Here is a 286,745-nt window from a genome sequence, read left to right as displayed (position 1 = left end):
TGAAACCTTCCATTTTGGACACGTAGAGATGAAACTGCTCTAATGCGGTAATGAGAAAACAAACACCTTTCATGCTAGACAACATCCAACATGATGAGATGACTCTCTCAGTGACGCTATTTGAAAACCCCGAGAATTATAAAAAACTTTCCAAAACATTAAGGTAATCCCAGATCTCGAGATCGTCACTACCGCTATCGCTTGATGAATGATGTTGTAGGATTTTTAATTCAAACCTCCAAGGATTTTAACGTTCCACATCTGCAGCACATGAATGCTGATGACTCAACTATTTTACTATGAACCCATCATCTCCGTTGTATGTTTTGCAGGCATGGCTATCGCATTTCCAACATTTACCTGTGTGGTTTCCGTAGAAATAAACCAAATGGCAAATGGCTTAAGTTTTTCGTGGGCGTTTTTTGTTGACGTTCGGGTATTTTTATTTTTAGGAAGAAATCCTCCTCCGTTCTCTTTTGTTGTGAAACTGTGGAAACATGAGTCAGAAAAAAGGATACAACATACTGACTCCGTCCACACAAGTACGGAAAACAACCTTTTCGTAATAACTTGTGCTAAGTAATCCTCTTTAGGCTGCGGTTGAAAAGTTTATTACGACAAACATGACTGATATTCGTACGGTGTTATTTTCACTTTTGGCAGCATGTGGTACGGGTGACTGGAGCATCATGTAAAATATGTTGAATATTTTGAGGTTAATGATGTATATAAAATATCGAAAAAAATAAATTTGTTTCCATATAGCTCTGTTTCACCGCAGGCTGTTGCTAACTGAGCATCGGCTCACAAAAGTTTCCTTAAATGATTGTTTTTTGGCTTGGAAAGTATTTCAAACAAATAATCAAAACATCCTATGGCGAATGAGATTTAGTGTTTGATCCGTTAAAGATAAAGTACTCACTGGAAGCATGAATCAAACATATTATCAATAGAAAACATCGTTGACGAAGCATAGCATTGCGATTTTGAAGCATTTGCCTAATTTTTCAAAGCAAAATATAACGACAAATGAGTTTTTTTTTTCTCGCTTATTTTCCGTCGGTCTAGCTCCGCCACTGTTGTTGTGCCAATCACCGACACCCGGGGAGGCGACTCCACCCAGGACCCTAACTCACGACCCGTTTATTAACGGACCGGCGCCAACGGCTTTACTTCCTCATGCGATGGAAGGCGTGATCCCAGAGATTTTTCGCCTCAGAAAATCTCCCGGTGTCGGCTAAGATTGAATCTAGACCAGTTGGGTTGGTTGTGAGTGGATCACGCCACCTCACAACCATCGACACCTATGTCGGCGGTGGGACAAATGAGTTAAATTTTATCGAATTACCTATGATTAAATTATCTTTTGGTTTAAATCGCTTTTTGGTCGCTCTAGTCTTGCGTGCAGCCTCAAGACTGGTGGCTGATCCAACCGGAAAATAACCAGTATTCAAAGTAAGTGGCTGAGTTTGCCTCCTTTGGTGTTGTTCTTTGTCAAATCTCCAAGTGACAATTAGTACAATGGAACTTTTTTCCAAGTCTATACAGGCGAATACGTCCAAAGCTATTGTTCGGTAAACATTTGTGTGTTATCAACGTTTCGAATGAAGCAAATTATGCCACGTGATCGGGGCTACTTATAGTATATGATATTAAGAATAGATTCGAAGGTGAATACATCAAACTGTTAGGATGGACACAGCATTTAACCGATTTAAGCTTATGCTGGAATTGCTTCTTTGAAGTAAAGAATAAAAGTGTGAACAAATCCGAGACAATTGAACCAAAGAAAAAAAAGCCTCGAAAACGTCTTTATCGTATAAACTCTTTGAGTATTATGAAAAACAAGTTTGTGATTAAAATTGATGGATTTAGAACAAAATCGCATTACGAATTTAGGTAAAGTACTACAAGGTATACAGCCCTAGGGGTTGTATGAAATGGTGACGTAGGACTAAATATATATATTATATGCTGCGATAAACTGTTCATAGGCAACACTACCGTTTATATTTGATGGTCGTTATTGTAAACAAAACGATGCATGAATGCATGAAAATTTTACACTAGTAGTAGTTGTGAAAATTCCCATAACTCTTATCTTCAAGCTTTTATAGTTCTGAAAAGAACTGATTCTATAATCTTCAGCTCGAAATGTGTACTACAGAACGCTAATGATCGCACCACCGGTAGCATTGAATATTTTGCTTGGCCGCGCAAAATAAAATTTGCTCTGCGCTGCACAGTGGTTTCCCCATAGGTCATAAAGCCAAAAATCAAATTTCATTATTTTGGTATTTCTTCACCTCTCAGCATCCTTTGTAGTCTGGAGCTAACAATGGCATCAATTATTGTGTTATATTACGAAGGAATTGTTTACTGTGGGAATTGGAAGTGCGCATAGTTTACACTTTTAAACAGCTGTAAGAAATATGCTATTAGGTTAAGTGCAATTTCACCACTTTTCAGTGAATTTAAGAATTCCAAAGTGGTTTTTTGATATGGAGGTCCAAAAACAAGGAATTTTGAGCCTTTTTTAGTGGTTTTAAGAAGGTTGTATTGTGTTGTTAACGACTGAGCCAACGGTAAAATAGGTACATTTTGATTTAAATAGATATCACCAATGTATTTTCGTTTGTCAATTCAACAATGTTCTTAAGCGAATTTACGTAAGAGAAATACATCAAAATGTTCGTTAGGTATCGTATATATGTCCAAAACACAATTTGGCCGCCGAGACCTGCCCATTGGTTTGTGAGAAGTGAATACAAAATGGTCACTTTTGGGATGTATTCTTCGTTTTTGTTTTGTTTTTGAGGGTTTTTTTCGGCGGTAATATTTGGCAACCCCTTTTCGACGAATACCTTTTAACGTAAATATACTTCTAGGTTCATTGCTTAGATGTACATTTCCCAAAATGCATATCTTTAAAATTTGAGCTGAAAAATCTGGAAGAATTCATTAGAAGATACAAAATGTTTCAGAATCTATACACTCATCACTATGGGATTGTTATAACTTGAAGCTAGATGAATAGTAAGCTCGAATACATTACAGTTGCACACGATTATCAGTTCCTTTGATATAATGTAATAGAACAAAGAGCAACTGCATAAAAAGATATGCCACATAGTTGAATAGAATAGAGCAGATCTATCTTTTATTATCGAAGTAGAACAGTTTTTTTTTCGGGGTCAGCCGAGAACGCAGAAAGGTTTTTAATTTTATCACTTTTTATGACATTATGTGAATTATATTTTTCGTTCATTGTAATTTCCTTAATATGTATTAGCATTAGCATATCAAATAAATGTTGAGAGCCAAAAATATCCCTAATTTTCAAATACATATCGAAAAACACACTTCTTTTATATGTATACACTCATTAAATTTCTGGCATCGAACCATAAAAGTTTGAAAAATTGCATAGTAAAAAATTGTAGTCAAGCCAAAGTTGGTAAAAAATACCAGTAATTCTAGATGACCCTTGACCACGAATCTATAGAAAATACTACAAAATAGATGTGATTTTCGAATTCAGCATCGAAAAATACACTAAGATTGAAGTTTTGAACTCAAAACATAGGAAAACAATTTTTATGACCGCCCTTCATAGAAAACGGAACCACTGTGCGCTGTGCCCTCCAGTAGCTGTACCAGCAAAATATCCTGCAGCGAACGATGGTAACTGTTACTGCCGTATGCAAAATAAAGGTAACATGCTCCGCAGTGCCTGGAAGTTGACTCGTATGCAGCTCTCGTTTCTCAATGTCGCGTACCCTTAACAGCTACACTGCACTCGCTTTTGTGTAACAAACTAAACTGAGCTCCTACACGCAGTCTTTTGTATCGAGTTCAGCGTAGATTTTTGCCATGAGGGCGTGGCCACGCAGTTTCGAGAAAGAGAATTGGAACAAAAGACTTTGTTGAGTCAAAATATGTAGGCAGTAGAATTTACTCCGTCCATGTTATAGTTATCCGTGCTCGGGAAGCAAGCCAATGGCGAGGGAGCTTTTCACCTTTTTTTCACCATTAAGCAGTAAAGTAACAATGTTGAACATTATATTAAACAATTGCTACACATTTTATCTATCCACCGACACTTAAATGACTAAGATGCATTAAGTCGTTCGCTTGCTATAATCGTTTGAAATCTGACGCAACATTTGCCAGTTTCATTTTCAATTTCACAAAATGTAATGTAGTATAGAAAACAAAGACGTAGTCTTACGTCAAAAAAAAAAAAAAATGGTGAAGCAAGATGTGTATTATTGGCCTAGAGATTGTTTGTTTCGTCTAGTTTCGCTAACAAAAATAATCAAAATCCGATCTAGCCTATCACATTTTAACAGCAGTCAGCACATTATTCCTTCAGTTCACAGTTTTCCTCATCTTCTGCGGGAATTGAGATTTCATTCACTCTTTCACATCAGAAGAACTTGGAGTTTGAGAACAACATCGGCTCATAGAAACCAAACAACTAGCATAGTTATCATACGGGACCATCGAGCGAAGGAGGCATCGAGTAATAGAAATATCGACTACTGGGAGTGAGTTTGTATGGGAAAACGAGTATAGAAAAATATCGACTCCTAGAACATCGACTCATGGAGGTTCGACTGTACTTGGATAGCCTCGTACATCGAGTTACAGTGCAACAAAGCGGACATTAACTGCAGCATGGATTGTTGTAGGGAGTCAATCTTCTCGGGAGTTGGACTACCTAAATCAATATTGGCTGACTTTTCAGCACCAAACACGAAAGGATTTTTGCTGTTTGAAATCGAAATATTACCTGAAAGGACAGTAGCATATGAACTGCCTGGTTTTGCCTGAACAGGATTACTTACTTACTTACTTACTTACTTAAATGGCCGTACGTCCTAAGACATGGCCTGCACAACATAATTCCGCCAACTTGATCGGTTCATGGCTGCCCGCCTTCAATCCCGCGGGCACTCCGTACTTGCCAGATTTTGCTTCATCTGGTCTAACCATCTTGCTCTTTGTGCTCCTCTTCGTCTCGTACCAACCGGATTCGAGGTGAGAACCAATTTTGCAGGGTAATTGTCCGTTGTTCTCGCCACGTGCCCTGCCCAACGTATCCGTCCAGATTTGGCCACTTTCTGGATGCCGGGTTTACCGTAGAGTTGCGCGAGCTCATGGTTCATTCTCCGTCTCCACACTCCGTTCTCCTGTACACCGCCAAAGATGGTTCTAATCACCTGTCGTTCAAAAACTCCGAGCGCTCGCAGGTCCTCTACATGCATTGTCCACGTCTCATGCCCGTAGAGAACAAGCACAAGGTGCACTTTGCGCGGGAACTTAGACGTTTCGACCGTAATTTTTTGTGGAGCCCATAGCAGGCACGACTCCCGCTGATGATTCGCCTCCTAATCTCACGGCTGGTATCGTTGTTCTCGGTTACCATTGAGCCAAGGTACACGAACTCGTCAACTACCTCAAACCCATTACCGTCAATTATCACAACACTACCTAGGCGTGCCCTGTCGCGCTCAGCACCACCCGCTACCATGTACTTCATTTTAGACGAATTTATCTTCAGTCCAATCTTCTCTGCTTCACATTTTAGTCTGGTGTACTGTTCCGCCACCGCCTCAAATGTTCTGCCGACAGTGTCCACGTCATCCGCAAAGCAATTAATTGACCGGAGTTAACGAAAATCGTGCCCCGCGTGTCTATTCCCGCTCGTCTCACAACACCTTCTAGCGCAATATTGAACAGCAGGCAGGAAAGACCCTGCGTGGTTCCGAATGGGCGGATAGACCACCCTCACACAACACTGCACATTCTCCATCGTAGCCTTTATCAGTCCGGTAAGCTTCCCGGGGAAGCCGTGTTCGTCAATAATTTCATAACTCTTCATAATTAATCGTGCCATAGGCGGCTTTGAAGCCGATGAAGAGATGATGCGTAGGGACTCTGTATTCGCAGAGTAAAGATCTGGTCCGTTGTGGACCGACCCTCCATGAATCCGGCCTGGTAACTTCCCACGAATCTGTTGGTTAGTGGTGACAGCCGCTGGAAAATTATTCGGGATATCACTTTGTAGGCGGCATTCAGGTTAGTGATCGCTCGGTAGTTTTCACAATCTAGCTTGTCGCCTTTCTTGTAGATGGGGCAAATAACCCCATCCTTCCACTCCTCCGGTAGGCATTTTGTTTCCCAAATCTTAGCAATCAGCCGATGCAGACAACTGGCTAACTTACCCGGGCCCATCTTGAGAAGCTCCGCTCCGATACCGTCCTTTCCAGCTGCCTTGTTGTTCTTAAGCCCTTGCTGTACCGACAGAGTCTCCTGTACGCCATTCAGATGTTTATCTAAGTGCTGTCTCCACCTTCCGATCACCTCACGATCATCCGTCAAGATATTCCCCTCTATAATATTCCTGCACATTTCGGCTCGCGGAACAAAGCCTTTGCGTGTTGCGTTGAATCTCTGATAGAACTTTCGTGTTTCATGAAAGCGGTACAGCTGTTGTAGTTCTTTGCACTCCTATTCCTCCTGGCGGCGCTTTTTTCCTGAAAGAGTTGGGTTTGCTGTCTCTGTTTCTGTTCGTACCGCTCCACGTTCTGACTGGTGGCTCTCCGCAGCATTACTGCCCGCGCTGCGTTCTTCTTATCCAATATCTGCCGACATTCTTCGTCAAACCATTCGTTACGTCGACTCGGTATTTCGCGACCTAGGACGTTCTCCGCTACACTGCTGATGGCTGACTTGACGGTATTCTAGCAGGCCGGCTTATTCCAGCTCGCCCTCTTCTGGCAGTGCAGCTTCGAGAGAAAGCCGCGCGGGTGACGGTGAGTATGTTGTTCACAACGGATAGCTTTTGGCGTATCTCTACCGATGTGTTTTGACGTCAATAATGTCTGAAAAGGGCCAACCATCTATCGAAAAGTGGTCGATTTGAGTTTCTGTTTGGTTACGTGATCTCCAGGTGTACCGTTATTGGAGGCTATACTGAAAAAAAAGGTGCTACGTATGACCATGTTCTTGAGGGCGGCGAAGTCAATTAGTCTTAGGCCATTTTCATTTGTTAGCCGGTATGCGCTGAATCGTCCAATTACCGGTCTAAATTCCACCTCCTGATCGACCCGAGCGTTGTTATCCCCGATGACAATCTTAACATCATGTTTTGGGCAGCGATCGTATTCACGTTCAAACTGCGCGTAGAATTCATCTTTGTCGTCACCAGTACTTCCGAGGTGAGGGTTGTGCACGTTTATAATGCTAATGTTAAAGAATCGGCCCTTGATTCTTAACCTACACATTCTGGGGTTAACCGGCCACCACCCAATTACCCGCTTTTGCATCTCACCCATCACTATAAAAACTGTGCCCAGCTCATGTATGTCACCAGAACTCAGGGTGTGGGGATGAGACTAGGGGAAAGATGCTGGGGTAGTTACTCCCCCCAGACACCTACTGATCCCTGTCCCGACCCACTAAAACCCCTCCGATCTCCAGCCCTGGTCTTCCCGGAACGACGGGTAAGTATTACGTCGAGGAGTGGCTTTTGTGCGTGATGCACCCTCTTTACTCTTATAACCTCCTAGCTAACTACCTGGAGACTGGTAATTAGCTACCACTGGCGTGTTGGTGGTTGACCCGCCACACAGACCGCGTTCCAGATGTCGGGGTCGTCGCACATCCTCCGGACAAGATTGTCCGAAGTAGTGCCAGGCCCGCTCACAGCCATCATGTCGCTCCTCACTCTTACGAAACGGGGGCATACGAAGAAGACATGCTCAGCAGTCTCCTCCTCCTCCACGCACTAGGGACACATGGGGGACCCCGCGTGTCCGAACTTGTGCAGACATCGCCTGAAACAACCATGGCCTGACAGGATTTGTGTCAGGTGGAAGTTCACTTTACCATGTCGTCTCCCGACCCAGCCGGATATCTCCGGTATGAGTCGGTGCGTCCATCTGCCCTTTGTGGAGTTAGACCATTCCCGCTGCCAGCGGAGCATCGAGAATGACCTTCTGGTACCTCGTATGCCCCTTGTGCCACGTTGGTCGAAACACTCTCTGTCCTCCTTGATGGCGATGCTGATAGGCATCATGCCGGACAAGACACAGATTGCATCGTATGACACCGTACGATACGCACTCGCAACTCTCAGGCACATGAGCCTGTAGGTACTTTCCAGTTTACCGCGGTATCTGTTAGTACCTAGCACTCTGGACCACACTGGCCCACCATACCTAAGTATGACGAAACCACGCTGGCAAGAAGTCTTCGCTTGCTGCCATAAATCGCTGAGCTATTGGACATCATACGAGATAGTGCTGCAATAGCCGATGAGGCCCTCTTACAAGCATAGTCGACGTGACTCCCGAACGTGAGCTTGTCGTCCACCATAACCCCCAAGAGCTTCAGGGATCGCTTCGAGGTGATGGTGCAGTCTCTGACTCTGACCACCGCCTGTTGCTCCGATTTACGGTTGTTCACAACCGTGACCTCCGTCTTAAGATGCGCGAGCTCCAGTTTCCTGGAGCGCATCCAGTTCTCGACCTTGCGTATACAGTGCGCGGCCGTCAACTCGACCTCCTCGATAGACTCGCCGTAAACCTTTCAGTGTTATGTCGTCTGTAAAGCCGACGATCACAACCCCTACAGGGAACTTGAGTTTCAACACTCCGTCATACATGACATTCCACAACACCGGACCCAGAATAGAACCTTGCGGAACTCCTGCGGTGATTGGGACGCACTGGTAAATGTTGTGTCCTTCCCTATACGTACGCACCGTCGTCCCTTTCCAGCATACCTCCTGCAGCGCTACGATGTTGAACTTGAGGTTTTAAAATTCTTCGGAAAGTATACGGGTACTTCCTAGCAAATTGAGAGAACTGCAGTTCCATGTTCCGAGTATCCAATCGTTAGTCCGTTTCCGTCGCCTGGGCCTTTGCCGATTATTCTGGTTCGAATTTTCTGTTATAGCGTTCGTTGCTTCTGTTTTTCGCGACGACCCGACTTTCTCGCAGGAGGACCGACGGAGTGCTACTGTTTTGTGTCCCGAACACAACCAGGACTTGAACATAACACTTGTGGGTGCGTCACTTAGGGCGCTTGTGGTGGCGTTACCTGTCCAAGAAACATCCTTCCTAGGAAGGAAGCCCGCTTCCCCTGTCAGCATACGACCGGTAGTCCCACCGGGGTTGATTACCCGATCTTCTTACTAGTTACTCGTATCCCGGTTGGTACCAACAAGGATGTAGGGGTTCGGTAGCTGGAAGGCTAATAGTTCGCATGTGGGAACTATATGGCGCCTTTGGTCCAGTTATTCGCCAACCAACACAGGAACAGGATTAATTGTTTTCAATTTGTTGTTTTTTAAATTTGAAATACTACATACAGACACACCAGCTAGGTACATGAAATTCTGGTGATGCATTTACACATAAAACACTCGATAAAAATAAAAACAATTTTGATACTTTGCGATTCAACAGGTACTCTTTAAAAAAGATTATCGGAAAATTTCCAATATCTCTCGGTAGTCTGAAACTAAGCCTCGAGCTGTTAGTAAAATGCGACGTCGTACTGAAGTACTAACCGCTGTTACTGAAAGATATTCGTCAGTCACTTCCAAAATTCCATCCAAATCCGTATCCAAAGACAGTCCTATCCAATAGTAAAATGACTTGTTTGAGCAAAGGCAGTAGGATCGTAGCGCTAGCCCCGCAATTGTCTTGTACCCTTAACGGTTGGCTGCGAAGTCTGTGTATAGTAAATAGAAGGTCGAATTCCGATACGGAATGTTGCACCAAGGCTTTGCTTTTTTTTTAATAGGAACTATTTTTCCCCTTTTCTGTTTTTAGATTTTAATTTTCCACCCTCCGTAGCCGAAAACATATTTCTACCACAAAATCATGCCTATTTCAGCTACATATTTATAGGAGTATATATTCTGTCAGGTCAATTATGCCATTTTCATGCCATTTTATGAGGCATTTTCATTAATTTCGGTTTTCTCTTGAGTTAATTATTATACATGACCAGTAAACTCAGGCTCACTTTGATAATTACAATAAATACGGAGTGAGCTTGGATCAATCTCAATAATAACCTTCGTAGGTTCGAGTCTCGGCTCGGGAGAGACTGTTAGTGTTCTATTAGAATCGTAGCGCTTACCCCGCAATTGTCCTGTGCAAAAACAAGTTGACTGCGAAGTCTGTGTATAATCAAAGAAGATCAAGTCCTGAATCCGAATGTAGTAGTAGCACCAAGGCTTTGCTTTTTTTTTAACTCATTAATCCATTTACGTGCAGCGAAAAAGATGTACATATTTTTCCATCGCTGTTCTTAGTTCATGTCGTATAGCTGTAATCAAATCCATCCTTATTAGGATTATTGTCTATCTAAGTGTTCAGATTCCATTCGTAAGAATGAACAACTAATTTAATAACCGTCTAAGCGACCCTAGACCATAGACACTTATCCGAACCATCTTGCACCCGACGTGCGAAGAAGCTATGTGTCTGCAGTGAAAAGATTTTCCCTACCACAGTTCATAGATTCATCTAGACAACTTGTCCCGTTACCATTAGAATAAGTGGCTGGAAAAGGAAATCACATGCCATGCATAACTTTCCACTAAGAATTTACTGCTCCTCGGAGTGAGCATGTATTGAACCCACTTTCGGTTTCAGAACTAGAAGAGGAAAACGTTGTTTCGTGAGTGCGGCATTTCGGTTTGCACTTGGACCGTAAACTTTGACTGTAATTGAATTGAAAAGTTGCAGATTCTCAACAACCCCCACCCTCCTGGGTGGGAAAACATATTCCGTATCAACGTTGCATCGATGAATGGTGCTGCTGTTTGTTGCATACGACGGGTGCGGTGACAGAAAAAAAATGAAAAATGGCAACAGACAGAGGATGGGAGCTTGAAGTAATTGAATACGACGACCGGTGCTGTTGTGAGGATGCAAATCTGTAGCCTGGTTGTTGGTAGTGCGAACGCTTTCAAGCTCTGGACCGGCACCAGTTTCATATGAAATAAAGTTAAAGCATAACTTTGTTCAATCCTACCAGAAGACAGATTTTCAGCAACACACTAAAATAGCGTGTACTTTTATCAAGCTATGTTTGTACAAGTGTGATACACATTCCAAATGGCTGGGAAAAATATTGCAAGAAGACACTCCGGTCGATCATGCTGAAAGGTACAATCGAGGGAAAACACGTTCAATCATTCGTCGGGTAGTCGTACAAAACAAGATTCAATTGAAAATGTGTACTGCTTTCCTCCCATCCGTTCGTGCCGGTCCACCTCTTTAGATCCCCGGGGAGAAACTGAAAATCGAAACAAAGTTAAAAATGGAACACTTCAATCTGTCATGTGTACCATCTGCTGTGAGCTTTTCGCATGCTCAATCTGTAATCTAGAATGGCGTACAGTTGCTAATTTTCGACAGCTACTATTTTTCGAAACCGTCAGTGAATTGACGTTATTGCAAGTGAACACAATAACGTAAGTGTCCTGGAAAACAAAAAAATAAGTGGAAAACGATTCCACATATTGCGTTTCTCCTGGCACGGGATTGCTGTTCACGACGTACACCCGATAAGCCACACGGAATCTAGTACGAGTTGGCAATGGATGCGTGCTTTTCCAACGTGAGACCATAAATCAATTCGTCGTCTCCGGCGTTTTCCATCAGTGCGGCTCCTGTGGCTTCTGTAATCGATCATTGATAGATTCTATCATTGTCGGTTGGGCTATCGAACACGAGCCTCTGCCGAGAAGTGCGTCAATCGCAAGAAAGCAAAAGTCTTTAATCTTTTGGAACTGGCACTCCAGTTGTGTTTTCCGATCTTATCTTCCTCACAATCAGTTTAATTTATGCGATTGTTCCAGTGCATCAGTAAATGCAAGTTACTGATGTGTTTTCTGTTTTCGTGTTGAATGCATCAAGCGCTTGTAGAGAATGCATTTGTTTTGTTTGTAATCGAAGCTCGATTAATTTTCAATCGATTAACAAAATCGTCGTTTGCTGTTCTTATTGGTTTACTTTTGTAGCGCTCCTATTGAAAAACCCTTTATAATTGTACGGAGTTACTATCAGTGGCAGTACACACTTATTTCCGTCTTAATTGTTCGGTAATTCTTATTACGGTCGCGTTCAGTAGACTTGAAATTTTTCTGATCATTATGTAATTTCTTGAAAAATAACTGATGTCGGTTAATTTTCTTGTCGAAATACTTCAGTAAACTAAAATATTTTTATAGTTTCGTAAATTTTCAACAATCTATCAGCACTTATCCAGATGTTGCTGAGAAACCTCCAATTGCTTTACTGAACTTTTGTTTTCTTTTTACTATAATGTTCGGTAATTTTTCTGCATCTGTCAAAACAGAATCGCACATCAGAAGTCCGCCATTTAAAGATTTTTAGAAAAGTTTTGTGGGATTTTTAGAAAAGTTTCGTGGGATTCTTAGAAAAGTGTTCCACGAGCCATTTGGACAAAAAATCAAAAAAACGGTATCGTGCTTTCAAATTTACCACCACAGTACATTAATTTATTCGAAGCCTTCAATGAAAAGTCTATATTCATCATGATGTAAAACGTATCTATTTTTAGTCGAATGTGCATGAAACATCAGTATAATGGTCTAAATAATCCGAAAAACCTGTATAAAATTACTCATCGGTTGCAATAGTAAATTTGTAAATTTGTGACGAATCATCAGCTTTGTAAAAGCCGACTCATGCAGCAACTTTTGATGAACGCTTTGTAAATTTTTGCTAAGTTATTTTCTTTATTTGACGTTTCAGCAACAATGGCAATAACGAACGCTCGTCAAGCAAATCAATTACCGTACAGATTACTGATGGCTCAGCTGTTGAAAACTCAGTAGAAAGTTTGCTGAATTCGACACTAGAAACTAAGTTTGTATACTTGCAATAAGACATGGACCAATTGTAATGAACATTCATCAGATTCAGATTTTTTTTTCGACTGGGCCCATAGTATACCAAATGACAGAACCAAGTGGTGTGCACGTCAACCGAACTGAAGGGGAAGCCCCCATATGTATGTAATCCACACAACGTCTAAACGATTTCGCCAATGTACACAGGAAATCGCCTAGATGTAGGCAGCATGTGTAAACAAACGCTGTTCGATGATGACTTCTTCTTCGAAGAGGTGATATACTATCCCTATGTCTGTGGGCGGATGGGAATCCTCGAAATAGAATTACACTCCAACATATATTAATTGAGTTACTATGGATGTTCTCTCGCAATGAAATAATGACATTTGTTTGTTGGAATCCTTCAGTTCCTAGAAGTGTCTTTATTTGAAACCACAGTAGTCGTGAATCTTATATATTAGAAAGCCTTAAAATAATTTTAATATCTTTCTATCGAGTAGAGAAAAAATGTTTAATATCAGACATAATGCGTTAAAAAGTAACCAAGTTTATGGTTGACTGACTAAATTATTCAACTTTGGTATTGATACTGAAAACTTTCGAGACCATCGCTTCTTGATAGTCTGACTAGACATACCCCGTGCTCTTGCGAATCAAAAGTGATTATTGTCTAGTAATAAACTAATTTCTTTTCACTCTTTGCAAAGCAATCTCAAATTATAACAGTGGGAGTCTTCACTTAATCGAAGGAATAGATAAAACTGCAATGAATCGGAAATATTGTTTGGTGATTTGTCAATTATTGATAGAGAAAATAAATACCTTCTGATGAAGCGTCATCCATCCCATCCCGAAGGACCCTCACAAATTCCGTGCGGTCGATCTAACGTCATGGTCGTTGGTCTCTCGACGGCAGATCAGATTGCTCCCGAGATAAGCACTGATTAAAATTTCCTCCCCAGACAGATTCAATTTGTGCTCCTCGGACATCCGCTTCAGTCGGTCGTAAATGTGATGAGCCAACAGGAGCGGTCGCACTGGAACTTTGGCAGAGCCTTCCGCTTCTCTATCAGGAGCAACGTCAGCGTCATTCGGTGGTGAAAATGGGCAGCAGTCGTACTCGGAATGGGGAACCGGTGGTATCATTGCTTCGACAATTTTCTGCTTTCCCGACACAATTACGGAACAAAACCAATCGCCTTTTGTGTCACCAATGGAAACGCTTTAAATGGCCACCTCGCCTACGCTTTTCACACTCGGATCAGCTGTTGTACACGGCCACGATCGAGAGTGCAACGAACGACTTTGTTATTCAATTTCCAAAATTGGACTGTGTTTGTTGTCGGTGAGGGCCATTCCCAACCCCAGCGATTGCTGGCGAACAATATGGGCTTCTCCCGCACTATCCAATCCAGCCGTGCCGTGTGCGCTATTGTCACCCTCTCCCTTTCGTCTGGTTGCTTTTTTTTTGTGTTCTCTCTTTCGCTTTGGTGTTTTTGATTCCATTAAGCTATGCTGCATGTGGCAGTCAGACCAGACCCGTCAACACATGGTCCTCTAGGACTTTTAACGAACGAAAGCCGCACGCACAGGGAACAATGCAAAACGCAGTGTTGAAAAGTTGAAAAGGGAGCTAAAAGGTGGCGGGTGATGACTAACGCGTTACAGTCGAGCATGAGGCAGTAAGGATGACGGCAGGAAAGAATTTTGGTAGTTTTATTTGCAAGAACTACAACTTATATTTAAGTCCTACGTTAGGAAGAAATTGAATATTTTTTTTAATTGTTTCCTGTAAGCTAAAAATGTAATTTTGTGCTTTTAGTAGTTTTTTAATTCCGATCAATTTTTCAAAAGGTTTTATATAAAAATGGTATTGATGATTACAGATATTTTCAGATCCTGCGTGGTTTGCTTGAGAGCAATCTCACAAAAAACTTGCAACCAATTTAATCGACCATTTTTCATTTGGTTGAAACTTTGTATAGATGTTTCTATGGGCAAAAGATTTTAAAATTTTCTAAGTGAATCGTGGAATGGATTCTTTTTGGTCTAGTATGGTATTTTCCTCAAGTAGGAACCTTAAAATCGGAAAAAATGAAAGATTATAGCTATTCAACCATTCCTGTGAATTTTGGTGTTCCTAGCCATTTCCGTTTTTTCAGAAACTTGAATGAATTTCCTCGTCAACATAACGTTCAAGCGACGAGCCCGGCGAGCAATTTCTATACGACACTCTCACGTAAGTTGAAGGTAAGAATGGTTGAATAGCTATAATCTTTTATTTTTCCGGTTTGAACTTTTGAAATGCACTTTTTTTTTTCATTTTGTCGACCAGTGTAATTTTTTTAATCTGTATGTTCGCCGCAAATGGAACGAAAATAAAAACAAACACCCAATAAATGCTTTCTTTGTATGAAAAATAACTTTCATTTTGATTTAAACGAAAAATTACAGACCTTTTAGTATTATTATGAGAGTTTATCAATTGAATGGCTTCGACTACATGTATACAGGAATTTCATGCAAAAAGTCCTATTACAGGCTTTTGAAAATGACTGTCTTTCCGTGACAGCAAATTTCAAACTAATTCGGCTCACATTATATTGCACAGCACTCCCTGCTTTCCATCCGTTCGGTACACAGTCCGACATAGCAATGGGCGATATTGTATCGGTATCGGAAATATCGATACTTTTGAGACGACATTTCGATTTTTTGGATCGATACACAAGCGTCCGATCTTCGACCGTATCGATACTGAAAACCGCGATATTTGTATCGATATTCTTTTATGCATATGGACCAGCTAGCTGACATGTTACAAGGGCTAACATCTCAATGTGTACACGAGATCACCGCCACTTTTGATACGCTATGTTATGCTGTTTGTCAGCGTCAGTGGAGCCCACACATCGTAGAACCGCTGCGATGTTGGCTGCGATAAAGCAAAGCAAATCGGATGGAGATGTCAGCTAGTTGATACGAGCTGGAACCACTGAAAAGCTGCCACTGTCAGTATAAGTATCGCACAAGTCTATTTGCACTAGCAAAACTTAAGCCTGTATTACACTCTTTGACCAAGCGTCAAATATTTGGCACTTTTTGACAGATAAAAATTTGGTCGAAGATAATTATTTGTCACTCTCCAAATTTAACATGAGGCAAACACGGGCAAACAACAACCATGATGTCAAATAAATTTGACCATTATGTCAGAACGTCAAAAATTTGACCATTAGACAAAGAGTGTACTACAGGCTTTAGATGGAGAAATAGATAGAGAGAATTTTGTGAGCCAAACGAACTGTCAAAATCTGAGCCAAACGCAGCATAGGGCCAAATTCGAAATTTGTTTTACTTAAGCCACACATTTAAAGCCAAAAAGGAGTGCTCAATAATAACGTGTTCTCAAATACTTTCAAAAATAGGCATAGCTCTACGTTGCATTATTAAGGCACAAAACTTATATTGTTTCTCTGACAATTGATTAAAATATTGTTTGTTTACATTTATACTCAGCTTCATCTGTTTTTATTTCAATTAATTCTACTTTCTGCGTTAAAATGCATCCACAAACCCCTCAAACGAAATTCAACGTTATCAGAAATGATGTTTGGCTTCGATTTAGTTGGGCTATAACCCAACGAGCGGGAGCCCAACTAAAACGTAGCCCAACTAAACATAGTCCAACGAGCGAAATTTGAATGTATTTTAAAAACAAATATAAGTTTTCTGGTTATACTGTTCAGATCGAATATTTGCAAAGCGGAAACCAACTCATGCTTTCCGTCGACACAAGTTAGAGTACAAGTGAAAAAAAAAATTGCAATATTTCTTAGTTAGAAAAAATCAGCGGTAGACTTCACTATCTTATTTTCGCTGACATATCTAACTTTTTTATGTCATCAACTTCCTCATCAATTAATATGGAAGTGTGTCAATAATTTATACAAATAAGACGGGAGCTTCACAGCCCATTGGGCCAGTGAATACAAATCTTGAAGATATAAGATGTTTAATTCATTTGTTTGCCAAAGCTCAGAATTTCTGCATGACCTGTATGTATTTGTTTGTGAAGCCATTTGATTCATGCTGCTCTAGAGAATGCGGATAAATACCAGAAAAACAACAAAAAGTCGCTTTACGAACTAATTTCATTTTTTGTGATATTGACTTACATTTTAAGTTTAGTAAAGCGGGCAATGTATGTAGTTTCGCGGGAATGCGAAGATGAACGGGAATAGAAGGTGTGACTAGAATTAGAAAAAAAATTCTCTCGTCCAGACGGGACACGAACCCGCAATCTCCGTTGTCTCCGGCAAGGTGTTTTGGCCAATTAAACTACTGGGTAAGGGTAACTCTTCCTAAGACCAATGCAATGTCGAATCACCCTCTACTATTGTGTTCCCGCATCTCAGCACGCTGCGATGAAACTGCACACACTGCCCTGTGGAAGTTTATTTCTGTCAACTGAGAGAGTGGTCTCTTTACGCACACTATGTATAATGACTCATGGCCCGTCTGGACGAGGGAAAATTTTTTCTAATTCTAGTCACACCTTCTATTCCCGTTCATCTTCGCATTCCCGCGAAACTACATACATTGCCCGCTTTACTAAACTTAAAAAAAAAGTCGGCACATCAAATTTTCATTGCTGGAAACCACCAAAATTTTGCTGATTTTTTGTGTGCTGTGCTTCCAGCAATCTGTTCAGCAAAATGAAATTTGCTAATTATTCAGTAATGCTCAATTGCATAAAAGTGACAGGTCGTTTGCTGCATGTTCGGTAAAACAAAATACAACTTGCTGGTTGTCAGCTATGACAATTTGCTGTTCATTCAGCAAAGCATAAATCAATTTGCTTGTTAACCAGTTAATTCAAGGGAACCATGTTTCCGTCAGGCACCAGATTCCATCCGCCCATCGGATCATAGGCAAATTACTGTTGAACTAGAGATGTATGATTATCAGTTCAACTTTTAAGTTCATCTAGCCCAACAAGGACTTAGCTATGGTCCCATATTCGCTATCAGGAGCTTAGCGATGATTTTAGACATAGAAACAGCATTCGACAGTGTTTGGCATAAAGGTTTGATTGCGAAATTGCAAACTTTTAATTTTCCAATTTTCCTAATCAAAATTTTAAAAAATTATCTTACTGATCGAACTCTGCAGGTTGTCTATCAGAATTCAAAATCTGATAGATTTCCTGTCAGAGCAGGTGTACCTCAAGCTTCAGTCTTGGGTCCAGTCCTGTACAACATATTCACTTCAGATCTTCCTGATTTGCCTCCAGGTTGCACAAAGTCATTGTCACATTGTCACATTGTTCTGCGATGACACAAGCATTTCCGTAAAAGGAAAAAGTCTTCGTGTCATATGCAGTCGATTGCAGAAAAGTTTAGATATTTTTTCTTCCTACTTGCAAAAGTGGAAAATCTCTCCCAATGCTTCTAAAACTCAAATGATAATTTTTCCGCATAAGCCTAGGGCTTCTTTCCTCAAGCCAAACAATAATCACGTTGTCAAGATGAATGGGGTTATTTTAAGTTGGTCGACAAGGTTAAGTACTTGGGACTAATTTATGATAAAAAACTTATTTTCAAAGAGCACATTGAGAGTATAAAAGCCAAGTGCATCAAATATACGAGATGTTTATATCCTCTAATTAACAGAAATTCTAAACTTTGTTTAAAGAACAAACTTTTGATTTACAAACAAACTTTTAGACCAGCAATGCTTTATGCTGTACCGATCTGGTCAAGTTGCTGTTCAACAAGGAAGAAAACGCTCCAAAGGATTCAGAATAAAATTCTGAAAATGATTTTGAAGCGTCCTCCTTGGTTTCATACACTCGAATTACATAGACTTACTGGTGTTGAACCATTAAAAGCTATGTCAAATAAAATTATTAACAATTTTCGACAAAAATCGTTGCAATCCTCAATTGCTACGATAAGCTCTCTTTATAGCCAATAAGTTAGCAATTAAGTTAGTTGTAAGTTTACTTCCCCTTTTCTGACAAGTAGGTTTAAATCCCTACGAATGATCAGTCCTAATTGCGAAAGCAAACAAATCCTAACAATTAAAATTACAAATTTCTAACAGTGTTGAGAAGTCACCATTTGGGATTGGACACACATACTCATTATTTACTAATATTTATCATAAATACTTAAGCTACTAACAAATCCCCCCTTAAAAAAAAAAGCTTAGCGATGATCCAGTACCAGCTGCACACCGATTTGGCGCGTTTTACTAATGACAGGTTGACGTAAATTTTTTGACATATCAATTCTTTTGCTGAATTCCAGCAACCATTCATTTACTGTTTTCTGTTCAGCAAATAGTTTTGCTGTATTTTCGCGAATCACTGAATCCACGAACCACTCAATATCAATTTTCAATTTCCTGGTTTTCCCGATGATATTTAGTGAAATTTCCCGGATTTTTATTTTTAAAACATATGAGAAAAAAATCATTTTTCACATGCTTATTTGTGCCTTGCAAAAATAGTGTTACAAAACTATGAAAAACATTCCTCCTTCATCGTGTTTAGCTGTTTGTCGACTTTAGCAAGTACCTTCATGGTGATCTGCTGCACAATTTTCGCCCTCTTTATCTCCAAATCGTTGACAATCTTTGCCTTCTCGCGCTTTTTACTTCCTTCTGCATCTTTCTCTGTCAACCTTCTCTCGAGCTTGCAGTGCTTCTGTATCAGGATGCCAATGAAATGCGTGGGATAAATTCAAGAGTTGGGGCATAGAGTTTTTGTCTTCTAGAAAAATGTCCTCAGGCAAAACTTCAAGCGGACTTTGGGAAGAAGAGCCTCAGAGTGACCAATGAAAAAAATGCACATAAAACTGTCTAGATACATTTTTCAAAATGCATGAAACGTTGAGATCTGTTATTTCAAAACAATTTTTTTTTTCGAAAAACTTCGATCCTGGGACTTTAAAATTTTCGAGCTGGGGTCAATGTAATGTATAAGAAATTTTGTCATGGTCCGTAAAATAAATTCAACTGACACTCTGAATAAACAATTTGAAAAAAAATAATTTAGCTATTGTTTGTTTTTGATATAGAAAAAATCTGAGAAATCTTTAACAAATAGCACTTCAAGGTGGCGTCTTTCCCCAACAAAATCAAGTAGTCAAAAGGTCCAACACAGAATGAAAAAATTTTTTTTGCTGCTTTTTGCTGCTTGTGGTTAAAATCATACCAAAAATCGGGAAGTACAAACCGGGTAGCTCCGTTCCGGTCCGGTTCGAAATAAAATCGAGACTCGAAGTTTCCGGTCCTATTTGACTTCTGACCGGATTCTCCCCGATGCGATGTCGAACACTATTCACAAGAAGTTTCAATACGCCTCCCGCGACGCTGATAACTTTTTGACTTCTTTAAAATCTGACAATATATGTTACGGAACAGTAAATTTATCCACCTGATCAAGCCTGATTTTATTTGACGCAGATCTTGCTGCGAAGCCGCTGTCGACTTTTACTGAAACCAACAACCAGCTTTCCCCTATCCGGCAGAATCATGCCAGTTAGGTAAACATAAAAAAACAGGGTCTCATGTTGACATTTCCTCAGAAACTGCTGTACAAATAAAGCGGCAGACATGAAGGAGGATGATTTTCCCGGCGTGAAGCCTAATTCCCCGGTTTTCCCGTATTTTTTTCCCGGTGATTTAAATTTCCCGGCTTTTTCCCGCTTTTCCCGTTTTTCCGGTAAAGTGGCCACCCTGAGTAAATGTATTTATCAAAAATTCAAAAAACGATCTCAGCTATAGTATCGATACTTTTGGTATCGATACTTTTTGACCGATATTTTGAGTATCTCGATACTTTTGGTTCTTCGGGTATCGATACTGAAGTATCGATACTCTCCGTCGCATCGCCCAATGCTAGTCCGACAGCAACTGACGACAACATACATGCAATGCCAAACGGGATGTTATTTTCATCTTCCTTGGTTCTTCCAAGCTGTCGCCTTTACAGCCTCATTACCTTCGGCACGAATCCGAGCGAGATGTCGTGTGCAACACAAGACGTTGCTTTGTGTAAGCCTTAGCTGTATGTGAGCATACATGAATAGCTTTTTTTCTTCATCTATAATTTATTTGACACGGCACAAATACAATTTAATGTTTAACGGCGCCAATTATATCTGGTAGCTTACTTTCTAAAGTATCTTAATAACTAAAAGCAAATTTTTTATCCTCGCTGCCGACTACGAGCTGAAACTAAATCTAACTTAAAGCTAGAATGTTTTGCATTAAAAGCACTGATTTGTTGTTTGATGGTTTTCCATCGCCATAGGTAAGCAGCATATTGAATATGTTCCGCTGCTGGGCCAAGATATTACGGACTGGCGTATTGGGTTGTCTCCCTCGGGACCTGAGAGTATCGTGCGGGTTTAGTTGCTGCTTCCGGATCCGGGGTCTTAACGTGTTCTTGTCGTTTGGTTGGATGTAGGTGGAAGGGAATAGGATTAAACTGGGGCGTGGATGGATTTCAGGAAAACGTATATAAGGGACATGTAGGATAGGTCACGGCTCGCCAAGACATAACGAACAGGAACAGCCGGCTGCCTACAGGGAAGCTATAATTTAGACCTGGCGTCACGGTGTACAGGGCATGACCAAACCACATGCTCTATGTCGTGATAACCCTCACCACAGGCACAGATACCACTTTCCCCGAGCCCAACACGACGGAGATGCGCGTCAAATCTATAGTGATTGGACATAAGCCGGGACATCACGCAAATGAAATCCCGACCTACATCCAACCCCTTGAACCACGGGTTCGTCGATACTTTGGGGATTATGGAATGTTACCACCTTCCCAATTCTCCTCTGGTCCAAGCATTCTGCCAACTGATGATCGTATTCTGACGTACAAGTGCGAAAAATTCATTAAAAGCAATTGGTCTTTCATAAATATCACCGTTTGTTGCGCCCACCTTAGCCAAAGAGTCCGCTTTCTCATTGCCCGGTATCGAGCAGTGAGAAGGGACCCACGCTAAGGTAATCTGAAACGATTTTTCGAATAAAGCATTCAGATGTTCCCGTATTTTCCCCAGGAAATACGGAGAGTGCTTAACATCTTTCATCGATCGGAGAGCCTCAATGGAACTGAGACTGTCCGTAAAGATGAAATAATGGTCCGTGGGCATTTTTTCGATAATCCCTAGGGTGTACTTAATTGCAGCCAATTCTGCGACGTAAACAGAAGCAGGGTTATCGAGCTTATGGGAGACGGTTAAATTGTTATTAAAAATACCGAAGCCAGTGGACCCATCGAGAAGTGATTCGTCAGTGTAGAACATATTGTCGCAGTTGATGTTTAGATATTTATTGGAAAAATTTTTGGGGATCGGCTGCACGCGTAAATGATCCGGGATTCCACGAATTTCTTCTATCATGGATGTATCGAAAAACACAGTAGAATCAGAAGTATTTGATAAGTCGACACGATTTGGAATATTCGAAGAAGGGTTAATATTTTGGGACATGTGATGGAAATACAATGTCATAAAACGGGTTTGAGAATTAAGTTCGATTAACCTTTCAAAATTTTCAATCACGGGACGGTTCAAGACCTCACATTTGATAAGAATACGAGAAGACAGGCTCCAAAAGCGGTTTTTCAATGGTAGTACTCCAGCTAAGACCTCCAAACTCATCGTATGGGTCGATTGCATGCAACCTAAGGCGATACGCAAACAACGATATTGTATTCGCTCCAGTTTGATCAGATGTGTGTTTGCTGCGGAGCGGAAGCAGAAACACCCGTATTCAATAACAGACAATATCGTTGTTTGGTAAAGCCTTATAAGGTCTCCTGGATGGGCTCGCCACCATTGTCCGGTTATTGTACGAAGAAAATTCACTCTTTGTTGACATTTTTTCATCAGATACCTCACGTGACAACCCCAGGTGCCTTTAGAGTCGAACCAGATACCAAGTTATTTGTGTACCAAAACCTGAGAAATCGTTTTACCCATTAATTGTGTTTGAAGCTGAGCAGGTTCATGCTTCCTAGAAAAAACTACTACCTCAGTCTTCTCCGGAGGGAATTCGATACCTAGCTGTAAAGCCCAAGCAGACAAATTGTCCAAGGTATCTTGCAATGGTCCTTGCAAATCGGCAGCTTTGGCTCCTGTAACAGAGATTACACTGTCTTCTGCAAGTTGTCTTATCGTGCATGAATTTACCAGACATTCGTCGATGTCATTTACATAAAAGTTGTAAAGAAGGGGGCTTAAACATGAGCCCTGGGGAAGATGCTAATGCGAAAAGTTGCCAAATCGCCGTGCGTAAAATGCATGTGCTTTTCGGACAACAAATTGTGCAAAAAATTGTTTAAAATTGGAGAAAATCCTTGTCGGTGAAGTTTGCCCGAAAGAATGTAAATAGAAACGGAATCAAAAGCCCCCTTAATGTCCAAGAACGCAGACGCCATTTGTTCTTTGCGAGCATACGCCAGCTGAATTACTGTTGAAAGCAGCGCAAGACAATCATTCGTCCCTTTGGCACGGCGGAAGCCAAATTGAGTATCCGATAGTAGGCCATTTGATTCGACCCAATGGTCTAAACGACGGAGTATCATTTTTTCCATCAATTTCCGGATACAGGATAGCATTGCAATCGGCCTATAAGAGATGTGATCAGAAGCTGGTTTCCCTGGTTTTTGGATGGCGATCACCTTCACTTGCCTCCAATCCTGCGGTACAATGTTTTGCTCCAGGAACTTATTGAACAAGTTCAACAAGCGCCTCTTGGCATTGCCGGGTAGATTCTTCAACAAGTTGAATTTGATTCTATCTAACCCAGGCGCGTTATTGTTACAGGACAGGAGGGCAAGGTGATTCTATCGCGTCGTGGCCCGGAGACGCATCACGAACAATATTCTGCTCAGGAACAGAGTCCGGACATACTTTCCTGGCAAAATCAAATATCCACCTACTTGAAGACTCCTCGCTTTGGTTGACCGTTACGCGATTCCGCATTCTTCGGGCTGTGTTCCAAAGAGTGCTCATCGATGTCTCTCTCGACGTCTCGTTCACGAACTGACGCCAATATCCGCGTTTCTTTGCTTTAGCCAAGCTTTTAAGCTTTGTATTAAGCTCCGAATACCGTAAATAGTCGCCAGGTATACCTCCCTTCTGGTAGGCCTTAAACGCGTCGGATCTTTGCGTGTAGACATCGGAGCACTCTTGGTCCCACCACGGAGTGGGAGGCCGTTCTTTGATCGTTACGCCGGGATATTTCTTCGTTTGGGCTTGCAACGCGGCGTCGAGAATCAAGCCCGCGAGGAGGTTGTATTCTTCAAGTGGTGGGTGATGTTGAATCGACTCGACCGCTTTTGAAATCATTTCCTCGTATAACTTCCAATCGACATTCCGTGTGAGGTCATACGGAATGTCAATTGGTCGCATGCGAGTTGAACCGTTATTAATTGAAATAAGAATAGGCAAATGGTCGCTACCGTGAGGATCGAGGATTACCTTCCATGTGCAATCCAACCGTAGCGACGTCGAACATAAGGATAGATCCAAAGCGCTTGGGCGCGCTGGAGGTTTCGGGATACGTGTCATTTCGCCGTTGTTTAAAATAGTCATGTCGAAATCATCGCAAAGGTTATAGATTAAAGAGGAGCGGTCATCATTGTAAGGCGAACCCCAAGCCACGCCATGAGAGTTGAAGTCTCCCAAAATCAAACGTGGCGAGGGAAGAAGTTCTATTAAATCAAAGAGCAGCCGTTGCCCAACCTGTGCTCTGGGAGGAATATATATTGAGGCAATACAAAGCTCTTTACCTTGTATTGTCATTTGACATGCGACAACTTCGATGCCTGGAATCGAGGGGAGGTTAATACGATAGAAAGAATAGCACTTTTTAATCCCTAGAAGTACTCCTCCATATGGGGTGTTTCGATCAAGGCGAATAATATTAAAATCATGGATGTTGAGATCAATATTTGAAGTAAGCCAAGTTTCACAGAGGGAAAATGCATCGCATTTATGCTTATTAATCAAAACTTTAAATGAATCAATTTTGGGGATGATACTTCTACAATTCCACTGTAAAATAGAAATAGAATCCTTCATCTCAGCCGATGAATTAGGCATCAAAGGATACAATCGCTGCAAGGAGGGGCCATTGGGCAGTCAACTGCTTCAAAAATGATCTAGCTGTTGGGAGAAATGCTGTAAGAAAAATTTTAATTGGATCGGGTACATTGAAAGTTTCAAAAATCCAGTCCACAATGTTAGAAAATTTCACTAATCCAGAGTTTGTTTCATCAACTGAATGTGCAAAAGAAACAACTGGGGTTTTAGATGTTCCTGGCAGTGCTGGGAACTCCTTCTGGGACTTTAAATTTGCAAGCCCAGGAGGAGTTTGCTTCGGTTTTTCCGCAGCACTGTTTGGTTTGCTTGTAACTTTCATTTCACTTTGAGAAATCTTAGGACCTTTTCTGGGAAGTTTAGGAGAGGAAATATTTTTCCTCTTTCTAGACTCCCCAGGATTGGCGTAAGATGTTCCCGCTGGTGAATCGTCAGAATCGGTTTCATCAGAGGACAACAGATCATAAGGGTTTGATGTAATGGGAGAAGTGGTAACGGTCTTCTTCAGCATCTCAGCGTAAGAACGCTTCGAACGCTCTTTGAGAGACCTCTTTATTTTATCCCTGCGCTGCATGTACACCGCACATGTCGAGAGCTCATGCTGACTCTCCCCACAGTGAATGCATTTTTCAGCATTTTTACTGCAGGAATCATCCGCATGATTCTCCCCACACTTGCTACAACGTGCCTTATTGCAGCAGTAGGCGGCGGTGTGGCCTAACTGCTTACAATTCAGGCAGTTCATGACGCAAGGCACATATAATCGCACAGGCAGACGAACCCGGTGGATCGAGACGTGGCTTGGTAGCGCTGACCCGGCGAACGTAACTCGAAACGAGTCTGACGGGGTGTATACTGTTTTGCCACCGATGATCGATGCTGACCGCAATTGCTTGCAGTCGAGCACCTTTACATCGGGACAGGTTTTGTTTTTAAAGCACCCTTTGGCACTTGCCAGTATACACTCGACGGACAGACTCGAATCGGTTATGACACCGTCGATCTCCACGTCTCGTACGGGTATGTAAACGCGATATTCGCGTGTGAAGAGCTCAGAGCAAGCTATATCGTTGGCCTCTTTCAGGTTACTGACCACGACACGGAGCTTGTTAGGCCGGACCTTGGAAGTTTCGGTCACGCCCTTGTACTCCTTCGTCAGGTCTTTAGAAATCTGCAAGAGGTTCAACTGTTTCGATTTCGGTCCCGCCTTTGGCCGAAAATAGACAGTATAGCTGCCCTGGGCTCCGTCTGGGTAAAGCCTGGGGCGAGGGGGGACTGAAGAATGAACAGGGGAGGGGGTAACAGAAGGGTCAGGGTCAGAGGGGTTCGGGGATGGTGGCGCGGGAGGCGAGGGATCTACATCCATCCCGCTAAGTCTAGCGCACTAGCGCCGACAAGAGCACGTACCTTTTTACTTCTCCCTTCCAGTAAGGTTGGTTGTCCGATCGTTCGAAGTTGCAGCCGTTACAGCCAGCAGCACCAATACAGCCACCAGCAGCGAGCCAGGTGTGAGATCACTCCACACAGCGATACAACTCACTGTCAACTGATGGCTTCTTCTTTTTCCTCTTTTGTGTCTCGTCCACTGCTGTAGCACAATTCAGCCAGCAGCCAAATCGGCTTACGCACCAGCTGGTAGTCACGATGCGAAACAGTTGCACAAAGGCGCGACCTTGAACCCGGATTTATTTCACTCGACCAGGCAAACAATGCAAACACTTGTTCACACGTCTTTTGTTTTATATTCTATCGGAGCGATCACCGATCACACGTCCGATATTGATGCTTGTTCGGCACAGAATGATGAATAGCTTGTTCATGAGGTTGTTAGAGTAAAAAAAAGAGAACTTTTTCTAAATTAACCCTGGAAAGAAAATCTGCGGCAATTTGACACCTCGCTTTCAGCAATATTGCGCTCTTTTCTACTAACAGTGTGTCAGTTTTTCATTGTATTTTTTTCTTTCTTTTTTCTTGTCGTTTTTTTTATTGACTTAAACATGCTACAACTATCATAGAATCAAAATCTACATCGCCCAAGTACTGATCTAAATTCAAAATTTAAAATCTAAATCTATTTTAACTGGATAACTTTCATGCTCCAAAAAAACATTTTTCGTTTATTTTGGCGATGCTCGTTTTTGTTTTTAATATCGAGGCTTTGTAAACTAGTAGAAGTTGATCGTTATCGTGTTTCAAATTTGAAGTATAGAGGTCTCTGCATCAAGTTTCGACCGTTACAGCGTCTCTACAGCACGTGTTTACTCACAATTTCCCTTTGTTTAGTCAATCAGCCGTTCTCATTATGTACGTTCTCTGTTTGAGTTTTTCCATACTTTTTAACTGTGAGTTATATTCAAAAGTACTTGAATATGAGTGATAAGTTTGAGTCTTGCGTGGGATCGGACACCAACCGCGTCAAAGTCGCTGAACATCGCATGTCTGATATCGCGAAAGAGACTAGGCGCAGCCTTATGTCAGATAAAAAAGGAAGAAAACGAAAATAAAGCCTAGGAATGACAACTTTACGGCGCTTTACGGCTTTACGAGGTAGCTGACTGAAGATAAAAATTATTAGGGGCTTTATTATTGCGATTCTTAAGATTTATAGCATTTTGGAATTTTAAACACGTTTTTCTCAAAACCAAGTTTTCAGAATAGGCAGTGGAACTGAAAAAGTTTACATCCGATTGACTTGAAATTTTAACTATAGCTTCTTCATTAGATTACCTAGTGAAGTACACACGATTTTAGCGATTGATTAACAAAAATAAAAGTTATTAACAATTGAAGCCGAAGAAAAGTTCCAAAACTATAAATATGTGTACTTCACTAGAGACACTTATGTAGATAATGAAAAAAATTTGATCCAGTTATAGGTGGAGTTGGGCACGACTAATTCCAGGATTTGCTTAATCTAATGATATATTATTTATATACCTTGAGCAATTCTGGCTAAAACTAGGCCACTAGGTCTTTCAAATTTGATATAAATGCACATAGTTATTGGAAATATAGAAAAAATGACAATGCCATCTTTGTTTGATCAAATTTGTTGACCCCTTGATCACCAAGGGGCGAAACAGTTTCCAGAAAAGTTGAAATTATAGCAATTCTTAGTGTATTATTTAGGCTATAACTCTAAAATTCGTTAGTAGCACTTTTCTGTAAAGAGGAATGATAGGGCTTTCATTTGAAGTGATCAGAAATGAGGTCGCCATCTTGGATTTGGCCGCCATCTTGGATTATATCAAAAAATCACAGGAGGGTTGTGTGCAAAGCCACGCCCAGTCAACATTTTCATACGTATAATAGTGTTTCGATTCCAATATCCGCACTCATATATATCATACAAACTCGCATTTGATGCACAGAAACAGCATATGCGTACTATTTTGGAGGCGATATACGTACTGAGGAATAATGGTATGCGATTTATTGATATACGTATTTATATACGATAATTTCCGATTGAATGTGATTTGTTCCACACTTTAGTACAATTCTAAGCCTACAATCGTAAGACTCCAGCATGATATACAATCAAAACTGAATTTCTGCGCATGATAATAAGCATGGTATACGATTTCGACTTCGTCAAGATATATTTGCGATAATTTTCATACATTGATATACGATTTGTAGTTGACTGGGCGACCGCAAGGATGAAGTAGAATACTTTTACAAGAAAATCCGGCTGCTTGCGTGTCAGTCATTTTTTAATTTGTTGTTCAATTCAATATCGAATAAGATACCGATCACATCTTGGCGTTATCACTGACAGTGCGAATAAAGTATTCCTTGTGATAAAATAAACAGTGAAAAGCTGATTCAACACTCAAAACTAGACGGCTCATGTGTTGTCAAAAAGAGTCAACTTTTCATTGAATGCATTTACTAGTGCCCGCTATCGCACAGAGACTGCATTTCACTAAAGTGCCTCACTGCATCAGCTGCTATCGATGCTAAAGCCGCTGCAACTGCTACGCTATCCATAGCCATGCCAATGTTTCGGCCGCTATACGCTGCTGCTGGTATCCGCTGTCCCTGCATCAGCTGGCCCAGCTGCTATCGATGCTGGGATTCGCTGCAACTAGTGCACTATCCATTACTATGCCACAGCTGTGGCCGCTATCCGCCTGGTATCCACTGCACTGCTACTGCTGATGCTACGGGAAGACTGCTGTTGTCGCTGTCTAGAACTATTGTGAGCGACTTCGACTTGACTTGAATTATCTTTTATTTCGAATTTGTTCACAAAGGTATAATTTTTAGACAGGATAATTGCTAAGCCCTAATGGCTCATCATCTTTGTTCATAGAAGTGCTTATAGATTAATTATTGAATCATCTTTGCCTTAAGTGCATGGTAAGTTTATGAAATATAATTAGATAACCTACCTAACTAATACTAACTTAAAACTAAATTGGCAAAACTCGAATTACTTCGTGAATCGATCTCTGGTGAGCGGCTTCGACTGAAACAGGCTGTTATAAAGGGATGAAAAACCTATCGATAGTAGTAGGAAATCATCGATAACTATCGATAGCCATTTCAGTCGATAATTCCCATCCTTACTCTTATACAAACAAATAGCAATTGATTGATTGATTTCTTTTGAAGGGACTTTAACCCCAAACGGTTATTCGTCCCTATGACAAATAGCAAATTTTAAATGGCAAGGTCTATGATTCTGTCGACCGTGCTTGGGAAGCAATTCAACAAGGATTGACCATTCTCAATAATATAGTTGCTTGTCATGATTTGGACTTGATAATTTTTGAATTTTGATTATGCGAAAAATTAATTTTTATGCTGATAATGAAAGCTTTTCGGATGTTGTGCTCATGATTGAAGGAAAAGATAATTCAGTACGCGTTCTGAGACACGGAGATGAAGCCAAATATATATCTGTTCCAAATTTCTTGAAAGAGTAAATTGAAACAAGAGAAAATATTAACTCTTCAATTAGGTTTTCATTTCATCCTGAAAAGGACAATTTGTTGTTTAATTCAATGTCTGATAAGATGCCGATCACATCTTTGCGTTATTACTGGCAGTGCAAATAAAGGATTCCTCGGGGGAAAATAAACACTGAAAAGCTTTCCAGAACGTTCTTTTCGTTGGATGCATTTGCTAGTGTGCCTGCTATCGCTCAGAGACAGCATTTCATTATGCCACACTGCATCAGCTGGCCCTGCTTATATAGACGCTGAGACCAACGTCAACCGCTGCGCTATCCCCGGTGCCACAGTAGTGGACGCTTCCGTTGCCATTGGTATCCGCTGCCCTGCATCACCTGGTCCTGCTATCGATGCTGAGAAGCGCTCCGCTATCCGTTGCCATACCACAGCTGTGGCCGTTATCCGCTGCACTGATACTGCTGCTGCTAAGGGAGGACTGCTCCTGTTGCAGTCTAGAACTATAATGAGCGGCTTCGAATGAAACAGGCTCTCATATAGGCCAAATCGCACATTTCAAATGGCAAGGTCTATGATTCTGTCGACCGTGCTTGGGAAGCAATCATATAACGACCAACCAGAGGCCGACCACTTTGGCCATTTTCGATAGTACAATAGTTTGAATAATGAAATTACAATTATCTGCATTTGGGAAGAATCTTAGAAGATTTTCCAATCTATTGCTGCAAGAACGAAGGAAATCCATCGAATACTAACCGATTTATTAGCATTTGAAATTAGACATATTTTTCACTTTTTTCGGTTTTAGATTTTCATTTCACATCCCTATGTAGCCGAACTTCCTGAGAGAAGTATTCTACTTCAAAAGATACTTTTCATGAAAGACTCATTTTTTTTATAAAAAAATTATTACAAATGCTTACTAAGAGGAGAGGGGGATTCGAGAAAATCTTATGTAAGATTAAAAAATTGAAAATATAAACAAAACCTTACAAAACTGAATAAAAAAATTAATTTTATTTTTTCTCGCTGAGATCTTAACAGATTAACCTTGGGAAAGCGTGAATTCACCTTAGCTGTATGATTATGTATTTTACTTTGTTTACTTAATTTTTAGTTTTATTAACTATAACATGATATTGACTGAACTGGTTAAATTGTTTTGTTTTTATTTCTCACGAATACGCCATATGTCAAAAAAACGTTTCTTCTTCTAAACAAATCTTTCTTGAAAAAGGAAATCGCACATAAGATTTATGGGGGGAGGGGGGTAATGCAAAATCTTAAAAGCAAAGCAAAGCCTTGGTGCTACATTCCGTTCGGAATTCGACCTTCTGTTTTACTATACACAGACTTCACAGCCGACTGTTAAATGTACAGGACAATTGCGGGGCTAGCGCTACGATCCTACTGACACTAACAGTCTCTCCCGAGCCGGGACTCGAACATACGACGACTTGTTAGGCCAGCATCGTACCTCGAGACCAGCTGGGAGATTGCGAAATCTTACTAAGCCTTATTATGGGGAAAGGGGGGTCTAAAATTTCGAAAAAAGTCGTTACGTAATTTGTGGATGACGCTCTACTTACTTGTTTAGATACTCCCTTCGTTCGATATCCCTTTCCGACCGAGCCCACGCAATTGTGTAGGTAAAAAATGACGGATAACAAGACCTAGTTCAAAGCAATTCCTATATAAAAAACGCTTGTTTGTTTCGGTTTTTTTATTTTTCGTAGCAGCTGCGATGTTGAAACTAGCGTTGTGAGCAATAAAATAATTGATAGGACGTTAAAAGAGAAAGAGAGAAGGTTTTGTTTAAGTCATCTACTACATACGCAATTATATGGGCCGGATCGAAAAGGGATATATATTCAAGAGAAAAAAATACTCTAAAAATCGTCTGTACACAGTTTTGATGTGAAGATTAAAAAAATGTTAAAACAAATGAAGGTTATTTTCAAAAATATATTTTTTATTTTACAGAGTTGCTTCAAATTAACGGGTCTACGACACTGTAAGACAATCATTTTCTCTACCTATAAAGATAAAAAATAGACTTCTGATTTCATCGAAAATTTTGTCTACTCTCATTTTTGATAACATGAAAATAAGCGTCCAGTCCGCAGGGAAAAAAGAGCGGCTTCGACATCCCCACAGCAGCACTTTCTTGAGGAACCTGGTGTGTAAAATGAACTACACCTCGAAGCTCACTTCCTTCGTGGGGGAAGTAAAAGTTACGAAGTGCCCTGCCGGTCGTTGCCATCCAGGGTGAGACAAGTCTCATCGTCCATTTTGTTTTGTTTTTATTTCTTTCTTTTTTTAAGAATATTTTTTCATGTTTTGTTTCTATTTTTTACCTCATTGGACTTATTGTTATTTGATTTTTTTTCTCAATATGTACTTTTACTAATGATTTCTCTGTTTCGTTTGATATGATATGTTTTCAATTTATTCATCCTGAGCATTATCCGATTTTCCATAATCTCCAATAAGATTATTACTGAACATGTTATGACATTATTTTGGATTTAATGTTCAGATTTTGTTTCAAATTTAGACAATGTTTATGAATTTCATGAAACATTCACCGACGCCGGTATTTTTTAGACCTTGAAAGCTAGCTGTTTTGTTATACAATAGAAGATAAGACATTAATAAATGTGTCTCCAAAATGCTTATAAAGATTCCGCTCAATAGGAATTCTTCAATTTTATCTCCACTATTTTCTCATCGCTGCTTCGCAAGGACGGCTGCTTATTTTGCTTTGCTGTTGTTTATGTCGGTGGCAGGCATTCAATAAATAGATCAATCTGTGAATCGACGTTGGATCGGTTACTGGTAGCTGAAGCGGGAGCTGGGATTATCCTTTCAATAGGTTCGAGTTTTCGTGTCATTGACACGGTTCGATAAATTTTTCTTTACTTTTTGCAATCGAAATATTTCAAAAATTTGTACATTCTGCTAAATTAATTCATCTTCGTTATTGGTTGTAAAGTCTATTTTAACTTGTAATCAGAGTAAAGTCAACAACGCAGGGCAAAAACCAAATCCATTAGCCCTGCATTACATAACCGGGAGGTGTCATTTTACTGCACACTCGTGTTTTTAGTGTTATGTCCATTTTATCGTTATGTAATTCCTTGAACAAGCTTCGAAGCTGTTATTATTTTACTTGACCTTTGTACTATACGTCCAGTCTAATGCAATGTTGTTGTTCTAACTTTATGTTTGAGGATTTGCTCAACTACCAATTACAATTTCCAAAAGTCCTACGAGAATTCCCTCGAACTTTAACAAAGTATTCTTTACTTTAACAAATTCCACGCAAATTGAAGTAAACTTTTACTTCGTAGATTCCATTCTATCTCTCACAATTAGGAACCTTTCAATTGGATGTTGGGCCGCGAGTTGTGCACGTATACATTTTTTCTTCTTAATAGCTACAATCTTAAAGAAAATGACATCCCACTCACAGACGGTAGCCCACAATGCAATGCCCTCGCGAACTTCTAGAATGATACGGACCGGCTTAAAACCTTAGAGAAAAAAAAAAAATACTTCCTCAATTAGTCGCAAGCAGAACGATTTTCCACCCGGCTTCGAATGAACCAACAACATCACACAGCAAGTCAATTTAATTCACAATATGCTCGGGAAACTTTGCGTGCTTGGCATGTCCATTCACTGGGTGGCACTTTTCTCTCGTGCCGTTCCGGTAATTTTGTACGGTTTAAAAGTTAATCAACGCTGCTGCTTTTGAACATGGTTTTCGGGCTCCTTCACGCCCGCAGCGACTGGAACAAAGAATTACAATTTATTTTGCCCACATTTTTCTTAGTATAGAAGCATTTGAAATTATGAAACAAGTAGAGTTTTCGTTAATTCGATTGTTAATTTAACACCCAGAGTTTGAAATTGGAAATGAAAGTTTGGTATTTCCTGGGAATTCTATTCGAATCTCGATTGCGCACAAAAACACCAAATTGAACTTCCGCCGCCACGAACACTCTCAAGTAATAATCGTAACGTTTAAGTGCCTTTTTGCGAAACAAACCGCACGCCATTCCGCGGGCTTTGTTTCGGCTTCAGTTGCACTGACTGCACGTCCCAATGCTTTCTGGATGCAGCTGATCCCGAAGGATGCAGCGCCATTTATGACAACCTTGTTTAATCTCCAACAGCTGTTACTGGTTTCAGTGCAGTCGTTCGTTCGTTCGTTGAGAGCGTTCGAAACCAAGCGCATGGAACCCAAAGAAGATTGGAAATGCGACCTCGAAATTGTGTGCTCTGAAGCTGATGGCGCACGTCACATCGGTAGCCGCTGAAGAAATCGTTCCGCATAATGATGACGTTGCGATGCTGGAGGAATGCACAGAGTGGAATTTTTACTGCTGCCAATATGTGGTGCATCTTAATATTGAGGAAGGACCACCGTATAGTCTTTGGACCGGCAGTTTTCAACACGTTGATGCACTTTTGTATTTTATTTGTAAATTTTGGTTTTTACGTTAGATGAAGTAAATTTGTTTTTATTTTGCTATCCGTTTCTTCGTGTATAAAAAATAAATAAATATTTATCAATAGACTCTGAGAATTAAGGATTTTCCGTTATTATTATGACGAAAATCAACGAACTGACGAAAATGACAAAATATGATAAAAATTATCAAAATGACAGAAAAAGATCAATAACAATAGTGGTTATTCAACCAAGCAGATTGGATTCTTTATGATAACCACATATCAGCAGTGTTCAAGTGTCAAAAGGCGTAAGAGATCGAAAATCCAGCACGAGGAAATCGGGGTCCCTCTAGCGGTGACACTTTGCCTCACTACAATGAAAACCATGTTCCAAAGGTTGCCGAAAAATATATCTATTCTGGCACATGTGGATGACATCCTTCTGATCTGCACTGGGACAATCTTCCGGGCATTCCCTCGGTCTTCACAGCGGACGAATCGCAATTTTTGCAGTAGCTACAACCAAGGATGGAAAAACTCGTATCGCATAACAATCATTCGGGTATCATTTCTGAACGTGCTATTTATAAGCTTTCAATCCTAGCAAACCATCGCTATTAAAAGTTACACATTCTCAAGCTTGCAAGAGACAACTTAGAGCAAAGAAATATATGATGGCTTTCTTTGATGATTTTGTTTCAGTATTGCCTGCTTTAGGCGGAGCGAACAACATATAGCGAGTGTTTCACGAAAGAATCGTAAACGATCGCACTCAAGCGATCGCAATGATTCTTTCAAATGTTGGTTGCTTGTAGGTGTAGTTCGGCTACTCCACGTCGTGCTTTCACCGTGATATACCACGATGATTCTTGGTGATTTCAAGTATCAGATGCTAATGAACCATGCTACAATTTCTATAAGCATTGATGATACCTATTTGCTCCGGCAAGCAAACAATTAAACGCAATCTAACGTTCATTTGGATTCATAATTTTGTATCACTGGCGATAATATCTCAAAGCTTCTCGCGATAATGTTGAATGCAAGCACAGAACAGATATGCAACTTCGAACAAAACTCTGCAGCAAACCGGTGCCCAAGCTTTCGCATTCATTTTTTGCTGTTCCATCCTACATTGATTTTACAGTGCATCGTTCGAACAGTTCGCTCCAATAGTTTGAACATGCACCAACAAAAAAATTTTTTTTTGCTCCAATGACCAGGCAAAAAGGTGATCTTGAATAGTTGAATCAATCAAAATCAAGTTAAGACAGGACCGCATTCAAGAGATCTTTAAAGCGTAAATTTAGTAACAATTCACAATCAACGTCAACGTGTTTCTCGTACCGTTTTTATACCTAACATAGCAAGTAATGCATATCAGACGCGCTATACACAGCACTGCTTACGACATTAGGTAGAATGTAAAAAAATGATCGTCGTTAGTCACGATATTCAGTTATCAACTTGGGCAACAATGAACTTCTTAACAAATATATCTACATAAAAACCGTTGCACGTATGCGGGTGGTACTGTACGATTATCATGAAAAGGCACCCTCGCTATACCAGTACCGGGGAGAACAAAGGATTCTCTCGGTGAAAAAGCAGCGAGAGCTTATACAGTCCTTTTATTGAATGAATGGAATATAAGCGAAATAAAATTTCGAGTGTAAAATGCATTCTCTCCACCGCTAGATGTCGATACTTAAATAAAGAGATTTTGTCTCAGTTTTGGTTCTTCAGTTGAACAGATGTGATGCAAGTGAACTTGGATACAATAAATACTATCGTGTTTGAATCATTCAGTCTCCTTCTAAGGTATTCGGAACTCTTAGAAGCGAAAAAAAATCAGCAGCGTTTCTATGGAAAACTTGTACGCGAGTGGAAATAGTTGAACGATAACTGATAAATCAAAGAACACATTTGCATGAAATATTGCTAATGAGTGAACTTTTCCATGCTTGGCTACCACTTCTTCTCAAAAGTAGCCATTATCAGTGATTCACTCAGTGCGAACTAGACACAGTTTAGCTCAGCCAAGCAAATCCGGAATGCGTATTTATCTGGATACTAGGGAACTGCGAAGTTCCCGGTAACAAAGTTGCGGACAGATTGGCTGCCAACGCGGACGTAAAAAAGCTGGATAACGAAATACTAAAACTGGGAAAATAAATGAAACGGCTTCAGAGATCCGTTCCTTCGGAAATAAAAAAAACAAATTGTGGAACTTTAAAATAACTGAAATTTTAGTGTAACAAACACAATACTTCCACAATACTTAACCTTTCTTTAACTTATTTTTTGTGTGACATTTCGACAGCTGGAAAAGAGACCCCCACAATCCTGAATTCGCCCTTATCCATAAGCAATGTAGCAACAACGGCATAAAACATCCTTTGCGTCTACCCAGAAAACGAGGAACCGCGGCATAGACGCTACATATCCAGAAGCATCAGAGAAACACCCAGCAACGGAACGGAAAATCGAAATGTCAAAAATATTACAGTGTACAACTATAACAGAAATAACAAGAGTGAGAAAAATGACAAAAATGACAACAGTGTCACAATAAAAAATAAAAATAACATAGGATATCCGATCTATTCTCCTAAGGAGCCAATGAAGTTATAGAGAACTTATCTTTCGCAGGAAAATGCTCTGCAGTTTGAAGAACCATTATGCAAGAAAAATAAAAACTGATACCCAAAAAGTACAGAATTGTAGAGGATTTTAGAGCATTAGATTTGAATCCCAAACATCAAAGAAATTTTGATCCAAAAGATGCATCAAAAGAGCTTTTTTTGCCTTTTTTCTTTTTGCTTAAATTTCTATGAAAAGTTTTTTCCAAAAATTACTGAAGTACGAAAACCTTTGAATGAATTATTGAAAAAAAGATAAATTTTTTTGAGCGAAGGAGTGTCAACAAAGCTTCGAAAAATTGAAAAACTTTGCAGCAGATGAAACATTACTTATTTCTATATAAACTATTGAAATCAGCATTCTTAGCATAACATTTGCGGTAGAAAAATGGACAAAAATTGCCAATTTTCCATGGGTTACTACCCAGTCAGCATCAATCATAGTAACCCATTAGTGAGCAGAAAAAAACTGACAGCTCTATCAGTCGAACTTTAATCGTTATGACGAAAACGATGAAGCTACTTGGTTCTAAAGTGTGCGCATTCAAAGAACGGTACCCCACCGCGTCGAAAACGAACATTGCGCGGTCCTTTGTGGACGGTAGGTTTCCGGCATCTACAACATCTTGGCACTATTGGACATCAAAGCATTGAAAGAAAGCCAAGATAGCGCCAAAGGAGACTGAGGGAAAAGTGGCTACATCGCTGCGATCGCTTGGCCGGGAGGTCGGTGCAACCGGCCAAACAGTAGAAAAGTACCTGAAGAATATGGGTATTCATATCAGGAAGCGACAGTGCCGTCCACTGGTCTCGGAGCTGCAGGCAATGACGCTACGGCAGTGCCTGAATAAGATGGTTGAATCGATTTTCCTGGCAAATCGCGACGTGGCGGTGGTGATGGATGACGAGACCGGTCTCACTCTGAATGGCAACGACTGGCAGGGCACTTCGTATTTTACTTCCCCCTCGAAGGAAGTGAGCACCGAGGTGAAGCTCATTTCACACACCAAGTTTCCCAAGAAGCTACTGCTGTAGCTGACAATCAGCGAGAAGGGGATGTAGAAGCCATTCTTCTTTCACTCCGGACTGGCCATGAACGGGAAAATTTATAGTGCGAAGTGCCTGCCAGAACTTGCGTCGTTCATCAAGAAATACCATAAGGCCGAAGACGTGTTTGTTTGGCCGGAGCTGGCATTGGCTCACCACACGAAGCGATCTTTGGAGGAGATGGAACGGCTAAATATCGACGTGGTACCCAAATCGGCAACCCGCCCACCCAAGCAACAATTGAAACATAAGAAAAAAAAAATTGTGATCATTTGTTGCACTGATGAAATTCCGAGGTTTTAAGAAACATTTTTTGTTACTACGATGAAATTGTAAAGATACAAGCAACAACTAATGTTGCATCGCTTTTATTCGATCGTTCGCCTTATGTTTGTTTTTGAGATGAGGTTATTTACTGCGTTGTAACTTATTGATACTTGGATTAGAAGTCGTCCAAAAATGTGGGTCTCCAAAACGAAATGAAATATATTGCTTTGAATTTCATCATCACGCTGAGGTGGTGATGAATTAAAGAAGCAAATTAAAAACTGAGAATGAGCATGAGCATGATAAGGGAAGCAAATTAAAAACAAACACTTGCAAGTGTTTATACAGCAAATGACGTAAATAGTTAAAACGAGAAAATTGAACAGAAGTTAATAACTGCAGTTGTATCCTCATCAAATTTGTGGAAATAATCAAAGATAAATCGCCATGCAGACAATCTTTTGCCATTCTGACCATTTGTCAATTAACAATCTTACCATAACGCCACACGCCGTGTCAGAAACGAGATATTATGCAACTTTAATGCACCTCGGGTTTTTCTTCACAAAAGTTAGAGTCGGGTTTAAGCTCTCAAATGAAAGTGGTTTTAAAATATTCTATCGGAGAAAACTTGAATAAACCATTTTGACCATTTTTGCCCATATTTGAAGACGCTAGGAACATTGAAATATATGGCATGGTAACGATATAAACAAAGTTTGTGTGTATGTGAGTGTGTGTATGTGTGTTTGAGAGAGAGAGGAAAGGGGGATCTGTACAGTGTAGTAGTATGTATAATACGGCATTTATCGATAGAAAAAAAAATACACAATGTTTATGATGTTTTTTTTATTGTGTTTCATATGTAGCTGCTGTTACAAGCGTCGACTGCCTTGGGAACATTCTGCTGATATCTTTCATGAATTTCCAAAACGTAATGATTCATCCATTTTCAACAAAGCCGTGGTGAATAGTTTCAATAGTCTGTTCCGAACACCGTCCAAGTCCTTTCATTGCTGCAAAGAACATTAAATTTTATTGGATATATATTTTTCCTGAAGCTAATCAGCTTTCGCAGAAATAATCTATGGATTTGCGAAATTTATAAGCTCAATTCTGAAGCATTACAATAAAACAGATTTTAAGTTTAGTAAAACATTTTGCTTTTAACTTCGACTCTACTGGTTTTATTCTTGGGGATATCGGTTTCACGTTACTGGTACTGTGGTAACTAAATTAGTGATAATGATGAATGTTTCGGTAAAAGACAATGTCGTCAGGGATGGGCGAACATCTCAAGAGCCGTTCATATGATATCGGCTCACGAAAATGAACCACGATTTTTTGGGTGTCGCAAAACTGATCGTTCGCTTGAAACCGAAGTTTACCAAAATATGACAATTTTTTGTATATGATATATATTCTGGTTTCGAACTATGTCAATGGTCATTCTACAAATTTTGCAATTCACACAGTTGTAGTGCGAAATTCGAGCAAAAGTTTTGAAGGATTTCGCGTCAACTTCACCAGATATTGGCAGCACCCTATCAAAACGCAATGAAATTTTGTATGGGTGTAGGCTTTCCTACCCTAAGCATCTTTCCATATTTTCGGAGATAGAGAAAAGTTAGTGTGAAAAGATGACCTTTAGAAAGTATCTGAACTTTTATAGACAAATATTGGCAAAATTGATTTCTTACACTGAGAGATCTTACACTGAAAAAAAAATCATTAAAAAATGTTGTTCTAAATAATAGGGTTTTTATCCGAAATAAGTTTTATATATTGACAATTAGGGTAAACTAATCTGGACCCTTTTCTTATAATGGACCACCCGCAAAATTAACTCAATTTTTTGCAGGGTTCATTTACCATTTACCAAACTCTGCTGTACAAACCAAAGTGGACACTCTTTTTTGCCTCCAATTATTAAAACTTACCATCGATTGATCATTTGTTGACTTGTTTAGAATGGCAAACAAGGGCCTTTTTTATCTCTTTCAATCTCTCTCTCTCTCTCTCTCTCTCTCTCTCTTTACACACGTACACACACATATACACGCACATTGCTTATATTGTTACCATGCCATAAGTTTCAATGTTACTAGCGTCTTCATAAATGGACAAAAATGTACAAAACATTGAAAAAAAACCTTAAACTCATTTTATTTAAGTTTTCCCTGATAGAATATTTCAAAACCACTTTTATTCGAAAGCTCAAACTCTAAACTAAATTTTGGTGAAGAAAAACCCGAGGTGCATTAAAATTGCATAATATCCCGTTTCTGACACGGCGTGCGCCATGTAGTTGCCATTTCGCCCTAGTTGCTGCTACGATTTATCTCCGTTGCTGAAATTCGACCATGCAGCATTTACCATGTTGTTATCAAATTCCAAGCATAAGTTCATACACATTGCTGTTTCATTCTTGAAACTTGTGTTGAAACAACGAAAATTTTGCAATTGGCTCCTGCGCTTTTTTTGTCATTGTATAAAAACTTAGATGTAGCTGCAACTTAGTTTCGCATAAGAATTTGTTGCTGTGATGCACAGAGTTCATAATCGAAACAAATTTTGCTGCATGGGCAACGTCCCCCAGCTGCGTCCCATCTAGAATTTCTGGGCTAACCCAAAGCGTAAGATCCAACAACTTTGACGCGAAGGAGGAATTAGGAGGAATTGATAAATAAAACGAAGACAGAACTCAAAAACATGCCTACACGCCATTGCGAATGTTCTGGTTTACTGCCGGAAGGTCGCTCGGAAGGGAGCAGAATTTTTCCGCAAGTAAGCTAACATAATTACCTTCCATGAACAAATTTATCAAACTGAATTATTAGTCTTAGTTTTTTTATCTTAATCCGAAAAAAAATCTTCTATTTTAATATTTTATATTTTCACTATATACGATTATATCCGATAGAAAGTGATTTGTTTCTCACTGTCTTACAACTCTAAGCCTACAATCGTAAATCGGAAAGACTCCACCATGATATACAATTAAAGATGAATTTCTGCGCATTATAAAAAGCGTGTTATACGATTTCGACTTCGTTGAGATATATTTGCGATAATTTTCATTCATTGATATACGATTTGTGGTTGATTGGGTGACTCCCCCCTTGAAGTTTTCCAAAGTCGTTTTGACCACCACGACTTGTACTCGTCCATCCGAACCAGGGATAGTTTCGATGATGCGTCTGACAGGCCAAAGTAGCGGATGGTAATTATATTGTTCTAACTCTAGTTCACCTTTGGAAACGTCCACTTCCGGGCGCCTCCACTTGCTACGCTGGAGCAGCTGGTGGAATGAGATGCGATTAGGGGACTGTGGAAGTAAGCCAGGCTCAGGAATGGAGACAAGAGACTCCCTAATGAGAAATTACTCTGGGCCAGAACGGAGAGGCCGTCGGAAAAGACAGAAATGGGAACGAGTGAACGGGACTTTAGAACTGCTTTTACTTGAGCAACAACTGTTAGGAGCAGGTTAATTGCTGATGACAGGTCAACGACAATCTCGAGATGCACGGCCCCTACCACCATGCAGACGAGCAACGCGACGTACATCTTAAGGGAAAAACCTTTCCCAAGTAACGGACGACCCATAGTAATCAAACAGGCCAGTCTGAGGCGAAACGATGGATAAGGTGAAGGATACAGGATTGCACCGGAAGCAGGTGACGTGTCTGCGACACACCTTACGAGCCAAGTCACGACCCCAGAGTGGCCAGAATCGTTGACGAATGGTAGCGAGCATCAGTGACGGTCCACCGTTAAGTGTTTGTAGATGAACTGACCTGACGATGAGGACACTCAGACTAGATGTTTGCGGGAAATAAAATCGGAAAACGAATGTTGAGCGGTGTGTTTAAGTTTTGCAACCATCCGTTCATCCGAAGTAGTCGGAAATCGTCCACGACTATGTTCAGATTTTGTAGAGCGATTTCTATGCAATCCTGACCGTGTTCTCGAACTGCTTTTGACTGTGCAGTTGAACTTTGATTGAGAACCCCTGGCGCTGGGTAAGGCGAGCCAATGATTTCAGAGACGACAACGGGGACAACACGCGTTGATTTTACTTTGGCCACAGCTCGACGGTGGAGGCGAGATACTTTGGACCATACCACCACAGCTTGTCGTTAAGAATTTGGCTTGCAAGCAGTTCAAGCAGCAGGATTCTGATCGGTTGGTACGTGCGATCACTGCGCACCCTTCGTTAAACGTTGGATCTCTGCGACCCGATTCGACACGAAGACTTTGCAGGAATTCGATCTGCATTTGGTCTACAATGTGACAGGTCCAGTTATGTTAGTGTCAGTCAGTAAGCAGTGGAGCAGTGGTCATCATGTCAGGAAAGAACGTCAACTACGTAGATATCTTTCCGTATCACTGGCACGGCTAGCGGAAAGAGATGTTCTTCGTTGGGATCTAATTGACTTGGAATTCGGGCAGGGAATAGCGAGCTTACAGGGCCGTAAGTGACGGTTTTCAGCTGATACTTGTGGGTTGCTTCTGATAGATTGTTACTCCAGAGAATTTGCTGGAACTAATGGTTGTCTGGGTAGACCCACATCTGGCGAAACATCTTCTCCGCATCGGCTGATGTGGCGAATCATGGCAGACGAAAATTGATGATGGTAGCAAACCAATCCAATCAATATAGAGGGCATAATTCAGTGACAGAGAAGTAGCTCTACGATAGACGCCTTAAAATACCATTCATATTTTAGTGGTCTTCCTCTCTGGACACTGGATGGCATGGTGGGAAAGAAAAAACTGCGGGCTACGCGAGGCGACGAGACTCAACTCCATATGACCCAGTCGCTCATACTCCTCCTAAACTAAACTCAGAATAGCTTTTACGGAGATGTTCATCGGTGAAGTACAGTTTTTTTTTATTTGCTGGAACCTTCCAAGAGTGACACGATACGAATATCCAAGCATTACAAGCTTGTTTTTTTCAAGCGACAAACGAACTATGTAGCGGTCCGTATTGTCACGGGAGACAGTGAATTGGAAGTGTTCTTCGCAGAATTGTTCGTCTGGAGTGAGAGCTTTACCGTCATTGAAATTTTCGATTTCCCAGAATTGTTGTACCAAGTGTATGAACGCCGAAGTTACAGGACTGTGTGCCAGTGACTTTTGGTGTTGTCTGTTCTAACTTTCCACAGACGATACAGCCCAGAACTGTTCACTGGGATAGCCTGCGGTGGGAGAGCTTTACTAGTTTTCGAGAAGCTCGAAGAATAAAGTGGCTCCGACTATCATGTCTGTTTTATGTTGCGAAAAAACAGGAGGGTTGTGTGCAAAGCCACGACCGCAAGGATGAAGTAGAATACTTTTACAAGAAAGATAACCCGGCTGCCTAAGTATCAGTTATTTTTTTATTTGTTGTTCAACATCGAATAAGATACCGATCACATCTTGGCGTTATCACTAACAGTGAGAATAAAGTATTCCGTGTGATAAAACAAACAGTGAAAAGCTGATTTAACACTCAAAATTAACCGGCTCATGTGTTGTCAAAATGAGTCAACTTTTAATTGAATGCATTTACGCCCGCTATCGCGTAGAGACTGCATTTCACTAAAGTGCCTCACTGCATCAGCTGCTATCGATGCTGATACCCGCTGCAACTGCTACGCTATCCGTAGCCATGCCACAGTTGTGGCCGCTATACGCTGCCATTGATATTCGCTGTCCCTGCATCAACTGGCCCAGCTGCTATCCAAAGTGAGATCCGCTGCAACTAGTGCGCTATCCATTGTTATGCTACAGCTGTTGCCGCTATTCGCCTGGTATCTACTGCACTGCTACTGCTGCTGCTAAGGAAGGACTGCTGTTGTCGCTGTCTAGAACTACAGGTCGGACTCGATTATATAGAGACTCCATTATATATTGACTCGATTATATATGATTCGATTATATATCATTTGAAACGCGGTTATATATAGAAGCAAAAACATTTTTTGACGTAGGACTACGTCTTTGTTTTCTATACTAGATTACACTTTGTGAAAATGAAAATGAAACTAGCAAATGTTGCGTCAGATTTCAAACGGTTATAGCAAGCGAACGACTTAATGCATCTTAGTCATTTATATGTCGGTGGATAGATAAAATGTGTAACAATTTTTTGATATTATGTTCAACATTGTTGCTTTACTGCTTAATGGTGGAAAAAGGTGAAAAGTTCCAAGGTCAAGCTTTCCCATACATTTCCCTTGTTCTTGGCTTGCTTCCCAAGCACAGATAACAATAACATGGACGAAATAAATTCCACTGCCTACTTATTTTGACTCAACAAAGTGTTTTGGTTTGTTTGTCTTTGTCTAAGCTGCGTGGCCACGCCTTAATGGTAAAAATCTACGCTGAACTCGATACAAAAGACTGCGTGTGGAAAATTCAGCTTCAGTTTAGTTTGTTCCACAATAGCGAGTGCGGTGCAGCTGTTAAGCTTTGCGACATTGAGAAACGAGAGCTGTATACGATTCAACTTCCAGGCACCGCGGAGCATGTTACCTGTATTCTGCACACGGCAGCAACAGTTACCATCGTACGCTGCAGGATATTTTGCTGGCACAGCTGCTGGAGGGCACAGCGGAGAGCAAATTTTATTCGCGGCCAACAAAATAATCGATGCTACCGGTGGTGGTGTGATTATCAGCATTCTGTAGCATACATTTCGAGCTGAAGATTATCGAATCGGTTCTTTTTAGAACTATAAATGCTTGAAGATATAGTTACGAGAGTTTTCACAACTACTCCTAGTGTGAAATGTCCATCTATTTCTCAATAATCATTTTTACAATAACGACCAGGACGCACCAAAGATAAACGGTAGTGTTACCTATGAAAAGTTTGTCACAAGATATAACCTTCATTTCAAGAATTTTCGCTGCTAAATTGAGTGATTTTCCGGTTTAATTGTTTGTTTGTGTTCACTCGAACACCGTTATCAGTCAAATATCAGCAACGAAAATTAGTTAATCTAAGAACCAGAGTGATTTTCGCATCGGGAAAGCAAAATCTTTCTTTTGATGCTTATGAAAATCACTCAGTAGTATTGAAGATATGTTGGTTTGTTTCTCTTTCTTTCTATAAGCTACGTGGCCACGCCTTAATGGTAAAAATCTACGCTGAACTCGATACAAAAGACTGCGTGTAGAAAATTCAGCTTCAGTTTAGTTTGTTACACAAAGGCGAGAGCAGTGCAGCTGTTAAATGTACGCGACATTGAGAAACGAGAGCTGCATACGAGTCAACTTCCAGGCACTGCGGAACTATGTTACACCTTTATTTTGCATACGGCAGCAACACTTACCATCGTTCGATGCAGGATATTTTGCTAGCACAGCTACTGGAGGGCACAGCGGAGAGCAAATTTTATGCGCGGCCAACAAAATATTCATGGTGCGATTATCAGCGTTCTGTAGCACGAATTTCTAACTGAATATTATGGAATCGTATCTTTTCAAGACTATAGATGCTTGAAGATAAGAGTTATGAGAATTTTCGCAACTACTACTAGTGTAAAATTTTCATGTATTCATGCATTGTTAGTTTTAAAATAACGACTATCAAAAATAAACGGTAGTGTTACCTATGAACAGTTTAGCGCAGCATATAATAATATTTAGTTCAGCATATATTATATATTTAGTCCTACGTCACCATTTCATACAACCCCTAGGGCTGTATACCTTGTAGTTTTTTAATTTCAAATAGGACTTATCTAGAGCAAATATATCGTGATAGAATATCTACAAAATACGTAATGCTCGATAAAAAAGGAAAAAATAGAAAAAAATTTAGAAAAATTAATTTTGAAAATTGTTTAAAAAATTAAAAAATAAAAAACTAGAAAACATACATAAAAATACCTGAATAAAACTAAGTTCAAAAATAAAAAAAAAGCAAAAAAAATTTAAAAAAAAATAATTTTTAAAAATTTGAGACAGAGCGGGGGCCTAGTGTGGTCGGTAACGTCTCCGCCAACCACGCTCGACGCCTGGGTTCGAATCCCACCGCCGACATAGGTGTCGATGGTTGTGAGGTGGCGTGATCCACTCACAACCAACCCAACTGGTCTAGATTTCAATCCTAGCCGACACCGGGAGATTTTCTGAGGCGAAAAATCTCAGGGATCACGCCTCCCATCGCATGAGGAAGTAAAGCCGTTGGCGCCGGTCCGTTAATAAACGGGTCGTGAGTTAGGGTCCTGGGTGTGGAGTCGCCTCCCTGGGCGTCGGTGATTGGCCACAACATTGGCGGAACTAGACCGACGGAAAATAAGCGAGAATAAAATAAAAAAAATTGAGAAATTAAATACAAACAAGTTGACAAATCTACATATACTTTTATATACTTTTTTAATAATTTTTCTTCACATTTGACTGCAATTACATCCGGAATAACTACAGGATATGTATTTTTTTGTAAGAGATGTGTTTTCTGACTTTTAGGAGGATGAATCAACAATTAAATTCTTCATATTTATTCGAAAACAACAAATCATTTATCAAAAATAAATATAATTTTTTTTTCTCTGATTCGATTATATATATAAAGGTGCTTATTACGGGAGTCACTTCAAGGTGAAATCAGAGTGAAGTGAACAAAATCCTATTACGGGACTCACGTAAGTGAGAAAAACCGTCGCGAAGTGACATCTGCAGTGGAATCTGGGTTATTATGAGTGTCATATCAGTAAAGTGAGAACGGAAAAAGCGACGTTTCGCGTGGAATTATTTCACGACCATTTTGAACGGTGAAATGATTCCACGAAGCTGCCATAAGTCTTAAAGTTGATTGATTTGTGATCTAATGGTAAATATTGGATTTATTCTTCAGTAACGAAGCGAATCAGAGTTTGATCCGTGCCTTAAAGCGGTCAATTTTTAATTTTTTTTGCCCGATGAAAAAAATGCAAACTAGTTCAGGAAATTTTCGTCACCGAAAAAAACATTTTTTTGGATGCCGAATGTCTTAGAAATGCAGAACACGTCAAGATCTGGTGTTATCTTAAAAAAAAACGGGAAAAAACGACTTTCTGGGACTTGAACATTTTTGAGCTGGGAAACAATCTCATTTCACTTGTCCTATTCTCAATTTCACTTCACTGTCAATCTTACTCCATGGAGGTGATTTTTGTCACCTCACTTGAGGTGGAATCGGGAATAGGTCTAAAAAAGTGAAGTGAGCGTGAGAGTGAAATATATTTCACCGTGAAGTGACTCCCGTAATAAGCACCAAAATTTGATTATACAAAGTGATAAAAAAATCGGAGACTATATATAATCGAGCCCGACCTGTATTATGAGCGGCTTTGACTGAAACCGATAACTATCGATATCCATTTCAGTCGATATTACCCATCCTTACTCTTATACAGACAAACAGCACATTCAAATTGCAAGGTCTATGTTTCTATCGACCGTGCTTGGGAAGCAATCACATTAACAACCAATCAGACCAACCGAATTTTGCGCTTCAACAACGATTGACCATTTTTAATAATATAGTAACTTGCTTGTCATGATTTGGACTTGGCAATTTTTGAATTTTGAGGTTCTGCTCCAAATTTCGCCAGGTTTCCAGAACGTTCTTTTCATTGGATGCATTTACTAGTATGCCCGCTATCTCTCAGAGACAGCATTTCATTAAAATGCCCCACTGCATCAGCTAGCCCTGCTAATCTTGATGTTGAAACGCGCTACGCTATTCGTTGCCATACCACAGCTGTGACCGCTATCCGCTGCTATCGATGCTGATATACTGCTGCTGTACCCACTGCACTGCTACTGCTGCTGCTAAGGGAGGACTGCTGTTGTCGCAGTCTAGAATTATAATGAGCGGCTTCGGGTGGAACAGGCTCTTATATAGGCCAAATTGCACATTTCAAATGGCAAGGTCTATGATTCTGTCGACCGTGCTTGGCAAGCAATCATATAACGACCAATCAGAGGCCGAACTTTCGTTTTGACAAGGCTTGACTCTTTTCAAGTGTGCAATAGTTGGAATAATAAAATTACAATTATCTACATTTGAGAAGAATCTTAGAAGATTTTTCAATCTATTGCTGCAAGAACGAAGGAAATCCATCGAATACTTACCGATTTATTAGCATTTGAAATTGGACATATTTTTCACTTTTTTCGGTTTTAGATTTTCATTTCACATCCCTATGTTGCCGAACTTCCTGAGAGAAGTATTCTACTTCAAAAGTGATTTGGCTGCATGACAATGCTCGGCCGCATTCTGTTAAAGTCGTGAAAACTTACACAGGAACGCACAAATAGGCCTTACTGAACTAAGCAAACTTTGCATACCTCATTTTTCAAAAATTTATCTGGACCAACATCTCTAATTTATTTTTTTCCAATATTCTCAAATGGAAACTTAGATAAATTGCTAAAAGTTATCCTAAACAACTTTTCTCTATCTCATGTCCCTATTCAGATATACATATCGATTTATAGAACAAATTTTAGTCCTTTTCAAATGTTAGTCAAGATAAATAAAAAAAAGTATGCAAAGTGACTTAGTTCGGTAAGACTTAAATTTTGGAAGGGGGCCGCCAGCCCAAGTTAGAGTGAAATTCTTTGCCTTATAAATGACAAAATGACAAAAATGTTATAAATGACAACTATTACCAAAACTACAAAATGCATAAAAAAGACCAAAAAAAAATACACAAACAATAAAAAACATAAAAAAAACAGGAATGATATATATAATGAACATGACAAAATTAATAAAAAAATAATGAAAATGAAATAAATTACCAAAACTATAAAGATGACAATTATAACCAATATCAAGAATGCGAGAAATAAAAACGAACGTAGATGATTAACGCTAAAAAAATCAAACAGTATGAACACATACGAAGCAGTTTTAGAAATTAGTAAAATACTTTGAAAAATAAAATATTTAAACTAAACTATAACTAGGCAAAACACATTTTAAATAATTGAAAATCTATTCGGAATTGATATAACAAAGAGCTGAAAACACAATATAATATAAATGTAGAATGCACTATATAGTGTTTATATAAAAGATAAAAAACAATCAATTTCGAACTGTATGATTATATTGATTGTTCTTGTACTCAAGTAGAGATGAGAGTCGGTCGGAGATAAACTGATTTCTCTCCGAGGAGAATCGGTTTGATTAGATTTGAGCAAATCCGCAATTAGTTTTTATAGATTTTCCGTTGATTGGCACCAAACATAACAACGATTTGGTTTCTAGAAAATCGATAGTTCTGAGCAACAAAATATCCTTGATGACTACTCCTGAATGTGGTATCCAACCAGTAACGTATACCTACCCTTCAAGAGCTAGCAGTGCTTACAATATCATTTCGTTCCAGCTTTAACAGCGACCACAAATTGCTGATATTGACTACTGCCAATTTGACACCGAGAACAATACCGACGTTCCCGAGGCAAATGCTGCTTGTAATGATGAAAATTGCCATTATCGTTGTACGCGCTAATAGCAATTTTCATTTTCAGTTTGCGCGAAAACTACCATCAAAGCCAAATTAGCATTCTTGACTGTAGCGAGAAATTATTTTTTGCGCGCTGGAGGAAATTAATGGGGAGTTGGAAATATTTTCATCAATTCGTTGGTGGACACAATTTTATTTAAAGCTTTCGAACGGGCAATTCTTCAAGAGTAACAAAGCTTTTAACGATTTTTTTATGCGATAGTGTCTTAAACTTTATTTTTGGTAATCAATACATAAACTTTGGTCACTTACGAGGCTAACGGTTCTGACTAGACTTCTTCCTTGCCGAAAGGCAAGTACCTCACACTTTTTTTCAACTCAACATCCACACTCTCAACCACACACTCAAAGTTTGACTAGAAACACTGGCTTCAGCAGGACACATTCGATTCGCATCTGCCGATGAGCCGATTCCGGAGATTAATCATAATTGGGCTATCCAGAGCGACACCTTCCCGTTCGAGAAACGCCATCGTTTCGCGAGCGCATACGGCAAACCCGAGCGCTTCTGCTTGATGTCCCGCAACGACGGCAGCAGGGCTGGGATCCTGATCGAAGAAGCTGGATTCGTCATCTCCTTCCGAGGAGTCTGCATCCTCTGCGTACGGGTCATTTTCCAGGAAATCGATTTCGTCTTGAAGCTCCTGGATACGACGCAGCGCCTGCAGCAGGAAGCGCGACTCGGATCGGATCGCAATGCCGGGGGAGGCTGATGGTGACGGATCTGCTGACGCACCATTATTTGGGTTATTCGCTGGAGGTTCCACTATTCTTTGGTCCGGTTCGGATCGATTTGGTCGCTTTCGGGATGATTCTTCACAATCGTCCCCACTATTTGGTTCCAGCGCTCGACGCCTGTGCTTTGCGTTCGAAGCTCCGCTGGGGGAGCTCTTTGGGACAGTTTTTGGCATGGTGGACACTGTTTTGTGTTGCTCTTTGGAACTGCAGCTAAAGCTTTCTAAGTTTCACATGACTTGTTCAACACTCGTTTATCTTATTTGTTAAAAATGTTTTTCTGTTCAAAACTCGAGAAAAGCACGTGCTATCTTGCGAACGGCACTACCTGAAATGATTCGATCGAATCGTGCGTTCGGACCTGCTGCCGCGTGCCGGCTTTGTCGAGACTGGTCTTTTTTCCCCCCTACTCGCAGCGCAACCGAAATGGGATAAACGGTGCGAGCATAAAATAGACCGCACGACAAGGTGCAACGATGCACGTTGCCCTGATAAAGCATTACCTACCAGCGCAAACTGCGCTAGGGAGGAAAGCGAACATATGCTTCTCCCTTCATTGTGTCGCAGGAGAATAAGGGATGATGATAATGATGGCAGGGATGCCGGTTGTTCTAAAATGTTTTTTTTTTTTATTTTGAAGTACACTAGATAGGTGAATATAGATAATATCTAACTAATCTTTCAGTATAAGCAGAGGAAAGGGAGTCATCTGTCAACACTGCATCGGAACAGAAATACACCCGCTAGCACATATCTTCCAGCTGCGTACGAACCAACGCACAAAGAGTAGGGGAACAAAAACAACTGCTGCTCAGTCGTCGCGCATTGAATAGCATAATATGTGTATGTTATGCACAGCATAGAGGCCTACCAGGATTGAGCAGAAAAGGAAGTGGTAGAACAACACGAAGAAAGCAAATAAACGCTGAACCATAAAAGCAAACCCCATGACGATGCTGATGATGACGATGATTCTGATGGCTGGAAGTACGCTCCGTATAACCGCAGTAAGCGCATACATTTCCGAAACGGAATAAAAAAACGTACAGCAGGCTGGCGCATAAACTTGCGCACCCGGCATCACATCGATGTTCAAGCCGGTGAATGAATTTCTGCCTAGCGAAAATTGCTAATGATAGAATAATAAATCTCTCTTGTGTATCTTCATAACACAAGTTGGTGAGAACAACACCAGCAAATTAAAATTTTTATCACTACCTCATGGTATACTGGTAGGGTGGTTTACCGGTAAAACAAAAACCGGTAAAACCGGTAGAACCGATATTATTTTCAGTACCGAAATACCGGTATTGGATAGGCGGAAAACCCGGTATTTTCGGTATTTTTCTTTAAATTGAGAAAAAAAACTTGTCGCAATATTCATAAATCATTGTTAGGCTAATGAATGCTTCTTACTTAGGTAGGCGTTACAAATCACATGACGATGTATACAGGGTGTTAGGTAGCTCACTTTTTATCAAATCCTTTAAGGGGTGATAGAGTACCCTATTTGATGGAAAATATCCTTCTGTGCTTATGGTCAAAATTTAACTACTGAAGAGTTATTCTCTTCTTCTAGTTTTCGGTTATGTTCACATTCAACGAGGTCTATCACAAGAAGTATGATAGCTAGCTCAGTTCTGTTGGTCCCATAGGAGAGCTGCGAAAATTTCGTAGTCAATAGTGTCTCAAAAATTCACAATTTTTGCTCGTTGAAAGCAAACATAACCGAAAACTGAAAATAGTGAATAACTTTGCAGTAGTTGACGTTTGGCCATATGCGTAGAGGTTTTTTTTTTTTCATCAAATATGGTCTTCTATCGCCCCTTGAAGAATTTTATGTGAGCTCCCTAACACTCTGTATAATAAATACATTTAGACAGAAGCAACATCAAATATTAATTTACCCTTATGTATCAATTTTTGTTGTTTTCTAACAATCTGCTCGGATTCAGACGATGTGTTTGTGTGTATCGATAATCGGTTATAAAACTTCATATCAATAAAGCAAAACATTTATTGTTTAAGTAGAACAGCTAATCTCTTTACACACTCATATTCACAGAGGCAACGCGTGGGTGTTGAACCTACCAGTTTAACTACAAATTATGAAAATCATAGTTTGAGGCAGTAATCACAATCATGTCAGCGAAAATACGCAAGTCATTATTCATTATTGTGCTATTTAAAAGTAAAACTAGAAAAATAATAAATAAATATAAATTTGAATTAGGAATTTTTGGTTTGTAGATACAAAGTGTTCACAGGATGGAATAATCAACCAATGATGAATTTCATCCTAAAAATTACTGCTCCTTGAAAAAGTGAAATTTAAATACCTATAGCATGGTCAAAGCTTCGTCGCCCGTACCGCAGTGGGCTTTTATTAGCATCTAGCTGAATGTACTCGGCCTCACTCGTGCAAAAGTTTCTGCTTTTTCTATCATTTTCTATATTTTTACATATTTTTTAACAACCTCTCATTTCAAATATTTATTTCTATTTAAGTTACAAACTTGTTTTTATGCCACATTTTTCGTTTCTCCATCAGGAGCTAAAGTTAATAAAATAATTATAATAATAAATAATTTGGACGAACTGTTTAAGGAGCATCGAACAGAATAAAGAAGTATTTACTTTCGATTCATTCGGATTTATTAAAAGTAAATTCTGGTCTGATCGTGACTTCTTTTTTTTTTACTTCATTCATATACTCTTCTCAACAGTTTCAAATATTGTTTTTCTACGAATTATAAAGTTATTCACTAATTTGAAACTAAGCTTTGCGATGTGAAAGAAAATTTGAATAAAAATCTACATGGTTTTTTGTTATTACATGAGTTTTGAAATTATGTTCTTCGTAATCATATCACTAGATTCATTCATTGGAGTTTTTCAAACACTGTTATCCTTCTGAATCGTATACCACAAGAGATCAAAACAATGGTCGCAGAGGTCCTAATCTTACAAAAAAAAAAAATCTGGATCGTAATGAAGCATAGATACTCATGAATGCAAAAACATAATCATGCAGCGACACGTCCATACATAGATGCAACCTGAGACGCTAAGCAAAAAATAAATTTCAAATCCAAATTTATGTAGGTAACGTCTTCGGCGGTGGCTTACTTCGGTAGGTTTTTGCATAAGACTGCGGCAGAAAACCGGCCGAAGGAAACCACTGCTGGAGGCGTTCAACACCCTTTAATTATTTTTTAGTCTTATTTTTAAATAGTACAGAGAGAGTGACTTGCGTTTTTTTTCGCGGACAATCATCATTACTTCCCCAAACTATGATTTTAAGAATTGTGTAGTTGAAAAAGTAGGTTTAAAGACCACGAGTCACCCTTGGTTTGTATTAATCCGAAAAAAAAAATACCGGTTTTTTACCGGTTTTACCGGTTTTTATTTTTATGAATACCGAAATACCGGTTTTTCGAAAAGTCGGTAATACCGACCACCTTATATACTGGCCTAAATGTGATTCGGTATTTTCTGAAATGGAATCCAATATTTTCAGAAGCCATTGAACCAACAATAAACCCACCCACCATCATCAAATTTCTCACACATACTCTCTAGGCAGTGATGGTCTTTTATTAGTTTTATCCAGCGTTTTATAATCTTGTTTGTCGTTCATTCGAATACAGAGTAAAGCCTTCTATGGGTGATAACTTCAAAGCTATCCTTCAGCAGATGCAAAAACTTTATAGTTCTTTTTGGCGGATGAACGGTGCTGGTTATAAAATTATTGTTGATTTTGTTACTCTCGACATTTTTATATATTTCTCAATTTTGTTATTTTTCCATCCATGTTTTTCCTTATTTTTGATTCCAATAACGCCACATAGCGGCAGAACTGTGCACTAAACTATTCATCAACAAAAGCCCTCGACTTTCTGAACAGCTTTTATGAAAATTACAATTTTCTTAAAGGTCGGAACCGCAAGATAAATTAAGGTCAAAATACGAAGCATTTTGTCCACACTTTTTCGTTTCTCTCGTTTCCGTAAATTCTGGGACTTTCGCCTTTCTTGTCATTTTAAAGTCAAATGGTATAGAAACCACAAATGGCCGACTTCGAGCCACCACTTCGAATTTTCAGAAGCAAATTACTCGGTAACAGTTAATGTGTGATCTGTGAAAACGCTACTTTATGTTTACTGCGGTGAAGCAAACATAAAATTGTGTTTTCACAGGAAATGCGTTATCTGTTTTCGAGTCTTGTGTTTCCGAAAATTCGAGGTGGTGGCTCGAAGTCGGTCGTTCTTGGTTTCAATTCCGTTTTACCTTAAACATTTTTGGCAATTCATGTGTTCGAGATTATGCATCGACCATCTCCGAATTCAACCAAAATTGGTGATTCGATGTATTTCGGGGCAGAACTTATATGTCTAATGTTTTGTACCAATTGCAGGTCCCTTCAGTCAATGGGACTGCCCTCAATCTTTGCAAATTTGAACAAACCATATTTTTTAATTTGCAAATATCTCTGGACCCTGAGGAGCTACGTGTGATCTTGACATATCATTTTGATGTAGAATCGATCTACGTAATTTATTTTCTGCAGCAGGTAATTTTGGGATTACCTTCTTTTGATTAAAAACTTAATTTCCATTTTTTTCAAAATGGTCCCTATACTGCAATCGCCATGGTATACTAGCAGGCGTTTTTGTAATCGTTACATCTTTAATAGAAGCTCCTTCAAGGGATAATATCCACCAACTTTTTTTTCCTTGACATTTTTTCATTGGCCTAAATCATACTAAAACTATTCTAGAATCAAAATCTACATCGCCCAAGTACTGATGTAAACTCAAAATTCGTTTAAATCAATTTTTACCGAACAACCTTTATGCTTAAAAATCACATTTTTCGTTTGTTTTGGCGATACTCGTTTTTCTTTTTATTTCGACTGCTTTGTAAACTAGCAGAAGTTACCTCTAGAAAAACATTTCAACAGGTCTTAACTGCTTTGATCGATTTTTTGATCGATGACTTTCATTCAATCACCACTACTCATTAAACACATTTTATGACACGTTATTTGTCCAAGTAATTTTTTAAAACTGATAGCGGAGGGATCACTCTTGCCTCCTGAACGAAAACCACGCTTGGGAGAGTCACTAAAGCTGAACCATTACCAAAATGAAAAGACCCTCCGGAAAAACGATAAAAGCAGATAGGACCTTTCGAAATGTTTATCTAGACCTATGATCGTTATCGTGTTTCAAATTTGAAGCATAGAGGTCACTGCATCAAGTTTCGACCGTTACAGCGTCTCTACAGCACGTGTTTACTCACAATTTCCCTTTATTGAGTCGATCAGCCGTTCTCGTTGTGTACGTTCTTTGTTTGAGTTTTCCTATACTTTTTCTGTACTATCCTTTTTTTTATATTCAAAAGTACTTAAATATGAGTGACAAGTTTGAGTTTTGCCAACCGTACCAAAGTCGCTGAGCATCGCATGTTTGATATCGTGAAAGAGGGTAGGCGTAGCCTTACATCAGATAAAAAAGGAAGGAGAAGAAAAAAAAAGCCCAGGAAGGACAACTTTACGGCGCAGGGATAGCTGGCTGGAGGTAGAACAATATTAGGGGCTTCATTATTGCGATTAATAAAAAAAAATATTTTGGTTATAGGTGGAGTTGGGCACGACTTCTACTGCTCGCCGCGGAAGAACTTAAAAAAGCGGTTTACGGCAATCGCTGCACAGCCACCATTTTGTAAAAAAAGTAGCAATATTTTTTTTTTTCTATTCTCTAAGAGTTGCTTAATCCAACGATATATTATTTATATACCTTACTTCTCAAATGTCCTTCAGAATAAATCATGAAAAAAGCCTTGTTTAATGAGCATTTGGTGGATATTACCCCTTAAAGAACTTCTCTTGATTGCACAAATGCTTATATAAAATCGTCTACTGAACACAATTGCAAATTAAGTTTTTATTAAAAAAAACCGCAACATTGACAACACTGTAAAAAAATTGACCGCATAACTCGATTCTACTTTTAAGCCCCTTCAAGATTATATGTCAAGACCACTCATGTGTCTCCAGGGTCCCGAGATATTTATAAATATAAAAAAGTAATTTTTCTAAATTCCGAGGGTTCCACCAATAGGTAAAAACTTTGACTTCAAAATGATCAGGTCCAAAAAACATCGAATTACAAATTTTGGTTGAAATTCGGAGATGGTTGGTGCATTTTCACGGACACTTGAGATGAAATGATGTACATATGTCATTTTAGTAATTTCGTCTCTCTTGTTATATGTGGCCTTTGTGACATTTTTGTAAGTTTTGCTGTTCTTGGTATGTTTGCAGTGTTTTACATTTTTATCATATTTCAAATTTTCGTGTGTTTTGTCATTTCTGCCATGTTTGTCATATATTTCAATTCTGTTATTTCTATTTCTTTTGTATTTTATCATTTTTGTTATATTTGTATGCATTTCTTTTTGTCCTTTTTGTGATTCATATCCCTTACCAAAAATTATTGTCATTTTAATCATTTTTTATATCTGTAATTTTTATTACTATTTAATTTTTAATTTTTATATTCCTCTCGTGTTTGAGAATTGAGTAATTTTTCGAAAAACACGACAACAATTTTAGGATCATCAAATCGGTCTGACTGAAGATGTCATTATGTGCTATTAGTTTTTTTTAATCATGGCCTATGTTTTATAAAAGGTCTCAGTGAAAACGGTATAGATGATTACAAATATTTTAGAGCCAGAACAGTATGTTTGATTGATGTGACGTCTTCGGCAAAATTGCAGGCGTCATATACAAAATTACGTAATGTAAACACTACACCCCTTCCAGCTTTGATATTTGAGAAAATATCACAGTTATGTAACTGTCTCAACAACTCTTACTCCTCCATATATAACAACAAGTAATGTACATTGTCAGTTTTCTAATCATGGAGAAATGAAATAAAGTGAAAATTTACTAGCAAAAAGAAAAAAAAAATTAAACTAGAATGGTTGATGTGAAAGGTAAGATGTCCTCGGCAAAGTTTTAGACGCTAATTTTGTCCTTCCAGAAAAAATATATACCGTGAGACAAGCACAAAATTATTAGATTAGATCCCTGCTGGGAGTATTCCGAAGTCTAAAAGAAGGCCATATTTGATGAAGAAAATTATTCTATGCATATGCCCTAACGTTAATCTACTCAGAGTTTTCCAATTTTTAGGTTTCTTGAATACTTTTCTCTAAAGTACCTCTAATTCTAAATGTATACCACTTTGAGCAATTCTATTGATTTAATTTGAAATTTAAGAAAATGTCCTACTATTTTTTTATTGCTTCATTAAGGTGGCTTTCAGCCTCAGACTGGGTCGCCACCGCTTTTTCTTACTATATACAATCCTTAAAGGTTCAAAAAAAATGTAAAAAATAAAATTTTGGAAGCAAAAACGTTAAAAAATGGCACAGTTTGAATGAATTTTATTGTTTTCTCGCACATAAACGCTTGAAGCTTGAATTAAAACAAGTTTCCCAGCATTAAAATAATAATTTCTCGAAAACTAAAGCAGAAAAAGGTTGGTGTCAAAGTATGAACTGTGAAGGTTGGAAACGTTCAATTTGAGTTAAAAAAAAAAAAAACAATAATGTCAACCACGTATTTTGTGTTCTTTGTGCAGAACGTGAGAAGTGATGGAATTAGGAGTGTTTATTCGTTTAGGAAGCTGAAAGAAATCTGGTTTTGGGAAGGACTTGGGAAATTGAATTTGGGAAAAACACCTGGAGATGGATCCTGCGGTAAGGCTGGGGAGTAGAGCTGGCCAGGGCAAACCGATCTGGAATTCTCGACAGACGACTTGTTGTCTGACGCATAAGTCGGGTATTTAGAGGTCTTACCAGGATCCTTCGGGGCCATCCACATACCACGTAGATAGCTTTTGGGAGGGGGGGAGGTGTTGTGTGATGTCCACGGTCCATACAATATTTTTAGTATTTATATGGGCAGTTGTCCACGAGGGGGCTGGGGGTTTAAAATCGTTAAAAATCTGTCCACGTGGCATGTGGATGGCCCCTTCTTACATTGTACAAAAGTGATTGTAAACGATGACAGTCTTCGATGTTGCGAATCATCAAGTATATTTTCAAATCATTGGTGTGAACTAATCTGCAACCACTCCGAAGTGCATCAGCGACATCGTTGAAGAAAATAATGAAGAGAAGTGGTCCTAGGTTACTACCCTGTGGTACACCAGACTTATTCGTAAGCACAGACGATACACCGGATCTCAACTTAACTTGCGAATTCCATTGCGCAGGCATGATTCAAGCAACTTAACGAACCGAGATGAAGCACCTAGACGAGAAATTGTGTTCAACAGTATTTGATGCTCGATTCGGTCAGAAGCAGCTAAGAAGTGCATACCTGTTGTACTTTACATTCGAGTTCTAAGATGCAATTCGACGTGAATTTCATCAGATTCGTTGTCACAGATCGTCAAAGAGCAAAACCATGCTGGTCCGAAGAAATGTAGTGGCGTGCGCAATTTAATACAACAGAGCTTACAAAAATCTCGAAAAGTTTAGACGCTGCAGACAAATTGGTTATTCCACGGTAATTTTTGACATTACGACGATCACCACTTTTAAAGATCGGGAACATAGTTTACGAGAACACAAAAGACAGGCGTCTTAAGTTCGTTGATGAATATTATAAATAAATGAATAAATAAATAAAACATATAGAAGTGCTTCCAGACCACGGGAAACCTCTCTTGTATTAAAGATTCGTGAACTTAACTTAATAACACGTTATCGGTGCAAATAGTACATTTCTCCACACTCAGAAGCAAACAATTTTTCATACACCAACTACCAAACAAATTTAGAAGTAGCTGTAACTCGCTGCAGTCTTCAATACGCTAATCATTAATCACCAAGAAAAATTTCAAGTCATCCGCTAGAACCAGTCTGTTACCTCGGTTGAGTAGTAATGCTGCGTAATTTATGTACAAACGAAGCAGAACTGGTCCGAGATTGCCACTCTGAGGTACCAGAGCTGCTTACGAATGACAGTAACCAAGCTGTTCGAAAAGCCTTTCCATAATGTATGACTCTAGCCATTTACAGAATCGCGTGGTATAACCTAACTTGTTTAACTTATTCAATAGGATAGTATGACCAGCAGAATCAATCTCAGATTTGTATATATTGTGCCGACTTGAGCTTTTTCACTCATATTATCTACCAAGTTAGTTTTTACGGAACGCTCTGGGATGATATAATGTTGGTAGGTCGCAAATAATGTATCCTTGATATAATGGTCTCGAAAACTTTACACTCGGCAAATAAGGAAATTTTCTATGATTTGCTACATTGCATTTATCATCTTTCTTGAAACCAAAAAAAAATGCACGCATTTTTACATGACACCGGAAAGCATACCTGCTGAAGTGATAAGTTAAACAAACAATGGAACTACTATGTAATCAGAGAATTGCTTTAGAATAGCTGTCGAAATTATGCCAGGTCCGGGTGAAAACGACGACTTTACTCTGTTAATTGCTGATGAGACGGATTGCTCATTTATTCTAAAAATGTCCATGCATAGCATGTCAATTGGTTACATCACTTCATGCTTGTTGTAACTGCACTCGCACTGAACACAATATTATTACAAACGCCTGCAAAATGTTTCACAAATATGTTGTACTTTTCAAAAGTCTCGTTTGCCGAAATGTCATTGAGGAAGACTAATGACGGAAGCCCGGTCTTTTCCCGCTTTTTGTTAACAAACGACCAAAGCACATAATTTTTTTTTGTTCACACGACATTTATTTGACACGGTACAATACAAATTAATGTTTTACGGAGCCATTTAAAGCTCATAATTTTTGTCTTGTTATATTTTTGTATGTCATTATTGTCATGTTTATATTTCCATCATTTTTGACATTTTCTTTATCGTTATTTTCGTCATTTTGGTTCCTCTTTTCATTTTTATGACATGTTTAGCAAGTTCAATTAAAATTACTTTTACGACAGTTTCTCACTTGTTTGTAATATTCTTGATGTTATGTGATTGGTTAACGTGGAGATTCCAATGAGTTCTACACCAATTTCGATATTTACAATACTCCCCTCAGCAAACAGAGAACATGCTTTCGAATAACAACTGCCTTAATTTCGGCAGCAGCAGCGAAACTCCAGTTAGCAGCTGCCACCTTTTTTCGCATTTCCTTACCTTTACGAGCCCGGTCGGTCGTATCTTCCGAACCATCAATTAAAAGCAGCGTAAGCGTGGCTGGCAGCAGGCCTGTTGTTTTGTTGTCCGTCTCTCTTTCTCCCGCCTGTTTTTTTTTTCACTCATCCCTGCCGGAATACATATATCCTTAACGCGCGCACGCGGCCCTCAATAAGCTGTTCGTCGAGAGGGGGAGAGACAGTTTTACCGTGCGTGTGCGCGCGCACATTTGAACTGAGTTGTAAGTTGGAACTGGCCGGCTGGTTTGTCTTACTCCGACAGAAAGGGTAAGAGTTGTTCGGATTCAACAAATTGGAACTGGATTGTTTTTTTCCGACCTGAGTGAGGATGATCGTTCAGGTCAACGGAAGTGTTGAGGAAGAACAATATTTATAGTACATCGCTTGTGGGGGAACTAAAGTAACGAATCCAAATATTCAATTTTTCTTTTGTACCAACAAATGTCAATGGCGGGTAGATAAATAAATGATTCATTCAACAACGTATTTCTTATCATGTCATATGGATGTTGTGATGCAAATGATGACTTTCCACAAAGTCAAAATCTTTTTTTGTAGGGGAACTGCTCATTCATTATCATTATTCATCTTATTAAGCCGATATTCACGAAGAATGCACGGATTAAACACCAAATTTTAACGAAATCATTGAACAAATTAATTAAATATGCCTACGTGCTATTATGGAATCGTTCAGTATTGTATATCAAGTAAAACTAGCTAGATTTATCCTGAATTTTGTTGAACAAACTATTTTAAACAACGCTTCCATATCCATCTCAAAAGTTGAATCACTGCTCATTATTCATCTCACGACGCCCCCATATTCAGTACACTGTTAATCATGAATGAATCACATTATCGTAAATGAACGTAGCCGCAGCCCGCTGTAGTAGGTTACATAGATCTCCGCTGTAGTTGTTTACGTGCAAAATTGGCAACCTAGGTAACCACTGCAAAAACAATATCGCACGCTAGCCTGGGGGCTAATGCGGTCTCGATCAGCTAGAGTAGTTGAGAGAATTCGTTATCGATATTGTTTTCGGCAAAATTTCCAGCTCGAAAAGTTCCTTGACCTGATCGGGAATCGAACCCGATATCACAACCGTGCGGGAGAGCTAACCGACCGACATCGCTAACCACAGAACCACGGGGACCACCACTGCAGTGCTTTCGATTTATGTCATTTACGTCGGAATAACTTAACATTTTTAGTATGATTTTTTCGTATTAACAGAAACTGATTTGGCAACTTTTGATTTTCTTCAACGCAGTGAAAACAGATGAAAATACATATGTACAGTTGAAATTTAGGAATTGTAGAAATTCATCTCATATATTTCTGCTAATTCAAGCTGGTTTTAGGAAATTTGAGGTTAACAATTTAAAGATTAAAGTATTCTTAGTGTAGTAAGTAATTGGTCCGCTAGTGACGAAAAAACGTTGGTTGGCAGGTGAACGAGTCCCCTTGTAGCGGTATAGAACAATGCGTGGATTTCGTTTTCTGAGGCAGGTGATTGAATTAAATGAGTTTTCAAGTGCAGATGCCCGACTTTAAAATCAAATTTAGAGCTTTTAAGTGAGTGTTTGAGGATTATACTTTGTGAGGAATCTAAAGTGAGCTGAGAAGAATCCATTCCATGGATTAGTAGATTGATTTAAGATGAAAATATGCTTTTTTTTCTGTTTTCAATTGTGTTTTCATGTTTTATGAGATGAATATATGGGCTGAGATGAATAATGGAGCAGTTCCCCTAATTGATCTTAATCTGAGTTCTGTAACCTGGAAGCACAAAGGATGTTTTTTCTATTCTTCATCTAAGATTAACTGTAAGGTATTTGGCAAAAATTTCTAACAATTAATAAGCATAAAAAAAGTTATAGAACATAGAAGTAAAAATGAACATTTGAACAGTTTTAAAAATGTAATTTTCTTGCTTTATTATTCTCATGCTAGAGAAACGCCAACACACTAAAGTCAGTGAACATCATCAGAATACGCTTATTCTTGCAGAAGTTCAAATTTAGATATGTTTGAACGTTTCCCTACAACTTATTCTTGGATTGCTTTTACATACAACCAACACCCTGAAATTTGCTGTGCAGGGTGAGGAAAATTATCCGTGTTCAATGTTTCAATCATAACTTTATTTTTTCAATATTAAACATATACAAAATGTAGATAAATTAGCATGGTTTGTAGTATTTACATCACTGACTCAAAATGTCCACCCTTTGCTTCAACGCACGCCTTCAATCGTTTAGGGAAATTATCGACGATGGACGATAGTTCTTCCACAGATATGGCATCCCAGGCATTGGTTATAGTAGCTTTCAAATTATCCAATGATTTGTGTGGTTTAGTACAGGCTCTGGATTCAAGAATTGACCAAATGGAATAGTCCATTGGATTTAAATTAGGAAAGTTTGAAGCCCATTCATCATTAGTTAAATATCTCGGAAAAATGTCTACTACAGAGTTCCAGTGTTTTTTTTTTCGCTCCATGCGATAGAGCCCAATCTTGTTGTAATGTCCATTTAGTTTTACCGAAATGTACAGTGTACACGTACCCAAAGTGCCACAGTGTCGGTTAAAAGCTTCTGGTAAACAAATTGATTGATTTTTACACGCTTTTCAATGAATATGATGATGTGATCGAGCTACGTTCATACGCTTAGAAGAGCCTTTAGGCAACAGCTGACGGTCATTTTGGTGGTTATGACATTGCTCAGCAGTGAAAATTTTCTCATCGGTGAATAAAATTGTGCGATGGCGTTCATCGATAAATTCTTTCAACAGAATCTTCGATTTTTGGTACCGATATTCTTTCATCCTGTCATTAAGGTAATGATTTTTTGAAAATTTTTAACAACGTAATGCTAAATCCTTGTAAAAAATAGTTTAATTTTAAATAATTCTGCCTTTTTTCGAATTGACCTTCTCACGGTTAATCCGGTGACGAATAATTATCCGGTTCCCAGGGGTCCAAGCGGTTCTTTTTCTGCCTCTTCCTGAACGGTCCTCTGAATTTCCCAGCTCATTGTATCGTTTTATAGCGTCTCTAATGGTTTGTATAGGCATTTTTAACATACTAGCGATACTTACTGGACGCTTTCCTTGTTTATGAAACTCGATCACCGCAATGCGTAATAGAGCTTTCTAACAGCTCAGTCTCGCACACGAAATTCGGGTTTTTTTTATAGAAGGGGAGTTTGTAATGATTTATGTACTAGAATATCTATTCAGAATTAGTATTGTGTGTTCTGCCACAAATGGTGACATTTCAACACTATTATATATATTTGTACGCTTTTTAGTATTATTGAATGTTATTAGCTTTCGCAGTTAAGATAATGTAATTGTAGGAAAATTATTAAACCTACTTGTCAAGAAAAAAAAGGAATAAAAGGAATAAAAAGAAACTTAAAATAAACTTTAAACTATCTTACTGACTATAAAGTGAGCTAATCGTTGCAATTGAGGATTGCAACGATTTTTGTCGGAATTTGTTGATAATTTGGCCTGACATATTTTCTAATGTTTCTACATTAGTGAGCCTATGTAGCTCGTTCGTGTTAAACCAGGGAGGACGCTTCAAAATCATTTTCAAAAGTTCATTCTGAATCCTTTGAAGTGTCTTCTTCCTGGTTGCACAACAACTTGTCCAGATGGGAACTGCATATAAAATTTGACATTTTAGCTATTAAACCTTTATGCCAAACACTGTCGAATGCCTTTTCTATATCTAGTAGAGCAGCTCCAGTCGAATATCCTTCAGATTTATTAGTTCGAATCATATTTGTTACTCTAAGTAACTGATGAGTAGTGGAATGCCCAGGGCGAAAACCAAACTGCTCATTTGCAAAAATTGAGTTCTCATTAATATGTGTTATCATTCTATTAAGAATTATTCTTTCAAAAAGTTTGCTAATAGAGGAAAGTAAACTAATTGGTCGATAACTTGATGCCTCAGCTGGATTCTTTTCGGGTTTTAAAATTGGAGTGACTTTGGCATTTTTCCATTTCGTAGGAAAATGTGCTAGTGCAAAGCATCTGTTAAAAAATTTTACCAAGAAATTTAAAGAGTTTTCGGGAAGTCTTTTGATGAGGATATAGAAAATCCCATCATCTCCTGGTGCTTTCATGTTTTTGGATTTTTCGAGAATGGAAAGAAATTCTTGGGTGGTGATCTGAACATACTTTTGGTTTACTTCATTTTCAATAGGACTTACTACGTTCAAATTGGAGTTATGAACACTCTCAAACTGCTGAGCAAGTTTTTGAGATTTTTGTTCATTCGTTAGAAAAATGCAATCACCATCTTTAAGGACTGGAATGGGCTTCGAGGGTTTCTTAAGAACCTTCGAAAGCTTCCAGAAAGGTTTTGAATAAGGTTTTAGTTGTTCAACTTCTCTCATGAAATTCTCATTTCGCAAGAGAGTGAATCTATGTTTAATTTCCTTTTGTAATTCTTGATAAATAATTTTCAAAGCAGGATCACGAGATCTTTGGTATTGACGTCTCCGTATGTTCTTCAAACGTATAAGAAGTTGAAGTTCACTGTCAATAATTGGTGCATTAAATTTCACTCTTGCCTTAGGAACTGATAAATTCCGGGCATTGAGTATTAAGCTGCTAAAATTTTCTAATGCTCTGTCAATGTCAGCACTATTTTGTAAAATAATATCATCATTCAAATTTTCTTCTATCGTAGAACGATATCTATCCCAATTAGTCTTATGATAATTTAACACAGATCTAGTGGGATTTAAAATAGTTTCATGGGATAGAAAATGTTATGAGAAGATGATCAGAATCAAAGTCAGCATGAGTTAATAAATCACTGCATGAATGGCTTTGATTTGTTAGTACCAAATCAATTGTAGATGGATTCCTAATAGAAGAATAACATGTAGGACCATTTGGAAATAAAACTGAATAAAATCCAGCCGAGCAATCATTAGACAATATTTTTCCATTGGAATTGCTTTGAGCATTATTCCAAGATCGATGTTTCGCATTAAAATCACCAATTAATTAAAATTAATCAATTAAAAATTTAGATTTATTTCTTGTGAGTTTTTGCAAATCTCCCTTGAAATAATTTTTACGCTCACCAGTGCATTGAAAAGGCAAATACACTGCGGCTATGAATAAAATGCCAATACTTGTTTCAATTTCAATTCCCAAACTCTCGATAACTTTGGTTTCAAGATGGGGTAAAACACGATGTTTTATTCGACGGTGGATAATTATTGCAACTCCACCACCGGCAACATCAATTCTATCGAACCTATGAACTATAAAATTTGGGTTCTTTTTTAGTTTAATATTTGGCTTTAACAGCGTTTCAGTCACAACTGCAATATGCACATCGTGGACTGTTAAAAAATTGAAAAATTCATCCTCTTTCGCTTTTAAAGAGCGAGCATTCCAATTTAGAAAATTTACAGCATTATTTAAAATCATTGCTGAGTTTCAATTTCATAACAATATTAGTTGTAAATTTTATACCTTCTTGAACAGCCTCGTACATCGAGTTACAGTTCAACAAAACGGACATTAACTGCAGCATGGATTGTTGTAGGTATTCAATCTTTTCGGGAGTTGGATTACCTAAATCAATACTGGCTGACTTTTCAGCACCAAACACGAATGGTTTGTTACTGTTTGAATTTGAAATATTACCTGAAAGGACACTGGCATATGAACAGCCTGGTGTTGCCTGAACAGGATTATTTTTCTGAAATTTGTTATCTGAATTTAAATTATTACCTACAGACACACCTGCTAATGATAGTGCTGGTGATGCCTGAACAGTACTGAAAGTCTTTTGATTACCCACATTGACAACAGGTTGTTTAGAATTCCTACGTTGTCTAGAAGCAATAATTTTTGACTTTACAGGACAATTAAAGAAATTAGATTTGTGATTTCCCCCACAATTTACACATTTGAAACAATTAGTGATCTCTTTCACGGGGCAGATATCTTTCGTGTGACTAGTGTCACCACAAATCATACATTTTGCAGCCATATGGCAGTTTCGAGTTCCATGACCATAGGCTTGACAATTCCGACATTGCGTAAGATTATGGATTCCTCCATGTCTCTTGAAATTTTCCCACTTTATTCGCACGTTGAATAAAACACGTGCTTTTTCTAAACATTTTAAATTATGTACTTTGGTACGATCAAAATGTACTAAGTAATTTTCCTGGTGTATTCCAGTTTGGAAAATTTTTGCATTTGCCTTTCGTTTCATCAAAATTACTTGGTTGGGGGCAAAATCAAGTGATTCTGACAAACAATCTTTGATTTCATCAATACTTTGATCATTTGAGAGACCTTTCAACACAGCCTTAAACGGTCTCTCGTTTTTGGCATCAAAAGAGTAAAATTTATACATCTTTTCAGTCAAATACTGTAAAAGATGTTTATGGCCATCAAAATATTCGGCCAAAATACGAATTTCGCCTTGGCGACCAATTTGAAAATTAACTTTCACATTCGATAGAAATGAAGAAAGTTCTGATCGAAATGCTTTAAAGTTTGCTACAAATACCACAATAGGTGGAACTTTAACCTTCTTCATAACGGCTTTATGCTCAGTATGAGAAGTTTGGAATTCTAGATCCCCAACAGAAGAAAGAATATCATACCTGTTAGTCGAAATTTCAGTGTCACTTGGAGGAGATGCCTCAAGTTTCCTTGATGCCGCATCAAAGCGAGCTTTTTTATTTTTTTCCAGGCATAACTGGACAACTTCACTACACTTTCACTTCACTATAGAATTTAAGTAGAAATATCTCAAACCAAATTAATTCACTAATCACTCGTTAACTTTAAAAACAAATTTATTACTTTGCCTTTCAACAATTAGTCTTTCAAGAAGATTGCCTGTTGAAGGCGAAAAACAAAATTTTAATATCTCTCGGTAGTCTAAGACTTAGCCTCGAGCTGTTGGTAAAATGCGACCGTACTGTAGGACAGTTCAAGTCGATCTGAAATTCGGGTTAATTGCCTCATAAATGACTCTTCCTTAACATTACCGGGGTTAAGCAAATCGAAACATGTAGTCTTTTTTGAGTTGCTCGGAACTGGAAATCAAATATTCATTTTGTAAGGTACTATTCGTAAACGAATCACACAACGCGCAGAAATAAATTAACTTTCAAGTCAGCGGAAGAAAATAAAAATATCTCAGTCAATGCAGGTATTTTGACAGCACTATGTTGACCTCATTTTCCATCTGACTTGCTCGATGTAAAGTTCACCAATACATGCACGGTTGGAAAGGTTTATGGATTTGACTTCATTATGACACTTAATGCACACTGTTTCAAAGGAGATTTCGTGGTTTTGTTTACACATAGCCAAGGTTAAAAATTGCATAGGTAAGCTCATTTCAACATCTGTCAAATCTTAGTTATACACTGAAACAAAAACACACGGATAATTATTCCTCACCCTGTAAATGCTAATATGAATATGCTTTTTAAAAAATTACTTTTGAGTCCAGAAAAAAACCTAGTAGATTCTCTGCTGATATATTTTTTTTTAGACTTGGAAGTGCGCTACTTCAGATGAGTATAGAGTAAAGCGGGCAAAAGTTCGTAGCTTACAGCAGTATTTAATTTGCCTTCCGGGTCAGAGGGTGGGAATTTGTGACAGTTTATGTAACAAGATAAGAATTGAAAAGCACAATTAACTAAATATTCTAGAGACAAAAAATACATGTAAAAAAATCTAATCGAACTTTATTCAATATATAATTGAAAAATATTTTGACTAACATCTCGATAAGTGACAATAAAAAAAAAGAAAATAAATAGATGACCCGGTACGATTCCGTCAGCTTGTTTTCCGGTCCAAGATCCCTTACGAAAACATCGACTGGTTAAATCACATTCCCCAAGTAACACACGTTGTTATAGAACAGTTGAGATAACTCCTCTAACACAACCTTCAGGTATAGATTTCAGTTGACATTACCTTTTCCATGACATCTCTATCACCAGAAAAGCGCAAAAATTGAAGGCTACTATACTGCCGTAATCTCGCAGACTGACGTAAGCGCCATTTTTTCAAAAATGGGATTCTTATGCCAATTTGTTCATTATTCGAAGACCCATCTTTTGCTATCTTTCTTTTAGTTGTTACTTATTCGTACGTTGCATAAAATCAAGAAAACAAAATGACGTATGCACCATTTCAATACAAAAGTGACAAGTAACCCGTTTGTTTATGGGCCGTATTGAAAAACTGTTCAAATGGATGTACGTCATGATGTTGTATCACGGCAGTATAACAAGTACTGGTGCTATATGAAGTATTATTTAACTTCATGAAAGCAAGCCAATTTGTTAGACTGAAGCTGCAAAATACATCTCGAGTACCAATACGGTAAGAAAACGTTCAAAACAGGTTATTTTCAAGTTGTAACTACTAACTAATCAAAACATCGTTGCCTTAGGCATAAAACTTCAAAATAAAAATATTGTAGAACGGCGCTGATTTATATTAGAAACAATAAAAAATAGTGATTATGGCGTTTCGAATAATCACCGGAAAATAAGAAACAATATTAGATCGACGTTTCGATGCTTTTAATACAAAGTTCTACGTGCGCGTCAAATTTCATGGTGAAACATTGTGTTTTACTGCTGGAAAAATCATGCGCCATTTATTGGAGACCGTTTTCTACTTGTCAATCAGTGGAAAAAAGATTATGCATTACAGAATGTTCGCTGATTTATTTAATTGCGAAAAGTCAATTCAGCTCACCACCGCAAGGGCTTAGTTCGTAAATAACTATCTGGCATCTCTTTCTTACATGCGTAGTTAATCGCAATGTCGTTTCTGTTTTCTTAGGTAGATCTGCACTGACCCAGTGGAATAAAGAAATTCGCGCATCCGTAGGTCAGAATCCGCCTCAACAAAACGCATGCGCAAATGCGTTGCTATGACAACATTTACCCAGCGCATGCGCCAATGTGTTGTTATGCGAAGTGCAACAAGATCGACAATCGTTTCGTCAATGGCACTTCCAATTAATTTTAAATTGATTATAATAAGCAATGTACAACCTTTTAAAATGGATTGTTTCTGTTGCTTGAATAATAAAATTGTTTTCGCATAGTTTCAACGTTATCTAGACTTAAAATATAACAAAACTAGAAAACATTGTTAGATATACGGTAACAAAAAATGAAGTGATATTGGTTGCACTGCAAGCGTTTTGTTTATCTTTTCATGGCACATTTTGACCCACCTCGAGTCGTTTTATTGAAATCGTTCAAATATTTTAATAACAGTTTGATCAAGTAATTTTGCGTTGGTTGCTGAATACTAAGATCAATCATAAGAAAAGCACTTTGTGGGTACGTAGTATTATTATTAGGCGTATAATATTGAACAGGCACGGCTGCCGCGGTATTTAATACACAGTTTTTCTAATAGTGCAAGCATCAGGAAGACAACATGAAAACAAGTGCCATTCATGTAATAGTTATTGTTCGCTTAACCCGTGCTATTGAAAAACACCTCCAAAACCAGGAAAAAACGAGCTTGTTTTCGAAATGTGGTGGAATCGCTGGTGAAAAACAACTTCTCGCAAATGATTTATTTTAAGTTGTTTTCTGTGCAGTTTTGATAACATCATAAAAACAAGTTACGGACCAGCAGCGGCAGTTTATATTCAATAATCTATGAGACGCAGTTATGCTATAAAAGAACATCTCGAGAACAAGAATATAACAACACTAGTTTGCAATTGCGGTAATAGTACTCTTATGTGACTACTGTCATTGTGAATTCCTTTCTAACATGTTTTGTGTGTTACTTGGGTCTTCTTCCGCTAGCAGAATTTGAGAGAAAACCTTTTGTATTTTTCGAATAGGTAAATGTTGGTCCTCAAAATTATGAAAACTAAAATAAAACTCACATTTAACCTCACTAGGGGGATTAGGGGCATAATGAGCACACGGGGCTAAATGGGCACCCCTCTTTTATGCGAAACTACGCATTTTTTAACACAATGTGGTATGTGGAACTCTTTCGTAGTTACTACAGTATCTCTCTATGTACAAAAAAAGTGGTTTGTCTGTTTGAAATATGAAAATATATTGAAAAAATCAACTTGTTTTCCGGATGTTGGAAAAATTATTATTATTGCGCACTACAGAATTAGCTTCTACGTTCGTTTAAATGGCTCAATCAAGTATGTAGACACATCTATATGACGTATGGGTCGTACCCCAAATTTCACCATCATTGAAGTTTTGATTTTAAGCTATAATTAGTATTAAAATCTTATGTTAACTTTACCAAATTCGTTAGGGGCGAAATGGTCACCTTTAGGTGGGGTGAAATGAGCACACCTTGTCATATAAACTTACCTGAAATTGATCTCAGTAGACTTGTGAGTTTGTCTGTTTCCATAGTCAGTGTTTGTTTACAGTTATGGTGCGAACATATATCAGAAAATCTTTGAGACCGAATCGGTCAGAAAAAAGGGACTGCAGGCAGAATTGGCCACCATAAGGCGCGACGGAACATTCACGAAACAAGCCGCCAAGTATCACGGCATCCCGCGAAAAACGTTGGCCCATTAGTTGTACTTCTACACAGTTTCCAGATATGTTCTATTAGAGTGCTCATTATACCCCGTAGGTGCTCATTATGCCCCAGTGGGGTGCTCATTGTGCTCCACACAACGACTGATTGCTAGTTTTTGATGCATGAATCTAATTTGTGTTTTTCACCATTATACGATAAACTTTTCAATTTGTGAATAGTGTACCTTTAATTATAGATAGTTTATTCAAGTTTTGCACTGAAGACAGCTTAAAGTTTTTGTCGTTTTCCATGCTTAAATCAGCAACCAAGTAAGGGTGCTCATTATGCCCCTATTACCCCTACTCGAATGACATTGTGTTCACAAATATAGTCAGCTGTGTTAAAGTCATACAGTGTTGTTAGATTTTTATTTGTCTGTTCAAAAAACCAATACCTACGAGCTTTATATAAATATTGTGCTAATGTTCTAAAGGTCAAACGGTTATGCAAGGCAGAGTCTATGTGTACATAGAGTCGCGCAAAGATGAAACCAAAGGAACCAAATCAGTGTCAAACGAGGGTACCAATCGAGCAATGTAAATAAACAAGGTGATAATGTTAAGAGTGGATGAAAAGTGTTGTAATTGAGCGTGATAAAAAATATGTGTTTTTTCGAAGTTTCAACTACACATTTTAAATCCTACATTATAATTCAGTTGAATTTACCAAAGCATCACCGGTGTAACTTTCAAAACTGTGTACCTTGTGAAGAATTTAAAAAATGATATTCGCTTATGCATGGTGAAAAACAGAACTGTATAGTTTTTGGCAACAAACGGCCCAGTAACTGTGTTGCCGAAACGATAGATTTTCTCTTTGCGCGACTCTATATGCACATAGACTCTGATGCAAGGCTGTCGCAAACAAAACAAATTTAATATCAACGCAAGCTTTAAATAAAAACAGGAAACAAATATTCATCAAAAGTAACAGCCGCCGCAGCTTTAACTCATCAATTCGGTGCACTTGCTTCGACAAGCAAACAAGTTGCACATAATCAGCAGCTGCCGCACTACCGACATGTGCTACATGCAAAAAAAGAAAAAAGCAGATGCTGATCACCTAGCACAAGGTGCTGGCTGCAAACTTTCTTTTCGAGTATCCACTTCCACTTTTTTTTGCGAATCGGGTTTGCGTTTTGAATAAAATTTCTTCCAATTCTATCAGAAATAAAACTAATTGATACACATTTTATATGACATCTCGTTCACAGAACATCCTAGTTTTTTGATTTATTTTCAAGCAAATAAATTCATAAATATCATTTCGGTCAACCAATTTCGAGCTACACATTTAATTAGTAACACAGTGTTTTTTTTTTTGTTCATCTATACAATCGTCAGCGTTTTTCGCAATGTCTTTTTTTCAAATAGTATCAGAAAGGCGCAAATGACGGGACGAATAATTTTGATTGTTGTTTGTTGCGATTCGATACCTTATACAATGATTCGTTTGTTTTTATTTTTCCTGTTACGACAAGAACAGATATTATAAATACGATCTTTCTCTCAAGCAACGCGATTACTTAGGCATTCAGAAACCGGTGAAAATTCGTCTAAACTTGCTCTCGTACTCTTCGCTCGTGCATGGCCAAAAATTTGCGTGCTTCGTTCTAGCCATAAAATACCTATATAATTGTCCTCTTCAAAACCCTTTAAGTTCTGTTTCATCACTTGAGCCTGCCTTTCACTGGAGCGTATCAGTCAGCACAATTCACAATTGCTGCTCTGCGTTAAAGCTCTTCTCTTCGACCGTACCGAGTGTCCGCCCGATCCTGGCATTCCGATCGGCCCGCTTCCACAGCAACTATTTCCGGCCCTGCTTCCCCCCGCTACCATTCTTGTGGCCTCCGCCGCCCTGGCCCTGGCCCTGACAGTAAACCGTCAGCCGGACGCTGTCTCACCTTTTCGTGCTCTGCACCGAGTGCACCGAGAGCGACTTGCGGATGCTATGATTGTGCTGGGAACGGCGAATCGTCGACACGAAACTTGTCTCGCAAGCGTTCCCTGCCGAGGACATCCCGATGCGTCGCTGCACGGTCATCTGTCGGCAGCAGAGGTACCGATGAAAGTGCTGCCGAAAGACACCGGAAACGCAGTACAGGGCCACCGGGTTGATGCAGGAGTTGAGAAAACTGCAACGAGAAAAACATGGAAGAAGAGTTTAAAAGCCTTTAATGCTGAGGAAAATATACTGCAGCACATTTATGTGCTATTATCATTACTATCAATATATTCAAGCATTGTTTGGAAAACAGAACACAATATTAATAAAAAAAATTTACACACCGCTGAATGAATCAATAGCTTCATAAACTCAAAAATTTAATATAGAAAAAATTCAGTTAATAACAGTAAAGTATACAATAATCAAAACGAAAAGCAATAAAAATTAGATATCGCGAAACCCAAACGAGTACGAAAGTTTGAAAGTACAAAAGTAAAATCTACAAAAATATAGAAATTACAAAAGAACACAAGTACAATAGTAAAAAGGAACGGAGGAAAATATTTACAATAATAGTTAAGTACAAAACACAAAACCACATTTAGTACGAAAAAACATAACTATCAAAATACATACGTGAAAATTTGTACTAAACATTTAATCATACCTCAAGCAAAACCCCGTTATCCGCAGGATGTTCCAGAAGTCGTCGTACTCGTACTCGGAGTTAGGGTTCAGGTGGAACCACAGCTGGAACACGTGGTGCGGCAGGAAGCAGATGATGAACACCACCACAAAAGTAATCACCATCCGGGCCACATGCCGTCGGGCACGGGCCTGCGAGCGACTCTGCAGGCCTGCATTTTCGCCCGGCATATCCCGGGCGCTTGCATGCAACCGATACGCCATCAGGATGTACAGGATGCCAATTATCGACAGCGGCAGGAAGTAGTAGACGGCCGAGTTAATGACGGTTTTGTACCTGTTGATAGGCAAAACGGGACCGAACAAAATGTTAGCAACCGTGTTGTTGTTGATTGTGTTGTGAGGTGTGTAAGAGTTCCAAGCAAAAACCAACTCACTTCGAGTAGGCCACAGAATCGTTGTTCCGCTGTCCGAACGGTGAGCAGTATTCGATGGTTTTGTTCGGAATTTCCACGGCCACCACATCGGAGATGACGGCCGACGGGATTGCGAAGGCGATCGCCAACAGCCAGATGAGTATCGCCACTATGACCGTTATTGGACGTGTCTGGTGAATAACAGTGCAAGCAGGAGAAACTTTAGACTGCAGTTTTGATATATGTTTAAAACTATTCTGAATCAAAGATATGTGGTATAGTTTTACCTGCAACTTTCGCAGTGGATTCACGATAGCGCAGTACCGGTCCGCTGCCAGTGCCGTCAATGTGAACACCGAAACTCCGATGCTGATTTCCCGGAAGCATTCGGTAATGCGACATACGCTGACGCCCCAAGGCCATGATTCCAGGATGTATATGAGCGAGGCTGAGGGAACACACACCAAAATCACCAGTAGATCTGCCAGGGCCAGCGAGAAAATGTACCTGCGAATGGGACGAGCAAATGATGTAGGACAGCACACTTGTAAACACAGTCACATATTTCCCGTGTCCAACGGGAAGGTAAATCAGTGAAAGGGCCTTAATTAACAGTCTATTGAACAGTGGCTACTCAGGAAGGCTTGTAATCGAAATTAGGTCACTTCATGAGTGGAGGAAACAGAAAATTAAATGAAACTTAGTTGTTTTGCAGTCGTAGAATTTTATTATTGGTTCATGAATTTTTTTTTGTCATTCTAGCTATGAACATTATACGTAGGCAAATAAATTTAGTTTTTTTTTTTTCAAGCTAATTTAAACAATCGTATTGTAAAGTTTATATATTCAGGGATGTTGAAAAAATATCGTGCAAGAACAAACGCAGGCTCGGGTATTGCGCGCCAGCTTTGGAGTTCAACAAACCTCGCAGTCGCCTGTTGCTATGGAAGGCAATAGCGATTAAAAGAAAGCTGTTGGGGGAAATTCTAGTGACACGGCGTTCAAGTTTGGTCCCCACCCGAATGGAATTATTAAATGTCCCCACCGAAAGTGAGCAGAAACAGATGCAACAAAAAATGCAGATATTATAAGCCATTTTCCATAAGCAGTTGTAGCAGAACGAAACAAATAACAATACGTTGTTAATTACCGCCAGCTATACTGAGACTCCCCGAACGATACCTAAGGGTCGGAACGCTTATGCTATCCTAATAATTTTATTTGATAAAGCTTTTAATGCTTCGGCACCAGTAAGCTTGTGCGATTCGAGTGTACCCAACCAAGGAGAGCGCTTCAAAATCGTTTTCTGAATTTTATTTTAAAACTTTTTAAGCGCTTTCTACCTTATGAAACATCTTTAATGAGTCTTTTATCGCAAACTACACTGGTCAACACAGGTGTGGCTCTAAAGCACAAACTGGAAATAAATGAGAAACTATAGGTTCTTAGCCATTCCTGCTAATTTTGGTGCCTGAGGCAGGTGGTGAATACTCGTTTGTTCAAGAATATATTTAGACAGCGAGCCTTGCCACCGTCAGAGGAAAAAGAAAACGATTATTGCAGTGAAATGTAATGTGCAATTATTGATGCCAGGAATTATTCTGTTCCTAAGGTTCAAGGGAAATTTGATTCACCAATAATTGACGAAAATCTTCAACTTCTAATTCGTTTGAAAAATATCCGCAGCATCAATATCAACGTTCTCGTGACGTGAAGATTTACAGAAAGAGATTCAACATAGATTTACTCTTCTGAGAAATCAAAATTTTGATATTAAAGTTGAAAAATTGAAACCACATTCAAAACCCTTTTGGAAGCTGTCAAAGATTTTTAAAAAACCTTCAAAGCCTATTACAGTTTTAAAAGATGGTGAACGTTTTCTTGTATCCAATGAACAAAAGGCTCAAAGACTTGCTCAGCAGTTTGAGAGTGTTCATAATCCAAATTTGAATTTTGTGAGTCCAATTGAAAATGAAGTCACACGTCAATTTGATTTATTTTTTTTTCACAGAATTTGTTACCTGCAGCAATAATTGAAACTAACTTGAATGAAATTAAATACTTATGTGGCCGAATTCTACGTGTGAAAATTGGTTCTTGCGTTTCATCGCAGTTCACGAATATATCGGGAGTTCCACAAGGCAGCAACATGGGGCTTTTACTGTTTGCGCTTTTCTTTAATGATGCTATGCTACTGTTGGAGACTGGTTGTAAATTAGTTTACGCGGATGATTTAAAGTTGTATTTGGTAGTCCGTACAATTGACGATTGCCGCCGTCTACAAGCTCTGCTAAATGTTTTCGTCGACTGGTGCCACAGGAACTGGCTAGAAATCAGAATTAAAAAATGCGAGGTTATTACATTTCACCGAATTTCGAACCCGATCATGTTCGAGTACCGCATTGAAGGACTTGAGCTGAAAAGAGTTGACCGTGTGTGCGACCTTGGTGTTTTACTCGATGCCAAGCTTAATTTCCATTTGCATCATGCCAGCTTAATATCGAAAGCGAATCGACAATTAGGATTTATTGCTTAAATTAGTCGTGACTCCAGAGATCCTCACTGTATAAAAGCGCTCTACTGTTCACTGGTACGACCAGCACTAATCTGCAGCATAATCTGGTTCCCCCACCAGCTATCCTGGTGTTTACGGATAGAACGTGCTCAAAAAAGATTCGTACGATTCACACTACGGGATCTACCCGATCTACTTGATACACTTGAACGTCGCCGAAAAATACAGCAAACTGCTTTCGTTGCGAAAATTATGAATGAAGAAATCGATTCACCGTCGCTCCTGTACCAGCTAAACTTCCGTGCTTCTCAACGTGCCTTACGATCTACTGGTCTGCTTCAAACCTCCTTTCACCGCACATCATTTGGATTCTACGAACCAGTCACCGCTGCAGTCAGAACCTTTCTGAGTGTTGAAGATTTTTTTGAGTTTGGCAAATCATCCCGTAAGTTTGTGTATAAGTTGAAGCAAGCAAACATTTTGTAGACTTGACCCGGATTCATGTTATTTATTAAGACTTTTGTCAGATAAATTGAAGTAAAATTAACAAAATAAACAAATAAATCAATTATTAAAAATTTAAAAAATATGAAAGAACCTGGTGACGATGGAATCTTATATCATATTAATCGCACATCTCCCTGAGAGCACAATGGAATTTCAAGTAAAATTTTCAAATAGCCGGTTCAAAATTGCATGTTTTCCCAAATTATGGAAAAATGCAAAAATAACTCCAATTTCAAAGCCGGATAAGAATCCAGCTGAAGTTTCAACTTATCGACCAATCAGTTTGCTTTCTTCTATAAGTAAACTGTTTGAGAGAATTATTCTTAACAGAATGATGTCACACATTAACGAAAATACAATTTTTGCAGATGAACAGTTTGGATTTCGCCATGGGCATTCCACTACTCATGAATTGCTCAGAGTTACTAATATGATACGAGCTAACAAATCTGAAGGTTATTCCACTGGAGCTGCTCTTTTAGATATAGAAAAAGCATTCGACAGTGTTTGGCATAAAGGTTTGATTGCGAAATTGCAAACTTTGAATTTTCCAATTTTCTAATCAAAATTTTAAAAAAATTATCTTACTGATCGAACTCTGCAGGTTGTCTATCAGAATTCAAAATCTGATACATTTCCTGTCAGAGCAAGTGTGCCTCAAGGTTCTGTCTTGGGCCCAGTCCTGTACAACATATTCACTTCAGATCTTCCTGATTTGCCTCCAGGATGCACAAAGTCATTGTTCTGCGATGACACAAGCATTTCCATAAAAGGAAAAAGTCTTCGTGTCATATGCAATGCAGTCGATTGCAGAAAAGTTTAGATATTTTTTCTTCTTACTTGCAAAAGTGGAAAATCTCTCCCAATGCTTCTAAAACTCAAATGATAATTTTTGCTCATAAGACTAGGGCTTCTTTCCTCAAGCCAAACAATAATCACGTTGTCATGATGAAAGGGGTTATTTTAAGTTGATCTGACAAGGTTAAGTACTTGGGACTAATTTACGATGAAAAACTCATTTTCAAAGAGCACATTGAGAGTACACAAGCCAAGTGCATCAAATATACGAGATGTTTATATCCTCTCATTTACAGGAATTCTAAACTTTGTTCAAAGAACAAACTTTTGATTTACAAACAAATTTTTAGACCAGCAATGCTTTATGCTGTACCGATCTGGTCAAGTTGCTGTTCGACAAGGAAGAAAACGCTTCAAAGGATTCAGAATAAAATTCTGAAAATGATTTTGAAGCGTCCTCCTTGGTTTGGTACACTCGAATTACATAGACTTACTGGTGTTGAGCCATTAGAAGCTATGTTAAATAAAATTATTAACAATATTCGACAAAAATCGTTGCAATCCTCAATTGCTACGATAAGTTCTTTTTATAGCCAATAAGTTAGCAATTAAGTTAGTTGTAAGTTTACTTCCCCTTTTATGGGTGTTCCACAAAAAACTCTATTTTGTCGTGTCCAACGTACAGATAGGACATCGCAGTATGCAACAATTGTTTTTCTTTTAAAATTTTCCACAACTTTGCTGAAGGAAGCAATCTGGCATATTGAAAATTAGAAAAAAAAATTTATCTAACTTTTAGGTGGATTGATCGAAAAACTAAAAACGCCAAAAGTAAGGCCTTGTTCTATGAAACAATTTTGCTGAAGACATAGAGTACATAAAATCAATTTTTCACAGTCAAATCTAGGACGATCACGATTTTTCGAGTTTAGACCACTGTGCACTGTGGGATTTTCAAATAAATCTTTCCACCAATTGTTATTGTCTTGAAATATAACCCTTGGAATGTGTAGAAACTATTTTGGAAGTTATTTCATAAAATGGTGGTTGAAAAACGTGCTTTACAATAAGTATTTCGTCGTTTTTATATCACTTTTTTGTACTTTACGACCTTCAAAAGGGCATTACTCAAAAATATACCGTACGATGATTTTGAAATTTTGACCAGAGATTCTGGACGTCGTAACAAATCGAATGGTGTACTCAGATTCTTTGGTGCATATTTTTTATAATAACGGTCTGTGGGAGCACGGTGCGCCATTTTGTTTCAAGACCAAATATCAAAATTCTAAGATCTTGTCCACGTATTAGTATCTTTTTACTCATCTTTAAAAAAAAAAAAACAGATCATAAATCGGACAAAAACTGAGCTCAAAACGTTGATTCTACGAAACCGGTTTTGGCATAGTTTTAGTATATTTCGCAAAGCAAAATAATATCGATTATTTCTGAGCATTAATGGTAATTCGCTAATATCTTAAAGTGGTAGTCAAATTATATCTTATTTTGAGTGCAAAAAGTCTCAGAAATCGAATGGTAGGTGTCTGATCTACGTAAACTGTTCATGGGCAACACTACCGTTTATATTTGATGGTCGTTATTGAAAAATAACGATGCATAAATACATGAAAATTTCACTCTAGTAGTAGTTGTGAAAATTCTCATAACTCTTATTTTCAAGCATTCATAGTTCTGAAAAGAACTGATTCTATAATCATCAGCTCGAAATGTGTGCTACAGAACGTTGATGATCGCACCACCACCGGTAGCATTGAATATTTTGCTTGGCCGTGCATAATAAAATATGGTCTCCGCTGTTCCCTCAAAATATCCTACAGCGTACAATGGTGCCTGTTGCTGCCGTATCTACTATATAAAAATGGAATTCCGTAACGCTTGATCTTAATGATATTATTCGCTCCGTCTCTGAGGTGTACAGGAATCATCATTATTTTGAATCGTTCTAAATCCAAAAATTAAGCGGTGACATGCAGGTTTTTTTACATTAAAATGTTCACTGATGTTCAGGAAAGACATTTGAGAAAAATAATAGCACGGTGCTCCCACAGACCTTTATTATAAAAAAAATGCACTAAAGAATCTGAGTATACCATTCGATTCGTTACGACGTCCAGAATCTCTGGTCAAAATTTCAAAATCATCGTACGGTACATTTTTGAGAAATGCCCTTTTGAATGTTGTAAAGTACAAAAAAGTGATATAAAAACGACGAGATACTTGTTGTAAAGCAGGTTTTTCAACCACCATTTTATGAAACAACTTTCAAAATAGTTTCTACACATTCCAAGGGTTACATTTCAAGACAATAACAATTGGTGGAAAGATTTATTTGAATATCCCACAGTGCAGTGAATATCCCACAGTGCAGTGCAGTGCAGTGGTCTAAATTCGAAAAACCGTGATCGTCCTAGTTTTGACTGTGAAAAATTGATTTTATGTACTCTATGTCTTCAGCAAAATTGTTTCATAGAATATGGCCTAACTTTTGGGGTTTTTAGTTTTTCGAACAACCCACCTAACAGTGAGATAAAAAAAAATATTTTTTCCAATTTTCAATATATCAGATTGCTTCCTTCAGCAAAGTTGTGGAAAATTTTGAGCATGAGCATGAGCATGATTGACCGCCCGCGGTTGCTACTCCGTTATTGCCAGACCAGCTGTAATTACACAGAGAACCAATAGATGATGCTCGGGACCAACATACATCCTCAATGTGTAAAAACTGGAGATCTTAATCTTTATGTAAGGCAATACCAGCGCCGGCCGCATCCGAATGCAGGTCAAAGAAGGAGTTTGTATGGGAATATGTTGACGTGATACTCGCTTTATTGGAAGCCGAGAACACCTCTGCACTTCCACGAGAAATCACTGGGATATTGGAGAAAGGGCAGGGTATACAACAGGGTTCGTTTTGGTGAACGATTCACTGATTTCGAGTGTCGGGTTCTTTAGACCAAATGTCGCGCCGAGTCGAGTTCATTACATCTGCCACGAAATTCATAATGTGTTCCGAACTTTTTCAGTTTGATGAAATAACACCGCAATAATAAGCATACGCAAAGATACTGGACTTAATCGAACATCTCCTTGTAACGTGATCCTCTTTATACCGAAAACTGTTGCTCGTTGTTGATTTATCTATAGAATCTAAAGTGTAGATAATTCGACCTCATGGTATGTATCGACGCGGAGTCTTTTGGGGTTTGGTCAACCGGACATTTAGTTTTCTACCTTACAGATCGAGTAGCGACGTCTCTCGTATAGACTTCGTGGGTTCTAAAAGAAAAAACGCTACGATACCGCGAAAAAAACACACATGAAAAACCTGATGTCACGAATATTTGGTGAAAAAAAAGGTGGCCAGAGTTAATTAAATGAAGAAAGTATAAATGAGCGGGACAAAGTTTGCCGGATAGCTAGCCTCTAGCTAGCTATATACGATTTCAACACGACGTATCGATATGGAAGCTATCAATCTCGTGAATTCTATGCGCGCCGTACACACGGGTTACAACGAAACGTTATTTTCGCGTAGATTGATGAATGGATAATCCGACAGTTTTTCGTGTAGACAATAGGTTAGTTTGTCAATAGTTTGTTTCACTGTTAATCATAATCAATATTATCATTCACACTACGCCAACCGGCGTAAGGACAAATAAGAAGCAAAGACGCGATTATCGTTTTCGTAGACGCACGAGAGAATATTCCTATTTGATTTGAAACTTGGCAACACTCATGCATCCAAAGCTCGAAAAATATAAAAAAGCATGTGAGCATAAGAAACAATACTACATTCCTAATAAATTTGCAAAATGCCAATGTTGTCATTATTGGTTTTATGGTTTCGAACCCGTGTCATCTTTCGAAGCTAAAAAAAAATATTCAAAAGCTAAAGAAATCCAAAATAGAAATAAGAGAACGGAGTAACAAATCAAAACAATAGAGAAAATGCAATACAGTCATTAACAATTCTATAGTGAATATTTTCAACTAGTGTGCATACCGTATCAACAAAAGCTAAAGAAATCATAAAAAGGGTATAAAAAAGCCATCAAACCAGTCTTCAAAGAAAGTTCCGAATCTTACCCAAACCCAACAACAATTATGAAATAATGGATATTCGAAAAAAATATTCGAAGTTGAAAATATGGGTCAGCTTAGGCATAAGTCTCTCAATGCACTGCGTCTATCAAAACGCAGAATAGTTGATTCCAAAACGGCCCACTACACTACACTGGGTTTATAAATATAGAATATACTTCAGTTTATTTGTTAAATCCATATTTTCATACCGGTGGTAGCCCTCGAATAAAAATAAAATCAAAAGCTGTACAAAATGATACCGTAATGAACAAAATGTGCTTATTTATATAGTGAAAAATTATCATGTCAGGAAAAGTTAGGTTACGTCAATATCGTCGAAGTACACCAATCTATGAAACACTTATACAAAACAACTTCCAAATCGCGTATCTGGTATCCCTGCAGTTGAGTGACTGTGGTTTTGAGAGAAATACATATTCATGTACCGGCCACACAATTACTCATTGGCGCATTATCGTGTACAATCAATCAGATGAACACAAAGTCTTTGTCTACAAAGCAACTTGATGTAGTGCAGTTCGAAAACCAACACATATGCAAAATCTGTCAAATGGAATTAAAAAAAACAGTATGTGGTGTAGTCCCGCTGTAGCCCGCTACATAAACGAATTTTACATAATAAAATCCCTCACTAAATGCAGCTTCTCCATAACAGAAACAAAATGGTTTGATTATGGAACTTGCTATACTCATCTTAACGATTGCAGACCACTATTTTTTTCCACTATCACCATTCACGAATCATTGCATCGCACCATGCCTAGTAAATATACACACGCACACAAATCGAATACGGCTACAGCAAATAATCGAGGCGTAGCGCCTCGCCAATTTTCCACAAAAAGCACGTTGCCGAATACTGTGTGGCATCACTAGAATCACTTTATTACACGATCATCGACATATCTTCCTGTAAACCTTTGCCCTTGAAGAAACTCATTGCAATTCAAGTTAATTTACAAAGGAGCTCACAACATTCAATTTTTCACACTACACTGACTTCATTGTACTACGTCGGCAAACAAGATTCCGTTGATTTTATTATATATCACGCCTTTTAAGAAATATTTAATGGAGCACACGCGATTAGTAAACTTTACTCCTAACGCCAGCCGCAAACTTTCCTGTTAACTTTTTCAATATTTCAATATTTATAAAAACTGAACGCGGAAAAACGTGGACGCGAAAAAAAAGACGTCTGTTCGCGAAGCATGGTTTGCTTTGATCTCTTCAGCAAAGTTGTGGAAAATTTTAAAAGAAAAACAATTGCTGAATACTGCGATTTCCTATCTGTACGTTAGACACGATAAAATAGAGTTTTTTGTGGAACACCCCTCCTTAAATCAGTTTTTTTTCTAGGATCACGATTTTTCGAATTTAGACCACTGTGCACTGTGGGATTTTCAAATAAATCTTTCCACCAATTGTTATTGTCTTGAAATATAACCCTTGGAATGTGTAGAAACTATTTTAGAAGTTATTTCATAAAATGGTGGTTGAAAAACGTGCTTTACGATAAGTATTTCGTCGTTTTTATATCACATTTTTTGTACTTTACGACCTTCAAAAGGGCATTACTCAAAAATGTACCGTACGATGATTTTGAAATTTTGACCAGACATTCTGGACGTCATAACGAATCGAATGATGTACCCAGATTCTTTGGTACATTTTTTTTATAATAACGGTCTGTGGGAGCACCGTGAATAGGTATCTGATTACTAAAATTTGAGATATTATTCACAAAACCACGTAAAACATGCAAGATTATGTATTTTTATGCTAAATTCGCGTCTAAATCAAACTTCAAAGCGATGAGATATTATTCTTTTTTCATCAAAATTTTCGTTGATGTTCAGGAAAGACATTTGAGGAAAAAAAAACAGGTATCTGATTACTAAACGTCAAGTTATTATTCACAAAACTACGTGAAACATGCAAACTCATTATTTTTAATATTGAACTTGCCTCTAAATCAAAATTTAAAGTTAAAATCTGTGATTTTTTACAATGAAATGATCGTTAATGTTTAGGAAAGATATCTGAGGAAAAATATTAGTAATTTATTACGGAAACTTGATATATTATTCACAAAACTACGTAAAACATGCAAAATTATTTCTTCTCATGCTCAATTAGTCTCTGAATCAAAATTCAAAGCGGTGACATGTAAGTTTTTTCACATGAAAATATTCGTTGATCTTCAGTAAATACATTTGAAGAAAAATAATTGGTATCTGATTACTAAAACATGAGATATTATTCACAAAACTACGTGAAACATGCAAGATTATGACTTTTTATTCTGAATTCGCGTCTAAATCAAACTTCAAAGCGATGAGTTATGATTCTTTTTTCATCAAAATTTTCGTTGATGTTCAGGCAAGACATTTGAGGAAAAAAACAGATATCTGATTACTAAACCTCAAGTTATTATTCACAAAACTACGTGAAACATGCAATCTTAAGGAAAGTTATTTGAAGAAAAATGATAGGTATCTGATTATTTAAAATTTCATTATTTTCCACAAAACCACGTGAAAAATGCAAAACCATGATTTTTTTTGGGTTTAATTTATCTAAATCAGAATTCAAAGCGATATCATGTGATTTTTTTAAATAAAAATTTCGTTGTTCCTTAAACATTTGCAAATATTTTCTTGCAAAAAAAAAACCATGTTTTGATTCAGTGCGAGTCGAGCCTAACCATTTTACATTTCTGATGTTTTCGTAGTTTTGTGAATAGTAACACATTACGGGATTCGACTTACTTTTTTAATTTTTTATACTTTTATTCAAACTAGATCTTGGGAGATTGATTGGAGGAAAGACCACAAGTCATTAGTTTGAACATCGATTAGGAGGCGACTTCAGCATCAAAATTCATGCTTTTTTCAATTTTTACGTAGTTTTGTGAATTAAGGCACAATTGTTAGTTATCAGAAAACCTTCACTTTTTCTCAGACGTGTTCCTTGGACACCAATAAGCATTTTCATTTTAGAAAATCTCATGCCATCTCTTTCATTGTAGCGGAAAACTTAGCATGGCTGGTCATGCTCAATTCTTCTTACATTAATTTCTTTCTTCCAAAAGTTACATAAAAAGAGGTTTTACTGTAAACGATTGTGGAATGGCCCGAACTTCACCCAATATAGGTATAATCGGAAATGGGATAACCCCACTCATTTTCCAAAATGGCGATTTCCAGTTTCAGGAAAATAGCCTAGAGTGGTATTTGACCAACAATTTCAATACTTCCGAAAGTAGAACTTCATACGTCATTTCGAAATTCTAAATAGCGACTTCCAGTTTCTGTTAAACAGCTTAAAATCACAACGTGCAACCCGAAATGGATCATTCCGCGTCGAACACTCGACAGAAACGGACGTGCAAAGTGGTCGTTCTATTACAATCCGGTCCGTGTGTACGAATAGCCAAACAAAAGAGTGTATTATTCGCGCTAAAGGCCAACTAGATTGTGAGTTGTGTCGCTACGTTCTGTACCCGGCTCGCAACTTTGGCTGTATTGGTGCAAAATACCAGCTGCAGTTTTGATCTGTGCACCGTGAATAGATCTTTCTAATCCAAGCCCATCAGTTGACAGTCGAGTCCGTGTCGCTGTGCTGAGTGATCTCACACCCGGCTCACTGCTGGTGGCTGTATTGGTGCTGCTGTACTGGTGCTGCTGGCTGCTTTGGGTGCAGCTTCGAACGATCGGACAACCACTGCTGGAAGGAAGAAGTAAAGAGGTACGTGTTCTTGTCGGCGCTAGTGCGCTAGTGCGCTACATTTAGCGCAATGGATATAGATCCCTCGCCTCCCGTGCCACCATCCCCGAACCCCCCTGACCCTGACCCTTCTGTTACCCCCTCCCCTGTTCATTCTCCAGTCCCCCCTCGCCACAGGCTTTACCCGGACGGATCTCAACAGGGCAGCCATACTGTTTATTTTCGTCCAAAGGCAGGAGTGAATTCAAAGCGTTTAAACATACTGCAAATTGCCAAAGACCTGACGAAGGGGTACAAGGCCGTGACCGAAATTTCAAAGGTCCGACCTAACAAGCTCCGTGTCGTGGTCAGTGATCTGGCACAGGCCAATGCTATCGCTTGCTCTGAGCTCTTCACACGCGAGTATCGCGTCTACATACCCGCACGAGACGTGGAGATCGACGGTGTCATAACCGATTCGAGTCTGTCTGTCGAGTGTATCCTAAAAAGCGCAACCGGTTGCTTCAAAAATACCGAAACACAGGCGAAGATTTTGGATTGTAAGCAATTGCGGTCCATGTCTCTCGTCGGCGGTAAAAAAGTTTACACTCCGTCAGACTCGTTTCGCGTTACGTTTGCCGGATCTGCACTCCCTAGCCACGTCTCGATCTACCGGGTTCGTCTGCCTGTGCGATTGCATGTACCCCGTGTTATGAATTGCACCAATTGCAAGCAGTTAGGCCACACAGCCGCCTACTGCTGCAATAAGGCACGATGTAGCAAGTGTGGGGAGACTCATGCAGAAGATTCTTGCAGTGTTAATGCTGAAAAATGTATTCACTGTGGGGAAAACCAGCATGAGCTCTCCACATGCCCGGTTTACATGCAGCGCAGAGATAAAATCAAGCGGTCACTTAAGGAGCGTTCAAAGCGTTCTTACGCTGAGATGCTGAAGAAGACCGTGACCACTTCTACCATAACATCGAACCCCTTTGATCTGTTGCCCTCTGATGAAACCGATTCTGACGATTCATCAGCGGGAACATCTTATGCCAATCCTGGGGAGTCTAGGAAGAGGAAAAATGTTTCTTCTCCTAAACTTCCCCGTAAAGGTCCTAAGATTTCCCAAAGTGTAATGAAAAGTACGAACAAACCAAACAGTGCTGCCATAAAACCGAAGCAAACCCCTCCTGGGCTTGCAAATTTAAAGTCCCAGAAGGAGTTCCCAGCACTGCCAGGAACATCTAAAACCCCAGTTGTTCCTTTTGCACATCCAGTTGATGAAACAAACTCTGGATTAGTGAAATTTTCTGACATTGTGGACTGGATTTTTGAAAATTTCAATGTACCCGATCCAATTAAAATTTTTCTTACAGCATTCCTCCCAACAGTTAGATCATTTTTGAAGCAGTTGACTGCCCAATGGCCCCTCCTTGCAGCGATTGTATCCTTCGATGCCTAATTCAACTGCGTATATGAAGGATTCTATCTCTGTCTTACAGTGGAATTGTAGAAGTATTTTACCAAAAATTGATTCGTTTAAAGTTTTGATAAATAAAAACAAATGCGATGCATTTTTCCTTTGTGAAACTTGGCTTACTTCAAATATTGATCTCAACTTCCATGATTTTAATATTATTCGCCTTGATCGAGAAACCCCATATGAAGGAGTACTTTTAGGGATTAAAAAGTGCTATTCTTTCTATCGTATTAACCTCCCCTCGATTCCAGGCATCGAAGTTGTCGCATGTCAAATGACAATACAAGGTAAAGAGCTTTGTATTGCCTCAATATATATTCCTCTCAGAGCACAGGTTGGGCAACGGCTGCTCTTTGATTTAATAGAACTTCTTCCCTCGCCACGATTGATTTTGGGAGACTTCAACTCTCATGGCGTGGCTTGGGGTTCCCCATACAATGATAACCGCTCCTCTTTAATCTATAACCTTTGCGATGACTTCGACATGACTATTTTAAACAACGGTGAAATGACACGTATCCCGAAACCTCCAGCGCGCCCAAGCGCTTTGGATCTATCCTTATGTTCGACGTCGCTACGGTTGGATTGCACATGGAAGGTAATCCTTGATCCTCACGGTAGCGACCATTTGCCTATTCTTATTTCAATTAATAACGGGTCAACTCGCATGCGACCAATTGACATTCCGTATGACCTCACACGGAATGTCGATTGGAAGTTATACGAGGAAATGATTTTAAAAGCGGTCGAGTCGATTCAACATCATCCACCACTTGAAGAATACAACCTCCTCGCGGGCTTGATTCTCGACGCCGCGTTGCAAGCCCAAACGAAGAAATATCCCGGCGTAACGATCAAAGAACGGCCTCCCACTCTGTGGTGGGACCAAGAGTGCTCCGATGTCTACACGCAAAGATCCGACGCGTATCTGACCTTCCGGGATACAGACGATGCCGACGACTTTAAACGTTATTCGGAGCTTGATACCAAGTTTAAAAGCTTGACTAAGGCAAAGAAACGCGGATATTGGCGTCGGTTCGTAAACGAGACGTCGAGGGAGACATCAATGAGCACTCGTTGGAACACAGCCCGAAGAATGCGGAATCGCGTAACGGTCAACGAAAGCGAGGAGTCTTCAAGTAGGTGGATATTTGATTTTGCCAGGAAAGTATGTCCGGACTCTGTTCCTGAGCAGAATATTGTTCGTGATGCGTCTCCGGGCCACGACGCGATTGAATCACCTTTTACGATGGCAGAATTTTCAGTTGCCCTCCTGTCCTGTAACAATAACGCGCCTGGGTTAGATAGAATCAAATTCAACTTGTTGAAGAATCTACCCGGCAATGCCAAGAGGCGCTTGTTGAACTTGTTCAATAAGTTCCTGGAGCAAAACATTGTACCGCAGGATTGGAGGCAAGTGAAGGTGATCGCCATCCAAAAACCAGGGAAACCAGCTTCTGATCACAACTCTTATAGGCCGATTGCAATGCTATCCTGTATCCGGAAATCGATGGAGAAAATGATACTCCGTCGTTTAGACCACTGGGTCGAATCAAATGGTCTACTATCAGATACTCAATTTGGCTTCCGCCGTGACAAAGGGACGAATGATTGTCTTGCGTTGCTTTCAACAGATATTCAGCTGGCGTATGCTCGCAAAGAACAAATGGCGTCTGCGTTCTTGGACATTAAGGGGGCTTTTGATTCCGTTTCTATTGACATTCTTTCGGGTAAACTTCACCGACAAGGATTTTCTCCAATTTTGAACAATTTTTTGCACAATTTGTTGTCCGAAAAGCACATGCATTTTACGCACGGCGATTTGGCAACTTTTCGCATTAGCTACATGGGTCTTCCCCAGGGCTCATGTTTAAGCCCCCTTCTTTACAACTTTTATGTAAATGACATCGACGAATGTCTGGTAAACTCATGCACGATAAGACAACTTGCAGACGACAGTGTAATCTCTGTTACAGGAGCCAAAGCTGCCGATTTGCAAGGACCATTGCAAGATACCTTGGACAATTTGTCTGCTTGGGCTTTACAGCTAGGTATCGAATTCTCTCCGGAGAAGACTGAGATAGTAGTTTTTTCTAGGAAGCATGAACCTGCTCAGCTTCAAACACAATTAATGGGTAAAACGATTTCTCAGGTTTTGGTACACAAATATCTTGGTGTCTGGTTCGACTCTAAAGGCACCTGGGGTTGTCACGTTAGGTATCTGATGAAAAAATGTCAACAAAGAGTGAATTTTCTTCGTACAATAACCGGACAATGGTGGGGAGCCCACCCAGGAGACCTTATAAGGCTTTACCAAACAACGATATTGTCTGTTATTGAATACGGGTGTTTCTGCTTCCGCTCCGCAGCAAACACACATTTGATCAAACTGGAGCGAATACAATATCGTTGTTTGCGTATCGCCTTAGGTTGCATGCAGTCGACCCATACGATGAGTTTGGAGGTCTTAGCTGGAGTACTACCATTGAAAAACCGCTTCTAGAGCCTGTCTTCTCGTATTCTTATCAAATGTGAGGTCTTGAACCGTCCCGTGATTGAAAATTTTGAAAGGTTAATCGAACTTAATTCTCAAACCCGTTTTATGACATTGTATTTCAATCACATGTCCCAAAATATTAACCCTTCTTCGAATATTCCAAATCGTGTCGACTTATCAAATACTTCTGATTCTACTGTGTTTTTCGATACATCCATGATAGAAGAAACTCGTGGAATCCCGGATCTTTTACGCGTGCAGCAGATCCCCAAAATTTTTTCCAATAAATATCGAAACATCAACTGCGACAATATGTACTACACTGACGGATCACTTCTTGATGGGTTCACTGGCTTCGGTATCTTCAATAACAATTTAACCGTCTCCCATAAGCTCGATAATCCTGCTTCTGTTTACGTCGCAGAATTAGCTGCAATTCAGTACACCCTAGGGATTATCGAAAAAATGCCCACGGACCATTATTTCATCTTTACGGACAGTCTCAGTTCCATTGAGGCTCTCCGATCGATGAAAGATGTTAAGCACTCTCCGTATTTCCTGGGGAAAATACGGGAACATCTGAGTGCTTTATCCGAAAAATCTACTCAGATTACCTTAGCGTGGGTCCCTTCTCACTGCTCGATACCGGGTAATGAGGAAGCGGACTCTTTGGCTAAGGTGGGCGCAACAAACGGTGATATTTATGTAAGACCAATTGCCTTTAATGAATTTTTCGCATTTGTACGTCAGAATACGATCATCAGTTGGCAAAATGCTTGGACCAGAGGGGAACTGGGAAGGTGGTTACATTCCATAATCCCCAAGGTGTCGACGAACCCGTGGTTCAAGGGGTTGGATGTAGGTCGGGATTTCATTTGCGTGATGTCCCGGCTTATGTCCAATCACTATAGATTTGACGCGCATCTCCGTCGTGTTGGGCTCGGGGAGAGTGGTATCTGTGCCTGTGGTGAAGGTTATCACGACATAGAGCACGTTGTTTGGTCATGCCCTGTATACCGTGACGCCAGGTCTAGATTAATAGCTTCCCTGCAGGCCGAAGGTAGGCAGTCGGCTGTTCCTGTTCGTGATGTCTTGGCAAGCCGTGACCTATCCTACATGTCTCTTATATAGGTTTTCCTGAAATCCATCCACGCCCCAGTTTAGTCCTATCCCCTTCCGCCTACATCCAACCAAACGACAAGAACACGTTAAGACCCCGGATCCGGAAACAGCAACTAGACCCGCACGATACTCTCAGGCCCCGAGGGAGACAACTCAATATGCCAGTCCGTAATATCTTGGCCCAGCAGCGGAACATATTCAATATGCTGCTTACCTATGGCGATGGAAAACCATCAAACAACAAATCAGTGCTTTTTATGCAAAACATTCTAGCTTAAGTTAGATTTAGTTTCAGCTCGTAGTCGGCAGCGAGGATAAAAAATTTGCTCTTAGTTATTAAGATACTTTAGAAAGTAAGCTACCAGATATAATTGGCGCCGTTAAACATTGAATTGTATTTGTGCCGTGTCAAATAAACTATAGATGAGGAAAAAAAAAACCCGAAATGGATATTTACGTCCTGTGCGTTCTAAGAATATTGATGTATACGATGCGAAATATTTCTGAGGTGAGTTGTGCTAATGCATCAATGAAATATAAAAAATGATTCTCAATTTTGAAACCTTTGAACCCGAGCATCGCCGGGAACGTTCAACTAGTGCAAAATAAAACCGAACCGATTCCATAATCTTCAGCTCGAAATGTGTGCTACATAACGCTGATGATCGCACCATCGGTAGCATTGAATATGTTGCTTGGCCGCGCAAAATAAAATTTGCTCTCCGCTGTGCCCTCCAGTAGCTGTGCCAGCAAATATCCTGCAGCGTACTGTTGCTGCCGTATTGAAAATAAAGGTAACATGTTCTGCAGTGCCTGGAAGTTGGCTCGTATGCAGCTTTCGTTCCCTAATTTCGCGTACCTCTAACAGCTATACTCCACTCGCTATTGTGTGACAAACTAGACTGAAGCTGAATTTTCTACACGCAGTCTTTTGTATCGAATTCAGCGTAGATTTTTGCCATAAGGGCGTGGCCGTGGACAACCGTAACAAAACACTTTGTTGAGTCCGAATATGTAGGCAATGGAATTTATTCCGTACATGTTATTGTTATCCGTGCTCGGGAAGCAAGCCAATAGCGAGGGAAATGTATGGGAAAGCTTGACCTTGGAACTTTTCACCTTTTTTCACTATTAAGCATTAAGCAATGTTAAATATTATATCAAACAATTGTTACACATTTTATCTATCCACCGACATGCTTGTCTTTTCTCCTCGGTAAACCTCTAGAGTGCAGGAGAGTATCTTGCACTGCGGAGACAACTGCCGTCACACTGAAGAGCAAATCAATACGCTCATGCTAGAAGAGAGCGACAAACGATTTTTTCTGTTGAGCTACCTGAACGCACTGCGTTGAAATATGAAATCTCTCTCTTGCGAGACAATGAACTATGGTGTACTTTCTCACACGAGTGGACTTCACGCACAATAATTACACTGCAGAGCTATCTGCGGTGCGTTTCACAGTTGGTTTCTTGAGCATAGCAGAAGAGGAAAAGAGATTGGGAGAAAAAAAATAGACTGCGTTGCTCGTGCCGCTCGTGCCGGTCGAATTTACTCTGGAGGAATTCGTTCGTAGCTTCACGAGGACTACATTTTTCCCGATATATAAATGACTAAGATGCATTAAGTCGTTCGCTTGCTATAATCGTTTGAAATCTGACGCAACATTTGCCAGTTTCATTTTCAATTTCACAAAATGTAACCTAGTATAGAAAACAAAGACGTAGTCCTACGTCAAAAGTGATTTTTTGACGAAAATAATTTCATTTATCTATTCGCAATTTTAGTGCTAACGGACAAATTATTTAAGATGTATATAAAAGCTGTAGGCCTTTCTTTTAAACCTTAAATTTGAATAGATTTTTTTTATGTTTTACCTAACAAATAATATGCGTATGACTTCGACTCAACTTCGTTGTAATTGTTGAATGCTATGAGTTTTTTCTGGGACTTCTTGATAATTTTGTTTGACATATTTTTTAATCCTTGTATCTCTTAATATCGGTGAACTATAGTGTTATATAATTGCATTACCAACAAAAATTTTATTCAACAGCACTGAAAAAATATATTAAAAATCCCCGAAACAGTCTACTGATGAAACTACCCAACCCCAACATTAATTTGAAAATTATGATTTATTCACCATGTTCTCCAGGCAGTATCCATTAATTATACGCTCGTTATCGCTACAAATCGAAAACTGGAGGGGGAGTCCGCGTTACGTAAAATAATTATTAAATAAAAAAATATCGGTTTTTTCACACAATTTGAATGGGAGCGTAGATCATAAATCCTGGTGGCTAAATTATTGTTCCTAACTTCTTGCATTTTTAGTTCCCCTAAATCTTCAAATTGAATTAAATTGAATTTGTAAACTTGTTTGTGTAAATCTCTGTGTAAATTTTCCTTGACTGACCCACAAAGCAGAGCCAACAACTAAACACTGTTGCTGACAGAAAAGTTTGGATTTATTTCCGCTACTTATAAGTCGGAAAAGGTGCCAATCAACTGACATCACCCTTGCAATGAGGAAGATGCTGTAATGCAGGTGTGATAAAAGGCAATTTAAACAAAACTTTTAATTTGTTTTTGATTACATTCTAAGTCGCATTTATAGCCGAAGTAAAAATAAAAATAGAACAGTTACCTATACAAAAATGTGACATTATTGATCAGGTTTGAAATATATTGAGAAAGTTTTGCTGCAAAAAAGGAGACGGAGTTCGAAAAAAAAGTTTAATCGTTAATGAAGGTGCTTTTTCCTTCCTCGCTGAGTCAAAGCTTTAATTTCACTACAAATGAGTTCTATTTTCTCAATAACAGCTGCTCCATTTAAGGAGTTCTTCTTTCATTTCAGCTTGAAGGTCCAATCTTTTGAAGTACCATTGAATGTTATGTCGATGTTCTTTGGATGCGTTTGAAATATTTTACTTAGCGAGTGAGCTTTGTCCTATTGCGAAGATCATTTTCCTGTTAGGATGGTCTCAGTTGCAAAACGGTTTAAATTGGCACACATGTAAAGTTTTATTATTATCGAACAGGACTGGAATGCAAGCAGCAGTTCAATCGCGAGAAATGCCGAACGCTAAACTAACTAACTATTCACTCATCTAGAACAGACTCTACCGACATTCTTTCCTCTATGTCGTATTCAATTAAAACTTTCCTGTATCATTGCGAAACATTGCTGTGAACCCGCGATACCGTGTCACCGTGGTTATGAAATATTTACATCCCATGGTATCAAACTTTCGGTGTCGGCTAATTGAAATGAAGACACATCGCCGCCGGAAACTCGTTTCCCAAGCGGGAAACTCAAGCTAGATATGAGGCCTCTAGGCGATCACGCCGCAGCGAATGGCTCATTAGAAGTTGCTCTCGCAGAAGTACAGCCTCCAGTAATATACCTAATTTACATATAAACAGACGCTTTCACCGTGACTATTAATAACTCTTGAATTACGTTTTGCTGACTTTTAGAAATAATTGCAAGCAGTTCGACTAGGATAACATAACAATTTAAATTAACAAACCAAGAACTTCTAACAATGCTAATGAGAAACTCCTAAGCCTCATGTTTGTCTTCTCAATTTACTCAGCCCACGGCTTAACCCGCCGTGAGCCAGAGAAGACTATGATGACAGGAAATACGCCTCCGTTACGGTACTGGAGGAATCAATCATAGTCAAGTTTATAGCCTACGGTGCCTCTGGTAGCTTGTTTATCTTTACAGCAGCGTAAACAGAGCGACAGAGGCAACGAAGAAACTAGTGCTTCGCGAGGAGTGTGGGACATTGTTTGCTGTATTTTAGCTTCTATTTATGTTTCAAAATACTCGAATCCAATGTTTGTCCGTGGCAAAGCGCCACCCAACCGAAGCGGGGAATAGCATTTTCTTCGGCGGTAGGCAGAAAACCCCGGAGCGGAAATTCAATTATGATGTGCGTGCTGTGGCCTAGCTGACGTCTTTCCCTTGGAGCCAATTTTCAATCCGTTTTATTGAATTCGCTTGAGTTTGGAATATGGTTTTCGGATGAACCCGTTATGATTCCAATTGATTAAAATAATATCTCTGATCGATTCGAATAATTGGAGGTTGAAGTCGTTAAATCCTAATATTGATTGAGTTTATTCATCCGTGCAAAAATTTAATCCAAATCGAGGTTTAGACTTGAACAATTGAGCTATGAATCTATTAAACAACGGATGTTTAGCATTCAGCAGTGAGTTTTGTGGATTCCAAATCATGAACCGAACAAAGATTCCATCTTAGCATGGTTATCATATGAGACAAAACCTGAATTTTGTTATCTAACCTAAGCTCGGTTACCTGTTTGTCCCTTTGATGTTTGATGCCTTGCAAACGGTGTGGGTTGTGATTATTATGTTGGTTTGAATCATTGAACACGAAACCGAAGAGCAAACTCACTTCTCATACTGATGATGGTAACTGACAGCACTACAATCTAACACCCTGTATCATCATCAACTTGCATGATATTGCATGTTTTACGACATCCTCTCCATCGTCCTGGATGGCGCGGAGCTTCTATCTTTATGGTTCACCCGCCATTATCCTTCATCCGTTTTATAAACGATTCGAACTGAGTGATTGAGAATGTCTGCACGTACGTACTACTGTGCACACAGCATCCGTGCTCAATCAACTTTGAACTGTTTGCAGTCTAGCTAGTGGTTTTCTTACTGATCATAATATTTACATTTTCAGTGGAATAACCTGAAGTTCACGTACTAAACCAGGACGAGTAGAATGACCAGGACGATACGTGGAATGTGGGATTTAGAATCGATACGAAAATAGGTATCATCTCTATTTACTAAACGAATAGCTTTACAAACACAATTTCTCAGCAATTGTTTTCTAATCCTTCGACCGACTCTGTAGAAAAAATAAACCCACCGTAAAATGGATGGTAAACATTCATATCGAACGTAATTGACGTTCTGTGGGTGTACTTGGCACTGGAGTTCACGCGAGCGAGGAACGAAAGGATTTCCAGTAATATCATCAGATTGAACTATCCTGACCTCTTCCATTTTTCGCATGATGACTGGAATAGTGAGTGGGACAGAAAGACAAGAAAAAAAGACTGACCGTAACACATTTTCATCATATCTATCGAACATCGGAATATGAAACAGCTCAGCTTGGGAACTTTTATCATTCATATATTTTCGAATCCTTGTTTGGCCCAGGGGTAAACAAGATATGTTCGGTGATATACTGCTACTTTAAAATGTGAAATACAGGCCATTTTACAAGATTATCTCAACATAGCTGTGCTCACAGCGATGGGTTGTTCGTCTCTAGAATATAAAGGGAATTTAAAAAGCGTTTCATGACATAGCGCTCAGAGTTAGAAGTATGAAAGATACAAAAATGCATAATAATAAGATTGAATGGATACTTCTGAATTTTATCTAGACACTAGCAGTCAGTTACTGATAAAATTTGTTGAGACGGTAAAAAATATAAAAAATATACGGCACTGAGAAAAAATAAGAAAAGATCTTCATTGCGGCTTGAACCTTCCCATTTTTAGTGGCTTGTTGATCAGTCTTTTACTATCTATAGCTTCAAAATTTGTATTATCCGATGTTAAGACTAGTTGCCATTGATGAGTTCTAAATTAAGTCAAAATCAAAACATGGCACAATCCAGGCAATTTACATGAAACAAAAGACCAGTGAAAGAAAATATAGTGTTTCGTCGTGCCAACTATAATAGCAATAACATGCGATTTTTTTTACCGATGACCCGTTCGTTCGCTATTCTAGAGACAAAGACAATAGATAGCCAGAAATTATACTGTTCCAAAAACTTAAGTAAATTAAATAGTAGTAGGCTGATATCCAAGACACGATCTCATGGTTGACGTAGGACTACTGTAGTTTCAGCACTATCAGCAACGTTTTGACGAGTGGTAGAAGAATATCAACTATTACAATTATATGATTCTGGGGAGCTTAAAAGTGCCATTGGTGTTTGTGTGATCTATCGGATTGCCATTCGCCAATAGTTCTCTTGTTATTTCTGGCTGAATTCCCTACCATTTTCTGCTACCAAGTACTTCATAACAGCCACCAGATAGACAACTGCTTCAGCACCAACACGTCCAGTGCGACCTACCAGAAATTGAAACCCGGCACGAGATGAACGGGATTTTGTATTTTGTCTCTTCACCACGATCAGACGCTAGCGTCCGAATGCACAGTGTTTTATTTTGCCGATTTCATGCTCTATATTAATAGCATCCTCACCTTAATTTTAGTGATATACTCTATTGGGAAAAGTTTTTATGTATTTAATTGTGCTTTTTTAAAATGGATAATTCAGTGATATATCCACCTATAAGATATATGGAGAATTTAAATTTAGGACAGTAAGATAGACAACCAGTATCTTCGAGAAAGTTGTTGAAATTTTGTCGAAAATGTCGAATTAATATCTCATATACACCCAACGCAAACGGGGAACATTTTATTACTTTGGGGCAATTTTTTATTACTTATTGTGTCTTATGACTGCGCATTATACACAATTAGTAACAACTAAAGAGTAACAAAAATTATGACGGCCACACGCTTGTATGTGTTTCTGCAGGAGAACATACAGCCAAGCACCGCAATGCATGTGTTAGCAAAACTTCACTCGCTGCATTTGTATTGATGCAACGATCAGATTAATTTTTGTCCTCTTCATCCACACATAATGAGAATCTCACCCGTCAACCTCAAATGTCTAATTAGAAACACTTTCGTTTCGTCCCCCAGTGTTTACTTGAAATGAAAATATGTAATACTGTCTGAACAGAGTTGCCGAAGTTGCGAATATTGTTCTGGATGGGCACGAATTTTGTATTTTCAAACAGGTGCAAATGAGTTTCCATGAACCAATGAGTATGTTTTTTGGATAGCTTGCAAGAAAGCGAATGTTTTTGTTTTTCTCTAACGCAGTTTACAGATCGTGATGTCATTTGAAGACGCATTTCAAGTCTTTGAAATCATCAACGTTTGCATACTCTATGACGGGGAAAATGCTGCTTGGCAGCTCTTGTGATATTCTTTCTCTACTCCGTATGCATACAACGAGCGAACTAATACACGCTCACCGGATGAATTGGAGTTTGAAGAAACTTGTAATATGTGCAACATATGCGACGGTGTATGATTTTTTTTTTTGCTTGAGATGGAAAGGGAGCAGTTTTTGACAGAAAAAATCTTGCATGTGGTTGAAACGACCATTATTAGATAGTCGTACTCCCGTAACACGTGCTAAATATATGACAGTATGTGTTGTTACTTGACTGGGGAAGAATTTTATTGCCTTTTTAGTAATAGGTTTGTTACCTTTAAGGCAATTTTGCGCTATTGCTTCTAAAGTAACAAGGAAAAGTTTTGCGTGTATTTAAAATTGATACTTAGGGTAGGGAACATATTTTAAGCAGCTTTAGGAACCGCTTGTGTATTCAGACGAAATGCTCGAAATGTGTTGGGTGAAACTCAAACAGTAGTATATCAATCTGTTCTTTATCGTTTTCTCTGTCAGAACTTGTTTTCAGATTGTAAAACTAAGTTAGCAAACTTTAACAGTCATCAATCAAAGTTACCAATCGAGGGACACTATTCCAATCACCCCGAACCTATTTTAAGCAGTCTCCATCTGTTTCACAGGCGTTTTCTTTTCAGCACCCGAAGTGGCTCCTGAATGGCTGCAATATAGGTCGATTTGTTTCATTTGCAATTGCTCACAGATTTCTTTGTGATTGACGGTATTTCTTATATTCGTAAGACAGCTAGACAATCAAAGTTTTCATTTCCATCATTGAAATTGTCGATATTGATCAAAATGCATGAGTTTGAGGCCTGTTTTCTTCGACTGATTAAAATAGGCACTACTGCTTAAGCCGTTCCCTACCCTACTCTACTCTACTTTTACGGCGACAGACCGATTATCGATCCAGAATACGTCGCCATGTCACTCGGTTTTGGGCTGCTATCCTCCAATCTCCCCTAACACTTATTTCGCGGGCATCCTCGTCGACAGCAAGCATCCAACGAGTGCGAGGCCTACCTCGAAGTCGACGGCCTCTATCGGGATTTCTGCTAAATCTAGTCTTTGCCGGTCATTCTTCCGGCATTCTAGCTATATGCCCAGCCCACTGCAACCTGCCGTGTTTTAACCACATAACTATATCCGCCGATTTGTACACCTGGTACACTTCATGGTACATGCGTCTGCACCAAACATCATTCTCTAGTTTGCCGCCAAGGATCGAACGCAAAACCCTACTCAAAAACACCAAGAGCTCGCCGATTGGCCGTGCTTCATGGCCGTAGAATTAGTGTTTGTAGAGTGCAAGTTTAGTACGTGATTACGCAGTCCGTAGATGGCCCTAATTGCAGCTGTTATCCGCCTTTTTATCTCACGGCTAACCTCGTTGTCACATGTCACTAGTGTACCCAGGTAAATAAATTCGTCGACTACTTCAAAAGTTTCCCCAACTAACACCACCTCAGCACCAATATCCGTCGGACTACCACGCTCTCTACCAGCCACCATATATTTCGTTTTGGCAGAGTTAATGATGAGCCCTACTCTCACAGCTTTCCTCCTGAGAGGTTTGAAGGTCTCTTCCACAGCTCTACGGTTGATACCAATGATGTCGATATCGTCCGCAAAACCTAGAAGCATGTGAGACTTCGTAGTGACGGTGTCGCTTCTTTGCACGCCGGCCCTCCGTATAGCACCCTCCAATGCGATGTTGAACAATAAATTTGACAGCCCGTCACCCTGCTTCAAACCATCTAACGTCACGAAGGAGTCCGATATCTCACCGACTATCCTGACGCATGATGTAGAGCCTTCAAGGGTGGCACGTATCAGCCTAATTAGTTTTGTTGGGAAACCATGTTCGACCTTAATTCGCCATAACTCATTTCTCTTTACTGTATCGTACGCTGCCTTGCAGTCAACGAACATATGGTGCGTCTGCAGGTTAAATTCTCGAAATTTATCGAGGATCTGACGCAGGGAAAATATTCGGTCCGTGGTGGAGCGTCCCCCTCGAAAACCACATTGGTAATCGCCAACAAAGGTCTCCGACAACGGCCTCAGTCTATGAAACAGAATACGGGAGAGAATTTTGTGAACGGGGCTGAGAAAGGTTATGCTCCGATAATTACTACAGTCCAGGTAGTGGCCTTTCTTGTAGATTGGACATATGAAACCCTACAACCAGTCCGAAGGCAATTCTTCATCGGACCACACTCTCAGCATGATCTGATGTGAATAATGATACAGCTGTTCGCTCCCGACTTTAAAAAGTTCGGCTGAAATGCCGTCCTTACCAGCTGCATTGCAGTTTTTCAGCTCTTTCTCTGCTTTCATAACCTCGTCCATGGATGGTGGGTCCACAGCATTGCCATCATCCTCAATCACCATCCTGCTCCTTTCGATTACGCTGTTTTCTTCACCATTCAACAGCACACTAAAGTGTTCCTTCCAACGCCTGGCCACTTCCGTTCTATCGGTAATTAGGCTCCCCTCCCTATCGTTCCTTACACGTTCCGGTTCCTGATTCCATTTATCTTCTTGTAGAAGCTTCTCGCATCGTGCCTAAAGAAGCAACCTTCCGCCTCCGCGAGAATCCGCTCCCAATGCTGTCGTTTCTTTCGGCGCTGAAGTCTTTTTTCAGCAGCTCTAGCTTCCCGGTATTTTCTACGCTCTGACGAGCCACAACCGTGGCTAGCATGTGAACTCTGGCGCGGTTCATTTCATCCGTCGCTCGCTGGCACTCAGCGTCAAACCACTCATTGGACGTGGCTGTCGCAGATGTACCTAACACTTCTCCCGCTGTGGTGCTGATTGCACTGTGGATATACCTCCATTGTTCATTCAGGCTACCTCCAACTTGATCCTCGATCCGCTCATCAACCTTCCGCAGGTACTCTGTAGCCACTTCTCCAGTTGATAGCCGCTGGATATTCAACTGTATCCTCCTTGTCGTCCTGGATTTTAACACGTTAGACAACCGGGCGCGAATCTTGGATACCACGAGTTAATGATCCGAGTCAACGTTTGGTCCTCTAAATGACCCCACGTCTGTAACGTCTGAAAAGTGCCGACCGTCTATCAGAACATGGTCGATCTTGGAACAGGCCTCTCCATTTGGGTGCCTCCAGGTGTGCTAACGTATATTCCGGCGTGCAAAATAAGTGCTAAAGATAGCCATACCTCTGGCTGCAGCGAAATTGACAAGCCTCAGGCCGTTGTCGTTCGTAGTAGAATGGAAGCTTTCTCTACCCATCACGGGGCGTAAGAAGCTCTCCTGCCCGTCCTGCGCATTTGCATTCCCGATGACGATTTTGATGTCATGTCCTGGGCACTCGAAGCAAAGCCTTGGTGCTACATTCCGTATCGGAACTTGACCTTCTGTTTATTATACACAGACTTCGCAGCCCACTGTCAAGTGTACAGGACAATTGCGGGAATAGCGCTACGATCCTACTGACACTAACAGTCTCTCCCGAGCCGAGACTCGAACCTACGACGACTGGCTTGTTAGGCCAGCATCGTACCTCGAGACCAGCTGGGAGAGTACGGTTCTGGGCACTCATTATACGAAAAAACGTATATAATCCTGGGCACTCATTATGCTTTTTCCCAGGAGCTCATAGAACTTCTCCTTCTCTTCATCGGGTTTATCGTTGGTCGGTGCGTACACATTCGTCAGGCTGTAGTTGAAAAATTTGCCTTTAAATTTTAACACGCATATACGGTCACTGATCGGCCTCCATCTAATGACACACTTCATCTGTTTCCCTATGAGCACGAAATCGACCCTCCTTTCTGCTTTCACGCCGCCACTGTAGTAGATGTGGTACTTGAATGAAGTTCCCACAATAGGATCTACTGTCTGGAATTCGCGTTCTCCCGTTTTCGGCCTCCTCACCTCCTGTATGGCAGCAACCTCCACATTCACCTTTTGCAGCTCTCTAGCCAGGATACCTGCACGTGCCGGTTCGAGTAGAGTCCTTACATTCCAAGTACCGAGTTTCCAATAATCGTTGTCCTTTTTCGTACGCCTAGGTCCATGCCGATTACTCCGTTCCGTATTTATATCTGGATTGTTTGTAGTATTTTACCTTCGGTATGCTGCCTTACTAGGGCTGCGATACCTAGTCTCGCGACGGGGCTGCCGTCTTAGATATAGCTGGCGAGGCACCGCGTTACGTAATTCAGCCATCCGATCCGGATTAGACGCTGTTGTACGCCGCCCCTAACAACTTCATTATTCCCCCTTTATAAACCCCCCCCCCCCCCCCTTTTTATTTGCAAAAAACTCAGACAGCCAGTTTTCGCAAGCCTCTTTTGAGGCAAACTTAGTATCACCAAGTGGGTTTTGCATGTACCGGTAGATATTATAATCGCTCGGTGCCAGGTCCAGACTATACGGTGGGTGCGATAGGACATTCCATCCGAGCTGCCGTAGCTTTTGGCGGGCTATAAAAGATGTATGAGGCCAAGTGTTGTCCTGGTGGAAAACAACACCATTCCTGTTGACCAATTCCTGCCGCTTATGGTCGATCGCCTAATTCAAACGTTGTAGCTGCTACCAATAGAGAACCGACTTGCGGGTCTGACCATAGTTGAGCAGCTCATAGTGGATGATTACCATCCAATCCCACCAAACACACAGCAAAACCTTTCTGGCCGTCAATCCGGGCTTGGCGATGGTTTGGGCCGGTTCACCGCACTTCGACCACGATTGTTTTCGCTTGAGGTTGTCGTTTTTTGCGTCATCTCGTGTGGCACCCAGCTTTTTTGGAATCCAATCTTCTGCCAATTGTTCCAAACAGTTTTATGGTCTATACCCAGTTCCTGGCCAATCGAGCAAATATGCTCAGATGCCGGTCTACTTGGATGATTTCCACGATTTCATCGGTTTCTATGACGATTGGCCTACCAGTACGGGATGTATCTTCGACAGCCACTATACCAGAACGAAATCGATCAAACCAACGCAACACACAGTGGTTTGAAACGCGAAAAACGTGACGTGATAGTGTATTCGATAAAGTTTGTGTAGATCTTAAGGGGCATTTTTTGATGTAAATAAATTTTTGATTAATTCACCTAAAAGTGAGAAATTTTTTTTATTAACTTATCAAATGAAAACGAAGTCTTCAGCAAAATTGTAGATAATCTTATGTAGAAAAACTTTGCTTGAGACACTTTGATTCTATCCCTTGAAAATCGACCACATACAGGTAGTTTTATACACAGACATTTTTAAAGTTTCTAAAAATCGAAAAATACCAAATAACTTTTTCTGATGAGATTTTAAAGGCCTACTATCTTCTAGACATTTTTTTTATATTTATAAAATACATAATTTTGCCGGACATACCTTGGGCAAATTTTCAACTTTTTCATAGGGTTTAGGAGATTTTTGATAAAAAAATGCACTTTTTCTAACTGAAATTAGTCGAAAAGCTACAAAAATAACAGTCTTCACTCGAAAGATGGGGATTAGTACTAGCTTCCTCAGGTGGTTTCACTATTTTCTTGCAGTTTCTTAAAGCTTTGGGCGTGGGTGAAAAAAATAGTTTTATTGGTTTCTCGGCGTTTTTCTCTTGTTTTTTTCTTCGAAGATGTACAGAATCGGAACGATTTTTGATTTTCCATTAAAAAGTACGACAAGCATTTATATTTACGGCACCGTGCATTATTTGAAAACATAAAGATAGAAAAAAATATATTTTTTTTCCGAAAATAATTGTTTTTTTTTTTTTTCAACAAAATTAGCAACATTCTTCGACGTTTTTCCAATACTTGAAGTCTGTAAAAAAATGAGAGCTCAGAGATAAATACCTTTTTTTCTTTTTAAATGTTGTCCACATTGGTATTTGCATACACTAGTGACATAACAATTATTTTCGGAAAAAAATATTTTTTTTTCTATCTTCATATTTTCCAAATAAAGCACGGTGTCGTAAATACAAATGCTTTTCGTACTTTTTAATAAAAATCAAAAATCGTTTCGATTCGATTCTGTACATCTTTGAAGAAAACAAAACATTAAAAAAATGCCGAAAAACCAAAAAACTATTTTATTTTCACCCACGCACAAGTCTTTAAGAGACTGCAAGAAACAAGTGAAACCACCTGGGGAAGCTAGTACTAATCTCCATCTTTCGAGTGAAGATTGTTATTTCTGCAGCTTTTTGCAGCTTAACGAGAAATTCTAGTTTGAAAAAGTGCATTTTTTTATCTAAAATGTCCTAAACTTTATGAAAAAGTTGAAAATTCGCCCAAGGTATGTTTGGCAGAATGATGTATTTTATAAATATGAAAAAAGTGTCTAGAACATAGTAGGCCTCTGAAATAACATCAGAAAAAGTTATTTGGTATTTTTCAATTTTTAGAAACTTTTTGAATGTCTGTGTATAAAACTACCTGAATGTGGTCGATTTTCAAGAGATAGAACCAAAGTGTCTTCAGCAAAGTTTTTCCAAATAAGATTATCTACAACTTTGTTGAAGACTTCATTTTGATTTGATAAGTAGATAAACAATTTTTTTTATCTCACTTTTAGGTGAATTAGTCAAAAATTTATATACATCAAAGATGCCCCTAAAGATGTACAAAAACCTTGTCGAATACACTATAGCATTTAAATGACATCTTCATACTCAAAAGGCTGACGATCACGTTTTTCGCGTTTCAAACCACTGTGCAACGCTGGGCTGAGCGAATCATTACAGTATCGGGCCCATAAACTTCACAAATTTTCTTGGCCGCCTTCGTTGCATTTTTACTTCTCAGGTAGTAAAAACGTAAAACATGCCGAATTTCTTGCTTGGTAGACTCCATCTTTGGCGCGCTACAACTTGAGACTGAAACGTACGATCACAACACTGTCAAAACGTCACTTGTAGCATAGATTGTCGCCTCTAAATAACCGTATAGTATGACCCGATGCGATAGGTATAACATAAGATATAAATATAAATACACATTATTGCTGAACATTTTACCTCATTATAGTTCGAAACAAAAAAATTAGTTAACCGTTATCGGGTTTTCAACGGTTAATTAAACTATAAACAACTCATTCGTAAGCAAAAATACGCACGCAAAAGTTGGATGGTGCGAAACCAGTACAAATTTGTGCGTTTTAGCGCAATTGTTGATGTAATTCGGAACCAGTACAATGATTGCGTGTTGGACATAACGCAATTAATGCTCTAGCGTTTCTCCAATGTATTTGGCAGCTCCAAACTACTACACCTAAACAGTTTCAACTGGTATCAAGCAGCATAGCAAAGCGAGCGAGAAGCAAAACCATTCTCCTCCTTTCTGCTTGAGGACGAGACATATGCTACGCTTTTCAAGTCTTTTGCACACACGCTTTCGAGATACTTTTTCTTCTTCATGCATTCCTCTGAATAGCAGCAAGCACGCACCGACAGTATGAGTGAGAGACTAACAACACTGGTATCAAGTATGTACAGCACGCGTGTCTCGCTCATTTCGTGAAGCAACGAGATATCGCCTTGCGCGTCGCAATCCTACCCGAAAGAGAAGCGAAAGAGCAACCTGCAAATTGTATGTGACGTGTCTAGTCTAGTCGCACATACATGGAAATTCTACGAGCGAGAGGGAAATTTCTCTCGTCGCTTGAGAAAAAAGCGCGTGCAGTCACTAATACACTCGACGTGAGAAATAAAGTGTCGGTATATGATACATATTCTGATTTCATTCTACGTCAATGTATTCGCAGTACAACTGTTGCGTTATGCGTTTCACACATTTATTGTGCGATTTCTGTGCAACATTTGTGCGAATCGGGAAGACACAATGATTGTACAAGACTTCAACTTTTGCGTGCGCAGATAACTCATTATTATTCTAAAAGAACATCTGTTCTACTTACAAAAGTATATAAGATCATTTGTCTATTTGATTGTTTCAATAAAGAAAATTCTTTTGTATGCAAATTCGTAATTTTCAAACAACTTTGTTATTTTTGAAGACAGCGTTTTACAATCTTCAGAAAAAATATGGGACCATAAAACTACACAATTTAAAATTAAACATGGGAGAAAGTTATAATGGAAAATGTGATTTTTTTTATAATAGTTTAACAGATGATGTCATCCTAAGTGAAACAACAATAGGTTTATTATTTTTAACCTCCGTTGTCGTCTGCATTTTTTTTTTTCAGAGTTTATGAATTTTCTGTAATTTTTCTGTAAGACTGTATGGTACCGTCTTAAGCGTGGTACGCAGTTGAAAAGAAAAGAGGTTCATGAAATTTTGCCCTTTTTACCAAACGGAATTGTGACAGCTGAGAATGCTTCACAGTAACGATATCTGACATCAGTGAGCGCATGCTTTTTGCTTTTTTTCTAGAACACTTGAACACACTTGTTTACCGCGATCTGGTGTGAGAGCAGGGATGCCAGGTATTTTTTTTTTCAAAAGTCTTCAAGGTCCGCAAAAAAATGTCTTCCTTCCCGAAGCACAGGTTTCATACAGCTTCAGTTCAAAGATGTAGGAGTTACGTGAACAAAAACAGCTGCAGCGGACAACAACAATCCCGGGAATGTCGTAATATTTACCAGTTTTTATGTTGTTTTATTCATTTACGAATTGACGAATTTGCATACCTGAGTGATATCTGATAGCAATCACGTTTTACGAAATGTACAATTTTCATTATTTCCCTAATTTTTAAGAGCTAGGAAACGGGTTTTAGAAATTATCAAAATATTTTGCGTAATAAATCACTCTGGGATGCAAATTCGTCGTTTACCAGTAGATTAGCTCTACGTGAAACTCACATGAAATGTATGCATCTACTGAATAAGTTTCAAAGGATAATTCATCTCACCAAGTCATGATGAATTCGAATGACAATCACGTAGAATCTACTAGAAAACGATAGTGGAAAATATTCACGTAACTTTTCCGGTAACTAAAACGTGAAAAATATTTTGAACGGAGGCTAAATGTCTTCTAATCTGGCATCGCTGGGTGTGAGACGACCAACCAACTGCCTGACTCTTTCAGTACCTGAATAATGTCAGTGCTCATTATTCCGTGCATGAACAAGTGACATTTTGCTTCACAGCAAATGAACTTTTTTTTCTTTTGGTTTATGATTTCTTTTTAACTGCATACTAGCTACTAGAAGAAATTCAATTGCCTGATTCAGTGCCTGAATTTTACATGGGATTAAGATAGGAAAATGAATTCCTTTTTGAACTGCATACTGCGATTTAGGAATGAAAATGAAGGTTAAATTTCTTCATGCTATCATTAACTTCGAGAAGGCAAGGAAACGGCAACGAAAGTAAAACATTTTCGATAACTATACCGGCCGTGGTCGAAAAATGTACACTAAACAGGAAATCGAGAATTTAATTATACGCATATTTGGGATACTAATTCCAAAACTGAAAACATCGAGAGCGTCACGAAAATTATCCACTTTCGAATGCTCGAAACGCAGTCAATTTCCAACGGATTTTCTTTTCGTGATTCGTGAATTCGTGATTTTATAATGCTAACTATAGTACTATTGTCACCTCCCAGAACGGTACCTCTAAATGTTTTAAGAAAATTTAAGAAAAGAGGGCCTCACAAACAAATTTGCCCCGGGCCCCCCACCGTCTATATCCGGCCCTGGCCATTTGTGTTTCATAATAGTAACACCGGTCTCTTGTTATTTCTCCACACTTACAGGGTGTTCGATAAGTTCGAATACATTTTAAAAATGTGTTAGAAATGAAAATATAAGATTTTCTTTCCTGGATCAATTTTTATCGAAGTAGTGTTTATTGAGAACCTTTACAACATATTAGCTGAGACACCCCCTTTGTGCTGTATGACGAGCTTAAGACGTTTTACAAAAAAAAATCGCACTGGGTATGCACCTGGGGTTATGTTCGCTTTTCTTGGCCAGCAAGAAAGTCCAGGGTATTAAGGACCGAGAAGCTTGGAGGCCACAAAGTTTTATCGAAAAAATCAGTCAAATTGTCCCGACACAACACTAGGACGACATTCCCCATGTGGATCGGTGCACCGTACTGTTGAAGGACGTAACGATCCTTTCCGTAGAGGTCCCGAAGTTACGGAGCCACAACCTTCTTCAGAACATCGGTTTTATAGAACGCGGCGTTGATTTTCATGTTTTTCTCGATAAACGCCAGTGAGAGCTTCCCTATAGGATATGGCCCCCAAACCATCACTAACGCGGTGCTTTGAAACCACTGGATGTTTATGTGGGTGGGGGGATGCTGGTCAATGTCAGCGCCCACAGCTGATCATTTTGGACATTTTGAGGCAGAAGACATTGTGAGGCTGAAGCTTTCCTAGCTGGTCACGAGGTACGATGCTGGCCTAACAAGCCAGTCGTCGTAGGTTCGAGTCTCGGCTCGGGAGAAGACTGTTAGTGTCAGTAGTATCGTAGCGCAGCCCCGCAATTGTTCTGCGGAAAAGAAAGTACAGTCAGGTTTTTTACGCGGAGGATACATACGTCGTAAAAATATAAAGAACCGCGTTAATTCAAAAATCTGCATAAAAAAACCACGTCAATTAAAAAATCCGCGTGAATTAAACCACCATGAAAAGCTTTGGAAAAAAACCCGAGACGCTCTCCGACCAGTATTTCTAGATAAACATTTCAAAAGGTCCTATCTGGATTATTTATACGTGCACTGGAGCTGCTCCTACAAGTTATTGTTTTGCAAGTGATTTCTGTTGACAAATTTGCTGAAAAGTAAAAATAAGTGTTCTTCAGTGATTTTTCTACATGAAAAAAGTAAAGTTTCAGTGTCCTTAGTATGAAAGTGATAGATTTCATTTATGTTTCAAAAATGAAAAGCCAGCAGTGTTGTGTTGGTGTGAGTGCAAGCATCGCGCTGGTTAGCACTGCGTTATGAACGATAGCTTTTGGAGACCGGGGCACGGCGATGTTACAATATTGCGGGCAAGGAAAGCAATCATAATCGACTGCTTGGAATGCTCAGATAAGTACCACATCAGATAATAGGGTAGGGAACGGCTTAAGCAGGAGCTCCTATTTTAATCAGTCGGAGAAAACAGGCCTCAAAATCCTGCATTTTGATCAATATCGACAATTTCAATGATGGAAACGAAAACTTTGGTTGTCTAGCTGTCTTACGAATATAAGAAATACCGTTAATCACAAAGAAATCTGTGAACAAATGTAATTAAAACTAATCGACCAACATTGCAGCCATTCAGGAGCCACTTCGGGTGCTGAAAAAAACGCCTGCGAAACAGATGGAAACTGCTTAAAATAGGTTCAGGGTGATTGGAATAGTGTCCCTCGATTGGTAACTTTGATTGATGTTTGGTAAAGTTAAGTAAAGCTCTGACAAAGAAAACGATAGAGAACAGATTGATATACTACTGTTTGAGTTTCACCCAACACAATTCGAGTATTTCGTCTGAATACACAGGCGGTTCCTAAAGCTGCTTAGAATATGTTCCCTACCCTACATTGTTATCAACATTGTTTTGTGTGGAAAAAGGGCAGTTTTTAGTGCATTTATAACGGTGGAGTGTAGAGAGGCAAGATTTATTCGCTTGTGTGTACATGTGATGAAGTCGGTGCGATGGCGCGAATGAAGTGATTGATGTGGAAACGAGTTTATTGAACGCTTTTTTTCGTGCATTTGGCTAGTGGCTCGTTCGCAATGACAATGGGCTACGTTCATATAGTGAGCATCGCGTTTCGTTCTAAGATTGTTTCAGATAGTGATGGGAAATATCGAGCGGAGTCGTTGACGATGGCATCGATTGTTTCCGAGTTTTTATCGATATTATCGAGAAATTACCGATGGCTTTTGACGTTTTCAATAGGACCTATCTGGCTTTGGTAACAGTGCGGGGTCACGGGAGCAGGGATAGATTTTGTTTACCTCTAAGTTTTTCTTAAGTCTGTTTGACTGTGGTGAAGCAGTTGATAATTTTTCTATATGATGATTTTCAGGTGCAGGAGGTGGTTCACATGCTTTGTGCCACCTGCGAAATATCGATGGTTGTCGTTGACACTAGGAATTTAGCGATGTTATCGATGGGAGGCGGTTGTCGATGTTAAAGATGGGTAACAATAACTTTTCTATAATGTAATAGAAAATATGGGAAAGATCACGAAAGATCTTTATTCTTGTACGAAAATAGACCTGGAACTGCACTTTAAAAAGCAGGGTTTTCTATAAACTGCACACTATTTACCAATGTCATTGTCGGACTATGGTGCAGTGATGATAGCCAAAACCTTATGCTTCACTTTTTCGATTTTTCTAGCTTTTGGGCAGATGTTTTATATACTATGTTACAATTATGACTAGTTCGGCATTTTGTTAATAAACTTAAGACTATATATTGGCCAATATGGATAACTGCGTTTTTAAATTATTAAGGCTTTGTATGCATGAAACTTTGCCAATTTTTCTATTTAATAGGTAAAATTCGCATCGAAATGTCGTGTCCCCGAGCGTCTGCGTCGGTAGAAGGGAAAATAGCGGTCGTGCGTAATGCTTCGGTGTAAACCGCGTTTCCGGTTCGGGAGAGTTTTGCTCATATGAACGTTTTCGAAATGAAGTGATTTCGCGGGGGTATACCCAGATGCTTCTTCATGTCTCACCGCAGATTTCGCGTTGACCGCAGATTTCGCGTTGGCCAACGTGTACTCGGGATTGACAAATAGCTGGTTGCTACAAGTGGTAAAAGCTACTTCGCGCGCGTCGTACGCAGAGGATCGCGGTGTTTGGCAAGAAAGATACTCATGGTTCGTTTCCGTAATAAGCGCGCATCATTGTTATATTCCGTGTTTCAGGTGTGTTTTTCGCGGGATCGTTTTTTTTAGACCAGACGAAGTGAATACGAGAGACGTCGTTTGTCGATCTGTTAGATAGAAAATATCCGGTTGACCGAGCCTCTAGAGACTCCGCGTTTATTCCTTTCATGAGGCCGTTTTATCTCAGATAGATCAACAACGCGCAATAGCTTTCGGTATAAAGAGGATCACCTTACGAGGAGATATCCGATCATTTGAAGTTGTCTCGATTCGGTCAAAGATCCAGTATCCTTGCGTACGATTTATTGTTGCGGTGTTACATTTTCAAACTGAATAAGTTCGAATCGCATTATGAATATCGTGGCGGATGTAATGAACTTGTTGGCGCTATACTTGTTGTAAAGAACCCGACGCTCGAAATCAGCGCATCGTTTACCAAAACGAACCCTGCTGTATACCTTGCCCTTTCTCCAACATCCCAGTGATTTCTCGTGGAAGTGCAGAGGTGTTCTCGGCTGCCATAAAGCGAGGATCACGTCAACATTTTCCTATACAAACTTCTTCTTTGACCTGCATTCGGATGCGGCCGGCGCTGGTATTGCCTAATAAACAGATTAAGATCACCAGTTTTTACACATTGAGGATGCATGTTGGTCCCAAGCATCATCTATTGGTTCTCTGTGTAATTACTGCTGATCTGGCAATAACGGAGTAGCAACCGCGGGCGGTCAATCATGCTCATGCTTATGCTCATAAACATTTCAAAAGGTCCTATCTGCTTTCATCGTGTTTCCGGAGCGTCCTTTCATTTTGGTAATGGTTTAACTTTAGTAACTCTCCCAAGCGTGGTTTTCGTTCAGGAGGCTATAAACTTGTGCAAATAACGTGTCATAAAAGGTGTTTAATAAGTTGTGGTGGTTGAATGAAAGTTGTCAATCAAAAAATTGATCAAAGCAGATAGGACCTTTTGAAATGTTTCTCTAGATTCGTTATTCTTCGTCCTTAGCCCCTTAACCATCTTTTGAGTTGGATGGCCATAACTTGCTGTTTTCGTTATAGTACCTAGTACCTATAATGAAGACTTTTAATAACTCTTGTGTTCGTGACGGGTGTGTGTCGGGTTAAAAAAGATTTGTAACCTATCGTAAGTTCCACAAGGTATTCATCTAGTTCCCTTTATTTTCATATTATCAATAACAAGAGAAAAAAGTCTGTCTCAAACTTACGTATTCGGAATGTTCCGCATGGCCCGATGCCGCAGGAAAATCACCACCAGCGTCCCGTTGCCAATAATCCCGACGATGAAGATTATGGCCAGCACCACCGGCACGACGTACGTCTCCAGCCGTTCCTCGTACGGTTCGTACTCATCGATCTGATCGATCGTCACATCCAAAGCGATCCGCGTGACCTCGGTCGGTTCCATCGTGCGAACCGATTTCTGTATTCGACTCGAACCGGCTATTTCCTCGACCACGGATAACGACGGAGGCTGCAGGCTGTCCCGTAGGCGATGTCGAAAGTCCGCCGAAAGGAATGGTGTTGTTGTTTTTGATGTTTTCGGTGAATTGGTCGCGTTCAGCAGGCTCAGAAGCTCCATTCCGGTGGAAACCTGCGGACGGAAGCGAGAAGGGGCACACTGTGAGAGAATGCCTTTTCAAGTGGAAAATTGCGATAGCGTTAAGCCGTAACTGAACGAGTTTGATGAAGAATCTATATTTGCTTCAACGCCTCCGATGCATTCAAGCGCCTAATGTATTTCTCGAGTTTCAGATTATCGGGACAGTGGACAAGGGGTAGAATTTAATTCATTACTAATTGCATTGTGTTTATCGCCACAGACTTGAGATTTTCTGATAAGCAAATTTACCCTTTGGTGTGAAAGTTAAATTGTTTGATTACAACTTCAATATTCGCAAAAAGTTAAGCCAATTTTGGGGTGCTTTGGAGTGCCGTGAGGCGTTTGGTTTATATTTATTTTTTTTTTTGCATAGGACAAGCGATCCGCATGGGAGGCGAAGCAAAAAGGATATGCAAATAAATTTAGCCGCAGAGCTCTTCTGTTTACTGATGGTTACCGATTTTCGGAAGACTTCCGCATCAACCCTTGATGGATTTTTTTTTGTTCAATACATTGGATTGTTTATTTCAGCACCGAACTCCGGGCGAAAATATTCTGTAGACCCAACAATAGTCGTGCGCAGAGTTTTCTTTTGAGTAATTTCAATATTAAGATCCTCACAATAAGCTGCTTAATGCATACGAATCGGTTCGTTCCGGCACGTCTGGTTAGAAAAATTAATATTGTTACGTTGTTTAGCATGATTGCTGGTGCTGGAGAGAACACATACAATTGCTAATTTTTCCCTTAATCTTTTTTTACGGAATTGTACTATTACTACATTTAGCTTGAGTTGTGAAGTATTTTTTTTTTCATATGATTTTGATACTTTTGCATAATTCGATAAACTCTAGGGGTACTGGGGGTAAGCCCGGCACTGAGGGTAAGGCCGTCACCCCTGGGATTTAACTAGAAAACGCTAATTAACTGTGTTTTGGAATATGTGAAGTGTTGGTATTTAATATTTTAGACATTTTAAGACACATCGAAGCCACCATGAAACCTCAAACGTCAAAATAATAGACAAAACATACGCTACTGCAGCTGATGCGTAAACGGATATAATTTTTCGTCAGTGGAACTTAAGCTTTTATTCATTTGAAAAGACTAAAATAATTTTTCGTTGCTCTACAATTTATTGCCTGTATTGTTAGCATTCAGAGATCTGAGGTAAATTGGAGCGATAAATTTGTAGAAATACTCTTTTTAAAAAAATGTGTGCTGTCGGGGTAACACCGTCACCGACATGGTCTGAGGCTAGTTGAATGTTACTGACACATATTTCTCATCTATTACCGATGGCTCGTTGCTAAATAAATTGATTAATCGACTTAGAATTATGCACTCAAGCTCTTCTGTGATTTATGAATGATTCCAAGGGTTATTAGAGGTGCAAATGTACTGAATCAAGTCACAAAACTGCCCGCTTTCCCGGTGGTATTTGGAATATGCTCCAGTGTGGTCAATGTGATCCTGGCTTCGATTAAACTAGTTAATTATATGATATAAAGTGCCACATGATAGGCTTGCCGAGTATCAAATTCTTTCATTGTTTATACATAATATTCACTGGAACTTGTTCCGGCAATCTCCTTAGCTATTTCCGGCAACCTCCCAGCTAACCGACAACAACCAAATTCAACAGTAACATACAGAAATGTAAGATCTCTCATTTGGCGGTTTCCGAATTCAAATTGGTTCAGTTAATTCGAGTAAATTCATGAACAAACTTAGGTGCCGGTGTTACCCCCAAGGGGTGCCGGTTTCACCCGCACTGATTGCTAAACGTCGTTTTTATCTTAGTTCCAAAACTTCACTATTCCTTGTAAGATAACAGTTGGAAAGTACTGCAAACCTTCATATCTTGTAGAAAACAATCTGGGCAATGATTCTGTGAAAGAAATACAACAATATTCGCCATCAAATGCTACTAAAGAATCATTTTCCTTAGGAGGCCGGGCTTACCCCCAGTACCCCTACCATCTTCTGATTGTAATTTTTCAAACTACAATTATTTTAATGTGAGTGCTAAAAAAATATTGAAAATATTCAGTATTACTGACAACTTTTCTCAATCTCTTGTTATTATTCAGATTTAAAACAACCCCTATTGAAAGTTTTATCTAGCTTTTCCCGCTCCACATGCAATGTGTTGTGATGTTAAGAGCGGAAAATTGTTATTGAAAACATCCACTGCAACCTTTTAAAACCAATCTAAATGCGTCGTTATCCCCCTAAGCATAGAAGCAAAAGCGATACGAAAATATGCGGGTAATGCAACAACATTCCCGCGATAACATAAGAATGTGTTTAGTCTCTACGCCAACACCGAGATGAAACAACATCCCACTCCCGCGTGATACGAGGGCGGCTCCATTCAATCGTCTTCCAGGATGTTTGTGCAATTTTCGACCCGACTGGAACGGGGGAGAGATATATCTCTTCCAGAGTCATGTCGATCAAAAGAACTCACTCACCCAAAGGAAGCCGATATGCTGCGCTGACTCTATCAAAAGCGAACATCAGTGATCTTAGGATTGCATCATATCTATTTATTTATTCACGTAGGTGTAATGGAATGGAACGGTATGCAAGTGCTTGTTGTGTAACAACGCGGTCAGGATCAAACTGTACCTGATATTTCGAAGCACCATTTGAAATATTGCAGAATTCACAGGTCATCCTCGCATTCAAGCGCCAACTGAAGCCTTAATTTACATAAATTATGGCTTTCATTTAAGTCCCCCTGGCAAGCTGGGTTCAATCGTGTTTAATCAACAAACAAAAAAACATGCGAAAAAATGGAACCACTGCTATCTCCGGCTACGCAGCAACATAAATTGTCGGAGTTGTCTTTCTGCTTGCCACAGCTGGCTTTTGGGCTAAATCCGATGCATTATCCAGGGAAAAGTTAACGATGAAACATGTACATCCGCTTTTTGCTTTGCTACTGCTGCCGCTGGTTGTAAAATATCAAGCGGTAAGGTCGAAGAAATACCGAACAAATACTTAGCTATACGGCAGAATAAAATTCAGCCGTTCAATTGAAATATAAATTATATTCAATTCGCAATTCGCAAAAGCTACCATAAATATTACTACTCTCTTGCCTCCACCTGAGATCGCGTTGTTAGAACATAAATATTATATTGATTTTTGTACTCGTCTCTGTATATTTACGGAACGTGATAGTTTTACATAAAACTTTTAAAATATTTTGTAAAATGATTGTATAAAAAATTTCAAAGTCAAAACTTGTCGAACAAGGACTACTTATTCACATTAAACTTGAAATAGACCTGGAATTGGAGCTGGATCTCAAATTAAAACGACTCCTGGACCTGAATGAGACTATTATCTGGACTATGGAAAAAGTTCTATTTTGAGAGTGAACTGTTGAATGGGACAGAGTCCTGGAGTGACTTTCAGACTGGATTTGGGATTGAATTCTTTTTCATTTCGGACTAAACTTTGTAGGGGAGTTTTTTTAGTGAACTTGAAACTAAACAATGAGCTAGATTCTTGATTAGCCTCTGAGTTCTGCTGCACCTAAACAATTAATTCTGATCAAAGCTCGAGTCTAGATTCTTGTCTGAAAATTTGGACTTCGGATAGAATTCGGATTTGAACTCTGGATGGGGCTATGAACTGAACTTAAAATAGGATTTTCAATAAAACTTTGCGTGGAACTGTGAACTCGACTTCAAAACGAATTTTGAACTGGATTGTGAACTGGACTTCCGACTTTTTGGCATGCATTCTGGAATAGACTTTACAATAATCTCCGCACTAGACTCTGGATGATACTCTGCGCTAGATTTGAATCTGGAATGGATTTTGAACTCTGGAAAGAGATATGGAATGGATTTGGGATTGATCTTCGAACTAGAAGTTGAACCACAATTTGGACTGCACTCTATTCTCAAATTTTGGAAAGGTTTCTTGAATTCGATTCTGAACAAAGGCCTGAATCAGATAATTTATCTCTACACTGGTTGTTGAATTGAATTTTAGACTAGACCGTGGATTACACTGCGTAGTAGAATTTGAACTTTCATCGTAATTTGCTGTTGGCCGAGATCTGCGGTGAACTCTGTACTGAATATTGAACTGGAATTTCAACTCAAATCTAAACTGAATACTAGGTTGGGTTCTGGACTGTAATCCTGACCGAATTTAGGATTAAATCGTAAGCTAAATTTTGAATTCTAGATTGGACTTTGAAGTAAGTTTTAGAATTAACTCTGAATCAGAAAGGATTCCGGAGTGGTGTCTGTATTTCTGTAGCAAACACTGGACTGGAATCGGGACGGCGTTTTGTACTAAACTTTTGATTAGACCAGGTTTTGAACTGAACCGATCTCCGGACTAAAAACTCTAGAATAGATTCTGAAGTAAACCTGGAATATTTTTCGAGAGTGGATTTTGAAATGAATTTTAGACTGATTGCTTAAGTGACCTTTAGGATGTAGTGGACTCTACAATGGTTATTAGATTGGTCTCTTAGCAAGACTTTTGACATAGGACTGTGGAAAGTGTAACGAAAATATGCTCTACTAAAATGCATAGGGTAATCGCTCCTAAATTTATCTCATCACGCCTTTTCGATCAATTTATCGCCAAATTTTACCATATTTTCAAGGTAAAAAGTTCAACCACTTGACAAAATTGAGAAGCAAATAGATTTACTTTTGAAATTTGTAGAATTTTGACGGTAAATTGGACAAATGAGAGAAATAAGATGAATATAGGTGCATGATGTAGTAATTTACATATCTTTTCGATTAAATACTGAAGAAAAAGTTGACTTAAAATCAATTTGAAAACAGCGGCTATCTTATCACGAGCTCACGCGTATTCCTGATGTTTATATTAAAGCTATCTTTAAGTTAGCTCAGCCTTTTTTTAATGTTCTCAAAGTTTGTCCCAGTTTCGCAAAGGACACATTCCTAGCTCTTCTACGCCAATACTTCTAAATTTTCATAAAAAAACCCTTTTGATTGCTTTTGTTTTGATGCAATAAGATTGAAAATCGGATGAGCAGATTTGAAGTTAGAGTTATTCAAAAATATTGTTTTAATTCTAGGGACCATAACTTTCGGCCAAAGTTTGAATAAAAATCATGACTTTTCATAAGAGAAAAATCTATCTCCAAAATTAAGAAGCATACATCCTTCAAAACTCCATATTTTCTGTAAAATTTTACGAGCTTTCTGAGAAAACTATCAAACGAAAACAACTAGGCTAGGCTTAGGCTCACTCCAACTTGTTCCCTGGACAGTTGCTAACTATTACCTTTTCAACATTTATTCAAACTCATCAAACTCCAGGTATAATATAAATTAAAAATATTCCTACCGAACTGACTTAATACCTGATGGTTACGACACTACCTAATATTCCAACACACAACCCACAGAAACCCCAAAAACGGATTTATTCATGTTTTTAACATATCTTTTCTTACTTCAAATACATTTTGATATTTTTTCCTAAAAGCCTCAATAAATACCTGCATTTCCTGATAAAAGTTTTGAAATCGGTCGAGAGACAGAAAAGTTACATTATTTTGAAAATAATCATTTCGGTGAAAAAGTCGATTTTTTTACGCTGCCCTAATTCAGGCAGTTGGGTGGTCAAACAACTAACAAGATGGGTCTAAATATTCTGAAAAGTGCTTAATTCATGCAATTTCGAGTAAGATTGTAGAAGAAAAATCCATGTTTTTTAAACGAGACGACTTGCTTGCCGATGTTTCTGTTAAAGGGCCCAATCTATACATATAAAAATGAAGTTCTGTCTGTCTGTCTGATCCATATAGACATGGAAACTACTGAACCGATCGACATGAAAATTTTTATGTAGGAGTTTCTGGGGCCTAGAAGGGTCCTTATGGTAGTTGGAGACCCGTCCCTCTTCTGGAAGAAAGGGCCTTCATACAAATGAAACACAATATTCTGCATAGCTCGAGAACTAATCGAGCAAATGAAGCCAAACTTGGCACGTTAATGTATTAAGAAGCATAAAATATTTCTACGGTGGTTTCACACCCCTCACTGCTCTGGAAAGGAGAGCTCCCGTACAAACGAAACCCAAATATCTGTATAACTCGAGATTCAATCAAACAAATGAAACCAAATTTCGCGAATGGTTCACGAGAGCAAGAAATAGTTCTGTGGCAGATCGACATCCCTCACTTTTCTAGAAGGGGGGCCTCCCTTATACTGCCGTTCCAATCATAGTAGTCCCATGTTCTACACAAACATTATGCACGCTGGGACAACTATGCTTGGATCGGCAGTATAAGTGAAACACAATTTTCTGCATTACTCATTAACTAATTAAGTGAATGGAACCAAATTTGGCAAGTGGAGATATTTGGAGGTAAGAATTATTTCTATGGTTGTTCGACACACCTCCCTCCTCTGGGAAGGGGGGCTTCCATACAAATAGAACACAATTTGCTGCTCAACTCAAAAACTAATCAAGCAAATAAAACCAAATTTAGTATGAGAAAGTTTTTGGGGGTGATAAATGTTTCTATGATGGTTTGTCACCCCTCCCTACTTTGAAAGAAGGTGGGGGACTGGAAAACAGCCGAAAGTGACTGAATATCATCAAATATGGGTGTTTCCGGAATCAGAATAACGCTCAGAGGCCAGAAGTTGACTTCACATGCCATAATGAAATCCAAGATGACGACTTCCTGTAAAACAGCCGAAAGTGACCACAGAAGCCACGAATCGGCCACAGACACAATTTTGAATTCCAAAATGACGACTTCCGGTGTCTGGAAAACATCTAACGTTTGCGGACAAAAATTGCCGATTTCTCATGGGTTTACCTTCAATCGCACTGACGAAACTACTCATGCATCATCAATCGTAGTAATTCATGAGTTAGTAAGAAAAATTGACAGCTCTATCAGTCAAACTCTAAATTTGATGGCGAAAAAAGTGAAGCTACTCCGTTCAGGAGTGTGCGCGTTCAAAGAACGGTACCCCGCCGCGTCAAAAACGGACATCGTGCGGCACTTTTTGGACGCCAGGTATGCCAATCTACAACATCTTGACACTATTGGACAACGATTAGAGCGACCCTGAGCGACAAGAAGCTTCAAAGGATGCTAAAGAGAAAGACCGAGGGAAAAGTGCGTGCACTTGGCCGGCAGGTTGGTGCATGCGGTAAAACAGTGAAAAAGTATCAGAAGAATATGGACATACATGTTAGGAAGCGGCAGTCCCGTTCACTGGTCTCGGAGCTGCAGGCAATGACGCAGCGACAACGCCTGAATAAGATGGTCCAGTCGATTTTCTCGGCGAATCGCGACGTGGCAATGGTGATGGACAACGAGACCTATCTCACACTGAATGGCAACGACTGTCAGGGTACTTCGTATTTTACTTTTCCCACGAAGGAAGTGAATTAAGAGTGTTTGAAATCATTCAAATAAACAAAAAAAAGGCGGAACGAGGTTTGCTGAGACAACTTGTATTTCATAAAGATACCGCTATTTTTGTTTACTAGTCGAAAAGCGGCACCCTCCGCTTTGGATAGCTTTAGATAAACTACTTGTTTTCCCTTGACTTTAAAGAAATCTGTATCAAAGAAAAACTAAGATCGGAATGAAATATAGCTTTTATATTAAGGGAAACATTCCTAGCACGATACGGGTACGATATTATAAATCTGGAACGCCTCCTTCAGCGTAATTTCAAACTAAATGTAAATGTCATTGCATATACATATTGGTAGTATCCTGAACAATAACTTTGCCAGTTAATTGACTCACAGAGCCCATTGAGCATCATGAAAAAAATATTTTTTCCCATAATTTTTAGATAAAACCCTTCAAAGCACAAATAATTTTTTTTTATTTAGATTTTGATTTAGCCTATGGCTAAAAATTAATCAGGATGCCCACATTTACGAAGCTCCTATTTTCGTAACGTGACACCATTTGCAAAAGACTTTGCTTATAGCGACGCCAGCAGTATTACTGTCGGTTTTTGTCTGTGCTAATGAGTGTGCACGCTTGCTTATAGCAACACCAGTGGCATTACTGTCTGCTAAACAAAATTTCAAAATAATCGTTACTTTTCTAGACGATGAAAGCGTCTTAGGGCACATCTGTAGGTATGTGCTTTAACAATTGCAATTTGATGAAAAACTTTCACTAACGTCTTTTGAATATGTATAATAACCTTGAAAAAAGCCGATTAATGCAACTGCAAATTTCATACAGTTATCGCCTAAATGTGTCAAAGTCAGACCGCTTACCATATCCGCACTAGAATAATTATATAACTGAAAAGCTTGATGGATAATAGTTTACGTAACCCACGTCTACCATGCGCTGACTTATGTACTAGACTGTGGATCATGGTGTCCCAAAAAAATCGATGTTGAAAAAGTCAAGGTGCTCAGCTCAGCCCTAAATTGAAAGATAATGTTATTTATATTTATTTCGACTTTCTAAAAAATTGTTTGCAGGTTGTCCAAACGTGATTTATGAAAAAATGACTTTTTCAAGCTACAAAACCACTATTTTATACTTTTTGTAATTCGGTTCGATTTCCACATTTTTCCATATATTTTTTTAATTTTATAGGGTTAATTTTTAATATTTCACATAGTTTGGTTCATTATCGCATGCAGTTATCTGACTCACAGAGCACATTAAAAGCAAAGCCTTGGTGCTACATTCCGATTCGGAACTTGACCTTCTGTAGAAGAGCACATTGAACATCGTAAAAAGTGAATTTTTCCCATATTTTTTTTGAAAAAATTCTTAAAAACACATACAAACAAAATTTCAGTCAGAGACTGAAATTTTTACTGTAAGGCGGGATTCACGACGAAAAAAAGATATCTTATCGGGGATCTGAAATATTGACATTTTACATGTACTAAAGCTCAATATCTTTATTGCACAATGTTTTATTTTGCCGTTTGTGCGATTAATTGCCTAAATTGTTATTCAAATGTTGATTATAGCCATAAAGTGTGTTCAGGAAAGTTTTAGGATATTCAAAAATGCATCTATCAATGTAGAATGATGGGTGTTTAATCCACCAATGAGTGAGATAGAAAATTTACTTTTTAATTAGATTAAGATAGACGCAAGGTGTATTCGACAAAATTTCAGGTTATCTAAAACCATGAAATTTTGCCGAAGACATCATGTTTCTATCTCTTACATATTACGAGCAACACAAAGCTTTCTATGAAAAGACACTAGAAATCATTTGTTCTAACCTTTTCCCCAGATTTTTCCGAATTTTTAAACCTTCTACTAAGTTATCAGCCATGCAAAAATGCATTTGCATTCTGAACATTGTTATCTTTTATCCCCGAAAATAAAACAGTTATTTGACATATTTGTGAAAATGTATAGTTTCCCATCACAAATACAAATGCCAATATCTCAGCCCAAGGATCAAGGATCTCTTTTCATGTAAATTTTCGTCATAAATCTCACTTTGCAGAAAAATTTCAGTTCTAAATCAAAAAAAAAAATTATTTGTGCTTTATAGGGTTTTATCTAAAAATTATGGGAAAAAATATTTTTTTCATGATGCTCAATGGGCTCTGTGAGTCAATTAACTGAATGCGATGCTGAACTAAACCATGCAAAATACTCAAAAACAATCCAAAAAAATAAAATAAATATATGAAAAAATGTAGGAATCGAACAGAATAGAAAAAAGTGCAAGATGGTGGTTTTGTAGCTTAAAAATGTCATTTTTTCATAAATCACGTTTGGGAAACCTGAAAACAATTTTTTAGTAAGTCGAAATAAATATAAATAACACTATCTTCCTATTTAGGGCTGAGCACCTCGACTTTTTCAACATCGATTTTTTTTTTGGGACACTCTAGTGGATGGAATTATGTAGTGAACATTGAATATTAGGCGAATTCAACTTTAGACTGAGTTCTGCAGTGGTCTCTGACCTCTGAAAAGATTTTAAATTGGTTTCTAGACAGAAAATTTGACTGGGTTCTGAACTGTACTCCAGATTGAATTTGGGCATACAATTTAGGTTAAACTCTGGACTCTGGATTGGACTTTGAAATTAATTTCGGGTTGGACTCTAAAATCAATATTGTAAACCCTGAACTAGACTAAGAATTTTGACTCCGAACCTGAACCTGAAACTAACTTTGGCCTCTGAATTGGATTTTATACCTCAGGAGTGGACTTCGAATTGATTTCGGGACTGGATTCTGAATGGAATCCGGACATCACTTTAGACTGAAATTTTGGCATGGTTTAGCACTAGACTCTCGATTGTGGATTAAACTTCTGAATAAATTCTAGATTAGTTTTTGAACTCTGAATTTCGGAGTCTGGCCTGAGCTTTGGACTGAATTGCGCACCCGACTCTCGAGTGAACTCTGCATTGAATTTTGATCTTGAATCTAGGTTCTGCAACAGTTTTTTTGTTTTTATCAAAAAAAATTCTAACACTAAATTTTGATTTAAAATCCTAACACTAAATTTTAATTTACGAAACAAGAATTGATTTATTTTTATTCTTCAAAAAACTTGGTTATAATGCAACTTCTGTCCAGGATGGATAAATGAGAGTTAAATTTTTATAGAAGGCTTAGACTTTTTTTAAATTTTCGATTTCGACATTTTTCGAATTTTTTTCTAATTCAATGATTTCGAACAATTGAAACAATCATTTTAAATCGAAAAGCTTATCTTAATCTGTGAATGCAACCGTTGTCAAGTTATTTTGAATTTAATTTGGAAAAATTAAAAAATAAACATTGAACTATACATTGAATCGAAAAAAATCGCCTCAAACTTATTTTTTTATTATAAATTGATATTATTCCCAAAATTTTGACAAAAACCAGCTTTCGAAATGCACCACTTTTGAGATATTATAACAATAATTTTAAAAAATTTCAGTATTCAATGAATATACGTTTTTTTGTGAGTTATTTGTAGTTCTCCAGCAACAAACATAGATCTATTGAAATACATGACCGGTATAACACAACTCATTTTTTATTTTCTAATTTGCTCAAATTTATTTCAAAATAACTTTAAAACGTCGTTAATTATTATCATAAGCTTTACGATTTAAAACAACCATTGCAATTGTTTCAAATTACTGGAAAATTACAAAAAAGTAAAAAAAAGTCCAAATTATTTATTTCTTCAAAACCTTAACCTTTTATTAAAAAAGTATTTTTCATTTCTCCATCCTGAAATTTTCATTCAGATCCAAAATGATCGGTTAAATTTTTGCGAATTTCCATTTGACCATTTGGTATGAAAAAGCTTACAAGGCACAATCAAGTTTTCAATTCTCCTTTCGAAAGAATTTTATAAGTGAAATTTTTACGCGGTTCTTAGGATATACTCAGTTTACGCAGAAGGATGAATTGTGAAGCATCGGCAGCACGAAAATTGGAGCAGCGATGTAAGCATGAAGACGAATATGGGGGCGATTATTCGTGCGCGGGCGGTTTATTTCATATAATATCGGATGAATTTCGTCAAATGTACAATATTTTGATTGCTGATCAATTCTATTAGAGTTGATGTGATTTTTTATTTTATCGAGGTTTCGTGAAAATCTGGTCGGTTTGTCGACAGAAATCGTTGGGAAATGAGATATATAACAAATCCCTTATTAACATCGTGATTCTCAATGCAATGGTGGCTCAAAATAGCAGCTTTGACTGTCCCCCAACTGTTGTTGTCAATTGTAATTGTTAAAGATAACTAGAGTCCTAACTAAAATGGAAATGAACTAAAAATAACCCAAATATAAAATATGAACTACTAAATTTAATACAAATCAAACTTATCTTCACTCAAGGTTGACTTGCGAGTAAATTTCCATAACCAATAGCCAGCATACAGTTGCCTTATCAAATTGACTGTCTGGATTCAAATTAGGATAAAAATGTTATCAGCATCCTTCCATCCGCACAGTTATTCAATCGTTTGAAGACCTTTCCCCTCCCACTCCAGCACATTTATTTTTCCACTAGACAGAGTCTCGATAGTCGCGGTTGTACGGATAAAACCAATGTTGAAATCGTTTGTCAATGTCTCCCGAACTGTCAGCACACCGGGAGCGAAAGGTTTACGATTGTTTGGGTAACAGCGTGTGCCTACCCATGTGAACTCGTGCGGACGAAATTCATCACCAGCGTGCGTGCGTGCGTCCGTGCGTTTGTGCCCCCGTCAGACTTGACTCAGCATCTGGTCGACTTTCGCCGGTTCGATTAGGGTTTGCGTTGAGTTGGGTCAGAGTTAATATTATGCTGATGACGATGATGATGGCTCGATTCAGGTGTTATGGTAGTTATCGGGGGGCAGAAATTGAGAAGGTGAAAAATCTTTTTTTTTTCTGTACTGCTTTAACAATAGTATTCCATAAATAGGAAAAAAAAGGCAGAGGGTTTGCCCTTTTGGCAAACCCTCTGCTTTTTTAGTGTGTAGGTTATTAAATGAGATAATTTACAAACATTACAGTTTGCTGTTGTTCCAGTGCTGTAAGAATGTTCGTAAGCGGCTTTTCCATCTACCCAAATCACAAAGCTACCGACGTTCCCCGAATGCGACATTAATAAAACATGGAAACTCAATCCGGCAGGTGGCAGTGGCAGATGATTATTAATTAACATTATTAGCGGAAGCGTGTAATCTAAAGTTTTTACATATTATTAGATTGAGTAGGCTAAGATCAAGTTAAGAATAAGTTTTTTATGATTAGTTCATACGCATGGTGAAAACGGAGGTAGCAAATTTCTAAAAGATGTATAATCTTACGCTACTGGACAAAAAACAAACAAACAAACAATTATGTAATTTCACGGAAAATCATCAGACACAGCAACACCGTTCAGGGATAGGCTCTTCTCGGTATTTTTTTCTTCATCATAACATGTCAAATGATAGCTTTCTTCGGAAGTTGATAAAAATGGAGATTCAAAAATTACTAACGAGATTTATTTGAATTTAAGAAAACAAAACTACTTATAAAAAGGCTCAGATTTTTTTTAATAAAACACTTGAAAACATGTTTTTTTTTATTTTCCGAATATCCTTTTCTTGGCATATGTTTCTTCCGAAGTAATTAAAATGGATGAAAAAAAATCTGGTCATAAAAATTTAAACTGGAAACGAGATATTCATAACTCATTCGAACAACAATCATATCAAGGGGTTATAAAAAAGAGTACGAATCATAAATATTGCATCAATCACAAACATTATAACGCCCATAATCACGTCACCCTGGGAGTTATGAGATTAAAGTTATACGCCCATTGCGAGCGCACGAATCACCATCATCGACATCATCGAAGCCGTAGGATGAGGATCGAATGTCTACACAGAAAACAAACAGACCCTTTAAATGGCATTTCGACGGAGCAAACAGACCGCGGCCTTTTCGCCCGTGCGCGCCGGCAGTAATTCCAATCAATTGCCCTTCACCGATCGCCCGGAACTGCAGTCCTCTGCTCGCTCGGGCCCACATCCGTGTTAATCGGAACCGGTAGCGGTGTCTGATTTCACGACCGATTAGATTGCGCACACTTTATTTTACGTCCTCTTACGGAAGTCAACCTCCGTCCGGTGTCCGAGGCAGTGCAGTTGAAATGACCGTGACGACTTTGCTGTACGCCGTCGGACACAGACCAACACTGAACTCCATCTGGATCGGAGGCCCTTCCATCGGTAATGTTTGCCTTCGAGCCGAGGGTTGTTAACTGTGCTGTTTAATATCAAGTGGATAGCTGCCAGGCATATCTGGAGTCCAGTTTCTGGAAAAGCCATGAAATTTTAACGAGCAGTAGAGGGGAAGAGGAGTAGGAATGAATTGCTGGGTGCTGGGTCGCTGCGTTTTTTTTTTTTTTGCAATGACCTTGCCACGCTGCTTCTGTCAGACGTTGTAAGAGAATTGCTCCACCCCGCCGCTTGTCTGCTTGTTGTGAAGGCGGCAGTACTTAACATTCAAACAATGGCCATGCGCCCCCATTAATGCATGCGACCCGAGGGAGCAATTTTTTGGAATGTAAACACCACCCCCGGCAGTTAATTATTGCCATCTGTCATCGCCTGGGAGCCTACACGAATCGAGTATGACTCCGGCACAGACAGGAATCCACCGTAAACGGTCATAACTTCGGCTATCTCGTTATTACGGTCGTGCTATCAAACAATTGACTTTCTGACACGAACACTTCTATATTTGTACAGAAGTGTGAGCAAAGTTATATGCGGTGACAGTATGTCTACCAGTTTGTTGATGTTAGTAGCTGTTAGATTAGGTTCGAACCGGATAAGAACTAAATTTAGATTTCGTTTTCCTTCTTTATGATAGTATGAAGACGGCAGGCACGGGTGGAATATAATAGCTTTCGCTGGCCGAGACGCATTCAGTTGGAATTTCAATAGCCAATACATTTTTTTGTCTATATGAAACACAGTCACTTGAACCGAACATTCCTGGCATCCTACTTGGCAGTAGGTTCAATTAATCGTCAGAAAATTTTGTTTGTAATTATAATGAAAATTTTGTTTGTAATTTATAATTTGAATTCCATTTAAACTAAAAAAAGGGGTTTACTGTTTATTGACAGACGCACTTCTATTTCTCTTATAAAATAAGTTGAAGAGGTTGTTTATAAGACACAACCGCAGAGTTAACGTAGAATACGCCAGCCTGTCTTATGTCAATGTATGTCTTGGAATAGGTTTGGGAATACATTCAATAGGGTTAATTAATTTAATGGTCTCTCTGCTCCAGATAACGTTTACCTTTGATATCGCCGATATCGATGACGACAATGAACAACAGCAGAAGCTATGTGCAGCTATGCGGTTTCACTTGCTGCCGTATCCAAAACAAGAATGAAATTGAATTGTTTTGAGGCTGTCTTTTGTATCAAGTTTCACAAAGATATCTTAATTTAGGCAGTGGCTACGAAGGGGCTATACTGCCCTTCCAAGCATAGTTGTCCCAGCGTGCATAAGGTTTGTGTAGAACATGGGATTACTATGATTGGAACGGCAGTATAGACGAGGGCAAATAGTGCATTCCCTATCTGTAGTATAACAGATCAAATAACAATGCTGTGCATTTTTGATAGCGTATATAATTTTACAATTGATTGCTACAAATAGTAAGACATGAGCGAAAAATTATGTGATTCAGGCTCACTAGCTCAAAAATTCTTCAGATAAACTTTGAGGCCTAGCTGAAGTCAAAAAAGGTTAATTGTGTTTGTCAATGCCATTTATTGACAACTGAATATTTATTGACAACTGAATATTTTCATTCCGAGTTGTGCTCTCGTCGTGTTCGGTCGCAATTTCATTTCGATCTCGATAGTGCCGACCAGTTAATCGCCTTCAAGGTCACCGTGCATTGTATTGCGTGTGCACTGCTGCTCGTTGCCGTCGTCTATTGAAGACAAAAGAACGCATCATCGCCTATTGCTACCGTACGCCACAGACTGTACGTTGTGTCGCTACTGCGAGAGATCCAGTACCCGGCGTTCTGCTGTTTGGCTGTACTGGTGCTGCTGTGTGGCTGGAGCGGCTGCAGCTTTTGCTAGCGGACTCTTGTGTGAAGGACTGGAGATTGGCATCGCCCGTGCGCTGATTGCGGTGGAGAGCGGCTGCAGAAGATAAGTAGTTTTTTTTTCTTGGTTTTTTTTTTCTACAATATTATTTGTTGATTGGCATTTTGCATGTGTGGCTTTCGCGTCCAACATGGACGACGAACGCGGGGATGAAAACCCGCTCGTTCTACCGCATAGCCCTCCCGGATACAAAGTTCCAAGGGTTAAGAATGGAACCCCGCAGGAAGCTACCCATCGGCTTAAGCAGTATCCGGAGGGCAAAGTTGGTATTGGGGCTGTATTTTTCCGGCCGAAAGTGAAAGCATTGAACACAATGCAAATATGTAAAGATCTGGCACGGTTTACAGCCGTGACTGAAATTACCAAAGTACGCCCGAATAAGCTGCGTGTTTTGGTGTCCGACCTCAAGCAAGCAAACGAGATTGCTGCTTGTGAGCTCTTCACGCGGGAGTACCACGTGTACATTCCAGCTCGCGTAGTTGAGATTGACGGTGTGGTCAGCGAATCGAGTCTGACTGTCGAGGACCTGTTGAAGGCTGGAAAAGGCCTTTTCAAGGATTCTAGCCTTGAACCTGCCAAGATACTTGAATGTAAGCAATTACATTCAGTATCGCTCGACAAGGGTGTAAAAACTTACACCCCTTCAGACTCTTTTCGCGTGACTTTCGCCGGGTCTGCTCTGCCGAGCTATGTGCTCGTGGACAAGGTGCGTCTGCCCGTGCGCTTGTTTGTACCGCGGGTAATGAATTGCCTCAAGTGCAAACAGTTGGACCATACGGCCTCCCACTGTGGCAATAAAGCACGTTGTGGCAAGTGCGGAGAGCAACATGCGGGTGACGCCTATAATAAGGGTGCTGAAAAGTGCCTTTATTGTGGGCAGACTCCGCATGAGCTGTCTGCTTGTCCCGCGTACAAACAGCGCCAAGACAAGATCAAGCGGTCTCTGAAAGAGCACTCTAAGCGCACTTTCGCAGAAATGCTCAAAGAGGCCGCTGCCACTAAACTGGTTTCCCCGAATCTCTTCGAGGTCTTGCCATCCGATGAGTCTGATTCTGACGATTCAGTTGGGGAATTTTCTTTTGTTGAACCCGGGAAATCTAGGAAGAGGAAAAACCTTTATTCTCCTAGGCTTCCTAGGAAAGGACAGAAAAGGTCTCCATCTGAAGTGACTGATACTAAGAAACAAAAAAGTGCTGTAGGAAATCCGAAGCAAACTCCTCCGGGATTGACAAAACTGAATTCAAGTAAGGAGTTTCCGGCACTTCCAGGAACATCAAAAAACCCAACTGTTCCTTCTTTTTCGTCCAAGATTCAGCCAGAATCTGGACGGCTGAAGTTTTCAGATATTGTGGACTGGATTTTTGAAAATTTCAACATAACTGCTCCTCTTAAAAGTCTTCTGCTGGCATTTCTACCAACAGTTAAAACGTTTTTGAAGCAGTTGACTGCTAAATGGCCCCTCCTTGCAGCGATCGTATCCTTCGATGGCTAATTCATCGGCTGAGATGAAGGATTCTATCTCTATTTTACAGTGGAATTGTAGAAGTATCATCCCCAAAATTGATTCATTTAAAGTTTTGATTAATAAGCATAAATGCGATGCATTTTCCCTCTGTGAAACTTGGCTCACTTCAAATGTAGATCTTAGCTTCCATGATTTTAATATAATTCGCCTCGACCGAGACACCCCTTACGGAGGAGTACTTCTAGGGATTAGGAAGTGCTATTCCTTCTATCGTATTAACCTCCCCACGGTCCCAGGCGTCGAAGCTGTCGCATGTCAAATGACAGTACAAGGTAAAGAGCTTTGTATTGCCTCAATATATATTCCTCCCAGAGCACAGGTTGGGCAACGGCTGCCCTTTGATTCAATAGAACTTCTTCCCTCGCCACGTTTGATTTTGGGAGATTTTAACTCTCACGGCGTGGCTTGGGGTTCCCCTTCTAATGATAACCGCTCCTCTTTGATCTATAACCTCTGCGACGACTTCGACATGACAATATTAAACAACGGGGATATGACACGCGTTCCGAAACCTCCAGCGCGCCCCAGTGCTTTAGATTTATCTTTATGTTCAACATCGCTACGGTTGGATTGCATATGGAAGGTAGTCCTTGAACCCCACGGTAGCGATCATTTGCCTATTCAAATTTCAATTGATAATGGTTCAACTCGCACGCGATCAGTTGATATTCCGTATGACCTCACACGGAATATCGATTGGAAATTATACGAGGAAATGATATCAGAAGCTGTCGAGTCGATTCAACATCACCCACCACTTGAAGAATACAACCTCCTCGCGGGCTTGATTCTCGACGCCGCGTTGCAAGCCCAAACGAAGAAATATCCCGGCGTGACGATCAATGAACGGCCTCCCACTCCGTGGTGGGACAAAGAGTGCTCCGATGTCTACACGGAAAAATCCGACGCGTTTAAGGCCTTATTTTGGGTGAAAGGTCAACCCGACGACTTTAAGCGGTATTTGGAGCTTGAGACCAAGTTCAAAAGCTTGGTCCGAGCAAAGAAACGTGGATATTGGCGCCGAGTCGTAAACGAAACGTCGAGGGAGACATCGATGAGCACTCTTTGGAACACAGCCCGAAGAATGCGAAATCGTATAACGGTCAACGAAAGCGAGGAGTCTTCAAGTCGTTGGATATTCGATTTTGCCAGGAAAGTATGTCCGGACTCTGTTCCTGCCCAAAACTTTGTTCGCGATACGTCTCCGGGCCACGATGCGATAGAATCACCTTTTACGATGGCAGAATTTTCAGTCGCCCTCCTGTCCTGTAACAATAACGCGCCTGGGTTAGATAGAATCAAATTCAACTTGTTGAAGAATCTACCCGGCATTGCCAAGAGGCGCTTGTTGAACTTGTTCAATAAGTTCCTGAAGCAAAACATTGTACCGCAGGATTGGAGGCAATTGAAGGTGATCGCCATCCAAAAACCAGGGAAACCAGCTTCTGATCACAACTCTTATAGGCCGATTGCAATGCTATCCTGTATCCCGAAATTGATGGAGAAAATGATACTCCGTCGTTTAGACCATTGGGTCGAATCAAACGGTCTACTATCAGATACTCAATTTGGCTTCCGCCGTGCCAAAGGAACGAATGACTGTCTTGCGTTGCTTTCTACAGATATTCAGCTAGCCTATGCTCGCAAAGAACAAATGGCATCTGTGTTCTTGGACATTAAGGGGCCTTTTGATTCCGTTTCTATTGACATTCTTTCGGGCAAACTTCACCGACAAGGATTTTCACCAATTTTGAACAATTTTTTGCATAATTTGTTGTCCGAAAAGCATATGCATTTTACGTATGGCGATTTGGCAACTTTTCGCATTAGCTACATGGGTCTTCCCCAGGGCTCATGCTTAAGCCCCCTTCTTTACAATTTTTATGTGAATGACATTGACGCATGTCTGGCAAATTTATGCACGATAAGACAACTTGCAGCCGACAGCGTGGTATCTGTTACAGGAGCCAAAGCTGCCGATTTGCAAGGACCATTGCAAGATACCTTGGACAATTTGTCTGCTTGGGCTTTACAGCTAGGTATCGAATTCTCTCCGGAGAAAACTGAGACAGTAGTTTTTTCTAGGAAGCGTGAGCCTGCTCAGCTCCACTTACAGTTAATGGGTGAAACGATTTCTCAGGTTTTGGTACACAAATATCTTGGTGTCTGGTTCGATTCGAAAGGCACCTGGGGATGTCACGTTCGGTATTTGATGAAAAAATGTCAACAAAGAGTGAATTTTCTCCGGACAATTACTGGATCATGGTGGGGCGCCCACCCAGGAGACCTCATAAGGCTTTACCAATCAACGATATTGTCGGTGCTTGAGTACGGGTGTTTCTGCTTCCGCTCCGCTGCAAACACCCATTTAATCAAGCTGGAACGATTGCAGTATCGTTGTTTGCGTATTGCATTAGGTTGCATGCATTCGACCCATACGATCAGTTTGGAAGTTTTGGGGGGCGTTCTCCCATTAAAAGACCGCTTTTGGGATCTGACTACTCGTATTCTCATCAAATGTGAGGTTTTGAACCCCTTGGTAATTGAAAATTTCGATAGGCTAGTTGAACTTAATTCTCAAACCCGTTTCATGACTGTGTATTTCAATCACATGTCTCAAAGTATAAATCCTTCCTCATACATCTCCAATCGTGTCAACTTATTAGATACTTCTGTTTCTACTGTGTTTTTCGATACATCCATGATGGAAGAAACTCGTGGAATCCCGGATCATTTACGCGTGCAGCAGATCCTTAAAATATTTTATAACAAATATAAAAACATCAACTGCGACAATGCGTTTTATACTGATGGATCACTTCTCAACGGGTCCACTGGCTTCGGTATCTTCAATAATAACAGCCTTCTACAAGCTCGATAATCCTGCTTCTGTTTACGTCGCAGAATTGGCTGCAATTCAGTATACCTTAGGGATTATTGAAACAATGCCCACGGACCATTACTTCATCTTTACGGACAGTCTCAGTTCTATTGAGGCTCTTCGATCGATGAAAGATGTTAAGCACTCTCCGTATTTCCTGGGGAAAATACGGGAACATCTGAGTGCTTTATCCGAAAAATCTACTCAGATTACCTTAGTGTGGGTCCCTTCTCATTGTTCCATTCCGGGCAATGAGAAAGCGGACACTTTGGCTAAGGTGGGCGCAACAAACGGTGATATTTATAACAGACCAATTGCTTACAATGAATTTTTATAGATTTGATGCGCATCTCCGTCGTATTGGGCTCGGGGAAAGTGGTATCTGTGCCTGTGGTGAAGGTTATCACGACATAGAGCACGTTGTTTGGTCATGCCCTGTACACCGTGACGCCAGGTCTAGATTAATAGCTTCCCTGCAGGCCAAAGGTAGGCAGCCGGCTGTTCCTGTTCGTGATGTCTTGGCGAGTCGCGACCTACCCTACATGTCCCTTATATACATTTTCCTGAAATCCATCGATGCCCAAGTCTAGTCCCATTCCTTCCCACCCATATTCAACAAAACGGCAAGAACACGTCGTAGACCTCGATTTTGGAACCAGCCATTGAACCCCACACGAACTCGCTAGGAAAACCCGAGGCCTTTCTTTATATCTTGGCTCAGCGGCACACACCATATGGCAACTTGAACACCAGCGTACAACATCAACGAACCAAAACCAGCAACTAGACCCCGCACAATACCCTCAGAACCCGAGGATTACAAGCCCCTGTCCCAGCTAATGACATCGTGGCTTAGCAGAACAAATCCATACATGCTGCATATTCATTCGATGATCATCAGACGCCTATTCAACTTCATAACACTAATTGAATAATACATGCTAGTTTCAAGATAGACTTAATTTCAGCTCGTAGTCGGCAGCGAGGATAAAAAATTTGCTTATAGATTTTAAGTCATCCGATATAATTGGCGCCGTTAAACATTGAATTGTATTTGTGCCGTGTCAAATAAATGATTTGTGAAGAAAAAAAATACAATGAATTTTTAAAATTTTCACGTCAGAGTACACTTGTCAACTGGCAGGCCTCGTGGGATAAGGGAGAACTGGGGAGGTGGCTACACAGCATCATCCCCAAGGTTTCCACCAAACCTTGGTTTCGGGGGTTGGATGTAGGACGAGATTTCATTCGCATGATGTCTCGGATTATGTCCAACCACTACGGGCTAGATGCACATCTCTTGCGTATTGGGCTGGCGAGCAGTAATCATTGCGTTTGTGGATTGGGGTATCAAGACATTGAACACGTGGTTTGGGTGTGTGCTGAATTCTGTGGCGCCAGATCTCTACTTTTGGATACCCTCAGGGCCCGAGGAATACAGCCCTATGTGCCAGTTCGTGATATTCTCGCTCAGCGAAACTTGCCATACATGCTACATGTTTATAGCTACTTGAAGCGCATCAAGGTGCCAATTTAACAGCGAAACAAAAAAAAACATGTTAGTTTTAGTATTAGTTTTAGTTTCAGCTCGTAGTCGGCAGCGAGGGTAAAGAATTTGCCTTTAGATTATAAGATATTCTAGACCATAAGGCATTAGATTTAATTGGCTCCGTAAAACATTAATTTGTATTGTGCCGTGTCAAATAAATGTTGTGTGAACAAAAAAAAACTGAATATTTTTTCAACATTGCAATTTTTTATTTATTTCTAAATGATGATCAGTAATTCTGAATGATTTACAGTTATTAAATTCAACATGAGGTTACTGAATTTCGGTTTTTCCATATAACGATTCCCCACCCTACTGTATATGTTTCCGTAAGACGTATTCTACGTCAAAAAAGTATAATTGGTAACCTGTAGTATCAATTGTTGTGTTTCTTCTCTACAGTATATAAAATGTGATGAGACAGTGGGAAGCCAATATTGCACTCGATTAATAAATTTACCTATCGCAATATCTCAAAAATTTACATCAGAAATCATTGAAATTTGCACGAATCACGGTACATTATTGGCATAGAGATTTTCGAAATTAAAGGACTTATTGGTTTGCAATGACTACTGGATACTACAAAAAACTGGAACCGAAAAACTTATTTTCGATGAAAAAAAACTTCTTCAGAACTTGTTTTTTCGTGTTGGGTATTTTCGTCACTGCGACCGATTTACAGAACTTAGATTCAAGATTAAAATTCAGTTCGGAATTCACTCAAGAGTCTGGGGCGCAATTCAGATCAAAGCTCAGGCCAGACTCCAAAATTCAATCAAAACTCCTGTTCTGAGTTCAGTCAAAAATCCAGTTCAGAGCACAATTCAGAGTTCAAAATATAATCTAGAATTTATTCTGGAGTTTATTTCAAAATCAAAAGTTTAGTCTTAAGCCATGCCCGGAATTCAGTCTAGAGTTATATCCGGATTCTATTAAGAATCCAGTCGGAGTCCAGTCCACTACAGTGGTATAGAATCCAGTTCAGTGGCCAAAGTTATTTGCAGGATCAGATTCGGAAGTCAAAACTCATTCAGAGTTAAGTCCAGAACCAAGTCCAATATTAATTCTAGAGTCCAGCCCGTAATTAGCTACAAAATCAAATCAAGAGTTCTAAGTTCAACCTACATTGTTTTGGTATTTTTGGCAACACTCCCTAGCTTCGAAAGTAAATAGAAATCGCAGTGCGATTCTCGCGCTTTTTTTAGTAGTAATCAACATAATTCGACTTAGTAGCAGTGTTAGTAATAAAGTTAAAGTGTCACAGCACGCCAAAAAAGTGAATTCTGTGTGAATTAGAAGTGATAAGTGTGGTTTTTCAATGAAATGAGATGTCTATCAGTACCATAGCGTCAACAATAGATAGCCAATATATAGTTACATGCAAGGGCTTAGAATAAAGTTTTTCTAGAATCTTGCGTGCAACAAAACTATCCTAGTGCCCACGATCGCATGCAAGCTTGTGGTTCGATTACGATCGTATGCAAGCTCAAAGCTCGCTTACAATCGTAAGATAAGCTCGTATGCGATCTTCAGACTTGCATCTGTCAGAAAAAGGACGGTATCAACGAGTTAAATAATAAAACGATTTTTTAGTTTTATCAAATCGTTTATTATTTAAACTATTATTATTAAGAAAAAACTGGAAATTGGTGAAATCGAAGACGACTCGTTAGAGTTGGTTACCTCATTCTCGTCGTCTATACTCAACTCCCCGATGCAGGTGGAACCAGGTAATGAAACAGGCTGAGCACCAATCAACTCGATTGAAATAAATAAAGGGCAACTACGAGACGGAGAAGCGTACTAGACCCGAGATGACTGGAGAAGATCAAACTACATGAGCGGAGCTGGGAGCCCGAGAACTAGTTAGAAATCGTTCAATGGAATCCCAAACAGGTAGTGACCAACCAAAAACTACTAAAACGGCGAAACTGCTCGATATGACCAACAGTAGTGATGGTATTCCTATTCCAAAAAAGGAAAAGAAGTACCAACGCTTTACTGCTAGCCGTTGTTCGGGTAATACAAGGTTGAAGGTAATAACGACAGGAGCGGCAGGAACTTCGAAAAAACCAGCTGTCAGAACTAATTGTCTTCCAACCTGCAGCGAAACACTGAAAAATATCAGAGTAGAAGTTCTCTCGAAAAAAATCCACCCTAAAACTGAACTAGAGTAATTAAAACCGAAGTTTGTGAATCTGGAGTTTGAATCGGGCTTTCTGCTTATCGGATGCCAGGACAAAAATATAGCGGACTGGCTTGAGATAATCACACCGACTCTCAAACCTTAGGAAACAGCTCAACTGATGGTGGTGAAGGAAAACAAAAATCGCAAAGCCAGAAACAATCGTAGTTTTCCCTATTAACGCAGCTAATGATACCAAAACGATTCTAGGCCAGATACTGAGCCAGAAGGCAATCGATACTGACACCTGGGGGATTCTTGAGTGGTATACAATAAAAGAACACGTTCAGCTAGTACTGTCAGTGGATGACGCTTCTAGGCGCAAAATTACTGAATGGGGACTTAAGCTGAAATTTAAGTTTGGACAAATCTTCGTCAAGAAGGTCGGGGTCAACCAGTAGCTAGAAAACAAGTGCCCAAACGCGAAACAAGAACTGTTCCCGACAAAGTAGAAATGCAAAGTCAAGGAGAAAAAAGACTCGAATCGGAAAGCGAAGAAAGGGTGACACAAGAGCCCCGCAACCTTATTGCACGGAATATAGATAAACCCAGATTTGAGCAAAAAGGTGAGCGCAGTCTAACTGAAAAGTCACGTAACAGTGAGGGTAAGGCGGAAAGCGGGATCGTCAATCCGATCTGGAGAATCGGATTAAATCCCAAGAACCCGAACATATCAATAAAAACTAATATTAAATGTAATTAGGTGAATCTTCATCATATAAGAGGAGCTACTGGAGTCTGCTGCCAAAGATTTACCAAAGAAAAAATAGACGTGTGTCTCATACAGGAGCCATTGGTAAATAAGAATAAAAAACTTGGGATCTCCAGTAATATCGGTAAGCTGATTTTTGAAGAAGCTCAGCCCATTCCCAGGGCAGCCATTCAGCTTTGACCAATGTCACTCCAACTACAGAATTTATCAACACAGACTTAGCGACCATACAGATAGAAGTTCCAACAGCTTGAGGAAGAACCGAGGCTTATCATCATCGCCTCGGCGTACTTTCCTCGGGAACAAGAAGAAGCCCCTCCTCGAGAAGTAAAGAAACTTATTAACTACTGCAGCAAACAGTTCTTAACAGGATGTGGTGCGAACTCTCATCGCACAGTTTGGGGAAGTACCAATACAAACGAAACGGGTGAGTGCTTCCTAGAATATATTAATAAAGATTTCAAATTTATGGTGTTTCGGCTTGCAGTCTTTTCTAAAAAAATCAAAACAGAAGTTTGTCTACTGTGCTACGTTTCGGCTTAGTGTATTTAGCCTTCTTCCGGGAATTACTGTATGAAACATTTAACAATTTAGTGTGGGGAGTGTATAAGCGTTGCGTGTACTTACTAGGTTTCTGTATGTCGTCATTAACTGTAATATTTCTACGTGTAAGCGTCCTGTCATGTACATCAAAGGTGTTCGATTGTTCTATGTGCTTTTAAAATAAACTTTTTTGTATGATTCTTAAACTTCACTGTACTTTACTGCTTCGGTATGTTGTCACTACTCTTGTGGGTATTACTGTAACCTAGTTAATGCTGTTTAACCTATCTGTTGCTGTTGGTTTCTGTGTTTGTCTATTGCATGCAAGATGCCAGCGAATGTAGCATTTAGTCCGTCTACGTCGGTGCGTTTGTTGACTGTGGATGTGTCGTTGTAGATCCATGCCATCTCGAGCAAGCTCAGAGATGATTTGCTGTGTGTGAAGTCCAATATTTTGGTTTCGATAAGGTTAAACCGATGACGCTCGTCGATACAGTGGGAGATGAGTGCTGTTTTCTCTCTGAGAGAACGTATTGCGGGATCGGTGTATGGAGTCCTGAGTTCAACAGCTGATCGAGTTTGTTTATGTTGCTCTGGTAGTTGGAGAGTCTGCTCTTACAGTTAATGACGACAGACCGAAATCTAGTAAGTACACGCAACGCCTATACACTCCCCACACTAAACAGACATAGGCAACCATGGTAATAATCCTACTTTTATAAACGCAATACGTCAGGAAGTGTTGGATATAACTTTATCCAGCAACAATCTTCTATGAAAACTAACTGGGATCTCTACAATAGTAAACTGACAAACAATTATTTGAAAGAGAAATCCAGACGAGCTAAAGACCAATTCAAATTTGATCGCAAGTAAGATTCTTAATGCATTTTACGATAGTTGTCCAAGCAAGACGCGAGTGTCAGAAAAAGATTTACCTTAGTGGAACAAGACCCTAGAAAAATTTGGAGAGTCCTCAAGAAAACTATTTAATAAAGCGAAACTAACAGGCATTTGGAAACTGCACAGGAAATTACAACAAAGAAATGAGAAAATCCAAAAGAAACAGCTGGAAGCTAATGTGTGAACGTATCGAAAATTCTGCCACTGCATCCAGGTTGCAAAAAGCCTTGCCTGAAGAACATTCCGACGGGTTAGGAATACTGAGAAAGACTGATGGCACTTACACTACAGATTCTCAGGAAACGCTAAATATTATTATGGAACATAGATTCCCATTATCATATTCGAATACTAATGAGGTCCAGGATCAAATAAGAGAACACCAAAGCTCAAATGGGACTAAGTCTGAATCCCAAAAATATTCCATTTTCAGTAAATCGAAGGTTGAATGGACAATAGGTTCATTCCAACCATATGAGTCTCCGGGAGTATATGGAATACAGCCAGTTCTGCTCAAAAAGAGCAAGCAACTTTTTATTCCAGTCATTATGGAGATGTGTAAGGTGAACCTAATACTTAACTACACATTTTCTCAAACTAGAGTTATGTTTATACCAAAAGCTGCTAGACACTCCCGAAAGCTTCAGCCCAACCTAACATCCATCTTCTTAAAAATTCTGGAAAAACTAATTGATCAGCAAGTGAAAATAGTCTAAGGACTGTTTCATTTAGAAATTGGCCGCATATAATTTTCGATTTCTCCATAAGGAAATTACGTACAAAATTGGTAAAAATATGTTTTTGCAGGGTTTTTATGAAACTTCAAAGAAAAAATACAAGAAAAATTATTTGTCTGCTCTGCTGTTCTGTTGGAATCTTGAACTGTTCGTCGAATACCTTCCGTCTCCCATCAATTTCTGCACAGTGGCAACATCAACCGTATCGGCCATTTTTTCCCAAATAAATACTAAGGCGTCGCACAAAATTTACGTAACGCATGAAAGGGGGTGGGGGGTTGTGTCTGCGTTACTTATTGTAACATGTGGGAGGAAGATAGTTGAGACAGTTCGTAACTGTGATGTTTGCTCAAAATTAAAAATTTGGAGAGGGTTAGGTTGTACAGCGTTACATAATTTTAGGGGAGATGTCTGAAATCTAGATTTTAGCGTTACGTAATTTATGTACGATGCTTAAGTGGAACAAACCTTATGTGATAGCCCATCAATTAAGCAAACGTCAATTTGTTTATAAAAACAATATATCAACCATTGATGCGCTGCACATGTTAATGGGTGAAGTCGAAAAATCCATCCAAGCCTAATACGGTGGACGTCTACTGCCCTTCAAAGTAAAACAGATGAAGGCTTCATAGTTATTGGTTTTGCAGACGACATAGTGATTTTGGTAAAGGGAAAGCATGACTGCGTTATCTTTGACAAAATGCAAACTGCACTGAATGTCACAGTTCAATGGCGCAAACGAGAGGGATAATAACAATTATTGTTCTTTCCATTCGAAAAAGGAAATACATTATTGAAAAACTGTGGTTGAAAAGCACCGAAATAAAACTATCCTCCGAAGCAAGATATTTGGGAAACATACTAGAATAGAAACTTAACTGGAATGCTCAAATCGAACATCCGTTCGGTAGCCTCATTAGCCCCCTATTAGCCCAAAATGACTGAAACATCCACTTAAGCTGAGCTTGGTTGAATTCAAAGATTAAGATTGGAAGTACTCTATCAAAAACCTTAGATGTAATACTTCACCTTCTTCCACTTCATCAGGCGCTTCAACTACAAGTGAAAAAAGTGCTCTAAGGCTGAATCGGCGGGCTGATCGAAAAGAAGGAGATCTTGACATCTAGGAAATTTCAAATTAATAACTTAATAAAAAGCAACGAGGATTGGGTGAGAAAGAAATCAGACTTCGAAATTCCCTACAAAATACAAGAGACAGATCGAGAAAGTTAGGAATAAGGTGGGCCCAGAATCCGTGACGGCTCACTTTGCTTTTACATAGACGGTTCTAAAAGGAACGATTCCGCGTGAGCGGGATTCACAGGGCCAGGAATAAATAATGTTTACCCCATGAAACATTGCCCAACAGTATTCCAGACGGAAATATACGCGATAATAGAGTGCGCGGATACGTGTCTTGAAAGGAATTTCCGACCCACAAACAACTGCATTTCCTGCGGTAGTCAGACAGCTCTTAAAGCCCTGAATTCTTCTTTTTGCCACTTTAAACTAGTGTGAGGATGCATCCTATAGCTCCGACAGCTAGCTAAGAAAAACCTGGCTAATTAATACTCGTTTCCTGGTCACTGTGGAATCGAAGGAAAAAAGAAGGCTGACTCCACTAACTTTGGTGGCCCAGAACCTTTTTGTGGAGTCTCACCGAGCACTTTGGAAGCTGAACTCGGTTAATGGGAGAAAGCAACCATCAAAACAAACTGGGTTAGCACAAGTGGGTTACGATAATCAAAAAAAAAACGATAGGGTAAAATCGCAAGAAGAGCTTTGTTCTTCTTAGGCTCAATAAGAAAGACCTGAGGACATTCACAGGGCTAATCACAGGTCACTATCCATTATCACTCGATGATGATAAATGTCGCCTTTGTGGTATCGAAAGAGAAACTTCGGAGCACCTACTCGCGAATGCCAACTATTAACACATCCACTCGCCGAATAGTGACGAACCTGCTCATACGCACTTAGAGTAAGTTGGGGCATACCACAATAGATCAAATAACGATCGCAGTGGTTCAGTCTTCTAAAGAGTAAAAAACCTACGTTATAGTCCCAAATTTAATCCGGAGCAAAGTACAGAGCCCAGTGAAATCTCAGTACCAGTCGGTCTAAAGTCCAGTTTATAGTCTTATCGAAAACTTGTGACAGAGATAACTGCAGAGCTTAGTCCAAAATTGAGTGCGATTGAAATTTAATGCACAGTCTAGTAAAGAGGTTAACCCAGTTCAATGCTCAGCATAGAGTCCAATAAAATATCAGAGTTTCAGTCTAGAAATCGTTTGGAAACGTTTAACTGCAACTTATTTTTTATTTAGGAATTGGTTGCTGTGATGCGCAAATTACATGATCAATACAAATTTTGCTGCTTGGGTCATATAATAAACACCGCTGCTGCCGATCGCATGCATAGACGTGTGTTTTTTATCGACGCCTACTACGGAAAAAAATTCTCTTGTTGAGTAGGTAGTGTGGATGTTTCTATGATCAGTTATATTTTACCTGTTGTGGCATGGCATCAGTTTCTCTGTATTATAAGAGCGTAGAATAGAAGGAAAAAAAAAATTTTAGAGTAATTTTCACTCACGAGTTTCACCATTAGTTGAAAAAAAAATCGACCAATCTGCTGAAAAATAAAACAAAGCTTAAATTTGGCCTTGATATACGATTGAACTACTCAGCACAAACAATAAAACTTTATTCTACACACATACTATATAAACCCGTTTTTTCAATAAAATTTAGTCATCTCCGGTACGGATTTCCGGGGTCCAATTTTGATGTCACCGACGCCAGCAACAATCAGCGCAGTTATGTTTTCATTATTATTCAACCTGAGCAACCGGAACACAACCTTGTTGTACCGTTACGGGAATGTTTCCGGCGGCTCAACAGGCTCGTGTTTCCGTTTGATATATGGTTCCGGGTTCCGTGCGCTGAAATATAAATACCTCATCCGGAGTATGCAGCATAAATGATACGTGCTATTCCTATACTCGCTGTTTTAACATGAGATTTTTACCTTCTTTTTTTGTTCTGTGTAAATTGCCCTTTGTTAGCACTGGAACAGATAGGCAAATATACCGACACGGAAAATTTGCCATTATAAACAAATTGTGCCTTATCGGCTTTCCATGAGAAAATAAAACGAAACCATTATAATGTGAAAGTTTGCTTCTTTGTAACGCCTACTGTAGAAAGTGGAGACATTGCAGCTATTCAATAGCCTTGCTTGACTGGATGCCAAAGCATGCCAACTGTCAATAGACAAAGTTTCTTCGTTTCGTGAGGTACGTAATGATTGGGAGATTTTTTTCGTAAAAGCCTGCTCATGTTGCCTGACAAACAGGCATTATGTGCTTCTGGTCTGTTCGTTAGAAACACCATTGCAATCAGCAGGAACCAAATTAAAATGTTTTGCCCAATTTAGCTGCTTTGCTATAGTTGTAAGTTTCGTCAAGCTTTTGGGACTGTGCGCTTCAATGAATACGAAAGCAGCTTTCGCTTCCATTGTCGCTCTCAATTTGGGCATCATTTACTCGTAATGGAAAGCCTCGTTTCACAAATGAACAACTGATTGGTTTCTGAACAGAGCTGCTAGCCAGTGGATTACTATTGAAGTACTTTTGATAGCAGTATTAAACTTATGACATTTTTTGCTAATAAAAAAATTGATATTAAACTAAGTCTTAAAAAAACACTCAAAAAACTTGAATCGAATTAGCTATCACGTATATACGGTTAACCATGCGTTCGCATTGATACTCCACGCCAAGAGGGTACGCATGGTTGCTTATTTCCTGTTCCGGTTAGTTTCGTACAAATTGAATTCATATTGTCATTCAAAATGATACAAAAGAGTAGCGAATACGTGAGCGAACGTATCGCCGCATCTCGACTGTGAAAAGTGTTACAATTTGAGCAATCTATCATAAACGAACCGTAAATAGTTGCTACTTAGCTGGTCCCCCTTTTAGCAACCGGGGACATTTTACATGGAGGCAGTCCTGCCCTTGTTTACATAGTTTCTCGTTCTAGTTTACACAGGTCGTTTTATTCGACTGTCTAACAACGATCTGTTTGTCTAAGTTGAGTCGTTTAATTCGACAAATATTCCATGGAAAGGGGTTAAGGGGAAAGTGGGATTGAATATTGAATATTTTCACAAAACACTCAGCCTCAGGAAGGTGTAAAGTCACCATGTCCTTTCCCCCTACTAGTAGATATTTGCATCAGATGAAATAATTAAAATGTGTGTGTGTATAATAAGGTGGGTAAACTTAATCGATTTGCCAGAACGTTTTTAAGGTTCTATTTGGGGCCCCAAACAATCCTGACACTACCGGAAGTGGATTGATCGATAGCTCTCTCGAAAGAAACATGCGCAAAAGTTTTCCTATACTAATTTTCATACAAATTTATGTACATGCATATGTAATACACCAATCAGAGGCACGAGTAATCCATATCCGGCAGGTTTAGCATTGTCTGGGAGCTTAAATTGAACCAAAGAAAAACTTTGTCCTTGCTCTGTGCTGTCAAGTTTGCATTTTTCCATGTAACGATTACCCACCTCAGCGTAAATGTAAGTCTTTATGCATGTGTTTGTGTGTGTGTGTGTGTGTGTGTGTGTGTGTGTGTGTGTGTTTGTATGTGTGTTTGTGCGTGTTTGTCTAATTGAAACTGCCGATGGACAATAACTGACGTTTGACCGAAACACGATTGATAAAACTGAATCAACTGCGAGGCAAAGTAGGAAGTAGTCAAGTTTTTACGCCAAGCTATGCGAACAATCTGCGAGAAAAATACGTGTTTATTCGCATAAACTGGCGTAGCGGTTTTTCTGGATCAATTACCACGGGCCGACTCGTATAATCCATGGGGCCTCTTTTCAAACATCAATCTTCATAAAATTGACAGACTATTTTGTTGAAATTGTATCTCAATATAATGATTTGGGTTAAAATAACAAAAACGCGTTTTTTCTCGCAATGATGGTGTTGGTGGTTACGTCAACTATGTAAACAGGGGCAGAGCCATGGATGCACAGTTGGAGAGCATGTGTGAGTGTGGCATTTACGAGTATGGAAACGTGCGGAAAGCTTTCAGCAAGGTAAGAATCACTTTACGTATGTACAGATTGAGAAATGGAACTGTAACTGCTCTGCATGCTGACGTACAAGTACAAATATTGTGAACACCGGGAGTCCGATCTCCGGAGACTTTTATGAGAATCTTTATTAATGACGAGAGCTACAATCATTTGACAGTGAAATTTCTTTGCACGGTAAGTACTATCCACGAAGTAGAGTGCCTTTGAAGTTGAAGCATTTTCACGTCTTCGGTATCATCATAATAGTTTTGATTGCACAGAAGCCGTGATTGCGCTCTTCCGTAATTCACAACGCAAACATCTTATCGTATTGCACAGTCACGTACGCATCCGGAAATTTCTCGCGAAATCATTATTCTGGTGTTTAGTTGCGCCAAGACTTGAAATCAAGTTTATTACGCGTTAAATTCAGCATCACTTTCTGTATGGCCGTTGTTAAAATTGTTTTTTTGTTGAAAAACTTACTCCCAAACGAAGCTATAACTTCGCTCCGTTACACCTCCTGGTATGCGGAACTGATTTTGAAAGATGTATACCATGCTTGACATCCAGTTTTTGATTCCGGTTTCCCAGTTGCCTGGAAGTCAATGGAGCATTATAGATTTATAAAACGTGTATATTAGATGTTTTATTCTTAGATCGAGAAAAAAAAAACTTTATGGATTTAGCATGTTTTATAGGGCGATAGAAGATGAATTCCGAACCGAATCGGTCATGGTAACGGCAGCACCTTCTCCGAGTCTGATGATATGATACGTTGTGAGTTTTTAGGGCTAAGTCACGATTCAAGTCAGGCAAATATTGGTGCTAGACCAATATTGGATCAAATTCCTTCCCACGCCAACGAGTAAAATGGAGGGACGCGATTGTGGCTATCACATACGATTGTATTTTTTTCAATACATGGTATTTCTTCTCGAGGGTAATTTCAGAAATTGGATTATTGATGACTAATGTAATGTTGAGTAAATCATGGTTTTGAAGTTATTGTACATAATAAAACGGTTTTTAGGGGAAATACCTTGAGCTAATTTTTGGTAATATTTCATTCAAAGCTGTATAGTGCAATTTTTAATCGAGTTTCACCATTGATTTTGCATATTCTGGCAAATGAATAGTATGATTTTATTTACATATTCTTTTAATTTATACTAATTTTTCAAACAAAATTTAACCACAAATTTAGCAAAGAATAATAACAAACATACAATCTGCGCATTATTTTCAATAACTTTACTTTGAAAATTCCATTTCTTTATGTTGCGAGCATGGATGTCACTTCGAAAACGCCATTCCGATATTTCCTTGACGTCAGCAGAATACTAAAAACGAGTATTCTACATCATAAAAAATTGTCGAAAGTGAAATAATTTTTGACGAAATCCATAACTCAACTAAATAAACTGCGCAAAACAATAAAAGAAACACCATTGACAAAAGACAGCAATCTTTATGGCTTTGACACTCAGAAACGTTTCACTGCTTTCTGTCCAGCTCTAACACTAACTCAGCAATTTACATCAGTTTCATTTAACACCATCTACTAAAACCAGCACAGCAGGGGATCTAAACATCGCTTGCAGTAGAAAATATACTTTCAACTCGATCGTTTTTGGCTGCTTCCTTTTGTTGAATAGGTGACATCGATCAAGTTGTCAATCAACCCAGTGAAAGAAAATCAGGTATCGTAAAAATAAACAGCTCAAAGTTAGTCAAAAGGTGTCATGTTTCTTCGCGATTCTCCTTGATTTTTTTACAGTAGAAATCTCTCAAAATAATTTTAGCTGTCCAGAAACTGAAAATTTTGGATCTCATAATGTATTGGCGCAAAGCACTGATTTTCAATTTCGAAGCGTCATTAAGGTTCTAGAAATACTAAAACTGAAGAATATTTGAATATATTCTTCTGCTTTTCATAACTTTCCAGAAACCGGAAGTCACCATATTTTATTTTCTCAATTTCGGGGACTACTTCCAGATCTGGGAATATCAATATGCATTGTGAAGTATTCGAAAACAAGGTATTGTAACATCATCGGAGCTATTTTCGAGATAAATCGATTCTTTTGTCATATCTTCAACATTAGAATAGTGAGAGCCAAAAGAACGCCTTGATTGTGTGCGCAACAGAACATTTGCAAAAAAAAACGTAATTAATCCACCTAGCGGTCAGACCCAGCCTTTCTCATTCAAACTTTTATTTGTAAAAATAGATTTACATGAACGCTCAATCCCATAAATGTATATTCACTCTGAAGTAATATTGGTGTTGTAATCTATACATATAAACATGCAATCCGGTCTGTCTGTCTGTCTGATCCATATAGGCTCGAAAATTACCGAACCGATCGGCGTGAAAATTTGTATGTAGGGGTTTTTGGTGCCTATAAAGGTTCCTATGATAGTTTGAGACCTCTCCCTTTTCTGGAAGGGAGGGGTCCCATCCAAATGAAACATAAATTTCTGCACAACTCAGAACAAACCAAGCAAATGAAACCGAATTTGGCATGTCCATAATGTTTTGACACCCCTCCTTCTTTTGGAAGGGAGAGATGCCATACAAATGAATCACAAATTTCTGCACATCTCGAGAGCTAACCAACTAAATGGAACAAAATTTGGCAGGTGAATGTTTTAGTGGTAACAAATATGTTCCATAATCGACCTCAGGCAACATTTTGGATTGTAAGATAGCAACTTCCGTTTTCTGGAAATCAGCCTGAAATGGACGATTCCAATTAAATATGAGTATCTTTTGAACCAGAAAGATGCACAGAAGCTGAAAATTGATCACAGACACAATCTTGAATTTTAAGATGGTGACTTCCGGTGTCTGGGAAACAGCCGGAAATGACCAAATACCATTCAATATGAATGTTTTCGGAACCAGAATTACGCCCAGATGACAGAAATTGATTTCACAGGCAATTTTAAAGTTCAAAATGACTACTTTCGGTTTCTGAAAAACAGCCCAAAGTGACCAAATACCACCCAATATGAGTATCTCCGGAGCCAGAATGTTGCATGTTGCAAGAACACCACTATGAATTGTAGGATGGCAACTTCTGGTTTCTGGGAAACAGCCAAAACTGGCCGATTTTCGTCTGACATGAGTAGGTATCTCCGGATCTAGAATGATACACACCAGCTGAAATCGACCACTCACCCGATTCTGGATTCTATGTTGGCGACTTCCGGTTCCTGGAAAACAGCCGAAAATGATCGAATAACACCCAATATGGGTGTTTCTTCAACCAGAATGACGCTCAGAGGCTAGAAATGATCTTAAATACCATTTTGAAATCCAAGATGGCGACTTCCGGTTTGTGAAAAACAGCCTAAAATAACCAAATACCATCCAATATGAGTATCTCTAGAACTAGAATGATGCAATGAGCTAACAATTGACCTCAGGCACCATTTTGAATTGCTAAATGGCAACTTTTAGGAAACAGTCGAAAATGACCGAATAATACTCAATATGAATATTTCCGTAATCGAGATGATGCATAGAAACCAAACATTGACCCTGGAAACCATTTTGAATTTAAAGACGACCACTTTTAGTTTCTGGAAAACAACCAATTTAGTTTTTTTTTTTTTTTTTAAGGGGGGATTTGTTAGTAGCTTAAGTATTTATGATAAATATTAGTAAATAATGAGTATGTGTGTCCAATCACAAATGGTGACTTCTCAACACTGTTAGAAATTTGTAATTTTAATTGTTAGGATTTGTTTGCTTTCGCAATTAGGACTTATAATTCGTAGGGATTTAAACCTACTTGTCAGGAAAGGGGAAGTAAACTTACAACTAACTTAATTGCTAACTTATTGGCTATAAAGAGAGCTTATCGTAGCAATTGAGGATTGCAACGATTTTTGTCGAAAATTGTTAATAATTTTATTTGACATAGCTTCTAATGGTTCAACACCAGTAAGTCTATGTAATTCGAGTGAACCAAACCAAGGAGGACGCTTCAAAATCATTTTCAGAATTTTATTCTGAATCCTTTGGAGCGTTTTCTTCCTTGTTGAACAGCAACTTGACCAGATCGGTACAGCATAAAGCATTGCTGGTCTAAAAATTTGTTTGTAAATCAAAAGTTTGTTCTTTAAACAAAGTTTAGAATTCCTGTTAATGAGAGGATATAAACATCTCGTATATTTGATGCACTTGGCTTGTATACTCTCAATGTGCTCTTTGAAAATAAGTTTTTTTATCATAAATTAGTCCCAAGTACTTAACCTTGTCGGACCAACTTAAAATAACCCCATTCATCTTGACAACGTGATTATTGTTTGGCTTGAGGAAAGAAGCCCTAGGCTTATGCGGAAAAATTATCATTTGAGTTTTAGAAGCATTGGGAGAGATTTTCCACTTTTGCAAGTAGGAAGAAAAAATATCTAAACTTTTCTGCAATCGACTGCATATGACACGAAGACTTTTTCCTTTTACGGAAATGCTTGTGTCATCGCAGAACAATGACTTTGTGCATCCTGGAGGCAAATCAGGAAGATCTGAAGTGAATATGTTGTACAGGACTGGACCCAAGACTGAACCTTGAGGTACACCTGCTCTGACAGGAAATCTATCAGATTTTGAATTCTGATAGACAACCTGCAGAGTTCGATCAGTAAGATAATTTTTTAAAATTTTGATTAGGAAAATTGGAAAATTAAAAGTTTGCAATTTCGCAATCAAACCTTTATGCCAAACACTGTCGAATGCTTTTTCTATGTCTAAAAGAGCAGCTCCAGTGGAATAACCTTCAGATTTGTTAGCTCGTATCATATTAGTAACTCTGAGCAATTGATGAGTTGTGGAATGCCCATGGCGAAATCCAAACTGTTCATTTGCAAAAATTGAATTTTCGTTGATGTGTGACATCATTCTGTTAAGAATAATTCTCTCAAACAGTTTACTTATTGAAGAAAGCAAACTGATTGGTCGATAACTTGAAACTTCAGCTGGGTTCTTATCCGGTTTTAAAATGGGAGTAATTTTTGCATTTTTCCATAATTTGGGAAAATATGCAATTTTGAAGCAGCAATTGAAAATTTTCACTAAAAATTCCATTGTGCTCTCAGGGAGATGTTTGATTAGTATATTAAAGATTCCATCGTCACCAGGTGCTTTCATATTTTTGAAATTTTTAATAATTGATCTAATCTCATTCAAGTTAGTTTCAATTATTTCTGCAGGTGAAAAATTCTGGGAAGAAATTAAATCAAATTGACGTGTGACTTCATTTTCAATTGGACTCACAAAATTCAAATTTGAGTTATGAACACTCTCAAACTGCTGAGCAAGTCTTTGAGCCTTTTGTTCATTTGATACAAGAAAACGTTCACCATCTTTTAAAACTGGAATAGGCTTTGAAGGTTTCTTAAGAATCTTCGACAGCTTCCAAAATGGTTTTGAATATGGTTTCAATTTTTCAACTTTAGTCTCAAAATTTTGATTTCTCAGAAGAGTAAATCTATGCTTAATCTCTTTCTGTAAATCTTTATAAATAGTTTTAAAAACAGGGTCACGAGAACGTTGATATTGACGTCTGCGGACATTTTTCAAACGAATTAGAAGTTGAAGATTTTCGTCAACTATTGATGAATCAAATTTCACTTGAGCCTTTGGAACAGAATAATTCCTGGCATCAACAATTGCAGATTTTAATGCTTCCAAAGCGGAATCAATATTCACTTCGTTTTGCAAATCAAGCTCATTATTGAAATTTCTCTCAATATGAGTTTTGTATCTTTCCCAATTAGCCTTGTTATAATTAAAAACAGAGCTCATAGGGTTTAAAACTGATTTATGTGATAAAGAAAAAGTTATTGGAAGATGGTCAGAATCAAAGTCAGCATGTGTGATCAAATCACTACATACATGACTTTGATCTGTAAGCACCAAATCAATTGTTGAAGGGTTTCTTACAGAAGAAAAGCATGTAGGACTATTCGGAGACAAAATAGAATAGTATCCTGAAGAACAATCATTGAATAAAATTTTGCCATTGGAATTACTTTGAGAATTATTCCATGAACGATGTTTAGCGTTAAAATCGCCGATTATGAAAAATTTCGAACGATTTCTAGTGAGTTTTTGTAAATCACCTTTAAAATAATTTTTGAGCTCGCGTGTGCATTGAAATGGTAAATATGCTGCGGCAATAAATAAAATCCCAAGTTCAGTTTGAACTTCAATTCCCAAAGTTTCAATAACTTTCGTCTCAAGATGGGGAAGAGCACGATGTTTGATTCGGCGATGAATAACAATTGCAACTCCACCGCCGGAACCCTGAATCCAATCATATCTATGAACCACGTAATTGGGATCATATTTTAATTTTATGTTAGGTTTCAAAAATGTTTCAGTAATAATTGCAATATGCACATTATTTACTGTTAAAAAATTAAAAAGCTCATTCTCATTGGCCTTCAATGAGCGAGCATTCCAATTTAATATTTTAATTGTTTTATTTAAAATCATTGCTAAATTTTAAATTAGAAACAATTTTAATAGTAAATTTGTGCCTATTTGAATGGCTTCAAACATTGATTTTGCCTGCAACATGGCGTTCATAAGATCGAACATTGCCTGTTGCAAAAAAGAAAGTTTACCTGCCGTAATAGGCCTCAGGCAGTTGACATTAGAAAAAATATTTTCGGTAGCAATATTAGCTGGAATGATAGGTGTACAATTATTTTCTAGCGTGTTTTGCTTACCCATATTAACGGTCATTTTCGAACTACCAACACTAGGCGGTATAATGTTCGAACTACCTGTAACCTGTGCATAAGTTAAACGGGTATGCAAAGGAGTAGGTAAACTATGCGTCACTGGTACGCTTGGAGAATTTTGTTTTGAAGTTGGTTTTAATTGAGAAATTGAATTTTGTTTACCTTGCCTTGCCTTAACAATTGCTAAACGGACTGGGCATTGATAAAAATTTGACATATGGTTGCCGTTACAATTCGCACAGCGGAAATTTTTACTCTCTTTCACAGGACATGTGTCCTTTTTGTGAGAAGAGTCTCCACAATTAAGACATTTTTGGTCCATGTTACAGAATTTGGAACCATGGCCATAACGTTGGCAAGTACGGCATTGGGTGATATGCTTTTCACCTCCGCCATACTTCCTATAAATTTCCCACTTTACACGCACATTATACAAAGCATGTGCTTTTTCAAAAAATTTTAAGTTGTTAACCTCATTGCGGTTAAAATGAATTAAATAATTAACAAGGGAAATTCCAGTTCTTTGACTGTTTTCGCCTCGTGATTTTTGTTTCATTAGAATTACTTGGGTAGGGGCTATGCCAAGTAATTCTGTTAAAGTAAGTTTGATCTCATCAACGGTTTGATCGTTGGTGAGACCTTTCAAGACAACCTTGAACGGCTTGGCGTTCTTGGTGTCATATGTAAAAAATTTGTACATCTTGTCAGTTAAATACTGAACAAGACGATCACGACCCTTTACTGAGTCGGCTAATAAGCGGCATTCACCTCTACGGCCAATTTGATAGGTAACTTTAACGTCAGAAACAAACGTTGAAAGTTCCTTTTTGAATATATTAAATTCAGAAGAAATAGTTACCACAATAGGTGGAACTTTCTCCTTTTTTAAAGATTTTATATTTTGTATAGTTTCATTATTAATAACTTCCATTTCACCAGCTTCTTGCTCAGGCAAAATATCAAAAGGATTGTCACTACAGACACTCGAAGTGTCAGAAAGAGATGCCTCTCTTTTCCTCCCCGCAGCGATGCGAGGTTTCTTGTTCCGTCCAGCCATTTCAGGTGATACGAAAAAAGTTAAAACAAATGTTAAATTCAAAAGTAGGTAGTCTTGAGAAAGACACACTGACAAAACACAAACTTTGAAGCTATAGGCAGTCAAAGACCAGTCCACAAGCAACCGAAAAAACGTCTGATCTGTAGGACAGTTCAAGACGCACTGAACAACCAATTTAGTTATTCTAAATACCTCCCAATATGAATATATTCAGAATTAAGGCGATGTACAGAAGCCAAATGTCGAGGATATTGTCATTTCGATAACTTCAATCATTGCATTTGCAGACTTTCAACACATCGCAAGGAATCAATAAATTTGGAACATTCAAATAGTACGATACCACATTTAAATTATGTTGAGGCCACATATATCGATCAAAGCAGGTATAGTTTTAAATAGTGTTTGAATTCCTTTTCTTCCCATGACTTTTGAGCCACATATCAAATTGTTATGAAGTTTGTTATTTGTAAGTTCGAGAGATGACTCGTTCGTATGGCACTAGTTATGTTCAAATAAGTCATGTAGTGTTTGAGATAATAGACTTTAGTTGTTTTATTAACAATTTAATACATAACGGTTGCTTAAGTTCGATTATAATCAAATAACATGGGAACGTATAGGGCAGCCAAACTTTGAAACCACGTGTTCAATCATAGTTCATCAGAAATCAAAGAAATAGTTATCGGTTTCCGTTATACTCTACTAATTTTTTTTTGGAAATAAATATTGAAATTCAGTCCGCAAATATATATATTTCGACTGTGACGTACAGTCTTCCTCAGTGCTTATGTGGACTGGTAAAGAGCAAAGCGTAAATCCTGTTTTTTATTTGTAGTAGGTAAAATGAGAATTTAGCACTCTTAATTGGAGTTAGGTAGGGTACGTCACAGTCGAAACATATATTTGCGGACTAAATTTCAATATTTATTTCCAAAAAAAATTAGTAGAGTATAACGGAAACCGATAACTATTTCTTTGATTTCTCAATCACTCTGCTAAGACACTCGTTATAGATTTTCTAAATTTGACAATGGCATCCAAGCCAAATGAGCCAAATAGGTTTTTAAAGTTAAAAAAAAGCATTGCGGGTATCCACAAATCTATTTCCTTTCTTAAAAATTGTTTGAAATATCATGTCACTCCCACGAGTCATAGAGTAAAAGTTAAAAGTCCTATAGCCCCCTCCATTATGAAACATATGGAACGGGAGTGTTTTGAAAAGTAGCATCAAGTTTCTTTATAGTAAACTTAGCTCCACAACTCTGGAATGTTATTCACTTCATTTAAAACTTGCCAAAGAATTTCCTTTTGAATTCCAAAATTTTCTAACTAAAGTTAAAGTAGCCGAAAAGTGTGAAGGGGAAAGAAAACGAAAATTGGGATTGAAAAAGTTAAATCAACTGCTTCTACGAAACAACAGTAGTAGAAAGACAGCCAAAGTTCACCTCATTGACGACTTTGTGGTCAATAGGTCTTCGTACGAGTTTTCACAACCCCAGCAAAATCTTCTAATAATGGGCCTAAACTTCGCAATTCCTCCACGACCCAATATTGAACAATCGATCATCGATATAGAAGCTGGGATGGACAGTTGTAAACTTTCCACAGAACAAACTGGTGAAGTACGCCAATTTTTTTCAAAAATTACTAAGACACTGCCACGTCATGAAAATTCGTCTGATATAAAGACAGTTGAGGAATTACGTAAAAAACCTGTTTTCTATTTAAAAGCAGATAAGGGGAACAAAACCGTCATCATGGACAAGTCTGACTATGATGAACAAATAACCCACAAAATTGATAAAGGTCCATATTGGCAACTGCGGCTTAATCCTCTTGCTGATATGGTAAAACGTGTCGAAAATACAATAAAAGAATGCAAACCCGTTCTGGGTAATGCGTTACAAAATCTTCGTGTTTCAAATCCAGTTCTTCCAAGAATAAAGGGTCTCCCCAAAATTCACAAACCTGGAAATGAAATAAGAGAAATTATCTCAGCGGTAGGGGCTCCCACACAAAAATTGGCTAAATGGCTGGTAAAAAAATTTCAAGCCATGCCCAAGAAATTTCCAAGTCGATCAGTAAAGAGCACCGGAGATTTCGTTGAAAATTTAAGATCCTCGGGTAACATCCAATCTGATGAGATAATGGTTTCATTTGACGTTACGGCCTTATTTCCTAGCGTTCCAGTGAATGAAACCTTAAACCTTTTAGAGGACTGGCTTCTTTCCCAATATTTTGATAATACTTGGAAAAAGAAAGTTGACAGTTTGTTGAAACTTTCACGCCTTTGCATGAAAGAAAACTACTTCACATTTCGTGGTAAATTTTACAAACAGACTAAAGGGGCACCAATGGGGAATCCTCTTTCTCCCTTTCTATGTGAGCTCTTCATTACAAATATAGAAAGTACATTAGAGAAGAGGAACATCTTACCAATTCGATGGTGGAGGTATGTGGATGATATTTTTTGTATTTTGAAAAGGGCGAATCTTGAAACTTTTTTCATATCCCTTAATAATACCCATAAAAATATAAACTTCACAATTGAAAAAGAACTTAACAACAGACTTCCTTTCTTGGACATCGTTGTAGTCAGAAAGTCTACGGACTTGGAATTTGAAATTTATCGGAAACCCACGAATACAAAACGGGTAATACCTAACACTTCAAACCATCCCTTCCAGCTTAAAATGGCATCCTTCCATCATATGATCCACCGCATGGAAACTTTACCTCTAAGTGAAGTAGCCAAGCAAAAGGAACTGGAATATATTTTCGAAATTGCTAAACTTAATGGCTACAATGAAAGTATCATTCAAGCCATTGTTGATAAAAAGAAGCGTGCTCAAATTCGGAAATCTTTTACAACATTCACCCCAATAACAGAAGATCTGAAAAGGATAGCCGTTGAATATGACGCTAACTTGACACGCCCACTTCGTTCAAAATTTAGAAAATTTGGGATGGATATTGTCTACACTAGTAGAAATACCCAACTCAAAACAAAATTGGGGTCTACCAAAGACCCTATTTGATACCCTGAACAAAGCTGGAATTTATAAAATTGCATGCAGTCACTGTGACATGGTTTACATTGGACAAACTAAACGTAACCTAGGGATACGTTTCGAAGAACATTTCGCAGAAGTGACAAAAGCAAGGAAAGTTTCAAAAAATGCCCCACCATATCTTTTCAAATCAAAAGTTGCTGAACATATTTTTGACGAGGAACATCCACTAACTTCGGATAACATTCACCTCCACCGCCCCCGTTAATAATTTATGGAAATTAGACGTAGCTGAAAGTTTAGAAATTTATAAACAACACTCATGCACGCTTCTCAATAAAGACGCAGGTAATCACCCCTCATGGCTATTCAATCTGCTTCTCAAAAACCCCAGGTACGGTAAACAATCGACCGCATAATTCCCTACCTAACTCCAATTAAGGGTGCTAAATTTTCATTTTACCTACTACAAATAAAAACCAGGATTTACGCTTTGCTCTTTACCAGTCCACATAAGCACTGAGGAAGACTGTACGTCACAGTCGAAATATATATTTGCGGACTGAATTTCAATATTTATTTCAAAAAAAAAATTAGTAGAGTATAACGGAAACCGATAACTATTTCTTTGATTTCTCAATCACTCTGCTAAGACGCTCGTTATAGATTTTCTAAATTTTTCATAATTCATCAGTTAAGTAGTTTCTGAGATAATGAAGTTTCGGTAGTTTCTGAGATAATGAAGTTTCGTGATTTTCACATTTCGACATATTACAGACAAAGTTACAGTCCGATTATAGTTAAATTCAATAGGGTGTTATAGGCAGCTAGACCTCTCATTTGACACTAATTTAATGAAAATCGGCTCAGCCATCTCTGAGAAAAGTGAGTGAGTCCAAGTAGTCTTCGGAATATGTTCCTTTTCATAGCTGGATTTCACATTTTTAAACATAACAGGCAAAATAATAGTCCGATTGCAAAACAAATCAATAGGGTCTTATGGGGCAACTAGACCTTCCATTTGACACTGATTTAATGAAAATCGGTTCAGCCATCTCTGAGAAACATGAGTGAGATTAAACAGTCTTCAGAACACGTTTCTTTTCATAACTTTTGAGCCACATGTTCAATCTTCATAAAATTCAAAAGTTAAGGGTTCTTAAGGTAGCCCGTTCATTTGAAATTTATTTTGTTCAAATCGGTTGTGTAGTTTTTGAGATAATGATGTTTCATGATTTTTACACTTTGATACATAACCTCTAAACTAAAAATCCGATTACAATAAAATTCAATAGGGTCTTATGGGACAACAAAAAGGCAAAACATAAAAAAATCGGTTTTGTTATCAAATGGTACATGAACCTTATGTCTTCAATAGGGTTTGCAATACCAGGATCGATTTCCCGGGAAATACCGAGTCCCGGGAACAGAAATATTGATGCTCGGAATTTTCAAATTTCTAGGACTCATTATAGTTACCCTATCAAAACGTCAAACTGACGTCATCAAACTGCATAGCAGCAGTAATATTTAGCCGTTTAGTTATTCACTACACCATCCACCTGACCCGTGTCATCATCTGAATCAAACGAGTGCAAGCGAGAGGGAACAAATTTCCTAGTGTAAAGTATTCATACACTAAACATATAAAAGGCGACTTTAATGTATATATAACTAGCTGATTTCCGGCCCGCGTTACTGCGCCATCAAGTTTACAACCGCATATCTCTCAAATATACACAATATCAAACAAATATTAATATTACCATATACACTAAAGTCGCTTTTTACGCGGGGTATACGTGCCGCGTAAATTCCGGAATCCGCGTAAAAAAAAACCGCGTAATTTCCGGAATCCGCGTAAAAAAAGCCGCGTAAAAAACCGCGTAAAAAGCGACCTTAGTGTGTATAAAAGACTGTATGTATTCTGCCGGAAAATTTGTTTTCCTGAATTATGTTTGTACAATGTTCCAATTCCTTATGAAATTCTAACGAATACATTTGAGAAAAAAGCAATAGGTAAAAATGTTAGAAACCTGAAGAAACGTTCTGATACTAAATTCATTATTTTGGCTAGGAATAGCTGAAGTATTGTGCTAATCTTCAGTCAAGCAACGCGTGCAAAAGGACCCAGGTGCCAAACGTAAACAATTTAAAATCTGTTATTTCGATTTTAAATAATTTGTGAAGTGTATTTGTTTTGCAAATAAAAAGGATATCCATCCATTCTGATAACTACCACAATATAATGCTGTTTTTTATATTACTTACATTAATGCATTTGAGAATGATCACCAAGAATAAATTCGAAGCCAACTTCTCACTCCAAAAACAAATAAAATAACTCTCTAGCAATTGTGTGGTGGCACTGCAAAGCTTTAAAATTTCATCTGTGGTCGATTTCCGACCTTTGGATATCTTTGCGGTTTGGAATGATTCATATTAGGTGGTAATTGACCATTTCTGGCTGTTCTTCAGAAACTGGAAGTTGCTACCTTGGATTTAAGGAATGGGACCGGTTTCTGGACCCTGAACATCATTTTGATTTTAGAAATAACCATCCTGTTTGGTATTTGGTCATTTTTGGGTATATTCCAACAACTGGAAGCATCTTGGAATTCAAAATGGGATTTGGATTTGATTCCGTGTATCATATTGATTACGGAAATACCCATATTGGGTGGTATTTGACCTTTTCCGGGAACCGAAAATCGTCATATTGGATTTTCAAATGGTGTCTGGATTTGATTTCCGGTTTCTGAGCAAATTTTTGATCTCCAAAACACCGATATTTAGTGGTGTTTGACCATTTAAGGCTGTTTTCCGAGAGCAAACATCTAAATTCATTCTCTGGTATCCGGGCATCATCTCGATTCCGAAATTAATATTCTTGGTGTTTTTTCATAAAAAAGTGGCCGGAAATTGCCACTTCGGATTAAAAAATGGCGTCAGGGGTAGATATTTGGCCTATGTGCATAATCTCGATTACGGAAAAAGCAATTTTGGGTGGTATTTGGTGATTTTTGGAAACCGGAAGCCACCATTTTGGATTTCGAAACGGCATCTTGAGTCGATTTCAGATCTCTTGGCATCATTGCGATTTAAGAGATATCCATATTGGGTGGTGTTCGGTTATAACAGGTTGTTTTTCGGAAACTGGAAGTCGTCATGTTGGATTTAAAACTTATCTGTGAATTCGGATCTCGGCCGATAGCCATCGATTTCGATTTTCAATATAACCATACAATTTAGTATTTGGTCATTTTCGGGAACTGAAAGTCGTCATCTTGTATTTCATCCCGGTTCTGTGATGACTATTTTTGGTTGTTTTCCAGCAACCGGAAGTTGATGCTTCGCATTTCAAAATGGCGTCTTGGGTCGATATTTGGTCATTTTCGGAAACCGGAAGTCTTGGATTTCAAAAAAATGTCTAAAGTTGAGTTTAGGTCTCTGGGCATTATCTCGATTCCTAAAATACCCATATTGGGTGGTATTCGGTCATTTCAGGCTGCTTGATGGAAACCGGAAATTGCCATTTTGGATTTCAAAAATAGTGTCCAAACTCGATTTTCGGCCTCTGTGTTTCATTTTGGATTCCAAAATAACTATTATCGGTGGTATTCGATAATTTTCTGAAACCGGAAATCGCCATTTTGGATTTCAAAATGGCGTCTAGATTTGATCTCCGGTCCCAGAAATATTTATATTGGTTGGTATTGAATTATTTAAGAATGTTTTCCAGTAACCGGAGAAAGTCACCTTGATATCTTGGGTTGATTTCCCGTCTCTCGATAAAACCTCGGTTCCGAAAATACCCATATTGGTCTTCTTTTCAGTTCTAATTGGTCGAAATTTGAGCATGAGCATGTCCCGACACTTTTCAATAGTTCAATAGTTCTTGTCATAACATTACAAATTTGCCGCGTGTTGATGGAGGCGTAACTAATTTCCCAATCGATTGTTGCAAAAACAAAGGAAATCCGATGGAAACCAATATCATGAAAACACCCTTTAGGCTTGAAATCCCTTACAATTAAATTGAATTGATTATAGAAATTAACGATCTCTACTTCGCAATACGAACAACGCTTCCTTTCCGCTATCCCTTGCACACGCTAGTGGAATAAAGTGACACCATAATATCATAGAAACATTTCCGATACGTAAAAACTCCTAGATACAAATTTTCAAGACGAACTATTAGACGGTTCAAAAATAATGAAGGTCATCGTAGCTCTACCTCCCTTTAACTACGCTTATGAGATAGATATAATTTGAAGTAATTGAGATATAACCGCTGCTATACGATACGATATGCTATACGCTATACGAAAATCAATGTTATAGAATCATACCTACTTATCGAAATTGGCACGGTAATTGAGTTAGGTGGCTCCCCTCTTGCCACGCTAATGGAATATACAAAATTCAAAGTCGTTGAGATACATCAGCTACTATAGATTCTATATAACGAATTTAATGCTGATCGGTACAACAGTATAAAAATCATCAAAGGTTTACATTGTTCACTCATCCTTGCAATGTCTCTGAGATACACGAAGGTCTAACATGACACAGGCAAGACTTCTACATCTCAGACACAAAAACATTCTTGATATAAATTTGCACGGTTATCGGGGAGGAAATTTTTAGTTCATGAACCACAAATTCACCCCCCCCCCCCCCCTCTTGCCTACGCTTATGAGATAGAGCAAAACTAATATTTTAGGATTACTCTCCGTCCTTGAAAACCCTTATGTACAAATTTTCACGGTAATCGGTCCAGTAGTTTATGAGTCTATAGGGAACAGACAGACAGACAGAAAGACAGACTTTCGCATTTATAGAAATAAACTAGAAAAAATAATTCAATTTTTGTCGGTTCTGAGTATAGTGTTTTTTTTTTTGTTATTTCCAAAATTATACTTCAAACATTGGCCCTGACGACTCTGTTAATATTGGTTTGGTTTTGACTTGCGAAAGTGAAGGAAGGGAATATTTTTGCTTTTTTTTTTCTTCATCTATAGTTTATTTGACACGGCACAAATACAATTCAATGTTTAACGGCGCCAATTATATCTGGTAGCTTACTTTCTAAAGTATCTTAATAACTAAAAGCAAATTTTTTATCCTCGCTGCCGACTACGAGCTGAAACTAAATCTAACTTAAAGCTAGAATATTTTGCATTAAAAGCACAGGTTTGCTGTTTGATGGTTTTCATTGCCATAGGTAAGCAGCATATTAAATTTGTTCCGCTGCTGGGCCAAGATATTACGGACTGGCATATTGGGTTGTTTCCATCGGGCCTTGAGAGTTTCGTGCGGGTCTGATTGCTGTTTCCGGATCCGGGGTCTTAACGTGTTCTTGTCGTTTGGTTGGATGTAGGCGGAAGGGGATAGGACTAAACTGGGGCGTGGATGGATTTCAGGAAAACGTATACAAGGGACATGTAGGATAGGTCACGGCTCGCCAAGACATCACGAACAGGAACAGCCGGCTGTCTACCTTCGGCCTGCAGGGAAGCTATTAATCTAGACCTGGCGTCACGGTGTACAGGGCATGACCAAACAACGTGCTCTATGTCGTGATAACCTTCACCACAGGCACAGATACCACTCTCCCCGAGCCCAACACGACGGAGATGCGCGTCAAATCTATAGTGATTGGACATAAGCCGGGACATCACGCAAATGAAATCCCGACCTACATCCAACCCCTTGAACCACGGGTTCGTCGATACCTTGGGGATTATGGAATGTAACCACCTTCCCAGTTCCCCCTTGGTCCAAGAATTTTGCCAACTGATGATCGTATTCTGACGTACAAATGCGAAAAATTCATTAAAGGCAATTGGTCTTACATAAATATCACCGTTTGTTGCGCCCACCTTAGCCAAAGAGTCCGCTTTCTCATTGCCCGGTATCGAGCTGTGAGAAGGGACCCACGCTAAGGTAATCTGAAACGATTTTTCGGATAAAGCACTCAGATGTTCCCGTATTTTCCCCAGGAAATACGGAGAGTGCTTAACATCTTTCATCGATCGGAGAGCCTCAATGGAACTGAGACTGTCCGTAAAGATGAAATAATGGTCCGTGGGCATTTTTTCGATAATCCCTAGGGTGTACTGAATTGCAGCTAATTCTGCGACGTAAACAGAAGCAGGATTATCGAGCTTATGGGAGACGGTTAAATTGTTATTGAAGATACCGAAGCCAGTGGACCCATCAAGAAGTGATCCGTCAGTGTAGTCCATATTGTCGCAGTTGATGTTTCGATATTTATTGGAAAAAATTGTAGGGATCTGCTGCACGCGTAAATGATCCGGGACTCCACGAGTTTCTTCTATCATGGATGTATCGAAAAACACAGTAGAATCAGAAGTATTTGATAAGTCGACACGATTTGGAATATTCGAAGAAGGGTTAATATTTTGGGACATGTGATTGAAATACAATGTCATAAAACGGGTTTGAGAATTAAGTTCGATTAACCTTTCAAAATTTTCAATCACGGGACGGTTCAAGACCTCACATTTGATTAGAATACGAGAAGACAGGCTCCAGAAGCGGGTTTTCAATGGTAGTACTCCAGCTAAGATCTCCAAACTCATCGTATGGGTCGATTGCATGCAACCCAAGGCGATACGCAAACAACGATATTGTATTCGCTCCAGTTTGATCAAATGTGTGTTTGCTGCGGAGCGGAAGCAGAAACACCCGTACTCAATGACAGACAGTATCGTTGTTTGGTAAAGCCTTATAAGGTCTCCTGGGTGGGCTCCCCACCATTGTCCGGTTATTGTACGAAGAAAATTCACTCTTTGTTGACATTTTTTCATCAGATACCTCACGTGACAACCCCAGGTGCTTTTAGAGTCGAACCAGACACCAAGATATTTGTGCACCAAAACCTGAGAAATCGTTTCACCCATTAATTGTGTTTTAAGCTGAGCAGGTTCATGCTTCCTAGAAAAAACTACTATCTCAGTCTTCTCCGGAGAGAATTCGATACCTAGCTGTAAAGCCCAAGCAGACAAATTGTCCAAGGTATCTTGCAATGGTCCTTGCAAATCGGCAGCTTTGGCTCCTGTAACAGAGATTACACTGTCGTTTGCAAGTTGTCTTATCGTGCATGAATTTGCCAGACATTCGTCGATGTCATTTACATAAAAGTTGTAAAGAAGGGGGCTTAAACATTAGCCCTGGGGAAGACCCATGTAGCTAATGCGAAAAGTTGCCAAATCGCCGTGCGTAAAATGCATGTGCTTTTCGGACAACAAATTGTGCAAAAAATTGTTCAAAATTGGAGAAAATCCTTGTCGGTGAAGTTTACCCGAAAGAATGTCAATAGAAACGGAATCAAAAGCCCCCTTAATGTCCAAGAACGCAGACGCCATTTGTTCTTTGCGAGCATACGCCAGCTGAATATCTGTTGAAAGCAACGCAAGACAATCATTCGTCCCTTTGGCACGGCGGCAGCCAAATTGAGTATCTGAAAGCAGACCATTTGATTCGACCCAATGGTTCAAACAACGGAGTATCATTTTTTCCATCGATTTCCGGATACAGGATAGCATTGCAATCGGCCTATAAGAGTTGTGATCAGAAGCTGGTTTCCCTGGTTTTTGGATGGCGATCACTTTCACTTGCCTCCAATCCTGCGGTACAATGTTTTGCTCCAGGAACTTATTGAACAAGTTCAACGAGCCCCTCTTGGCATTGCCGGGTAGATTCTTCAACAAGTTGAATTCGATTCTATCTAACCCAGGCGCGTTATTGTTACAGGACAGGAGAGCAACTGAAAATTCTGCCATCGTAAAAGGTGATTCTATCGCGTCGTGGCCCGGAGACGCATCGCGAACAATGTTTTGCTCAGGAACAGAGTCCGGACATACTTTCCTGGCAAAATCGAATATCCACCGACTTGAAGACTCCTCGCTTTCGTTGACCGTTACGCGATTCCGCATTCTTCGGGCTGTGTTCCAAAGAGTGCTCATCGATGTCTCCCTCGACGTCTCGTTCACGAACCGACGCCAATATCCGCGTTTCTTTGCTTTAGCCAAACTTTTAAGCTTGGTATTAAGCTCCGAATACCGTAAATAGTCGCCAGGTATACCTCCCTTCTGATAGGCCTTAAACGCGTCGGATCTTTGCGTGTAGACATCGGAGCACTCTTGGTCCCACCACGGAGTGGGAGGCCGTTCTTTGATCGTTACGCCGGGATATTTCTTCGTTTGGGCTTGCAACGCGGCGTCGAGAATCAAGCCCGCGAGGAGGTTGTATTCTTCAAGTGGTGGATGATGTTGAATCGACTCGACCGCTTTTGAAATCATTTCCTTGTGTAACTTCCAATCGACATTCCGTGTGAGGTCATACGGAATGTCAATTGGTCGCATGCGAGTCGACCCGTTATTAATTGAAATAAGAATAGGCAAATGGTCGCTACCGTGAGGATCAAGGATTACCTTCCATGTGCAATCCAACCGTAGCGACGTCGAACATAAGGATAGATCCAAAGCGCTTGGGCGCGCTGGAGGTTTCGGGATACGTGTCATTTCACCGTTGTTTAAAATAGTCATGTCGAAGTCATCGCAAAGGTTATAGATTAAAGAGGAGCGGTTATCATTGTAAGGGGAACCCCAAACCACACCATGAGAGTTGAAGTCTCCCAAAATCAAACGTGGCGAGGGAAGAAGTTCTATTAAATCAAAGAGCAGCCGTTGCCCAACCTGTGCTCTGGGAGGAATATATATTGAGGCAATACAAAGCTCTTTACCTTGTATTGTCATTTGACATGCGACAACTTCGATGACTGGAATCGAGGGGAGGTTAATACGATAGAAAGAATAGCACTTTTTAATCCCTAAAAGTACTCCTCCATATGGGGTGTCTCGATCAAGGCGAATAATATTAAAATCATGGAAGTTGAGATCAACATTTGAAGTAAGCCAAGTTTCACAAAGGGAAAATGCATCGCATTTGTTTTTATTTGTCAAAACTTTAAACGAATCAATTTTTGGTAAAATACTTCTACAATTCCACTGTAAGACAGAGATAGAATCCTTCATATACGCAGTTGAATTAGGCATCGAAGGATACAATCGCTGCAAGGAGGGGCCATTGGGCAGTCAACTGCTTCAAAAATGATCTAACTGTTGGGAGGAATGCTGTAAGAAAAATTTTAATTGGATCGGGTATATTAAAATTTTCAAAAATCCAGTCCACAATGTCAAAAAATTTCACTAATCCAGAGTTTGTTTCATCAACTGGATGTGCAAAAGGAACAACTGGGGTTTTAGATGTTCCTGGCAGTGCTGGGAACTCCTTCTGGGACTTTAAATTTGCAAGCCCAGGAGGAGTTTGCTTCGGTTTTTCCGCAGCACTGTTTGGTTTGTTCGTACTTTTCATTACACTTTGGGAAATCTTAGGACCTTTACGGGGAAGTTTAGGAGAAGAAACATTTTTCCTCTTCCTAGACTCCCCAGGATTGGCATAAGATGTTCCCGCTGATGAATCGTCAGAATCGGTTTCATCGGAGGGCAACAGATCAAAGGGGTTATGGTAGAAGTGGTCACGGTCTTCTTCAGCATCTCAGCGTAAGAACGCTTTGAACGCTCCTTAAGTGACCGCTTGATTTTATCTCTGCGCTGCATGTACACCGGGCATGTGGAGAGCTCATGCTGGTTTTCCCCACAGTGAATACATTTTTCAGCATTAACACTGCAAGAATCTTCCGCATGAGTCTCCCCACACTTGCTACATCGTGCCTTATTGCAGCAGTAGGCGGCTGTGTGGCCTAACTGCTTGCAATTGGTGCAATTCATAACACGGGGTACATACAATCGCACAGGCAGACGAACCCGGTCGATCGAGACGTGGCTAGGGAGTGCAGATCCGGCAAACGTAACGCGAAACGAGTCTGACGGAGTGTAAACATTTTTACCGCCGACGAGAGACATGGACCGCAATTGCTTCCAATCCAAAATCTTCGCCTGTGTTTCGGTATTTTTGAAGCAACCGGTTGCGCTTTTTAGGATACACTCGACAGACAGACTCGAATCGGTTATGACACCGTCGATCTCCACGTCTCGTGCGGGTATGTAAACGCGATACTCGCGTGTGAAGAGCTCAGAGCAAGCGATAGCATTGGCCTGTGCCAGATCACTGACCACGACACGGAGCTTGTTAGGTCGGACCTTGGAAATTTCGGTCACGGCCTTGTACCCCTTCGTCAGGTCTTTTGAAATTTGCAGTATGTTTAATCGCTTTGAATTCACTTCTGCCTTTGGACGAAAATAAACAGTATAGCTGCCCTGTTGAGATCCGTCCGGGTAAAGCCTGGGACGAGGGGGGACTGGAGAATGAACAGGGGAGGGGGTAACAGAAGGGTCAGGGGGCTCGGGGATGGTGGCACGGGAGGCGAGGGATCTATATCCATCGCGCTAAATGTAGCGCACTAGCGAACTAGCGCCGACAAGAACACGTACCTCGTTACTTCTTCCTTCCAGCAGTGGTTGTCCGATCGTTCGAAGCTGCACCCAAAGCAGCCAGCAGCACCAGTACAGCAGCACCAATACAGCCACCAGCAGTGAGCCGGGTGTGAGATCACTCTGCACAGCGACACGGACTCGACTGTCAACTGATGGCCTTGAATAATACACTCTTTTGTTTGGCTATTCGTACACACGGACCGGATTGTAATAGAACAACCACTTTGCACGTCCGTTTCTGTCGAGTGTTCGACGCGGAATGAATTTTTGCTTTTGTTTTCACACATAAATTAACAATTGCATATGAGAACTCGCGTAGGTGCGAACTGCCTTAAAAATCTCTTTTACTTGTGTCAGGGCCAATTGGGAACAACAAACAAAAGCTGTGGCGTAAAAAAAAAGGGTCAGGAGAGGGCGATACCCTCTTCCTAACTCTTGACATTAGCGCAAAATGTTAGTGGTTTGATTCAATGGCCTATCCTTTTGCCTAACATTTTCCAAAAATTATCCTCATTTTAGTCTTTCGTTATAAAAAAATATGATTTATTTCGGGTTTTTTCAAGTGAGCAAGATCGCGCCAAATCACCGATGGTCGGATATCGACCATTTTTGATTTGAATGAAACTTTGCACACGTATTTGGCTTAGCAAACTGAGCATTTTTCTCAGATGCAGAGATATTTAACACCCATGAGTTATATTCTAAAAGGGCGTATGCCTTTTGTCATAGGTTTTATTCGAAGCATTGTAGCCCAGAAACCGTTGGTTGTATAAAAAACTGTCTGAGAATGAGTTGTAGGGAATTACAAATGCACCAGAAAAAAAATACACCGTACAAAAAAAATTTTTTTGACCAAAAAAAATTAAAAATAAACATTAAATTTCAATTTAAAAAAAAAGAGTTGAACTTTTTTTTTTCAAGAAACTTGACGTTAATACGCAACTTTTTAAAAAAAGTCCAGAATGGAGAAATGAAAAATAATTTTTTTATGGTAGATTAATTTTTTTATGAAAATTCTAATTCAAACATTTTTCAAAATATTTGTATTCTGATGATTTTATAAGATGCAGAGAGTCATTTTGGATCAAAAAGCTCTTGGTAGTAAACATTCAAAAGGCATCGGTTTTCGAGTTATTTTGAATTTAAGCTCGAAAAATTATTTATATTTCGGAAAATACACGTTTTGCTTAATTTGTCCATGGTTCTCCAGCAAAAACCATACGTCCATTGGAATGCTTGATCAAAAATATACAATTCATTCTTTGACAACAAAACGATTGGATAAATAACTCAAGCGCTAAACCTTAGCCTACCTACACGTTCCCCCTTGCCGAATGTTTTATAAAAAATATGTTTGTCGTGCAACACTACCTACTTGTTTACTAATAATTACTGTTTGTAAAGTACGCAACCAATAACTACTGGGTTACCTATAATATCTGTTTCCGTATATAAATACGATTGCACTACTCCAGATGTGTTAGTAACAGTTTGCATTTTGTGAAGATGAATAAAGTGAAAATGGTATACACCAAGCCCAAATGCTGTAAACCCTTTCCTGATCATCGGTGCTCATCAAGCTTACGCAAATTAAACGAAAACGTTATTGCAACATTCAAAATATTGAACAGTCAAGCTCATTTTAATAAGTCTTTATCAATTTGTGATTCGTGTAGTTATTGGAATGATAGTCAAGCCACCATTCATCCCTTTGTTGTTTACTATTCAGAATCTGGAACACTTAAGAATATCAGCTTCATCATAATATCGGAAGTACTCCATCATGATACTGTTGCGGTTCAGGTGTTCATTGCCAAATTAATGAGTTTTTTGAAAACAACAATAGAGTTGAAAAAAGCGATATTAATGTCTGATGGAGCTGCCTCACAATATAAAAATAGAAAAAACTTTGCAAGTCTTTGCAAGTTCAAAACAAAGTATAACGTCGATGCAGAGTGGCATTTTTTGCGACTTCTCATGGTAAAGGCCCATGCGATGCAATTGGTGGCATATTAAAACGAATGGCAGGAAATGCAACTTTAGCTAAAGAACATGAACATCCCATTACAAGCGCAAAAGAATTGTATGATTGGTCTAATCAGAAAAGTAATAAAAATTCATCAAAAATGTCATTTAGTTGGGTATCATATGGAGAATATGAACAAGGAGTAACAGAATGGAACAATATTTTCAAAAAATCTATAATAATAGCTGCCACACAAACGTATTACTCTTTTGTTCCGATTTCAAAAAATAAGATACAAACGAAGCTGTTTTCAAAAGATGACGAATCATTTACTTATGATGTATATAAAATATAAGGTGAAACTAGTTCTGTAAAGTATCTGTGTCATAAAAAAATATGTTCCTAAGATAATAAAATTCGAAAATAAATATATGATTCTTATATATATTTATATCACTTAGAACATTTAACTCTTTTCTTGAGAACCGTTCGCCCAATCGTTTTGTTGTCAAAGAATGAATTGTATATTTTTGTTCAAGCATTCCAATAAACGTATGGTTTTTGCTGGAGAACCATGGACAAATTAAGAAAAACGTGTATGTTCGCACTGGAGGACAGCAATTGGGGAACTGAACTGACCGAGCGAAGCGGCAAGGCAAAATTTCACGAAGGAGGAAAATTCATTAACTCAATTAGTACTAAAAAGAACTGGGTGGGTTGCCTCCACTCTGGTCAGACGGTTGGAATAAAACTCCAATGCTCGCTATCGAACTTGTATTTTCCTGTTTCTCTCTGCTTCTATAATGATTTTCTGCTTCTTCTGCTTCTTCTACGATGTGAACAACTGGGTAATCAAAACAAAACTGATGACTTGAACGACGCGTCTGCTGCTTTTATAGCGTCGCGCTGGGGGCGGGGTTTGGCGGTCCTCGATGATTGGCTGTTCTTTGTTAACTGCTGAAAACGGCTGACTTGTTGTTGCTTATTGTTGCTACTTTCGGCGTGAGACGGAACATCCTCCCCCGGTTGAAGAACTCGACACTTTCTAATCCTCACCACGGGTTTCACTCGTTTTCGTCGATAGGTAGAACGGATACCTTGTTGATCGGGCGTCGATAGTGAGTACCATTGGAGAGACATCAACTGCTCGTACTAATCCATCATTCCCAGGATAAACTGCTTAAATACGACCAAGTTTCCAGTTGAGAGTCGGTTGATTTCGCTCATGGAGTAGAACGATCATACCAACTCTAACATTAGAGATCTCTCGTAGATTTTCCTCCGTGGCTGCAGGGTGTTCAAATAATCACGACTCCAAGCACGCCAAAAATGTTCACGAAGGAGCTGTAGATGTTGCCATCGTGTCAAACGGGATACCTTAACATTCTCTAAAGATGGTTCGGCAGGAGCAGTAAGCGGACGACCGATGAGGTAATGTGCTGGCGTAATCACTTGTGGATCTGCGGGGTCATTGGAGATTGCAAAAAAGGGTCGAGAGTTCATAACGGCCTCGATTTCAGTCAGAACAGTAGCCAGTTCTTCGAAGGTTAACTTCACGTTGCCTGCGACACGCTTCAGATGAGTTTTACACGACTTAACGGCGGCCTCCCATAGGCCTCCAAATTCGGGCGCATCCGGTGGGATGAAATGCCACTCGATCTCACGACTACGACAAAACGATTTTATGGCCTCTTCAGTCTGCTGATTGCGAAACTGCTGGTACAACACGTGTAGTTCATGGTTGGCACCTCGGAAATTAGTGGCGTTATCCGAGTGCAATTCGTGAATCATACCTCGTCGAGCTATCAGTCGTCGAAGAGATGCTAAAAAGGCATCGGTGCTCAGGTCGGATACAGCTTCCAAGTGTACTGCTTTAGTTGACATACAAACAAAAACAGCCACGTATGATTTTACTATCGCAGGACGACGCGAACCTTGTCTAGTCCAAAAGGGACCGGCGTAGTCAACACCAGTTACAGAAAATGGAGGTGAAGGAACAACTCTTGATACCGGCAGGTTACCCATTAACTGACTGGTGGCTGTTGGATTGGTTCAGAAACATCTTACACAGCGACGTGTTATCAATCGAATAGTAGATCTAGCATTCAGAAGCCAATATCTTTGTCTCATGGCATTCATCAGACCAGTCTGGCCTACGTGGAGCATCTCGATGTGCATTTGTAGAACTAATGATCGCACTATCGGATCCTTATCTGGCAATATGACAGGATGACGATTCTCAAAAGGTAACTGCGAGTGATCCAATCGACCTCCTACTCGAAGAAGTCCATCGATATATACAGGGCGTAAATTTCCAAGTCTCCTACAAGGTTTGTTGGCACGAACTCGCTTGATTTCGTCGGCGAAACGCTGCTGTTGTATGAGACGAACGAGCACATCGGCTGAGTGACGAAGTTCACAGACGGTCAAATGTTTTTGAAGTTCTCGATGTTCTGGATTTCTTTTGCGACAATTTTTTACAAAGCGCAACATGTAGCCTGTGATTCGTTGAATTTTGCGAAAATTGCTATACCTGCTTAAAGATGACACTAAATCTGCCCTCTCCTCCGCTGTTGTCACCATGGCCTTGAGTTCAGGCAGCTCATCATCTGGTATTTCTTCTGGAGCATCCATTTCATAATTTCCTATTTGTAGGAACTCCGGGCCGTTCCACCAGAGACTGTTATTCTTGAGGAATTCGGGAAGTTGACCTCTGGACACAACGTCGGCTGGATTTTGCTGAGATCGGACGTGTTGCCACTGATGCTCGCCGGTTAGGTTTTGGATTACAGCAATTTTGTTTCGTACGAAGAGTTGTAGCCGGTTAAGTGGTTTTTTAATCCAAGCCAAGACGATTGTACTGTCACACCACAATACGGACCTTTGGATTGTTATTTGCAGAGCTGGTAGCACCTTTTGTACTAGTTTGGATAACAAATGCGCGGCGCATAATTCCTTCCGTGGAATGGAAAGCTCGCTTAATGGAGCCAGCTTCCATTTGCTAGTGAGTATACGAAGTTTCGCCGAGCCATCGACAAAAATGCTTCGTAAATATACGCATGCACCATATGCTGCGATAGAAGCGTCTGAAAACCCATGGAGCTCGTAGGCAACCGCGTTGTCGAATATTACACATCTTGGAATCTGAATGTCGGTGAGGTACACAAGTGAGGCTTGCAATTCTTGCCACTGACGCGTTGTTTCATCGTCCACTATATCATCCCATCCAATTTTAAGTTTCCATAGTTTCTGTATTAGAAGTTTGGCTATAACTATAACCGGTGATACCATGCCGAGGGGGTCAAAAAATTTGGCAATTTCTGAGTATATTACTCGTTTCGTAGATGGTTGCGAAGCTGGTTGATTTGGATGTGCAGCAATGCATAGAGTATCGGCAGATGGATCCCAAAGTAATCCCAACACTTTGATAGCTTCATTTACTCCACGCTCTTTCAAGGTTATTCTTTTCTCTTGCTCTTCCACTGGGATGCGTTCTAGAAACTTCTGGGAGTTGGAGCACCACTTGTGTATGGGAAATCCTCCTTGTGAAAGAAGCTGCTTCAGTTGTTGTTGTGCGTTAATGGCTTCCTCTACTGATCCGGCACCTGAGAGGATATCATCCATATATGTCTCTTCCTTAATGATGCGAGCGGCAATGGGAAACATCTCGCCATTCTCCTCGGCGAGTTGCACTAAGCATCTAGTTGCTTGATATGGTGCCGATGCGGTGCCATATGTAACGGTGCACAACTCCAACACGCGCAACGGTAACGATGGTTTTTCTCTCCAGAAAATTCTCAAGAATTGACGGTCCGACGGTGCAGCAAGTACTTGACGATACATTTTTGAAATGTCTGCGGTGAAAGCTACTTTGAATGTACGGAATCGTAGCACTATATGATGCAGATCATTTTGTACTATAGGGCCCACTTGCAGCACCTCATTCAGAGAAAGTTCCGACGGTGTTGATTTTGCACTTGCGTCAAACACAACGCGACATTTCGTACTTGAGCTGGAGGGTCACAGTACTGCATGATGTGTTAAATAATAAAGTTGCTGGTTTGGTTTATCTTGTGATTCTGCTACCTCGCGACAATGTCCAAGAGACTCGTACTCACGGATAAAGTCCACGTACTGTGCTTGTAATTCTGGGTTACGGATGAGTCGCTTCTCCAACATCAAAAACCGCTTCAAAGCCAAGGAACGGCAATTATCCAGCTGGGATAAATTACTTCTAAACGGAAGCTTAACAATGAATCTTCCGGTTTCGTCACGCTGGTAGGTGGAAAGAAAATGCGTTTCGCATTCTATCTCCTCTGCTGATAGTTTGGGAACATCTGGCACCTCCTCGACTTGCCAGAACTGCAACAATTTCCGTTCAATATCTTCTAGTGCAACGTGCGAATACTGGAGCGACACGTTACACAAGTGCGGTTCGACGATAACACCAGCCACAATCCACCCGACATGAGTGTCTCGAAACTGTGGTAGTCCATCGGCTAGTTGAATCAGACTCGGTTTCAGGATATCGAAGAATAGTTCTCCACCTATCAGCAAATCTATCTTTTCCGGTGTGTGGAACATAGGATCAGCGAGAACTACTCCTTTCGGTATTGTCCACTGTGTAACGTCAATCTTGGAAGTTGGAATTATACCTGTTACCTTGGGAATTACTAGACACTCTAGGCTGGCGTTAAAGGAAGACACACGGGAGCGGAACTTGATCGTCACTTTATCTCGGGCGAGAGTGCGTAAGGCATTAACACCAACGATGGGAACATTGGCTGGTTTTTTGAAAAGACCTAAGCGGTTGGCCATTTCTTCTGTTATGAAGTTCACCTGGGAGCCGCTGTCCAAAAGTACACGGCATGGATGGGGTTGCTTTTTTTGGTCAAATACATGTACTATTGCGGTTTGCAACAGTACAGTCCTTCTAGATTGTACTTGGTATGATGAGCAGGTGTTGGAAACAGACGACTCTACCACGGTGGGTATCTGCGCAGCATCAGCTTGCTTTGGAATTTCTGGAATCGAAGGCGGATTTGCCACCGTCTTGACGGGAAGCGAAACATTGGGTTTAGTCTCTTTGTTGAACATTCCATCCGAATGCAACAATGTGTGGTGACGTCGTTGGCATTTGTGGCAGGCCTTATCAGAAGGACAATTTTTTGATCTATGTCCCTTACGCAGACAGTTAAAACACACTCCAGCAGCTCGAATTTTTTCGTTCTTTTGTGCAGGTGAAAGATCGGTGAGTGTTGGGCATAGGACATTCCGATGGGAACCACCACAAATTTCACAGATGGGTTGCGAAGTGCTAGTGGATGAGGTGTAACATTTCTGCGTCTGAGCCTTCGATGGTAGTGGAACTTGCTTCATCTTTGTTGAGGTGGTTGCTTGGATTGCAGATTCACAGTTATCCAAGATTTGACACCGTGTTTTCAGGAACTCGATAGTTTCTTTGTACTTTGGAAGTTCTCCCTTCTTCATTGTGGATTCCCAAGCTTGTCGAGTAGCGTTGTCGAGCGCCGAAATAATCAAAAATACGAAAAAATGTTCCGCTGTGCCATTAATTTCTTGCTTGAGATATCGCAGGCTTTCAACGTGATTGGTGGCTTCATTCACAAGTGCACGTAATTCTTTATGCGATGCTGACGACATTTTCTTCAGAGATAACAACCCTCGGTAGTGGCCTTCCACGATAGCCCGCTTGTTATCGTATCGATCCATAAGGACATCCCAAGCTAGCTTGTTATTCCCTTCACTAAGAATTTTAGTATCAAGGGTTCCAGCGGCATTTCCGACTAGCGCTTTTTCGAGATGATACAGCTTGACGGCATCTGTATCTCCCGAATTGGCCATTATATCATTAAAAATGGCCTTGAACTTTGGCCATGCGGCATAATTTCCGTCGAATGTAGGAATCGGCATCTTAAGGGGTTGTTGCTGGATAATTACTTGTTGATTTTGCGGGTTCGATGAAGCATTTGGCGATGTCCGGTTGCTTGCTTCCAATCGTAACTCCTCCACTGCATTACACACGGCGGTATAAGTATTTTCAAAATCAGCACATTCCTGTTCTTGTTGATCCAATGCTTCATCCGATACCAAAGACAAAATCTTACTGTGAAACGCACTATATTCCGTGTACACTGCAGATAGGTTTCTTGACAACACATTCAGCTGTGCCAATCCGATAGTGGAGTTCGCGATTATCGTGCGTTGAATTCGCACCAGCTTTTGCTTTACCTGGGAACGCTGGCGACAAACCACACGATATTCCTTTTCCATATCAAGATCAACGGGAACATCCTCGACGAATCCGTGAAATGATTTTTCACTATCTTCCGATCGCGACGGCGAATGCATTACGGGCATTATATCGGTACTTAGTTGAGGAAAAAAACACGAACGTTAAAACACGGCGAACTACAAAACGCGACACGTAACAACGTGTTCGTTGAACTGTTCAAATTACCACCGCGATATAATGTTCATGCACTGTTCAAATCACCACCGCGATATACTTTAAAACGCGGCAAGTCAAAACACGATCACGTTCGAACACGTTCAATCCTTGCTCAATCCACAATCGCAGTAGTGGCGGTAGGTAGACAAGAAGAAGCACACTGGCGGCGCGGTAGGACTGTTTCACTGGCTGGTTGACACCAAACAATTATCCGGTTCGGGATGGACCAAAATGATGTTCGCACTGGAGGACAGCAATTGGGGAACTGAACTGACCGAGCGAAGCGGCAAGGCAAAATTTCACGAAGGAGGAAAATTCATTAACTCAATTAGTCCTGAAAAGAACTGGGTGGGTTGCCTCCACTCTGGTCAGACGGTTGGAATAAAACTCCAATGCTCGCTATCGAACTTGTATTTTCCTGTTTCTCTCTGCTTCTATAATGATTTTCTGCTTCTTCTGCTTCTTCTACGATGTGAACAACTGGGTAATCAAAACAAAACTGATGACTTGAACGACGCGTCTGCTGCTTTTATAGCGTCGCGCTGGGGGCGGGGTTTAGCGGTCCTCGATGATTGGCTGTTCTTTGTTAACTGCTGAAAACGGCTGCCTTGTTGTTGCTTATTGTTGCTACTTTCGGCGTGAGACGGAACAGTGTATTTTCCGAAATATTAATAATTTTTTGAGCTTAAATTGAAAATAACTCGAAAACCGATGCCTTTAGAATATTTACTACCAAGAGCTTTTTGATTCAAAATGACTCTCTGCATCTTTCAAAATTATCAGAATACAAATATTTTGAAAAATGTTTAAATTAGAATTTTTATAAAAAAATTAATCTACCATAAAAAAAATATTTTTCATTTCTCCATTCTGGACTTTTTTTAAAAAGTTGCGTATTAACGTCAAGTTTCTTTAAAAAACAATAAAAAAAAATCAACTCTTTTTTTTTAAATTGAAATTTAATGTTTATTTTTAATTTTTTTTTGGCAAAAAAAAATTTTTTGTACAGTGTACAACTCATTCTCAGACAGTTTTTCTATACAACCAACGGTTTCTGGGCTGCAATGCTTCGAATAAAACCTATGACAAAAGGCATACGCCCTTTTAGAATGTAACTCATGGGTGTAAAAAATCTCTCCACCTGTGAAAAATGCTCAGTTTGCTAAGCCAAATACGTGTGCAAAGTTTCATTCAAATCAAAAATGGTCTATTAAATTTTCGCGTATTTCCAGGCGATTTGGAATGATTTTGCTCTGATGTTACTATAACTTTAAAGTGATTCTCGTATATAACTTTGATATGGACGGTGACAGGAAAGGTATGTTAAGTAAATTTATACCGGTAATGAGTTGTATAGGTAGAAAAAATTGCATCAAAACATGGCCTTGTCATACACGTGTTTTCAGTTTCTGTTGCATAACAAAATTTTCACAAAAAAGGAGTTTTGTTTGGGCTCCCAGCAAGTCCCAGCAAAAACTCACCCACCATTGGAAAGGTTGTGTTTCTGGATAAGTACCAGGAAGAAAATCTGCGCCATCCTCACCCATTCGTAATTGCGATCAATGTGAAGTTGGAACGTTCAGATTTGCTGATTTTTTTTATTTAATGAGTGCATTTATCATGCCTTTGTCATACATCGATTGTAAAAATTTGATTAGTTTTTTTTATATTGTGTGATAACTTGCCGAGTTTTCTTCAGAAATACCCTATTCGGGTTGATTACGCACTCTAACATTCGATTGATAGAAGGTTTCTGTTTCTGGAGGCAAAACTTGAAGAAACTCTCAAATATAACCATAAGATATAAAAACAAGATCACCGTGGTCCAAATCTTACAAAAAAATCCTCAAATGTCCTTTAATAAACACTCGATCTTTAATATGTCAACTGAGTCGCTTCAAAAGTTAGTTTGAACAAAAATTGACAGCTCAGCAAAGCGAAAAAAATCGTTGAGCCCAACCATAAAATTGTAAAGTTGGTCAGAAGCTTCGCATTCATGTCGTCCAAGCAAAGCATTGATTGCAGTGATCGATTGTGTCTCTTGGGCAAAACGCTAATGCTAAGAGAAAATGTACCATTGGACGAGTTGTGTTACGCTAAGACAAGACGCGACAGCTGGCTTCTTATTTTTCTTTTCGTAACGGCCGTCATCCCCGTTGAATTTTTTTTTGAACATTCCACGCCGTTGATGCCAAAATGATTATTTTTAACAACTTTTGCAGGTCAATGAAAAAAAAACGAATTTAAAATGCAATATATATAGGCGAATAATACCCATTTTTTATTTATTATTTTATGTTCAATAAAGCGTACTTCTACTATCAAATTTTTCCTTCCTAAGTTTCTTGGTATCCCCGGACTTCAACCGAAATAGTAAAAAAACGATTAATCAATGCATTTTTAAAGTTAGAACAGTGAAATACATTACTTGGTAATATCATGTCCCTTGCATACTTTTGCATCATCATTTATGAACAGTTATAATAGCTAAATTATGACTCTCCAGCAACACTGCGTTACAGTGAAAAGCAACCTCGTTGTATTTTCTACGTGACGATTGCGTTATCGGATTCAGCCAATCAGCAGCCTGGTCGCTTTTGGTTGCATGTAACGGTGACCAGCTGTCGCGTCTTGTCTTAGGTGTTACGCAGCTCCCAATGGGAACTTTCCATGACTCAAGGATTTGCTGGGAGCACTGCGGTTTCCAACATTATGAAGAGCATATCAGACGATCCTTCCATAGCGAATGATTTCAAAGACGCTTAAAGAGCAGCATCTATGACTGGCAAAGAAGCATACACCAGAACAATCCCTCACTATATTTGTTAAAGCTTTTTTTAATTCCAGAGTAATAGCAAAGGAAGGTTCTTATATCACTGCTAGGTAATCCAACTGGATGAAATCTTGTTAATAATAAGTTTTTATGTCTAAATATATAGCTCATTAGAGATAAAACCACTTTACGACGCATTTGCTATCTGAAAACTCATTAGAATAGTTTTGGCCAGGTTTTTGTTCTACGTACTTCTATGTGTTGCGGTGCCAGGAAAAACAATACGATTTTATCTAGGACATTTGCAGTGGATCAACAATTCCTCTATCCACAATCTGAAAATTTCAAAACATATTTTTGCAGAAAAACACTTTTCCAATTCATCTAGGCAGAAAATTCAGACGAATGTATTTTAGTAGCTGCAACCAGAGTTTTCCAGATCCAATGAAAAATGCATTGAAACATATGTTATGAGAGCCATTAAGTGTTCCGCCCCAAATCAAATCTATAGTACCCGGCCAATTCGTTCCCCCGTGCTAAACGTATCGGACGAGCAGAATTAGTCAAAATGCCAGGAAGCTGCCAATCCATAAACCCACACTCACGTCAGTTCGCACCGGCATTACTGCCAAAAGCATCAACACTCAGAGGTATATACCAATCAACAAGTGAACAAGTGGAGCTGGTTTAGTTTCTAGACTGCCCATCGGATGCAAATTGATTTCCCGAGCCGCTGGCTGTACTAAATACTGGAAAGAAATTAATCGAATCGTCACCAGCAACGTGAGAAAAATTCTTTCGCTTTCGAAAGGTGAAATCAAAACATACTGAAATACAGTATAATTTTAGTTACTTCAAAAATGAGTATTATATCAACCGGTTCGTGTTCACCCCCGTACCGGTAATGATAAGTGCGCTTCTGGCTTTGGACTTTTCAATCAGCTTTGGCATACAATATCATAATGTTAGAGGAGCTTGGTGAAAAAAACGTATTTCTCAATGCTGTAAATCATCGAGATTTATCATTATCAATCGATATTTTTTATGGTATTAAGCAAGAACATGCAACGGATTAATCACCTGAAACTAAACGGAAAAGAACCTCGCGACGGTATCTCCTACAACCGCAGCGCGGTTGTTGAAAAGTGTGCAACAAGTATGCATAACATGAAAAATGGTATGAATGCGTGAAAACTCGTAAACCTTGATTAGTCCATTCATAGATTGCCGCATGGATGTTTATTTTTTCTGGACTGCTGGACGATCAGTAGAGGGGTTTGCAAAGCGCCACTGTGACGCCGACGGCAGTCGATCTGCTGCGGTTTGCAGTGTTTTGGAGCTTCTGTCGAGAAGAAAATTGTGCGGGCCCAACGCTATGAGAGTCACGGTCAGAATTCATAAGTGGAAAGTGAAAATGAAGAGCCAGAAACGCAGCGTAGTGACTTTTTGCGCTACGAATGTTTCACAATTTTGAATACAACAAATTATTTCGGACGTGTTCTGTTTTTTCTTATTACATTGAGGTTCAGTATGTGACAAAGGCGGGAATGAAGTTTTATGCGCTTCAACTCAGATTGTTGAAGGAAGCAAATTTGATTTCGGCAAGATGCGGTTTTCTTTTAGTGGTACCGAGATTAGGTCAGGTCATGTCATGTCAAATTTTATTCAAGTCTGTAGATCATAGAGTGAATTAGAGAACACAAATATAAAATTGTTCATTGTTCAAGTTCAAGTTGATGTTGTCAAAATTTTCATTTAAAAATATACTTTTCAGTTCTAAATTTGTCGTTATTGAGAAATATTAAATCTAAAAGTTGGTTGGTAGGATTTTCGTTAACAGAGCAAGAATTATATATGTATTCCGTATTACCAAATAATCTCAGGCTCAGATATATCCAATAAAGAGAAATATCGAACGGTATCGTTAGGCGCTGTATAAATAAAACCTTCAATCATATAGCAGCATCAAACGGACACTCATGTATATATTTAAACATCATTGGCACCCTTACGAATGCCCCGAAATTAATGAGATTTCTCTCATTTCTGTAAAATTAATTGCCTTGGTTTACATCCGACGATCAAACTCCCGGTCGGACTTGAATTGGAAACTGAAATCTATGAGCATCAACAAATCGGGTGGTGAGGGGAAAGGAACGGAAAATCCGACACTTTTCCTCTAGATTTGGCCACTTACTGATGAATTGCGAGCTACGGCTGCTGCTGCCGAGTCGGATACAGTCTGTCTCGTATGTAGATGCTAAACATCCTCTCCATGTTATTAATTTAGCAAACAGCTGTCTGGTAAGAAATAAATCAACGATGGTTGGTACAGTATCGTTATTGAATGAACCTGACAACAAAAATCTACATTTTTGGCATAATCATTTATTATTCATCTTGAACAAAACATAGTACCTACTACTATTAAAACAAAGTACCACCCTAGAGCCGTAGTTGAAGGACGGGTGGTATGTTAAAATGTAAATTGACGACGATGAAATATGACCTTCATATTAACACATTTTAATTACACATTGCCTAGCCACGAGTTCCCGTTAAAATTGGTGCAGCCAGTAGTGTCTCACACATGACCGCAACACGCCTGTTTAACGCGGGTAAAACAAGCTGATTATAACTGATGGTGATGTTCGAAAGCGTATACCGGAGTCGACTTGCACTGGCAGACTATCCTGGCCTGCGATGAAATGTAAACTGTGTACGTATCATATTCCTATGCAGGTCAAAATCAAAACTAATGCGATCGTAAACAAAAACCAAAATGTTTCCGCCTTCCGCAGCAACAACAGAACGCGCTTGCACAAGTTGTTGCTTCCGATGTCAGTCGCTATGGAAGCAACAAACTGGAACTCATTCTGGAGCACTAATTTGGACGCTAGACCATAGCATTTTAAACTTGTTCAATTTGAATTCAAGGACCGAATTTAAGTCGTAATTTGAGAACGCATCAGGAGATAAATATTACTCAGAACTGATTTCTAGCGGACTGGATTACGGCTAGGCTGTAACATTTTGAATAAATAAAGCGTGTCCGCTTCATGACAGTCGTCCTCTTGGGAATTGCGAAACGACACACCAAGTAAGACATCAAAACGCCGCAGCGCACCGTGCGAAAATAATCAATCAAGAACCTTTGATCCAGTTGTCGAGCGGCAGGTAAAACGTGTTAGGTTTACAATCAAATTGGATTTTCCCTGGAATTGAATTTTCCTGTCACGATAATCTAAGCTGAAGTGGCATAATCTATATTCTTAGTAATTTAATAGTTCGAGATTTGATTTCATGGCTGCCAAATTCATCATTGGAAACTGGTAGCAGTGGACTGAGGGTTAATTTAGACCCTAGGTAGGAATTGATTTAGCCCTGGAAATTGTAAATCTTCAATATTCTTGTTTGCTGAGTATTTAGGATTGGATTAAGAGTAATTTGATAAAAAATGTTCCAATGCAACTTTGCACAAATGTTCTATGGGCTGAAAATGTCATTTTATGCTTGAAGCATTTTTTTTTTTTTTTTTTGAATGACGACTAATTTGTGATAAGGGTTTATGCAATGGTATGGTAACAAATATTTTTAGAGCCAGACTAGTTTGTTTGATCGGTATGACGTCTTCGGCAATGTTGCGGATAATCTTTCAGCAATTCCCCAGAAAACTGGCAACCATTTTAATCAACCATTTTTGATTTGGTCAAAACCTGGCGCAGATGTTTCTTTGGCCAAAAGATGCCATTCCATTTTGTGCTATTGGTTCATTTCGAATCTCGACTTGTTTTTGAGAAGCTACGTAAAATGCATGCTATCTAATGAAGGTATTGATGATTACAAATCTTTTCAAATCCAATACAGTTGCAATGGCGTATCCAAATGTGTTTCAAAAATCTAGTGAAGTTTCAAAAAAAATCGACTTTCTGTCTTCCAGTTCGAAAACCTACTGGCTCGACGATTCAGCCATTTTCGAGGGACTTCTAATACAGAAATCTCCGTACGTGCGAAGAAAATAGTGACCGCCCAGATTCAGGTCTGTTGCTAGATTGATTTTTTCAAACAAATTACACTAAACCCCGAAGAAAAACAATTTTCGTTTCAGATTTCCCCCTGTCTTTATCTTTATCACTATATTTGTTTTGTTGCTTACAATTTTATTTTAAGTTTTTAGTAAAGTGGGCAATGCATGTAATCTTACGAAAAATGAACAACGACATAAGGTGTATCTTAGGCTTAAATTTTTCTTAGAAAAAGATAGGACACCCCAGGATGAGGAAATTTTTTTGTAAGTCTAAGTTACTCCACAGACAGACGTCCAATTCCGTGTAAATTTTCCTTCCGCCTGGTGACCTTATCGCTACAATACATTTTTTCTCGCTGGTGTATGAGGCTGGCGTCACTGGTAGCGCTTTCTGGTTACGAATTGCTACTACAAACATCTTTACACAAGTTTGGTATTCAGCTTGGACGTCTGTCTGCGGTTACAACTTTTGTCTTTGTTCATTTCTCGCATCCATGCAAAACTACATACATCACCCACTTTTTTTGTTGCCTACTCAATTCGCTGCCATGCGGTCGTTTTTGATTCTCCCGTGGAAAACAAGGTGTCTAGTATCAGCACTTTATTCTGGCGAATGAATATAACGAAAATATAATATTTCAGACTTGCATTAGAAGGTTGCATCAAATGTCTGTATGTGGGAAATGAATTTGGTCACTACACCCGATTCCTTTTTTGCACGGAGGATGCGTCTTGTGTAAAAAATGCAAAAGAACTTGTTATTTCGAGAAACTGTGCAGAAAAAGAAAAAGAATAAATTAAATATATTAAATATATTTTTATCTTACTTCCTTGGAAAAAAACTTAGAGAATTATAATTAAAACATTAAAGATGTCAAAAATAATCTAAACTTTTTTTTATGGATGAAGTTATTACAGAATTCTCCGTACGTGCGGAGATCACAAATTACACTGAAACCCCGAAGAGAAACAATTTTCGTTTTAAATTTCCTTTTGCCTTTTTTATAGATTTTCAAAAATTGTATGTATTTCTCAAATGTCAGATCTGTTATAAATTTAATAATCATATGTCAAATGAATGTTATGAATGTCATAAATGTCACGAATGTCCTCAATGTCATCAATGTCATCAATGTCATCAATGTCATAAATGTCATAAATGTCATAAATGTCATAAATGTCATAAATGTCATCAATGTCATAAATGTCATAAATGTCATAAATGTCATAAATGTCATAAATGACATAAATGTCATAAATGTCATAAATGTCATAAATGTCATTAATGTCATAAATGTCATAAATGTCATAAATGTCATAAATGTCATAAATGTCATAAATGTCATAAATGTCATAAATGTCATAAATGTCATAAATGTCATAAATGTCATAAATGTCATAAATGTCATAAATGTCATAAATGTCATAAATGTCATGAATGTCATAAATGTCATAAATGTCATAAATGTCTTAATTGTCATAAATGTCATAAATGTCATAAATGTCATGAATGTCATAAATGTCACAAATGTCATAAATGTCATAAATGTCGTAAATGTCATAAATGTCATAAATGTCATAAATGTCATAAATGTCATAAATGTCATAAATGTCATAAATGTCATAAATGTCATAAATGTCATAAATGTCATAAATGTCATAAATGTCATAAATGTCATATATGTCATAAATGTCATAAATGTCATAAATGTCATAAATGTCATAAATGTCATAAATGTCATAAATGTCATAAATGTCATAAATGTCATAAATGTCATAAATGTCATAAATGTCATAAATGTCATAAATGTCGTAAATGCCATAAATATCATAAATTTCATAAATGTCATGAATATCATAAATGTCATGAATGTCATAAACGTCATAAATGTCATTAATGTCATATATGTCATTAATGCCATTAATGTCGTAAATGTCATAAATATTATAGATGCCAAAAATGTCATAAATCACGGTGCTCTCACAGACTCTCACACAGTTCTTCATCTCTGGATAAATTTTAAAAAAAAATCGTTGGTAACACTTTTGAGTTATGTCCATTCTATGTCAAAATGACCAATATTCTTGAAAAATTCATGCAAACTCGATTAGTAATTGGTTCTAGTCTCTCAGATTTCAAAGGTACTTTGTATGTATAGATGTTTTGTCTGCCTATGAGCAATTTGCATGAACAAAACACAAGCCTACGCTTTGAAAAGAGCCTAAATTCTTCAATTCAATGAAACTTATATAACACTGATAAACACAAATGCACTCCAAAAGCTCAAACAGGAAAAACATGAAAGATTATAGCTATTAAACCATTCCTGTGAATTTTGGTGTCCCTAGACATTACCGTTTTATCAGAAACCTAAATGAGTTCCCTGGTAAACATAATGTTAAAGCGATGAACCCTATACTCTCACGTAAGTTGACGCATTTTGGTAATGGCTAGGGGCACCAAAATTCATAGGATTGCACGCTTGGAAAAAATGAACCCAAATTCCCACTAATTAGAAGCCGCTGAGTTGGAAACTTGAAATATAGCATTTCTTATGTGAAATTGGCCAATAAATCGATTGATGATAGTTTCATCTTGTGCAGGGCACGGGAAAGGTCTATATTTCCAAAAATTCGCAAAAATAGGGTGAAAAGGGGCCAAATAGACCATTTTCCGTGCCATGCACAAAATGGAACCTTCACCAATCGATTTATTGACCAATTTTACATAAGAAATGCTGTATTTCAGGTTGTTAGTCCAGCAGCGATTATTTAGTGGAAATGTGGGTTCTGGTTATTCCACTAAATAATCGCCGGTAGACTGGTAACCTGAAATATAGCATTTCTTATGTAAAATTGGTCAATAAATCGATTAATGAAGTTTGATTTTGTGCAGGGCACGGAAAATGGTCTATTTTGCCCCTTTTCACCCTATTTTGCGTATTTTTGGAAATTTAGACCTTTTCTCGTGCCCTGCACAGGATGAAACTATCACCATTCAATTTATTGAGCAATTTTACATAAGAAATGCTGTATTTCAGGTTGCCATCCCAGCGGCATTTGATTAGTGGGAATTTGGGTTCATTTTTTCCCAGTGTGGAATGGTTGAATAGCTATAATCTTTTTTTACCGGTTCGAGCTTTTGGAATGCAATTTATTTTCATTTTGTCGACCAGTGTAATATAGCGGTCGAAAGTTGATTTCAAGTTATGTTGTGATTACTGAAGAAAACTGTAGTAGGCGTTGAAAATTGATAGGGATTTCATAAGTTTCCCTTGGAAAATTTGAATCATTGTAGACATCATTGTTTGTCTGTCTATCTGTCTGCCTGTTCGGCAACCGGAGTAAATTCCTCACGTGCCGGCTACCCCACTAACAGTATTTTTCATCTTGCTAGGCGCTTTGAAAGGATTAAGCCAGCTAACAGTCACGAGGGCGTGTGAGCAGAAAATACAGAAGATCGGTGAATTTTTTCCAATACGTTTGTTTTTTTTTTTCTTTATTCGATCCAGTTCATTTTGAAAAATAGTTTTTATATCTGGTCGACGTGCGACCAGACCGAACCAAGCGCCAAAAACAATATTTGGAGTAATCGGCGATTAAAGTTTAACCACCCCGTATATTTCCTGCAGGCTGCTGCAGATATTTTGTTATAACACCATTATAAACTGTTCAAATGATTTCGTTTTTTCAAGAAACATAGATTATCAATTTAATCAACCGCTGGTGATAAAAACTCGATTTTTAAAAAAATGGGTTCGGTCTGGTCGCACGCCGACTATCTAATAATAATTACTTGCCCCCCTTAAATCAAACAATTTTTGTTTGCGTACGGTGGAGCACAACGCTCCTGCCAAAATGGACAACATGCAGGTGGAACTATTCCTGGATATGGGTACAGAAGGGGAAGAGATTGAAAACTCCCAAAGTTACCGAAAGTACAGGTGAAAGCTTACGCATTTGCCTCGACAGGTCTCTCCCCTCCCTTTTGTTACATTAAATTTATTTTGTTACGGCCCAAACATAAGTCATTGAATATTATTCGAATTGGTAAAGACCTGGTAAAACAGTTTTCGGTCGTAACCGAGGTTGCGAATGCGAATTGTAGTGAGTATCTTGAAGCAAGCTAACGCGCAATTGCTAGATACGAGCTCTTCACTAGAGAGTATTGCGTGTGTATCTCTGCCAAGGATGTAGAAATCGACGGTGTGGTAACCGAGGAGAGTCTCACTGTCGATGATATTTTGCGTTATGGGATGGGCTGTTTAAAAAATCCCTTGATGCAAAATGTAAAGATACTGGATTGCAAGCAATTGCATTCACTGTACATCGATGAAGGGAAGAAGAAATGCTTGCCTTCGGATTCCGGGTAACATTACCGGGTCTACACTGCCGAACTACATCCTTCTGGAGAGGGATCGTTTGCGCATGCGGAATTGTAAGATTTTGGAAAAGAGTGAGGAGTATTCAGACGCAGACCGGCGGATACTCGATTTTGCCGGACTCTGTACCGGAACAGAAAACCTTTCACGTCGCGTTTTCAGCAACTATTTGATTTTCCACGTTGAAATTTTCTTTAACTTTCCACTCGTACAACAATAAAGCTTCAGGGTTAGTTACAATCGAATTCAACCTGTTGAAGAATCTACCCGATTCTGCAAAAAGACGCTAGCTGAATGTATTCAACAAGTTTTATGGAGCTAAGCATTGTTCCACACGACTGGAGGGAGGTAAATGTTATTGCTATTCGAAACTCCAAGGCATATGGCAGACAAACCGCTTTGACACGTTAGTGATTTTATTGTGGCGTCACATATTTTTAGTTGTGTAAAAATATCTGATTTTGTGCCAAATAATTGTCATTTTTGCTTCTACTACTCGACTACTCGACTGAAGCGCATCCAGAGTTAGAAAAAAGTTTACGAAAATGTTGCTCTAATGTCGTTTTCGTTTTTGAGGTGTAGCTACCCCGCGGACTACATTTTGTCCCAGTGCTGTTTTTTTTTCATTTTCTGGACTATCCCGGACTACCCTTTTTCTGTCCCGGACAGTCCGCGAAAGAAACAGAGTGCAGTTTTAAAGACATCAACTCATTCACACATATGTGTCAAAATCAAAAAAAAAGTGTCAAAATCGGTTTGCTTTGATAATCGTTCTTCGCATGTCAAACATCAGTTTGGATTTTATTTATTTTATTTTGTTATTTTGTCCTTTTTAAGTAAATTGGCAAATTTTTCGTGCAGTAGCACAAACGCGACAAAAAGACAATAGCGATAATGACCGAAACAAAAGTGACAGCTACCTCTGGTATTACGCACACCATTGCAACTGCTCGGAAAGTGTTTTTTTTTTTCAGCTGCAAATTGTAATTCGGGACGGTATAGTCCTGCCGTAAAAACGAATTCGACAAAAGGGAAACAACGTGTCGTCATGAGTTCCCCCGCTTCAAAGACGGTAATTTCAGGTGGAGAAACGCCAAAAACTTTCGAAGGTGCTGAATTGGGGAATTACTCGATGATGATCCACGCCAAACGCAGGAACAGCTTCGATGAGCCATTTCCGAGCGAATGTATGCTTTGGGAATGATTCAAACACAAAAGAAACTGGGGCACCTCATGGTTTGAAGCCGAGGAACGTGAGCGCCGTTTTTTCACCAGTGGAAAACTGCTCCAGTAGCAAAAAGAAAGGGTTTTCTTCATCTCATCATGACAGGTGATGGAAAACGGATTCATCATAACAAACCAGAAAAAAAGAAAGTTGATGATGATGGTCCCACCTCATACCCCTACATCGGTTTGATTTATCTATGAAAGATATTATTTAGAGACATACAATGTAACCAGTAGGCAAACAAATAACGGACTGATTATTATAGTAACCCTTCAAAAGAATACCAATAATTTGAAAATAAAAAAACGATTTTTCAATAACATCATTGATCCAAGGCTCATCCAAAACATTTCCAACCCGAAAATTATCTGGATTTGGTTAGGAATCGAACCTAACATTTAGGAGCTTTATCTAATCAGAATTGGTTCTGGATAACGATCCAGAACTACGAGAGAGATCCTATGATACTATAGTTCCCGATAACGAGCTTTACAGTCCACAGGCAAACCCAAGCCTTTTCAGTTTTTTCTCCAACCCTGATGTACTCAGTATCCAGATTGTCTATGTCAGTCTACGCGCAAGTGGCTCAAACATGTGTAGTCAACACTTTTTTTTTAACTCCACTTTTTATTATTAGTAGCTATATTCAAACAAAAATCCATCATCATCAATGAACATAATAACTTAGTGTACCAGATAAATTAAAAAAAAAACTTAAGTATTACCATCTTCTTAATTAATTCACAAAAATTTCGTTGAAATCTGTCTACAAAACAGTCAACAAATCTGTCTACAAATCCAATTACCAAGAAATGAAAAGATAATTTGCTATTACGCTAATGTTTACGGCACAGCTGGAACAGTTTTCTGGCCATTCACATTAAATTTAATTCCTCGCTGTTAGCCGTCATAATTCGGATAGCATTGCGCTTAATTACACCTTCAAAATCTGAAGTGCGTGCCCTCCAAATGAAGGCATCAATTCCGCGTTGTGCTCTTGGCCTGAGCCTTCACTCACTTCATTACACGATATTCGAGCAGAAGAAAACCTTCAAAAAAGCGCCGGATCTTGCCAGTACGAACCGCAGATTTTGATTGTGCAATTAACATCATATAATTTGTCATGCCAGACTTGTTTGGAAATCGCAGCAGAGCCGGTTGCCCGCTGTTGATTAGCGAAATTACTTTTTTTTCGCAATCGTGCTTTCACAGAATTTCCGCATTTCGAGGTAGAGAAAACCGCAAAAACAGTGCTGCTGCGAGAGATAGGAAGCGGTGAGAGGTGAAAAGGTGCTTATCTATTCGAGCAACCAGTCGGAATCAAAATGTTGTGGATTTTAGGGATTAGGGTTTTCTGATACCGATCGGGTGTCATCCGCTGTTGCTGTCGGTTGATGGTTTTGTTTGGTTGCCAGACACCAGAAAGTGACATCGGAAGGGGTAGAAAAAATCCGTGCCCTATCTTCGCACGGATGGAACTGCATGCTATACAAGTTTTTTGGAGGTTAACAACATCCATGATTAAGTTCAAGTGTTTTACAGTTCGGATTGCAATGTAGTTAAAGCTTTCAATCTGCACTTTGTTCTAGTGGGATAATCAACTTTTAATTGTAAAGTTTAGATTACTTGTTGACCTACTAAATCCCACTCAATTTTTCTACTGTGTTTGTTTTAATTTGTTAACCAGTCCACAATGCAGTCACTTTCTACAGTAACAATCTCACATGTATCCCGCTACTGTTTTCTGTGATTTACCTTTTTATTTAAACATGGAACCTCTACCACCGGCCTGACTAACACTTGGTTGCCCTTCGTACATAAAATACTGAACCTAGTAGGAAAAGCACTCTGAGTTTGCTTGGGATCCGGCACATTTCTTATTCATCCTCAGCATCTAGCTTACTGATGCCGCTGATTTCCGAGAGCTACCGTGGCCGTTTTTTTTTCGCTCTGTCGCTCAAGCTTTGTTGTTTAACATTAGAGAAGCAGCCGTCCGTCGGGAGATTTAATATTTACTGCACCGGTCAGACGTTTTTGTGTACTCGTTGCCACTCTCTGTTCTGGCCTGTCTAGCGTGACTGGATGAGTCCGAGTGCGGTGTAATGTCAAGTCAGGAGACATGTTTATTAGTTTTTTTCCAAGAATGTAATTACAAATAAAGTCCAATTAAATAATCTACCAATTTGTCTTGTATATCACATGTTGGATGTAATAAGACATGATGTCCCTCCGCTAATTGACAATGGAAAGACCCGAAAGTGAATAATCTCTGATTGAGCTCCAATAAAAATGGCAATAAAAAATTAAGATGAAAACCGTTCCCAAAATCAAACCCAAAATCGCTAGAAAAAGAAAAAAAAATCACAGAAGGGTTGTGTGCAAAGCCACGACCGCAATGTTGAAGTTGAATACTTTTACAAGAAAGATAACCCGGATACTTGCGTGTCAGTCATTTTTCCTAGCAAATAAATGTTGATCGAAAATTCTGTGCAAATGAAGTTGAAGTACTACTTAATTTCAATTTGCACATATAAATACGACCTCACTGAACAGGAAAAGAACAAACTCTTTACGGCGCAAACAAGTTTTAACAGTCAGAGTATATGTACATGTGAATTCAACTTAAGATATATAACTTTTGGTTAAAGCTCAGAACGAGAAAATATTAAATCTTCAATTCATTTGTTTCGTTATCCTAAAAAGAACAGTTTGTTGTTGAATTTAAAATCGGATATGACGCTTATTGCATCTTTGTGTTACGCCGATATCGGGAGTTATGGTGAACTTGCGTATGACGAAGGCATCGTATTACCTGTTTTATTGAATGAGAGAAAGAGGAATATTGTAAAATTTTGTAAACATTTAATTCAAACAATATTACCAAATCGTAGTCAGGATCTCTGACAACAAAGTTGAAGGTTGTTTTCACACTGAAAATCAGACAGCCAGCAGAAGTTTTGATTGCCAAAATCCAGAATGCCGAACAGCCGCAAAGAGAGCGGTTTATTCACCTACGGCAAGTTTCTCGCCCCATCGCCCGCGTTCGCGTTCACCATGGCAGAGGCCTAACTGTCTTTGTGAATGCGTTCTAACAGGGCAGTTTGTTATTCAAAGTCGGTTATGCGTATCGCAGCCTTTGCGCTGCTCCTACAGTGGGGGGTTTACTAAATAAAGTAAAAGTGAAAATTAGACAACTACAACAGAATTTGATTGCATCCCGCACAGAATGTCTGCTTGTGTTGATGCGAGAAAATTATTACCCTTCAATTATTTGTTTATTTGCCTTGAAAAAGGCATTTTGCGGTTCAAATCGGTTGCTGATCACAACCTTTGAGCTGCCCTAACAGTTGGGGAATTAAGATACACGGACAACATGCACTGTGGAAGCTATTTCACATTCAGTAAACGGGTGCGACAGATTTAAATTGCTAGGATCCAACACAGAATGCTTGCTTGCGTTGTCAAAAAATATTAACTTTCAATGACTTGTTTATTTGCCTTGAAAAAGGCATTTTGATTTCCAAAATTGGATTTCCTGATGACATTCTTCATGCTGCCCCAACACGGGGGGAATAATGGCAGTCTGGCGACACACGCTGAGAAAAACCGCGCTGCTCCTGAGACGTGGTGACCAACCACAGGGCTAGTGCTGCTGCTAAGGAAGGACGACTGCGGTTGTCGCTGTTTTGAACTGTTATGAGCGGCTTCGGCTGAAACAGGCTCTTATATAGGCCAAATAGCATATTTTCAATTGCAAGGTATATGATTCTGTCGACCGTGCTTGGGAAGCAATCATATAACGACCAATCAGGGGTCGAATTTTTCGTTTTGACAAGGCTTGACAATTTTCAATAGTACAATAGTGTGAATAATAAAATTACAATTATCTTATTTTGGGGAGAATCTTAGACGACGAAGAACGAAGGAAATCCATCGGATACTAACCGATTTATTAGCATTTGAAATTGGACGTATTTTTCACTTTTTTCGGTTTTAGATTTTCATTTCACATCCCTATGTAGCCGAACTTCCTGAGAGAAGTATTCTACTTCAAAACAACTCCGAAATCGATATCGAATTAAAATGTTTTTAGAACATTACATATGGGCAATGACACTAAAACTTAAGAAATAATTTCTCGCTACTCGAATATTCTTAAAGTAATTTTTATCATATCCTTGGTTGAGTAGATTCTATAACAGAGAGTTTCCTTGCTTAATGAACTATCGTCCAATGTAAAATAGTCCCGAGTTCAATCAAAGTTTGTGCAAGTACGTAATTTATCAAACTAAGTATTTTCCACAGGTTGAGGAAATTTTTATGTCAAACAATAAATACATTTTAGTGTGCACTTCATTTTTCTATTCCTTTGTTTATTTAACTATTTGTAACTTAAATTTTGAATATCTTGCAAACAGATGGTTCAAAAAAGTTGTTCATTATTAACTTTATGATTCGTTATATTCTCTAGAATTATTTAAAACCATTCGAATACAATTACTATTGAGAGATACTGAAATTGAAAAAAACCTTCGACAAAGATTTTGTCTGAAATTTCGCTGTTTTGGACTTTTTTTTTTTTGTTAATAAACTTTCCATAAAGACATAGAACTTTTTTAATCGTCAAAGCAGTTGCTGTCAAAAGATTCATGCAGACACGATATTTTTTCCATAAATAAATGACAACTGGCCAACATTAATTTATGGGCCTTTAAATTTCACAGATATCCTGGTTTTAAAACAGTTGTCAGCTAAATTTGAAATGAATTTGGAATTTTTTTTTTTATTTGCGGCCGTTTTTTTTTTTTTTGTATATGCTTTTCAGACATGCTGAGATCCTTTCATGAACTTTAGATGAAATAAGATATATTTCTTATTCTTTGTTTTTTTCTTGTTAGCAGAGGTACTTTTAAGTTTTTTTGTGCTAATTTGAAATTCTTTTTCATAAACTTTGTTTCAACTCTTTCAGACACTTTCAACTAAGCTGTGGTTAATTTGAAATAAGTTTTGCGTTTAGTCTGATCCATCTATGGAACCACTTTTAACTAAATTTGTAATAAATTTTTGCTTTGCCCGTTTCTGTTTTTTGGTCTTTGTCAGTGTTTGTTCTTCTTCAATAAAGTCACTGGTCACATATAATAAGTATTCGTCGTTTTATATCACTTTTTGTACTTTACGACCTTCCAAAGGGCATTACTCAAAAATGTATCGTACGATGATTTTGAAATTTTGACCAGAGATTGTGGACGTCATAACGAATCGAATGATGTACTCAGATTCTTTGGTGCATTTTATTTTATAATAACGGTCTGTGGGAGCCCCGTGAATGATGATTGCGGAATTGGTATGCCGGACGAAAAAAAAAATATTTATAAACAGCTAGTTGTTGGTACGATTTTAACTTTTCAGCATTCATCCTTGGTCCATTTTAGCCTGTAGGTGTGATTTTGACTATTTCAAGCTCATCTCACGATCACACATTTGTATTTTTGGTATTTTAGAAGTGGAATATGCTCCAGGTTTGTTATTTTAGTATTTTTTTTTTGTTTTGAAAAGGATTTCAATGAAAAATTCGAGTCTTTTCGCTAAATTTTATTCCTTTTGATTTTTTTTAGGTAAAGCTAGAAGATTTTTTTTGGAAGACTTTCCAAGCCAAATATAAGATCACTTAATACTTTTTTTCCGACCGTTCATATCTTTTAGTTTGAATTTGGATTTGTTTTTTTTTTTGTGTTACTGCTCTTTATCCTTTTGCAATTGCATTTGAAATCAATGTCATTGTTGACCTCTTCCGTTTTTCGACTAAATTTTGGTAACTTTTTGTCCGACTTTTCTATCGTCTAAAGCAATTTCGAACTATTTTGAGGTAAATTTACGACTTGCATATTTGTTGGTGTTTTGTTGCCTTCAAATGCTTTTTAAGCCGTTTCCGATGAGTTCTCTGCAACTTCCCGACTACTCCAACGAAGTCATCTTGGACCTTTGATTTTTCTACTGTACTTCAACGACGTAAACTTCTCCCCTAAAGGTTCACGGTTGTCTTTTGCCGATGACTTCAAAATGTATTTTGAAATCCAGACGATTGAGGATGCTCATTTCCTTGAAAGACAATCAGCAATTTCTGCTGAGTGGTGTGAAATCAACCAGATGACACTGAAGCTCGATAAATGTTCGTTTATCACTTTTACGCGAAAAAACCCAGCTTCGTTTCAACTGTCATCTCCTAGAAGATCAGCCTCATTACCAAACTGAAACGTTTGATTGCACGAGAAACCAAAGAACGAGCAATGCTAAGCTTCCGTGCAATTTCAGCTGGATCAAGCAAACAAATATAGGGCATTATCCTAGGTGTCAGTAGAATCTACAACATGTTGCAGAAGTTACTGCTGATAGAAATCTGACTGACACCGATACATTGGTAGTGTTGGCAGAAACAATGATTTTCAGCAATTAAATTGACAGTGGTAACTTTGAAAAACTATAGCATTTTTTGGGGACATCTCAGGTTTTAGGGTATTCGGCAAAGTTGTTAGGCATCTGAAACCTTATCTTTTGAAGTCATGCAACGCAAATGCAAAAAAGGAGGGTTTTCTATACTAATATTCATACAAGTTTGAAATGTAATGCGCCAAGCAGAGACAAAACAATCTACTTCCGGTGAGTTTAGAATTGTTTGGGGCCCCAAATAGAAAATGGTTTGTCTCAATACTTTGTTTTTGTCTTACGGTGTACATTTTTTCTGGAAGAACGAAATTACTGTCACAACTTTGCCGAAGACATAATACCAAACAAACAACCTTTAATGTTGAATTTAATGATCAGACAACCTTCAATGTTTATTTAACCTTTTGCAGTAAAAAAGGTAAAAGGTTGGCAAATGGCTGGACACGTGTAACTTGAGACCCTAATGCGGCCATTTACCTGTGTCCAGCAACTCCTATCCCAACCTCCACGTGGTGCCGACCGGAATACGAGTAACCTTAGCGGAGATCGGGTAACCCCGGTGGAAACTATGGTCGTATGCTGACTGGGAAGGGGGTCGTACGCGGCTGTATCCCCATGGGAGCGGCGTACAACAGCGTCTGACCCGAAGCACGCACTTCTTTTAAGTACCACATCTACTACAGTGGCGGCAAAGCAGCAGAACGGGGCGTCGGTTTCGTAGTGCTGGGAAATCAGAAAATAAGAGTCATCCGGTGGAGGCCCGTAGATGACCGTATATGCGTGTTGAGGTTTAAGGGCAAATTCTTCAACTACAGTTTAATCAACACCTACGCACCGACAAACGGCAACTCCGATGAGGTCAAAGATGAGTTCTATGACAAGCTTGAGCGAATCTATGACAAGTGCCCAAAACAGTAAACGTAAAATTCGTCATCAAAGACGCAAATGCACAGGTTGGGAGGGAGGAATTTTTCCGTCCGGTCATTGGAAGGCATAGTCTCCACTCGTCAACCAATGAAAACGGCCTGAGGCTGATAAACTTTGCCGCGGTCAGTGATTATTTGGACTGTGGACACATATTTGCGATTAATTGGGCCATTTTTTTGAGTAGTTAGTTCTGTGAGAGTTTTCCGAAAATATTTTACGATTTTTTAATTGAGGACTGGGTGCTTAAAAATTTAGTTGCAATAATAATTTAGAAGATTGCACGCGCTGAGAAATAATGTCATTGATAAAGTAAAGCATTGAAAGTTCGCGGTGTTCTTTAGGTGCTTGTATGTCTATAAGCATGCAGCGTGTTTCATATGATGGTAAGGGAAATGCTGTCCAATTTAGCTTACGAAGCGCGTACAAAAGGAATTGTTTTCGGACAGATTCAATGCGTTCTTTATGTGTTACAATATAGGGATTCCATAAAATGCTACAGTATTCCAGAATTGGTCAGACGTATGCGATATATAATAGTTTGATTGTATATGGGTCTTGGAAATTATGGCCGAAGCGTTTTATTAAGCCCAGCATACTATTTGCTTTGTTGATTATTGTGTTATAATGTTCTATGAATGTAAGTTTGGAGTCTAAGACTACGTCCAGGTCTCTTACAATCGTAGTACTAGCCTCGCAATTGACCTGTACACCAAACAGTTGACCGCGAAGTAATGATTAATAATAACAAACAAAAATTCTAGATTCGAATCGGAATGTAGTTCTGAAGTTTTGCTTTTATGCAGACAGTTTCAATACAGACTGCACAAAAATGAACGATTGCACAAAAACAGATTTAGCTGGAATTATATTCTTATTTATATTTGATTTTTATACAGTTAAACGAAATTATATACAAAAACGTTTATTATCAGACTCATCCTAAAAATCGTACCCAAATGTTACAACGACCTCCTTAGAGGAATTGACTTGTTCTGGAACCAAGAGACTCAAAGTATCATTCATTGCAAAGAAGCGGATTTTGTGTCGATTAGATGCTGTCCACGTGCGCATGAAATCTGCTTTAATAACACTAATTCGCTGTTTAAGCATCTTTCGCGATTTCAAGAACGATTCATTATTTGGAAAAACTTCGCCTCCAAAAAACTGAACTTATCATTCCATGATGTGGCAGAGGATTCTTGAAGCCGTTTTCAAAGAAGTTTCCTCTGAAAGTTTTTTTCGGTGTCTGAAAACACGTCGCGATTTCAAAAAAACGACTCATAAATTTAAAAAAACATTGCATAGGATTGCATAAAATCATGATATATCCTAAACGCGCAAACATGCGCAATTTATTTTTTCTGGACGTGTTTAAGGACACTCGTATCTACTTAAAAATGAGTTTGTTTGTGCACAGAAACGTCTAGAACATAGAAAAAAACAATTTCGAAGTTCAATTCGAAAGGTAAAATATCCATAATTGGCAATGCAAAATATACAGTCAACAAGACACCAAACCCTCCATCTAAAATGTTCAAAACCTAATGTATACCTCTCATTTGAAAATCCATATTCGCAACAGGCCGAATAAAATCACCAGTATTATAAATTTTACCGAAAAAATCACAAAACTTCGTATTCAAAATCTGCTTTGCTTTTACCTTCTAGTTTGACAGCTGTTGTGAGCCAAAAACAAAACAAATTAAAGCAAAATAGTTACCATGGGATACCCCCACTATCTATGAATCTAGTGGTATTAATTATGGGGGTTCAATAATAATTTTGAGTTTTGCAGTTTATTCCAACTTTTGTACTCAAATACCCCTATGTGGACTGGTTGGAAGGCCTCATATGCCCTATCTATAAGAAGGGTCATCGATTGGATTGTGGCAACTATCGAGGCATAACGTTGCTCACCTCCGCATATGAAGTGCTTCCCGTATCCTGTTCTTCAGATTGAGACGTTAACGGAATCCTTTGTTGGCGAATACCAGGCTGGTTTTCGACAAGGGCGTTATACGACGGATCAAATCTTCACCCTGCGACAGATCCTCGATAAGTTCCGGGAGTACAACTTACCGACTCACCATATGTTTGTGAATTTCAGGGCGGCATACGACTCAGTGAAAAGAAACGAGAATCGAGATCATGCTGGAACAAGGCTTTCCTACGAAACTAATTAAGCTGAGTCGTATGACGCTGGATGGATCGAAATCATGCGTGCGGATAGCTGGCGAGAAATCAGCCGCGTTCGTAACGTTGCATAGACTCATCACGAAATCTCACATGCTTTTTGGCTTTGCGGACGACGTCGATATCATCGGTATCAACCGTAAGGCCGTGGAGGAGGCCTTCGTTCCTTTCAAGTGGGAAGCAGCGAAATTGGGACATGTCATTAACTCTGCCAAAACGAAGTACTTGGTAGCTGGCAGAGAGCGTGAGAGTCCCCGTGGTGTTGGTGCTGAGGTGGAGATAGATGGGAAACGATTTGAAGTGGTTGACGGATTCGTTTATCTGGGTACGCTTGTGACATGTGACAACGAAATAAGCCGTGAAGTGAAACGACGAGTTGCAGCTGCGAACAGGGCCATCAACGGACTACGTAACCATCTAAGGGGCCGTTAAATAATTACGTTAGCAAATATGGGGGGAGGGGGGTTGTGAAATTTTCTTACGCTATCTTACAAGAAAGGGAGGGGGGTGAATTGATTATCTTACGTGAGAAAATCATTGTTAATGTAGCTGTTCAAATAACCATTTTCAAGAAAGTGTAGACGGTAGAATTCATGAAAAGAAAATTACGGAAGGAAGATTAACTCGAATTAAGAACAGAAGAGAAAACGCAGTATTGTGCTTGCTTCAGGATGATAAAACTAAAATAAAAATTTATATATGCTGGCAGTAAGATCTTACTGGGGGGGAGGAAGGGGGTATCAAAATCTCTCACGACGTCTTACAAGAGAGGGAGGGGTGGTTGAAAAAGTGGAAAAATATGCTTACGTAATTATTGAACGGCCCCTAGGGTTCCGTAGTTTGCAAACTCCCACAAAACTAGCGCTGTATAGGACGCTGATACTCCCGGTGGCTCTTTACGGACATGAAGCATGGACGCTGAAGGAAGCTGATCGACGAGTGCTCGGGGTTTTTGAACGTAAAGTTCTGCGATCGATACTTGGCGGTAAACTAGAAGATGAAGTGTGGCGCAGACGCATGAACCACGAGTTGTACCAGGTATACAAACATGCTGATATAGTGAAGGTAACATAGCGGGGCAGGCTTCAGTGGGCTGGACATGTGGCCAGAATGCCTGACGAGAGAGCCGCCAAAACTATCTTCAGTAGAGGCCAGGAAGAGACCGTTAGATACTTGATTGCATCGAAAATTTTGGTCACCTAATTTTTGATAATTTTTCAATAAGCGTTTTATCATATGTAACAACTTTGTAGAAGAAAGTTTTTCTCTAAAACATTACTGTAGAGCTCTAGACCCAAATTTCCCGCTGGATTTGGTTTCTGGACCATCGCGCAATGATGAATTAAAGTAAAAATGACATTTTGTCAAAGAATAACCGCCAAGTCATTGAATTTTCCTGATGAATTAATGGTGATTTTCATAGAAATATTTTATCACGTGAGTCACTGCGATCTTTGTAAAAAAAATATAGGGTAGGGAACATATTCTAAGCAGCTTTAGGAACCACCTGTGCATTCAGACTAAATACACGAAATGTGTTGGGTGAAATTCAAACAGTAGTATATCAATCTGTTAAGTTAGCAAAGTTAGCAAACTTTAACAATCATTAATTTAAGTTACCAATACTATTCCAATCACCCCGAACCTATTTTAAGCAGTTTGCAGGCTGTTTTGCAGGCATTTTTTTCAGTACCCGGAGTGGCTCCTGAATGGCTGCAATACAGGTCGATTCATTCCGACCGTTTTTTAAAAACTCGTAAGTTATTGTCACAGTGATTTTGGTAAGATATTATTAGTCCTATAGTTTTTGTGTTTAATTGAATCACCACCCAGGTAAAGATACCTGTTTTGAGTTAGACAAGAGTTACATATGAACAGACATTTGCTCAAAAAGAGGAATGAATTTATTTTTAAACATCGTAGCGGGTTGAAACGCCATGTTACGCGTTACGAACTACGTTCGAAGGGCGTGTTCGACACACTCCCAGTAAGATATGGCCTATGAAACCAATCATCTTTCCGGGATTCAAAGACCAAATCTCTTGCGTTTAAGCTCCATTTTTACAGCACAGTTTGATATTTCTCAGGAAATTTCTGGGCCAATAAACTGAGAGTTAGATCCTTGTTTTGCAAGCTCGTCTGTCTTTTCAATCCCACCAGTGCCTCAATGTTCTGGAACCCAGTACAATTGACATGAAATCGTTTAACATAACTGCTGCACTATGAGAATACATTCCCAGACAATCTTGGATGTACCTTTACAAGCACCAAGTACCTTCAACGCTGTCTGACTTTCCGAGAAAGTACAAATATTTGTATGTTTATATTTTCTAGCCAGAACAGAGATTGCAAAAATCGCTGCTTGGAACCCTGTTAGCCAATATCCCATTGCTACTGAAATTATAATTCCAGGGCCGAAGATTTCTGCACCAGTTTTTGTACCTATTTTTGAGCTAGCTGTGAAAAGTATTGTTGAACCTGGAGTATTTCAGGGGCTGATAAAGGGTCACATTTGATGAAACGGCTCTACGCGTATGGCCTAATATCAATCTACTCTGAGTTATTCGAATTTGAAATTTCTTGAATACTTCCCTTAAAGTGGTTCTAACTTTGAGTGTATACCGCTTATAGCAAATCTATTGGTTTCATTCGAAGGCTGAGCAAATTTTCTACTAGATACAGTTCTTAAATGTCTAAATAAATCTTAAAAATAATACTTTGGGAGCAAAAATGCCTAAAAGTAGTACTGCTTTAAACGCGTTTTGATGTTTTCTCACGAAAAACTGGTGGTGGTTTTGCTATTTAAACAAAGTTTTTCACCGCTCTACAGTTCGTTCTTAAATACCAACGCTCTATCTGCTGTAGTTTTCGAGAAATTTTAATTTTATCGCAAAGAAAAAATTTGTTCAAAAACTTTGTTCACTTCAAATTCAAATACTAATTTCACTTTTATGCTGTATCACTTTTCGCGTGACTAACCTGATACGTATTTCGACTCCCACTTGAAGCCTTCTCAAAGCTTGGGCGTACTGTTTGTGAAAAAGGCTGAAATTTGTTTAAAGTTTCCAAACATTTTAGCGGCATCTAATTTCCAACAAGAAATGTTATGTTGAATGCGACTGATGTTATCACTAGTCGTAGGATGTTCTTTCTGGTAAATATTCGCATCGCCATCGTTATCAACAACTACCGTTTACCGAATTTCTGTTAACGGGGTGAGCGTTGTAAAGCGTTGTTCCTTCAATCAAATCCGTTTAGCTCAGTAATATCAGCAATATATCCAATTTTTTGTCGCTTTATCACTAAAGGCAAGAGAGCTGTGGATTTCCCTAACATTTTAAATTTTTATAATTTTAAATCGAAATAAACATTTGTATGGTTCCCATTCAAAATTTTAAGAAATGCTAAAATACTAAAAATCGATCTGGTAGAAATGTTTTTTTCATCCAATTAGTTTTTCAATATCGCAAAAAAAACTCTCTTCGTTTGTGAAATTCACCTCGAAATGTAAAATGCAGTGGTGGGCACCGCTAATCGAAAATTTAGCGACGCTAATCGCTAAGTCGCTAACCGGAAAATTTAGCTCGATAATCGCTAAACGTTAAACGCTAAACCCACATTAGGGGAACTTTCGCTAATCGCTAATCGTTAATTTTTTAATATGTAAATAGTCATATTGCTATATTTATTGCTCGTGTTTTGTAAGATTTGGACCACTTTGATCTTTTTTGGTTAAACAAACAAAAACAATTACTTTTTAAAGCTATTTACTGTAAGGGCATCTTCAGCGGTGGTCCAAATCGTTGTTTTGTTCTATGTTTTTGGAACAAACTCAAATTCACTGCTGCTCCGGTGGTGTTAATTTTGTTCTATACCAGATCTAAATTGAAAAAAAAATTAATCTGGTATACGTTTTGGTCTATTTTTGTCACTTTTTGGAACAAGAAATTGATCGTTCTAAAACCCTTTGTACGCTACCAATCGGTGGGTAAAATGTCATATTTTAATTGAATACCTCATTTCTAGCTATTTTTATATAAGCGTTTTGCGGGTGTTGGGGAATAAACAAAACAAAGATTTTTTATGACAATTAACAATTCATTTTTGTGGCTTTTCTGAAGAAGAAAATGAATAGGTTTGTCGTTTTTGGCTTCAAGGAAACCGACCAACAAAAGAGGGAATTCTGGAAGACCATAACCGTAGGCTCAACTACTTGGTTTGCAACCACCAGGATGACAAATATGTTGGCTATTCGCCTTAATTGTATTGGGACTAGAGGAGAACTTAATAGGCCAGAAAAATGTTCCTCGAAGACACAGAACTGAAAACGTTCAAAATGCTGGGGTGACACTGAACATTTTGTTTCAAGCAACTCGAACAAAACTAAATGATCGCTGGGGGGCGTTATGTTTCGTTTTTCGTATTTTTTGAATTTGCGGGTTAGATGAGCCGCAGGACAAATGACAATGACTGCTCCTTTTAAGCTTGAAGCATAACTGGCAGTATGTGACCTACTCGAAAATAGCGAAAATTGTTCGAATCAAGCTGCGCAATACCACCCAATATCCTCAAAACCCAAACCAAGATTTAGGAACTACAAGATTTTGAAAGATTGATGAGACGAAAACGAAAGAAGAACACCTACGCGATCAAATATTTTTCGCTATCCTCCGTAACCCTACTTGTAGCAGGAACTTTCGATCATACCAATCCATGCTGAGGAATGTCACTGACGCTCGGGTCGAACCGTCAAATCCATAAAGTCTTGTGGATATAAAGTGTCTTGCCAAAGTAATCGTTTAATATGCGTAAAAATTATCGAATTTTCGTTTGTTAAATATTGAGTATTTTTTATTATAACAAGTCTCATTAACTGATAGCATGGGGTATTGAATTGTTGACAGTGTGACAGATGTCAGCGGTTTAAAACAACAAGATATACAACACCGGTTCGAAGAACGAAAAGTTGGTCTATACTAGCTGGTTCTTTTCAGATTTCGTTGGTGTAAATCTAGTATAAAGTTGTTTCAAAAATAGACCACCGCTGAAGATGCCCTAAGAGGTTCACGAAACGGTATTCATACTTGATTTTGTAAAAACAAGAATAACAAAAGTTATTTAGCTTGCATTGAAAATACCCAAGAAACATTTTTTGACTAAATAAGCGCTTTTATAACTAATTTATTCAGCTGACGGCTGAATATAGGTCGAATAATGTATTTCTAAGTGTTTAATCAGCTTTTAATCAGTCGGTTTTGGAGAACTAAATCAGCTACATGTTACATTCGGCTTCCTAAATAGCCGAACACGGGCTTAATAAGAAGTAACTCAGCCATTTGAACAACTTTTATACATGCTGATCGGTTCTATAGAAGCGATTAATCATACTTTGTAAAGATTGTAGAAAAACTCTTTAACAGCCAACAGTAGCTGGCTTATAGTCTATATAAGTGCTTTTTCAGCTTTATAACAGCTATGATTCAAAATATATCATAGTCTTAATTAGACTTTTTTTACGTAGGCGATTCGAACACATCTAAATCTTTCGATGTTTTGCACTTTTGTGTGTATTTTTCATCGCTTATTTTTATATTATTGTTAGTGAAAATTACCTATCCAATTAATTTACTGCCAGTCTCGAATCTCGAACTCATGCTCATGAGGTTCCTGGTAGAACGCGGTACCGATTCGTCTATCTTGACATACATGCATACGTATCGATTTAACCCGTATATATATTTCTATTTTATTTCATAAACAATTGTACATTGACTGTACATATACTGAATTGTAGCTGAACGAGCGCTTCAGCATTTGTATCATATCCCAAGAACACGATAGAACACGTTTTGTCAAAGTGACTGTTCTCTGTAATTGATCGATTTAATACAAGGCACTGTAGAATTTTAATATTAGTGGGTACGGCTAGCCGTGCTGCTAAAACTATCATTATTTTTCGTTTGAACTGTTTGTTTCTGTTTACGGAATGGATACACTAGCAATGATTTCTACAATTTCTACAGTTAGGGATGCAAATGCTAAGCGCTTGTTCAGCTACAATTCAGTATATATACAGCCACTGTAAAACTGTTTATGAAATAAACTGGAAATATATGTACGGGTTAAATCGATACCTATGCATGTATGTCAAGATAGAAGAATCGGCAACGTGTTCTACCAGGAACCTCATGAGCATGAGTTCGAGATTTGAGTTTTTTTTTTTGCAATTGGAATTGGAGAATTGGATACTAAAAAGGTAATTTTCACTAACAATAATAGAAAAATAAGCGATGAAAAATACACACAGAAGTGCAAAAAATCGAAAGATTTAGATGTGTTCGATTCGCCTATACAATAAAAAAATTGTCTAATTTAGACTAATATATATTTTGAATTATATTAATCGTAGCTGTAATAAAGCTGAAAAAGCACGTTTTAAGAAAAACAGAATGTACAATTTTAGCCATGGAATTGCCATATAGGCGCTTATTTTTATTATAAGCCAGCTGCTGTTGGCTGTAAAAAAGTTTTTCTACAAGCTGTACAAAGAATGAATAATCGCTTCTACAGAATCGATCAGCATGTATAAAAGTTGTTCAAATGGCTGAGTTATTTCCCGTGTTCGGCTATTAGGCTATTTAGGAAGCCGAATGTAACAGGTAGCTGATTTAGTTCTCCAAAACCGACTGATTAAAAGCTGATTAAACGCTTAGAAATACATTATTCGACCTATGTTCAGCCGTCAGCTGAATAAGATTAGTTATAAAATTGCTTATTTAGCCAAAAAATGTTACTTGGCAAGAATCAAGAAGCGTTTATTCAACCAGTTCGTTTAGTGTTAGATTAATGTTGTCTAATAGCTAGTTTTTAAATCGAAATAGCGCTTAACCAGCCAACAATTGAATAGTGGCATGGTGTATTTCACAAGTTTTTTTAAACCTTAATTTATTGCTTGTTCAGCTGATAAATCAACCTGAGCGTTGTGGTAATCCGTTTCACCTGTATGCAGACTTTATTCAGCTATTTTAAATTATAAGCTGTATTATTCAGCCCAAATGTTTGTTGGGTAGATACTCTTGGGAATGTTTTCATAAAAATTCAATTATTATCTGAATCGAAAAAGTAGAACCAAAGTTGTCATAATTTCAAGCGCATTGCAATTTACCAAAGTTCTTGGTGTGCCGAAAATTCAATCTAGACCTTGTGCTTGTTCTTCAAAATGCTCCTGTGGCTTGTACGATAACTGGAACTCCATTCTAGGGTAAAAAAACTGACAAAAGTAACATGCGCAGTAAAGTATGTTCATCTTTCGAAGCAATTTACGTACGCCATCAGCAATCCACAGTTTTTCTAAATATTTCTATTGTCGCTTCTCTACAAAATTTAGCGAATTAGCGATTAGCGTTTCGAAGGCCAAAATTTTAGCGACGCAAACAGTTTCGCTAATCAGCTCAAAAATTTACGAAATCGCTAAATCGCTAACTGAATTTTAGCGTCGCTAATTAGCGAACTAGCGAATTAGCGAATGGTGCCCACCACTGGTAAAATGATTATCTTTCATACAAAGTCGAATTAACTCGAACAAACTACAAACTTTGTCACATCGTTGGGAACCCATAGTCTGATTCAATTGTTATTTTTCCAACTTTTAATACATTTTCAACCTTTTAAAGCTAACTTCCGGACGGCTATCTTATTGCCATCAATAAACTCGACTCATCCGTTTCACTCTTAGTGTCCTTTTTATTAGATTAAGATCGATTTTTCTCGACCCTAACAATTGCTTGCATTGAAAGCTTTCGTGTGAGCTACTGATTTATCCAAGCTTGTATAATCTCCGGCATCATTAGGTTCTTGTATCTACTAATCAAGAGCAAAGTAATTACACTAATAATAATCCCTCTAATCAAATAATATAGATGAACTTAACGCTTCGCTGCTCACATAAAGTAAAGAGAAATACAATCATGCGATTGTTTCGATTAGTTCAAACACCCAAGCCGGTAAGCCTAAACGGTAAAGTCACACTTTCCATTTCATTAATGTTGATTTGATCAAATTTCACTTACGATTGCGACAGCTCCTACTTTTGTGCACCCACTTTTGCGTAGAACACAAAACCACTAGTTATGGTGTTACGTTACTTCTTTTTCGAAATACTTCAAAAGGTTAGTTTACCTTAAATAACTGTTTCACATTCTGGATAATATTTACAAAACAAAAAACACAGTGACACTAATGATTTTCCTATACATAACTTGCTCGAATTACACTATTAAATTTGATTCATTTTTCACATATTATGCTATAACAATTTCTACCGCACTTTTTACAAATTCACTAGGTACAAAAATTCACAAGATTTATTGAAATATTCCATTTCGCCACTCTTTCGTGTTGATCAAAACTCCAACTTCGCTTCGTTATCACATTCTTTGGACATCAAAGTTGCACAGTCCACAAAAGCCGACCACGCGATCACATCTCAAATTTTCTTCCGGGAAACCGTAAAACAGCGCGCGCGTTTACTGCCACTTGAAGAAGCCAGCCAGGATGGAGCTTCAAAAATACCGAACCGCCTTCAACGAACGTCGACCAACGACTGGCAGCCAGGCTGTCGGTGGCGCTGCGAGACACCACACAAACGGCGCAGCATTCCCAATAACAACCGGCTCGGAAAAACAGAGTAGAAAAGCATCAGCCCCCCAGTCACGTGGCGTGCGCCGACTGCTGAGACTGCGAGGAGCGCGAAACCGAAACCACGGCTCAAAGTGCCGCCAAAAACGAACAATTCACAAACGTCGACATTCCGGGCAGCAGCGGGAGCAGCAATAGTATGCAAGCGTTCGACCTAGAGCAGTCATTTTCGATCATCATCATCCAGTTTTTTTTCCTCTCTCTCTCTCTCTGTGGAAAAGCTGATGTGCGTCCAATAAGTGTGATATGCAGCTTGGAAAATTCGTTCATCGTTTGTTCGTTGAAGCGTCACTTTTTCATCATCGTCAATATGAAAGCACCTAATTGTTCAAAAACTACCATTCGCCTCCATTCTATGTATCACATGCTGCAAGAGAGTGCGCGCGCTTTTTCGTGTCGAGATGGAAGTAAACTGATTAAAGTTCATTTTCCCTAGAGTCAACGTAGTGTCAATAATGGAAAGTGACGGATTAAAATTTCATGAATGAAGCTGTCACTACCGCTCAATTTTCAGGTTTTTTTTTCTTCTACAATTCATCAACTGAAAAGATCATTACAACTCAACTTCCCCGCCTGATTGCCTACTCTCAGAATTTAATGGAACTTTCGTAAATCTGGTGGACTAGTTCATATCACTGCCAGAGCACTGCTGCAAACGTGATTTCGAGCGTTGCAAAACTTGCCAGCTTCTGTATCAAAGTCTTTTTTGGCACACTGACAGTTTGGTGTCTGCTAACTTGGGCGGTGAGCCGTCACGATACGATTCCAGGAAAAATGCTAGCCCTAGCGGTGCCTAGCTGCAGCAGCTGACAACCGCAAACTTGTACTCATAAGAAAACGTTAGCTATAAAGCAATGTCTATATTTATTCTCTTCTTGCTGAAGCGTTATATTTGCTTCCAGTTAATGCTTTTTGAACTTTCTTTTCGACCCGAAAAGTTAGCGTTAGGTTTTTTACCTTCAAATTTAATTCTTACTATAGAAAACTACCAGAGGTAGAAATAATTATTAATTCAGTTAAAGGTAAACTTTAACTCCGATTAACGAAGGCCTGATTCTCGGAGAAAACACATTTTGCTTTTCATGACATTTTTCATACCCAAAAGTTTGAAAAATCGGTAACTATCACATGATTTTGATTTTTTTGTTCCTTCGGTAAGCTTCTACGGAAGGGTGTATAACGAGTGCCTACAATTGGAACATGAAATTATTTTTGTGTTATTTTAACGGATTTCTTTCGATTTCGGTTGGAAAAATAGTAAAGGGTGATAATTACACAACAACAGTAAAGGGTGATAATTTTATGACTGGCCGCTCGGTGACTACGAATCTTCTGAATTTCACCTCTAGTTGCATTATTGAACTGGAATATAAAGAACAGGTGGACGTGATATATACTGATCCGAAGTCTGCTTTCGACCGTATTAATCATCGAACGCTGTTGGGCGAGATCTTGCGAATGGGTGCTTCGCGACAGTTTATAAAATGACTATGCTCATTTGTGCGGTAGAGTTAATTAGGATTATCAATTACCGCCTGCTTTCACCAATAAATCGGGCGTACCTCAAGGCAGTGATTTGGGACCACTGTTGTTAATTTATTTTTCAATGACGCTGCTGCTGCCCTTGGAGTTGGCTGTAGGCTGTTTTATGCTGACATGATATGTTAGATTCGTTTGTTGTAAATTAAATTGTTTGACAATCATCATTGCTAAATGCGACGTAATGACTTTTCACCGCATGAAATCGCCTATATTATTCAGCTACCAAACAGATCAGACGCGACTTTAAAATGTACAATCGAAACTTTTTCAAGATGTTTTTTTTTTTTTTTTGAAAACATTTTTGCAACATTTCTGCATTAATTTGTATAAAACCATGTCTTCTAAGCTAAAAACAATTTGATGGCAAAAACCGCCATGAAGCTTATTGGCATCTATTCTCAACTTTTCTTGCAGTGTCAACAATTTCCCCGCAGCTATTAGAAATGCTACATGTTCCAGATTTTCAAAAAGGGCGATAAACGCAATGTGGAGCATTGTCGTGATATTTCATCCCTCTGCGCTTGTTCGAAAGTTTTAGAGGCCGTAGTTTACGACCATCTGATGTTTCACGCGAAAAACTACATCTCTACTGCTCAGCATGGTTTTTACCCCGGCAGATCCGTGACAACTAACCTTTTGGAATTCACATCATTTGGCTTACGAGGTATGGATCAAAACTTTCAAGTTGATGAAGTCTATACGAACTTAAAAGCTGCATTCGATCGCGTCGATCACGGAACATTATGCGCTAAATGTGAACAGCCTGTTAGTAGTACGTGGCTACTGCAAAAGTACCAAAATGGCTGAAATAACCAGAGAACAAAAATCATCGGCAACATGCACTTTTTGGTGCCTCAAAATGTTTTAATTGAAGCGGCTAGTTGAATTTTCTGTTTTACAAAATGTTGCTGATAGCGGGAGAAGCCTTGCAAATTTTTGTTGGTGTTCATTATTCGACAGCGGCCGGTGCAGTTTTCAAGAATGTTTTTCTTTCCTTGCCATTCTCTTCTCTTCGATGCGCCTCTCTCTTCCCAAAAAACTGACGAAACCTTGATATAAAAGGTACCATTCGAACATTTAGCCCCATTATTTTCATTCCAAAACCGTACCAGTGACATACGGACGCTAGGTGTTAGCCGTTGAAAGGAGGAAAGACAAAATAATACCGGTCATCTCGTGCCAGGATCCGCCCGTAATGCTGGCAGCTGTTAGTAGTACATGGCTACTGCAAAAGTATCAAAATGCCTGGAATTCTGGTCGGAATAACCAGAGAACAAAAATCATCGGCAACTGGCACCTTTTGGCGCCTCAAAGTGTTGTAATTGAAGCGGCTAGTAGAATTTTCTGTTCTACAAAGTGTTGCTGATAGCAGGAGAAGCCTTGCAAATATGCATATTTTTGTTGGTGTTCATTTTTAGACAGCGGCCAATGCAGTGCACACTGGGCCAGGAATGGAATCTAGCGGTACGAAATTATTAGCGCTCTCAGGGTTTGACCAATCGGTTTCCGAACTTCTACATAGTTTATTGGTATAGTTAGGGCTTTATTTTGGATGTTTGAATTAGATCGGAATTTAGCCGCGAAGGTGGCGTTGCGATGCTAACTTCTTCCCGTTACACGCTAGAGCTTTGCGATTTTCGACAAAGTTGTAGATCTTTTATATCTATGAAACTTTACAGAACACACCAAATTTCAGACTCTTCAAATTTCAGAGATCTTCGAGTTTTCATAAAATTTGTCTGAAATTCACGTTTTATTGTGATGATTTTATGAGTACACTCGAATTAATTTCTCACATTTTTTCTCGATAGAAATTGAATAACTACGTCGTTTTATTCCAAGTTCAGAAGTTTATGAAGTACTTAAGTGAAAATATTACACAAAATTTGAAAAAAAAAAAACATACTTTTGTGAATAGGTTAGCAAGTATTAGCAAATCATAATTTTTTCTCAAAATTGTCCATCAAAAAATCTTTATTTTCTGAAATTTTGAAAGATGTGAAACTCATACAATTTCATCAAAAACTCGTAAGTTTTCAGAAAAAAAATTAATAGACAGAAATTTTGTTCCTTCTACGAAGTTTCTGATCTGTGCGAAATTTGTGTTTCATTTGTATGAGGCCCCTCCCTTACAGAAGAGGGAGGGGTGTCAAACTATTATGGACATATTTGTTACCCCCGAAAACGCCCACCTGCCAAATTTGGTTCCATTTACTTGGTTAGTTTTCGAGATGTGCAGAAATTTGTATTTCATTTGTATGGGCCCTCTCCCTCTCTGAAGAGGGAGGGGTCTCGAACTATCTTAGTCATATTTTTCGGCCCCTAAAACCCTTATATACATATTTTCACGCCGATCGGTTAAGTAGTTTCCAAGGCTATATGGGTCAGACAGACAGACAGACAGAGCTGCATTTTTATATGTTTAGATATTAATGACATTTTTATGATCCCTAGTAACAATATTGTTTTTTTTTTTTAAGTTTTATACAGCCAAAACAGCACTATAAAACTTTGATAAAACCAATATTGCTACTTGGGATGTGCTTGAGTAAATCATCTTGTCTTTTGATATAATATTTTGCTCCTTCATATGGGCAATAGTAATTTAACCATGGAAAAATGGCCAGGGTTTGAGTCATTTCTTATCAGATTGAGATACGTTATTGAAACATTGGTAAATAACATGGATTGTCTAAATCGTACCAAGCAACCAGTCACTTATCTTCAACCACACCTTACTTCCTCAGCACAGCCGACACTACAATGTACAAACGACCTGACTTTGTAAACGATTTCTTGTTGTTGTTTTACTCGCTCTAGTACACATGCTACGCTTACCGGTGGTTTAACTCTCAGTAGTCACGTATGAAAGATCTAGCATGCAGAAATTTAATCTTCATTGTATAACCCAATGGCTCCCAACCTTTTTGGCCTAGCGGCCTCTTTTTCCGAGCACAGAGTGCTTCGCAGTCCCTCAAAATAATTTAAGAGAGAGAGAGAGTTTTTCAGTCTTATATCGTCCTGTAAGTCTATTTCGTTTCACGTCTTTGTCCTAATACGCAGAAGAGTTGAAAATCTACTTTCACAGAGATATCCAGAAAGAAATTTTGATAACGTGTCAAATTTACCAAGAGCTTCGTGGTCCCCTAGATGAGTCTCGCGGCCCCCTTGCCAGCCGAGGACCCCCGGTTGGGAACCGCTGATATAATCGATTACTGCAGCAAGAAGACGGTTGCCTTTTAGTGCAAACTTGATTGACCCACAGCCTGTAGAGCAGCAGCTCGGCAGGCGACACATTCGATCGCAGTGTTCCACAGCAAACGAACTAACCAGCACCGTAGCTTTGCACAGCTTTGCCGAACATGTCCGGACATGGTAAGGATGTTGTCTGTAGCAACCTGTAGCGTCGCGTTTGCTTTCAGCCATTTAGCCACTTCTAATAGCTGTCCGAATATGTTTGAGATAGAGGCACTAATATAAGAGAGTTTCATTTATTCATTCAGTATAAAATAAATATTGTTTACTTCGCTTTGACTTCTCAGCATTTTAAAATGCACTGTTAGATAAAATCGCTAGAAATACTAGCGTTACTATTCTGTCTACTATTCGTTTTGATGGAATATTCAATATTCAACGACATGCGGTCGTGTCTTGGATACCAACCTCCTATTTTTTTTTAATTTGTTTACTTTTTTCTCATTTCTCCATGATTAAACAGCAATCAATGTTAAGCTATTTTTAAGGGATGAGCTTTTCAAAGAAATATTTTTTTTTTTTATTTTTCATGGTGTATATTTTTCTCGAAAAGACAAAATGATTGTCTAACACTTTGCGAAAACCCCATACCGAACTAACAAACCGTTCTACTTTTAAAAATATTTGTAATCATCAATAAAATTTTTACAAAAGCGTTTTTTTAAAAACTAGTCGTGAATTAAAAAAATACTAGTAGCACAAAATGACATCTTTAGTCCAGTCTTTTCGCCTCAGAGAAACACTACCGTGTAGGAGATTATCTTTCACTGCGAGAACGACTGCTCTCACACCGGGGGCAAAGCGACACTTGAAGAGAGCAGCGAATTGTGTGTATCTGAGAAGCATACAAAAAAAAACTGGTGGGATCTTTCTCACACGAAATGACAAGTTCGAAAGGTTGTTGAAGAAATATACCTAAAAGTTTACATCATTTGATAACTTTGGTTATGTGTTTGTTAGCGTGTCGGAACATCATTCAAAATACATTGCAGAATCATACGTCAAAATATCACACTTTTGCTCTATTGTGTGTGGAATGTGATACAGTATAGCAATGATTATAGAATAGTAGGTGTGCGACCAGTCCGAGCCAAGCCCCATTTTTTCGAAAATTAAGTCACTGACGAGGCGGGTAGTATGTTGTATTAGGAATCACAAGTGAAACTTGGCTGCTGACAACTTAATCGAACAGTTTCGCAGGCGAGCTATTTGTCCAAAATCCAGCCGACTCGCCATCTGTAATACCAAAATTATTCAGGCGACAAACTCGCTGCTCGCCGGGTTTTCGGTGATAAGCCTGTATAACAAAAATTTCCTAAAACTTTGAACGCCGATTACTCGATTACTAACGATGACTCAAAATTGCATCTAAAAAACTGCTGCATGCTGAAGAATAATTTAAATTTTTAAAAGATCGAAAAGATCAAATCGAAAAGTAAACGATCTTTTCGATTTTTGCAGGGCTAAAGAATCGATAAAAAAGCGAAGATCGGCGCGAAAAAGACGTCCGAATATGTTTGAAATAGAGGCACTAATATAAAAGAGTGTTATGCATTTTTTCAGTATAAAATAAATATTGTTTACTTCGCTTTGACGTCTCAGCATTTAAAAATGCACTTTTAGATAAAATCGCCAGAAATACTAGCGTTACAATCCTGTCTCGATTCTCCTTAGATCGATCCAAGATTGACCAATCTTACTTCTAATGCTACCGAATTCATCTCAGCAGTGCACACCGTGGCGTACTTCTGTGTATTCTCACTAGAGTGATTAACTTCTTTTGTTTCACTCAGCTGTGGTGGAAGCAGCCAGTGTGTTAGTTTTTCTACGAGCAACAGAAGCACAGCACAAAGTGAAAAAAGTATAGTGCGAAAAATTTCTACACATAGCGTTTATGCTGGACAGGAAGTAAACGGTTGTGCTCTTCTCACAAAATGAGGAGAATACCAAGCCTGCTATAGCCCATAGGAACACCTGTGCAAATTTTCACCCAGATCAAAACTGGTCGTAAAAAAGTGGTTGCCCTATTTTCTATGAAATATTCATATAAGTTTAATCATTAATGAGCGTTATGTTTGAACCTATCCTAGCTGATCTCGAGGTACGATGTTAGCCTAATAAGCCAGTCCTCGTAGGCTCGGATCTCGGTTGAGGAGAGACTGTCAGTGGTAGCAGGATCGTAGCGCTAGCCTGTTATTGTCCTGTACACTAAAACAGTTGGCTACGAAGTCTGTATGTAATCAAACAGAAGGTCGAGTTCCTAATAGGAATGTAGCACCCAGGTTCTGGCTTTCGATATAGAACTACATCTCTCAGGAAGTACATAGGGATGTGAAATGAAAATCTAAAACCGGATTTTTTTTCCCTTCGTCCTTGTTGCAAGCGATTGGAAAATCTTCTAAGAATCCTCCCAAATGCAGAAAATTTTAATTTCATTATTAGAATCATTGTACTATTGAAAATTGTCAAGCCTTGTCAAAACGCCAAATTCGACCATTGATTGGTCGTTATATGATTGCTTTCCAGACCACGGTCGACAGAATTTTAGACCAAGTAATTCGGAATGTACTATTTTGCCTTTATAAGAGCCTGTTTCAGCCGAAACTGCTCATATTAGTTCTAGGCAGCGACTACAACAGTCCTTACTACTAGCAACAACAGTGTGCAGATAGCAATGGCAGCGGATAGAAGCAGCAACGGATAGCAGTGGAGTTGTGACAGCGGATAGCAGCAGCAGTGGTATCAGCAGCGACAGTAGCAGGCCCGAAAAAAACTTTACGAAGTATTTTGCGGTGAGAGCAATAAACGGACAATGTTTTTATTGTAACCATAAAAACACGGTATTTTTACTGTAAGCTGGTAAACGATTGTTGTCATTACCATGTTTTAACAACGTTTTTTGTTGTTGTATTTACCACCGACAATAATTTTACCATTGAAAACATTTTTAGTGACTTCTAAATGTATGGGAAAAATGCCTGAAAAAATGCTGTAAGATACATAACAACCCCCCTTTTTCATGTTTAAAATGGCAAAAACAATGTTTTTATTGTTCTGGACAATGATATTTAATGTAAAATTGATGGATTTACAATGAAGAACATAGTTAAATTATGGCATAACTATGTAAAATTACAGCAACTTTTAAGGTTTTTTTAAGGTTTTTTTTTTCGGGGGGTCAGCTGGTGCAGCGGCACTTTCTCTAGTAAAAAGCTGCCTTTGTGCAGTAGCAGGCAGCATCCAGTAGTATATACATTAGCCGGCACTTCCTTTAATGAAAAGTTGCTGGATTTTGACATCACACAAACCTTTTGGGCTGCTTGCATTCCAAATATATGGGCCGTAGAACTTTCAATGTGAACACGAGCAGAATCGCACCAAATGACCTTTGGTCGAGCATCGACCATTTTTTTATAGCTCAAAAACCATCGGTTGCATAAAAAACTGCCTGAGAATGAGTTGTAGGGATCATAAATCATAAAAAATATACACCGCGAAAAAAAAATTTTTGACTAAAAAAAATTAAAATAAACATTAAATTTCCATTAAAAAAAGAGTTGATTTTTTTTAATGGCCGTATTGATGTTGTCACCAGGAAAACTCATTACCATAACGCAGAATTAAGAGCATTAGAAAATTGGAACTAAACAAATTTCATCAGTATTTTGATAATTCATGCTGTGTAAATAACACCTGATATTACTTTATTTTTCTTATTTTTTTTTAGTTTCCTTTTGATGGAAATGTTTCAACTTAGATTTTTTACTTATCCTAATAATTCTTATTGTATTTGATAGTTCATTTTCATTTATCTTACGCGATCTTGTCTATATTGTTACAATGATCCAATCAAGTTAAAGTTAGTAGTCATTACGCTTATTAAAGTGCCATTTTTGTGTGATCGATTAATGTCATTTTTTGGTCGTATTCACGAATTTCAGTATTCAATACAATATTCCATACTGACTCATACTTCATCCCCCTGGCAAAAACCCTACTAAAAAGAAATCATATTCAATTACAGCAAGTGCTCAATGATCTGTTAAATCAGTTTTAACCACCGAGCAGTACAACGATGACAATTGGTGTCGAGAGACGACCATTATCAGATCATGGTTAACAACTCACTATGCTAAGTATGGTGAAAAACGCAAATTGGAATATAAATTGAAAAAGTTATACAACAATCGTGAGCAGCAGCTCTTCTCGCTGCCTGGCAACACACAAGACGTTCAAGTAAATTTCACTCCATCTTTAAAAACTTAGTTCAACCATGTCAGCTTGCTTATTACGGAGCCATTTATATCCTTTGACCTACACTGATGGAAAAAAATCTCATTTACTTGACGTCATTTGAAATTCAAATTTTACGTAAGCTACAGGAAATAAAATTTACATCTATTGCACTACAGAAGCTTGCGAGATTTAGCACATGCATTTAGTTTACAGTTTTTCATGAGTGTATGCTACTGATAAAAATAAAGCCCGGTGTCTTTTTCTTGTTACGAACCTTTTTTTTCCAAGGTGACAGCAGCAATCGAAACAGTGAATCCTTGCGCAATAACGACGTCAAGATTTTTTTGTTGCAGATTTTCACTTTCCCTGTAGCTAGCAAGGTAACTTCATTTTATCATGCACAATTTTCGCTATGTAAATTTACGGGCCATTTGCATAAGTGATGTACAAGGCAGTAAAGTAAAAGTTTTCCCACACATTACACATTATCCCCTCTGATAAGGAGTAGCTAATAAAAATGAACAGTTATTTCGAATTTGACACGTTACGATTGGGTTCCCATCTCATCTCATCAGACTTTTTCACGATTCAGCAGTTGGGGAGACTAATTGTGTGCCTGGGAGTTCGTTTCGTTCTATTTTCAAGCATCGAAATTGCAAATGATTAGTCTAACGAAGTTTTCAACGGTAAATACAGTTAATAGGTAAATCGAAATCAAGACACCGGCACCCGCGGTTATCATCAACCGTTCGCACTGTGACCGGTAGCTCCTCCGCCGCCATCGTTCGTATCGCTCAGCCCGTAGGGAATACCGCTCGGTGCCTCCTCTGGCAGACCGGGACGATCCGGTACCGTGATGTCCTGTGAGTCGGCTGGGTGGGAGATAAAAAAATGATTAATTGGAATTAAAGATGAAAAATGATAAACAACTTGCTGAGATCAGGTATTATTTGAGTAACAAAAAAAAACTGCAATGAAACTGAAACAAATTTGAAACGAAACGGGGTTAGGAAAGAAATTAAAATAAATAAACTGCAATTTAAATTGATTTAAACATAATTAAACCAAGAGCTTGAACTAAATGAGAAACAAAATTTGCTAGTGAGAAGACAAAAAGAAGAGGGGATTTTAAATCGAACGAAACTTAGCGAGAGGTTGTCCTATTGGGATTATTTAAAGTTTTATTCTAATACTGACTAAACTCTATTACTAAATTTCCTTCATCTTCTAACATCTTTGTCTATTTACAGGGGAACTTTGAACTCATATCATAGTTTTATTTTAATGTAGCATTCGAAATTACAGTCCCTCTACAATTATGGGTCAGTCAACTTGTTGCCTAAATGTTGAAAAAAGAATATAAAATCGGAAAAGTTATCAACTACGAATGTTTTACTATCTGTTTCTTTGTTCTGATGTACACTTTCAATCGACAATAAGTTTCACTGCAGCTGATGTGTGTAAATCGGTTAAGGAGAAAAATATTACTTGCATAGCAAAAGACACAATTATGGGTCACTCTTGACCTTCAAGATCATGCAAAAGTAATAAACATAGCCAAAATATGAACTGACCCACAATTGTGCACCGCAAAACGTGACATTACTACAATTATGGGTCACTTCACTTATTGCACCGAGCAGAATTACTGTTTTTAGTAACATTTTCAACATTAAATCATTTCAATCCTATGAATAGGGTTACAATTGAGTTATAAAAAATACCACTGCCAATGAAAATTGTTCAGTTTCGTGAGAATAGACGTAGTTGCGTAAAAGTGACCCATAATTGTAGCTGACCCATGATTGTGGAGGCACTGTAAAAGCATTTTCAATTTTACAAGATTTTAGAATTAGTCTACGCACGAGAACGCTTCTATCTAGAATCAAAGGTGACTAGAACAAGATACCTGACTCTTGCAGAATTCATCGGACATGATTGTCGCTGCACGTGAGCAAAAGTCGAACTAATTTAATCACTGTTAATATGATATGATACCGAACGTCAAAATCAATTGACGACAACGCCAAGACTTGACTGCTGAAAGGTGAAACAATTTTTTCAGTATCCATGTGGACGACTGTACCGTACTGCCATCCGAAAAATGATATTTAATAAATTGTACGAACGTTTAGTTCTCAAATATGAAACTTTCCGAAAGAATCAAGACTTATCGGCGCATCATTTAAAATAAAGCGTACCATCAGAACTTCCTGATAACCGCTATGAGCACGCTCTACAGCCGAGTTTTCCACTTTTGCCGAGGTTAATAAAGCAAAAATCGGGTGCCTTGGTGAACCTGAACATATGCACAATGGTTCTGAAACCTGGCTTGCGACATATCAAACTTTAAGTTTTGGTAGAATAGGATTTGAAAATAAATATAAACCCTTAATATAAACCCCCACTCCGACAGTCAATTTTACACTTTTCTTTCGTACTTTGAAGTGCAAAAAATATGGCAATAGCATTGAGTGCAAAAAATGACAATATCATTAATCTGCATGTTATCTTTAAGCGTCAAGCTGACCAAACTGCTATACCTTTTCCATATACAATCTTGATCGGTTAATAACTTCGGTTAAATCGGTTTTGCTTATAGTGACAATTTTATGAGACTATAATTCACCAGATGGCAGCACTAACTGTCGGAAATCGGTCGTGTTCAGAATGTATGAAAAATATGGAAGTTAGGTATCTTGTTCTAGTTATCTTTGCTAGAATGCTACAAGTACGTTGGTATCTTAGTAGCATCGACGTTTATAACAATAATGACATTTATTACATTATTTATGTCATAAAACATAATTACATTGGTGATATTTCTGACATTTATGATATGACATTTATGACATTCATGGGTTTTATTACATTTATTATTTTATGACATTTAGTTGATTTTAGACATTAATTACAATTAAGTTTTTTACGACATTTATGATATTAATGATATTTATGACATTTGGGAATCTCTCAGATGGTCTCGAGGTACGATGCTGGCCTAACAAGCCAGTCGTCGAAGGTTCGAGTCTTGGTTCGGGAGAGACTGTTAGCACATCTCTTCAACTGAAGAACCACAAATGCGACAAAATCTCTTTATTTCAAGTATCTACATCTAGCGGTGGAGAGGACACATTTTACACTTGAAATTTTATAACGCTTATATTCCTTTCATTTACTAAAAGGACTGTATGAGCTCGCACCGCTTTTAGCCGAGAGAATCCTTTGTTCTCCCCGGTACTAGTATAGCGAGGGTGCCTTTTCATGATAATCGTACAGTACCACCCGCATACGTGCCACGGTTTTTTGTAGATATATTTTTAATGAATTTCATTCTTGCCCAAGTTGAAAACTGAATATCTTGACTAACGACAATCATGTTTCTACATTGTACCTAACGTCGTAAGCAGTGCTGTGTATAGTGCGTCTGATATGCATTACTTGCAATGTTAGGTATAATAAACGAGAAAAAAATATTGTCATTGGTCGGTGTCCAAGTACAATGAAGATATTCAAGTGAAACAACTAACAGGTTAAAATAGTTTCAACAGTCGCGAGATGTACAATTCAAGAAAATTTGTTAAACAATGTTTGAATGGTTGAAAAATTTTTGGTTTAATTTGTTCTATTGATGTTGATTGTGAATTGTTACTGAATTTCCGCTTTAAAGATCTCTTGAATGCGGTCCTGTCCTGTTGATAGATTCAACTATTCAAGATCACCTTTTTGCCTGGTCATTGAAGCAAAGAAAAATAATTTTTTGGTGCATGTTCGAACTAGGGATGTAACGGATATCAGCATCCGCATCCGCAAATGCGGAACATCCGCATGAAAATTGACATCCGCAACAACATCTGCATCCATAATCACATATTCGCATCCGCATCTGCAGATGTCTGAAAAATCACATTCGTAACATCCCTGGTTCAAACTATTGGAGCGAACTGTTCGAACGATGCAAAGCGTGGTACGCAGTTGAAAAAAAAGAGGTTCACGAAATTTTGCCCTTTTTACCAAACGGAACTTTGACAGCTGAGAATGCTTCACAGTAACGATATCTGACGTCAGTGAGCGCATGATTTTTGCTTTCTTTCTAGAACACTTGAACACACTTGTTTGCCGCGATCTGGTGTGAGAGCAGCCTTCGGACTTCGGGTAGGAAGACATTTTTTCGCGGACCATGAAGACTTTTGAAAAAAAAAAATACCTGGCATCGTATTTTTTTTCAAAAGTCTTCATGGTCCGCGAAAAAATGTCTTCCTACCCGAAGTCCGAAGGCTGATAAAACTTTCCGGCAAATCGAAAACTGTCGAGCAAAAAAAAGGTCACCACTAATGCACTAATGCAAAATTCGGGTCGTTCACATATTTTTCAATGTCTTCACATGTTTTCTCCAATGTCTTTACGCTGTCGTCACAAAAATGGATATCTTCATCATGACTCAGAATATTTTTCACGTTATTTTTACGTCAAAGTTCCTATACTTGTTCATTTTCTGTCATTCTACATGATTTATGTGACAAACATAACATCTACGTGAAAATCTCATGCATACCATGAACAGAATTTCTGGATGGCTTGCAAATAAGTGAATTTTCGAAAAAACTCGAGACTTGAGCTTGAAGGTTTCACACAGCTTCAGTTCAAAGGTGGAAGAGTTACCTGAACGAAAACAGCTGCAGCGAATAACAACAATCCCCGGGAATGTCGTAATATTTATCAGTTTTTTTGTTGTTTTATTCATTCACGAATTTGCATACCTGAGTGATATCTGATAGCAATCACGTTTTACGAAATGTAAAATTTTCATTTATTTCTCTAATTTTCATGAGCTAGGAAACGGGTTTTAGAAATTATCAAAATATGTTGCGTAATAAATCAGGTATGCAAATTTGTCGTTTACCAGTAGATGAGTTCTACGAGAAACTCACAAGAAATGCATGCATCTGCTGAAAGTTTCAAAGGATGAACTCAAATTTGGACGCACACTAAATTTCAATATTTATTTCCCAAACTTCTAGTAGAGTCTAGAGTAGAGTAACTTTTCCGGTAACTATAACGTGAAAAATATTTTGAATGTAGGCTAATGTCTTCCAATCTGGCATCGCTGGGTGTGAGACGACCAACCAACTGCCTGACACTTCCAGTACCTGAATAATGTCAGTGCTAATTATTCCGTGCAAGAAAAAGTGACATTTTGCTTCACAGCAGTGTTCACAGCAGGTGAACTTTGTTTTCCATTTCGGTTTATGATTTCTTTTTAGCTGCGTACTAACTACCAGAAGAAATATCATTGCCTGATTCAGTACCTGTATTTTACATGGGATTGAGATAGGAAAATGAATTCCTTTTTGAACTGCATACTGCGCTTAAAATCAATGTAGGATGGAACAGCAAGAAATGAATGCGAAAGCTTGGGCACCGATTTGCTGCAGGGTTATTTTCGAAGTTGCATATCTGTTCTGTGCTGTTAGTGTCAGTAGGATCATAGCGCTAGCCCCGAAATTGTACTGTACACTAAACAGTCGGCTGCGAAGTCTGTGTATAACAATCAGAAGGTCAAGTTCCGATTCGGAATGTAGCACCAAGGCTTTGCTTTTTAATACATTTAGGATATTTATATATGGTAATTAGGAAATTTATGTCATTTCAAAAATGTTTGCAATTCCAAAAAAATTAAGTCAACCATTTTTTATCTGAGTGAAGCTTTGCATAAATATTTGTATGGGCAAAGGAAGTCATTTTGTTCATAAGTTTTTTTTTTTCATTACGACTAATTTCTTAAAAGAGCTAATGTTATTAAAAAAATTTTCTCCTAGGGGCGTAGTTAAAAGGAGGGGAAAGTAGTGGGAGAATGTCATCGACTTTTATTAACTTTGAAATCGTTTAACCGTTATCATTGGTACATAAAGTAGCGTATTGGTTCCAATAATTTTTAATTTTGTCTTAAGCGTTTTCAGGGCACCAGCGAATTTGTCATTTGAAGCATTTGTAGTATCATTTTGTTTTACTGGGAACATGAGGTATATTCCTGTGATATTGATTTTTATGTTTATGGCGTAGTTTATATGCTACTTTAAATCCACTGTTGGTTCTCATGAAACTGCCTGGCAAATACGGATATTTCCGTAATGTAGATGATGCACGTAGACCACAAATTGTCCCCAGATGCCATTTTGAAATCCAAAGTGGTGACTTCCGATTGCTAAAGTACGGCAAAAAATTACCAGATATCAACCATTTCCGGGAACAAAGTGATGTTTCGGAAATCGGTCCGACTCGGTGTTTCTATGATGGTTTGACACCCCTCCCTACTTTGGAAGGAAGAATGGAGGGCTGGGAAAAAGTCGAAAGCGTCAAATACCACCGAATATGAGTGTTTCCGTAATCATGATAATGCACAGATACTAAAAATTCATCTCACATACCATAGGGGTATTTTTCAAATCGAGATGATGTAGAAAAGCTAAAAGGCAAGCATGTTCTCATTTCGATAGAACAAATCAATTCCAACCGATTTTTCTTTTAAGTTTGAACATATCCAATGTCCGATTCGTTATGAATTTGCAGACTTGAAACAATTTGGAAGTTAAATTTTTGGATGTAGGTAGAGTTAATTTAGAATGTGCGAGATCATTTTAATAAAAATATGGACGGAAGGAAGTTTCCCGGAACCGCTAGTAAATATATAAAAATGCAGATCTATCTGTCTGATCCATATAGGCTTGGAAACTACCGAACTGATTGGCGTGGAAATTTGGGATGGTTTGAAACCCATCTCTCTTCTGAAAAGGAGGGCTCCCATACACATGAAACAGAAATTCAGGTACTACTCGAGAGCTAATCAAGCAAATGGAATCAAATTTGGTATCTGGAAGTTTTTGGGGACAATAAATGTTTCTATGTTGGAATGAAACCAATCCCTATCCTTACATACAAATGAAACAGATATTTCAGCATTTTTTCCGAAACACAACCCAAAATGATCAAGATGATGAACAGAAGCCAATGAGATATAACATTCGAAAATCGACCTTGGACGCAATTTTGAATTTTGAGATGGTGACATTCGGTGTCAGAAAATCAGCCAAAAATAACTGAATGACGTCATATATCTGACCACCGAACATGGGTATTTTCGGAGTCAGAATGATGCTGAGCCCAGCAATTGACTCCACATGCCATTTTAAAATCTAAGATGACGACTTCCTGTTTTTGAAAAATGGATACTTCCAGAATCGGGCTCTTGGGGACGAGAACTCCGATAAAACTATTTTTTTTTTTCAAATGTCGTTGTCTTTCGAGTTCGAACGTATCCAATATCCGATTTGTTATGAATTTGCCAACTACAAAAAATCGCAAGGTCAATCTTTGCATGTATGTGGAATCTTTTTATAATATTTAAAATTATTTAAATTAAGACAAAGAATGAAAGGGACGAAGTTTGCCGCGTCAGCCGGGTTATTTAAAAAGTTTACTGTTTAAAAATCATTTTTTGTTTGTAAAAAAACTACAAATGGTGACTTAAACATAGTTTCCTGATCATTGAGAAAGGTGACAAAAAGGATAAAAAACAAAAGCCAAATCGGATTTTTCTGCGCAAACTACGCAATTTCAGCTAAACATTGATAGTAAATTAAACATGCACAAATGAAAAAAAAATAAAAGTTCAAGAAGAAAAAATTTTGTATTACTGTATATATTATCATTGTTTTAGGTGATACTCGGCGATGGCTTGTTTCCATACAATTTTGAGGTTTGGTTCCTTTCCACTTGACGATTTTGAGCGCGAAAATCTCAGCTTCCACCTAATAAATAGCGCTCAAATTGCTGCTTTCTGCATGGGTCAGCAGTTCAAATAATCGATCAAAGTTTTACACACGTACTTTCAATGATTTGCAAAAATATTATCTATTTATTATCATATTTTGGGCAAAATTCGAGTAGGTACAGATTTCCACTTTAGAAACGAAATTATTTTACACAGCTTGCCGAAGACGTCATACCGATCAAACAGACGGTTCTGGCTCCAAAAATATTTTTAATCACCAACACCGTTCCCACATAGGCTTTTCTCGGTAAAAAATCGTGATTCAAAAAATAGTTGAAGAGGTTGTTTATAAGACACGACCGCAGAGTTAACGTTACAAAAATAACAGAATAAAAAATGATAAACATAATAAAAATGATAAAGAAGAAAAGAATAAAAAAGTCATAAAATAACGTATGACATGACAAAAATAATCAATATGACAAAGATAATAAAAAAATAGTAATTATTAAAAGACAAATAATGGCGAGAATCGTAAAATCAGCAATAATGACAATAAATAACAAACATGTCAAGCATGACAAAAAAACAAAATTGATCAAAAACCCCAAAAAATACAAAAATGACCAGAATAATGATCAAGATAAAAATAACAGATAACAAAAAAGCCAAACATGACAAAACTAACAAAAAAAAATGCGGAAATTACAACATATAATAAAAACATAAATGACAAAAATGGCAGTTATTGCCAAATATACAAAATTATGACAAATAAATGTAATATGGTAACGACAGCCTGTCTTATGTCAATGTATTTCTTGGAATAGGTTGGGGAATACACTTAATTGGGGTTAATTAATTTAATAGTCTCTTTGCTCCAGATGACGTTTACCTCTGTAGCCGGCACCGCGGTTTCACTTGCTGCCGTATCCAAAACAAGAATGAAATTGAATTGTTTTGAGGCTGTCTTTTGTATAAAGTTGCACTAAGATATCTTAATTTAGGCAGTGGCTACGGAGAGGCTATAGACAAGGGTAAATAGTGCATTCCCCAGCTATAGTATAACAGTTCAAATAACAATTTTCTGCTGTTTACGATAGCGTAGATAATTTTACAACTGATTGCTGCAATTCGTAAGACTTGCGCGAAAAATTATGTGATTCAGGCTCACTAGCTCAGAAATTCTTCAGATAAACTTTGAGGTTAATTGTGTTTGTCAATGCCATTTATTGACAACTGAATAATTTTTTTTCAACATGGCAAATTTTTTATTTGGCTTTGAATGATTTACAGTGATAATTAAATTCTACATAAAGTGATTTATTAGCAATTATATATGAAAATTTCAATCGCTATACTGCTAGCCACACACGCTATATAGCAAGCCACACATGCTAAAAACATGCACACACGCGCTACAGACATGCTTACACGCTATAAATATACACACACGCTATACAGCTAGCCACGCACACTATATAGCAATCCACGCACTCTAGCCACACGCTTATAGCAAGCCACGCACGCTATATAGCAAGCTACTCAAGCTATAGACATGCACAGACACGCTAGACATGCACACGCTATATAGCAAACCACGCACGCTTTATGCTCTGGATGATGGTGGCTTCTCAAACCACCTGGCGGTGCGAGTCTCTTTCAGTTTCGGGTTGTATTCACCCAACGATATCTGAATTGGATTACCGCTGGTGGGGTCCAACTCAGATCGAAGGGAAGCCGAACTGAAAGAGGTAGGAACTGCAGCTAACCGACCGCCGCTGTTGCCCGCTGCTGATCCACTTCGCCTACTGCCATCGGTGTTGATGTCCGTTGCTGCTGCCTGCTGCTAGTAAACTGATTTGCTTGAGGAGAAACAGTCTCTTATATAGCCCAAAGAGTGCATTCCCGGCTAACTAGGTACTCCATTCTGTCGTACTTTTAAGGGAAAGGCAGCAAGCGACCAATCAAAAGTCGACATTTGCGTTTCGACAATCAACAATTCTCAATATTACAATAGTTTGAACAATCAGATTGCAATTTTCTGCATTTGGACGGGTGCTTAAATGATTTTCCAATCGATAGCTGCAAAAATGACAGAAATCGGTTGGAAACTGACTGGGTTTAATACGTTTGAAATTGGACAATTTTTGTGACGCTCTCGATGTTTTCAGTTTTGAAATTGGATCCCTGTATTGAAATTGGGTCCCTGTAATTGTATTCTACGTCAAAATGCTAATAGAACAAAATGACATCTTTAGCCCATCGACACATCTGTGAAAGTTTCTGCCAAATAACAATATAAAAAATATTAAAATTGGAAAAATTTTACCATTTTGGACATTTTAAAACTTTTATATGAGCAATTCTCGCTGAAATCGTCCCACTATATTTTTGTGTCTAAATGATTGAAAGCGGCGAAAAAATGAGAAAACCACTTTGATTAGTTCATATTGATGGCCCTCTCGGGAACAAAGCTTTTAGACAGTTGAATTTTGAGCAATTCTTGATGTTGTGTTCCGTCGATGTATTGCTGCATTAGTTTCCCCGCTCTGCTTAATTTTTAATAGCTCATTCGAGAAGCGCAAATTCCCGAAAATATGGAAACAATCATTTCTGGCTCCAGTGTTTAAAAGTGGATCTCTCGGCTGCATCGAAATTGTTCGAAATTATTGTCATTCGTAGTCTTCTAGCTGGAATGAAGTGTCATACCAGCATGGTTTATGCCTGGACGTTCGGTTACCACGAATTTGTTGGAATTTACGCATACTTGTTTTAACAACTGGAAGCAATAGCCGCATTTTACTTGAGTGGTGTACCTCAAGGAAGTAACTTTGGACCGCTGCTTTTTACAATATTTAAATAAATGATGTTAGTATTTTGCTTGGTGATGGATGTAAACTTATATATGCGGTGACCTAAAACTATATTTCGCCGTGAAGTGCATAGAAGATTGTCACCGTTGGCAGCAATTACTGGATATGTTTGTAGAATGGTGCTATCGTAATAAGCTAGTTGTCAGCATCCCAAAATGCTCTGTAATGACATTTCATCGGAAGCTAATCGTCAGCTGGGGTTCATAACAAAAATAGCCAGAGATTTTAATGATCCGTATTGCTTGATAGTCCTGTATTGCTCTTGAGTGCGACCCATCTTAGAGAATGGTTCACTAGTTTGGCTTCCACATCAACAGACCTGGAGTTTACGAATTGAAAGAGTTTAGAAGAGATTCGTCCGAATTGCTTTAAGAAATCTGCCATGGCGTGACCCACAGAATTTGCCTCCATACGGTGCAAGCTTATCAATCTTGACACCCTAGCTCGATGACGGAAGATTCAGCATCTTTACTTGATTTTCGTGTCCCATCGCGTGCTCTAAGGACTTCTACTCCTCTCCAAACATGGTTTCATCGCACAGCGTTTGGATTTAATGTGCCTATGTCTGGACGAGGGAAAAATTTTTCTAATTCTAGTCACACCTTCTATTCCCGTTCATCTTCGCATTCCCGCGGAACTACATACATTGCCCGCTTTACTAAACTTAAAATGTAAGTCAATATGACAAAAAATGAAATTAGTTCGTAAAGTAATAACTAATAACTAATAACTAACTTATTTTTCTTGATTTGTCATAAAGCCCCCAACAACCAGCTTATCATTTTGAAGAGGAAAAAAATTGGCCGCATCATGGGTTTCATCAGAAAAATAAGTTTTTGATCAAGTTCGCAACCACCGATTTTAAATTTGACACCACCATTGGGAAGCTGAAAATTTATGCGAATAGTAGCTCTAAAGTTGATGAACAACTTTTCCCATTACATCAATGTGATTAGGCAACAAAATCATGTAGTTTTGATTTTTGTCCCGTCATACCATACACTCAACGCACTGTGCGCCGTCGATATCAAATCAATGTAATATGCTAAACCTGTAGTGTGCGTATGATGTGGACAGGGGGGTTCAATGACAAATTCATGAAAAACAAATCAATAAAAAGCTCAAGAAGTGCTCAAAATTCAATTTTTCTAAAACCCGTTAAACAGCTTTGTGCCCAAGGGGTCCATCAATATGAACTAACCAAAAAGATTTTCTCATTTTTCCCCACCTTCAAACATTTAGACACAAAAATATTGTTTTTTGCAGACCCCATGTTACTAGTAGGACGGTTTCAGCGAGAATTGCTCATATTTTACATTTTTTATGTACTATTCAAATTTTCAATAACTTTGTGACAGGGATTTCTTCCTTGTTGTGGTTTGTCTACGCTTTCAATCGACTATTTTTTTAATTTATCACAGTACGGACCCCGATTTCGGCACGTTTTGTTTCTGTCATGGTTCAGCGTTGCCACCAGCAACCATTCAGTCGCTTCAGTCCGGTAAGAATTATAAAAATTCAAATCCAGTGCGTCTTGAACTGTCCTACAGATCAGACGTTTTTTCGGTTGCTTGTGGACTGGTCTTTGACTGCCTATAGCTTAAAAGTTTGTGTTTTGTCAGTGTGTCTTTTAAAGACTACCTGAAAGTTATTTCCCATCAGTCTTTCTCAAGACTACCTACTTTTGAATTTAACATTTGTTTTAACTTTTTTCGTATCACCTGAAATGGCTGGACGGAAAAAGAAACCTCGCATCGCTGCGGGGAGGAAAAGAGAGGCATCTCTTTCTGACACTTCGAGTGTCTGTAGTGACAATCCTTTTGATATTTTGCCTGAGCAAGAAGCTGGTGAAATGGAAGTTATTAATAATGAAACTATACAAAATATAAAATCTTTAAAAAAGGAGAAAGTTCCACCTATTGTGGTAACTATTTCTTCTGAATTTAATATATTCAAAAAGGAACTTTCAACGTTTGTTTCTGACGTTAAAGTTACCTATCAAATTGGCCGTAGAGGTGAATGCCGCTTATTAGCCGAATAAGTAAAGGGTCGTGATCGTCTTGTTCAGTATTTAACTGACAAGATGTACAAATTTTTTACATATGACACCAAGAACGTCAAGCCGTTCAAGGTTGTCTTGAAAGGTCTCACCAACGATCAAACCGTTGATGAGATCAAACTTACTTTAACAGAATTACTTGGCATAGCCCCTACCCAAGTAATTCTAATGAAACAAAAATCACGAGGCGAAAACAGTCAAAGAACTGGAATTTCCCTTGTTAATTATTTAATTCATTTTAACCGCAATGAGGTTAACAACTTAAAATTTTTTGAAAAAGCACATGCTTTGTATAATGTGCGTGTAAAGTGGGAAATTTATAGGAAGTATGGCGGAGGTGAAAAGCATATCACCCAATGCCGTACTTGCCAACGTTATGGCCATGGTTCCAAATTCTGTAACATGGACCAAAAATGTCTTAATTGTGGAGACTCTTCTCACAAAAAGGACACATGTCCTGTGAAAGAGAGTAAAAATTTTCGCTGCGCGAATTGTAACGGCAACCATATGTCAAATTTTTATCAATGCCCAGTCCGTTTAGCAATTGTTAAGGCAAGGCAAGGTAAACAAAATTCAATTTCTCAATTAAAACCAACTTCAAAACAAAATTCTCCAAGCGTACCAGTGACGCATAGTTTGCCTACTCCTTTGCATACCCGTTTAACTTATGCACAGGTTACAGGTAGTTCGAACATTATACCGCCTAGTGTTGGTAGTTCTAAAATGACCGTTAATATGGGTAAGCATAACACGCTAGAAAATAATTGTACACCTATTACTCCAGCTAATATTGCTGCCGAAAATATTTTTTCTAATGCCAACTGCCTGGGGCCTATTACGGCAGGTAAACTTTCTTTTTTGCAACAGGCAATGTTCGATCTTATGAACGCCATGTTGCAGGCAAAATCAATGTTTGAAGCCATTCAAATAGGCACAAATTTTACTATTAAAATTGTTTCTAATTTAAAATTTAGCAATGATTTTAAATAAAACAATTAAAATATTAAATTGGAATGCTCGCTCATTGAAGGCCAATGAGAATGAGCTTTTTAATTTTTTAACAGTAAATAATGTGCATATTGCAATTATTACTGAAACATTTTTGAAACCTAACATAAAATTAAAATATGATCCCAATTACGTGGTTCATAGATATGATAGGATTCAGGGTTCCGGCGGTGGAGTTGCAATTGTTATTCATCGCCGAATCAAACATCGTGCTCTTCCCCATCTTGAGACGAAAGTTATTGAAACTTTGGGAATTGAAGCTCAAACTGAACTTGGGATTTTATTTATTGCCGCAGCATATTTACCATTTCAATGCACACGCGAGCTCAAAAATTATTTTAAAGGTGATTTACAAAAACTCACCAGAAATCGTTCGAAATTTTTCATAATCGGCGATTTTAACGCTAAACATCGTTCATGGAATAATTCTCAAAGTAATTCCAATGGCAAAATTTTATTCAACGATTGTTCTTCAGGATACTATTCTATTTTGTCTCCGAATAGTCCTACATGCTTTTCTTCTGTAAGAAACCCTTCAACAATTGATTTGGTGCTTACAGATCAAAGTCATGTATGTAGTGATTTGATCACACATGCTGACTTTGATTCTGACCATCTTCCAATAACTTTTTCTTTATCCAATGAATCAGTTTTAAACCCTATGAGCTCTGTTTTTAATTATAACAAGGCTAATTGGGAAAGATACAAAACTCATATTGAGAGAAATTTCAATAATGAGCTTGATTTGCAAAACGAAGTGAATATTGATTCCGCTTTGGAAGCATTAAAATGTGCAATTGTTGATGCCAGGAATTATTCTGTTCCAAAGGCTCAAGTGAAATTTGATTCATCAATAATTGACGAAAATCTTCAACTTCTAATTCGTTTGAAAAATGTCCGCAGACGTCAATATCAACGTTCTCGTGACCCTGTTTTTAAAACTATTTATAAAGATTTACAGAAAGAGATTAAGCATAGATTTACTCTTCTGAGAAATCAAAATTTTGAGACTAAAGTTGACCATATTCAAAACCATTTTGGAAGCTGTCGAAGATTCTTAAGAAACCTTCAAAGCCTATTCCAGTTTTAAAAGATGGTGAACGTTTTCTTGTATCCAATGAACAAAAGGCTCAAAGACTTGCTCAGCAGTTTGAGAGTGTTCATAACTCAAATTTGAATTTTGTGAGTCCAATTGAAAATGAAGTCACACGTCAATTTGATTTAATTTCTTCCCAGAATTTTTTACCTGCAGAAATAATTGAAACTAACTTGAATGAGATTAAATCAATTATTAAAAATTTCAAAAATATGAAAGCACCTGGTGACGATGGAATCTTTAATATACTAATCAAACATCTCCCTGAGAGCACAATGGAATTTTTAGTGGAAATTTGCAATTGCTGCTTCAAAATTGCATATTTTCCCAAATTATGGAAAAATGCAAAAATTACTCCCATTTTAAAACCGGATAAGAACCCAGCTGAAGTTTCAAGTTATCGACCAATCAGTTTGCTTTCTTCAATAAGTAAACTGTTTGAGAGAATTATTCTTAACAGAATGATGTCGACATCAACGAAAATTCTATTTTTGCAAATGAACAGTTTGGATTTCGCCATGGGCATTCCACAACTCATCAATTGCTCAGAGTTACAAATATGATACGAGCTAACAAATCTGAAGGTTATTCCACTGGAGCTGCTCTTTTAGACATAAAAAAAGCATCCGACAGTGTTTGGCATAAAGGTTTGATTGCGAAATTGCAAACTTTCAATTTTCCAATTTTCCTAATCCAAATTTTAAAAAATTATCTTACTGATCGAACTCTGCAGGTTGTCTATCAGAATTCAAAATCTGATAGATTTCCTGTCAGAGCAGGTGTACCTCAAGGTTCAGTGTTGGGTCCAGTCCTGTACAACATATTCACTTCAGATCTTCCTGATTTGCCTCCAGGATGCACAAAGTCATTGTTCTGCGATGACACAAGCATTTCCGTAAAAAGAAAAAGTCTTCGTGTCATATGCAGTCGATTGCAGAAAAGTTTAGATATTTTTTCTTCCTACTTGCAAAAGTGGAAAATCTCTCCCAATGCTTCTTAAACTCAAATGATAATTTTTCCGCATAAGCCTAGGGCTTCTTTCCTCAAGCCAAACAATAATCACGTTGTCAAGATGAATGGGGTTATTTTAAGTTGGTCCGACAAGGTTAAGTACTTGGGACTAATTTATGATAAAAAACTTATTTTCAAAGAGCACATTGAGAGTATACAAGCCAAGTGCATCAAATATACGAGATGTTTATATCCTCTCATTAACAGGAATTCTAAACTTTGTTTAAAGAACAAACTTTTGATTTACAAACAAATTTTTAGACCAGCAATGCTTTATGCTGTACCGATCTGGTCAAGTTGCTGTTCAACAAGGAAGAAAACGCTCCAAAGGATTCAGAATAAAATTCTGAAAATGATTTTGAAGCGTCCTCCTTGGTTTGGTACACTCGAATTACATAGACTTACTGGTGTTGAACCATTAGAAGCTATGTCAAATAAAATTATTGACAATTTTCGACAAAAATCGTTGCAATCCTCAATTGCTACGATAAGCTCTCTTTATAGCCAATAAGTTAGCAATTAAGTTAGTTGTAAGTTTACATCCCCTTTTCTGAAAGGTAGGTTTAAATCCCTACGAATGATAAGTCCTAATTGCGAAGCAAACAAATCCTAACAATTAGAACTACAAATTTCTAACAGTGTTGAGAAGTCACCATTTGTGATTGGACACACATACTCATTATTTACTAATATTTATCATAAATACTTAAGCTACTAACAAATCCCCCCTTTAAAAAAAAAAAATAAAAATTCAAATTCGGAAATTGTTGTTTAGTTTTATTAGTCTCACTCAATATTAGTTTTCACCTCTTCATTTTCTTTCTTAGATTTTTAGATCGGTTTTGAGCCTTTTCTTACGTTCCAGAAACCAGACTTTATCTTGTAAAAATAGCCATAGCTGGTCTTGTAAAAATAGCCATACGTCCGCGTGGATGGTTAAGTTCAAAGTTTCTCCTCTGCCTGTAGACTCTGGCAATTTGTAGAATAAGCTATCGTTTCGGAGAAGAAAGTTCCAAAAATATTAGGTTTTCCGCACCCGAATCGACTAATGCCATCTAACCTATTTCACATCCTTCGCCAACAGAACAAAGCTAACAATAAGTCATGCGTTTGTTCGGAAAATTGGTTAATTGTATTTCAACATAACTTTCTTGAAACGTGGAAAAAAAGCTCATGTTTCACCTCGAAGCACGCTACTTGGGATCGCACAACATAAAAGAAAAACAAAACAAAAAAACCTCTCCTGATTACTTTTGTTGGTGAGGAAAACCGCATTTTATGGGTTCTCTTATGAAAAAAGAAAACGGCCGCATGGTTCGCACATTCCAGGAAATACGGAGAGAATAGGATACGCGTTTAGGTTCTAAGCAAAACATTAGCTAGACTCCATTCGCCAACGAGATTATCTCGGTCGACTAGCAGGAAAAAAAACAAACTTGCTTGCAGCCAACGGTGAAAAGAAACCACTTTTTGGAATAAAATATGTATCACAAGCACACAAATCAGAAGCACCCGCTGTAAACACGACATTTGATATGGAGAGCATGTTCCGATGGGGAAAGAGTCACACAGGAGCCATCCTTCGGCTGCCTGGAGCTAAATTTGCCGGAAAGCTCCGAAATTCACTCGCAGTGTGGGTGACGTAAAACTTGGTTCAATGCAATATAACCCCGAGACATCGAAAAAGAAGAAGTTTTTTTCGTAAGTATAACCTAGGCTTTGTTATTTGTCTTGCTCATTTTTTATATTTCTTATCACTCTCAACTGAAGCAACCCATAACTTGGACTCCTTACTTTTGTACACGTAACATATAGGGTTAGGAACATGTTGAGATTTGAAACATTTTCAAGCTATAAAGTGTCCTCATCACACAAAGTTTCACTTCTGGTATTTTATTATGTTATCATCTCCTCGTTACATTAGCAACGTTGATAGCGAAAATATTGATATGATTTCAAGCTCGCGTAGAGCTTACGCGATGTGAAATTAAATGAGCTCTCAATAATCGGGTTAATTACCATTAACTTCACTCCCGCCCGGCAGCGGTATTAATTTGTATTGCATAACATTAACCTGATTTTTATGCTTGTATCATTACTGGACATATTTTCAATTGGCTGCCGCGCCGCAAAGCTTCCGTTAATGCTCAGGGCCATTTAAATTGTAGTCACTGATAGATAAATAAAAAGTATTTTACGGTTATCGGTCTGACACAGAGCCTGTACTTACAACTACTGCAGCAGCCTCCCATCGCAACCGCAAGCCGATGACTAATCCTTCACAACACAGTACAGCACAAACCAGATTAGCGCAAATCGGTTTTCTCACCTAGAAGTAAACAGATTTGGGTTTATTCCTAGAACCGACACTGTAACCTTGACGCACCAGAAGAACACGACACGACCTCTGTCAGCCTGTCTGCTCGTATCCAAATGCGACGACGACAGGTGAAATCCAAATCAGTTCCAATCCCGGCCGTAATCTGATCACCTCGGTGCATATCTCACCACTCACTGTAAGGCCCCGCGCAGCGATAACACATAACACCGCACTGTCGTGAATACCGATAGGAAAATTGCGGTGTGATTCATGAAATCGCGATATACAAATCATGGGCGTGGGATTTCTTGGCTAAGCGATTAGATCATTGTATTGTAATAAACATTCTTTGCACTGAAGGGCATTGTGTGTGTAGTTTTGTGAACCTTTTTTGACAAATTGACAGGTTTCAAAATTGTATCAAAAATACATGACTTAAGGTGAATCGGAATTGTGGCCTTTTCCTATACAATTTTGAGGTTAGAGTGCTTTTTACTTCTGTATTTTGATCGTAAAAAATTCGGCTTCCACTAAATAAACAGCACTCAATTGCTACTTCAGGCATGCAACAGTTGTGAAAACAATTGATCAAAGTTTCATGTACGTAGTCTTCATAAATCAAGAAAAAATTAGATTGCAAAATTCGAGTTGATCGCGACCACGTCCCGATTCACCTTAACAAAGGAGTATTGTTTGTAGTTGTGCTGTTTTTGTAATAGGCTAATTTTAGGAAAAACTTACTTTATCCAACTTATACAATGTTTTATTAAAAAAATTATAATTCGATAACTGAATTTTTTACATCGATCAAATCAAGTAATATATATTTGACGTTGAGAATGAGTAGTGCGAGGCACCATTCCACCAATTCGCGACGCGATGCTAATTTTCAGTCAGCGGATTGACATTGTTTAAATGTTTTTGACGGTTTGGCCTTCGAAACGCTAATCGCTAATGATATGCATAAATTGCTTTAAATTATGAACCAGTGAGACTAGTTTTTATAATGTAAGGGTACTGGGGGTAAGCCCTACATTATAAAAACTAGTCTAAATTAACCTTTCACCCCACGAAATGACTGCCAGATTTTTTCCAGATTTTTATTTTGCCTTTTCCAGATTTTTTAAAAAATGACCTGGCAACGCTGCTTGTTACATAGCCATTTCTCGATATCTGAATTTTTCGAATTTTTCAATGTTTCATGAATTTTCAAATAGTGATTTTGCATGGAAAATAGAAATATTTTTCACTAAAATGGGCGCCATTTTGGCAATTTTTTAAATTATTTAAAAAACGGCTAGGTATGTAACAAATTAGATAATCCATTTTTACATGCTGAAAAGTGAAATCCAGCCAAATCGGTTCACTGGATGCTGAGACAAACGTACCATCAGTCGAAAAACATGGTTTCAAGAGAAACGTTGCCAACAGCGGAATGCTGACTATATTTATATCCAGGTCATGCAAAATGCGTTTCGAAAAATACCTTAAGCAAGAGCCAAAATACCCGAACACATCACTTTACTTTAAACATCCGAAAAAAGTTACGAAAATTAATTATTTTTCGGCCTTCCAGATTAGGGTCCCCCGTTAACCCTGCCATACACAGCGCTCATGCTGGACAAGAAGTGAGCAGTGGATAATCTTTCTGCTCTTTCCAAATATCCAGGAGAATAACAAGCCTGAGTGTTTCCTTTTATCTTAATTTTGACCAAGGCAATATTTTCAGTAGACGATAATACACGAGGATCACTTTTCAGGACAAAAAAAAAAACAAAATGTAGCATTCGAGAGTAATAGCATTTTTAAATTTGCAGAATTTGTCTACAACGAAAACGCTTCTACCTAGAAATGTTGGTGTTTTAGTACGCGTTTGCATAATCGGAGAGATGTTCCTCTAAGGAGCGACGACGTTTATATCATTAATAACATTTATGATATTTATGACATTTATGACATTTATGACATTTATGACATAAAAAAAATAAATAAAAAATGTCAGCAGATAAACCTATTTGTGTATTGTAGGGGAATCGGGGCAAAATCGATATTTTGCTGACATTTTACGTAGATCAGACACCTATCATTCGATTTCTGAGACTTTTTTACTCAAGATAAGATATAATTTGTCTACCACTTTAAGATATTAGCGAATTACCATTAATGTTCAGAAATAATCGATATTATTTTGCTTTGTGAAACACACTAAAATTATGCCAAAACCGGTTTTGTAGAATCACCGTGTTGAGCTCAGTTTTTGTCCGATTTAAGATCTGTTTTTTTTTCAAAAGATGGGTAAAAAGATGCTAATACGTGGACAAACTCTTAGAATTTTGATATTTGGTCTTAAAACAAAATGGCGTCGAAATAACATCGATCTGTACGAAATTTGCGCTCTAATGGACTCTGATCCTCCCGGTGGCGCTCTACAGACGGGGAAGGAGGCCGATCGACGAGCGCTTGGGGCCTTCGAACGTAGAATCCTGCGATCGATACTCGGAGGCAAGCTAGAAAATGGGGTGTGGCGCAGGCGCATGAATCACGAGCTGTACGAAGTATACAAACACGCTGATTCTGTCAAACTGATGGAACACGACAGATTACAGTGGGCTGGCCACGTAGCACGGATGAGCGACCGGCAAAGATAATATTTAGCAGAGAACCGGATCGAAGCCGACGACTTTGAGGCAGACCTCGCACGCGCTGGATGTGTGCTGCCGACGATTATGCCAGAGCAGCGGGTGTAAGGGGGAACTGGAGAGGAGCAGCCCAAGACCGAGTTTTATAGAGACGTATTCTGGATTGTGCATAGGATCTCAACGATCTGTCGTCATAAAAGTAAGTAAGATATACACAGCGGGATGCAGACGGTGGTGATCCACTTATATATGACAGCTGCGAATATACTGCTGAGAAAGGTCTAGTCTGCCGTAATCTCGCAGACTGACGTAAGCGCCATTTTTTCAAATATGGGGTTCTTATGCCAATTTGTTCGTTATTCGAAGACCCATCTTTTGGTATCTTTTTTTTAATTGTTACTTATTCGTACGTTCCATAAAATCAAGAAAACAAAATGACGTATCCACCATTTCAATACAAAAGTGACAAGTAACCCGTTCGTTTTTGGGCCGTATTGAAAAACTGATCAAATTGATGTACGTCATAATGTTGTATCACGGCAGAAGTCTAGTCTACACTAACACAACCACTAAGTACTAGAATCCTGGAAAATGATATCCTTCATTTTTTTTTCAAATGATTTCCATACATTTTTCAGAATCCCCAAAATCTAGTGCCCACAAATTACTAAAATTATGAAAATTCCGCCAACATGAGAGCACGCGGATCCCGCTTTATCAATAACCATAAAACCCTAATGCCTAACAACTAGTTCGGGCTATAGTCCCGACTTTATGTGTTATCGGTAAACCACATGGATAATCATTGGTTTATGGTTATTGATTATGCGGGATGTCTAAAAAAATTTAATGAAAAATCACAAGGGTTGTATGCAAAGCCACGACCGCATGGTTGACGTAGAACGTAGGTTGACGACAGAGGAGATTAGGGCATTTTGCTGATAACACAGTTGAATGCTGTTTTTACACTGAAAATTTGACGGCTCATGTACTTTGAAGACCAGCATTCCAAAACGTTTGTGTGTTGTCTAAATATGGCAACTTTTCATTAGATGAAGTGCCGGCTAATGTACCTACTACTGATGCTGCTCGCTACTACACAAATGCTGCTTTGACTAAAGGAAGTGCCATCGCGCCAGCTGCCCCCAATATCGCGGCTGATACCACTGCTGCTGCTGATGCTATCCGCTGCCACACCTGCTGCCGTTAAGTAAGGTCGCTGTTTAGAGCTAATATGAGCAGTTTCGGCTGAAACAGGCTTTTATATAGGCCAAATAGTACATTCCGAATCACTAGGTCTATAATTCCGTCGACCGTGCTTGGGAAAGCAATCATAAAACGGCCAATCAGATCAATCTAAATTTGCGTTTCAACAAGGATTGACCATTTTCAATAATATAGTTGCTTGTCATATTAGGGCTTGACAATTTATGAGGTTTGATTATGTGATAACCTTATTTTTATGCAGATAATAGAAAACGGTTCGGGGTTTTTTTTTTATTACTGAAGGAAAAGATCGGAGAGGCATCGAGATGACGAAAAATTTAAAACTGTTCCATCATTCAAAATGAAGTGTAAATAAGTGTTTATCCTGAAAAAGACAACTTGCTGTTGGATTCAATATCGAATAAGATGCTGATCAAATCATTGCGTTATGTTAACACTGACAGTGCGAATAAGATATTCCTTGTGATAGATAACACAGTGAAGAGCTGTTTTAACACTCTAAATTAGACGGCTTATGTATTTTGAACTCCAGCTTTCCAGAACGTTGATGTGTTGTCAAAATGAAACAACTTTTCATTGAATGCATTTACTAGTGCCCGCTATCGTACAGAGGCAACATTTCACTAAAGAAGTGCCCACCTGCATCAGCTGCGCTGCAACTGCTGCTGCTGTTTGAATTGTAAAATTACAATTTTCTTCATTTGGGAAGAATCTTAGAAGATTTTCCAATCTGTTGCTGCAAGAACGAAGGAAATCCATCGAAAATTAACCGATTTATTAGCATTTGAAATTGGACATATTTTTCACTTTTTCCGGTTTTAGCTTTTCATTTTACATCCCTATGCAGCCGAGTGTGTAGCCGAACTTCCTGAGAGACGTAGTTCTACGTCAAAACTTGATAAATCATAAATCATAGAATATAATTTTCCCCAAATATTGGTACATTTACTCTGAATTCACTCGTTCTCAAGTTATGACCAATTAAAAAATCTGAACAAAATCTAGTAGGTATACAAAAAACCTTTATTAACCGCTGAAATGAATCGAACCAAACTCATGCAGCCACCTCCTCGCTGGTCAAATACTCCTCGTATTTCTTGACGGCCTTGTTGAACTTCTTTCCACCAACGCGGAAGCTTTTAGCCGGATTAGACGACAGCAGGATATCCTTCTTCATCGGTTCGATGACAGTGCCCTTCTTCGTAACCACCCGCGGTTCTACCAGGGTCGCGTGTGCCGTCTCCGGTATAAAAGTCCTGCCAAGCGGAGCCCGCAGCGAAGCTTCGTAATCCTTCACGCTAACGAACGGGAACGGCAACTCGGTGACTAAATGGGTGGCCAACTTCTTATTCACAGCATCTTCATTTATGATCACCTTCTCGCGGTTATCATCTCGGCGGGGCAGCTCCGGGGCCGGTTTGAGCATTCTTCGACGTGTTCTGTTCACTTTCTTGTTGTTTATTCCGGGTCCGACCCAGGAGCCCCAACCTGGCAGATCGAGATCCACTTCTTGTGGTTTACTGCGATCCTTTTCTTCCCGTTTTTCTAACTCGAAATCCGCTACAATGTCGTCGTCCTCAAAGGCTTCGGCGATCGTTAATTTTTGCTCGCGCCGGAATTTCTCTATCGCGTCACCATCGTCGGAGTCATCATCCTGATCCAAGTCACCCCCAGCGAGGTCCAAGTCTGGGAACGCATTCAACAGATGCTTCGGTTTCATCTGCACAAACTGCTGCGGATCAATGGTTACCTCCTTCGAGCTGTCGGGGACCACGGGCAAAATGTTACGCTTCGAATGATCGGAGAATGGAATGGCGTTTTTATCAATCGATTCGGTGAGTTCCATGTCCGCGTCCGCCAGAGAGACTTTTTTCTTGAAAGCGAGCTTAGACTTTTGATCCTTTTTTCTTAAACCTTTTTTTCGCCTCGCTTTTTTGGGGTTTGTTTCAACTGATTTACGAATCTTTGCTACCCTTTTCTTGACCTTTTGGTTTAAAATTTCTTCTGCCTCATCAAACAGTTCATCCAAATTTACATCCTCTTGACGGGCACCTCGTTTTTTCACTTTTTTCTGTACCGGTCTGTCTCCTATATCTTCCTCTTGCCAAGCAGTTGTGGAAATTGCTTTGGATTTTTGAACCTGAAAACATTTACTGAAAATTAATGGAACGAAAAATAATAAATCTTACCTTCTGTTTAAATTCTGCCAGCTCTTTTTCAACTTCCGAATCAGACGAAGTGCCCTGTTCTGTGTCCATTTCTTCCTCAGTTTCACCTGACTCTGACTCGGATCCATTGCTAACTCCATTTTCATCCTCCATTCGCTTTGATGCTTCTACAGCTTCATTCCTTTCCTGCCAGTATTTCCGGTAACCACTCGTAAACTGCCGGTTTGCTTCCTCTTCGTGTTCCCCTCGTTTTCCTATCCACGGATTGCCGTTCTGCTCACCATCGTCCACAACAACATCTTCCGCACCGGACTCGGACGAAGATTCGTCCTCGTTTACTCTCCGTTTACCCATCAATTCCTTGCCAATAGACAACTGCTCTGCCAGTTCTTTCCGCACGTTCATATCGTACTTGGCCCTAATCTGCATGTTCTTAGCCCAAGAGCCGGTATTTTTGTGCCGCAAAGTGGCTCTCTCCTGATAACGCTGTTTTTCAATGGCTTCAAGCTGCGCCAGGGCGGCCTCAGGATCCTTTTTCTGCAGTTCCTCAAATTGTTTGATTTGCGCGCGTACCTTTTCCCGTTTCTGCAATTTATGGTACTTTTTACTCTTGATTTTGTTCATTCTGCGATTTTTGGAAATCTTGTACAACTCGCGCATTTTCTGCAGGGCTGCTTCTTTGCGTTTTTGTTTTAACTCCTCCAACGTCAGAGCATATTTCTCAACGGATTTTACAGGTTTAGATTTGGGCTCCCGATAGCGTCGGTCCAGTTGCTCCATCGCTTTCATCAAGTCCGTCTTGACTCGATACTGAGAAATTTTCTGCGGTGCCTGGTCAATCATTCGCACATTTCCGTACTTGAGCGGAAAATTCATCTGCGGAGCCACTTCCATTGATGTCACCACCGGTTCCCACAGTTCCAATTCCGTCTGAGCCTTACCGTAGAGCGCATCTCGCGAAATACGATCGGCTACTGGTTTTTCCAGTGGCTTCTGAAGTGTTCGCTTACCTTTAACTACCATGGACAAATCTTTGACAACATCCGGACACTGGTTTGTTTTCGTCAAATGTCCAAGCAAGTCCTCTAAGGTAACCGAATGCTTGCTGCTACGCTCCTGGCCATCCTCATCTAACCGGCCACCCTTGACGAGGTGAAACTCCGATCGTTTCAGTGATGGTTCAGTACGGGTGGCTTCCTGGATGTCTTGAGTACGAACAAGACTGTTAATTCCGGTCAACAGCTTGCGATGGGCAGCTGTATCTAGCTGATGGTCCTCGTCGGAGTCGGACATGGCGAAGGGTGCAGTTTTACCGGGGATGTTTTAACTATTAACAACGAAACTCTCTATAACACGTGTATCATACAAAAATAATCGCGACGATAAGCACGTTTGTTTACTATATGCCTTGACATTACCGTATTCTACTACACACACACCAATGAATGTTGTTTTGTTTTTTTTTTTCAACCGGTTCGCTTCCCAGGTGGCGTACTTGGTTTGGTGCATTAGGCGCGGTATGCAGTCGAAAAAGAATGTCTTTTCCTATTTCAGTCCCATGTAAAATTCAAGTACTGATTCAGAAAAAGATATCGTAAACCGAAAGTGTCAACAAAATGCTCTTATACTAGTTTAATAGTTTTCTCCATTGAGCTAATATTATTATATGTCAAATCCATTTGACTAGTTTTAGTTCAATGGAAATATACAATGAACTAGTAGCACATACATAAAACATACGTAACACTGCCGTTTTTTTCTGATACACGTTGCTCCATAGTACTCCGTACCTCGTCCTGTCCAACTGCTCGACAAATAATGAACAAAATTAATTTTCTTTTCCTCGGCTTTATCGAGCCCCAAAGAAAATCCCATAAGGAACTGTCAAAAAGTTATTTACAAAATCAATGCAGCATTTTTCGAGTAGGAACGAGACAAATGCAGGGCTGCGCAGGTACACTGTCCTGTCCAACTGCTCGACAAATAATGAACAAAATTAATTTTCTTTTCCTCGGCTTTATCGAGCCCCAAAGAAAATCCCATAAGGAACTGTCAAAAAGTTATTTACAAAATCAATGCAGCATTTTTCGAGTAGGAACGAGACATATGCAGGGCTGCGCAGGTACACTGGTACCATTCGAGTAGTTCATTTTGTACCAACTTTTTGGAAGATTTCTTCCTGAGTGTTGTCTTATGACTGTGCTAGTAGTTTGACAACCTACATAAAATGTCAAATTCATCCGCCATTACCGCTCGTGGAAAGCTGGATAGATCATTGTACGGTGACGTCATGAAAAAGAAAAAAAAAGATTTGACAGCTGCGGCGGGTTTGACTACATGGACTTGTAAAATTTTCTACTCGAGTGAAAATGTGAATTGCGTTTTCAAGAATAAACCAAAAAATACAGTTATTTTAACTTTCCATCCAATTGGGTTGTTTAGCTATTCACGGATTTTCGATTTTCATATATCATCTGAACGAATGTTCTGAGCAAATCACGTTTTGCTTTTTAAAACTTTATATCATTATCCTTCAATTTTTAAATGAAGAATAAAAATTCGCTCTAAATCGCTACAATGACAGTTGGTATATGGGTGAACTGTCATTGTAGCGATTTCGATCAGATTTTGAGCAGTTTTAAATCGTGATTTAAAAAGCGAAGGACAACGATAGAAATTTTTTTAAATCACGTTTTACTTAGAAAATTCAGATCTTTCAGGTGATAAAAAAAACTGATATAGCTAAACACCCAATCTCCACAACCAGTATTTAAATAATCTGAGTGCTAAAAGAAGATAACTTTGGTTCGATGCCCTCCGACGCTGGAGTAAAACTTCCGGTGGAGATGTAAATATGTTTGTTGTTTACATTTTGGATCCGGTGAGTGCTTCTCCAGTTTATGGAGAGACTTGATTGACCAAATAGTCCGCGATATAGTCTGCCGTTACCTAAGATGGGATGTCGCCCATAATGAGGTGTGTCACTGTCCAGCTTTTTACGCAACATAATGGCGGGTGCTATAATGCTCGCAGATCAAAATTCAATCAAATCGAATAAATTTTGGTTTGTTTTAATAAAAAGTTTGGATTGTTTTCTGAATAACAAATGGGCTGTTTATTTCTATCCAGCTTTTTACGCACCATAATGGCGGTCGCTGTAATGCGTGTTTGTATGCGAACCTCTCTGCTTACGTCAGATTTGCGATTTTTGAAAAATTGGCAACACAAATGTTGCCAGATATATTCTTCTTTTGATAAGACTTAAAACTGACGTAAGCAGAGTTGTCAAAAGGGTGGGTAATTTATCACGAACTTTGCATTACAGCGTCCGCCATAATGGCGCGTAAAAAGCTGGATAAAAGCAGCGTGATTTAAAAAGCGAAGGATAACGATAGAAAATATTTGAAAGTCACGTTATGCTTAGAAAATGCAGTTCTTTCAGATGACATAAAAAACTGATATAGCTAAACAACCCAATTAAAACTGCTCGAAATCACTACAATTACTACAATTACAGTTCGCCCATATACCAACTGCCATTGCAGCGATTTTTATTTTTCATTTAAAAATCGAAGGACAATGATATTCAGTTTTTCAAAATCACGTTTTGCTAAGAAAATTACACTCTTTTACCTGATACACTGCTGGAAATAATTATAAAAACAACACACTTTTCACTGGATTCAGATTGCAGTGTCAGATATTCGAATCAAATACTTGTTTTTGTGAATACGCTATAGTGAGTTGCATATTCACTGTACGCAAGTTTGCTGGAATTAGATGTGTGTGTCGTGAGCGAGATACTCCGTTTTTGCCAGGGGGAATCTATCTGTCAAATATCGTGTAACCGTGACCAGCATATTTGGCAACAAGGCGTCCGGTTGTTTTGGTTTTTGTCGTTTTGATTGAAGTAAAATTTAGTAGAATTGTAACGTTCTTTTTTAACAATACTCTAGAAATCGCGGAAAACTTTTATTCATACTGCGTTACGTAGTGAAATTCAGTGGCAGCAGCCTGCAATTAGCTGAAAAACATGAAGTTTCCTCGCCACACAGGAAATCTTTTAAACGTCATGGACCAACAAACTTCATGGACCAGAGTTGATCTGCGATAACGCACACATATATGAATTTTGACACCAGTAAATCCCCCCTGGTTCTTGCACTTGTAAATGATTGGGTTTTTTAGCTATATCAGCTTTTTGTATCATCTGAGAGATCTGAATTTTCTAAGTAAAACGTGATTTTGAAAAAATTTCTATCGTTGTCCTTCACTTTTTAAATCACGATTTGAAACTGCACGAAATCTGCTTGAATCGCTACAATGACAGTTCGCCCATATACCAACTGTCATTGTAGCGATTTAGAGCGAATTTTTATTCTTCATTTAAAAATCGAAGGATAAAGATATAAAGTTTTAATAAATCACGTTTTGCTCAGAAAATTACACTCTTTCAGATGATATATAAAAATCGAAAATCCGTGAATAGCTAAACAACCCAATTATTAAGACACTATTATTGGTCTGTCTGTTTTATTTTGTTGTGGTTATTTAATGACATTAGTGTTTCGCAGCAGTTGAAATAATAAAAAAAAAATAGGGTGAGAAAATCAATGCTTTGATTTCATCTACTCAATCAACAATATTCACAGAAAAAAATGCCGAAAAACAGTGTTTTGACCGATTTTGTGCGAGGAAGAGTTGTCGCTCTTCGAGAACAAGGGTTGTCTCTCCATGAAATTGGCATCAGGATCGGTAGGAGCGGTTGGGCGAAAAATATGCCGTAAAGAAGCGATCTGGGCGGCAACCTTTATTGACGCCAAGAAATAAACGGGAGATAAAAAGGATGGCGGTCCATCAAAAACTGTCTTCGGCTGAAATCAGAGCAGAAATGAACTTGTCCGGATCTACTCGTCGGGTTCGTCAGGTTTTGAACGATGACCCCAATATTGTTTTTACAAAACTAACGCCCGTACCTCGACTTTTGCCTCGTCACAAAAATGCCCGTTTTACTTTCGCTGAAAAGTATCGATTTTGGAACGATGAATGGTCAAATGTGGTTTCCAGCGATGATAAGAAATTCAACCTCGATGGATCGGATGGTTTCACTAGTCGCTGGCACAATAAAAGACAAAAAAAAAACAATAACAGAGAAACGAAACTTCGGTGGAGCAACAGTGATGATATGGGCCGGTATTAGCATGGTTGGTGAAACGTCTATTTGTTTTATTTCATCACGGATGAATTCAAAAATGCATTGCAAGCTGTTAGATGAAGTTCTAATTCCATTCTCCGAAAATGTTATGAACGAAAATATGATTTTTCAACAGGATAATGCTGCTTGTCACGCGTCGAAAGCTACCAAAGAGTTCTTGAAGCTTTACGACATCCCTGTTTTGGAGTGGTCAGCATGCAGTCCTGATTTGAATCCGATAGAAAACGTGTGGGGCTTACTATCACGTAACATATTCAAGCATGGACGGAAGTATGAAACGGCTGATCAACTGAAACGTGCAATACATTAAGAATGGTCTGAACTTGATCCTGATTTTTCGAAAAATCTTATAACTTCTATGCCATGAAGACTGCAAGAGGTCTTACATAATGAAAGTGATGCTACGCACGTCTGTTCAATAAAATTAAACCTGTTGTTAAATCAAATAATTTTTGTATTGTTTTCAAGAATATAGGAAATGCATAGGAAATGCCGAGCAAATGCATCGACCATCTCCGATTTCGACCAAAATTTGTGATTCGATGTATTCTGGGCCGAAACTTATAAGTACAAAGTGTTTTACCGATTGGTGGACCCCTCGGCCAGTGGGACTACCTGCACTTTTTGCGAATTTAGCAAAACACCTTTTTAATTTGCGTATATTTCGGGACCCTGAAGAGCAGTTCTGCAGTGTGGCCAACATTGCTTTTTTTTATTCAAAACTTAATTTGCAATTTACTCGAAATACCCCCCTTCGATTTTGATTTTGACCACGCCAATGTGTTTGGCAGACTATTTTTCATAGGAATTACTTATCAGCAGAAAACAAAATTTGTCTACGCACGACAGCGCTTCTACATAAATTGATGCTATCTCAATGGTATCCTAGCAAGCGTTTGTGTAATCCTCGGTGTAATCGAAGAGATGTTCCTTAGAGGCAGTATGGTTTATATAGGGTGTGGCAATAGTATTATAGTTGTACTGGTGTCTTCCACCACTTCCTAATACCATGTGTAAAATTGCTAGGATTTTATTTACGCTACCGTTGCTAAGAAGAGGTGCTACGTCATACCAATGTTTTGGTTTCGTTTTCTTGAGTGTATAGTGTAATTTAATGACATCGATTTAGGAATTCGGTTATAATTCTATAAAAACGTGAAGAGATTAGAAAATGTTGAGGTGTGCAGTCTTCATTAGTGGTACTAATGACTATCGTGCTGGAAAAATACTAGTTTGAGCTGCTTTATGAAGGAACAGGTGTCGCAAAGGAAGTGGATGAAGTTGGCAACTGTTAAAACGGATACGGTTATGTATAGATCAAATTATTTCCAGCAGCAAAATTTGATCTATGTTGAAGATACTAGAAGTAAACATTGAAACAGGTACGTACTCACAAAATATAAACCAATACCGTCACGTTACAAAGGTCTAATTCTAACTGTTTAATCTTTTCTAGTATTGCTACCTGATGAACTCATCGAGCAACTCATTTAGATCAAAACACTGATGAGAGATTATTTGAAACGCAAGAGGACAGTCCAGCATTACAATTCATGCCACAGGGAAAACAGGGAAACCAAATAACAGAATCGGATTCGGATTTCATACCGGAGTTTTCTGCCATTTCCAGTATAATATGATCCGTGGCTTATTGCAGAGCTCCCACCAGTTTTTTTTTTTTTCAAACTAAAACCAATACAAAATCAGCGGGGTATTAGCTCCTGACGGAACAGATCTGCAAGGTAATGCTGCACAACGCAATCGTCACATCATTGACACACAAGAGATCATTCAGGAGAAAAAATGAATTTTTTATCAACAGAATAGAAATGATCAAATGTCAGGAGAGGACTGGCAACACGTCCAATAGTTAAAACGGGTATTTTTCTCGCTCCAGTAATAGTAATATTTCTATGTAATTTCTTGGAGTATATTCGTAAAAATTGTTGGAATCTTTCGGATCGATTTGCCGAGTGTGGTGAAAGTGAATTATCCCGGCGAAAAGGGTCTATTGTGATGAAAAATTACTCAGAAGATGCTCGGTACTACATATTCAATTCTGTGAGCGAGACCATCCGCTACGTACTAGTGTCACGTTTGTGTAAATGAGACGGAGGCAGGTGATGCGGCACTGCATTGGTATATTGGTTACCATAACGCAAGTGATAAAACAGCAGCGAGGGATAAGTATTAGTTTGGTTTAGTAATGTAACATCAATTTTCTACAGCTGAAAAAACGAGCAGATAAATGAAACTGCACAAAGCAGTCATTTATTTGTGTAACACACGACTGTTTTATTGGTGTTTTTATAGCAAGCTAACACCGCGCCATGTTTCAAGGGCTATCTCAGCGTATGTGTAAACGGGATGGCATATCACCGTCAATTTTCATACGCATAATATAGCATATGTCAATGGAGCCCACTCTTTGCGGATCTGCAGCGATGTTAGCTTCGATCAGAGCAAAGCAAATGAGATAGAGATGCCAGCTTGCTGTTTTTTACTCTACTTTACTTTACTTTTTACTTCTACTTTTACTCGGGGCTGATAAATTTAGTTCTCGTGTAACTCAATACGGTAAAAATGAACAGTTACAGTGCAAAACTAAATTCAACATTAGGTGTTAATTACCGTATCGCCCATCTAACACAACTTTCTCTTGTTATAAAACAGTAAAAATTCGCTCCACCGAAATATTATTCCAAGACAATCAGGAGTGTATTCAGATCAATTCACTTCATACAGCTCGCGAGTCGTATCTAGGTTTAGTATGGAACCGCAACTTCTCTTTTTTTCCTTATTTTCCACGGAAGCCGAAAAGTGTTCGCAGTTTTTGGGTTAGCTTGTTCGAGTAGGGATGAGCAATTCTAATATCCGCGTAACTATCGATGCTTAAAAGTATAGATCTAATAAAAGCGAAGCAATCTAGAAATAAATATAAAATGAACAACAATAAACTGTGCGAAACATTGATTCACATTATTTCGGAACCTATTTAAATGGCGATACATGCTTCGTTATAAAGTCATATCAAAGTAGCTACACGCAAAACTTTTCCTTATTACTTTAAAAGCAATAGCGCAAAATTACCTTTTAGGTAACAAATCCATTACTTAACAAGCAATAAAATTCTTCCCCAGTCAAGTAACAACACATACTGTCATATATTTAGCACGTGTTATGAGAGTACGACTATCTAATAATGGTCGTTTCAACCACATGCAACGTTTTTTCTGTCGATAAATGCTCCCTTTCCACCTCAAGTCAAAAAAAAATCACACCGTCGCATAAGTTGCACATGTTACAAGTCTTTCAATCTCCAATTCATCCGGTGGGCGTGTATTAGTTCGCTCGTTGTATGCATACGGAGTAGCGAAAAAATATGACAAGAGCTGCCAAGCAACATTTTCCCCGTCATAGAGTATGCAAACGTTGATGATTTCCAGGGGAATCTATCTGTCAAATATCGTGAAACCATGACCAACACATTTGGCAACAAGGCGTCAGTATGTTTTGGTTTTTGTCGTTTTGATCGAAGTAAAATGGAACGTTCTTTTTTATCAAAACTTGAGAAATCGCGGAAAACTTTTAATAATAATGCGTTTCGTAGTGAAATTTTGGGACAACAACAAGTTTTTGATGAAAATTGACGATGTTTTATCGTCGCATTGGTAATTTATCAAACGTCATGGACCAACAAACTTCATGGACCAGAGTTGATCTGCGATAACGCACACATATATGAAATTTGACAGCGGTAAATCCCCCCTGATGATTTGAAAGACTTGAAATGCGCCTTAAAATGACATCACGATCTGTAAACTGCGTTAGAGAAAAATAAAAACATTCGCTTTCTTGTAAGCTATTTACAGCACATAATCATTGGTTCATGGAAACTCATTTAGACCTGTTTGAATATACAAAACTCGTGCCCATCCAGAACAATATTCGCAACTTCGGCAACTCTGGTCAGACAGTATTACATATTTCCATTTCAAGTAAACACTGGGGGACGAAACGAAAGTGTTTCTAATTGGGCATTTGAGGTTGACGGTTGAGATTCTGATTATGTGTGGATGAAGGGAGACAAAAATGAACCAGATCGTTGCATCAATACAAATGCAGCGAGTGAAGTCTTGCCAACACATGCATTGCGGTGCTTGGCTGTATGTTCTCCTGCAGAAACACATACAAGCGTGTGGCCGTCATAATTTTTATTACTTTTTGTTTGTTACTTTTTGTGTATAATGCGCAGTCATAAGACACAAAAAGTAATAAAAAATTGCCCAAAAGTAATAAAATATTCCCCGTTTGCGTTGGGTGTATGGTACCACTAAGTAGAATATCGATGTGTTAATAAATGTTTCCCATCCCTAATTTTCACTTTCTTTGTCAAGTCGTTGCCGTGTCAAAATGATCACCAACTTGACCTTGACATTGGTAATATAGTTTTAACTGTTATTGATGTTGCTGTAAAAGTGAGGGTAACTTGCTGAAGCTAATAAATGTTCAATGCAAAAGATTCTAAAAGTTATTCAGCGCTCTTCGACTCGATATTAAAAAAGAAATGCTATTTATGCATTAGTTTAAGTTTTCGTACAAATTATAGACCCTTATTTTTTTTTCTTTTATAGCTTTTGAGCAAATGTTTTATTAAGACATTTTTATTGACGATGATCGATTATCCTGATTAAGACTAGCTGACATTTTGCATCAGATATGCTTATAATTTTTAACTATCGAGGCTTTGAATTCATGGAACTCTGCCATTTTCTTTATTTGATAGATAATTTTTAATTATCGAGCTTAGATAATTTTAAATTATCGAGGCTTTGAATTCATGGAACTCTGCCATTTTCTTTATTTGATGGATAATTTTTACGCTGATAAGTAAGAATTGTATACAAAGTAAATAAGTCCAAATAGGTTAACCCATCTTCGGGCTTTATACGATACAAATCACGCTCAAAAACAATTAACGTTTGTTCAAAAATAACAAACCAATCAAATAATGGCCAGTTTACTATTAGTGTCGCGAGATAGAATTGTAGTGTCTAGTTTAATTATCGACTATGCCAGTTCGAACATCTTTGAATTCGTGTATTTTATTTATTATTGTCTGTAATTTTGAATATTCTTACTAATTTATTTAATTTCATATTGTTATTTAAGTTAAACTATTTTAATAACGTTATATTGTACTACAGACTTACAGACATAACACTTCGAACAATAAAATCATCGTTCGGATTTTACCAGTATTTTACGATAGTAACACTAGCTCTGCTGCCGTGTTCGCGCTGCAGAAGGTGCTACCTCCTTCCTTATTGTGGGTTTCGTGCGGCACTGGCACAGCTCGAGGTTCGTGGTTCCAAGAGAGGCGGGATTGAAAAATTAGCGAGAATTGTCTTTACCGCATCCACGAGGACTATTAGCAAGTTAGAACTTCTTTTTATCATCTATAAAGCATGTTTTCCATTTGAATTCGAATTTGAACACATCAGCTGAAGTCTTTGTGAAATAAAACTTGACCGTAAGTGGCATCGTTTTACATAGAAAGTTCGAAATGGGAAAATTTTGAATTGTGCCGGTGTTGCACGAAATCGACAATATTCCCGCCTGACTTTGAAGACGTGGCCGGCGCCGTTGTGGATATGGAAGGTCGGATCATTGAATGATGCACAGTGAGAAGGAATTACCACTCCCAGTCGTTCTTTCAGTTGATTTATTGTGCATCTTGAGTGGCTCGGACTTATCGCGGAGTGGCGACCATTGATGTGTGCAGTCTAAGCTAAGCTAAGCTAAGCTAAGCTAGATGCACCAAGCTTTGCCATTTTTCTATCTTTCCAACAGGATCACACCCATTATAAGGTAATGAGTAGCTCATTTTAGTAATGAGCCAACATTACGCATAGTATGCCTCGAAATCATCATCTACCACGGTTTTGCACGGTCAGACGGTCATGCGTCAAGTAGGGTTTTATCAGCAAAACATGTTCTCATCTCGAGAGCAATGGTGTGGTTAGTGGAAGTTGGGAGTATGGTGCATGTATTAATATTCACATGAAATCTTCATGTATTAATATTCACATTTTTGATTTTTCTAGCTTTTGGGCTGTTTATGTTTTGTATACTATGTTCCAATAATGACTAGGTCAGCATTTTGTTACAAACTTAAGGCCATGTATTGGTCAAAATGGAAATTTATATTTTCAAATTATTAAGGCTTTGTATGCATGAAACTTTGCCAATTTTTCTATTTAATAGGCAACATTCGCATCGACAACCAAGAGAGAATCGGCGTGAAATGTCGTATCCCCGATTGTCTGCGTCGGTAGGAGGGAATAGAGCAGTCGTGCATAGTGCTTCGATGTAAACCGCGTTTCTGGCTCGGGAGAATTTTACTTATATGAACGTTTTCAGAATATAGTGATTTCGAAGGCTATGCCCAGATACTTGTTTAAGTTTCACTGTGACTGTTTAACCGATGATTTCGTCCGGTCGATAAATATCGCGATTAACGAAAACGCGATGTATACCCTCCAAAGAATCGCGTAGGCGGACGTGCATTCGTTTCTTTGAAAGTACTCGGGATTGACAAAAAGCTGATGGCTACGAGTAGCAAAGACTACATCGTGGGCGTTGTACGCAGAGGATCGCGACGTTTTGCAAGAAATATACTCATGGTTCGTTTTCGTAATAAGCGTGCAACATTGTTATATTCTGTTTTTCAGGCGTGTTTTTCGCGGGAACGTATCGTTTTTATAGAGCAGACAAAGTGTATACGAGAATCGTCGTTGGTCGATCTGTTATGTACAAAGTGTCCGGTTGATCGAACCCCTAGAGACTCCGCGTCGATACCTTCTTGAGGTCGAATGACCTACAGATAGATCAACAACGCGCAATTGATTTCGGTGTAAAGTGGAGTACCTTACGAGGGGATATCATATCATTTGAAGTAGTCCCAATTTGATCAAAGGTCCAGTATTCTCTGGTACGATTTATTGTTGCGGTGTTACATTGTCAAACTGAATGAGTTCGAATCGCATTATGGATATCGTGGCGGATATAATGAACCTGTTCGCGCGATACTTGTTCTAAAGAACCCGACACTCGAAAACAGCGCATCGTTTACCAAAACGAATCCTGCTGTGTACCTTGCCCTTTCTCCAACATCCCAGTGAGTTCTCGTGGAAGTGCAGAGGTGTTCTCGGCTTCCAATAAGCGAGTATCACGTCAACATTTTCCTATACAAATTCCTTCTTTGACCTGCATTCGGATGCGGCCGGCGCTGGTATTGCCTAATACAAAGATTAAGGTCACCAGTTTTTACACATTGAGGATGTATGTTGGTCCCAAGCATCATCTGTTGGTTCTCTGTGTAATTACAGCTGATCTGGCAATAACGGAGTAGCAACCGCGGGCGGTCAATCATGCTCATCATGCTCATGCTCATGCTCACAGAATAGAAATGATCAAATGTCAATATTATTTTATATCGTTTAGGACATTACTTACATCCGAAATACTTTCGGTTTTAAATTCATACAACAAAAAATATTCCTGATTCTATTCAATTTTTGATTAGTATAGATTTTTTTCCAATTTTTGATTAGTATTGAAATTATTAAGTAGTGGGTGTTACAATCGAAATTATATTGCATTTGCATTTCGAGGACCGTTACAAAACAACACCAAGACAATTTTGAAATGATTTTACGGTACTGTTATTTCATTGCAAAAATCTTTTCAAGTTTATTTGGAAAATGCTTTCGTATAAATCATAGATAAAATGAGCATAAATCATATGAATCTTCATAAGAGAATGTGAAATCATCTGTGGTATGACGCCACAACTATCAACACGAACGTTGTTGACTTTTTTCGTCCATACCATACTGCCTTAGAGGAGCATCCGTTTAGGATGTAACGCAAAAAATGCCGTTCTAGAATCATTTTCACGAAAGCTTACAGGAGAATTTTGGCTGATTTCTGGAGTTTTTGCAACACAAATGTTGCCAGATTTATTGTTCTCCTTGCGAAATACATGAAAAGTCAAACTGACGTCAGCAGAGTTGTCAAAAGGATAGCGTAAAAGCTGGATACGGTTAATGGAAAAAAAAATTATAACACCTTGTAAACAAATCTGTGGGAAGTGTCAAACAAGTGAGGTTATTTTTTGTGCGATCTATTATTCGCCGCGCTGTGAACCGCAACTCTCAACCAAAGGCCCTTCGCGGTTGCCGAATCGTTTTTATTTTCTTCGAGACACTGTAAGCAACAGCCAAAATTCCAGTCTCCAGCAGTAATTTCTTCAAGGATTTCCCCGATACTTCAACAACGAAGGTTGATGCAAATAAAAAGAGCATGCTTCTGGCAAGATGATGTTGTTTAACACCGCTTTGAAAGGTGTAATACGACGGTGGGTATCGACACAAGTGGCACGATACTGAGCAGGTCCGTACAGCTGTTTGGTTTCGCCGATGACATCTATATCATAGCACGAACCCTTGAGAAAATGACGAAGACGTACATCATACTGAAGGCGAAGCCGGACGAATTGGACTGGCCATAAACGAATCGGATTCTAAGTACATGAAGGAAGAGGTTCTAGAGAATACCGTATCAACCTCCCACCCGCAGAGGAATTCGTCGACACCTTATGGCAGGAAATCGTGCCTACTTCGGACTCCGGACCATCTACAAAACGTTGATCAGACCCGTAGTGTTATACGGTAACGGAACCTAGACCATGCTCGTGGAGGACCAACGCGCCCGTGGGGTTTTCGAACGAAAGATGCTGCATACCATCTGTGGTGGAGTGTAGATAGAAGAGGCGGAGAAACCACGAGTTGCATCAGCTGCTGAAAGAACCACCCCTCATTCAAACGATGAAAATCAAGAGACTACGGCTGGGCATGTCGTAAGGATGTCGGATGAGAGCCCGGTTAAAAAGGTTCTCGAAAACGACCCGACTGTAACAAGCTCGATCAAGTGGAAGACGACCTGCGGGACCTCCGCAGACAACATGGCTATCGAGCTGCAGCTATGGACGGAGTTGAATGGGGACGACTTCTTCAAACAACAAGGGACAATGAACCATTATGAACCATAAAAAACACGGTATTTTTACTGTAAGCTTGTAAACGATTGTTGTCATTACCATGTTTTAACATCGTTTTTTGTTGTTGAATCTACCACCGACAATAATTTTACCATGAAAAACATTGTCAGTGACTTCTAAATGTATGTGAAAAATGCCTGAAAAAATGCTGTTAAGATACATAACGAGGGGGGTCGTTTTCATGGTAAAAATGGCAAAAACGATGTTTTTTATTGTTCTGGACAATGATATTTAAATTAAAATTGATGTATCCACAATGAAAAACATAGTTAAATTATGGTACAGCTATGTACAATTACAGCAATTTTTAAGGTTTTTCTAATGTTTTTGTAATGTTATTTTTTCCGGGCAGTTTTCATTTTTCTCCTTTTCATGAGCCATTCAATTTTTACTGCAGTGAAAATAATAATTGTGTTCAATTAATAAATAATTAGTGCTTGCTACCATTATCGTATCAAATGATTCCGCTAGCTGGCGTGAAAATATGACACATTAAATCATCGCCCTGTAAATAGCAGCGATTTACAAGTCATTTAAAGAAAAAGGTCGCGACCTTTTCGTCGCTGTGATAGTCTGTACGATTGATACCCAAGTGTCCGAATTATTTCACATCCGCAACGCAGCTTCACAGTCATAACGAACGTCGAGTTTGATTTATGTGCAACCGGCATCATAAGGCACGAGATTTTCGTCAAAATGACGAAGTCATTCCTTACGGGTTGCGATAGTTCCGCATCGAATGCCGGCCATACACGGGTCAATAATTTTTTTTTTGTAGGAGACGTTGAACAGCAAATAGAGTATGGTTATGCAGAAACCTGAATGAGAAAAATATAAAGACGCCGGTGAATACACCTTTGTTTGGGCTTGAGAGAAGTTTTCAGTACACCTTTATATTGAATCTCTTTGTCGTCATATTGTCCCGAAGCTTGATGACAAAATCAGCCGATATTGACCCTCAAACTACCTGCGTTCTCGGTTAGAACTTGGAAAACTAGTTTGCACCCTATTAACGAAAGTAGTTCCACGTGTTTAAAACGATTTCCAACTTGTAATATGAAATTTGATTGATAATCCACAAGCTAGTCGTAACTGGCACGCCTAGCTTTTAACTACGAGAGTTTTGTCGGTTTGAGTGACAGGCTTAATAATATTTTGTTCTATAGTTGGAATATCAGAACACGTGAACAAACGGTTCCGCCGATATTCTATCGCCCGTGAGCTACGCTCGACAGAATAAGGGAGCTTGATAGTGTTCCCGAAAAATTTCAATGCAATCTAACTGCTTTCTCCCGGGTCAAGTTCAGGTTTTAACGAGCGCTCCCAGTTTCACATAACTCTCTCGGACTCTCTTGGTGGCAAAAGATTGTAAATTTAGTAATCAATTCGCGGCTTCTTATAAAAGCCGCAACGGAGTTCTGCGCGAGCAGTTGAGTACCAGAACGTCGCGTAGAAATTCAAATTTTAAACGTTTCCTTGTAGACACGAGTCTTCAAAATAGAACTCAAATATGAGAATAATCGTTGAAGAGGTTAGTGTGATAACGTTGTTTTTGCTTCATGTTTAACAAAAGAAGTTGATAATTCGTTGCAGCACCCTAATCTGCTGGATGTGTCCGAATTGCTGCGGCCGGAGAAAAATTTTGCCGATAAAGAACTGTCCAAGTTTCGCGACTACACCATCGATGACAACGATCCACTGAAAGAGCGGGTTCGACGCACCTACAAGTTGATGCACACAAACCAGACGGTAGATTTCGTTGAAGGTAAAGTTATTTAGATAATTAGTGTTGTTAGCTCTATTTTGATTTCGTTCTGAAAGTTCATGCCAATTCAACCAGACAATGGCCTCTCAGATTTTAGTATAACTCCATGAATTTAGTGCATCGATAATTTGAGCATCCCTGCAATAGACCATATCACGAGACGTTTCTGAACTCAATTCATGAATGAAATTTTGACACAAAGCTCGAAACCGCTGACATAACGCAAGTAAAAGCAACATCATCATCAGCAGGATCCGTGACACAGGTCAGTTCGTAAAATGGTCTATATACTTGAAATCACGAATTCAATCCATCTTTTTGAAAAGGGTTAAAGTTATTCATAACTTTTTTCGTAAGGTCAGCAAACTTTTGGTCAAATAATGAAATGTGGTGATTCGTTTGATTTTCCATGTAAAATACTACAAAAAAAATTATGTTTAAACTTAAAATGCATATTTCTCAAAAACATATTGTTTTAAATTCGTAATACTTCGTGATAGGAGCGAATCTATGTCACTTGAATAATCAATGTCACCAGGCTCACAAAGCCTTCTTGACATCTGAAAGGATGATGCGAGCTCCATAGACGCGTTTGCGTGGAATTCCTAACTCTAGTAAAGCCTGCAAATTTTATTCAAATCGTTTTAAACACAAAGGCTTGCCCTCAATGTCAGTAGCCTTAGATCTGTATCTGTCGAAAATAATAACTTCGTTTAATAGCACACTTATCATTAAGTGACGCCGGTTGTAAAATTTGTTTACCTACCCTCCTGTAGATTAGACAAGATCAGTGGCCTGTCATAACAAATCAAACCGCTGATTGCGCGCGCCTCGAAAACCGTTTTGCGAATTCTGACATACATATTGAGCAACGTATTTATCAGTTTCATGGCTGAACATGCACACTGCTATTTTGATACTTATTAACGCTTCAGGGTCGACGCGCATTTAATGCTGCCCCGACTTTCCGGTTCCTGCTCTAATCCTTCTACCACAGACAGATGGAGGTGCGCTTCTACTATCGACTAACCTTTCAATTTCAATTTCTCTTATCTTCATCTATCGATAAAATATACTGCGACATAATTTACCAAAGCATACGCACTGCGTTTTCTCTTCTCAGGCCGTCACGCGGACTGGTTGAAGTTCGACCACTTCAGAGCCAACATTAGGGAGGCGTTGGAGAAACTCAACGATTTGGTAGATGAATCGGACCCAGACCTGGACCTGCCAAACATTATCCATGCCTTCCAGACGGCAGAACGCGCACGGTTGGAACATCCTGAACTGGACTGGCTTCATCTGACCGGATTGATCCATGATTTGGGTAAGGTGATGGCCTTCTACGGCGAACCACAGTGGGCCGTAGTCGGTGATACATTTCCGGTCGGTTGTGAATGGGGCGAGAGCATCGTCTACCGGAGTGATAGCTTCGTAGATAATCTCGATGGAAAGAATCCTAAGTATAAGTAAGTTTTATTTTAAGTTTTTCATAAATCAATCTGGTTTCAGTTTTATTTCTATTTTACAGCACCAAGTGTGGAATGTATGAGCCCAGCTGTGGGTTGGGTAATTTGATGATGTCTTGGGGTCATGACGAGTACCTATACCGGGTGCTTGTACATAATAAAAGTACACTGCCCGAGCAGGCTTTAAAAATGATCCGTTACCACTCCTTCTATCCGTGGCATTCGGGAGGTGACTATAAACACCTAACCAACGAACAGGACGAACAAACGAAGGAATGGGTTTTGCTTTTTAAGTGAGTTTGTTTCACTTTCGAATCATAAATTGATTTTATTATTTTTGATTCTCCACAGTCGCTACGATTTGTACACAAAATGTACAACCGTTCCTGATGTAGACGCCCTTTGGCCGTATTATCAAAGTTTAATCGACAAGTACATGCCGGGGGAACTTGCGTGGTGAACTCAATGCTGCTTTTATCTCCTCTGTGCCAAAATTTGATTTAAATTTATCGAAATGTTGAGACAAACTGTAAGATATACAAAATTGTATATTAGATATATTATTGGAACTGGTGAATGTGACGTTAACAGTTAAATAAATTATTTTCAATATTATACCCGTTTCAAGGTGAAGTGCAGTGTATTACTTAAGGTTACCTAATTAAAAACCATGCCTTAGAGGTTAGGATGCTTCGTGGCTTTTCCCCCCTATTCTTGTTTACGACCATATTAAACTCGTTCAAAGGTATTGGGAATTTGTATTCTCATTTTTTTTTTCATTCTTAAATTAGTCGGCTCACGATACTAAACAAGAATAAGCGAGTTTAGAATAATGAAAGCTTGTTTGATTTACAGGGTGATCAATAAGTTTGAAAACAACTTTTCTTTTTTCTGCTTGACTTGCTGTCATTTGTTGATTTCAGCGGGAATTTATCTGTCAAATATCGTGTAACCGTGACCAACATATTAGGCAACAAGGCGTCCGACTGTTTTGGTTTTTGTCGTTTTGATCGAAGTTGAATTTAGTAGAATTAGAACGTTCTCGAACAAAACTCGAGAAATCGCGGAAAACTTTTATTAATGATGCGTTGCGTAGTGAAATTTTGTGGCAACAACTTGTATTTGGCTAAAAGTGATTAAGTTTCATCGCCATCAAACGTCATGGACCAACAAACTTCATGGACCAAAGTTGATCTGCGATAAGGCACACATATATGAATTTTGCCAGCAGTAAATCCCCCCTGGTTGATTCGTTGTTTGTTAACTAGAGGTGGGAAAATGGTTCACTACAGTGAGCGGATCAGAGCGATTCCGCTCACTAAGGTGAACTAGTTCTTTTTAAGAGCTCACTCGCTCTTTTTATTCTACATAACTTGCAGCATAGCTTATTAAGCCGTATGAATAAAAGCGTTTTTGCCTCCCCAACTTGTTTCGAGGTACGCTGCTGGCCTAACAAGCCAGTCGTCGTAGGTTCGAGCCTTGACTCAGGAGAGACTGTTAGCGTCAGTAGGATCGTAGCGCTAGCCCCACAATTGTCCTGTACACTTAACAGTTGGCTGCGAAGTCTGTGTATAGTAAACAGAAGGTCAAATTCCGAATCGGAATGTAGTACCAAGGCTTTGCTTTGCTTTGAATAAAAGCGTTTGCTTCACTTACCCCGTGCAAATCTTACAGGATAAGCAGAGTAACTTCTTTTATTTATACGGCCTTTTACCAGACACCGCAAGCGAGAGCCATGTGGAAGCTTTACACTCCTAATACCAAGCCAAAGTCACGCGCGAAGCTGAAATAGAACTCCCAGCAACAAACTACTAACGGCTGTCTGCTGTCCCATGCATAACCATCCACCAGCTACGACAACTTACCACAGTGCACACAGTTCAGTCATACAGCACAATTTCTGTGCGCGGCTGGACGTACCCGCGCACTTCTGCAAGGATTTTTCGCGAAAAAATATATCACAGACAAACAGACGTACCACTCCGTACAAATTCTAAGAAAATTGGGATTGTTACTAACTTGTGCGACACCTACTGGACATATTCCGCAAAAGATAAATTCTCAGCCTTTCTGCGCAAGAACTGTCAACTGAGTTCAAAGGGAAAAAGCACATCAGCGCCACTACCGCTACGACGAGAATAATCCACATAACTGAAACTTATTTGAATTGACCGTTATCTTGATCCACGAAAATAAATTTCGTGGTACGTCTGTTTGCCTGTGAATATATCACAATCAACATCATCTAAGAAGATGTGGTTTTACTAGAACGAAAAATCACTCAATGGACGAATTTGGGGCAGACCCCAAGGTCTGTTTTCTGATACAAACTGTTTCAGACACTGGCTAACATTCATTGATCCTTACACGCTACTTAAGAAACTTTCCACGGGAGAAAATTAAAAACATTGTATCAAGAAGACTGGGAACTCTACCTTGAAACGAACGACAGTTTAGGCAGCGCAGTCATTTCAAACGACTCGTTTGTATAAAAGTGGAACTTACGCATGCCAGTGTGCTTGCTGGCGATGCGAATGCACAAGCTGGATCATCACATACGCACACAATACCTTCATAGCAATGTGGTTACCACTGCAATCATAACAAGCTTTTATCTTTAATAGACCAATTTACGAGACGTTTCAGAACTCAAATCATGAATGAAATTTTGTCAGGAAGCATTGAACCGCTTACATAACGCATGTAAAAGTAACATCAACATCAGCAGGTTCTGTGACCCCTTTCAAATTGTTAAATTCTTCTATAGATGGAGTACACTGTACACTGTTTGATTTGACACTTGATATTTGTATGGGATCGATCCAGAGATGTTAGTCTTCTTGATACGATGTTTTTAAGAAAATATCTAGAGGTCCATTGAAAATTTGTATTCGCCAAAACGATGTTTGTTTTAAAACTGATCCCATTTATGTTGCTAGTGGCTTGTAGCCTACTTACTTTACTTTACTTTTACGGCGACAGACCGATTATCGATGCAATGCTGAATCTAGAATACGTCGCCATGTCACTCGATCTTGGGCTGCTATCCTCCAATCTCCCCTAACACCTATTTCGTGGGCATCCTCGTCGACACATCCAACGAGTGCGGGGCCTACCTCGAAGTCGACGGCCTCTATAGGGATTTCTGCCAGATATAGTCTTCGCTGCTCGTTCTTCCGGCATTCTAGCTACAAGCCCAGCCCACTACCACGTGCCGTGTTTTATCCGCTTAACTATACCCGCCGATTTGTACACCTGGTTCACTTCATGGCTCATGTGTCTGCGCCAAACACCATTTTCCAGTTTGCTGCCAAGGATCGAACGCAAAATCTTGCACTCAAAAACATCAAGAGCTCGCCGATCGGCTTATTTCAACGTCCATGCTTCATGGCCGTAGAGGGCCATGGGAAGAATTAGTGTTTTGTAGAGTGCAAGTTTAGTACGGGTTTGCAGACTACGGGACCCCAGCTGGTTACGCAACCCGTAGAAGGCCCTGTTTGCAGTTGCTATCCGCCTTTTTATCTCACGACTAACCTCCCTGTCACATGTCACTAATGTACGCAGTTAAATAAATTCGTCGATTACTTCAAAAGTTTCCCCATCTAACACCACCTCAGCATCAACATCCTTCGGACTACCACGTTCTCTACCAGCCACCATGTATTTTGTTTTGGACGAGTTAATGATGCGCCCTATTCTCGCAGCTTTCCTCCTGAGAGGTCCGAAGGCGTCTTCCACTGCTCTACGGTTGATATCAATGATGTCGATATCGTCCGCAAAACCTAGAAGCATGTGAGACCCTCCATATAGCACCCTTCAATGGGATGTTGAACAATAAGTTTAACAGCCCGTCTCCCTGCTTCAAACCATCTAACGTCATGAAGTAATCCGATATCTAACCGGCTATCCTGACGCATGTTGTAGAGCCTTCAAGGGTGGCACGTACCAGCCTAATTAGTCTGGTTGAGAAACCATGTTCGAGCATAATCCGCCATAACTCATTTCTCTCAACTGTATTACTGGCTTTTATGCTGTAGCTACCGGCATTTATGCTGAGTCCCTCCCCCCCGATGCTTTCTTCTTAAAAGGCCCGAAGGCCTCGTACTGCACCTTCAAGGGCGATGTTGAACAGTAGGTTAGAGATCGCATCCCCCTGTTTCAGTGCATCTAACGTTACGAACGCGCCTGATGTCTCGCCAGCTATCCGCAAGCATGATTTCGATCCCCCCAGCATCATACAACTCAGCTTAGTTAGTTTCGTCAGGAAGCCGTGTTCGTACATGATCTACTACAGCTTGTTTTTTTTTTTCACTGAGTCGTATGCCGCCTTGAATCGCTGAGATTTCGATTCTCTGCCGCTGTAGTTCTCGAGCAAGCAAGCCAGTTCACACCGGTTCATTGAGAGATCGAAATTCCAAGTACCCAATTTCCAATCGTTCACTTGGATGTTTTTCCGTGTTCGTAGCCTAGGTCTTTACTGGTTGATCCGTTCCGTATTTCTAATTTCGTTGTTCGTGGGTGACATAAAAAGGTTTCGGTATGCTACCTTCCCAGGGTCGCGATACCTACACCCTGCTGATGGGGCTGCCATCTTAGGTGTAACTGGCGGGATACAGCATTCCATAATTCAGTCACCCGCTCCGGGTTAAACGCTGTTATACGCCCTTAATATGGGGGCACAGCCGCGTACGACCCACTTCCCAGCATACGACCATTGGCAAATGGTTGGACGCGTATATCTTGCTAACCCTTAAATGCGCACGATGTTAAAAAATCATCTAAAAACATAAAATCTTTGTTTAACAGGTTTACTGCTCTAAAACTAACCAATATGCATAAAAAAATTGAAAGATTTACTTTTTAATGTGCAAATATTACCATGTTGTTTTTAAACAACACTGTGACTTTATCGCAGAATAAAGTCGAAACAATTACTTTTGTTAACAGTAACTTTAAAATTGAACTTTTGTTAGTATAATTACTGATAATTCAGACATTTTCACTAACCACTAAGGGGCCATTCAGTAATTACGTAAGCATATTTTTCCAGTTTTTCAAACCCCCCTCCCTCCCTTGTAAGACATCGTAAGATTTTTTGATACCCCCCCTCCCCCCTAGTAAGATCTTACTGCCAGCATATATAGATTTTTATTTTAGTTTTGTCATTATGAAGCAAGCACAGTACTCCGTTTCCTCTTCTGTCTATTATTCGAGTAATTCCGTAATTTCCTTTTCATGAATTTTACCGTACACGCTGTCATGAACATGGTTATTTGAACAGCTGCATTAACAATGTTCTTCTTACGTAAGATAATCATTTTACCCCCCTCCCTCCCTTGTGAGATAGCGTAAGAAAATTGCAAACCCCCCCTCCCCCCATATTTGCTTACGTAATTATTGAACGGCCCCTAACCTTATTTTAAAATTTATTTTCAAAGACAGTCAGCACCAGTCGGGAATCTCGCCATGTTTTTTTTTTCGTTTCCGAACTTCCAGCTGTTAAGTTTTCTTCGTTAGAGTCTACAGAGCTGTTCTAATGAATTATATTTCTAAAAAATACTAAAATACGTATATTTTAAAACGTTTTTAGTAGTGTTGTTTTAAACATTGCGCATTTAAGGGCTAATGTGTTCATTCATCTCTGTTCAGCAAGGTGCCGAACGGGAGATGAGTAACCTTAGCGGAGATCGGGTAACCAACCCCTGTTGGAAACTCGAAATAAATTCTGTTACCTTCTTATTTCGGAAAGTCTTCCATCAAATTCGATGCAAAATAGCTATTTCTATAGGACGCATTTTTATCCAAACTATGCTTTCTATAGCTTTCCTTAATACTAGAACCTTCTCTAACTAAGATCTAAGTGTGAAAACTGAATGTGATATTAACGCAGCAAAGAGATCTCCCACATGACATTCACTATAATTTATTCAGTCCGTGTGTCTACCTTCTACCTTCGCTCCTTGTGGTGATGGTGGTGGTGATGCCTAGACGATGAAGATGACCGCGATGATTTGTGAGGTTTGTGACTCTTCTTTTTGCTCTTCTTTCTCTTCTTGGCTTCTCGCTCCGAACAGGACCTGCTGCGGGATCGCTGTGGACTCAGTGACGGCGTTCGACTTCTACTACGTTTTCGTTTTGACTTAGCTTTACTTCTGCTGGGACTTCGACTTCGGCTTTTCGATTTCTTCTTTTTGGATTTTTTGCTCTTACTCTTGCTTTTATGTTTCTTTTTTTGCTTGTGTTTGTTGTTGGACGAACCGGAGCGAGATCTGGTTCGGGATCGCGATGGACGCCCTCCGTCATCTTCGTCGTCATTTTCCACCAGCACTACATCGTCGTCCGCGCTAGATGGTATGCGGTTCGAGTCGGGGCTCGAGCTTTGCGACGGGATTGAGTGGATGGACAGTTCGGAAGTGTCGTCCCGTTCGAGTTCATTCGGCTCGAACTGGTTCTGCAACAATTCGAGACCATTTTTCGCGGGTACCAGCGATGGTGTCGAAGGAGGGGACCACTCAGAGTGAGTTTTTGTCTGCTCCTCGGGTGTGTCGGAAGGTTTCTGAAGCATGGTGAGAAAAGCGCTTGCTTTTCTTTTGCGTTCGAGCTGCAACTGTTTTTCCTTGGAGATCATTGCTAGTCGTTCCCGAGCTGCTACGGCTAGTTTGTCTTTGATCCGATCTTCCAACCGCTTTTGGTCTTTATTGCTGTCGTCGGTTAAGGGTACCGGTTGTTGGAACTCGTCCAGTGGGGGTGTGCAACTATGTTCGAAAATGAAACAAGATTAGAAAAAAAAAATAAAAACGTTTAAGAAATCGCACCTGCCAGTGTCTTCGGGGGGCGAGTTGCTAATTGACGCTTGCGGAGGTGTTTGAACTTGCTCCTCGCGTGGTTTATCTAATGATGGCTCCGTCTGATCCGTCAGCTGGACACCGTCATCCTTATCGGGCACGGGAGAGCTGCTGTTTTCCTTTTCCGCTGTCGGTTCTTCTGCATCTTCTTCATTTCCACCCAACTCCTGAACGACGTTTGCTTTTGCGCCTTTACTGGCATCCTCTTTGTTGCTTTTGATCGAGAAACAAACGGCTCCTCCCGGTTTGGTGGCTTGTATTTGAGTTTGAGGTGGCGGTACTGGTTGCGGTGCGGTGTTGACCGTTTTAATGCCAATGTTAGGTTGCTCTATCACGGTACCGTTCTCGATTTCCCTGGTGATTGTCACCGGTTCGGGGCTTTTAGGGGGAACCTCTTCGTATGGATTGATAAGGTAGCGTACACGGAACGCGTAATACGGGTAAAATTCATGGTCTTTCCGTAGGAACAAAAATCGTGGATCGTTTTTTGTTCGTAGAGCATCCTCGAAGCTGTAGCCGTTCTTCGCTACGTATGTGGCGGTTTTCTCGATCACGTGCTGGAAAATTTCCGGTGGAAGCAGGCCTTTAAAAACAATTTCCTTCCGCTCGATTGGGGTTTCTTTCGGCTCACTAGCGGGCTTTGTTTCCGCTTCACTGGCACTGTCTTCGCTGTCGGAATCGTACTGCACCAGGCCAGCTAAACCCGTGGAAATCTTTGTAACCTCAACGGGTTTTTCTTCGAGTCGATACTCGAACTCGGTGCTGAGAGAGGTCAACTGCGTGGGATCGGTTGGCTCGGGGAAACGCTTCGGCTGTTCTGATTCCAAGTCGGATTTGGTTGGAATTGGAGCGCCGGTAATTTTACTGATCAACTGCGTGTAGGCGCAATCGACTGATGGTTTGTACTTGATGGTAGGTATTACCAGCTTGGGTTTCACCGGACTGACTTCCGCTTGCACTTCGTCCACTGTTTCGTCTTCTGCCCGATTGGACTCTGCGAAATGATACAATTAGTAAAGGATAGCCAATTGTAGTTTTGTAATTTAACTAAATTTAATGAATGATTTCCGGGTTATTGCTACACCTCAGTACGTACCTTCCTCGGGAACCTCCTCTGGATATCGATTGGTTTTGATGGCCATCAGAACGTGACGATAGTATCGATACAATCGTCCACCGGGGCTCAAGAAGTCGAACTGTGGGTTGGCAGCCTGTTTCGCGCGAAGTAGAATTTCCATCTGGGAATCTTGGGAAGCAATGAATTTGGCGGTCTTCTCAACGATAGCGTGTTCCTTCATTGTTTCTGGCAGTTCGACAAGATCTGACGGAATCTCGAAATTGGCTGGAGCGACGAACGGAGGATCCAAGCTGTTCTCATCATCCAGACCATCGGCTGTCGATGGATCGGCTGGCGCCGGTCCTACTATTGTGCTGGCATCTGTAGCTGAAGTTGCAGCATCGTAATCAAATCCGATTTCGGCTCCAATAGCAGCCTGTCGTTTCGCTGCTTCCTCTGAGAAGAGTATTAGTAAATTTTATTACTCGTTAATTTATCTGATAGATTAAAAATTTACCCTGATAGATTTCCTCCTCAACTTCATTCGCGTACAGACTGTAGTAGCGTTCATCCTCGCACAGCTGCTCCGCTCGTTGCTCGGCCGGAGAAAGACAGTCCACTCGGTTTCCATAACCCCCGATTGGTGGTTCATGCTGGCTCAAATCGTGCAGCGCTCCCCTGGCATCGTATCTGAAGGGTCGAAATCGTGTGTGGAAGAAAGCAAAGAGAGGAGAGAAACGAAACCAAGCCGAATCAGTGGAATTCTTAGAAGCGTAAGCAAAAATTCAGCGTGTTTGGTGAGCTGAAAACGGACCACCGGTCCGGTTTTACGAAGTGAAGCCCCCGGCATTGGCTTCAAATAGCATTCACTAGCCGGAAGCTTCGCCCCATCAACCGAAACCGGCGGGAAACGCAAAATCATAAACATGTTGTAAAATACTAAAATCAAATTACCACTTATACATACCACAGCCGCGCTGAAGTCGTGCATTTTTATTTGAGACGAACCTGAACTATACAGAAAACAATCTGCCTGTAACATGTTGCTTTTTTTGCTAATCATTAGTTGATAGTTTGAAAACAAAAAATTAAGCTCGACAAACTCTGTCCGCTATATCTTTGTCCTGTTTAATTCGGCTCGTTGCATTCACTTTTTCTCTTCGGCCGATCCTATTTGAATCAATGATGACAATCAAATATAAAACCGAGTACGGTTCAACGGATGATCCGCGGCTAGAGAGCTAAATAGAAACGGAGGCCCTTGTTTGCGGTTGCCTCCAATATTGTATCGAGTTTTTTATGTTTGAAACAATCATTAGAACGGTTGTATAGTTTTCCAATTTAAATATTACAATATTTTAAAAGGTTTTATTCAAATTAGAGGGTGTGATGTTTTGTCTTTTTATAAAATTCGCTTTCGAAATTCCATTTTCAGCTAGCTTAACAGCATCCGTAGAATCAGCGGCACCGGAGCAAACCTGAAAATCCTGCCTAAAGAAACAGTCTACGTTTTCGAGTTCAGCTTCCAGTTGTTCCGAGAACAATGAAAACGAATTCGAAAAACTCAAGAGCAATGCGATCATTCTACCGCTACTTCCAGATGCTAGGAATCAACATTAAATAGTGACATTATTGGCAATCGTTCGTTTGAGGCGAAAAGAAAGGAAGGAAATTATTAACCTGTCTATCTTCAACTGATTGTCGCCCATCCACGGAATCAGATGACGGCCCTGATCGATGAAGCGGGCTTTGTCGTCGTCTCGGAAGACCTTGCACGAGTAGCCAAACACTAGCAGATCGGCGAAGTTGTCCTGACCGTACGCGTGATGATGGTGGTGCAGGCCCATCCCGATTGTCTTGCGCAGGATACCCGATTCGCCATTGTTCAATCCCGTGTAGCTGTTGTTGCCAGTGTTGCTGCTGCCGGTGCTTCCGCCCGGCCCTGACCCGGAGATCATTCCGGTTACACAATTACACCTATCCGTATACCACCCCGTTCTCTAGCTCCCAAGCCACTTCTCAATGCGCAAAGTTCGCTGATACCGATTTATGGTTGTCCATGTTCCGATGTAATCGGAAATTCACCGATTAATTCAAGGTTAGCTTCCGACCAGATTTTCAAACGCGCAAATAAAACCGAAATCAACCCGTCGTTCGAAAACTTGACTGGCCTTCTCTTGCACTGCACTTGTTCTACGAATTCTACACAATTTTACCGATGGCAATGCAATTTTCAACGAAAGAAAAGAAAACTTCGCCTCTTTTTGCAAACTTTGCTGCGATGCTAATTTTAGAAATAGAAAAATGGCTGCGGTTCACATATGACAGTACGCGTAAGCAAGTGGTAGGACAGAACCGGTTGAACGAAACACTACATTTTACCACAAGGGCTACCACCATGAAATAACTTTTAAATTCCAATTTGAACTATTAATCTCAAACCTACGTAATCTACGTTTGTTACCGTATCAATAAATTAATAATGACGATTATAAAATATAAAAACCAAAACTAATGCAAACTGAGTCTATTTGAATAAGTATCAAAAGTCTTAATTTTGTGACGGCACAGAGAGCGTATCGTTATATGCGAATAGTCTGCAATTTCTCCCTGAGTTCTACCCTGCACTAGAAAAAACTGTCATTCGCTTCATCGTAGCAATATTTTTTCTCAAGTGAATGAAAGTACTGCAGTTTTGCATCGCATGAATTGATAATATTCCAACTGAAAACTAGGTAAGAATATGTACAATTCGACAAGCATTTACCATTGTTTGAAAATTTGATCACCAATTAGCTGTAAGTAATCTATAAAGTGGTAAAACATCGTTGAAAATTTTCATCGATCGCAATTTGTGTAAAGCAACAATGGCGGCGGTTTTTGTTGCTACTATCGTGAAGGCCGGTGCTACGCCCCGCTCTGTGGGGCTCCAGCAACATTTCTTATCACCCGGCGTTTTTTACATTTTTTTCGAAATCGTTTTTCGGCATTTAGCTGGATTGTTCCAATTGCATACTTGTAAATGATATTTTTGGAGTGTAATATAAATAAGAATATCAATTTTTTTTTTAAATCACGTTCAATTTTCAAAGATATTTCGTTTATATTTGAAAAAAAAAATGCGAGTCATAAATAATATCGCGAACTAAGTAAAATATCTATTAGATCAACACATTAACTAATTTTACAAAGTTCTGTGTAATTTATTTGATTCACGCGATTTAATCACTTACCAAATAAAATTAAAAGAACAGTTCTATTACGATTGCGCATAAAAAACAGGAAACTAGCAGTTAACACTTGCTAATACGTTTTTTGCTGTCGCATTTTATTGGAAAAGATTTAAGGTGAAACGGGACGGAGTGGAAGCCGATTTTTTTACGATCAAAATACAGAAGTAAAAAGAACTCTAACCTCAAAATTGTATAGGAAAAGGCCACAATCCCGTTTCACCTTAAGATGAAACTACAAAGCAAGTGCGCAAAGAATAAATAAAGATAAACTCATGCGTGGATATTTTTCGCAGTATACGTTTTTCACTATTTTTGTATGATGCGTATCGTATTTTTAACTTTGCTTTGTTCATATTTGCATATTGCTAAATAAAAAAAAATCGTTCAGTTCCTTTGCCGTCTTGCCGATTCATACTTTTGTGGGTTCGAGTCTCACCTGCTGGACTATATTTTTCGTAAATCTCTAATTGAATATTCTCCCAATTAGTGCGTGTTTCAATCGTTATCTCCACATTTACTGCCTGAAATAGAAATAAAAATTGCTTGACTTGCATTATTGTCATTAAAAATAAGAAACATAAATATTTCGCTAACCATACAAAAAGTTTATTAAAGCCCTATTTAGAGTTCCAAGCGAAGTGAAAATCTCATACAAAATGTTCTTTTTGTTCACGCTCGTGAAAAATGCAACCGGCGAAAATTTCACTTCGCTTGTAAACAAATTCGATCCAGCGAAATCGAAGGTTGTGGATCTCATCTTTTTCACTGGGGTTTACTTTTTTCACGCATGCAAACGGTACTGAAATACTACAAGGTATACAGCCCTAGGGGTTGTACGAAATGGTGACGTAGGACAAATATAAATATTGATTTTAACTCTTGTTTAACATATTTTACTACGTCTGTTATACACCGTGTATCCAACATAGGTATAAGGGCTCCACTTGCTATAGTGTTAAGATCAAGAATGAAGCTGAATTTTCTACACGCAGTCTTTTGTATCGAGTTGAGCGTAGATTTTTGCGTTGAAGGCGTGGCCACGCAGTCTCGAGAAAGAGAAACGAAACAAAACACTTTGTTGAGTCAGAATATGTAGGCGGTGGAATTTATTCCGTCCATGGTATTGTTAACCGTGCTTAAGAAGCAAGACAATAGCGACGGAATTGTATGGGAAAGCTTGACCTTGAAACTTATCACCTACAGTCGAATTCCTTTATAGCGACATCGCAAGGGACTGTCGTTATAGCGAAATGTCGCAATGATACGAAAAATTTTTGTATATGAACAACAGAAGATACCGTTGAGAATGACGTTATAGATTTAGCAATGTCGTTATAAAGAGATTCGACTGTACTATTGTCACAATAAAGATGCCCAGTATAAGTTTTGGTATGCCGTTATAGAGGAAGGTCGTAATAGCGAAATGTCTCAATAAAACGAAAATTTTAGTCGAAAACTAAGGGGCCTTTGAGAATGTCGCTATAGCGAGTTTTGTCGTTATAAAAAATGTCGTTTTAGAGGGATTCAACTGTATTTTCACAATTAAGCAGTAAAGCAACAATGTTAAACATTATATCGAACAATTGTCACACATTTTATCTATGCACCGACACATAGATGACTGAGATGCATTAAGTCGTTCGCTTGCTATATCATTTGAAATCTGATGCAACATTTGCCAGTTTCATTTTTAATTTCACAAAATGTAATCTAGCATAGAAAGACGTAGTCCTACGTCAAAACGCTGCAGGCTGGTGAACTACCTGCGTTTTCCACAAACGGGTTTGCACGACAGATTTCGCAAGCGAAAATTTACGCTCTTTCACTTGTCAAATTTTTCACTTCGCTTGAAACTGTAAAAATTTTTAACCGATTCTTTCTTTTTTTTTTTGTTCACACAACATTTATTTGACCCGGCACAATACAAACTAATGTTTTACGGAGCCAATTGAACCGATTATTTCGTCTATGTCCGTACAAGTTAGAGTGAGCGAAAATGATTATCTCAATTTTCTAACAATTTTAAAGAGAAAGTCGTGTTCTGTGTAATTTATTTGATTCACGCGATTTAATCACTTACCAAATAAAATTAAAAGAACAGTTCTATTACGATTGCGCATAAAAAATAGGAAACTAGCAGTTAACACTTGCTAATACGTTTTTTGCTGTCGCATCTTATTGGAAAAGATTTAAGGTGAAACGGGACGGAGTGGAAGCCGAATTTTTTACGATCAAAATACAGAAGTAAAAAGAACTCTAACCTCAAAATTGTATAGGAAAAGGCCACAATCCCGTTTCACCTTAAGATGAAACTACAAAGCAAGTGCGCAAAGAATAAATAAAGATAAACTCATGCGTGGATATTTTTCGCAGTATACGTTTTTCACTATTTTTGTATGATGCGTATCGTATTTTTGACTTTGCTTTGTTCATATTTGCATATTGCTAAATAAAAAAAAATCGTTCAGTTCCTTTGCCGTCTTGCCGATTCATACTCTTGTGGGTTCGAGTCTCACCTGCTGGACTATATTTTTCGTAAATCTCTAATTGAATATTTTCCCAATTAGTGCGTGTTTCAATCGTTATCTCCACATTTACTGCCTGAAATAGAAATAAAAATTGCTTGACTTGCATTATTGTCATTAAAAATAAGAAACATAAATATTTCGCTAACCATACAAAAAGTTTATTAAAGCCCTATTTAGAGTTCCAAGCGAAGTGAAAATCTCATACAAAATGTTCATTTTTTCACGCTCGTGAAAAATGCAACCGGCGAAAATTTCACTTCGCTTGTAAACAAATTCGATCCAGCGAAATCGAAGGTTGTGGATCTCATCTTTTTCACTGGGGTTTACTTTTTTCACGCATGCAAACGGTACTGAAATACTACAAGGTATACAGCCCTAGGGGTTGTACGAAATGGTGACGTAGGACAAATATAAATATTGATTTTAACTCTTGTTTAACATATTTTACTACGTCTGTTATACACCGTGTATCCAACATAGGTATAAGGGCTCCACTTGCTATAGTGTTAAGATCAAGAATGAAGCTGAATATTCTACACGCAGTCTTTTGTATCGAGTTGAGCGTAGATTTTTGCGTTGAAGGCGTGGCCACGCAGTCTCGAGAAAGAGAAACGAAACAAAACACTTTGTTGAGTCAGAATATGTAGGCGGTGGAATTTATTCCGTCCATGGTATTGTTAACCGTGCTTAAGAAGCAAGACAATAGCGACGGAATTGTATGGGAAAGCTTGACCTTGAAACTTATCACCTACAGTCGAATTCCTTTATAGCGACATCGCAAGGGACGGTCGTTATAGCGAAATGTCGCAATGATACGAAAAATTTTTGTATATGAACAACAGAAGATACCGTTGAGAATGACGTTATAGATTTAGCAATGTCGTTATAAAGAGATTCGACTGTACTATTGTCACAATAAAGATGCCCAGTATAAGTTTTGGTATGCCGTTATAGAGGAAGGTCGTAATAGCGAAATGTCTCAATAAAACGAAAATTTTAGTCGAAAACTAAGGGGCCTTTGAGAATGTCGCTATAGCGAGTTTTGTCGTTATAAAAAATGTCGTTTTAGAGGGATTCAACTGTATTTTCACAATTAAGCAGTAAAGCAACAATGTTAAACATTATATCGAACAATTGTCACACATTTTATCTGCACCGACACATAGATGACTGAGATGCATTAAGTCGTTCGCTTGCTATATCATTTGAAATCTGATGCAACATTTGCCAGTTTCATTTTTAATTTCACAAAATGTAATCTAGCATAGAAAGACGTAGTCCTACGTCAAAACGCTGCAGGCTGGTGAACTACCTGCGTTTTCCACAAACGGGTTTGCACGACAGATTTCGCAAGCGAAAATTTACGCTCTTTCACTTGTCAAATTTTTCACTTCGCTTGAAACTGTAAAAATTTTTAACCGATTCTTTCTTTTTTTTTTTTGTTCACACAACATTTATTTGACCCGGCACAATACAAACTAATGTTTTACGGAGCCAATTGAACCGATTATTTCGTCTATGTCCGTACAAGTTAGAGTGAGCGAAAATGATTATCTCAATTTTCTAACAATTTTAAAGAGAAAGTCGTGTTCTGTGTAATTTATTTGATTCACGCGATTTAATCACTTACCAAATAAAATTAAAAGAACAGTTCTATTACGATTGCGCATAAAAAATAGGAAACTAGCAGTTAACACTTGCTAATACGTTTTTTGCTGTCGCATCTTATTGGAAAAGATTTAAGGTGAAACGGGACGGAGTGGAAGCCGAATTTTTTACGATCAAAATACAGAAGTAAAAAGAACTCTAACCTCAAAATTGTATAGGAAAAGGCCACAATCCCGTTTCACCTTAAGATGAAACTACAAAGCAAGTGCGCAAAGAATAAATAAAGATAAACTCATGCGTGGATATTTTTCGCAGTATACGTTTTTCACTATTTTTGTATGATGCGTATCGTATTTTTGACTTTGCTTTGTTCATATTTGCATATTGCTAAATAAAAAAAAATCGTTCAGTTCCTTTGCCGTCTTGCCGATTCATACTCTTGTGGGTTCGAGTCTCACCTGCTGGACTATATTTTTCGTAAATCTCTAATTGAATATTTTCCCAATTAGTGCGTGTTTCAATCGTTATCTCCACATTTACTGCCTAAAATAGAAATAAAAATTGCTTGACTTGCATTATTGTCATTAAAAATAAGAAACATAAATATTTCGCTAACCATACAAAAAGTTTATTAAAGCCCTATTTAGAGTTCCAAGCGAAGTGAAAATCTCATACAAAATGTTCATTTTTTCACGCTCGTGAAAAATGCAACCGGCGAAAATTTCACTTCGCTTGTAAACAAATTCGATCCAGCGAAATCGAAGGTTGTGGATCTCATCTTTTTCACTGGGGTTTACTTTTTTCACGCATGCAAACGGTACTGAAATACTACAAGGTATACAGCCCTAGGGGTTGTACGAAATGGTGACGTAGGACAAATATAAATATTGATTTTAACTCTTGTTTAACATATTTTACTACGTCTGTTATACACCGTGTATCCAACATAGGTATAAGGGCTCCACTTGCTATAGTGTTAAGATCAAGAATGAAGCTGAATATTCTACACGCAGTCTTTTGTATCGAGTTGAGCGTAGATTTTTGCGTTGAAGGCGTGGCCACGCAGTCTCGAGAAAGAGAAACGAAACAAAACACTTTGTTGAGTCAGAATATGTAGGCGGTGGAATTTATTCCGTCCATGGTATTGTTAACCGTGCTTAAGAAGCAAGACAATAGCGACGGAATTGTATGGGAAAGCTTGACCTTGAAACTTATCACCTACAGTCGAATTCCTTTATAGCGACATCGCAAGGGACGGTCGTTATAGCGAAATGTCGCAATGATACGAAAAATTTTTGTATATGAACAACAGAAGATACCGTTGAGAATGACGTTATAGATTTAGCAATGTCGTTATAAAGAGATTCGACTGTACTATTGTCACAATAAAGATGCCCAGTATAAGTTTTGGTATGCCGTTATAGAGGAAGGTCGTAATAGCGAAATGTCTCAATAAAACGAAAATTTTAGTCGAAAACTAAGGGGCCTTTGAGAATGTCGCTATAGCGAGTTTTGTCGTTATAAAAAATGTCGTTTTAGAGGGATTCAACTGTATTTTCACAATTAAGCAGTAAAGCAACAATGTTAAACATTATATCGAACAATTGTCACACATTTTATCTGCACCGACACATAGATGACTGAGATGCATTAAGTCGTTCGCTTGCTATATCATTTGAAATCTGATGCAACATTTGCCAGTTTCATTTTTAATTTCACAAAATGTAATCTAGCATAGAAAGACGTAGTCCTACGTCAAAACGCTGCAGGCTGGTGAACTACCTGCGTTTTCCACAAACGGGTTTGCACGACAGATTTCGCAAGCGAAAATTTACGCTCTTTCACTTGTCAAATTTTTCACTTCGCTTGAAACTGTAAAAATTTTTAACCGATTCTTTCTTTTTTTTTTTGTTCACACAACATTTATTTGACCCGGCACAATACAAACTAATGTTTTACGGAGCCAATTGAACCGATTATTTCGTCTATGTCCGTACAAGTTAGAGTGAGCGAAAATGATTATCTCAATTTTCTAACAATTTTAAAGAGAAAGTCGTGTGAGAGCGAACAAGCATCGAAGTCTCTTTCAACAATGACAAAGCCAATTTATTTATTTTTTAGTTCTGGCATCATTGTGGAGTATGAGTGCCGATGCGAGGAAAATATCAATAACTATCGATAACGCTGAAAGCTTAACGATTCTATCGATAGCCGGCAAAAATCGATAATTATCGATAGCTTACCTATCCCTAATCTCTCCCTCTGAATATTGCTAGTTAGGCCAGCGTCGTACCTCGGCAGCTGAGTGTTTTTTCCAGAGGGGGTTCACGGCTGTCAAATTTCATATATGTGTGCGTTATCGCAAATCAACTCTGATCCATGATGTTTGTAACTATGAACAATAATGGGGGAAAAATCACTACATAACACATTCATGGAAGTTTTCCGCGGTTTCTCGAGTTTTGATAAAAAACGTTCCAATTCTATAATATTTCACATCAATCACTTTCATGACCAAAAAGAACAAAAACCAAAACAAACGCATGTTGGTTACACGATATTTGACAGATAGATCCCCCTGTTTTTTTTTTAATTTCTAAGGCATAAAAACGGATTTCGGAATTTTTGTTTTTTCATCGGTCAGAAAAATGAAACTTTGGCGGCTTTGAAACACGCAGAGACGTCGCGTGGCTGATTTTGTCACATGTGCACCAAACATTTATTTAGGTTTTTTTTTTCCTTGAATAAAACAAGAAACTCAAACCAAAGTGTTCGAAGCTTCAAATTGCAGGGTTTCGCTAGTAGGCTTGTTTGATTCAAAGGTTATTATATTTCGATAATCGCATATGCCCGGGTGGGAGTAGGGTACCTGTGCAGTGCACATGTTGCACAGGTGGACCCGACGCCACTGGAAACACGATTTGCGGAAGTCCGATTACAAAGGTTATGTTAATCTTGTTGATTTTCAAGACCTTAGCCAGAGACTTCTATCACGTAAGTTCTCGTACGTGCGGGGAAAATAAAGATCGCCTGGAATTAAATCTAGATTGATTATAAAATCAAAACAAATTCTACTTAAACCTAATCTTTTAAAACCCCGGATAAGATAAGTTCTCCTTCTTTTTTCTCTCTAGCTTTTTATTTATTGACTTTGTTTTTGTCACCTATAGTTACCAAGAAATTGAACTTCATCACTACTCTTTTTGTCGCCTACGTGCGGACGTTGTTTCTCCCACGGGAAACAAGGTGTCTAGTATCAGCAGTTTAAGCCGGCGAGAAAATATTCATTTTCAGACTACCCAACAAAAGGCTGCTTTAGATGATTGTCTTCATCTTTTACGTTGTTCTCTCCTATTCTCTTTCTTCAATGTTCTCCCGCACTAATATCTCTACTACAACACAACTCGTAATGAGAGGAAGTGATGTGTGCGCGCTAAACCACTGATCTTCTAATCTCATTTTGTCACAGGCTAGTTATTGATTTAGGTTACTCTCTCTTCAACATTCTCAAAACTCACATTTGTTATCAAAACCTCTTCTATAAGCTATACCTCGATACCGAAAAAAAGTTTTTTTTTGTGTTAAGATCTGGTGTTATTTAAAAAAACGGAAAAAATCTACTTTCTGCGCATTTAACTCACTCAATCTCACTCCACGGAGGTCATTTTTGTCTCCTCACTTGAGGTGAAATCGGGAATAGGTCCCAAAAAGTGAAGTTAGCGTAATAAGCGTTGATTGCTTTGCATCTCGGAAATTCTTTCTCTTCGAATGCTTTCGAAATCATCTCAGCAGTGTGCATCGCCGTTTTCTCCTGTGTATTCTCACTAGAGTGATTCACCACTTTTGTTTCACTCAGTTTTGGTGTAAGCAGCAAGCGTATTAATTTGTCTGCGCATGGTAGAAACACAGCACAAAGTAGAAAGAAGAAATGTGGTGCAAAAAAGCTACACGCGGTAAATAATCACTCTTTTCTTTCCAAATATAAAAAAGGCCCAAGTACAATTGATACGTTACGGCTGCGTTTGCGGTAATTTGACAGTTAGCTCATACGTTTTCCGTCAAATTCACGTCAACATAAACGTATCCATTGTGCTTGGACCTTAACAAACCTACCAACAACAACAACAATATCGTATGCTAGCCTGGAGGGCTAATAGCGGTCTCGATCCACTAGATTAGTTGAGAGAATTCGTTATCGATATTGTTTTTGGCACATTTTGCATGCATGTTGAGTCGAGTAAATTTCCAGCTCGAAAAGGTCCTCGACCTGATCGGGAATCGAACTCTACATCACAACCGTGTGTGGGAGAGCTAGCCGACCGACATCGCTAACCACAGAACCACGGGAACCCCAAACCTGCTCACTTGTCAAGTAAAAAATAAAATAAAAACAAAACTATCTGAGCTAATCGTTGTTATTGAGGATTGCGTGTTGGGGTTTATTGAAAGTTTGGTTTGATTAAATAAGCCTATGTAGTTCATTCGTGCTAAATCAGGAATAACGTTTTCAACAGTTTATTCTGAATCCTTTGGAGCATCTTCTTCGTGGTTGTCCAACAACTTGTCCACATAACATTCCTGGTCTAAATAAATGTTTGTAAAGAGATAAAGTCCGGAATTTCTGTTGATAAAGACAAACATCCTATATACTTATTGCATTTTGGATTTTCTCAATGTGCTTCTTGAAGGTAAAATTCTTATTGTGAATTGGCTTTAAGTATCTAATTGGATCAGACCAATTTAAGGTCACACCGTTAATCTTAACAATGTGGCCATTGGAGGGTTTGAGTTACGAAACTTTTGGGTTGTGTGTGCATTTGGAGAAAACTTTCCTTTTTGCAAGGATTAGAGAACATATGTTTATTAAGCAGACAGTATGAGCAGTAGGGAAAGCGAAAAATAAGCGGACTGTGAATATGATAAAGATTTGCAAAAAAAACCGCTTCCCGACGGGACTTGAACCAGCAATCTCCCTGTCTCCGGCATGGTGTTTTGACCATTTAATCTTCGGGGGACGGTGGTACTGTTCCACAATCTATATCGTATCACATTCCACTGCCGGCTTATTCTATTGCTCATCCCTAACTACACACACTGCTGTGCAAGCGGGAAGCGGTATATTTTCCAAATCTATATCATATTTCCAGTCCGCTTATTTTTCGCTTTCCCTACTGTTCATACTGTCTGCTTAATGAACTTGTGTATTAACGGGTAAAAGCCGTTGTTAAAAATAGAAATGTAGTTTGAAGAACATATATCTAAATTTTTTTCATTCGACTGCATATGATAAAAAAGTTTATTCCTTCTACGAAAATGCACAAAACAAAGTTTTTCCACAAAATCAGCAAGATCAGAAGTAAAAATATTATATAAGATTGGGCCCGAATACTTCCTTGCGGTACACCAGGTAATCTATCAGATAAATCAAATAGTTGACCTGCAGAGTACTTTTAGTCAAGTTACGTTGTACCATTTTGTGATGTAAAGTGGAAACTAAAATTTGATATTTTATATGTTAAACCATCATGCCAAACGCTGTTGAATGGCTTTTCGATGTCTAGAGGAGCGGCACCAGTGGAACAGCCTCCATGTTCCTTTTTTTCTTCTATACACACTAGCTTATTCAGGTCTTACAACCCGCATATCAACTGAATAACAGCTGGTTAAGCAGTCATTAGAATGTTGTGTATTACATTGAATCAGATTTGGTTAAAAGTCAACCTTTTAAATAATTGTGACATCCAGGTAAGTATAATTGTGTGTTCTATTAATTCTACAGCTGTCATCGAACGCATCGAATTTTTAATATTTTGTTATCATTCTGCCTCCTGTTTTATAGCAGATTGAATAGAAAAGAAAATTTTGAAATTCAAATTTCATCATTTGGTTTTTTTTTTAATTTATGAAATGTATATACGACTAATAAACGGGATTACTTGAACTCCTTCTATGACACTCAGGTCAACTATACAGGCCTGTGTACAAGGTGAATGTTTTTTCCGTTCACACTAAGTTTCGCTCATCAACAGTACTTTTCATAGCATTAAATTTGCTGTCGAATACTGCGCTAGACCTTATCCTCTGATCCTGCTGTCAGAGCAGCTAACGTTAGAGGATATTTTTGTTATATACCTTGCATTTTCACGAGACAACATTTGTGATAATCTTGAGTGAATTCAAGTAAGGGAGAAGGTTTTACTTCTCCTTAGTGTCTATTTTCGGATTGATGACAACTTTCTTGCGTAACACATATTTGATCTTTGTTTATAAATACAGGTCAAACTCGATTATCCGGAGCATCAATAAAATTTTCATTCTGGTTTTCCGGATAATCGAACCACAGAAAAAATATTAAAATTTGCTATTAACGAACATAAAATAAATATTTCGAACATATAATATTTTAATATATCAACGAACATAAAATAAATATCAGTGGCGTAGCCAGAAATTATTTCTGAGGCGAAAAGGGGTAAAATCTTCAGAAGCCAGAAAAAAAATTTAACATTGATTATTTTCACTTAATTTGAACATGTCCCAAACATGTCGTAAGTGACATAAATGGTCACAAATATGCCAGAAGGGAGGTAAAGTTTCGGAAAAAAAATTAAAAACGAGCACCAAAAAAATTAAATTTCGGATAATCGAGTTTCCGGATAATCGAATCCGACCTGTAGTATCAAAAGAGCACATATGGTGACGACCATATTTTTATCGACTACCGGGCACTTCATACAATCAGATAGGCCCTAAAATTTCGCAAATCGTTTGATAAATAGCTCCCTGAGACTCAAGCTCAATTTAAATGTAATTAAAAACAAATAGTTGCGCTTGACTAAATCGTACGCTAATTCTAAGTTTATACGAAATAGACTTTATATATAGAATAATTCTCCAAATCTATTCTTTTTAAACTTTCGAATGTACTCTGCAGTAACTTCGTAAGATAATAACTGCAAAAAGGTCAGTCTGACGCGCATCTTTTCTGTCATAAATGGTGATCTGAGTCAACGTAAACGTTTGGGTACCGATTCCTCAATTTTTTTGGTTCGCTTTCATGAAAAAGATTCGCCACCACAATCTTCAAGGAGGCTACTCGTAAACCAGTTGATCACCTTTATGGGCATAAAGGTGGGGTACGTTTGCATAAGTATCCTTGAATTGCAGTCAAAATTTGCATTCAGCACTGGATCGAATAGGTAGTCCTACTTTGTTCATTACTCGGCAATTTCAAAGTTAAACTTCAATTAACATCTCAGTACTAAAACGTGATATCATAAAATTAAGTGTGTTAAAAATATGTAAGGAGGATAAAAGCTTAACCTCAACTTAGAGTGAAAAATACTCCATAATGCGATCAATTCATAATTGACTAAGTGAGTAACTTGTTTCACAGCTCATTTAGGTTCGGCCGATACTTGGGTAAGTATGAGCATGGCGGTGGGAGTAGTTATAAAATTATTAAAAATTTCAAAACCTGCTGTTAAATATTTCCAAACCATTAATAAGTTTGAAATATACATGTTCTAGATTATAACAGTTTACCTTTATTTTACTTCTATTCCCTACAGATTTTTGAAACCTTAAATTTGAATGAATATCCATCCGTTTGATTGATTGATGGTTTGAAGCCTTAGATCTCATACTAAACAATCAAGCGGAATTCCGTTGAGCTCTAAGAGTGTGTCAGTGGTTGTGTCACAGTGCGTTGTCAACCCGGGGGCTGGTGTTTTCTCGCTAACATTTCGCACCCATCCGGAGGGCGGTGAGAGTGTAAATTTGTGTGTTGAGCCAGTCAATGAATGGTTCAGAACCCGACTGCTTTCCGGTTCTGATCCACATCCGCTGCCTATAGTGAAACGATTCCGTTGAAGTGTGATTTGAAGTGACTGAAGAGGTGACGAAGAAAGAGGAGGTGTACTGGAAAACCGGTTTTAGGTTTGTAATAGGATCTCCTAGCAAGCATCCTTAGGAGAGGACTCGACGCCGAAAGCGAACAGGTGGAACTATGGGCGACAGCAGTCCGGTTGAGATTGTCGACGAAGCTGGCGGAAATAGGGCCAAGACGAAGGTAAATATGGATTTGTTAATATACAGTCTTTGAAACGCAACGATCACGTTTCTTTTTTCATATTTTATTCGAAGTAAGTGAGGGACGTTCGTTTTTATAAGAGTACAGTCGCCCCCTGGAGAAACTGGACCGCGGGATTGCTTCAAGAAGTGTGGAAATATTAGTGCTTGTGCAGTGCAGTGCGAGACATTGACAAAAGTGTGTGATTTAAAGTGATGCAGTTTAGTGAAATAGTGGAGTGACTTTCAATTGCGAACCGTTAAAAAATTTCTCGACTTACTCGTACTTTCGAAATTTAATGTCTCCCTTTTCTGTTTTCTCCCGACAGATTGAAATCGACATCGAGAACCATGTTCTCGGTACTACCGTTAGGTTGTCGGACGGAACGGATGGCCGCGTCTTCAGCCGTAATGGACGCAACAAGGAAAATCAGTTCATCTACACGTGCCATCTTTGCGGAGTGGCCGTACTGCCTGGCGAACGGGTCCTGCAGACCCATATTGCGGGACGTAAACATCAAAGCCGGTTGAATTTGCCGGTTATTGATGCGGAACAGTTCCGAAATTCATCCACGCCAAAATCTGCGAAAAGTAAGTTTAGCTCGAAAAAAATTTTACTACATTGAACTAATCTTCCATCTCTCGTCTCTACAAGTTCAAATGCATATTGCTCCCGGAGAGCCGGTACCTCCTGGAATGGAGAATGAGGTGAAACCAGTTGCTGAGCTGCAGACTACGATCGATAAATTCAAGCATGGGCCCATGGTCGGCTTGGAGTACATCATGGAGTTAACAACACCCGGTAAAAAGGAACCCAGCTACCATTGCGTGCTATGCGACAAGAAAGGTGACCCTCGAACTGTTGTAGTTCATATCACGAGCCATATTCACCGGGTGAAGTTTTTGGTATGATTGAACGTAAATTATTATCCAGTTATTCCAAAAATAATTGAATTTTTTTACAGGAGAAACATTATCCAACGGTCGTCAACGAATTGGCTCCGTACCGTAGCCAACGTGGCGCCAATAAGGAAATCATAAATCGTGTCATTCAAACCGTGTGCGAAGCCATCGAAGATCACCACGGTCGGCTGACACCGACTGTTCACGATAGTGCCGACTACACGCGCAACAAGATGAAATATCTGCAAGAGGTCATTTTCGAGAAACACTTCGATGAGCGTACTGGACCCAAGTTTGTCGAAGTGATTGACAAGAAAATGCTGCAGGATCAGATGGCTGCCCTTCAAGCTAAGTCGAATGTACCAACACCGGCAGCAGCAGCAGCAGCAGCAACAACTACTACTACTAGTACTACGACGGAGACGAAACGTGATCCGTCGCCACCGGTGGTTCAGGCCCCGCAGAAAAAAGCGCGCCCAATTCGGGCCGATCGGAAGAGTTTGGATTCCATCTCGAGCAGTGATTCGGTGCAGAGTATTTCGTCAGAGTGAGTATCTTTTGTAATGGTTCCTAGTTTGTCGTCATGTGAATCAAGATTAAAATTTTGAAGCACTGATTTTATATATTTTTTATTTTACTATAATATTAATTATCGTCCATCAAAGCTGTTAAGTCAACTTTTCTGAGATAATGTGAAGTTCATTAAACTTTTTCGGATTTGGAAAGTTGTCTGATTGCCTACTCATTATGAGAGTTAGAGAGGTTAATGGCATTGGAGCGTTCCTTTTCGGATTACAGTCAATTCGATCCGTGAGGTTCCTGCTCCCAGTGTGACCGATCTTCTGTAGAGTGATTCTAGTTGCTTCCACTATATAATGATATAAAAATAAAACTCATTTTGAATGAAATAATGTTTAGAGTGTCAACTAACAATCAACCGTTTCCTCTCGTTCTCCTTTCAGAGATTCCACCAAACTCACCGAGCAACCCCCCGCCGGACGTTATGGCGACTCCAGCCAAGCGTCGCGATCTCGCCCTCCTGCTGCTGCTCCCGTGCCACGATCCTTTAATCGCGGTCGAAGCCCGCTACCGTTTCGTCGTGGAGCTCCACCACACAGGCGTAGCCCCGTACCGCGTAGCCGCTACGATCGCCGTAGCCGTAGTCCGCCCCCACGGCGTCGATCCCGCAGTCCTCCGCCACGTCGACGTTCGCGTAGCCCAGTCAGGCGTCGCAGTCCAATACGATCCGATCGTTCGCCATTGCGGTTCAATGATCGGAGGTCACCCTCACCCGGGTCGAAGAAGTGCAAGGCACTTCCCACACCAAAACAGCTATCGCTACAAGCTTCCGAAATCGCCCATGAACGGTATAAGTGGGAGAAGTATCGCTGCTCGCTGGAGATTGCCATCGCGCTGATCGACAAATCGTTTAAAGAGCATGAAAAAAATCCAGAGAAACACCCTCAATATCCCGAAGAATGGAAAATGTTCTGGAATCGACGGTATAAGGAGTTGCAGAATGAGAAAAAAGATCCTTCCAAGCATGATTTCAAACCCGAGTGGATCGTGTTTTGGACAAAGCGAATGAAGGAACTTCGCGATGAGGAGATTGAGCAGAAGAAAGTGGAGATTAAAAAGAAGCTCAATCTTCCAGATGAGGGAGCTGAAAAAACTGCGGAACTCAAAGAACAGTATGCGCTAAAGGTTAATAAAAAGAAGCGTGCGCTGGGTTCACCAATTGAATCGAGTGATGATGAAAAAATGAGCGTCAAATCCAGAGAATCGGTTAAGGTAAGAAGCACTCGTACCAAACAGTCGAAGAGTCCTTTGAGTGATGACGACTTTGAAGAGAGGTCTCGTCACAGCAGCAGCAGAGCATATAGTCGAGAGCAGGAACGTGATCGCGATCGTAATCGCGAACGTGATTGGGAAATGGAACGAGGTCGTTCACGCCCGTTACCAATGCATGTACAACACGATCAGGATTACGACGAGTGGGCAAAGAGTTATTACGGCCCGAATAAAAAAGTATTCGTTCGGAAGGAGTTTGATAATGACAGTTCTGGTCCTCTCAATTTTGTCGCTGTTTGCCGTTTGTTGACTGCGTTAGAGGAATACCTTGGGCCAAGTCTAGGGCCGAAAATTATTGATTTGCTTTCTAAGGCGCTTGCTTTGGAAAAGGTCAAAGCCAATTCCGCAGACGATCTTTTACTAAATGAGGATAACTGTATGTTTTTGGAAACGGTGAAGGAGAAATTGAAGGGACATCTAATGGGAAATTTGGTTGAAAATCAGAAAATCGCAGCGGTCAAAAAGGCAATCAAAAATATTGCTAGTTTGGTTCATGAAGCGTCCAAAAAGGAAAAGGTTGAACCAGTTGTTGAAAAGCCTATCGTTCTGCCAACTGCTGTCCCACCAACCACCGAAGGTGGTGTGGATAAGGCGGCTATTGCTCAAAAATTGGCTGCAGCTTTAGTTGCACAGGGCAAAACTGACTTCACTAGCGAGGAACTGGAGCAACTGATTAACGTGTATGTTGCCATGGCAGAAGCTTCAAAGGAGAAGGAAAAAGTCGTTACAACCAGCAGCTTTTTGACTGATATTGCGCCTACCAAACTTTCAGCAGTTGCAAGAAAGCCCGAAACCTCTTCCCAGCGGGAAGAGCCATCGTATTCAAAAGATACTACGGAAAACACCGAAGGAACCGCTCTCGAAGGTCTGACCGATTCCGACTTGCAAACACTGCTGCAAAACTTTAAGGATCTTTCCAACGAAGAACAATTACATTTGATTTCTCATCTCAAAAAGCTCGAGCGTACCGATCCGCTTAGGGTCGAAAAACTGCGAAGATATGTTAATCTGGATGACAAACCGTCGACAAGTAACCGTCAGCTGAGAGATCAGTATTCGGATGAGGAAGACGATCGAAATTTCGACGATGATGAGGCAAACTTCGGTGATGGACAAAACTTTGAGGACGACGTACCGGACTTTACCGGTACAAACGCACTCAATTCTGACTCTCAAATGAAATCGCTGGCCACCGGTGCTTTCGGAGAGAAGAACACCGATTTGTATAGCCAGAAAAAATTGATTGACTCGGATGAGGAAGACTATTCTTACGATGATGTGGTCCGAGCTGCTTCGAAAAATGTTAATGTGGCAGCTCCCAAAAATAGTTGCAATCCTACTAAAGGAATAACTCTTCGAAAGGATCTTGGCGGAGACAATTTCGACGGATCCTCTAATTTCTCCCGAGCCAGCAACGAGCGTAGCTCGCAGTTGGATACTCAACACATTATCGCCAACCTAATGGGCTCCCTGCCCAAACCTGGCAACGCTCAAAATTCCTCCAGCTACAATAATCCAATCGCTACGATCGGTCAGAGTAATGATTCGCGACAAAATCTTAACTACTACGACAACACCTCACAGCACTCCAATTCCAGCTTTGGTGGTTCTTACGCCAACAATCCTCAAATGGCATCGAACGGCTCTTTCCCCGCTCAAACCAGCAATCAGTTCGCTTCGATGCAATCCACAAACTCAAATCCCAACAGTGCGCCATACTACTACCAGCAGCAACAACAACAGCAGCAGCAAATGAGAGCGCAACAACAAATGCATCCCACCCAGCAGAAGACTTCGATGGGTTTCGGTGGCCAGTTCGGGGGTCCGTCTCAGCAGGGGGCGTATATGTGGCCCCAGAACTCCGGAGCAAGTCAACAAGGGCATCAGCAGGGCGGATATTACGAGAATAACTATTATTAGGCCGTTAGAACTGTAAGCTATTGGGAGTAACCAGAATACTGAGCTGAGGTACATTTTTAAGTGAAACAAAACGCTAAGTGATTCCACAAAACACACTATATCTGAACGAATATAATTATGTGTTGCAAACTGTGTGCAGCTGGTTTTGCTTATTTTTTCGAAATTTAGATTTATCTCACTAATTTTTTATTGAGAATGTAGAATATGTTGAAGAGTTTTGAATACAGTTTAGCTTACTCTTGGTATTTTTGTAAGCATCCCAAAAAGGAAACTAATGCATCATAAATGGCACGAACAGGTAAGCTATGAATGATCTAGTCAGTGATCTATTTTTATTTCTTACGGTTTCTGTAACAATTTAAAGATTTCGTAGACAGTAGGTGACTGGCCTGAGGACTCCTATCTTCGTAATGGGACTGCCTTCTTGGGTGCAGCTTTCGGGAATGAAAGCGTTTCCTATTGAGCCACTTGCCTCTGCAGACTCTGTGCTCTAGCGACATTTTCTGAAGATCTTGTAATTAATCCCTACGCATTCCTCCTCGCCATGTCTTCGCTTCCATTGCTTGTTCGGGAGTGTTTATCCGCACCTCGCCTTTATATTTGGAAGCATTTTCGCAACCCGCGGACCCTTACGATCCCATGCAGCCAAGACCCTGCATCATTATTATTTCAGTCTGCCAAGACCATGCATGCCTACGTGCATCTCATGCATCAACAGGAATAACATCGTTTCAGACTTCGAACGACAGCCTAATGAAACATGTTTCCTTTCAATTTATTTCAATAAAGGAAGATGAAGCAAGTACAGTTTCACAGTTTTTTAACTTACGAGAAAACTTAAATATTGAAGAAACCTGCACTTACTTGCTTTCCTGATTAAACATTCCTCCGGATTTAACCTGCGTCACAATGTTACGCCAACGCACTCGATCCATGGTAACTTGCCTCCAGTTTCTTGAACGTCCTACATTTACACGATCTTGCTCCACTTGGTCCAACCATCTAACTCGTTGCGCGCCTCTACGTCTTCTACCGGCCGGAATCGAACACCATTTTTGCGGGATTGTTGTCCGGCATTCTTATAACAGGGTCTGCCCATTGTATCCTTCCAGCTTTAGCGACTTTCTAGATACTAGGCTAGCCGCAGAGTTGCACCAGCTCGTGGTTCATTCTTCGCCTTCATACGCCATCCTCACATACTCCGCTGAAGATGGTCCTAAGCAAACGAAAACTGTTAGCGCTTGCAAGTCCTCCTCGAATCTTGCATATGGTGCTATTGGTACGGAGGCGAAGTTTGCTAGGCCTCAACGTCTTCGTATTAGGCACGACTCCCAGCTACAATAGTTATCTGACGTTATGATCCGAGGTACACAAATTCGTCAACCTCAAACTCATCTCCGTCGATCACTGCGGTACTACCTATGCGAGCTCCATCGCGCTCAGTTCCCCCTGCTAACAGATACTTGGTCTTTGACGTATCCAATCCAACCTTTCCTGCTTCACGTTTCAGCTTGAGCATCCTCCCGACTAGGTCCACGTCGCCAGCGAAGCAGATGGAAGCAGGAAAGAGCATCGCCCTGTCGAAGTGTTTCGCGTATTTTATACAAGTTTTATACCGCACCCGAAATCTTCACACAGTACACCACCCATCGTGGCCCTAATCAGTCTTATTTGTTTCGCAAGGAAGCCGTTTCCGATCGTAACTTTCCATAGCTCCACACGGTCGATAGTATCGTAAGCGTTCTTAAAATTGATTAATAGATGGTGTATGGGGACTTGGTATTCGCAACACTTTCGGAGGATCTGCCGCAGCGTAAAGATTTTATCCGTTGTCGATCGCCCATCCACAAAACCTCCATAAAGCTAACTTCCCACAAACCTTTATGCTAGCGGCGAGAGACGGCGAAAGATGATCTGGGAGAGTATTTGAAAGGCTGCGTTGAGAAGCGTGATCGTTCGGTAGCTTTCATATTCCAAATTGTCGCCCTTCTTGTATATTAGGCGTATTACTCCCTCTCCTCCGGTAGTTGTTCTGTATCCCAGATCCTGACTATCAGCTGATGCAGACAGGAAGCCAGCTTATCCGGACCCAGTTTCATAAGCTCCACTGCGACGCCATCTGTTCCAACTGATTTGTTGTTTTTGCCTCCCTCATCCGCTGTGCTAACGAAGTCGTTCCTACTACTGTCTTGGTCCTCTTCCTCTGTGTCATTCAGATGTTCGTTGTAGTGCTGCTTCCACCTGTCGATCACCTCACGTTCATCCGTCATGATTCCTCCATGTTTACACGTTTCAGTTCGCGGCACAAAGCCTGCGCGGGGTGCGTTTATTTTCTTGTATAATCTACGTGTTGCTTGAGAACGATACAGCTGTTCCATTTCCTCACACTCCAGCTCCTCCAAGCGGCACTTCCTATCCCGGAAAAGATGACTTTGCTGTCTTTGTTTCTGTTCGTATCGACTCACGTTATGACGGGTTCTTTGCTGCAACATCAATGCCTGCGCTGCGTTCTTTTCGTCTAGATACGCTTGACACACCTTGTCGAACCAGCCGTTACCTCGATTCCTCTCGACGAATCTATGGGACACGAACGAGACAACCAATCGTCGAATCAGCCATAATCATATTTTGGCATCAATCATAACTCAACAGTCCTTCTACAGCAATGTATAAACACGACTAGAGCGCATGATGTGTTATAACGAGCCTTTGGCATCCCTATACCGAGTAACAGTGAATGACAATCAACTCATGTCCTGGGCTCAAATTAATTTGTGCCCGCTGTCAGCAGTAAGATAAAGATGTATGAAAAGAAGCGGTGATATGCTATCTCGTTTTTACATATGTTGAGCTGTTAGCCCTTGAAACATGGCGTGATGCCAAAGGGGTGTGTTATAAAAAGTTAACACACGCACCAACGCATTCGCATTATTCGACACGAACGAGACATCTTGTCTTCTCGCATCGTCCTCTTTCGTTTACAGACAGTCCCAGAGGCAAGA

At 39.0% G+C, this 286,745-nt stretch overlaps 9 protein-coding genes and 1 long non-coding RNA gene across 12 annotated transcripts; 2 read left to right on the top strand and 8 right to left on the bottom strand.

Annotated features, from left to right (window-relative positions):
• Positions 1 to 50,104: 50,104 nt before the first annotated feature.
• On the bottom strand, positions 50,105 to 50,984 carry LOC129730487 (uncharacterized). Its single transcript, XM_055689835.1, has one exon. The coding sequence runs from the start codon at positions 50,813 to 50,815 to the stop codon at positions 50,276 to 50,278; it is 540 nt and encodes a 179-aa protein (XP_055545810.1). The 5' UTR covers positions 50,816 to 50,984; the 3' UTR covers positions 50,105 to 50,275.
• A 21,718-nt stretch (positions 50,985 to 72,702) lies between these two features.
• Positions 72,703 to 204,842, bottom strand: LOC129730458 (neuropeptide CCHamide-2 receptor-like). Of its 2 annotated transcripts, none has more exons than XM_055689800.1 (6): positions 204,320 to 204,842; positions 112,355 to 112,740; positions 74,795 to 75,014; positions 74,529 to 74,698; positions 74,114 to 74,428; positions 72,703 to 73,633 (listed from the first exon to the last, which is right to left on the bottom strand). In XM_055689800.1, exons 2-6 carry the CDS (start codon positions 112,726 to 112,728, stop codon positions 73,399 to 73,401), a joined length of 1,314 nt encoding a protein of 437 aa, XP_055545775.1. In that variant the 5' UTR covers positions 112,729 to 112,740; positions 204,320 to 204,842; the 3' UTR covers positions 72,703 to 73,398. The 2 variants fall into 2 exon arrangements, with proteins under 2 accessions (XP_055545775.1, XP_055545776.1); XM_055689801.1 differs by having other exon boundaries at positions 204,429 to 204,842.
• Positions 169,047 to 169,832, bottom strand: LOC129729194 (uncharacterized). Its single transcript, XM_055687684.1, has one exon. It carries the CDS (start codon positions 169,830 to 169,832, stop codon positions 169,047 to 169,049), a length of 786 nt encoding a protein of 261 aa, XP_055543659.1.
• On the bottom strand, positions 169,860 to 171,650 carry LOC129729193 (uncharacterized). Its single transcript, XM_055687683.1, has one exon. The coding sequence runs from the start codon at positions 171,648 to 171,650 to the stop codon at positions 169,860 to 169,862; it is 1,791 nt and encodes a 596-aa protein (XP_055543658.1).
• LOC129729192 (uncharacterized) lies at positions 171,828 to 174,185 on the bottom strand. The gene has a single exon (XM_055687682.1). The coding sequence runs from the start codon at positions 174,183 to 174,185 to the stop codon at positions 171,828 to 171,830; it is 2,358 nt and encodes a 785-aa protein (XP_055543657.1).
• Positions 204,843 to 214,640: 9,798 nt separating the features above from the next.
• LOC129730461 (uncharacterized) lies at positions 214,641 to 232,381 on the bottom strand. Its single transcript, XR_008728851.1, has 3 exons — positions 232,188 to 232,381; positions 232,032 to 232,130; positions 214,641 to 214,852 (listed from the first exon to the last, which is right to left on the bottom strand). It is a non-coding gene; the product is annotated as an uncharacterized LOC129730461 (long non-coding RNA).
• A 4,608-nt stretch (positions 232,382 to 236,989) lies between these two features.
• Positions 236,990 to 239,550, bottom strand: LOC129730452 (U3 small nucleolar RNA-associated protein 14 homolog A). Its single transcript, XM_055689792.1, has 2 exons — positions 238,177 to 239,550; positions 236,990 to 238,127 (listed from the first exon to the last, which is right to left on the bottom strand). The coding sequence occupies exons 1-2, from the start codon at positions 239,446 to 239,448 to the stop codon at positions 237,042 to 237,044; spliced, it is 2,358 nt and encodes a 785-aa protein (XP_055545767.1). The 5' UTR covers positions 239,449 to 239,550; the 3' UTR covers positions 236,990 to 237,041.
• Positions 239,551 to 253,872: 14,322 nt separating this feature from the next.
• On the top strand, positions 253,873 to 256,361 carry LOC129730459 (inositol oxygenase). Its single transcript, XM_055689802.1, has 5 exons — positions 253,873 to 254,025; positions 254,088 to 254,259; positions 255,383 to 255,728; positions 255,791 to 256,021; positions 256,080 to 256,361. The coding sequence occupies exons 1-5, from the start codon at positions 254,005 to 254,007 to the stop codon at positions 256,186 to 256,188; spliced, it is 879 nt and encodes a 292-aa protein (XP_055545777.1). The 5' UTR covers positions 253,873 to 254,004; the 3' UTR covers positions 256,189 to 256,361.
• Positions 256,362 to 261,628: 5,267 nt separating this feature from the next.
• Positions 261,629 to 265,939, bottom strand: LOC129730451 (protein suppressor of white apricot). The gene is made up of 5 exons (XM_055689791.1): positions 265,311 to 265,939; positions 264,148 to 264,320; positions 263,670 to 264,086; positions 262,544 to 263,567; positions 261,629 to 262,483 (listed from the first exon to the last, which is right to left on the bottom strand). The coding sequence occupies exons 1-5, from the start codon at positions 265,586 to 265,588 to the stop codon at positions 261,676 to 261,678; spliced, it is 2,700 nt and encodes an 899-aa protein (XP_055545766.1). The 5' UTR covers positions 265,589 to 265,939; the 3' UTR covers positions 261,629 to 261,675.
• A 307-nt stretch (positions 265,940 to 266,246) lies between these two features.
• Positions 266,247 to 283,877, top strand: LOC129730450 (uncharacterized protein CG7065-like). Of its 2 annotated transcripts, XM_055689788.1 has the most exons (6): positions 266,254 to 266,365; positions 278,571 to 279,070; positions 279,399 to 279,660; positions 279,725 to 279,975; positions 280,035 to 280,519; positions 280,935 to 283,877. In XM_055689788.1, exons 2-6 carry the CDS (start codon positions 279,008 to 279,010, stop codon positions 283,741 to 283,743), a joined length of 3,870 nt encoding a protein of 1,289 aa, XP_055545763.1. In that variant the 5' UTR covers positions 266,254 to 266,365; positions 278,571 to 279,007; the 3' UTR covers positions 283,744 to 283,877. The 2 variants fall into 2 exon arrangements, with proteins under 2 accessions (XP_055545764.1, XP_055545763.1); XM_055689789.1 differs by lacking the exon at positions 278,571 to 279,070 and having other exon boundaries at positions 266,247 to 266,365.
• Positions 283,878 to 286,745: the final 2,868 nt, after the last annotated feature.

The sequence above is a fragment of the Wyeomyia smithii genome, chromosome 3, assembly GCF_029784165.1.
Source record: "Wyeomyia smithii strain HCP4-BCI-WySm-NY-G18 chromosome 3, ASM2978416v1, whole genome shotgun sequence".
Classification (NCBI taxonomy): domain Eukaryota; kingdom Metazoa; phylum Arthropoda; class Insecta; order Diptera; family Culicidae; genus Wyeomyia; species Wyeomyia smithii.
Note: the sequence above shows the minus strand (reverse complement) of the source record. Positions and strands in the feature narration are given on the sequence as shown.

What these genes read in the sequence shown, in the direction of transcription:
- LOC129730487 (XM_055689835.1), bottom strand. Translation starts at nt 50,815, where the DNA reads ATGCCAAAAACTGTCCCAAAGAGCTCCCCCAGCGGAGCTTCGAACGCA.
- LOC129730458 (XM_055689800.1), bottom strand. Translation starts at nt 112,728, where the DNA reads ATGGAGCTTCTGAGCCTGCTGAACGCGACCAATTCACCGAAAACATCA. An exon ending in ATGCGGAACATTCCGAATAC is followed by an intron (nt 75,015 to 112,354) that starts GTAAGTTTGAGA and finishes TCCCATTCGCAG; the next exon opens with GTACATTTTCTCGCTGGCCC. An exon ending in ATCCACTGCGAAAGTTGCAG is followed by an intron (nt 74,699 to 74,794) that starts GTAAAACTATAC and finishes GTTATTCACCAG; the next exon opens with ACACGTCCAATAACGGTCAT.
- LOC129729194 (XM_055687684.1), bottom strand. Translation starts at nt 169,832, where the DNA reads ATGGGTAACCTGCCGGTATCAAGAGTTGTTCCTTCACCTCCATTTTCT.
- LOC129729193 (XM_055687683.1), bottom strand. Translation starts at nt 171,650, where the DNA reads ATGTATCGTCAAGTACTTGCTGCACCGTCGGACCGTCAATTCTTGAGA.
- LOC129729192 (XM_055687682.1), bottom strand. Translation starts at nt 174,185, where the DNA reads ATGCCCGTAATGCATTCGCCGTCGCGATCGGAAGATAGTGAAAAATCA.
- LOC129730452 (XM_055689792.1), bottom strand. Translation starts at nt 239,448, where the DNA reads ATGTCCGACTCCGACGAGGACCATCAGCTAGATACAGCTGCCCATCGC. An exon ending in TGGCAGAATTTAAACAGAAG is followed by an intron (nt 238,128 to 238,176) that starts GTAAGATTTATT and finishes AAATGTTTTCAG; the next exon opens with GTTCAAAAATCCAAAGCAAT.
- LOC129730459 (XM_055689802.1), top strand. Translation starts at nt 254,005, where the DNA reads ATGAGAATAATCGTTGAAGAG. An exon ending in TGAGAATAATCGTTGAAGAG is followed by an intron (nt 254,026 to 254,087) that starts GTTAGTGTGATA and finishes AATTCGTTGCAG; the next exon opens with CACCCTAATCTGCTGGATGT. An exon ending in GACGGTAGATTTCGTTGAAG is followed by an intron (nt 254,260 to 255,382) that starts GTAAAGTTATTT and finishes TTCTCTTCTCAG; the next exon opens with GCCGTCACGCGGACTGGTTG.
- LOC129730451 (XM_055689791.1), bottom strand. Translation starts at nt 265,588, where the DNA reads ATGATCTCCGGGTCAGGGCCGGGCGGAAGCACCGGCAGCAGCAACACT. An exon ending in TGAGGAGGAAATCTATCAGG is followed by an intron (nt 264,087 to 264,147) that starts GTAAATTTTTAA and finishes TACTCTTCTCAG; the next exon opens with AGGAAGCAGCGAAACGACAG. An exon ending in CCCCCCGAAGACACTGGCAG is followed by an intron (nt 262,484 to 262,543) that starts GTGCGATTTCTT and finishes TTTCGAACATAG; the next exon opens with TTGCACACCCCCACTGGACG.
- LOC129730450 (XM_055689788.1), top strand. Translation starts at nt 279,008, where the DNA reads ATGGGCGACAGCAGTCCGGTTGAGATTGTCGACGAAGCTGGCGGAAAT. An exon ending in GAAATAGGGCCAAGACGAAG is followed by an intron (nt 279,071 to 279,398) that starts GTAAATATGGAT and finishes TTCTCCCGACAG; the next exon opens with ATTGAAATCGACATCGAGAA. An exon ending in CACGCCAAAATCTGCGAAAA is followed by an intron (nt 279,661 to 279,724) that starts GTAAGTTTAGCT and finishes CGTCTCTACAAG; the next exon opens with TTCAAATGCATATTGCTCCC.